The sequence below is a fragment of the Girardinichthys multiradiatus genome, chromosome 20 (assembly GCF_021462225.1).
Source record: "Girardinichthys multiradiatus isolate DD_20200921_A chromosome 20, DD_fGirMul_XY1, whole genome shotgun sequence".
Classification (NCBI taxonomy): Eukaryota; Metazoa; Chordata; class Actinopteri; order Cyprinodontiformes; family Goodeidae; genus Girardinichthys; species Girardinichthys multiradiatus.
The window spans coordinates 19,711,459-19,955,251 of NC_061812.1; the positions used below are offsets into that span (position 1 = coordinate 19,711,459).

Consider the following 243,793-nt stretch of genomic DNA (forward strand, 5'->3'; position numbering starts at 1 on the left):
TCATTTTTACTCCAACTATTTCTCTTGTCGTTGGGGAAAGAAATGAGGCTCCTCTGAAGAAAAAATTAATAAATAAAGGAGGATTGAAAGAGCGAGCAGAGCAAGCTTCATCTCATCTCATCTCATCTCATCTCATCTCATCTCATCTTAGGGAGACCAAAAAGTGATCCATGGTTTTAAAAGTTTTAAAACCACACAGGTTTTCCATCATGCTGTTCTTGTGGTTTAAACTCTTTGTACTAGAAACCGTTTTGGTTTCTGACGGCTTGAATACCAGAGAAGCACCACCCTTCATGTAATTAAAGTAATGATGTTTAGAAATAAACTTAATCAACGAGCTAGTGGAGTTTGCATGTCTATGGTAAAATAAGCAGCCAGCTTACAATGTCACCTTAAGGGCATGTAGAAAATATCAAAAATTATAATAAAACATTAAAACTAACTTTACTCTTGCTTATTTTATATTTTTGTCCAGGTATTTTATACCTAAACAGAAAGAAACATAGAATCATCTTTACCAGCCTGTTGGGTCTCTGGTATTTTAGCTAAAACTAACATTAAATTACAGGTTAGGATCAGTCTTTAACTAATAATGTGTGTATATTTGGTTTAAAATATAAAAAAACAATAAATAAACATGAATAATATTTATAACAAAAATAATATTACATATAATATGTGTGGGTTCTCTTTGGTGTTATCATGTTAGGTTGATTAGGCTCTTCCATACCTTAGCTGTGAGGGGGTCTGTGGATGGTTGTCTGCTAAGTGAATGTTAGCTTCTACGTTCCTTAAAGGTTGGGTCTAAATAGTCTTTCAGTACTTGATGTATATTTTTAGGGTAGAAAAAGTCAATTGTAACAGATGCACACATAAAAGTAGAGGTGACTGTGTTGCAGTTCTTGTTTTAGGGAAAATTTTCCAATCCAAAAAAAAGCCTTCAAGGTGCTATCAAAGATCCATCTTTTGCTGACTAGTAGAAACTTACATGATTTTTATTCATTATGTTCGATTAAATTACTTTCCTGTTCTGTAAATTGGTCCAAATCATTCATACGGACTTCATCTTTGGTGACTTCAGTTACATTTTTGCTCTCAAGGTCTTCGCTGAATTTTTAGGTGTTTTGCAGTTTTTTAAGTTTTGTATACATAAAATTGACATATATGGTAATGCTTGAAGATTCGTGTATGACAAGAACACTTGTTTTGTGGTAAATAAATGATTTTTACTCGTAGTTTGATTTTTTTTAATTTTAAATCATCATGTTTGTGAGCAGATTTATTCAGACATATATAAATAAATGTCAGAAGATTAGCATATTTACTGTACACACATTTTTACACAATCCATAGTGTAATTAGAAATTCCTACATCATTTTCATCGTCACCCAGTTTACTTTATAGTATTTATTAATTTCAGATTTTAATTAAACTTGAACCTTTAATTAAGCTTTTTGAATTTAATATTTATACATTTAATAGCATTTTTTAAATTCTTCCACATTATTTTAGAATTTTACGCTATAACTTATAATGCATTTAATGTAGTTCATGCAGAAAATCTTGTCATATTTTCATAAAGAAACTTCTGTGCATTTCTTGGCAATAATTATCTCAGTCTTACTAAACACATAATGAGTAAAAACATAATTAATAAAGGAGGAGGAGAAAGTCTTCTTAATTAGATGGATCTGAGAGGAGACATTCATATCCCATTGAGATGATTCAGTAACACAGTGGCAATCATACAACCCCTCAGCCTGGATTAAATGGGCAGCCCACATTAAACAGAGATTACATCTTGTCTGATTGTTTGAAAAATCTTGCAGAAGAAGACGTTTGGGCATTTGGGGTTATGAAAAGTCGAAAACACATCGTAAGATCATAATTACGCCACTAGTTAGGTAACTGACAGTAGTAAAGAAATTTAGTTTTTTTTCATCTATGCTGCAAAATGTGTTCAAAAGACTAACCAAACCTACTGGTTTTGGGTCTGGATTTTTCTACAACCTGTGGTGCTGACCAATGGTTAGACATTAGATGCATCTCACAAGCTTAGACTCCTCTTGGATTTATCAGGATTATGTAAGTGGGAAACATATCAAAGCATCTCACTTAGTGAATATACACATTAAAAAAACAATACAGCTAAAGTACACTGCTCAAAAAAATGAAGGGAACACTTAAACAACACAATATAACTCCAAGTAAATCAAACTTCTGTGAAATCAAACTGTCCACTTAGGAAGCAACACTGATTGACAATCAATTTCACATGTTGTTCAAATGAAATAGACAACAGGGGGAAATCTTTGGCGATTAGCAAGACACTCAATAAAGGAGTGGTTCTGCAGGTGGGGACCAGAGACCACTTCTCAGTACCTATGCTTTCTGGCTGATGTTTTGGTCACTTTTGAATGTTGGTGGTGCTTTCACACTCGTGGTAGCATGAGACGGACTCTACAACCCACACAAGTGGCTCAGGTAATGCAGCTCATCCAGGATGGCACATCAATGCGAGCTGTAGCAAGAAGGTTTGCTGTGTCTGTCAGCGTAGTGTCCAGAGTCTGGAGGTGCTACCAGGAGACAGGCCAGTACACCAGGAGACATGGAGGAGGCCGTAGGAGGGCAACAACCCAGCAGCAGGACCGCTACCTCCGCCTTTGTGCAAGGAGGAACAGGAGGAGCACTGCCAGAGCAGGCAACAAATGTGCATGTGTCTGCACAAACGGTTAGAAATCGGCTCCATGAGGATGATATGAGGGCCCGATGTCCACAAATGGGGGTTGTGGTAACAGCCCAACACCGTGCAGGACGCTTGGCATTTACCAGAGAACACCAGGTTTGGTAAATTCACCACTGGCGCCTTGTGCTCTTCACAGATGAAAGCAGGTTCACACTGAGCACATGTGACAGATGTGACAGAGTCTGGAGACACCGTGGAGAGCGATCTGCTGCCTGCAACATCCTTCAGCATCACCGGTTTGGCAGTGGGTCAGTAATGGTGTGTGGTGGCATTTCTTTGGAGGGTCGCACGGCCCTCCATGTGCTCGCCAGAGGTAGCCTGACTGTCATTAGGTAACGAGATGAGATCCTCAGACCCCTTGTGAGACCATATGCTGGTGCGGTTGGCCCTGGGTTCCTCCTAATGCAGGACAATGCTAGACCTCATGTGGCTGGAGTGTGTCAGCAGTTCCTGCAAGATGAAGACATTGAAGCTATGGACTGGCCCGCCCGTTCCCCAGACCTGAATCCGATTGAACACATCTGGGACATCATGTCTCGCTCCATCCACCAACGTCACGTTGCACCACAGACTGTCCAGGAGTTGACGGATACTTTAGTCCAGGTCTGGGAGGAGATCCCTCAGGAGACCATCCGCCATCTCATCAGGAGCATGCCGAGGCGTTGTAGGGAGGTCATACAGGCACATGGAGGCCACACACAATAGTGAGCCTCATTTTGACTTGTTTTAAGGACATTACATCAAAGTTGGATCAGCCTGTAGTGTGTTTTTCCACTTTAATTTTGTCTGTGACTCCAAATCCAGGCCTCCATTGGTTAATACGTTTGATTTCCATTGATGATTTTTGTGTGATTTTGTTGTCAGCACATTCAACTTTGTACAGAACAAAGTATTCAATGAGAATATTTCATTCTAGTCCCAATCCCAGATAAAATAAATAAAAAGAAAATGAAAAAGAACCCCTGCGGACGTCACTGAGGTGGTTAAAAAGCTCCGCGGTGGCAAGGCTTCGGGGTTGGATGAGATCCGCCCTGAGTACCTCAAGTCTCTGGATGTTGTGGGGCTGTCATGGTTGACACGTCTCTTCAACATTGTGTGGCGGTCAGGGACACTGCCTCTGGACTGCCAGACTGGGGTGGTGGTCCCCCTTCATAAGAAGAGGGATAGGAGGGTCTGTTCCAACTACAGGGGGATCACACTCCTCAGCCTACCTGGTAAGGCCTACACCAGGGTATTGGAGAGGAGAGTCCGACCGATAGTCGAACCTCGGCTTCAGGAGGAGCAGTGTGGTTTTTGTCCCGGCCGTGGAACACTGGACCAGCTCTATACCCTCTACAGGGAACTCGAGGGTTCATGGGAGTTTGCCCAACTGGTCCACATGTGTTTTGTGGACCTAGAGAAAGCATTTGACTGTGTCCCTCGTGATGCCCTGTGGGGGGGTGCTCCAGGAGTATGGAGTCGGGGGCCCTTTACTAGGGGCCATCTGGTCTCTGTACGAGCGGAGCAGGAGTTTGGTTCGCATTGCTGGCACTAAGTCGGACCTGTTCCCGGTGCATGTTGGACTCTGGCAGGGCTGCCCTTTGTCACCGGTCCTGTTCATAACTTTTATGGACAGGATTACTAGACGCAGCCAAGGGCCAGAGGGGTTCTGGTTTGGTGACCAGTGGATTTGGTCTCTTCTTTTTGCAGATGACGTGGTCCTGCTGGCCCCCTCTAGCCAAGACCCACAGCACGCACTGGGGCGGTTCACAGCCGAGTGTGAAGCGGCTGGGATGAAGATCAGCTCCTCCAAGTCTGAGGTCATGGTTCTCGACCGGAAAAGGGTGGCCTGTCCTCTTCAGGTTGGAGGGTAGTTCCTGTCTCAAGTGGAAGAGTTTAAGTATCTCGGGGTCTTGTTCACGAGTGAGGGAAGAATGGAGAGAGATTGACAAACGGATCGGTGCGGCTGCCACAGTAATGGGGGTGCTGTGCTGGTCCGTTGTGGTGAAGAGAGCTGAGCTGAAAAGCGAAGCTCTCTTCACCAGTCGGTCTACGTTCCTACCCTCACCTATGGCCATGAACTTTGGGTCATGACCGAAAGAATGAGATCCCGGATACAAGCGGCTGACGAGTACGAGTACGAGAAAATGAAAAATACCAGCTTATACAGCATTGCTATCTTGTTCAGTCATTAATTTTGGAGAAACCTCCTGTTTTTGTAGGGGGTCTTATATGAAATCACATTCACTATAACTGCTGCTAGGTGTGTATCCAATAAGGCTGAATGCTACAACTAATTTTAAGGATGTGAACACTTATGAAATCAGGTAATTTTATCTTTTTTATTTTTTACATTTCCTCCTCTGACAGATTTGTTTTTCTTTTGTATTGAACAGGATTTGTGTCACACTGAAGGTGAACAAAGATTTACCATGCGATCATAAACACCAGAGGTTTTAACAGGGGTGTGAATACGTCTGAGAGCCACTGTATGCTGTTCGTTAGAAAGTTTATTTCCTTCCAAATGAAAAAATGTTGAAACTCAGAGCTTGACCCTGAAGTTAAGGTTTTATAAGACCCCAAGGATTTCTTACCTGTTAGAAAGGTGATGTGGAGGATTTCAGACAACTCACTAGTGGTTTAGTGACCAAAAATCATGACTTGCATTGAAAGGAGTTACAGTACGTTAAACCGTCAGTTGTGGAGAGAACAGCTGAAGGTCATGTGAAATGTAGGCCTTGACTTAACAAGAACCTAAAAAGGTGTAATTTAAACCATAAGGCCCTTTAACGGATCAGAACACCATGCAGTCAGTGACTGAGGCTGGAGAATCAAAACTGACACAGCTCAGATTTTCTTGCATAAAAGCATACCTGGGATGTTTTGGGATAGAGTTATTTTATTTATGTCTCACAGTCTGAGCAACAAATCTACATTTAAAACACTTGTAACAATAATCCTCTCATAACCATTAGCACGAGAAAATTGTTCATGGTTTGCAGGTAGAACATAAAAACTGGAAAATACTTTGGTGCTCTCCCACCTTCTTACAGGTGCTGCAGCGCTCTGATGGGTCAGTTTTAGAGCTGCTCTGGGATCAGTTGTGTTTTACAGTCTCAATCCACCAGTTTGTAAAAGAGACGTTGCTGCTGGGTTATTTTGTGGTAGGACAGCGGCCTCTAGTGGCCACAAACACAACATGTGTTTCTCTGCTTATTAGAGCTGCAGTGTGCAGCAGAAAATCATTAAAATATAAAGGAAGCTACAAAGATGGTTAAAAGGAAGGGTGGCCACTTCAAACAGTCCCACTTCTTTACTTTAACAAATGAGAAGGTTATGAGTTGGCCTGTTTAACCTCTCTGTAATGATCTATAAAACTCTCTATGCAGTAATGTGCAAAAGTCTTGAGTCATCCTGAGTGCCTTTATATTTTTCCAAGCAGACAAACTTCCTACAACCTTTTAAAGATCAATAGTCAACAGTCCATTGGTGTTCTGAAGGCCTTTCACAGCTTGTCTTCAGACTTTATCAGCCTTTCCACCGAGTTTCAGTTCAGCATAATCTCCCCCTAAAGGTATTAACTGTTTGTTCCACTATTGCAATAATTCATAATGAGCCTTTTACGTCGCTGTGGAGGAATGCTGACCCACTTTTCTTTGGAGAATTGTTCTAAATGAGCCACACTGGAGGGGTTTTGACCAGGAACAGCCTGCTTAAGGTAGTATCTCAATCAGATATTAGTCTGGACTTTGTTGATGTTTGGGTTTGTTTGTTTTTTGGATCCATTTAGAAGTGGACCTGGTGATGTGCTTTGGATCATTGTACTGCTGCATAACCCAACTGTGGTTGGCTTTAAGGATTTTGCAGTAAAGAACAAACTTCACGTTCCCATGTACAATGATAAATTGTTCAGGTCCTGCAGAAACAAAGCAACCACAGACCAACACACTACCACGACCATGTCTGTCTGTACATATGATGTTCTTTATCTGAGCATTTGTAAACCTTTCACACTGATAAATGTCAATAACTGTTCTCTTCTGTTCTTGATTTATTTTTTAGATCAGGGATGTCTTGTGTTGCTTTCTGAGATCTTTTAGCCTACTTCATGTTGTCATACAGGATTTATTCAAGTGATTTCTTGATTCTATATGTTTGGTAATAATCTTGCCTCTGTCTGACAAAAAAAGTAACAGCAGAAAAAACAAGTTTGAGGGTAAATACTATTTTCATAGCAGGGAATGTTGTAATTGCAAGGTAGGAGAACAGACACTGAGTAACCAAAGGACAAAGAAAATTTAATACATTCTGGGAGGAAATAAATACCTGCTGGCGCGCTGAGTTACATGCTGCTAGTAAAGAAAAACATTTCATAAGTAAAAGCTCTGCAACCAAGGAGATTATATTGCATATGAATTGTAGAAATATTTTAGCTACAGCCAAGTGAGTCTGCTGATCTCAACCTAAATGAGGTGAATTTCACTCTACATACCAGATGAGTAGACCTCATGCATTGTTTGAAGATAAAACTACAGTGAAAGTGTGGTTGAGCAACAGGAAGGAGAAAACTGACTCCTTAAACAGGGTTCTAAAAGGTTTCTAAAGCAAAAACTACGGGTTCATAATAATAAATGCACATTTCTTTATGTAGCACAAATAATTTTTTTGAAGTGTTAGTGATGTTGCCTTGCAGCAAGATGGTTTTTCTGTATGGAGTCTGCATGTTCTCCCAGTGCATGTGTGGGTTATCTCCGGGTACTCCAGCTTCCTCCCACAGTCCAAAGACACAACTGCTAGGTTAATGTTTGTCTTGTGTGTCTCTGTGATGAACTGGCCCCAAGTCCAAGGTGTTCCTCGTCTCTCATTTAATGACTGCTGGAGGTAGGATCCAACATCCCTTCAAAGATAAGCAGGTATAGACAACAGATGGATGGATGATCTAGACAAAACAACAAGAAAAAAGCAAGAGCAATAAAATAATCTGAAACAATAAACACATTTGAACTATTTATGAATCTAAACCTCTCACCTTGACATCTATCTGCTCACCCTCCATATTATTTCAAAGAGCTAACAATATTGACCAGTGTTTAAAACTGCTGCAATACAGACTGTCACAGTCATCAGCATCTACAACCACCCTTTAAAAAAAAGCAGTTTGACTAAGTGCAACAATTAATTTACTTTGGGAATAATAAAGTATTTTTGAACTGACCTGAATCAGATAGACCACATTACTCATCTTCCTTAAAGCAACTTTTACTGAATATTAGCCCGATGAGCTGTGATTGATCAGCTTAAATTCTTAAAAATAAACTTACGGATTTATTGAGCACCATTTTTTATGTTTCTTCTTTTGCTATATTAAAATTTTTATAATAAATCAACTTATAACATGAAAACAACTTGAAAATATGCTTAGGACTGTTGCTGTCACCAGGTACTTGTTATAAAGTTTAAATTTAATGCATAGAAATATGAATTTCCTGTTAATAAACCAAATGATACCAAACATTGTGTGCCTGCTTTTCTCGAGTTCCTCTCCGGTATTCATGGACGCACAGATGGCACCATCCTGGCCCATTATGCTCACATGAACCTACTTAATTGGTCTGGTTTCTAGTTGTGGGGCTGCAGGGTGGACAGGACTTACAGGAGAAAAGAAAGCCTCCTGCCTCCATTTTTCTCTCCTTTTTCAGGCTGACCTGAGCCTTTCAGCTCCACCATCGGCTCCGATAGACTGCCTCTCCCAACTCCACCACACCACGATCCGGACTTGACTGAAAAGCCGTCCAACTCAAGCCTCCATCCGCCATTTTCAGCAGATGGAAAGCAAGTAGAGCATTAAAAAGCCCAAGTCCCCAGGTCCCAACAAAGGCAGGTAAGTGCGCCTCCGAGTATCCTAAACCCCCAAAACCACCTTACGAGAGGGAACATGGGGGGAGAAAAGGCTCCACAAACCACCTTACTGAGGAGCAGCAGCATCGGCGGGAGAGAGAGAGAGAAAAGGGGCGAGGACGGTCTCCATACAGCCAGGGGTAACAATAAACTACCCCCTTCAGCCCTCGCTGATCTTTTAAACACTCCCTTTTATTCAACTTTTATTTAGAGAAACGGTTTAAAATCCGCTTTACGCGCACCGCTGTAAGCGCAGCGGCTGTACAAAATAGTTTGTTGATTAAACTTCAGCTACGAGGGAGGTTTAAAGATGTCCGATCGCAACTTCACAACAGTTCAAAAATTAATAACATAAATAATTAATGAACGAGAATGGGCCGGCCAATAAAAAGTTGATCCCTTTTATCAAGCGGGGATCAGCTGAAAGGCGGAGGGTTGAGCCCCTCGGATGGAGACAAAGAGAATAATGCGCGCTTCTTCTGTCATTCTGTTGTTTGTTTTATAGAGGACCCCTCATCAGAATGGAAAGTAAGAGTGGTTAAGGTCGGGATGCCTGCATTGGGACCGTGTGGGATTAATTCATTTTTAAGGAAGCTGATTGTGATGTGAATGAGGGACAGCCCAGCCCACCGCACTTCAGCGGCTTATTGTCCGCAACAAACGGCTTTTCGGCGGGTTTGGAGATGTTTATGAGTCTGTGGTGAGGATAAAAGATGTTGGAGCAGTTTACTGAGCAGGAATGAAGTTGATGGGAAGAACCTTTGCATCATTTCCACAAGAAAAACACTGACCATTGTGTTATTTTATTTTTGCATGCATTGGAGTCTGTCACAAACCCAATGTATATTATTGGGACTTTATGTGACAAACCCTGATACTCTGATCACCCTGAATAAAACCTCTAGTTGTCATGTCATTAGCAAACCTGGTTGTATTTTTTTTTTCTCCAGCTGTTCTGTGAAGGCCTCAGAGGTTTTTAGAGAACATTAGTGAACAGCATCAGGAAGACCAGGGAACACAGCAGACAGGTCAGAGATAAAATTGTGGAAATGTTTAAAGCAGATTTTGGTTCTAAATCAATATCCCAACCTTTGAACATCCAATCCATTATTCAAAAGACTGGGAAATGTATGATCTAGCTATAGACATATGAAGACATGGCTGTCTGCCGGCACACACAAACTGGGCAAGGACAGCATTATCTTAAAGAAGCAGCCAAGAGACCAACGATAACTCTGGAGGAGATGCATACATCTTAAATCTCTAGCCTGGCCTTTATGAAAGGGTCGCAAGAAGAAAGCCATTGTTAAAGCTGCAAGAAGTCATGTTCTCGGTTTGAAACGAGCTGTGCAGGGGACACGGGAAACTAGAGAAATCAGGTGCTATTGTCAGATGAGACCAAGACGGAACCTTCTGGTCTACATCTAAACACCATTAGTAATAAAAAAACAAACACGGCACACATGTAATTCAGTACAGAAACTGGTCAGAGTTGAATCTGACTGATTTTGAGCTCTTTTGCAAAGAAGACTGGACAAAAACCTGAGATTCTAGATGTACAAAGCTGGTAGAGACATACCCGAAAAGATTAGGAGCTGTAGTTGTAAGTCAAGGTGGTTCTGCAAAGTAGTGACTTAGGGGGCTGAATTAAATGCAAGCCGCATTTTTTAAATTTTTATTTGTAAAATAAACTTGAGAACCATATCACATAAAATCCTGACAAAATACACAGACGTTTGTGTTGTAATGTGTCAAAATGTTAAATACTTTAGGGGTATAAATAATTTTGCAGGGCTCTGTAAACATTATTGCATGAGGGTTTTTTTTCTAGTGAAAAAAAAAAGAAAAAATCCATCTTAGAAAAACAAATCTACAAGATGAATGATAAAGAGGGTGCCATTAATGGTGCCTCATGTGGCATAAGTCGTATCCAGCCTGATGAAACCATTTTGGGGTTTAGGCACCAGTATCTCAAGGCTTTTTGTAAAACTTTCAGCCCATGAGCGGGCAGTGAAGGATTTAGTAGTTATAATCTAACAGTTCTTGGCTGTTTCTGTAAATAAATGTTGTATGGCTCGTAAGCTGAGGCGGTCTATAGAAATAATTTTAAAACGCAGCCCTCCTCCCCGCATGGATTTTCATTGAGAGATAGTTCACAGCTTCCTCCACTGAGTCAAGAGGGTCTAGAAAAACCCTGCAGCTCATTTTGGGGAATTTACACTCGTTCCAAGGCCAGAAGGTACCCATGGTCCCTCCAACCAGTTCTTGGTTTTCCAGGGGGTGAGGGGGAGCTCTCTAAGGCTGACCCCAAACACCTTTGTACTGCAGTAAACCGAAACTGTATGACGTGGGTCAAATCTTTTTGTATTCTTCCACAAGCTTCTCATAATAATTAGCAGGAATTTCGACCAATTCCTCCTGACAGAACTGGTGTAACTGGGTCAGGTTTGTACCCCATAAGGCCTTCTCTACCCACAAATGTTCTACGGGTCTTGGATCAGGGCTTTGTGATTGCCGCTTCCAAACGTCGACTTTGTTGTCCTTTGTGATTAATGTGGGTGTACACAGAAGGGTATTGTGTATTTTGAAGACCCAATTGTGCCCAAGTTTTAACTTCTTGCTTTATTATTTCCACATGATGTTTTATTCCTCATGACTCACATCTGTTTTGTGAAGTGAACCTCTCCTTCCTGCAGCAAAACACCCACACATGATTCTTCACAGTACTTCACAGTTGGGATTTTGTTCTCAGGGTTGCCAGCTTCTCCCATTTTTTCCACATTTAGTGACGATCATTATGACCAAACACTTTAGCTTTTCAATAATCACACCACTCCTAAAATCTTATGCTCGAGTGCATTTCCAAACCGTAATCTGACTGTTTTATGTTGCTTTTTGAGTAATGGCTTCTTCATTGCCAAGTGGCCTTTCAGTACTTGTAGCTACTGGCTTCACTGTGGATAGTGATGCTCTCCTACCAGCTTCAGCCTGTTTGAATAGTATGTCGGCAGGACATTCCCATGCTGTTTACACTTGCATAAAATTGTTTTGATAAATGAACGTGGTGCCTTCAAGCATCTAGAAATCTTATCAAAGGATAAACCAGATATGTGGAGGTTTGCTTCCTGAGATTTTCTTGATTTGTTTCACAATGTTACACAAGAAAGCAGAGTGCTTGAGGTGTTTCCTTAAAATAGTGAGCCAAGGTGTGTCTTTATTTAACTCAAATGTTGCAAAATGACCTATAAGAAGCTTACAAAGCCATGACATCATTCTGGGCTTTCCTAAATAGTTTAAATGCATGGTAGGTCTGGTGTATGCAAGCTTCTAAATTTGGAGGAAAAAGTCAATGAGGAAACAGTGGGTGTACATATTACAATTTAACTGTAAATGACCCAAAATAGAGGTTATTTTTGCCTTATGACCTTTTAGAAAAGAAATTAAAAGCATACTTCCAATCAGTGTAGCATATACCTTCAGGTCTGTTAAAATGACTAAAGTTCTGTGAGCGTTTTTTAATACTTACTCTGTGTTGCTGCTCTGCCCTGTAAACCTCAGCAAGTGAAACCTTTTGAAACGAAAGTTTTTCTGATAACTTAAGTAACTTAAAGCGTGTTGTTTTTTTTTTTTCTCCACTCTTTTAGTGCGGATCATGGCTTTTACTCAAGGGTCAGTGGAGTGTCTAGAGGAAATTCCTGCTCATGTGTGGAGCAGCTTGCCAGACTATCTGAATCTCGGACAATCAGCTGTTAATCCGAGCCGCATCGGTGAGTTTTCCACCTTTTCAGGAATAAGATTAGCAATTCTATTATTTGCATTTGATGGCTGTACTGCAGAACAAATTACTACCAGTAGCAACTTACTCCAGATGAAATCGGTATTGTAATTGTTAAATACATCAAAAATAATCAAATGAGCAACAATTTGTGTCCAAATCTACAGTTTAAATCCAAAATTATGTATACTGGATTAGCAAATTGGCAAATCTGGATTAGAAATTTTTTTCATTCAGGAAGAAGTTCATGTCAGATTAGAAATGAGCCAAGCATTTCTCAAAACATAATAAAACTTAGTAAATAGATCTGTTTTATTTACATTTCCTTAAAGAAAATTATTTATATCCATCAAAACGATCAATGAGCTTCAAGTCTCTGAGGTTGGAAGGCCTCTTTGCCATCACCCTAATGTTTGGCTCCCTTCACAGATTCTGTCAGATTCGAGTTGGGACCCTGCCTGGGTCACTGGTAATATCACTGCCAGTCAGAATAGACGTGTTGCTTGAATTAAAAGATCATGTTAGAAAAGTACCTTAATCTGCCAAGGATATGAATCATGTTGAGCTCAACTATTATATGTTTTAAATAATTAGTGAAGTGATCTGCACCCAAAAGCCATGTTTACTCCTTTTCCTGCCAAATAAAATTGGCCAGAGCCATATGCCTACTTAATCACTGAAAGAAAATAGCAGCAATGGAAAAAAACTGAATTGTCCCCTTTAACCCATATCACTTAAAATGCTAAACTAACTACCACTATTGCCATTATAAATCTAAACAAAGTTTTCTCTTCTTTCCATTTTAGACTGAAGCGGGTAGAGTTGCTGCAAAAGAGCTGCAAAAGAACAGGATGCAGACAGATGTAAAACAGGAGTAAAATTGATCTATATTGATGCTTATTGAATGAGCGTAATGGAAAACATAAACTGCACTGTTTTTATAAGTATACTACTTGCATACTTTTTCAATATCTTTCTGTGGGCAAATTTCTTCTTTGTACCAGGCCAACCATAAAACAAAACAAAAACAAAAAAGCAGAAAACATTACTATGTCCTAAATGTACAAATAGGTAAAGGAGGAATCATGTATTAACTTAATGAGATAAACTAAAAACCTCATCATATACCTTCTGGAAATTGGTACCTCTGTGTCATATTTCACTGTGTAGTTCCACTGACCACTCTTCATTGTTAAACATTTTACACTTTAGGTCATTCAGTCAGACAGATATTTGTTGTTAAGCACGTTTAATCAAAATTGGTTTGAGGGTAAAAATAAAAACAGAAACACAGAGAATCTGCTGGTGGTCATAAATAATAGATCAATCACAAGGAATGTTATTATTCATATCCATCTAGCTTCGTGTTTTTTGTATTTTTAGGTGTTTGGGCCACAAAAATGATCCCAAAGGGGAAGAGGTTTGGTCCGTTTGTTGGAGAGAAGAAGAAGAGGTCGCAGGTGACCAGTAATGTTTACATGTGGGAGGTATGTAACACATTTTATTAGGTCTCAGCTGGCTTTGGTGGCAGTCAGACAATTTTCATACAGTCAGAGAACCTTCTGAGCTATAGTCTGGGAAAGAATCAGTTATCATTTGATGAATATTTATTATTAATTTTATGTCTATGTCTGGACATCTGCTGTCCTTCTGTAACACATTAGACTTTGGACAAAAATGGTTGATGCAACAAAAGTCTGAATCTGGACAGCTAAAACACTATAATGACAATCAAGCTCAGTGTCTGCATTTAACAAGACTAAAGGTTAAAATGAACAGTTGCTGGCTCTACCACTACTACTACTTGAGGTTAAAGTCATAAATAATGTTTCAGCTTCGACTATACAAATGTGACCCAAATCGTTCAGAAGAATTGCATCCTAGATGTGCCTAGCAGCAGGTGTTTTGACACAGTCATCTTGATGGTGTGCTGCAGGTTTATTTCCCAGCTCGGGGATGGATGTGCATTGATGCCACAGACCCCCTGAAGGGGAACTGGCTCCGATACGTGAACTGGGCTCGATCCAGTGCAGAGCAGAATCTGTTTCCATTGGAGATCAACAGAGCCATTTACTACAAAGTTTTGAGGGTGAGTTAAATACTCACATCTGTATGCGTGTCTCGCTACTCTGCAGATTCATAAATTAGTTGTTAAATGAAGCTCTCTCGATTTGGAGAGTAGGCATCTTATTACATCAGGTCACAGTTTAGTTTGTTGTATATTCATGCTGGAGGGTTATTACACTAATATACAACTTAAACCACATATTTGCATAATACACTATATAAAACTTTTCTTTGTTTAAGGCCAGTTAGGATTACCAAAACTATTTCTATTTGCTAAATGCCAGAATAATGACAGATTTTTCATTTTTCTTAATGCCGTGATATTTATGCTAAGATTTCTATGCATTTAAACAAAGTTTGAAAGCCCAGGTGAAGTCATAGCATAGTACGATTTTGAGGCTGATGGAGGCACGCACTCCTTTCTTATGTGATATCATTGGGAAACTAAAAGAAATCACCCAAGATATCAGGGAGAGAACTGTGGACCTCCACAAGTCTAGTTCTTATCTTAGTACACTTCCCAGATGCCAGAAGGTGCCATCCGTTCAAACAATGACATGGAAGTATTAACAACATGGGAATTTCCAGCCATATTGTTCAAAAAGGAGACAGGTTTTGTGTCCCATAGATGGACGTGACAAAAATGGGCTCATCAACCCCAGGACAAAAGCAAAAGACCTCTAGAAGATGGTGGCTGAAGCTGGTGCATAAGGTCCACAGTGAAACGAGTCCTTTACAGCTGTGGACAGAAAGGATACTTGGTGAGAAAGAAGCTGTTACTGCAAAAGCAACATAAAAAGCCAGATTATAGTTTGTAAATACACTCAGGAACAGAGACCTTAGTATCTGGAGACACGACCTGTGGTCTGATGAAAAGGTGTTGGTCAGCAAGGAGGCCTACAAACTTGACCCAGTTACACCGGTTCTGTCAGGAAGAATGGGCCAGAATTCCAGCAAACTATCAAGAGAATCTTGTGGAAGGAGACGCAAAATATTTGACCAAAGTTCAGTTCAATTCAGTTTATTTTATAAAGCACCAATTCACAACACACGTCGTCTCAAGGCACTTTACAAAGTCATACAGTTTAATGACAACTCCACCAAACACTAAGGAAATGTATGTTTATATTCAAGGAAGGTAAAAAAATCTCTCATTATTCTGGTATTTAGCAAATAGAAATTATTATGTGTCATTATACCTAATATATTAGTTTGGTTTAATGTCGGAGAGTGAGAAAAAAATGGTCTTTTTCTACAGCATATGTACAGTTCTGGTTTCATCTGTCTCTCACTGGGTGTCTCGAGTGGAAATTGTTGATTGCCCACATTTAACATCTGCCCTGTGACAAATAGCTATGTATAGGTTTGGATTATATGGCTTTAATTTAAAGATTATGTTGGTAAATTATTATTTCTGAAATTCATACAAAGCTATAATAATTAAACATTTGTTCAGAGTTTATAACCCAGACACATCTGTACTGAGAATACTGGTATCCAGCAGCGACTAAGTCGGTGCAATCAGAAGGCTGTCAGAATAACCCTGATCACTGATTGTGCTAAAAACATTTCATCTGGAGCACAATGACCATAACCAAAAATTAGGTTGCTCACTACAGGTTAATGAAGCATTTTTAGAGCCCTGTAGATAAAATAGTTTGGTCACAACAGGTTGAAGTTGGTTAACATTTCCTACTAATCTGCAACTTCCGCTCGACATTGAACGGGACCACTTATGTCCCCTGGCGTTTGCTCTGCTGCTGTTTCCTCTTCATTCATTTCTGTTTTTTTTTTTTTTTGAGTATATATCATCAGTGCTTTTCATTCACCTACACCTACACTCTTAGGTAAATTTTGACCCTGCCCAGAAGCCACCGGTTCTGGATCCACATCATGTACATGTGAAGTGGGTTGAGTCGGCACCTCACTGAAAGGTATAAATGTTGAATGTACCACCCAATTAAATCAATAGATCATTTCAGGTACTTTAATGATAAATTACCCTTAATATTTGGGTGGTATTTTATTTTACAGTTGTACATTTATCTTGTCAACTGCTAATGACCCAATAAAGCTTTATCACCCTGATGCATCCTCCCAGATTGCAGAGGCCATCATTCATACTATGGCTTTGGAAAATGGATCAGAAACTGATGATACAACAGAGAACATAAGAAACTTGCTCTAAACATTAAGTTATATCCCTCAGTAATCTGAGTGTCGCTCCTTTCTATCAATATAATATTGATGTTTTTGCAGTTACTGTATATAGAAGGACAAGTTTTAAAGTTATTTTTTTAAGTTAAATCTAGACAAAGATGGTCCTGCTGTGGCTCCAAACATCATGAATGTTAGGTTATAAAGTTAATCGGGTGTTAGGTGGATGTGCATTTTACTAGATGCCTCAGCTGTGGGGCTGATTGATTGGTTAATTTGTCTTCTTAGGTTACCCATAGTCAAAATCTGGCCAAACAATCACAAATTTTTATTTGATGCAATATAGTTACAGCGCAAAACCTATTCAGAACCTTTGAACTTTATTGCATTTTTTTACGTTACAGCCACAAACCTCAGTGCATTTTATTGGGATTTTATGTGACAGGCCAACACAAGTAATTAGTCAGAGGTTAGTGCAGAATTTTCAGGCGGGAGGAAAATGATACATAGGTAAACATCTATAAAAATCAAAATCGAAAAGGTGATATGTGCATATGAAATTATCCCCTTTACTCGAATGCCCTTAAACAAAGTCCAATGCAACCAATTGCCTTCAGAGGTCACCTAATTAGTAAACAAGAGTCCACTGGAGTATAATTATGAACAAACAGCATCATGAACACACTGTCTAGAGGTTTGGCACAATGGAAAACCAGTCAAGACATGTCTGTCTCCCTAAATGGACAGACCAGGTGAGGTCAGCATTAATCTGAGAAGCAGCTAAGAGGACCGTGGTAGCTCTGGAGGAGTTGCTGAGTATTTGTTGACAGGACAACTCTTATTTGTGCATTATTGTACAGGTCCTTCTCAAAATATTAGCATATTGTGATAAAGGTCATTATTTTCCATAATGTCATGATGAAAATTTAACATTCATATATTTTAGATTCATTGCACACTAACTGAAATATTTCAGGTCTTTTATTGTCTTAATACGGATGATTTTGGCATACAGCTCATGAAAACCCAAAATTCCTATCTCACAAAATTAGCATATCATTAAAAGGGTCTCTAAACGAGCTATGAACCTAATCATCTGAATCAACGAGTTAACTCTAAACACCTGCAAAAGATTCCTGAGTCCTTTAAAACTCCCAGCCTGGTTCATCACTCAAAACCCCAATCATGGGTAAGACTGCCGACCTGACTGCTGTCCAGAAGGCCACTATTGACACCCTCAAGCAAGAGGGTAAGACACAGAAAGAAATTTCTGAACGAATAGGCTGTTCCCAGAGTGCTGTATCAAGGCACCTCAGTGGGAAGTCTGTGGGAAGGAAAAAGTGTGGCAGAAAACGCTGCACAACGAGAAGAGGTGACCGGACCCTGAGGAAGATTGTGGAGAAGGGCCGATTCCAGACCTTGGGGGACCTGCGGAAGCAGTGGACTGAGTCTGGAGTAGAAACATCCAGAGCCACCGTGCACAGATGTGTGCAGGAAATGGGCTACAGGTGCCGCATTCCCCAGACCTGGGCTACAGAGAAGCAGCACTGGACTGTTGCTCAGTGGTCCAAAGTACTTTTTTCGGATGAAAGCAAATTCTGCATGTCATTCAGAAATCAAGGTGCCAGAGTCTGGAGGAAGACTGGGGAGAAGGAAATGCCAAAATGCCAGAAGTCCAGTGTCAAGTACCCACAGTCAGTGATGGTCTGGGGTGCCGTGTCAGCTGCTGGTGTTGGTCCACTGTGTTTTATCAAGGGCAGGGTCAATGCAGCTAGCTATCAGGAGATTTTGGAGCACTTCATGCTTCCATCTGCTGAAAAGCTTTATGGAGATGAAGATTTCATTTTTCAGCACGACCTGGCACCTGCTCACAGTGCCAAAACCACTGGTAAATGGTTTATTGACCATGGTATCACTGTGCTCAATTGGCCTGCCAACTCTCCTGACCTGAACCCCATAGAGAATCTGTGGGATATTGTGAAGAGAACGTTGAGAGACTCAAGACCCAACACTCTGGATGAGCTAAAGGCCGCTATCGAAGCATCCTGGGCCTCCATAAGACCTCAGCAGTGCCACAGGCTGATTGCCTCCATGCCACGCCGCATTGAAGCAGTCATTTCTGCAAAAGGATTCCCGACCAAGTATTGAGTGCATAACTGTACATGATTATTTGAAGGTTGACGTTGTTTGTATTAAAAACACTTTTCTTTTATTGGTCGGATGAAATATGCTTTTGTGAGATAGGAATTTTGGGTTTTCATGAGCTGTATGCCAAAATCATCCGTATTAAGACAATAAAAGACCTGAAATATTTCAGTTAGTGTGCAATGAATCTAAAATATATTAATGTTAAATTTTCATCATTACATTATAGAAAATAATGAACTTTATCACAATATGCTAATATTTTGAGAAGGACCTGTATATCACAAAATTTATGATCATGACAATATCATTGGACACAATACCAATATTGCAAAGAACTGCTTAGACTTCAATAAATGAGCTAAATAAGCTGATTATATAACTACCATACATTCATGCTCTACACTACTGGTCAAACGTTTCAGGAACACTTGCTCATTTAATGGTTTTCTTTATGTTTATGATTATTTACATTGTACACAGATTCTTACTGAAGGCATCTATACTTAACTTATTTGTTTTTCAGTCTTGGGTCATATGGTTATCACAACTTTCACCTGCATTATTGCATGCCACATGTTTTCCTGAAATTGTGCAGCCCTCTACAAAGCGGCCTATTTATGGATCAGTGGCAAGAAGAAAGCTATTGTTGACAGAAGTTCCGCCTTAAGAAGTTCTGTTTGCAGTTTGCTCCAAGCCATGTAGAGGACGTGTTGTTGTTTTGGTCAAATGACACTAAAATTAAACTGGCCTATGTGCAAAACCTTACATGTGATAGAGAACCAACACTGCAAATTACCACACATCTCCACTGGAAAATATGGAGGAGGCAGCATCATGCTGTGGGAATGCTTTTCCTCAGCAAGGACAATACTGGAAGAAACGAGTAGGACAATAACCATAAACATAGAGCTGGAGCTACAATGTCATAGATGAAAGCACATGTTAGAATGGCCGAGTCAAAGTCGAGAGGGGAACATTTTGAGGTAAAACATGAAATCTGATGTTTACAGATGTTCATGAGCTATTTTGCAAACAATGGGTAAAATGTAAGTCTCTGGATGTGGGACTCCACCAGCTATGCACTCTCAACAACCTTGCAGCTGTAATTGCAGCCAAATACTATTCTACAAAATATTGACTCTGTGGGTCTGAATACAAATGCACACAATTTGAATTTGTAATATTTATTGAAAACTATGCATCCGTTACCTTCCACTACTTTTTCCACTGCTCAGACTCTGTCACATAAAACCCCAATGAAATATATTCAAATGTTTTACACTATTTCTGCACCTTTATGCATAAGCATGGAATACTAATCTGACATTTGTTGTATTGTTACCCCTTTTAAGGGCTATCACGCTGAGTTATTGTGGGATCATTAATAACCCTGTTCTATAAGCGCTGTAAAACAGATTAGATGCACGGTAAGTCCAAATATCCGAGCGCTGCCTGCCAGCAAGCCGGGCTGTGATTGGTGGCCCGGCTCATCTCTCACTGTTGCAGCCTATCGGGCCGGGAGAGGAGCTGCTGGTGTGGTACACTGTGGAAGACAACCCCGAGATAACAGCTGCACTGGAGGAAGAAAGAGCCAGCAGAAGGAGCTCACCCAGGTCGAAACGAGGTGAGGCCTTCACACCAACCCATGCTGAACCCTCATGTTCTACTCTGCGGGTTGTTTCCTCCGCGGCTCGGTCCAAACTTGTTACTGACGTGCTAGCTGGCTATAACTAAAAGGAAGCTAACATGCGATGTATGGGGCTTTCCTCTACTTTCGTACCTCACCTAAAACTCGCAAATACTGCCTGATTTGGCTATGGTGGTCCAGCAGAGTGGGCTGAATCGTTGTGTCGAGCTGTTAAACGAGTTTCCGAGCTGCTTGTCCTTCTCTGGACCCAACGTTGTTGAGGATGTGACCTTCCTTTACTTCATCCATCGCCCGAGCCTCTCTACTTGATGATGGCCTAGCAAGTTAGCTAACGAACCAGCTTCCTTATCCGACCCTAGCCTCGATTGGGCTCAAGTATTTGGTTGCAGCCTTAAAATACAGAGGCTGTGTGGCGTGTTCGGGTTGGCGCTGTCTGCGGTTTCGGTCCAGAATAACCAGTTCATCGAGTTGTCCAGAGTTTAATGCGTCTAATGCTAGCATGAGGCTAAAAAGAACGGCTAGGTCTGGACGCACCGACATCTCGGTGTGGAGGAGCAGATGAAAAAAAATTGGGTGGATGAAGTCAAAGTTAATTCAGTCCAAATCAACGCAAATTTATCACTAATGTGTTGGTTTAGTTGCTGTTGTGACAATAGATTCAAGCGATTCAACTCAACAAAGCGACATGGATGTATATTCCTGTTTACATCTGTTTACAACCGTTTCACAGTAATTAAACTCGATCATGGCTAATGAAATTAAACGTATTATGCTGTTAAGTCTGTTTCTAATTCAGCGTAAACACATCTAACCTGGATGCCATGTGCTACTACATTCACCAGCATGAACTTTGATCATGTATTTCCAGGTTAACTCAAAGAAGAAAACTAGACCTGTCTAACTTTACTTACCAATAAGCTGGCCTACTTCATCAGATTATTCACACATTAGCCCTCTGTAGGTCATCATTTGTCCTACAGCTATTAGGGGTCTGGACTCTGTATTACCATGTAATTACATATATGGTTTAGACAAATCCTGCTTTGTCGCCTATAGACAGGAAAAATGGACACGTAGGAATACAACCACAGAAGGGTAAAGAAGAATTTTAGAAGTGAGTTTTGCTCGTTTATAATGCTAACTTTTAAATTCGTTGTGAAGTTTTTGTTTTTGTTTTTAGCTCATGGCAGTTGTAAGAATTTCTATGACTGCCGTCGAGAAATATGCAAACGCGGGAAAAGAAATCGAGAAGGTAGCGGAAAGTTGTTGAGTGATCGAGTTGCGATTGGAACGCCAAACTTGGGTATTAATACATAACACGATGTCCATCCAAGACAAAAGTAGTGATGGCAAAGTCTCCGGCCACTCTCACTTCTGTTATGCTTCACACAATGGATAGAAAGAACCTTAAAACATCCACATATAATCAGACACTAGCTGCAATAAAATCCTTTTCATTTGGCTCAGAAATGGAGAAAAAGTCACAGCTGAAGTTAAGAGGTTAAACTGAGCCCGGGTTGTTATTGATTTACTGTGGTCCACAGACATTAGTAGGTGTTTTCTTTGTTTTACTGAAAGAGGACATTTTGTTAGCATTTTCTTGTTATAATTTTTACGCACAACGAACCGCTCTGGATGGGTTGTTTACTTACGTGCCCTTACCTAATCTCGGTCGCATAACTCCTCACTTCATCTTTGTTCTGTGTTGCCAATAAGCGACCAAACATCAACTCGACACGCGCCCATTAAAAAGCTATTTTTTCAATCAAGAAAACAGACCTTTGTTCTATGAATAGCAACAATCTCTCATACATTGTAGAGCGAGAGGACATGTCACCATCCATATCTGGTGCTCACTTCCTGTTTGTGAGAGAGGTGTGACTACAACCCGTTTTATGTCCACATGCGATTTTAAAATTGCTTATCCGTTTGGAAAAGCAATGGAAAGTCCGACTATGATTGTTTTTCGTTTTTTTTTCTTTCTATATTAATATGTTTTATGGCTCTAAAGCAGCATATTTGTCCTCTGAATTTAAGGACAGGAGTTTTTGATGCCGCTCTCTTGACAGCGCTGTTTCTGTGATGCCCTGCAGGCAATACACCCTTCCAAGTAATCCCTAGATTGTGATGTCATACATTTTTACAGCAAAGTACTGCTCTTCATATTCAATTAGCATGGTCATAATGTAGATAATTAAATGCCATGGTATTATTTAATATTTTATCAGAAATGTGTGTGTGTTTTTTTAACTAACTTTAATGACACTATTGTACAGATCTAATGCAGGTCTAATAATATTCATAATGAAGTAAAGTAGGTGGTTTATATGCATTTAGGCCTTGGACCGCAACCTTTTAACTGCAGGTTCAACCAAAGCGACTCTGTTAAATTATTATGCTCATTTTTAAAAGTTGGTTTAGATCAAAACAAAACTGAGTACCAGGATAGTTTCATTTTAATGTTGGTTTAAGGTCGTAGAAACTTGGTTTCTCAAAACGTCAGCTGTCATCACACACCTTTTGACAAGTGTCTGTTAGTGTTTATTTTGTGCTCCAGTCGGATGAAACCGTTACAGAGGAAGGAGGTGTGGAAAGGTGGCGTCATTAAAGGAGCAGAATCGAAACCTCTGACTTAGAAACGGGATGTGGCGATGGGAGTAGATGTATTGCTTTGGGATCGGCTTATTTCTGAAAGTGGTTTTAAAAGTTTGTAAACTATTCAGCATGATCTGAAATAGTGACTTAAAAATGCACTTGCTTTAATGGAAGGCTTAATAACACTATTTATCGTATAACCTTTATAGTTTTGTAACAAATCGCAAGTTTAAGATGGTGTTTAAAAAAGTGTATGGAGTTGAACTATGAAAAAACATTGTTGCAAAACTGCTGCTGTGGAGTAGAAAAATGCCACCTGAAGGATCGCAGTAAAGTGTAGAGAGCTGTGTGGATGGTATCGTCTCCATCGTTCCCAGTAGGTAGATTGTGTTTGGACTTGTACAATTCAGGGATTTAAAGCAAGAACACACTTGGACTACTATGGCGCGCTGCGGGATTTCACGCACCATTTCTCGCTAAGCAAAACAGACACTGAACTTCTGCTGAAATGTTTTTGCGGAAATGTGAAATGTGTTTGCAGCAAAAGTAGATAAATGGACACCTCTGAAGGTTGAGTAAAGGATTATTTAACACTCTTTAGGAAATCTGGACTATCTTTCAGCTCTAGTTTAATATGTAACGTATGAAAACGGGTCAAACCTGGACTAAATTATTTAGCACTGAACAGATGTTCTTAAAAACACAGCATTGATTTGTGAAACCTTTTTTGACTTTATGAAAAACGATGTGCTGAATATTGAATAATCCTGTTTACCTTGAGTATTTTTGAGACCCAATCTTAGGTAGTCTGTATGGTGAACAACTACAAAACAATATTCCCAAAAATAGAATAAAGGTTCTACAAACACACTTTGTAAAAGAAAATCCTATTTAGGGTCAACTTTCCTAGATCAGTTTTAGATTTTTAATTAGAGCTGACCAAAGAAGGAAAAATGTAATGATACTGTAGAGCAGACATGTACAGTATATCAAATGCAATCGTCATCATGATATCAGTGCGTGCAATATCGCAGTCTCAAAGGACTGCTTGGATGAACTGGTTATTCTGGTGCTCGGATATTACAGCTTAATACCTCAAGTGTGATGTGTTCACGTTCTGCATATCTATAACATATTTGGTCAGTTGAATTAACTCTTAACTTTCGTCAGTGAACAACACCAGGTGTAGTTCCTTAGTGGCTGAGATTATAAGGCTCCAGGAGAGTTGTAGGGAGAATGTAGAAAGAAATCCTTATTGAGTTGAGAGTTTTCCTAAACCCGCTGAGCCCTTCTGCAGAGGCATCGGGGTGAAATTTCCACATGTGCAGATCCGAGAAGGTTCTGTAAAACATGTACCGGTTCTAAAAGACAATGCATGTACAGAAAACAGATGGAATAAAATAATCAATGATGCGTTGATTAATCAGGACAAATACAGACATATTTGTGATCAGTCGATCACTAGTTGTAGCCCTAAAGAGTTTAAATCTGATGGGTCTGATCAGTGTTTCTGATCTCCGTCAGGTGTTGATATTGCTTACGTTTTTTTTTTTTAGAGCAGTATTTTGTTTTTCTGTAACTCTGACTGTATTCAGTTGTAGGTTTAAATGAAAATCCTTTTAATTGTCATTGTAATAAATATCAAAATACTTAGATTTGCAGGCTTAAACAATTTAGTAGAGGCACAGTGACATTTAGGGTTTCATGCTGTCATTGCAGCTGCAGTGAAACTTTTAATTCGAATTATTTAAACATTTCTGTACAGTTTGTAAAAATGATTATTTTCCTTCTTAGCACCATCGACATAATTGAAGCCTTTTCGTTAAACCTTTGTTTTGATCATTACTCACACAGCGCGGTGTGTGTGTGTGTGTGTGTTCTTGTACTTGTTGCTGAGTGAGAACAATTTTTCGTATTTTTATCGCATTTTGACAAAGTGAGGACATTTTCCTGGTCCTCACTTTTTCAAATTCCGTTCTTGGGACAGGGCTTAGGTTTAGGACTAGGGTATGAATTGAGTTATTGTTAGGGTTAGGGTTAGGGTGAGGTATTAACTGGTTAGGGTTAGGGTGAGTTTAGTGTCAGGGTTAGGCACTAAAAATCAAGGAAAAACAATGGAAGTCAATGGAAGTAACCGAAAAGTCCTCATAAAGATAGTAAAACACGGATGTGTGTGTGTGTTGCAGCTAGAAGAAAGTTGGTGGACAAATCCAGACAGGCTGGTTTGGGTGGATTCAAGAAAACAAGTGGAACCAAAACTACTGTCAGGCAAATGTGGGAGGGGGGAGAAAGTGAGTATTTATTTATTTACTTCATTAGCCAAGCAAATGTTTGGTAGATAAAACTCGACATGGAATATATTTGGACATGTTTTACACAGGTTTGAAGGAGGAGGGTGAGAGACAACCAGAGACCTCTCAGGAACTCCATGAAGCCCATCCATTAGGAAGCACGAACCACAAGCATTTGCAGGACATGTCTGCATCAGCCATGGACAGCGGAAATTATGAGGAAGAAGAGGAAGAAGAGAACGGATATGATGCGCGTGAAATGCAGCACAAAACCTCAAAGCAATTGTCCGAGCAGTCCTGCTCGTCACTATCTGCCAGTGGAGAAAGCCATAAGGATCCCCAGGAAAGTCCTCCGCTTGCAGAGCGGGCTGGAGAACCTGAGCATGACCCCGATGGGGAGCTTGAGGAGGATCTACAAGGAGAAGCGTACCCCTGTGAACACTGTGAGCGCCACTTCACCTCCAGACAGGGTCTGGAGCGTCATATACACATTCATGGCAACATCAACCAACAAGCACACGTCTTTAAGTGCCGATACTGCAATAAGCCTTTCAGCTCACAGGTAGGGCGCCGACGGCATGAAAGGAGGCATGAAAATGGATCAAAAAAGATGCCCGGCTCTCAGGCTGGAGTTGCTGGCCTCCTCAGTCCTGCAGCGCAGACTGATTCAAGTCCTGACTGCACCAGCCCAACCAGTCAATATGTAGCCATAAGGTCCCAGTTTACTGGAGGACAAGTAAAAAATTCTGAAATGCAGAGAAAGGAGTTAGGACCCCACACTAATCGTCCTTCAATGTTTGATGAAAATGGGGAGTCAAAGGAGCTCCATCCCTGCAAGTATTGTAACAAAGCGTTTGGCACTCACACAAACATGCGCAGACACCAGCGCAGAATACACGAACGACACTTGTTGCCGAAAGGAGTTCGCAGGAAAGGCATGCTGCTGCAGGAAGCATCTGCGCAGCAGGCGGGGGAGTCCCCTGGCACCATCCCCCCTCCCGTCTACATGCCCAGCGCAGACACAGAGGACGAGGCCGACAGAGACGATTACGCTGTCGACATATCCAAAAACATTTCCGAAAACCTCAGTTTCTATATTGATGGCAAGATTGTGTCAACCAGTGCAGCGAGCACCTGTGAGGTGATAGAAGTGGACACGAGGTCAGCAGCTTTGTTTGGTCTGGACACGGTCATTATCAACCCAAATCAGATTAGTCAAGCACTGAAGGTGGAGGCTAGAACGAGTGCTGGAAAGCCAGTCTCCAGCAATGAGCAGCCTGCAGCAAAAAGGAGAACATCAACACCCCCTCTTGTTACTGGTCTGAAGGTAGAGACGGAAGCGGCTCCATCACCTTCATCCTCTACGTCTTCCTCATCCAACTTGTTGGTGGGAGGACTTTTCCAGCAAGATTCATTAACACTTCAGAGGGAGAAAACCATTTATCTCTCACCTAAACTCAAACAGCTCCTTCAGACACAAGACTTCCAAAAATCAACAATAGCCCTCATTACAGAGAGTCACAGACTGCCCACGCTTCCAGGTGCTTCAGGAAAGTTCAAAAGAAGGACAGGTTCTCCGCCTTCATCCCCACAGCTCAGTCCTACGGCAACAACTGAAAGCTGTAAAACAGAAGCGGTGAGCGGAAACGTCCTCAAGGTGCCAAAACTAGAAAACCATAGTGTGCTGTCTCCTGAAAGCCTCCTGGATGAGGATGATGGGGATTCTCCAAGCTCCTCTGGAAATCAAGCCTCCTCCAGCGATGGAGGAAGCTCCTGCAACCAGCAGCCCTTGGATCTGTCCAGCTCTGTCAGCCGGCGAAGCGATGGCTCGGACGAGGTGACTTCAGATTCAGCTCTGGATTTAAGTGTGCATCGGAAAACCTCTGTAGAACCAGATGTAAAGGGAAGTCCGGCGCCACAGCCGCTGATAAAAAAGAAAAAGCCAAACACCAGTATGCTGGAAAAGGTGCTCATGAACAAGTACGTTGGTCTGACTTTACCAGGAGAGGAGGGGCCTTCAACCCTGGCAAACCTAAACTGTTTTCGTACTCAGTCGCCAAACGTTGCATCGGAGTCTGCCCACCCATCTCCACCCTCCCTTACCCCGGTCACAATTAATCCCTCTTCGCCCAGCTCCTGCAGCGTAACCTCTCAAACACCTCCTCCTCCCGTTCTCCCCACCATACCATCTCCTCCGATGCTACCCGGCTCTCCTCAGGCTTCGGACTCACCCGCACAGAGACCCCTCCCTGTCCTCTCACCAAAAATGTCTCCAACATCTGATGAACACAAGTCTCTGTCAGATTCCATTGAAAACTTCTCATCTGAGGAAAACGAGGATGAAGAGGAGAGCCACATTTCTGAGCCACAAGTTTACCCAAGCACTCCACTCAAAACTCCTTGTAATCAACCAGTGACATCAAGTCCTCCTGGGCCTACATCAGTAGATCTTCTGGCTAAAGAAGATGTTGATGTTTCTCTTTCTGCAGTATGTAACAGTCTAACAAACGGCAGCTTAACCCGGGACACTGTTGAAGAAACAAAGATGTCTTTGAAAGCTAACTTCGCTGCTCTCACCCCTCAACCTGAACTGCCATCATCTTCCAAATCTCCTCCTCTTGCATCACACAAGTCATCTTCATCAGCAGGTTTACAATCTCCCCCTCAGATTGAAGTGAAAGAGGAGCCTCTGCCCTCTGAAGATGACCTGTCTGTTGCAAACCACTCGCCTCACGCGTCTGCTGAATCCTCACCTCTGCCTGCGGATCTTGAAAAACTGTCCTATAAAACCCCGGAGGCAGAGGAAGCCGACTCAACGTATTGCAAGACCTTCGTGTGCAACGTGTGCGAGGAGCCGTTCGACTCCATCAAAGACCTCAGCAGGCACATCACGGATCATGCCGCGGACTGGCCCTTTAAATGCGAGTTTTGCGTCCAGCTGTTCGGCGACGAGGCAGCCGTGCTGGCCCACCGGACAACGCTGCACGGGGTGGGTCGGATCTTCCTGTGCTCTGTCTGTTCCAAAGAGTTCGCCTTCCTCTGTAACCTCCAGCAGCACCAAAAAGACCTGCACCCGAACGAGTTGTGCACACATACTACTGTTGAGAGTGGCAAACTCAGGCCACAGAATTATACTGATCCGTCCAGAGCCAAAGAAGAGAGTGCTCCCTCAACACCAGTGCCAGGAACGCCGAATGAAAATGACTTGATGGCGAAAGAGGAGGCTGGCGTGAACGGTAATAATCCAGAGGATCCTAATGAGGAGCTGTACACTACGATTAAGATCATGGCTTCAGAGGGAGGGAAGCCTAAAGGTCCTGACGTTCGACTTGGCATCAATCAACACTATCCCAGTTTCAAACCACCACCTTTCCCCTACCATAGCCGTTCCCACACTGCTGCGGTGGCCTCTGCTACAAACTTCACCACCCACAACATACCGCAAACCTTCAGCACTGCCATCCGCTGCACCAAGTGTGGCAACAGCTTTGACAACATGCCCGAGCTGCACAAGCACATACTGGTCTGTGCCAACGCCAGCGATAAAAAGCGTTACACTCCCAAGAAAAACCCGATTCCGCTAAAACAAATAGTGAAGAGCCCCAATGGAGTGGTGTCGTCCACAGCAGCAGCCGAAGCAGCAGCAGCAGCAGAGGCTGCCGCTGTCACAGTTCAGAGTGCTTTCCGTCGGATGGGGCAGCCGAAGAAACTCAACTTCAATCAGGATACAGGAAAAACAAAAATGAGCGCCCTCAGTAAGAAGAAAAACCAGCTGGTCCAGAAGGCGATCTCGCAGAAAAATAAAGCGGTCAGTACTGCAAAGAAGGCTGCTGTCAAAGCTGAAGAGGAGCCAGTCTCTAACGTCTGCCCCCACTGCAGCCGGGCGTTCACCTACACGGCTAGTCTGAATAAACACATGGCGGTCAGCTGTCCAATGAAACCGGTCGTTGCTAAAAAGGGCAGAAAGGGTTTGGCAGAGGTGAAAAAGGAGCCTGTTTCTTTAGTGGATAAAAACACAAATAAGAAGAGACTTTCAGAGGGTGATGTGCAAACAGTGGCAGAGGCTAAACCTCCTGGAAAGAGAAGAGCCCGTGGTTTAAATGCAGCAGACCCTGAATCCACCGAGGCAAGCAAAGGAAAACCCCCTTCTGCAGTGGGCCGATTAAAAAGGCCCGCCTCGCTCTCTGCGCCTGTTTCTGCCCGCAAAAAACTCAAAAAGGGCCAAGCTCAGGCCCTACCTCCCCCTACCCCAGCCGCAGACACTCCCAGTGACACAGCACAACGGCCAACCATGAGGATGCAGCGCATGGGCAAAAAGCCAGCAGCTAAGAGATCAGCAGAGGTCAAACCACCGCCAGCACCACAGCTGAAAAAAGAGGAGCGGGTCTCCCTCAGAAAGAGGGACAGAGCAGGGGGGCCAGTCACCAGGAGCTCACAGATGGCCAACGCTGCTCCTCCTGCTGAGGTGAAGACTGAGGAGCAACCGATGCAAGAGACGACAGACCCTCTGGTAAGGGATCCTGCATCTGTGTGTTTCTTCAAGTTTACATTAAAATAGATTCGTTTATTGTATGTATTCACAATATTTTTTTTCTTCAGGTAAAACACGCAGCTCGGCATGATTGAGGCTTATTGCCAATTTTACAATTAAGGGTTTTTTCTTAGGTAGATTTTTTTTTATTGCTCATGCATGCTTATCCATGCAGGCACCTTGCATTCACACACTGACATGTAAGGGCAATTATAGAGAGAACAATTAACCCTGACTGTTACACTGTGGGAGGAAGCCAGAGAGAGCCATGCAAACTCTATGTAGACAGGCTACATCCACCAAAGTTTGTCAAAATACCAATGGAAACAAGCAAACAGCTAATTTGCAATTTGCAAAGCCTCAGTTTTTGACTGATAATTGGACAGAGATCACATTTCCTATCTGAAACAAACGTCTTGCTGAATGACAGTAACATTACATTTAAATCTCAGGGGTATGAATAATTGTGGCCTTATCTTAAAATTTTCCCCAATTAGATTTAAAATCTCAGTCAAAGGGTGAAATTCTTTACTATTTTAAATTCCTGTTTTCTTTTTGTTTTCCAGATTATTCCCATAAATATCTGTTCATTTCTATGAAAAGTTTTATTTATTCAGTTGCCTTTTGTCCAACATCCCAAAACAAAATACATCAATTTAATTTAATGTAGTGTAATGGGTAAAAAATGTGGATTTAATGTTTAATCTCAATCAGATTTGGTGTTTGTGTGCATGCTGCAGCTCTGAGGTGCTCATTGCTGTGTTTTGTGTTGCAGGAGGTGCCGATGAAGTAAGCCATGGTGACCGTGTCGGGTTTCTCTGTGGAATACAGAGTTCACCTTTCAGGCAAACCCTCCAGACTCATCAAGGCAGTGAGGACCATGATGGTTTTTATCCATCTCAACCATGTCTGCCTGTCTCGGCTGCCTTTACTGGATTTAAGGAGGGAACTCTTTATCTTCCGCTTATCTTACGGACTAAACTGAGCCTTGAATTCTGCCAGCCTTGCAAAAAAATTGGAAACTGTAGATTATGGTGACATAATATGAACAATTTGTGTCATACTTGACCCAAAACGGTAAAATTAGGGCTTTGTGTTTTTTTGTTTTTTGTAAGTTGATCTATTGCAAATGGCAATCATGTGTCAGATAGGGTGAATTCACTATTTCTTTTGTTCCATATTTTCCCCTCTTTGGGTTGTTTAGGTTTTTGATTCTCCTGATGCATGCGCTGAGTAGAGGAAAAACTAGATTGAACCAGTCCTTATGTGTCTCCCTGTGGGCAGTACTTAAGTTTAAACATGATTTGCAAAATATGTATGTTTTTTGATTTTTCAAATGTTTGTAGCCTCTATATTGTAGAATAAATCTTATTGGCTATTTTTGTTTGGGGGAAACAAACATCAAAATGGCTGCAAACAATGTTTTTCTGCAGCAATTGGTCCTCAGGAACACTGTATTAGCGTGTGGTAGGTATTGTTATGGTTGGATGCGCAGCCAGACCGCTCTTCCTTTATGTCTACATCTCAAATGTGTCATGTTTTTGCTTAAATTTTACTTCATCAGCCGTTGGCGAGTTATTCCCACATTTAGATGATGGTAAAGACGTGGCGATCACCTTTTAAAATATCCGCCTGTTTAAACAACCCAATGTTCCTACAGCACTTTAAAACAAACTGCCAAAACCTTAAGCTGCATCAGCAAGATGTGTGTGTATAAGGTGTGTGTGATGCAGTGTGTTCTGGTTTGCAGACATGGGTAGTTTGTCCAAAACATGATGCAAAACTAATCTTAAGTGCAACTTCTGCAGCCTTTCTGTAAACAAATTTCTAAACTGGTGTCTAAGTTGAGGTATTTAAACGCATGAAAATGGCACATTTTTGTACTCGTGACAATAAAAGCATTCAGTTAGGTTTGCGCTTAGATTATTTTGATTCAAGAGGCACACTGACTGTGAGGACAGAATTTCCTTTGTTTCCTGGAGTGTCTGAATATGTCTTGTGAACGGAAATATTTGTATTTTTCGGGTTCAGCGCCCAGCCCATTCGTTTTGATCATAATCACCCTCAGATGTACCACAGAGAAAACCCAAGCAGTGCTTAAAAGCTAATGTAGCATGTTATTGGAAATGAATTGGACAATTAAGAATTGAAGATAATTTATATTTCCATGAAAATTATGTTTTTCCTCTCAGCATTAAAGATGATGTATTTAAGGATGAACAAAGATGAAAAAATCCCAAATGACCTCAAGTAAAACATTGTTGTAATTGAAATGATAAATAATAAAAAAAAAAGTTTTTCAGTTTGTGTGCAGCTTTTGGTTTCAGTTAGACCCTGGAGGGTGATGTTTATGTGGCTTTAATATATGTTTAAAAGAAAATTACCTTGATGCTCATGGTTTAAGGTGTAATATATTTCTACATTATTGTGCTTTTGTGGGTTAATGTTCTGGTTCTGGGTAACCAGCCTCCTAAGTAACTCTGGGTCTTGTGTGATAAAATATTCTTTTTAATTATAACAGATTTTTCCTGCCAGCAGGGCTGTAGTTAAAAATTGTTTTCCCTCATGTTACAGATGCATCTTAAAGTAGAGTATCGTTAAAAAGTAAATATACATTTTTATCATGTAGATCTAGGAAGTGTCCACGTTTTTGATGTTTATGGGCTACAGCTAATAAAAACCCAAAACTGAGCTGCTCAAACTTTGACTTAAGACCAGTATAAAGGCATTGCTGGGAAAGCTGGTTGTTCAGAATGCTGTATCCATGCATATTAAAGGAAAGTTGAGTGGAAGGAAAAAGTGGTAGAAAAAAAAGCTTCACAAGCAATGAGGAGAAACCCCTTTGGGATGATTTTGAAGCAAAGATTTTTTTGTATTGACTAATGAGAAAAATTTTACATTTTTGACATGCAGTTTTTAAGTAGAATGTAAATAAAAGCTTATTCTTTTATGTTGTTTTATTATCTTTAAAGTTGCCTGTTTCATTTTCTAACAAACAAAACATGGTTGAATGAAAACAAATTTTACTAAATCTGCCAGGGGTATGAATACTATTGGGTCAAAGTAGATATATAGTTTATTAATCCTTGGACAAGGAAATTATTTAGTCACTAGAATATAACGAAATGTTTTACTAACTTAAAACGGTATGAACATAAACGTTTATATAATTCTAAAATAATTGAATATGTTTATGTAATCAAATAGACATTAGATAAAAATAAATTTAAATACAGCCCCCTTGACAGCCTTAATCAAAGGAACAACCAGTATCTGCCTTGTTTAACAGTAACAACAGTATTTGATATGAAGCATTTGATGGCTGAATTGTTTAGAACTACTGAAATTAACTTCATGATATCCAATTTATTGAAACGCACCTGTAAAGAAAATTGGTAACCTGCCTGTTTGTAAGAAAGTTGACTTTTTAGGAGGTCGAGTCACTCCTGAATGCCGTTAACTTGCTGCCTCTGCTTCTCAGGTCAGCAGCCTCCATCCAGGGGGCCTTTGCTACCATCTGTGTGCTTGTTGCTGACTGATTTGTATCTATTTTGGGAGCAGTTTACTTGTCAGGGAGGTTGATATGTGAGTCACAAAGTACCTTAAATTCTTGGTTTCTGCAGTTTTCTGTGGATCAGCAGCGAAACGAAAAGTAAATAGCTTCACGATTGAAAGATTCATGATGAGTTTATTGGGCTAGCACTCTGTTTTTATTATGTTAGCTGCTCAAGGAAAGTGGGGTTTGAACAACATATTACCTAAAATAGAAAACTAAGACGTATTAGCCCTGTTGCCCTAATGTGTAAACTGAAATGATAAAGTATTATGGCTGCTGCTATTTTGATAAATAAGATCACTACAATACACTATTTAAGTCATGAAAACATACTGGCTAATTTAAAATGGTCAATTTTTATATGCACATAAATCAGTATAAATTATTTAGCAAGCCTGTGTATACTTGTGAGACTCTATAGCAGCAGCATATTTGGAAACCTGAGACGTGAGAGGAAATTAAAACTGTAAATCTGGAATATGCATAAACATCCCAGCTGGATAGTCTCGCATGAAAGTTAAAAAATTAAAGCATAAGTACAAATCCGGAGTTAACGCGAAGATAAAACATCTGACATAAGTTACCGCTGAAACTGCCAGCTTTACTGTTGCACACTCTTGTAGTAATTTTTTTTATTTATTGATTGCAATAAACATATCAGGCCTTTTTCATGTGTTTATTTTTATTTTTAATTCTTTGAAAATATACATTCTGAGTTTGTCCATTAGAAAATAATTCACCCCAGAAACTTGAATTGGCACAACTGGTAGAATGAATAGAAAATTAAAAGCAGAAAAAATTGTCTGAGTCTCTGGTTGCCACAGTAACTGTTCTGAAGGGGGAAGCTGACAGAAATAAAGATTTAAATCTGAGCTTCAAATAAATACAAAAAAGTCAAATCAAAAACTTTTATCTTGCTGAAACTCAGCTGGCTCACAGTTGAGACCAGAATTATTCATACCCCAACCAGATCTAGGTTTTCTTTCTTTTCATTTAATCAAGACGTTTCTGATTGGAAATGAGGCAGGTATGTCTCAGAAGATAATAAAATAATATAAAAGTAATATCAATTTTGGAAAAAAAAAATCTTTTTTTTTTTTTACATTTTATTTAAAATATATGGTGTCAGAAATTGTTTATTGTCTTGTCAATAATAGAAAAATCTTAACGGGCAAACCAAACCGTTGTTCAAGCAGTTTTTTGCATGTTTCCTCTAGTATTTTGATCATTTATCTTTGCTGAAGAGCTCCATATCTTTGGTGGAAGTCCTCCTTGACATCACCCTAGTCTTTAGCTCCCTCCGCAGACTCTCTATCAGATTCAATAATTTTGGGCTTTACCATGTGTCGATTTTTATTAAAGAGATCTTGAAAGTTAAAACCAAAACACCTCCATTCCTCTTATGTCTTGTCTGATCTGGCTCCTGCGAACTGGCTGAGATTACTTTTGGTCAGATATCATCTGTCACGCTCACATTTAGTAATTATCTGTGAAACCATCCGCACAGCGACTGCTATCAAAACTGTGCTTCCAACATCGTAAACAAACTCCCCGGCAAACTCTGAACCCCCTACAGAACACCTGCTCATATCTTTCTGATGGATAGGGTTATGAAATGAATGCAGTCTGTATGCTGGATTTGATCCACAGGGCTGGATTTGTTGTCTTTCACAGGGAGCTGTGTTTATTTGGCCCCACTGGCTCGATGCTGGGGTTTATAGCCGGATGTAGTTTATGGGTGTTCGGCTTTCCGTGTGTGCAGTAGTTGGAGGAGTGCTACACCATACTAGTGCTGTCAGGGTGAAATATCGCTGCACTCTCCCCTGATTGCTGTGCACGCCGCTGCTGTTCTATTCATAAAAATGCAATTCCACGCAGCTCTATGTGCCTGACTTGACTGACTGAGATGATATGCCAGGGAGGCAGATTTAAGATTCAGAAGAGCAAATCATTTACAGACTTCATGCTCTTAATTATTTTATATAGAAGGGAAAATCGTCCCAAGAATGTGAAATTTAAAGCATGTTTTCCGCTTTATGACTTTATAAAACAATATAATTAGGATGACCAAATATTGCTCTATGAAAGAGTAAATTTAACCTAATAAGGTGTTGGGTTTTTAATGTGCTAACAGAGAAACTTTAATAAATGATGGCTTTGATTGTCTTTGAAATTCCACATTTCAGATTAGGTGTTTTTTTTTTTCTTCATTTTTTTAAGTGTTGCAGAGTTTACATTTTTTATCAAAGCATTCAGTGACATCTATGGCTTATTACTGGATAAAATGATCGCTCAGAACCTTTTGATTCCCTGTATATAAAAGAGTGTAAGTCCCAGCAGGAAGTTTGAAATTCTTAAAAAATCATATGGGGCTGATGTTAGTAAAGCAATCATGATTCCCCGTTAGGCTGGAGGAAAACGACCCAAAAGCCTTCAGAAGATTTAAACCACAATCCTTTCAAAAGGTAACTCAAACATGCTTCCAAAGAACACTGTGGAAAACATAAAATAAAATTAAAAACCTTTTACCTTCTTTCACATGATATTCACACCTCTTTAAATGTGTCAAGGTTTGGCACATTATAACAAACCTCAAGGAATTTGATTTGAATTTTTTTTTGTTTAACCCGAGCATACAGTGCATAATTGTGCATAATAGTGAAGCATAAGGTAATTTCTTTCAAATAAAATCTAAATAGTGTGATGTGCATTTTTATTTAGCTCCCCTGAATCAGCACTTTGTTAGACCAGCTATTACTGTGTGTCACCAGCAGCTTTGCACCTTTAGAAATAAAGTTCCTCCTGGAAGGTCAGTCAGTCAGTCATTTTCTACCGCTTATTCCATAGTGGGTCGCGGGGGAGCTGGTGCCTATCTCCAGCAGTCTACGGAAGGTGAATCTCCATTTAAAGCTCAGGTTTTTTGCAGCCTCCAACAGCTTTTCTTGTCTGTTGGAGGCTGCATTTCCCTGTATTTGCATCCATCCATTGTTCCATCAGCTTTAACTATCTTCCCCATGCCAGCTTAAGAAAAGCCTCCCCACAGAATGATGCTGCCACCACCATGTTTCATGGTGGAGATGTTGTGTAATGCTAATTTTCTGCAACAAGTAAAGTTTTAAATTTAGGCCAGAAATCTGACTTTAGCACATTCTTCCACATTTGCTTTGTCTCCTACGTGGCCTGTAACAGATTATAAATAGGACTTCTTGTAGGTTTCTTTTTGCCAATTTTCAAAAAAAGACAGATTTGTAACATACACAAAAAATGGTTGTCCTGTTAACAGATTCCCCTCTAGAGCGAAACTCCAATCTGCTCTTCTTGTTGTGTCCCTGGTCTTACTGATGCTGTTTGCTCACTAATGTTCTCAAACAAACTTCCATAGAACAACTGAATTTGGACTGACAAAAATTAAACATAGGCAGAGTGTATTTCATAAGCAGGTGACTGGATTTATTTAAGGGCTATAGTGGAGATGGGTGAACATAAATGCACACCACACTTTTCAAATTTACATTTTTTGAAAGCTATTTCTCATTTTCTTTCTTCTAAGCAGTTTTTAGTTCAGTTTTAGCAGTTTTCTTCTTGAGTTCCCATCTGTATGAGCTGTGGTGGTTCTGATTAAACTGAAATAAATCCAGTTTTCCTTTTTCCAATAGGAATTTTAAACTCCGTATCTATGACCCATTCTGTGGAAGGATTGGTATGTGAAATGTTCATTACTTTCCTGGGTTACTTTCACATTGGAGATGCCACTGAACCTGAAGTTAATAATATTCGACTGGTGAAAGTTGGGATTTGTCTTTCGCAGCAGCGAGTGATGGGAATGTCATTAGCCTTGCAGGTAAATATTGAAAGAATTGACATTTTAAGTTGATAGAGGAAAGTAGAGTTGGAGTTCAAGATTCTCCTGAGAGAGGCATAACTGTCTGCCCAGATATTTCAGAGTGGACCCGTGTGCTGGATGGACTCAGCAACATGCTGACACTGCCATCCACAGATCCAGTCACACAGCTAAAACTGTCACAAAGATGAGACCCTTCTGGAAAGATAAAAGCTGACTTTTACTGTCGCTGCAAGGTCTTCATGGGACATAAACTCAACTCCAGAGCTTTTTGTGTTGACAGAAAAACCTTTATGGCTACATATATAATCAAAAAATAAGCATTTTGTTAATTGTTTTGGTACAACTGGCAATCCCCCTTGCCATACCAACTTTATTCATAAAACAAGTCAAACACCCACAGGACCAAAGTGATGTACACAGAATAAATGAAACAGCAGTCACATGATACAAAAATAAACTAATAATAAAATAGATAGAAATGAGGTAAAACAATTTAAAAGTCGAGATCTCAGATGGTGTCAAAGGCCAGGGAGAAGAGATGGGTTTTGAGAAGGGATTTAAAGACAGTCAGAGAAGTGTTTAAATTACTTTAATGAGAAAGAGATAGTTCAGGTTTTTCTGGGTGGTTCTGTTTAGAGGTCATTGCCATCGAGATTACTTTGCCTTTAAATTATTCACTAAAGCCCAGATATGATGATGTCATAGCTTTGTAAGCTTTTTGATAGGTTAATTAGTTGATTCACAACATTTGAGTTAAATGGAAGAACACCTTTTTCAGATTTTTCACCAATTTCCAGATGCCTGAAGGTGCCACTTTAATCTGTTTAAACAACAATATGCAAGTATGAACACATTAGGGGTGTCTTCTGGGTTTGTTTCAAAAAAGCAAATCTTGGCACTGGGCAGCCATTTCTTCACTAAATGGTGAACACAAAACTGAATGCAGGACTTTTTAGTTTTGCCTATTTTCTCTTTGTTCATCATTTATGCTTGCAGGATAAAAGTTTAAGTTTAAGAACACCATCAGTAAAAACTATTTTAATTATATCTTGAAACTTTTATGCCCTGGTTTTACCTTAAACAGGGTGTTTTAAAAATATTCATCTCTGCTTTCTGTTTTAAGCCACTTTTATTTGGTGGTGCAAAGTGTTTGCACCACCAAACCTATTGGTTATCTTTAAGCTGTTGACACACTGTTTCCTATTTTGACACATATGGTGGTGCATTGAAAAACACTTGTACACCAGTACAAATGTGAGGAAATTAAGAAGGTTTTGTGGAAAATCAACACTTATCACCTCTTTGACATTTGTGTCGCTTTTGATGTGGCCCATTTCTGAATAGCGCATGTGTATTAGGATCAAGGGTGTGGAAATTACAGTGTTCTGCTCCATCAGGATAGAATACAATACTTTTGTTGACATTACCGTATCCTTTTATTTTATTTCACATATAATCATCAACTGGTGGTCTTAGAAATAAATCTCAGTGCTATGAGTGCCCCCAAGTGGTCATTATTATTATTATTATTATTATTATTACTATGCATCCATCCATTTGCTCTACCTGCTTAATTATTAGTGCTATAGTAAAGTTTGTGGCAGCCTGACTCATCTGGTAATCAAATTGTGAATACTACAGTGTCAGATATGCTGTGAGGTGATGCCAGAGTGTTATTTTCCTGTGGTGTCTTGTCCTTCTAAATAATTGAAATGAAAGACTGAGACGCAACGGTGTGATGTGGTATTAGCTTCACATGACAGTTCAGCTTACTGCGATTGTTTCACTTTACTCTTTAACTTGCAAATAGCTAATACCAAGATTTCCTCTGAGAACTGTTGGAAAAGACCCAGGTACCACTCGCAACCAGTGTGCTATCATTTAGCAGGAAAACGAGACTCAATTCCATGGAGAGATTACACCAGGAAAAGAATATACTGCAGGTACGATGATGACATCTCATAACCTCTTAACAGAACAACCACCTGGAAAAAACAAAAATCTGAACTTTTCATTTATAAACTTAATCAGACCCACATAATCTTACAAATTTTCTTGCCTACTGTTAATTCTAGATGATACAAAAAATTAATTACATAAAAACCTACAATTTCTGCTTTTTTACCTTCACTCCTTTTTCAACATTTTTAATACCCACCTGACCTCCATCAGTATACAGTAAATAAGCGAATAATCTGAAACATGTGAGCTATAGTGTACCATTATATGCAACAGAATTAAACAGAAATAGAAAACCTGCATCCGGCTGGCTTATGGGGTTTAAATATACAAAATATAATTTGTTTACTGCAAAAAAAAATCCCATAGCAGGCAGAGACTGAAACTGCAGTAGCAGTTCCTTATATATGACAATACACAACCTCCAAAAAAAGCTCCCTGTGCCCCTGTTTGCCGTTCAAAGAGAATAACATTAAAGCTGATGAAGATGGAGAAGAGTTATATTCTGCTGGGCATTAGTCTCCCAGACTTGGAGATGGGATTTGAGATTTGTCATTGTTTCTGACATGTCTGGTTTGATCTTTGCATTTTGCAGTTTTTAGTTGCGCTTTGTATGCAGCCCCATTTCAAGAGACTTTCAGTCAGTCAGCCAAACCATTCATTACAGTTATTTATTGACACGCCTTGATTCTGTTAAAATGCCCACTGAGGCTGATCAGCTACTCGAGCCAACCTTCAGCTTTGGTATACGGAGCGTCCTGCCACTTTCTTTCAAAACAAGAGGTCTGAATTTGAAGAAGTGAGTGCTGTGGTCAGATCCCTGGTGAGTTTACCTTGTTGAGCAGTGGTGTGAGAGATGGCTCCATGAAAGTAGGTTTCTGGGGGAGGAAACTGCCTTTAAACCAGTCTGCCAGCTGCAAACAGGTTAGGTTTTCCCAGTGTAATCAATTGCTGGAAGAGCTGTTACTTCTGCACAACAGATCACAACATAGAGTGCAGAGAAAAAAAATTACAAATAAAAGTCTGAAAAATTGTAAATGCATTTGTATTCCGTCCATCTTACTCTGATTTCCTAAAATAAAATCGAACGCAACCAATTGCCTTCAGAAATCACATACGTACTAGACTCCACAAGTGTGTCATTTTAGTATGAACCCAGCTGTTCTGTGAAGTCATAAGTTAACAAACAGCATGGAAATCCTGAAGTTAGGCTATAGAACTACACCACAAGCTTTAAACATATGACAGAGCACTGTTCAATCTACCAGTACATCTCAAATAATTAGGAAAAGTTCAATATTTCACTCAGAAAGTGTAACTATTGTATTATACAGATTCATTACAGACAATGAAAACCTCAAATTCAGTGTCTCAGATAAGTTGAATATAGTGAAAAAGTTAAATATTGGAAACTCACGGTGTCACACCCTTATGAGCTTATTAACTTAAACACTGCACATCACCCTGGACACACCATCCTCATGGTGAAACATGATGGTGGCAGTATCATGCTGTGGCAATGCTTTCTTACACAAGGACAGGGGAGCTGGCCAGAGTCGATGGGAAGATAGATGGAGCTAAACTCAGCGTAATCCTGGAAGATAAACTGTTAGGAGTTGCAATAGATTTGAAGCTGAAGCTAAGGTTAACCTTCCAGCAGGACAACAAGCCTAAACATACAGACAGAGATACATTGGAATTGCTCAGGTTAAAGCATATTCATGAGATTAAATGGCCCAGTCAAAGTCCAGAGCTAAATCCAATTGGGAATCTGTGGCAACACATTGTTGTTAACTGACACTCTCCATCCAGACTGATTGAGCTTGCATCAGATTGGATGTTTGTACATGTGCAAAACAGACACCAAAAGACGTTCAGATGTAATTGCAGCTAATGGTGGTTTACCTTGATAGATATGGGGGCTGAATACAAATACACATCTCACTTTTAAGACTTGTATTCATTAAAAAAACTTGGAAGTTTCTGAATGTGAATTCACAAAAACAGTCTCCAAAGTCTGAGAAGGGGGTCTGAGGATCCTTTGTTGTGTCCTGATTTCACCCTGTGTTTATGTTAATCATCATTAAAACACATTCATGTTGCTCTTTGTTACAGTGTGTGGAAAGCTGCCTCATGTTCTCCCCACTGCACTCCTTCAACAGAGCTGCTGCTTCACTGCATACCAAGGCATGTTCACAAGGGTTGTTTTTTCAGTGGAGCCGAGGAGGAGCTGTTTTTTATTTTATGCTCAGCACTTTTCTACAATTCCTTTTCATGATGAAGCCTCTGGAAACTACCAGCTGTACAAGTCCTACTTTCACTTTTGATGCAACTCCTCCACTTGTTCATTCTCCTTGTTTTCCCATTCTCTTCTGCACTGGGGGGTGTGGGGGATGAAGCACTCCAAGCTGCCGGGAGTGTTTCCCGGCAGTGGCCCGAGCTTTAAGATGGATCGAGGGGATTTGAATGGGGTGGGGTAGGGGGAGTAATAGAGATGTGAGGGGAGAGAGAGTAAAATGTTACTGCTGAGGCAAAGCAAATGAGGGCTGTGGAGAGGGGGAGGTGGGAGGAGTGAGAGAGGGGGTAAAACCTAGATCATAAAATAGAAGTGCTGTCCTATGTCTAGAAGATACACACTGCTGTGTACTGCAGAATGAGTGCTGCATAGACTTTTGCCTGGTAGAGAAGCTGCCTCTACTTCTCTCCTTTCTCATTCCTTCTGCCCAGCCTGTCTGGAGTCAGGAAGGATTGTCAGTCTGTCTGGATGAAGATGAACACAATCAGAGTGTGCCTCTAGCTCTGCTACCTGCTCTGCCTTTCTCACATCTGCACTCCGAGATGCTCGCGCAGGCATACATTCAGAGAACTTTCTCTCCTGCACACTCGCTTACATGCTGACGAAGATTCAGCCAAGCACACACACCCCCCGCTACTTATCAGTGCAGACGAGCAGTTCTGTTCATACTGGTGTGAGCAGCGAGTAGCTGTATTTCACTCCCCAGCTGCAGCAGCAGGACGGCTCCACAGGAGTGCGGTCGTTACCAGACGTCACACACCAGCTGAAGGCAAGCATCAACCTTCTCTCTCTTCTTCTTTGTTCTCAGCTTTCCACTTTTCCTCTTTTCACCGATCTTCAAGTGACGCAGTCTGCCTGACCTTCCCTTATCTTTCCTTTCTAGTTCTGTCTCCTCAGCAAGTGGAATTGCCATGGAGGACACCCTCACCTGCAGCCATGCCACCTTTTCCCAGGTGTTTGGACGCCAGGGGCAGCTCATGCAAGCCAGTAAGTAACATTAACACTCCTGATAAACCGCTGTGAACTGCATGTATCATGTGTCAGTATCTGCTCTCCACCCTTTGATGATCCTGTTTTCTTTTTGTTGTGGTAGTTTTCTTTTAGAGTTATCCTTACATTGTGCAACAAGCATATGTAAAGAGTGTTACAGAGTGGGTCAACATTAAGATGAGGAAAACAGAAGCAATTGTGGCTGCATTAAAGAAAGAATCATCTTAAGTCTTGCATCATTGTTGATGTTGTTGATGATAATGCAGCAAGTGTGTGACAGGCAGCGTGAGCATCTTACCTTGTGTTTCATTGTCAGGAGGGGGCTTTCAGAGCATGACTGTTTGTTGTCAGGAGCTCCGCTGCAGTTTGACCAACCCGGGATTTATCTGTAGTAGAAATGAACAATTAGGGCACACAGATAATTTGAAGGTACAGTGCTTTGATGCATTGTTGTTTTATTCTTATATAAACAATGCATCTTTGCAAGAGATGGACTTAAATTATTATGTTTCTCTTATTAAGTAGTTCAGTACTATGTGTATTTTAAGAATCATGCAGCTCTGAAAGATATTACAGATGGTAACTCTTCATTTTATTGCATTTCATGTAATTTCTCTAATGGTTGTGCAATGTCTTCTGGGCTTCTGGTATTGTAAGGGTCAGGTACTCCTAGCGTTCCTTTGTATTCCTTTCATCACATGTCTGCAATGTTTATGTTTGCTTTCATAATGTCTTGTTTGGTGATGCTTTGGGAAGGGAGCTACTGGGAAACAACTGAATCCAAAACATCATTTTGCAAGAGGGCAATGAACATATTGCATAATATTATATTGTTATGTAGCACCATATACTGCATAATGTATCATATTGTACCGTATCATATCACATTCTACTCCTATGATGTCATACGATATACACCACAGTGTATGGTGTCATATTGTACCATATCATGACATATTGTATCATTTTATATTGGATTGGAATCAAACCCTGTGTATTACAATGTCAAACACTAGATTTATAGTGTTTGGATAAAAGGAAAACTGCTGTTGTAAAATTGGGAGGTTATGCATGATTGTTGTTGATCTTGTTGGTGGTGATGAGGGGCAGGTTGAGCATCTTATCTTGTTTCATTGTGAGGATGGGGCTTTCAGAGCATGGCTGTAGGCTGCGGCTTAAGATTTTCTAATAGTAATTATTAACACTTTTATGGACACATGGATAAACTGAAAGTAACCTTTTATTCTTAGGTGCCTCAGCCTAATATGTAAGTATTTTTAAAACTGTGTGTAGCTCTGACAGATATTCTAGCTCATTTGTTTTTATTTCATTACATTTGGTTTAATTTCTCTAATGGATTGGGCAAAATTTCCTGGTGTTTCGTTATTGGACTTCTGTGCTAGTCATGGATTGTCTATAATGAACACTATGTTCAAACATAAGGCACTAGGACACCCTAGGCAGGAGGTCGATGATCGACTTTGTTGTCAGACCTTCGGCTGCATGTTTTTGGACACTCAGGTGAAGAGAGGAACTGAGCTGTCCACTGATCACCACCTGGTGATGAGTTGGATCTGCTGGAAGAGGAGAAAGCCGGACAGACTTGGCAGGCCCAAGCGCATGGTGAGGGTCTGCTGGGAACGTCTAGCAGAGGCCTCGGCCAGGGATGTATTCAACTCTCACCTCCGGGAGAGCTTTGACCAGATTCCGGGGGATGATGGAGACATAGAGTCCGAGTGGACCATCTATTGTCGCATCCGCATCTATTGTCGATGCTACAGCCCGTAGCTGCGGCCGTAAGGTCTGCGGTGCCTGTCGCGGCGGCAATCCCCGAACCCCGTGGTGGACACCGGCAGTAAGGGACACTGTCAAGCTGAAGAAGGAGTCCTACTGGCTGTGGTTGGCTTGAGGGACTCCTGAGGCAGCAGACGGGTACGGTGAGGCCAAGCGTGATGCGGCCCGGGCTGTGGCAGAGGCAAAAGCCTGGGCCTTGGAGGAGTTCGGTGAGGCCATGGAGAAGGACTACCGGTTGGCCTCGAAGCGATTCTGGCAAACCGAGGGGGAAGCAGTGCTTCGCCAACACTGTTTACAGTGGGGGAGGGAGGCTGCTGACCTCGACTGGGGACATTTTCGGGCGGTGGAAGGAGTACTTCGAGGATCTTCTCAATCCTGCCATCATGCATTCCCTGGTGGAAACAGAGGCTGGGGACTTGGGGTTGGACTCTTTTATCACCCAGGCTGAAGTCACTGAGGTGGTTAAAAAGCTCCGCGGTGGCAAGGCTTCGGGGGTGGATGAGATCCGCCTTGAGTACCTCAAGTCTCTGGATGTTGTGGGGCTGTCATGGTTGACACGCCTCTTCAACATTGCTTGGCGGTAGGGGACAGTGCCTCTGGACTGGCAGACTGGGGTGGTGGTCCCACTTCATAAGAAGGGTGACCGGAGGGTGTGTTCCAACTACAGGGGGGTCGCACTCCTCAGCCTCCCTGGTAAGGCCTACGCCAGGGTATTGGAGAGGAGAGTCCGGCCGATAGTCTAACCTTGGCTTCAGGAGGAGCAGTCTGGTTTTTGTCCTGACCGTGGAACACTGGACCAGCTCTATGCCCTCTACAGGGTACTCGAGGGTTCATGGGAGTTTGCCCAACCGGTCCATATGTGTTTTGTGGACCAGGAGATGGCATTCGACTATGTCCCTCGTGGTACCCTGTGGGAGGTGCTCCAGGAGTATGGAATCGGGGGCCCTTTATTGGGGGCCATCCGGTCTCTGTACAAGCAGAGCAGGAGTTTGGTACGCATTGCAGGCACTAAGTCGGACCTGGTCTTGGTGCATGTTGGTCTCCGGCAGGGCTGCCCTTTGTCACCAGTCCTGTTCATAACTTTTATGGACAGGATTTCTAGGCACAGCCAAGGGCTGGAGGGGATATGGTTTGGGGACCAGTGGATTTCGTCTCTTCTTTTTGCAGATGATGTGGTCCTGCTGGCCCCCTCTAGCCAAGACCTACAGCATGCACTGGGGCGGTTCGCAGCCGAGTGTGAAGCGGCTGGGATGAGGATCAGCTCCTCCAAGTCCGAGGTCATGGTTCTCGACCCGAAAAGGGTGGCTTGTCCTCTTCAGGTTGGAGGGGAGTTCCTGCCTCAAGTGGAGGAGTTCAAGTATCTCGGGGTCTTGTTCACAAGTGAGAGGAGAATGGAGCGGGAGATCAACAGACGGATCGGTGCGGCTGCCGCAGTAATGGGGTCACTGTGCCGGTCTGTTGTGGTGAAAAGCGAAGCTCTCGATTTACTGGTCGGTCTATGTTCCTACCCTCACCTATGGCCATGAACTTTGGGTCATGACCGAAAGAACGAGATCCCGGATACAAGTGGCTGAAATGAGCTTCCTCCGTAGGGTGGCCGGGCACTCCCTTAGAAATAGGGTGAGGAGCTCGGCCATCCGGGAGGGGCTCGGAGTAGAGCCGCTGCTCCTCCACATCGAGAGGAGCCAGTTGAGGTGGCTCGGGTATCTATACTGGATGCCTCCTGGACGCCTTCATCGGGAGGGGGTCCAGGCACGTCCCACCGGGAGGAGGCCCAGGGGACGGCCCAGGACACGCTGGTGGGACTATGTCTCTCAGCTGGCCTGGGAAAGCCTTGGGCTCCCCCCGGAGGAGCTGGAGGAGGTGTCTGGGGAGAAGGACGTCTGGGTGTCTCTGCTGAGTCTGCTGCCCCCGCGACCCGGTCCCGGATAAAACGGAAGACGACGAGTACGAGATTTTATTTATTTAAATATTTGCATATGTTTTTTGGAAAACAAATATTGTCCAACATATGATGATATTACCTCACATGTGTGGTGTGTAAATTTCTCTTCATTTAATCTTGTTTTGCTGGATCTTTTGTGAAGGCAGCTAATGGGACACCACTCAATCCTAATCAAGATTTTGCAGTGAAATGTAACGTATCACAACATATTGAATTGTTGTGTCGCATATTGTTTTAAATCATAACATTTTATATAGTTTTTTTTATCATATCATATTTCGAATTGCATTGTCCTATATTGTATCATATAATCCCATACTCTGTTATCGCACCATAAATAATTGCTTTATATTATTGTTTTTAATTATATCATACTGCAACAAGTATTGTTTTGATTGAAATCATATCGTATCAGAATGTTTTGAATCAATTTGTATCATATGGTATCAAATTGCATTGCATCATGTTGTGACTTTAATATCATATTTGTTATTGTATCATTTTACTTTACATAGCATCGTCATATTTTGTGGTATTTTATCATTTTAAAGCAAATCATATCCTATTGAACAGCTTCATAATTTATTAAAAGTATTTGAATCATGTTGCACCATATGATTTTGTATTGTTTTTATTTTATTGTGTTTCTTTGACCTTCTATTGTTCTTAGTCATATTATATTGCATCAGATTGTGTTGTTTCAAACCAAATCGTATTGGATCATTTCGCATTGTGCGTAACACTTTATATAATATTGCATGATAAAGTATCATATTTGTCATATTTTGTTTGATATCATATCAAACTCTTTTTAATCAAAATATATCTTCTTGTATTGCATCTTATCATATTATGTCACATCATATGACACCATTTTGTGTCGTATAGTAGGCTGTTAGATCATATTGCATCATATAGTATTGCTGTGTTCGTATTGCATTGTATTTTTTTTGCCAAATATATGGTATTGTATTGCATCATTGAACATCAGATTTATTATATATTTTTCATATTGTATAGTATTGTATCATAGAGCGCATCATAAAGTATTATATCAAACTGAAAGCTTAGACTAGTATGCAGCATTTTGAAGCACTTTAAACAATCTTAAACATCCTTGAGGTGATGTCTAAGATCAGGGGGGCCAAGTCCATTCCTGGCAAGCTACTATCCAGCAACTTGTAGATGCATCCCTGCTCCAACCGGCTCGAATCAAATAAATTGTTATCAGGCCCCTACGGAGCTGAATGACATCCTAATGAAGTAAATCAGCCATTTGATTCAGGTGAGTTGAAGCTGTCGGAGACTGGACTAGGGCACTCCTGTCTTAGTTTGTAATGCACATGGTCAGAATATCTTAGGGAGAATACATGCAACAATTTAAGTGGAACAAAAATGGCTACATAAGTAAATGGCAGTGCCATAGGTCTATTTCACACATTTGCCTAATAAAGTTTCTCACGAAGAATGTCTAGGAAGACTTGGTCAGTATCTTATTTTCAGAGCTCAGCCAAACTTGCAGTGTTTCCTCACACAAGATAATGAGGAGCTAGAGATATCACAATGATCCTGCCTTTTGTGTTGCATCTCACGAACAGACTTTGTTGTATCGGCTTTAATTTCCTGTATTCCTCATCATTACTACCTGGAGAGAAACAACCCTGATTGGAGTTTCAAAGCAAGTATTACAGAAAATAATCCAGTGAGCCCATCAAGCTGAGAAGCTAATAATGGAAATAGCAATTATTTTTGGAAAACATTTCAGAATGCTTCTTGACACATTTATCACCAAAGTCACGTTGCTGGATTTCATCTGTTAGGATTTGTAACTATGCTCTATGTTAAGAGATAAACTGAAGATTGGTGCTGCAGTGGATTGTTGTCTCTGCTAAGTTCTTAACCCTCTTTTTGCATCAGAGCGCCCTTTTATAAATAATGCACTTTGCTTAAATATATTCGTAGGCTTAATGCTGTGTTCACAAGAGCAACCCAGAATTGAAGCGTTGCAGGGTCTTGATTAAAATTCTGCTTCAGACAGACCAAATGCTGGAAGCAGTTTTTGAAAATGAGTGTTTTTATGGAGTGGTGCGGATCTGTTTTTCTGCCTCTGTTTTTATGTTTGTTCACCAAATAGAGATGGTTACCCTAACAGGACTTTGGTGCAAATAGTATGAACAAAACACAGTTCATTTGTGTCATATAAGCTGGGAAATGAACAAATCTGTGTTTTATATAGACCAACCTGCATTAGTATGAGTGATTGGTTCATGCTTTTGAAGAAGGATTATAATGAATAAAGAGGTGATGTAGAAGTAGTGTTGTTGTTCCACTGAAGCTGATGGGTGGTTCACCTAAACTATGTGAGAGTTATTCTCTAGTGAGAATAAAATACTTCTATAATTTTAATATGGGTTGGTTGTGTATTTATTATTACATGGTAATTATATATTTCCAAATGAAATTGTTACTCACTTGGGTCATGAAATAGTTTTTAAATAGGGGTAGTATTGGTAATGGTGCCAAAAACTACTTTGGCTGAGGTTCCAACATACTCACTTTCTACCATAAAGTTCTGGCTGGTGGTGGTGTTGGTGTAGTGGTGTGGAGGATGTTTGCGTCACACACTTTGGGCCTCTTAGTACTAATTGAGGATGTAAACACCGAAGCCTGCCTGAGTCTTCTTGTTGGCAATGCCCATCCCTTTAAGACCACTGTGTACCCATGTATTACTGCAGATGAAGCCCCAATCCATCTGTCTATCTTCCATTCTCCCATAGTCCAAAAACATGACTGTTAGGTTAATTGGTCTCTCTCAGTTGCCCTTAAGTATGAATGGGTGTGTGCATGGTTGTTTGACCTGTGTGTCTGTGTTGCCCTATGATGGACTGGCAACCCGTCCAGGGTGTACCCCGCCTTTTGCCCGTAGACTACTGTAGATAGGCACCAGCTCCCCCACAACCAGGTCCCCCACAAGAAGAGGGTAAAGACAATGAATGGATGGATGGATGTTTCAAAATTAAATCTTAATGGGATTGGTTTGTAAGTAAGTTATTAACAAAAGGTTGAAATGCCGTTTTTTACTTTTTTATATTTAAATAATTGAAAACTACTTGAAGATTACATCTCACATTTTTTATATTGTAAATCATATTTTGGAACTGTTTAAGGTGGAGGGTTTATGGCCATATTGCACTTGTGATATATTGTCCTTGTCTGTGACAGTTTATAGCAAAGGTTCGAGCAAGTTTAATTGATTTTAGGTGTAACAATAAATGAATACAACTTTTTAGAAGACAAACTTGTGTTCAGATGCCTTTCTTCAAATGAATAGAACCAATTACCTTCAATCACCTTTGACTCTGATTATTTAGGTCTTAGTAGGAAAAAAGTTAGAGAATTGTACATTTTCAGCTGGTGGATAATCGTGGAGCTAATTAAGTCCCTGTGAAAACCCTCAACCTCCTCAGGCTTCTCATAGCAACCGGGTTTGGATCTAAAAATGAAGCAAATTGATGTCCATGAAGCAAGAGGAGGCTATAAAAAGATAGAAAAGCTTCATACGTTTTACTGCTTGAAATAACATTAAGAGATGTGGACATAAAGACAAGATCTGAAGGAATAGAAAAAAATGCTCAGACAAAAAAACTTCTCGTCAAATCAAACCAAACCCTAAACATGACTGAACAATAGATTCAGGATGGTTGGAAATTAGAGCTGCTTTAAATTAAAGGTACAGGAGCATTTTTAGTTAATAAGCAATATGTGTGCATGTTTGCAATAAATAATGGAGGCAAACGTGTCGATGTATTTTAAAGCAAAGCCTCAAACATACTGTTTCTTTCTGTGACATCATGGAAAAAATAAAAGAATTCATGTGGACCTCCCCAAGTCTGGGTCATCCTTGGCTACAATTTTCCGTTCACAGAAGGTGCCTCATTCATATTGTTCACACAAATATATGCAAGTATAAACTGCATGGGAATGTCCAGCCATAGTCCTGTTACAGGAGACGAGTTCTGTGTCCCAGAGATGGATGCATTATTGGAAGTCTGAGAACACAAACCCAACTCTGAAGTACCATCATGCTTTGATTTACTGGAGGAGAGACTGGTGAAGTTCATGTAGCTGGTATGAACAATGTGGTGATGCCTTGAGACGATGAAGGTACACCATCTGAACATGTGCCTGTAAGCAAGTAGCCTAAAAAACCTGACTTAGTTCTGCCAGGAGGAATGGGCCAAAATTCCAACAAACCACTGTAAGCACCTTGGGAAAGCAAAAACATTTGGTCCATGTCATGCAGTTTAAAGGCAATGCTACCAATAATTAAGGAAATAAATGACAGATGTAGGACTTTGAAGATAAAAAAAAGTACTTGTCAAAAGACCTCCCTCATTACTCTGACATTTCGCAGTTAAAAATAGCTTTGGTTATACTAACAGACCTAAAACAGGAAAAAGAGAATTGTCAAACCACTCAAGATGAATGTCTAGAAACAGGCTGCACTGGCCGACAGAATATAAAAGTAACCAAAAGTAATGTCATGTGACCAAAATGACATCAAGGCTCTGTAAACGTCCAAATGGATCAGAGTCTGCCAGTTTCCACAGCCAAGATTGTGAGGCAGCCTGTAGTTCATGAAAGTCACTGGAGGATTCAGCTAAATGCTTCAAAATCCTGGTAGGAAATGTGACATGTTTTGCAGTAAGCTGAGACTTTGGTGATGGCCCTCACTGCCTTCGGACATGAAGGTGAAACATTTTTAATCAACCTCTATTTATGTTCTCTGAATGGGCTATTTACTATACTATACTATACTATACTATACTATACTATACTATACTATACTATACTATACTATACTATACTATACTATACTATACTATACTATACTATACTATATATATATATATATATATATATGTAGTTAGTTGTGAAGATTTTGTGAACAAATAACTTACTGTCATCCTGTAAGAAAATTGTAAATGTTTCCAAGTAACCTTGTAAAAAAAACTACAAGCTTCAACCTATGTTTTTAAGCTATATTTTATTAATTATAATAACAGAAATAATAATTCAATATTTCATTTATTTGTGCCTATTTTCCTTCATAGCAGATTACGTTTGAATGTTACTACCTCACTCCTGGCTCCTCATTGTCACCCACTCCCTCCCTTTTCCAGATAATTTAATTTATTTTATAACTATATGGTTAAGAGAAGGGAAAAACAAGCTTCCATCAGCTGTAACATTTATTTATTGGTGTTCATATAATTATTTTGTTCTTCATATCAGCTCTAGGGGATTTTACAGAGGAAAAGGAATAATGTGCATCTTTAACCTACGGTATACATACAGCAGTGTCTCTAAGGAGGGCCGGAGGGGTACCAGCCATCCCATTGCCCTTCCTCAACAGATCTGTGTTTTTATGTATGTTTTTTTAATGAAAACATTAATTTAAGAGAGGAGAGATCAAGCTAAAGTCCGTTGCCACGTGAATTAGCTTATTATTTTAATATAAACATATTTAAATAATAAGAGTTATTAATATTGATTTGTGCTTTTATAATTTCTTTGTTCTTTGTAGCCCATTGCTTTTTGTATGTCTGTCACTCACCCCAGGCCTCATCCTCTCACTGTCTTTTGAAAAATTGACCATTGAAAACTAAATCCTTTTATGGCTTTTGTATCTGGTGTGCCATCCACAGATTTTCAGTGGCCCTATCTTGCCGCCCCTTTCTATAGCTGCCCTTGTCCCCATGATAAAAGTTGTTTGGTCTAAAGTGTGCCATAGCAGCAGGCCTTATCTTTATCTTCTAACATTTCTCTTCTTGGGCTTACAGCTGTAATTGTCTGCCAGCATATGAACATATGCTGCATATAAGATCATATTTATTTTTGCTGTCACCCACCCAAAGTCTTTACTAGCTTAGCTTATAATTTTTGAAGCATCATTACGATTTTCCTTTTTCTCTATAACTGCTTTTGGCAAAAGCAGTTATAGAGAACTGCTTTTGGCAAAAGTTCTTGAGTCTAAACATCTACATAAACCAAGCCTCATGTCTTCGATCACTGTGTCTGCACAAATCCCTGCAAGCTCAGCTTCTGCTCCTTTACGCCTGGAGTTTAGCTCCCTTAGAGACCCGTAGTCACTGTTCTGTTCTGCTGGACCACAGTGTTACTGGAACAGGAACACTCTAAGGTTGTCTGCGGTATAGACCAAAGATGGGGTCCACAGATGCCTATAACTCTAAATATTGTCATAGTCTCTCTTGTGTATTGTCATCCTCATGTCACTGCAGCGGGAGGTCAAGGTTCTGGCTTATCGCCAATGTTTTCATCCCTCTTAGACTCCAGGACTGCTGGCCATCGACTTTAATATAATTTAGAGACTCTCTTTGAGTGCATCTTTGACAGCATGACTTTAGCTTCAGGTGTGTCCTGAAACAAATCCAATCAGAGGAAACTTGTTTTTTTTTTTTTTTTTTTAGCAGATAGTGCTCTCTGTAAAAGCTATTTCAGGTATATTCAATTAGCAAAAATACAAAGCACTGCTGAATTTGCCTAAATACATTAAATCCAATCTACATTATTGAATGAGCCTCCCACACTGGAAATCAGTTGTTCAGAGTCAATACAAGTGTAATTTATAGGACCCTCCTTCCTCTTATTTCCATATTGGATTTGATAAACTCAGGAGCGGAAACCATGTGACTGTGAGTGCAGGAGCATCCAGCAGCTCATATAAACTATGTAACTCCTGATAAACCATTGTAAATGTTTAGTTATCAGGTTTTAGAGTCAGCCTCACAAACCTGTTGTGTGTAGTTACCGGTTTTTAGACTCTCCTGCATCAGTCACATTTATCTTCATTTGTACACATTAGTAGATGATTGATAAATAGATTCGGAGCTCTCTTGCTGTGTTGTTTGCTCAGCAAAAACAAGTAGGTCTAGTGTCTGTCGGTAGATTTGTGGGGGATCAACCTGTTCTCCATGACTGTGAGTAAATTCAGTTTCAGAGGACGCCGAGCTTTATTAACTCCTCATGTATTAATTCGTGGTTTGGTAAGACAGGCGCTCGGCTACAGGATCATGGTTAAGTATATTCATAGCTTATTCATGTTTTCTAAATGAAATTTTAGCACCATACCTTAGGTTAAGTCCTAAAAAATTGCATTTACTTCTAGAAAGAGTCTACTGTTCAAACTCTGAGCTTCATTTAACCACACTGGTGCTTTGAGATGAATGCTAATGTCTGCAGACTGAAGAAACATACCCACTCACTGAAAACAAAACATGTAGCACTCAGAACAGCGAGTGTGTATTTATACACTGTTCATAGATTCTGTCCAATCTGCGGGCTTCTTCAGACCGAGGGATCTTACTAATTGCAGTTTTATAATTAGATTAAAATTAGCACTTAATTGATTGCTTGTAACTGGATCTGAATCTGAACCTTACTTTGTTGGACTAAACTGAAGTGAACTGGGCTGGATTGGACCAGTAACATTTAAGTGGGGGCTCCTGACATGTCAGTGTTTTGGTGCTGTGCAAATAACTAAGTCAGGCAGAAGCGTACTGTATACAAATCCAGTTACATCTAACATATTCTCCATCATACTTAACATTCAAACTTTTGCTAACATTTGTATTCAGCTCATTTTTGTGTTTAGGTCTGTCCTTTAATCAATTCTGCATGTTTAGGGTCTTTGTCCTGCTGGAAGGTGAACCTCTGTCAACATCCCAGGTAGTTTTCAGCTCCATTGATCCTTCCATCATCTCTGACCAGCCTCCCTGTCCCTGCTGAAGGAAAGCATACCCTTAGCATGATACTGCCACCACCGTATTCACATTAGGGAGTGCATTTAAAGGTGGTATGCAGTGTGAGATTTCGTCTTCACATACCATTTTGCATTTCGGTCATAAGATTACATTTTGGTCTTATCTTAGTCGACCATTTCTTTCCATGTTTGCTGTGTCTCCTACATGGCTTGTAGTAAACTGTAAGCAGGACTTCTTATGGATTTCTTTCAACAGTATCTTTTTGCCACTCTTCTACAGGTCCTTCTCAAAATATTAGCATATTGTGATAAAGTTCATTATTTTCCATAATGTAATGATGAAAATTTAACATTCATATATTTTAGATTCATTGCACACTAACTGAAATATTTCAGGTCTTTTATTGTCTTAATACGGATTATTTTGGCATACAGTTCATGAAAACCCAAAATTCCTATCTCACAAAATTAGCATATTTCATCCGACCAAAAAAAGAAAAGTGTTTTTAATACAAAAAACATCAACCTTCAATTAATCATGTACAGTTATGCACTCAATACTTGGTCGGGAATCCTTTTGCAGAAATGACTGCTTCAATGTGGCGTGGCATGGAGGCAATCAGCCTGTGGCACTGCTGAGGTCTTATGGAGGCCCAGGATGCTTCGATAGCGGCCTTTAGCTCATCCAGAGTGTTGGGTCTTGAGTCTCTCAACGTTCTCTTCACAATATCCCACAGATTCTCTATGGGGTTCAGGTCAGGAGAGTTGGCAGGCCAATTGAGCACAGTGATACCATGGTCAGTAAACCATTTACCAGTGGTTTTGGCACTGTGAGCAGGTGCCAGGTCGTGCTGAAAAATGTAATCTTCATCTCCATAAAGCTTTTCAGCAGTTGGAAGCATGAAGTGCTCCAAAATCTCCTGATAGCTAGCTGCATTGACCCTGCCCTTGATAAAACACAGTGGACCAACACCAGCAGCTGACACGGCACCCCAGACCATCACTGACTGTGGGTACTTGACACTGGACTTCTGGCATTTTGGCATTTCCTTCTCCCCAGTCTTCCTCCAGACTCTGGCACCTTGATTTCCGAATGACATGCAGAATTTGCTTTCATCCGAAAAAAGTACTTTGGACCACTGAGCAACAGTCCAGTGCTGCTTCTCTGTAGCCCAGGTCTGGGGAATGCGGCACCTGTAGCCCATTTCCTGCACACACCTGTGCACGATGGCTCTGGATGTTTCTACTCCAGACTCAGTCCACTGCTTCCGCAGGTCCCCCAAGGTCTGGAATCGGCCCTTCTCCAAAATCTTCCTCAGGGTCCGGTCATCTCTTCTCGTTGTGCAGCGTTTTCTGCTACACTTTTTCCTTCCCACAGACTTCCCACTGAGGTGCCTTGATACAGCACTCTGGGAACAGCCTATTCGTTCAGAAATTTCTTTCTGTGTCTTACCCTCTTGCTTGAGGGTGTCAATAGTGGCCTTCTGGACAGCAGTCAGGTCGGCAGTCTTACCCATGATTGGGGTTTTGAGTGATGAACCAGACTGGGAGTTTTAAAGGCCTCAGGAATCTTTTGCAGGTGTTTAGAGTTAACTCATTGATTCAGATGATTAGGTTCATAGCTCGTTTAGAGACCCTTTTAATGATATGCTAATTTTGTGAGATAGGAATTTTGGGTTTTCATGAGCTGTATGCCAAAATCATCTGTATTAAGACAATAAAAGACCTGAAATATTTCAGTTAGTGTGCAATAAATCTAAAATATATGAATGTTAAATTTTCATCATGACATTATGGAAAATAATTAACTTTATCACAATATGCTAATATTTTGAGAAGGACCTGTATAAGGGCTAGATGTAAAGAGTGTGCAGGTAATTATTGTCCTGATTCTCCCACCTGAGCTGTGTAACTCTGTAGCTCCTCCAGATGGGCTTTTGACTGCTTCTCTGATTAAAACTTTCCTTGTCCAGCTTGTGATTGTAGGTGGATGGGCACATCTTGGTAGCTGTGCAGCTGTGTCATATTTTTTGGATGGTGGATTGAACCGTTCTCTCTGAGATGCTTAGGATATTATATTTTGTAACTTAACCCTGCTTTAAAGTTCTCTGTAGCTTTATCTCTAACCCTTGCTCTACATGAAGATATCTGTTCACCAATGTTCTAACAAAGCCCTGAAGCCTCTACAGTCTTTCTGATATTGTTCATGCGGTGCCTACAGTGTTTATTCTATCGCTTCAACAGCAGACTTGTTTCCAGTAGCATAAACTACTACTTCTCTACGTCTTCTTTTGTGGATTTATTAGTAGTTGGCAAACCAACTTAAAGTGCAACATCATCTCCAACTGAGAGTTGATATATTAAGCTAAAACACAGAAATAACACAGCTGATCCCAGAAAACACTGAGAGAAGAATGAACTTTCTGTACGATAAGTCCGTATTTATACAGAACCTCACTTAAGTATTTATAGTCTTTGTACTTTTTCACAATTTGTCACATTACAACCACAAGCATGGGCTGTATCTACTTCAGAAGTGAACAGGTTGCACTGGATTTTGTTTAGGAGTATCAGTGTAAAGGGGGCTGAATGCAAATGCATGCCACACTTTTCAGATTTTTATCTGTAAATATTTTGAAAACCATGAAATTGTTTATATTTTTCTACCACTTCACAACAATGCTCTACATTATGTTAGTTCATCACAAAGAACCTCTAATATAATACATTAAGGTTTGTGGTTATTATGTGAAATTTTTACAAGGCACTATATAAAACAACATGGTCCACAACTTTTCACTGAAAACTAATTTGGATTTCAGGGTAACAAATATTGAGAAAGATGCATGTTTTTCCTGCACCAAAATAATAGTCTCAGTCCATTTCCTGCACAAACCACCTTCCTGTTTTTAATGCTCTTTATTCATTCATGTCTCTGCATTGTTTTAACAGATTGGACATATTTTACCCCCTGCTTTGCCGCTTCCACTAATCTATGTCTTTTGTTAATCTCTTTCACACAGCCACATAAAAAAAGGGTTTTGGGACAAGTTTAACTGAATGCTCATAAGCTGAATACTGCTCGCTCAGCGAACACATCTCTCGGAATTAATAGTTACTCATCTCCAGCACCAAGAAGCAGCTAAATTTGTCGCTGCCTGATTTGCTGTGGGCACGCCGACTTGCCAGGAAAGTGCTTAAGGTATGAGCATCAGCAGATTTCACACTGGGACTAATCCTGCTTATTTTGGATGCTGATGACTGTATTTTGAGGTTTGTGTAACTCTGTCAACATATTTTGTTACTGCATGCATACTGTAAGCTTGAGTCAAAATTCAGGTTCCACCAGCCTACGGTGCAAAACTGCATGCTGCAGAAATGAAAAATGGTCTAATTTAGTGCACACACCGCAGGAGCAGCTTCCAGTGTGCTGTTCACATCCCTGCTGTGTTTTCTGCCTGTGTGCTGACTCTGCAAATCTGCATCGCTCTGCTCAGTTCTCCTCTCTTCTTTTCCTGAGATGCATTTTTGAAACATTGGTTTTTATTAGTTTTGCCACAATGCTGTCACAATCTATGGCAGAGCAGACAAAGTAACACAGAGGAGGAGAGGGATACCAGGATAAGAAAAAAGGCACAAAACAATCTTCAAACAGAGAGAGATAGGAGGCATGAATTTAAAAATGCTGCCACGCTTCCAAATACGTTCAAAAATAGTCTTATATTTTCTATCATTTATACAGTTTGGTCAAAGTAACGTGCTCTTTTTAAAACTTTTCACAGGAAACTTATTGATGAAACCACAGATAGATTTGAAGGGTGAATAGAGATGAGTTTAACAAGAAGAGAAAATTTCTAAAAATTGAGATTAAAGGTTTCTGCCTGACAGTGATGATAATTTATTTGGTTAGTTTATTTGGTTATATGGAGTTTAAACGAAAATTCAGAATGAAAGACTCACCTTCACCGCCTCCACCTTCCAATGACTCTCCTGTGCGTCTCTTCGCCTTCCAATCAGCATCCTGTCCGTCTGATTTTCCATCCAATCACCTTCCGACGCCTTGTTTTTAAAGGACCTTCAGCTGTGTTCATCCTCGCTTGTCAGCTGAGCTCATTCCTCCTCCACCCCACCTCCACCATCTTCCTTCACATCTAGTCCTGGCTTCCTCGCTCCCTGGCCGCCAATCCACCACCAGTGTCGGATCAGGGGGAAGACATCTTTAAATCTAAGCCTTACAAATGATCATCTTAGCTCATGTCATTCTCAGCATTCATGTCTTCCTCCCAGGTCCGAGTGCCAAAGAAATAACCACGTAATTTCACATGATTAAAACTTTTCTACAGGTCCTTCTCAAAATATTAGCATATTGTGATAAAGTTCATTATTTTCCATAATGTTATGATGAAAATTTAACATTCATATATTTTAGATTCATTGCACACTAACTGAAATATTTCAGGTCTTTTATTGTCTTAATACGGATGATTTTGGCAAACAGCTCATGAAAACCCAAAATTCCTATCTCACAAAATTAGCATATTTCATCCGGCCAATAAAAGAAAAGTGTTTTTAATACAAAAAACGTCAACCTTCAAATAATCATGTACAGTTATGCACTCAATACTTGGTCAGGAATCCTTTGGCAGAAATGACTGCTTCAATGTGGCGTGGCATGGAGGCAATCAGCCTGTGGAACTGCTGAGGTCTTATGGAGGCCCAGGATGCTTCGATAGCGGCCTTTAGCTTATCCAGAGTGTTGGGTCTTGAGTCTCTCAACGTTCTCTTCACAATATCCCACAGATTCTCTATGGGGTTCAGGTCAGGAGAGTTGGCAGGCCAATTGAGCACAGTGATACCATGGTCCATAAACCATTTACCAGTGGTTTTGGCACTGTGAGCAGATGCCAGGTCGTGCTGAAAAATGAAATCTTCATCTCCATAAAGCTTTTCAGCAGATGGAAGCATGAAGTGCTCCAAAATCTCCTGATAGCTAGCTGCATTGACCCTGCCCTTGATAAAACACAGTGGACCAACACCAGCAGCTGACACGGCACCCCAGACCATCACTGACTGTGGGTACTTGACACTGGACTTCTGGCATTTTGGCATTTCCTTCTCCCCAGTCTTCCTCCAGACTCTGGCACCTTGATTTCCGAATGACATGCAGAATTTGCTTTCATCCGAAAAAAGTACTTTGGACCACTGAGCAACAGTCCAGTGCTGCTTCTCTGTAGCCCAGGTCAGGCGCTTCTGCTTCACTCTGGGAACAGCCTATTCGTTCAGAAATGTCTTTCTGTGTCTTACCCTCTTGCTTGAGGGTGTCAATAGTGGCCTTCTGGACAGCAGTCAGGTCGGCAGTCTTACCCATGATTGGGGTTTTGAGTAATGAACCAGGCTGGGAGTTTTAAAGGCCTCAGGAATCTTTTGCAGGTGTTTAGAGTTAACTCGTTGATTCAGATGATTAGGTTCATAGCTCGTTTAGAGACCCTTTTAATGATATGCTAATTTTGTGAGATAGGAATTTTGGGTTTTCATGAGCTGTATGCCAAAATCATCCGTATTGAGACAATAAAAGACCTGAAATATTTCAGTTAGTGTGCAATGAATCTAAAATATATAAATTTTAAATTTTCATCATGATATTAAGGAAAATAATGAACTTTATCACAATATGCTAATATTTTGAGAAGGACCTGTAATTGCCATCCCTTTTCTTTGTGACTCTTTTCAGATTGAATTATTATTTGGATAGTTTATTGAATATTTTATATAGAGGTTTTGTACCATTAACATAAAAATCTACTTCTTCTTTTACTCTTGTGCCGCATCATCTCTTCTTTTGTCTATACTCTGCAAGTATATATATATATATATATATATATATATATATGGTGCCCTGATTTAACACTACATTACCCATGATGCACCTGATTGTTTTATGGATGCACTTGCTCGTAGCTTAGCGAGTCACTTTCAGTTTCTTCAGTGTGGCTCAGAGACAGAGCAGCATCCATAGTGCAGGAATTGCCGTTCCCTGCCAATCTTTGCTATTCTTGTGTGTGTGAGTTCTTGTGCGTTCTTACGATATAACCACACACACACACACACAATACACACATGCCTAGTCACTAGTCGCTGCATCTGTATCGATATCCTTATCATTGCCCATGTACCTGCTGCTACTTCATCCTGAATAAATCTGTCTAACTGCATCCTTGGAGTTGACCTATTCCTTCTGACCGAGGAAGACTCAGTTGAGGAGTAATCTGCAATCAGTGCCTGCTAGCCGCACAGTCTTTTACAAGTGGTCCTTCGAGCCGGATCTCATTGGCTGAGTCAGCAAGATGGCAACGCCAAAGGATGGAGCTTCTCAGAAGGAGAGTCTAAAGCATAGTCCCCGTCCACGCAGGAGCAGGAAACGTCCGGGACCACAGAACACCTGTGAACCTACTAAGGCCAGTAGAACCTGCCGCATCCATATTTACAGCACCTCAACATGAGTTCCAGCCACTGCCAGAGCCTCAGCCTGTACTCCAGCCCAGGGTGAATGCAGGTTTCCTGCCTATAGGTCAGTCGGCATCTAGTCCCACACTTCAGCCTGTGGCACAGCCAGGAGGCCCTCCGGTCTATCCAGTTACCCAGCCGGCGCCGCTACCAGCTCCACCTCCCAGATTGAATCATGTGATTCAACCTGCTCTACAACCTGTCATTCAAGTGGCGCAATCTGTACAATCTAGGAGGCTGGAACCATGTCAGACCGCGTCTCTATACAGCCAGCGGTACCGACGTCTGCAGCATCCAAGCAGCTCCAACCAGATACCCTCCACACAACTGCATGATCTCTCTCCGGCCTCAGCCACACACATGTATCAGTCACCACAAGGAGCAGCAGCCCAGCATACCTATAACCAGCAATATGCAGCTCCACCTGCTGATTCTGCCAGCCGCCACTCTGCTGCACAGTATGCACCAGTACCTACATGCTCCACAGCAGAAGCTGCCCAGCCAAACCTGATGGAGATGATTGTGGCATCATCATATGGCATTCCGAGGCCCAAGCTGGTCACATTTAAATCAGGCAGAGAGAGTGAATTTGCGTTATTGAAGAAAGGGTTAGACAGCCTACTTGGACCCCATGCACACCTCACAGAGGAATATAAATATCACATCCTGCTGGATCATTTGGAACATCCATGTGCTTTACAAGTGGCCAGATGCTATATTCATGACCGCACTCCTTACACTAGTGCAATCCGAGCTTTGGAACAGAGATATGGGCAGCCTAGACGGTTAGTCCAGAGTGAACTCAGTGCTATACTTAACTGCTCTCTCATTAAGGCAGGTGATTCTCAAGCCTTTGAAGATTTCACCCTGGCTGTATCCAGCCTCGTGGGTCTCCTTAGTACTATGGATGATGTAGCAGTTAATGAGCTCCAGTGTGGTTCCCATGTAGACAGACTACTCACTAAACTACCTCCTAGCTACAGAGACAGTTTCATTGAGTACTGTATCACACGTGGCATCATACGCTCTGGCAGTAGCAGCACATACAACATGTATGACCTCTCTGAATGGCTTGAGCGCAAATCTCAAGTTCTTCAACTATCAAGGCAAGTCATTCAGCCACAGTCATTAGACAGACCACGCCCAGAGATGAGTAACCCCAGAGCCTCAACAGGGTTCAGAACACAGAGCAAGTCTACATCCATATATTATGGCCCAGATCCAGCTCAACCACTGCCAAAGATGGCGCCGGCTATTAATCCTGCTTCTCCTTCTAAGAAGAAACTGAAATTTAAGCCTTATTGCCCATACTGTGAAGGAACAGAGCACCATCTCAGTGGCTGTGTAAACTTTAAGAAGCTAGAACTCACAGCTGTAGCTACCTGGCTGAGGGAGAAATCCAAATGCTGGCGCTGTGGCCGTAAACACACTCCTGAGCAGTGCACTCTGAAGAAACTGTGCAGTACCTGTGGAGAACAACATTTATTAGTGCTTCATGACCTGGCTGAAGCTAGGAAGCAGGACCTTAACATCCTTACAGTGAGCACCAGCAGAGTGTTTCTGGACCCTGTCAGTCACTCTGGTCGGGTAATGCTCAAGGTTGTGCCTATCCAATTACACCACCAGGGGAAATCTCTTGACACCTATGCTCTTCTTGATGACGGTTCAGAGAAAACCATCATACTCCCAGCTGCAGTTAAGTTATTAGGCTTCACACAGGAGGACGAATCACTATCTTTGCGCACTATCCGGCAAGATGTTATTCAGATAAAGGGAGGCTATGTCTCGTTCCAGGTGTCCCCGAAAGGCAAACCAAAAATGCGTTATAGAATAACACGTGCCTTTACTGCCCAACAGCTCAGCCTAGCTGAACAGTCATGTCCAGTTGAGCTTTTAAAGGAGAAGTATCATCATTTACAGCAAGTGCAGCTTGAGGGATTTATCCGGATACAGCCACTAGTCTTAATTGGTTCCAACAATGTTCACCTTATAACTCCAGTCTGTCCATTCCTGCGCGGCCCCAACCATGGGCCAGTTGCTGTTTGCACCAAGCTGGGGTGGACCATCCAAGGTCCAAGCAGTAGTATGCCTACACAGCAGGGGGATGTGCACTGCCTGAATGTATCATGCCTTTCTCCTGTCGATGCCCTTCACCGAGATGTACAGCGTCTGTGGCAACTAGATGCTCCTCTACATCGACCCGGGAAGGAGGTTACACGCTCAAAAGAGGACAAGGAGGCCATATCCATGTTAGAAGCCAAGACCATCAGAGTAACTGTGGATGGCGTGGAGAGATATGCCACCCCTCTACTGAGGAAGCAGGATTTTCCTCTGATGCATGTCCCTCCTGAAGTAGTCAAGGGACTGCTGCGGTCTACCGAGCGTAAGCTGGTTAAGCATCCTGATCTGGCCCTCACATATAACCAGGAAATCAAAAGGTTGGTGGATTCTGGTTATGTGATTAAGCTGACTCCAGAAGAGGTTTACAGCTCTACTGAATCTTGGTATGTGCCACATCACATTGTACATCATAACAACAAAGCTAGGGTGGTTTTTAATTGCTCTTTTGAGTTCCAGGGGACTGTCCTCAACCACAACCTCCTTCCAGGCCCTCCACTGGGTCCTACACTGCTGGGAGTGCTCCTCCGTTTCCGCCAGTATTCCGTAGCGGTGAGCGGAGACATAAAAGCCATGTTTCACCAGATCCGCCTGCTCCCCGAAGACTGTCCATTACTACGATTCCTATGGCGAGATGGTGAAACAGAGAGGCTCCCAGACGTATATGAGTGGAGAGTCTTGCCTTTCGGGACAACATGTAGCCCCTGTTGTGCTACATTTGCCCTTCAGCACCATGTGAAGGAGCACAGAAACTCCCACAAAGACATCTATGACTCCGTTCACACCGCCTTCTATGTGGACAACTGCTTGCAATCCCTTTCTAACCCACAAGAGGCCAAGTTACTCATCGACAGGATGAGAGAGCTACTCCTCCAAGGTGGATTTGAAATACGCCAGTGGGCTAGCAACCTCCCTGAAGTGGTTGCTCACCTGCCCAGCACAGCCAGATCAGATAGCTGCGAACTCTGGTTAAACTTTAAAATCCTTGACCCACAAGAGTCAACATTGGGTCTCAGCTGGCATTGCCCAACCGATGTCCTGGGATACAAGCACCGTCCAGTGTCTTACACAACTGTCACATTGCGCAATATCTACAAGGTACTAGCCAGTCAATATGACCCGTTGGGTTATATTTGCTCTATACCACACGAGCAAAGCTCATTGTGCAGGCCCTGTGGAGCACAAAGAGAGGATGGGATGAGCCCATAGAAGGAAACCTGCTCCAGTTCTGGATCAAATGGGAGGAAGAACTGTCTAACCTCCAGCATATCACCATCCCTTGTTGCTATCTTCCTTCCCACAGCATCAGTGGTGCTACATATGAGACTCATATTTTCTGCGATGCTTCAGAGAGGTCCTATGGAGCCGTGGCCTATCTCAGCGCCACAAAGCAGCAGGTGCACATCTCCACCTCCTTCATCATGGCACGCTCAAGAGTGGCGCCCCGCAAACAGGTGTCGATTCCCAGACTGGAGCTGTATGCTGCGCTGATTGGAGCTCAACTAGCCAAAGTACTCCAAACTGAACTCTCACTACCCATTCACTCTGTTTACCTGTGGACTGATTCCACTACAGTGCTATGGTGGATCTGGTCCAGCTCCTGCAGGTACAAAGTTTTTGTGGGGATTCGGATATGTGGAATTCAGGAGTTGACCTCTCCAGAACAGTGGGGGTATGTGAACTCTGATGAAAACTCAGCGGATGACATCACACGAGGGAAACCACTGTCAGAGCTCACTATCTCCAGTCGCTGGTCACAGGGTCCACACTTTCTCACACAAACTCCTGACACCTGGCCGAAACCCCTGGCAGAGTTCCCTAACTGTGGTAGTGAAGAACTCAGAAAGACTACCTTCTGTAGCTTCACGTCTGTATCTCAGTCTTCCAGATCGCGCACAGAGCACATCTCTAGAGGATTTGATTCTGGCCACTCACCAATCCCTGCAGGGGGCAGCTGCCACCTCCTTCACTGCTACTGAGCGTCTGGAAGCAGAGACCCAGCTGATTCGCTCTGCACACAATGACAGCTTCACAGAGGAGGTCCAAGCCCTCCAAGTAGGCAACTCTGTACGCCCAAGCAGTCGTCTCAGTGCTCTTTCTCCCGAGTTTGACAATCTCAATGGACTGATCAGAGTGGGAGGCCGACTGCGCCAAGTCATGGATGTAGAACCTGACAGCATCCATCCAGTTGTGTTAGCACCTGATCACCCTCTGACTTGCCTCATCATAAAGCATTATGATACTCAGCTGCTTCACCCAGGTGCAGAGAGGCTCTATGCAGAGATACGCCACACCTACTGGATTCTCAGAGGTCGCCAGGCCATTAAGAAACATCAGTACCAATGCGTGGACTGCAGAAGATGGCGCGCCTCACCTTCCACACCGAAGATGTCTGACCTTCCTTAAGCACGGCTGAGACTGTACAAGCCACCATTCTGGTCTACAGGAGTGGACTGTATTGGACCATATATAATTAAAACTGGACGTAGGAGAGAGAAACGCTGGGGGATTATCTACAAATGCTTAACCACTCGATGTGTTCACTTGGACCTTCTCCGTAGTCTCGACACAGACTCTTTCCTGATGTCTTTACGTAGGTTTATCGCTCGTCGTGGGAAGCCATATGAGCTGTGGTCTGACCGGGGCACCAATTTCAGGGGCGGTCACAAAGAGCTGCAGAGCGCCTTTGAAAACATGGCCCCAGAGCTGCAGCAACAATTGGCAAAGCAGACCATCAACTTTAACTTTAACCCACCGAATGCTCCTCACTTTGGAGGAGCCTGGGAGAGGGAAATCAGATCAGTCAAGTCAGCCCTCCAGGTCATCCTAAAGGATCAAGTTGTCGCAGAGGAAGTCCTCCTAACAGCCCTTATCGAGGTTGAAGGCATTCTCAACTCTAAACCTCTTGGATATGTCTCCTCTGATGTGGCTGACCCTGATCCCATTACGCCAAACGTTCTCTTAATGGGGCGGCGGGACGCTGGACTGCCACAGGCAGTGTATGGCCCTCGGGATGTCCTGTCCAACAGAAGATGGAAACACAGCCAGGTGATCAGTGACCATTTTTGGAAATACTTTATTCAGAACTACCTCCCAGGGCTCCAGTTGAGACAGAAATGGAAGAAATCTACTAATAATGCTGCTGTGGGACACATCGTGATGATTGAAGACCCCAATCTTCCCAGAGGACTGTGGCCTGTTTGGACCATCGCTGAGGTTTTTCCCAGTACAGATGGTGTAGTTCGAGCTGAGGAAGTGCAGGTTAAGGACAGTACCTACATTCGCCCAGTAACCAGATTGATTGAGCTTCCTAAAGTGCTTGAAGACCTAAATGGTACCTCTTCCAACTAGCGGACTTCTGAATGTGTGTATTCGCTTCACGAATACAGGGGCGGCTGTTAAAAGTCCGTGCCCTGATTTAACACTACATTACCCATGATGCACCTGATTGTTTTATGGATGCACTTGCTCGTATAGATGCACTTGCTCGTAGCTTAGCGAGTCACTTTCAGTTTCTTCATTGTGGCTCAGAGACAGAGCAGCATCCATTGTGCAGGAATTGCCGTTCCCTGCCAATCTTTGCTATTCTTGTGTGTATGAGTTCTTGTGCATTCTTACGATATAACCACACACACACACACACACACAATACACCCATGCCTAGTCACAAGTCGCTGCATCTGTATCGGTATCCTTATCATTGCCCATGTACCTGCTGCTACTTCATCCTGAATAAATCTGTCTAACTGCATCCTTGGAGTTGACCTATTCCTTCTGACCGAGGAAGACTCAGTTGAGGAGTAATCTGCAATCAGTGCCTGCTAGTCGCACAGTCTTTTACAATATATATATAAATATATACGGTACAGACCAAAAGTCTGGACACACCTTCTCATTCAAAGAGTTGTCTTTTTATTTTCATGACTGAATATTGTAGCTTCACACTGAAGGCATCAAAACTATGAATTAACACATGTGGAATTATATACTGAACAAAAAAGTGTGAAACAACTGAAAATATGTCTTATATTCTAGGTTCTTCAAAGTAGCCACCTTTTGCTTTGATTACTGCTCCACACACTCTTGGCATTCTGTTGATGAGCTTCAAGAGGTAGTCACCTGAAATGGTTTTCCAACAGTCTTGAAGGAGTTCCCAGAGATGCTTAGCACTTGTTGGCCCTTTTGCCTTCACTCTGCGGTCCGGCTCACTCCAAATCATCTCGATTGGGTTCAGGTCCGGTGACTGTGGAGGCCAGGTCATCTGGCGCAGCACCCCATCACTCTCCTTCTTGGTCAAATAGCCCTTACACAACCTGGAGGTGTGTTTGGGGTCATTGTCCTGTTGAAAAATAAATGATGGTCCAACTAAACGCAAACTGGATGGAATAGCATGCCGCTGCAAGATGCTGTGGTAGCCATGCTGGTTCAGTATGCCTTCAATTTTGAATAAATCCCCAACAGTGTCACCAGCAAAACACCCCCACACCATCACACCTCCTCCTCCATGCTTCACGGTGGGAACCAGGCATGTAGAGTCCATCCGTTCACCTCTTCTGCGCCGCACAAAGACACGGTGGTTGGAACAAAAATCTCAGACTTGGACTCATCAGACCAAAGCACATATTTCCACTGGTCTAATGTCCATTCCTTGTGTTCTTTAGCCCAAACAAGTCTCTTCTGCTTGTTGCCTGTCCTCAGCAGTGGTTTCCTAGCAGCTATTTTACCATGAAGGCCTGATTCACACAGTCTCCTCTTAACAGTTGTTCTAGAGATGTGTCTGCTGCTAGATCTCTGTGTGGCATTGACCTGTTCTCTAATCTGAGCTGCTGTTAACCTGCGATTTCTGAGGCTGGTGACTCGGATGAATTTATCATTCGCAGCAGAGGTGACTCTTGGTCTTCCTTTCCTGGGGCGGTCCTCATGTGAGCCAGTTTCTTTGTAGCGCTTGATGGTTTTTGCGACTGCACTTGGGGACACTTTCAAAGTTTTCCCAATTGTTTGGACTGACTGACCTTCATTTCTTAAAGTAATGATGGCCACTCGTTTTTCTTTACTTAGCTGCTTTTTTCTTGCCATAATACAAATTCTAACAGTCTATTCAGTAGGACTATCAGCTGTGTACTGTATCCACCTCCTGCACAACTCAACTGATGGTCCCGACCCCATTTATAAGGCTTGAAATCCCACTTATTAAACCTGACAGGGCACACCTGTGAAGTGAAAACCATTTCAGGTGACTACCTCTTGAAGCTCATCAACAGAATGCCAAGAGTGTGCGGAGCAGTAATCAAAGCAAAAGGTGGCTACTTTGAAGAACCTAGAATATAAGATATATTTTTAGTTGTTTCACACTTTTTTGTTCAGTATATAATTCCACACGTGTTAATTCATAGTTTTGATGCCTTCAGTGTGAAGCTACAATATTCATAGTCATGAAAATAAAGACAACTCTTTGAATGAGAAAGTGTGACCAAACTTGTGGTCTATATTGTGTGTGTGTGTATATATATATATATATATATATACACCACATTCTTGCTTCCTCTGCTCTGCTCTGTGCAGGGTTCAACTCTGCGGCCTAAGAAAACTAATAATAAGCAAGCTGGTTGCATCATCATGCTGCAGGTATGTTTTTCTTCAGCAGGGTCAAAGGAGGTAAATGCAGGAGAATCTTGAAAGAAAATTTGCTGGAGACTGCAAATGACTTTCTATGGTGGAGGTTCTTCTAAACCACCCAGAGCTAAAATGGAAGGGTTTAGATCAAAACAAATTATATTGTAGAGTGGACCAGTCAAAGTCCACTTATAAATCCAGTTGAGACATGAAAACTGGTGTTAAGAAATGCTTTTCATCCAGCCTGACTGCCTGGGCTATTTTGCAAAGAATGAGCAAAAATGTCTCTAGTTGTGCAAAGGTTGGAGAGACAACACTGAACAAATGATGCTTTAGACATGTGTTTATAGACATTTTTGATGGCTGGTTCAGAAGCACATTTATGAGGTCAATTACGGATGCTGAACGAGAAGGCTTGGCTCACAGTTGCCACTCTAATTCATCCCAAAAGTGTTCTTTCAGGATGAGGTCAGGAATCTGTGCTGGCCAGTCAGGTCCTACACCAATCTTTCTAATCCAGGTCTTTATGGACCTTGGTTTGAGCATAGATGTGCAGTCATGTTGAAACAGAAGAGAGCCATCTCCAGTTTGTTCCCAAAAAGGTGGCTGGTCTAAAATCTCTTAGTATACTGAAACATTAACAGTGTCTTTCACTAGAACAAGGTGGTTGAGCCCAACTCCTGAAAAATAACCTCCCAACATAATTCTCTCTACCAAACTTTGCCCTTGACACACTGTAGTCAGGAAAGTGTAGTTCTCATGGCAACTGCCAAACCCAGACTCCCATACTCAGTCCATTGGTTTGCCAGACAGAGAGGGGCGATTCATCACCCTAGATAAGACATCACAACTTATCAATAGTTTCCTGGTGGTGTGTTTTATCCCACTACATCCAAGGCTTTGCATTGGAGTTGGTGATGTAAGTCTTGGATTCAGCTTTGCTGGCCATGGAAACACATCTAACACATTTCTTTATGCACTGCTCTTGAGCAGATATAAAGTTTGAAGGTCTGCAGCTGATGGCTCTACAGAAAGTTGGTGATCTCTGTGTACTATGAGTCATAGCATCTGGTGACCCTGCTCCGTGATGTTACATGGCCTACCACTTCATTGCTGAGTTGCTGTCATTCCCAGTGACTTCCATTTTGTTATAGTACTACTAAAGGTTGACTTTGGACAAATAATTATCTTGACTGGACTAAACAATGAAACAGGAAGTTTAACATACCAAATCCCAGAGAACTTGACATCCTCCATCCCAATAAACATCCACAAAACAGCAGTGCCTGAAAAGCGACACCCATACTTTTCAATTCACTTAATTTTCTCACATTTTGAACTATGTAACAAGTGTTGGTTCTCATGTTATTGGTGCCCTGGGCATGCTCCTGCTGCCCCCCAACCAATTACAATGCAGAACATTTTCTGGGATTCTGGTGTGGGATAAAATGCAGTATAGTCTTGCACAAAGCGCCTAAGCTAGTTCCCCTCTTCTCTGCAGCAAGGGATGTCCACTCCATTAGTTAGACTATTAGACTATTAGTTTCAGTGGGGTTCACCAGTTTTTTCCCCCTCCTTGGAACCTGGAAATCAATCCTTCTGAGTACAAAAGTAATGACAGTTCATTGTCCATGGCTAAAAGACAACAACATCTCTGTACACAGGTTTTAGTGAAGTAGTGTTTTAAATGTTGATGAAAGCCAAACACAGAATCAGTCCTTTCTTCTCTATTTTCTTATGGTCAGATTCCATCAAACACAAGACTTTACTGCTGCCATGTGTACGAGGACCAAGTCTGCCCAACTAACCAGCATCTTTATGAACATTTTCCTTGTTCTGCGTGAAGCCACAAGTTAGGACCCCGTAAAAGCTTAAGCCTCCACAGGGATGTGCTTGAGAGAGATTTTGGTGCCATGAACAGATTACAGTCATTGTCACTGCAGACACTTTTGTTAGTTTTACTTTGAATGACATGTAAAAACTTCTGACGTCAACAAGGCATTATTGTCTAGAGAGCTGCTTCTCACTTCAATTCAATTCAATTCAGTTTATTTATATAGCACCAATTCTCAACACGTGTCATCACAAAAGTCAGGTACATATATTCCAATTAATCCTAATCACTGAACAGTGCAGTCAGATTCAGTACATAACTGTATGTTTTTTGTGCCATTCTCAGTAAATCCGAGAGATGGATGTGAGTAAAGACGTCACTAGATCAGCAGTTTGACCAGCCTGTCTGCCACGGACAACCACTCTGGTGCTTACTTTGATCTTCAGCAGGTCTTTGTATACCGCCAGGTTTCTACTGGAGAGCCTTTGCTTTGTGTGAAGTTATTAAATTTAGTTTATGAAAGAAAATTAAACCAAAGAAGTTGCTTCTTCGAAATGTCTTGTGCTGTTTTTTGTATCCCCAGTAGACAAGTCATACATGGAGAGATTTGAGTTCAGAAACATTAAACACCCTCTGAAATTCAGAGTCACTCGCTCTGACCTGGTCCACATCCATAGCAGACCATCAGCTATTATAAGTGGTTTCTGGCACTTTCTGCCTCGGGTCTGATATCTTCTTGGTTGGCTTTGTCCTCCGTAGACTCTCTCTCATATAGAGACATGCTGAGCATCATTAAACAGCACTCCGCTTTCTGTTCTCCTCAGGCTCACGAGTATCAGCCATGTGAATATGGAGAGTTCTCAGTGTTTGATGTGAAAGAGGAGTCAGAAAAGTCCACAGAACGCTTTGGCAACAGTTTCCACCTCACAGGAATGTCTAACTTAGTAAAAGTGTTGATTTGATGTGCCTTTGAACTCGCCGGGCTGTTTACCTGCACAGAAACGTGTTAATGACTGATAGTGGCTATACCTGCACATCCGTAATATGACACCTGCTTGGAAACTGAATTTCCGGCATCAAAGCGACTGATAATCATAATGGTTCAGAGCCATCACCCCATATTAAAGCTAATTTAAAGTTTGTCTGTTTAATCCCCGTCTGTCTTACTTAAAGTTTGTGAGTTGTGTGCTCCACCTGCCATTGTGCTGCAGCACAAAGATACACAGTGGCTCTGACCCACTTTCATCTGTCCTAAAAGATGGGTTAAGGCGCACAAACAGTCCTAATTGGTGGAAGGCTTGTCACTGGTGCAGCTCGTAGCCCCGGCTTTTGAAATGCACTCCAGCATGAAGTCTCTAGATTTTAAAATGTCAAATGAGAGCTCACACAATTCTTCTCTAACAAGCAAGAGTTAACCTCGGCAGTGTAAAGACGAGAGGATCCTCATTTACCCTCCTCATGTCAGCAGACGCAGAGATGTTGCTTTTATTCTGTTTGCCACTAGTGTCTTCAGAGTTTTTTCTTATGTTTCCATCCTTTAGAACTGCTGTTAGAAACAGCTAGAAGAGATGCATCTTGTTTATGTGGCACCGAATCTGCTTATTTGTCATCGATGTGAATAGCCAGCAAAATGTTTGCACTGTGCTTGGATGATTGCTTTGTGGCATAAAATATACAGTATGTGGGACAACACCTCTCAATAGCACCCTTGCTTATCTTTCCCCTTTTGAAGAGTGACTAAGAAAAAAGGGCCTCTGTGTCACATCATGATTATACCCCTTAGGCAAACAAGAAGTCCTGGATTACTAAAAAAACGTTCCTTGACGCAATAATGTGTTCCTTGACGCATTATTTAAAATAATAAATAATAAATAACACAAAATGCCACAGGTGTATTTTTATTACAATAAAACGGATGCCAATGTGTGACAATGATGATTATATCCTAATGTGTTTTTGTGCCCATTAAATAACTTGACACAAATGGAAAGTTAGATTTCACTTTTTTCACTGTGAGCTTGCGCAACTGTAAATACAGTCCAGATAAGACTCGTTAAAGCATTTCATCAGGGGTGCCAATAAGCATGCAAGGTGCTGTGTTAGCAGTAGAGAAGTCTTTGCATAATGGAGAAAGGTTTTGGTCTGTCAGACCAAACAATAGAAAACGAAAGGTATAAGATGTTTTTTGTCTTTTCTGCTGTGGCTGCCATTAATGTTGTTTTTCTTCCACCTACTCAGCAAGACAGTTCTGAAGATTTTTTCCTCATAGTCACAGTGGGACATATTTGAAGTAAGCGATGTAGAAGTAGATGAGTCAGATTGCAATAATGTTCAAGCTGCAATAACTTTTTTAATGTTGCTGCAGGTAATTTTCTCCACGTTTCTCTGTGCTGCCTTTGCTTCCTCTTCCTCTGTGATTAATTTGAGATCTTATTAAGGACATAATGCATGCTTGCATTTAACACAGAAGAGCTCATAAACAGCCCACTAACTGACTCCTAACCTTTTGTTCAAGCAGATGTTCCTTCTCTCTCTGATTCCCCTGCACTTAATATGAGTGAGTGTGTAAATCAGTTACCTGTCTGTGAGTGTGTGTGTTTTACTCAGAGCTGAGTGGAGGAATTTAAGTGTAGAGTGGTTTCATCAGGTGGACAATTATCAAAGCCATCAGAGTTTTATGTTCAGTGAATGATCTGACTCTCCCCCAGAGCTTTTGTGTTTTTTGAAGTCTTTGGCTCAAAGAATAGATGGGATGTGAGGTATTTCTTGGTACAGGTCTCTTATTCTCCTCACTAGGTGGCACACTGATCAAAGTTATGCCAAATCAGCTTTACCCTTTAAATCAATGTAGAATTGGGCCGGCGGTCTGAATGAAGTAAGGGTAATTAGTCAGGAATTAGCGTCAGAATCGATGTGAGAGCACCTTTTTGTAGATTTTCCTATTCATCTTTGTGGATAATTGCATATTATTAAAAGTGGAGTCATTTAAAAAGATAAATTGTTCAAATAATTGGGTATGGCAAAAAACTTCCTTTTTAAATGTCTAATATTTTACTGGAATAAACCCCACAGTGGTGATAAAAGTTATAATGAATGAAACTTGCAATAAACTATAAAAGAGAAAGATGAATTTAGTTCACTGTTGCAGCAGGTGTCAGAGCTACCAGATGGTGGCAATGTTGCCACGAGCATTAGGAACCATATCTTAGGGTTTTCATGTCCTGATGAAGAAGTTGTCATGCTGAGATTATGATAGCTCAATTGAGGAGTGGAAGAAAGGCTTTTATCTCCTCTGCTTAGATTTTTTTAGCTGGAAATGGGATCTGCATATTCTACATTCGCAGATAAGAGATCTGTGAAGAGATGCTGTTTTAGTGTGGTGGAGAGCCACCAGGGAGATGTTGAGAGGAGTGTTTGATCAGATGTCTCGCTGATCCTATTAATCTTAAATCCTTTAGATTATGGTGATGTCTGGATTCATCCTCCTGTTTTGGCTTCACAGATGAAATCCTTGAACAAATTATGTTTTTCTGGAGAGTCCAAAAGAAAAACGACCTTCGGGTGTTCAGGTTCAGGAAGCCTGATGAGGTTGACTTAGCCTTCAAATTCCTCAGATCTTAATGCAGACAAGCATCTAAGGGGATGTGATCGATATATAAGTTCAATCCATGGAGATCCCACCTCACAACTTACATAACTTAAGGTATCTGCTGCTTTCAACTTGGTGCCAGATACCACAACACACCTTCAGGGCTCTGATGGAGTCCATGCCTCAATGGGTCAGGGATGTTTAGGCAGCAAAACTTGGACCAAGGCAGTATTAGGCAGGAGGTCCTATTGCAGATGAATTAAATCACCAGTGTGTCACCAGAAATTTAGCTGTCGCTGCAAATTTAGCTGTTTGCATCCAGAAATGAGCAGAATATTTAGTTTAAAAAGGTTAAATGTTGATTTGCAGGAGTCTAATAAAATTTGCTATAGAGTTGACAAATGTCTGAAGTTTCTGTTGTTGTGTAGCTTGGATGATGTCAGTAGAGAAAAGGTCTTATTTTCTTCTCATGATACATAAGGAACCAAATTTACCTTTTTTTTAAATCATCATACCCGAAATGACGGGTGAAATCTTGAAGGAAGGAAAGCATAGCAGTGTTCAGATTAAATGGGTAAAAAACATGTGCTACAACTATGTAGAGTTGAAGCACAAATGATGATATTTTTAAGTTGGCAGGTAAATTCCACATATGCTGACAAGTAAAAAGACTGGACTGACCGATGAAATGACTTGCAGACATTCGGACTTAGGCTGAATGCAAAAAGTAACATAAAACAAACAAAACCAAAGTCAAATTAGAGTGGGTATTATTCTCTGCCGGGCATATCCGTCAAAAGGAATGAGATGAGCTGTGGAAGACAGACACATACAAGAAAAGAGGGGGGGGGGGGGGGGGTTACCTCTAGTGGAGCTGCACGATCCACAGCTTAGGTAGAAGAATCTGTTGATAGGAACTCCATTAGTTGTGTTCTCCACAAATATGGTCTTTTTGGAAGACTTTCAAGATCAAAACCATTGTTGAGAGAAAGCCATGATAATCCCATTTGTTTGCCATGAGCCTTGTAGGGGACACAGCATCAATGTGAAAGAAGGCGCTCTCGTCAGATGACACTAAAACTTTTCAGTGTTCACGGAAAATGGTATTTGTGGAGAAAGCTAAGACTGTACATCACCCTTAACCCACCATCCCCACGGTGAAACATAGTGGGGGCCACATCACGCTGTGAGGAGGCTTTTCTTCATCATGACAGTCAAGCTGGTCAGAGTTGATGGTAAGATGGAAGGGGCATAATTCAGAGTGATTCTGGAAGTAAACCTGTGCAAGGCTGCCAAAGACTTGCTACATTGACAGAGGTTCACCTTCCAGGAGAAAATGACCCTCAACATGTGGCCAGAACTACAATTTAATGATTTAGATGAAAACACAATAATGCGTTAGAATAACCCTGTCAAAGTCCAGACCCAAATCAAATTGAGAATATGTGGCAAGACTTGAAAATTGATGCACCTAAAGAGTCTTCATCCTAACTGACTGAACTTGAAATATTTTGCAAAGAAGAATGAGCAAAAATGTCAGTCTTTTTCATGATCTGTGTTTTGGTTTTATTTTGTGTCTGTTTTCTGATCATTTATGGTAGTAAGGACTTGTCAGTTCATTTCCTGTAGTTCATTGTTGTTCATTTGTGTATTTGTTCATTCCTTATATTGCATTTCATTGCATTTTCTTATCTTCTGCTCTTTGTGTATTTTGGTTTATTCTCCTGTGTTAGTGTCAGGCTTTTTCCTTTTAATTGTAGATACTTTTGTATCTAAGTTCAGCTACCTGTGTTTATTCATCTCCTGCTCTCAATTCCCCTTCTCAGTACTGTCTTACAGCCATTAAACATTCCTCTGATTAGACTCACCTGGTTCCCATGTCATTAATCACATCTCCTCTGTATTTGAGCTCCATAGTTTTTATTGTTCACTGCTGTTTCCGTCTGTTACACCCGTCTGGTTCCTTGTCCCCTTGTGTCTTTCCTGAGAGTTTGTTTAGTTCGGTTAATGAATTCAGTTTCGTTGCACCATGCGACTCCTTTCTGCAATTTGGTCCTGCTTCATCCACAGAATACATGACAGTCTCTGCATGTGCAACACTGGTAAAAACAGACACCAAAAGACTTGGAGATGCAATCAGGGTGCTTTTATAGAGTATTGACCCAGAGGGCTAAATAAAAGTGCACGTCAAATATTTCAGATATTGATTTATTAAAGCATTTGAAAACCATTTTCCTTCCACTTCACAAAAATGCTCTACTTTGTGTTGGCCTGTCAATTCAGGACCCAATAATACCCACTGAAGGTTAGGGTTGTAAAATGACAAAAAAGGTCAATGTGTATTAATACTTTTCTAAGGCATTTGCTGATGTTCTGAATTATATAGCTAACAAAATAGTATAGCTAACAAAACACATGTTTAGCTGTTTTAGAAGTTCTTAACTGAGTTAATTAAATTCTGCAAGGAGAGCTAAAATCTTTTTCTACCCCGCAGACCTCAATTAAATATATTCTCCTCCAAGCTGCCCTCCAGCGCTAAACTCCTTATCCATGAAACTTTTCAGATGAGACAAACAAAAAAAAAAAAAAAACAGACAAGGGGAATGGTAATCTGTTAAAGGCAAGTTTATGTTCTCATCAGCTATGTGTTTTTCTAAAGGTCTACACCAGTTCAACATGTACTTCAGGATTTGGTACAAACATTATCTATGCAAATTAAGACCCCCTTTCCTATTTTGGATTTCTAACTATGACTCATAACCACAGTAGTTTTATGCAAAATAATCTTCCACTTTGACACATAATCATGAATGTCAATATGGATTATTTGTCATTTAGGTATTGAGAGTATTTCTCAACACCTGTCAGACCATGGTCTCGAAGTGAAGTAATCTGGATGCTCTCCATGTCACCTTTTTTTCGCTGTTGTTTTTAAATGTCTGTAGATGTGATTTGACAAAATTTCCTGTAAGTATTGTAGTTATGGAAATAACTATTCCAAGAACACTCTTGTCACTCTTGTTGGTTCCACAGGGTTTAAGAGGGAAAGTAGCAGCCAGGTGCTGCTGGTCAACTGCTTTTGATTAATCAATCTCCAACACGCGTGACCCCCTCGATAAAAGTAGGAGTTTAACGGTTTACTATTCTGGAACATAGAGTGTGAGTTTACACAAGGCCAAAAAGGTAAGACGTCAGCAATGGCCCTACTGAAGCAGTTGTTGCTGCCAGTCAATCTTCCTTGAAATGGAGGCAAATTCATCCAAAGGTCAGACTGTGTAATGCTCAGAGAAATGAAAAAAAAAAAATCCGAGAGCTCCATCTCCACCTCCACAGACCTCACATAACGTGTTAATAAACCTAAGTAAAGTACAAAAATACAAGTATGGCTTGTTTGCAAGTGCTGCCAAGACAATGCCTCGTCTTTTCTAAAAAGATTATAGCAGCACATCTTAGGTTTGCAAAGCTGCACTTGAATGAACCACAAAGCATCTGAAATAAGGTCTGTTGGATAGCTGACATCAAAGTAGAGATATTTGGCCATAATGTACCTGACATGTTTGATTATTGTGAGTCACAGCATATCAGCCCAAATACCTCATACCAACTGTTAAGTGTTGTGGTGGAGAGCTGATGATGTTGGGTTGCCTTGAAATCACAGTCAGTGAGTCAGTGATGAGCTCCTCTTTACACCACAGCATTCTAGCATCAAACGTAAGGCCAGCTTCCCAATAGCCAATTTTTTTCCACACTGGTTCATGAGCAGAACAATGATACCAAACGCGATGTCAAATGTACACCAGAATGGCTGAAAAAGAAAAGAATCAATGTGTTGCTACGGTCCAGTCAAAGTCTAGACCTGCATAAACCAATGGCATCAAACATCATAGACTGAAGCAATGAAGAGTGGGCCAAAATTCCTCAACAACAATGAGAGGCTGATAAAGTCATCCAGAACATCTTCTTCACGTGGTTCTACAAACCCTTATTGGAACAAGCATAGCACGTTCATCAAGGCAACCAAGAGAACATCCTCAGGACCAACATTTCCGTAGGGCAGTTGTGTGATTATTTAGCAGTGGTGTGATTAAAATGTGGCTGAGTTCTTTCCCTTGGGACTGCCGTGGGTTTTTACAAACTCTCTGATCCTTTGAACGGATTCAGAGCCCTTTTGGGATTAAAAAGCAACATGTTTGGAGCTACTTCAAATTGCTTTAGCCAAGACTGCCTGAGTACCAAACCTAGTGGTCTCTAAATCTAGTAGAAGCTGAGGATTTGTTTCTATATGCTTTTTAGCATTTTGTTTTATCAGACATCTGCGTTTAAAAAGGCTCCAGCGATAGCACAATGTGTTATCTCAAAGCCGGACAAAAACCAGAGTGATTGCTTCTTTATGCACAGGGACATCATGTTAGGAGAGTGAGTTTTGTCCTTTTTTCAATATGAAAAATAAATCAGCTTTTCACAAACACTGTACTGGCTGACTGAACACCAACATGCCTCATTAGAGTCTCATTATTGATGTTGTTTTTCTGCTGTGGGTGGCAACAAGGATTGTAATGAGCTGTCTAAATCTCACAGTCAGAAGCCACCTGTGTGTAGGAGTGTGCTTCACAAAAAATACAATATCCCTCTGATTTAAAAGATTGCATGCCATTACATCATGGTAATGTTACATTCTAAGCAATTAAAATAGAGATGCAGGGGATGAACACATCCAAGAAAGTTTTTACACACACGGTTTTCTTTGTTGAAGTTTATTATTTAAATACGTTTTTTAACAATGGTCAAATTTACAGTAAGTAAACAACGTTGTTGTTGCAACGTGAAAAAATCAGAAAAACCTTGGAGACAAAGTTTGCAATCACTTCTAATCCTATTTTGGTCACTCCTGATAGGTCTTAACATCTCCAGTTCATCTCCTGTCTTTCTATTCGTGTCACCATCTCCAAACCAGGCATCATAGCAGGTCTCATACCCTCTTGTCAATGTTTTGATTATTAAATGTGGAAGAGTTGGAGATGTGCACATTTAAACCTCAGAGCTGAATTGGAGTCAAGCATTGATCAGACATGTCATCAACCCAAAGAGGAGTTTCTGCACCAGTAATTTTACAAGTGAGAGACAAATGGTTATTATAAATGCATTCAGAGTGTGATTCTGAAACTTTCTTCTGGTGCTTTTTTCCTTTGGTCAAAAGAAGCAGATTTTGCGTGGTTGTAGGGAATGTTGACATAGACCTGTTCATGGTTGTCATCACGAAGTTTTCATTATAATAAGCCACCTGTCTGTTTGTGAAAGAATGCGTTCAACATAGAAAATTGAAATGGGAGGCTGTGTCGGCTCCTTCACTCTGACAACATGTCATTTTCAGCAGCAGCATACCATTTACTTGGAGTGTTTGGCCATCTTCAGGCTATAGAGGTCCACTTTGTAAATGTTGAATGTGAAATTAGAATCCAGTCATCAGCTGTTGTCGTAAACAGTTTACCCTCAACTTCCCACCTCCTTCCTGAACCCACCCACCCTGTTCTGATTTGATCCACAGGATGATGCTCTGTCTGCAGGGCTACTATGTGCTTGTGAACATGGCTCTCTTTGCTGAGCTTCTGCATGTCAAGAAAAGCCCGGAAGGTGCGACCAAAATTCTTTGATCATTCTGTTGAAAATAAAAAAAATAAAAAAACGGCCCTAACTGCCACCGGTGACTCAAATATTGCCTCAGTCACTGTCACCCTTGTCCAAATCCTCTCAGCCTGTATAGCAGTGTAGAGAACAGAAAGTTATGCCTGAAAATCAAAGAATCCTCATGAAAACCACTTGAATTGTATTAATTACATGAATAAGAGTATAGCCACATGTAAAATAACATGAGATATGTGTGAGACATACAAAGCAAATGTTTTGCACAGGTTAAACATGTGGTTTCTGAGTATTTTGATAGTATAATATGTGGACCTCATGGAATTAGATGTAAAATGATAAACTGACTAACTTACATAGTTATTTTCAGTAATAGGATGACTCAAAACACTTTTACACTGTGAATCTCATTCACACAGTAGCACTGACAAATGCTCTCATACTCATACCCCTCAATGCAGATCAGTGGACAACTTTAGCTCAGTGCCTTAAGGACACAGTAATATGGTGAGGAAAGGTGAAATTTAAACTCACAACCCCCCAGTGCTCCACTACACAAATGAGACAGATAACTGTTTGGCAACTTTTGTTAAAACTATGTACATAATATTTTTTTTAATTTTTTAATTCTTAAATTGCCCTTATATTGCAGTTTGCCATACAATAAGTATTTCTCAAGAAAAACAGGCAAATATCATTTGTTCTCATTGCTAATACTCCATACATTTGAATGGGATACTACCAAAAATGCCTTCTGTTTATGCTTTTATGGCATTTCAACAAAGATTACGTGAAAATAAGATTCAGCATGTGGAAGGAGTGTTTTCATGTGGTTCACCTGTACAAATTATATTGTGTAATAAAATGTGACACATGTGTTTCAATATACTGTAAAATTAAATTGTATAGTTTATAAAACTGTTGGAAAAACCTTCCACATGGTAAAAGTTTTCCAACTTTTTTGTGTAAAGATTATCTCATGTAGATCATGGACAAAACCTTCCACAACATTTTCTAGCATGTGTTTCACATATGAAAAATATATATTCTAGTGACAACAGAATACATGCATTTCACATGTCAAGAAAACATGAAACATGTTAAAAATAAACCTTCCACCAGTGAAATATTTTCTTACGTGTTTCACATGTGGAAATTATGTTGTGTAGTAACATGTGAATCACACGGGAAAAACTTCCACAACTTCCCACATGTTATTCACATGTAGAAATGAGATCATATAGTAAAATGTAAAACATGTAAGAAAACCTTCCACAGTCTTCAGCTTTTGTTCACATATGGAAATTGTATCTTGCGGTAACATTTAAACACAAGTTTTACATGTGGACATAATATGATGTGGCAATGTGTAAAACACAGGAGAAAAACCGATATGTAGAAAAGTTTTCCATCATTTGTTTCACATGTGAAAAATATGTAGTCTAGTAACATGTGAAACACATGGGGAAAATCTTTCATGTGTAAAAGGAAATTATATATATTAGTACCATGTGCAAAAATATGTTTCACACAGGAAATGTGTATCTGGTAGTAACAGAACATGGTACTGTACACATATGAACCAGGAAATGTATGGCAACATGTAAATAAAATGAGGAAAAAAAACCTATATGTGAAATGTTTTTATGTGTTTCACATGTTTGAATATTATTGTGTAGTAATTTATTTTACTGTTCAGTCTTGCCTGTCATAGCCAGTGGACGTTGCTAAAGGCCCAAGTCAAGATAATTGGTCAGAACTTACTGGGCGGGTGAACCAGTCAAATAACAGCAACAGCTAAAAAATGTTTAGTAGTGCGCTGCATTAAAGGAACTATTAAATGATTAAATTAAAAGTGGTAAAGACCACTTAATGTAACTTGAATGAATTTCATGTTTAACTATGTCTAGTTTTTAATCAATAATTGACTCTTTTCAACAGTTATGAATAAAAAGATTGCTTTATATCCAGTTTTATTTATTTAATTGTTGAATGATTTATCCATCCATCCATCCATTTTCTACACACACTTCTTCCACACTGGGTCGCAGGGGAGCTGGTGCATATCTCCAGCAGTCTACGGGCGAGAGGTGGGGCGCACCCTGGACAGGTCGGAAGGATTTATTTCTTTATTAAATTTTGGCCTTCTAAGGGACTGAATACTTCATCTCAGTTCTGAGCTCTACATTGTGTTAATTCTAAAAGAAAAACACAGTAGACATAATTACTGCGGCTCCAGTTGTAACAGAATGGATTATATAATGGACTGAAAGTGAATTTCTAAGTCCCTGGAATTGATTTAGCCTAATAATGCTTGTCTTGTCCAAATGGGGGATTATTCTTAGGCAGAGAACAGTAGTCATGGATGAAGGAAGTGTCTCAGATCACTAAAGTCTTATCCAGAAAATCCCACTTGTGAAAAAGGGCGAAAGCTTGATAAGAGACACACACAAAGGCTTCAGAAAATAAAGGCCAAATAAAGGTTTTCATTATGTTTTGCAGTTAACTCTCCGTTTTCATGTTTATTTTTTGCAGCTGTCCAATCTCTTAACAGCCTGAATGACCAGATTGCTCAGTTCATGGTGACCCGACCGTGTGGTCTGGCTGAGGAGGAGGCCTTCATCCCAGGAGAGAGGGACACCCTGAGGAAGTCCATGACCCTGATGAGACACCTACTCATGGACGCTCAGGTACCGCCACCATCTCTCAACAATTTCAGTTGTGATCTGGCCTGCAATGTTTGCCCCAAAGAGTCAGCAAGATACAAGATAATTCAGCTAGTGCTTTAAGAGAACCCATTTAGCCCTACAAGAAACATTCAAAAATTATACTTTTTTGGATAAAGAGCGGTTTCGTATTTACTCAGTGAAACTTTAACAAACATGCTGTAGATTAGTTTTTTTGGTTTCTGGAGCTGCTTAATGGTGATCTCTGGGTCTCAAAAAATGAAGCCAAATACTAAATGAGGCTGTGTCTAATCTGCATAATCTGGATTGGACAGAAAGACACAAAAACTCTTGGTTTGGTTTCCTGTGTTAATGTAACCCTCAAGCATAGCTGTGCGAGGTGGAACCTTACTATTAAAATCTGTGTAAATTGTAATTATTGTACATGCTTGCTTGTATCCCTAGAATAGTCATCTGACCTTTGAGATCTCTGTAAAATCTATTCAAATCTCACAACTCTTGCTTTAAATAAGTAAAAATACAAATTAAAAAATGCTTCAAAACTATAATAATACAATAAGATTAGTAGTTCTTAAGAGCTGTATTACTCTCTGGGTTAAATTTCACAAAGCCTGTTGTGAATTTATTTGTTCCAATGGTTTATTTGGCCAAATGTGCGCAAAACTCATGCTTATTCATCTAATTCTAAAACTAATGTCTATGTGCATAGGAAGTCCACATTTAAAGTATTGTGCATGCATTTAGGGCAACATCTGCTGATTTGTTCATATATATTTATTTAATTTACAGCCAGAACAAATATTTAGTAATCTTAAACAACAGAGTTGTTTGTGTCACTGGGATAAAAAAAACCTCCAACTGGTTGTAATTTATAGAGAAAAGGAATAAAATAAAGAGGAATCCCGTTTTTAGAAACAAAATACTTTTTTTCATTAAAGTGATAATAACAGGACATGTTCATCATCAAAATAGCTCCATAATTTAATCAAGCTCGGGTAACGTGCGAAAACAGAGCAAATTGTATTGCTTTGTGAATTCTTTTGTGTCATTCCCAGATAAGTGAACATATTCTAGTGGATTTAAAACAATTGCTCTTGTGGTATTGACAACACATCTAAGTGGGAAGTTTGAATTTGTATTAATAACTATATGTCATACTTCATATTTTAGAAGTTATTTGAACCATTTTATAGGAAAGTTTCCAATGAACTGAGAAAAAACTTTGATCACATGAGCTCTTCCATATTGTTACATATTGTCCCAAATAGTTTTTTTTTTATTTTTTTTTAACCACAAATCTTCTTAGGACAGGACCTAGAGCTTTTTCTTTATTTCCCACAGCATATCTAGTCCAGCTCTGTGAGAAATTGTCCAATCTGAGTGAACGGTTGAACTATTTTCTGCTGAACTTTGTAAAGTTAGTTTTTAATTCTTTTCTTGGCTGCCTGCTCTCTTTGAAGCAAAACTAAAGGTCTTACAGATTGAACAGAAATATTCTTTTGAGCCTAAAGAAAGAAACCTTTGCAAAGTAATAACCTTTTCTCTCTCTGCTCTCTGTGGAAAACTGCTTTTTGAATAACAAACAAATGATCAGCTATCTGTGTTAGCACCTTTAAAACACAATTGCAACTCAAATTGCTTTGCAGAACAAAGGCAAGACACACAAATAAAGATCTAAAAGATCAAGGAATATAAAACAAATATGCAAAAGCAATTTGCAAAAAACAGTGGGCACCCTGTTGGTACTGGGCTGCAATACATAATGTCACCAAAAGTAATAAAAGTAGAAATGATAGAAAAACAACACAGATAATGAAATTTCCTCACCTTCTGGATTAGAACATTCTGGAAAACCACAAATCTAGTCAAGTCTGTCTCTAAAGTAGTATTTCTGCATAAGAGCGAAGAGTTGTGGAAAACCAGCAAACCAATGTTGCTGCTGCACTGTGAGATCAATCAGAGAGAGCTATGTTCATGTTGAAATAAACCAGTGCTTAAATTTCTGACCCCAAAAAAATGTTGCACCTCAACATTTGGGTCACTCTCCCTGCATTTTTGCCCTAAAACCTGTCAACAATAAACTGCCCCATGATAAACATTGCCTAATTTGACTCACAAACACTCTGCAGCAATACATTTGCACCTAATTGTCTAGCTATGCAGATAGAGCAGCGGTAGGGGAGAAAAGCACTCACTAAAATGGGTATGTGTAATTGCAGAACACTGTGAACAGAAGGTGTCTCGCTATTTACAATAATTTACAATCATGTCAAAATAAATTTAACCAACCGAATAGAAATATTTAATCGCAATTACTACAGTTTAAAATGTGAACAAAATGTTTGTCAAAACTGTGCTCTCTTTTGTTTTATTTTGACACGGATCACGTAAAATACAGGGTTTAAATGGTTCTGTTACTTGGAACAAAAAAGACACAGTTTATAGTTATGATGGACATTACAACCATACTTTTCATCTGCTAAATAATACATTAAAAACATTTCATATTTCTGCACAAAAACCCACATCACCATGCTCTGGAGCCTTATGTCAGCATCTGAAAAGCCATTAAAGCATGCTGTGCTTAATATCTGGAGCTAATTTATGCAATGTAAAACATGGGATATTGGTCCCACTTAAAGGTAAAACTGAAAGGGTGGCCTTATCATCCTAACTTCATATTCAACTCAAGTTTCAATCTCTCCAAAAATACATATTGGTAGTTTTTGTTAAAGCAATCTAAAACTCCTATTGTATTTTAAGTATGTATTATTTAAAATAAACTTTAAGTCTGGTCTTCCTCTATTCTTAAGACTGAGGGTTATGGAAACCATTTTATATGAAAAGATACCGGTACTACATATGTGTCATTCATTTGAGATACTGAACATGTCAAAGATATCCCCACTAATCAAGCTGCTTTTGAAATATATTTTTATTTAAAAACAGTTAATTCCTTTTAATGCATTTCATTGCTGTTTATGAATAATTTCAATGTGGACATTTTGTTATTATCATGGCATTTAGTAGATACTGTTGCAGTCCATATGTACCCAAAGTGAACACAGCACAAAAAAAGTAAAAACGTCACCCTCATTTTGGCTACAACGTGAGATTAGGAGATCACTCAACCTTCTTTCATTTGTGTGTACTGCTTGCAACTGTGAATATTCCCAAGAGGGCTCAGTAAAAAAATAATGTAAAGTTTTTTTCCCTCTCGAAAAAATGAGTTAAAAAATTTGTCCCACGTACGGCCTTATAGGCCACATGTATTATAAATGGTAAAAAGACTGAATTTATATAGCTCTTTTCCAGTCATAACAACCAATCAAAGTGCTTTACACCAGAGCCACATTCTCCCAATCGCACGCACAATCATTCATACACCGATTCGCAGATCGGTTGGCAACTTAAGGTAAAGTGCCCTGTCCATGGGCACATCGACATGTGAAGGGATGATGCTGAACAAGAACCCGCGACTTCTGGATTACAAGGCGACCACTATCTCTGGTTAGCTACAGGCGTCTTGTACACATGTATATTTTATTGAATTTTTCATGTGGAAGAAGCTACTCTGGTAAGATGTGACCATAATTCAACTTTTACTGGCCTACACGAAAAATGCTACATGGCACAAACCAACACTGCGCATCAACCTGAACACACCATCCTGGTGGTGAAATATGGAGGTGAAACATGAAGGGAGGAAACATGGACCATCATGCTGAGGGCATGCTTTTCTTGAGCAGAGAGAAGGAATTTGGTCAGGGTTGGTGTAAAGAGGGATAAAACTAAATACAGGGTAAAAGAGGAAGGACACCTGTTAGAGAGACATGAGACTGAGGGCAAAGGTTCACCTTTACAGCAGGACAACAATCCTAAATTTACAACTAGAGCTACAAGGGAATGGCTTAGATCAAAATGCATTGGGATACTTTCAGATAGGAGACAGCATGCGCTGTACTTGTCATGGGGCTAAAGTCAAAAGCATGAGAGAAAAAAGATAGAAGCTGGGTGGATAAAGGGCAAAAATGTGTTAATGAGAGCATTAACTGTTGACAAAAGTTTCATCATCCACTCACTGACGCTGGAAACTGATTGGAAGGAAAGATTACTGTATTAACTAACAGTTTTTGAAAAAGCTCACATCTTATCTTTAGTGCTTTTTTAACTTGCTGCCTACATCCACATTGTTAGACATGTCCTTTCAAATCATTTTTTTTTTGTTTATCTCACAATATGTCAGTGTTGTGTCATATGTTCCAGATATTGAATGGATTTTAAAGCGGGGTACAGCGCCAACAGAAGAATGGCCCAGTCAAAGTCCAGGCTTAAATACAATTTCAGAAGGGTCTCTGTTCAGTCTTAGTGAACCTGTGTTATTTTGCAAAGAGGAATGGACAAAAATGTCACTCTTTGCAACTTGAGAGATGTGCAAAGCTGGTTAAGATCTGCAGGAAAAAGGTTGTTCTACAAAGTATTGACTCTGACTCAAATTTGTATTTGTAAAGAAAAGATTGAGAACAATGCATCAACCATGCTTCAAATACATTGAAGTTTGTGGCTGTGAGGTAACAAAGGGAACGTCCTCCATACACCTATTATATGATTGCACAACAGAAACATCTCCTCAGTAATGTTCTTCATACTGAGTTGCCATTAGACGTGAGTGTGTGCATGCATATCTGTCTGTCTTGTGTGTCTCTGTGTTGCCCTGCGGTGAAGAGGCGCCCAGCTTGAGGTGTTCCTCGCTTTTAGCCCATCCAGTGCTGGAAATGGGTCCGTCCAGCAAACTAAAAACATCTGTGTACAGTGCTACCAAAATTATTTTTGCTTTACACCTTTTTAGTTTACTTACAAATGTATTCATTTATGTATTGAGGAATATAAAACATTATTTTATTTGTTGATTTGAAATATTGATTGAAGTGTCCCTCCATTCTGCTGTGCTATAGATGAGATAGTTATCGATCAGTATGGAGCAACTGTTATTTGTCACTTTATTTTAACTTCCTTTAACTTTTTGATGAATGCTAAATAAATCCAGACACACTGATTCAATTGGGCCCATCTATGAGCACCGTCGGCAACTTGGATGATGGATGCGGAGGACTCCCGACATTCTCCTGGAGATATTTTCTCAGACGCAGTGTCATTGATTAAAGGTAGGTAATTCAGCAAAAGGCCATTGCTTTCACCGCAGCTCGTAAGCATGCAAGCTCAAGTGAAAGATTATTAGCCTGCAGTCTGTTCCTCCTTAGTTAGGACTATCCGTAGCATTGGGAAATGATGCATGAGCAGGAATGCCGGCTAAGGATGGAGCGTAAATTATCTTACCAAGAAGTTGTACTTGTTGAGAAAAAAAGCTGTCAATGAAAAGTAAAGACACTTGTCAGACTGACAGATTTTCCTGCCTGTTGGCTTTGTTTGTGTCACATTGTACACCTACAGCTTTTGCTTGGTTCCCTTTTTTTTTACGGATGGTTCTGTTAGCTGGAAGCTTATCACTCTGAACTGACAGGAGGTAAAAAATATCATAAGATTCTGACTTTCGTCTGCTGTAAGCCTACTAACATTTCCAAATGACAGAACTGTGCATATTATGTAATACATATGTTGTTTTTTTTAAAATCCGTTCCTGACCGTGGACATAATCATCTCATAAATCAATGAGTGAAGAATACTAAAGCGTCTGACAGTTACTTCCCTACATTTATGCCACTTCCTGATAAAAAATCATTTCTGTTTTATTTGTAAAGGTTAGTTGGGGACTCCTTGTGTAGTACCTGTTTTTACAGTAATGATAATAAGACAGTAGCAGTAATGGTGCCACAAAGTTTATGTCAAGATTGGTTTCTATTTTGAAAAATAATCTGGTGAAAAACTGCATCTTTTCAAAGTTATGTAATTTTTTTTTATTCAAGTTGTCACATTTTCATTGTTTAGGAGCAATGTCTGCACAATTGCTGAACAATTATGAGATATGATCATAACATCAGCTAGGACGTTATGATCAACTGTATCGGATTCAGAAAAACCAAGACTGAAGTTTTTGATGCATTGCTGTTAAGATGTATGTCCTTCAAAGGGAAGTTGGAGTTTACGTCATCTACGAGTTATAGCATCCCGTTTCCTGCTTGATTTTGTTCGTAACAACAGCAGTCTTAAAATAATAACAATGGGAATAACACTGTTCTATGCGGTGCTTCATGCTTATAAACAGCAATGAAACATCTGTTCTTATAAACACTGAAATGTAGCATGTCTATGACTGACTAAATGTCACATAAATAATAAAAAACTGCTAATAACAGTCACAGTAAGAACTTTTTACTACTATTGATGCGAGTAGTAGCCATCTTGAATGAAGGAGACGGGGATAGTTGTGTTGCCTCGACTTTCCGACTCATAATTTCGAGTCTCGGGGGCATTCCAGTTAAAATTTCCTACTTGGAGCCGGGAAATCCCGACTTCCGAGTACAAATGGAACGCATCAATAGTCTCAGTGCTGTGATTTGGTTGAAAATGTAAGTGGAACCCATTACAGAGATTGTCTTTACCATAACAGAGTAAATTTCTTGATAAACTGCCTTTTCAATGATCTATGCAAAAAATGTTAAATTAGATAAGGGCCTGTAGTTACGTATTATTAAAGCATCCAGATAAGGCTTCTTTAAAAGAGGAAGGTTTTCCGGGCCTGCAGAAAATGACCTGAGTGAAAATATTTTCTAGCTGCTATATTTTAGGATCAACACAGCTAATACCATTTAAAAACAAAAACAACTTGTGGGCAGCATTTTACTAGAGCCGCATTCACCCAGTCGCACGCACAAGCATTCATACACCGATATACACAACTGTGCCACAGTTGCCCTACTGTATGTATAGCTATAACTTACATGCTAAAATCTTGCATCCACAGAATGTTTATTTGCTTAAAGAAATAAATTTTATTTCTCCAAATTACCCAAATTATGCTGTCATAATCTCCAGATAGAATCACTGAATTAGATTTAATTGTTCAGTTACTGTTTCGTTTAAATAACCTGATGGTTGGAGCTATGCGGGAGCCTGCCTGTTATCCACAATTATATTGTGACCAAATTATGAATCAGATGTCTTTGTTCTCTACATCTGAGGGGTCAAAGCCAAGCGCAGTCTCATCCCATGTAGAGGAGAAGCTCTTGTCATAGAGAGAATTCATGAAGAGTCATGTCCCTGCTGTCAGTTGGAATATGAAATTAGATTTTCAACTCTTTTAACATCTGCACTCTCAGTTGAAGTGCCAGCAGTTGTCTCCAACATTTTGTGCTACAACTGACTTGTAGAGACTTAGACTGTCGCAGAGAAGGAACAATACAAGCCCCAATGCATCACCCATTGAAAAACTGACAGAATTTGTGTATTATGTAGAAAATCTGAAAGATTTCCTGATGCTGTAAATCCGCTGTGTAAATCATGTTAAGAACCACTAAAGAAATCATTAGATTGTCACCTATATGTCCACTAAAATGCTGAAAATTAGTTTTGATAGGGTTTGAATGCTTTCTCTTTGAATACTGTCCTAGAATTGATTGCCTCATTCGTCATATGCACAGATGAATTATGCATGTCCTCGTTGCTATGCTGGGGTGAATAATCAAATGCTTTTCTGTGGTTGTGAAAGCTGTGAATTGATGTAGCTGAACACTGGGCCTCATTTGGTCCTTCTTTGGATAAGTCAGAAGGACTTAAAGTGACGTGACGATGGGTTGAACGAAGAGACTCTGTTAGGTGATTTGGAGTCATCTCCACAGTGTGGGAAGTGGACCATCCCAGACACAACCACATTTATGAAGCATGGTATAAAGTCTTTCCAAGTAACTCTTTACAAATAGTTTCAAATACTTCACTTATTTGATTTCACAAAATCTAGCAAGGGTCATGTTGAAAATGTCCATGTTATTATAGCTTTTGGATTATCTCCTCCATGTGAATGGTTTCAGAAGATGCGAATGAGAAGCTATCAAAAAGAGAGCCGAGGAAACATTTCACACAGTGATTTAATTGCCAGTTACTCACTTTAAAAGGTCTACTCTGATTACAGCTGAAGCAGCTCTGCAGCCTTGGCAGCATATGCAACGTCTATTTACTGCACTCAAAGACTGCCTTTGCTTGTTAATAAACCAATTATAATCAAATAAATCATGGACAGAATTTCACCAGCCAACATGTGACTGCAGCCCAAACCACGGTCACAGTGAATGTATTTCCCTGACCACTTTATCAGAGGTGCAGCTACTCTACAGCTTACCCATTTTTACTAGTCAGTCTCTTCACTGTAAAATGTGGCTAGAATAAAGGAAAAAGAAAGTCAGTAAAGGTTGAATTGGGGTTTGTTGTGTGTGAAGTTGGTGAGGAGGCTCATAATCATACCCCTGAGACACCATTATGTATCTTTTTTTTGCATTCTGATGATATATTCCGATACATGGCTTTAAGTAAATTACACTCCAGTGTTCATTTCCATGCATGTGATGTAGTATGCGACGTGCTGCCCAAGCACTGCCCCCTATTGATGTGTAAAGGTACTTTTTCCTCACCCTGTCCATTTTCACTGCCCATTTATGGCCGATTAGGAAGACTAAATATGTCACATCCATTCATTAAAAATATTACACAGACTGTGGAACGTCAGCATGTTTAGTAATCGTGTAATCCAGCATGTATATTATGGCTTGCATAAAAAGGAGACATAAAGAGAGACAGCAATGAATGCATGCAGCGACTGCCTGTATCCATCAGTGTGTGTGATTCACAGGTTTTTACTGCCTCACATTGTTTTTCTCCCTTTTATTTGAATCAGCAATGCTTTGAACATAAAATGTTGAAATCATACATAAACATACATAAACAGTCAATTGGACAAGTTGATTTTCTGTTATCATTGCTAGTATTTTTCATGATGACATTCGCCTGACTTTACATCACTGCTAAAGCAATTTCTGGCTTGTGTCTATTATCTCTCAAGATATATAAACTGTTTCCAAAATGAAGCTGACATATTGGAGTTTTATTTACAAGATTCAACAACTACTGAGCACTATTAAACACAACTGAATTCAATGAATGCAACTTTTGAGTTTTCACACATTTGTTTAAATAACACTTAGCTTGTGGCCAAGTACACCATCTAGTGAAAATCTCCAAATTGCTTGAAGTTTGTGTTGTAAAGCATAGCTTACTGGAAACGTCACAAAATTCAAGTCAAATGTAAAAATCTTTGGTTTTAGTTGCATGAAGAATCTAAATGATAAATAGCAGTAAAATATTCTTTGCTGTCCCGCCGTATTAAAGGAACTCTGCTAATGTTCAGACCGAGTATTGGAAAGAAAAAAATATGAAATAATTTTTTATCACACAAATATGAAAACATTTCTACCTGTACCTCACAGCTGTGAGATGCCAGTCCTGTCATTTCAGCTACAAGGTGGGCACATCTTTTTCCAAATTTACTGTTGACTTGAAAACTATTACTGGAGCTCTATGAGCTCAAAGACTGCAAGGTGGAATTAATGATCCAAAAAGCTTTGAGAAAATGCATAATTTTAGATTCCATACCTAATAAACTCATAAGCTATTGAGACAACAGCAGAGAAAGAGAAAGAGATTAAGATAAACGAACAGTGAAACAGATAAAGAAAAGACAAAGAAATACTGCAGCAAAGCTGTAGCTACTTCTGGAAATCAATCTGATTTCAATTTTTTTTGGTTTCAATCCATCTGTGTCTGACTGCCTGCAGGAAAGCTATCTGATAACTTATAGGATCCCCTTTATGTGAGATTGTCTTTGTTCTAAAATAGCATCTATCTGTTTCTGAAAACAACAAAACAGTTTATTATAGGAACATTTTAAAGGAAACCATTGCTTTCATCTCATTCTTCATTTACAACCTTGAAGTCCTCTACCTGCCTATATGAAAATCCCTCCACCTTTACATCTTCCTTCCAGTGATACATCCATTATGCTGACAGAGTGGGCTGGACTTCAAAGAGATGGAGTTTCTCCTTTTCACTAACGCGTTTTTTTAAACTTTCCATGTTGCGATGCACCCAGAAACATCAGCAAAACATGAATGATTAATATGTACTATGTATAAAAATAACTATGTTGGGGTTTATTACAGGGTGGATGTTAAAGTGTGTTTGCTGAAGCTCCTTGATAAGTAGCCATGTGTGCAGATATGATGACAGTAAATATTTAAATGGATAAACCATAATACATGCCATCCTCACACACCACATATTATAATTTTTTTATTCCCAGAATCATTAATGGAGCCATAGATGCATTAGGTCTTATACAGCAAGAAATTAGGTTAATGTGACATACTTCCAATGCAGGCAAAGGCAAATTAGAGAAATCTCAGTTTAAAAGAAAGCATCATTAAATATAAGAGATCCATCAAGTGTAATGATGTGCACAAAAGTCAGCAATCACAGCCAAAGGTGCATTAATGTAATTAATGTAAATTTTATTAGAACTGCCAATTTCTTTGGGATTATACATCCCAAAGACTGTTGTCATATAGTTTCTTGAGCTTGCCATGTATGGTGGTGTTTCTAATAATACCTGCAGGTCTAAAAGTAAAGAAATTAGGGGATTTTCTGGAACATCAAGTCCTGCCATGTTGATGCGCTTCATTTGTGAAAAGTTAGTTTGTACTGAAGTCACTGGGGTGGAGCACACAGTGTTCTGCTGCACCTTGGCTCAGTTTGATGCTTTTCTGTGACGTCACTATCTCGATTTATTTTTCTCTTCATATTAAAAACTGAATTGACCACTTGGAAAAAAATTTCAAAGCCTTATGAGTGCCCCCGAGGGGTCAGAGAATTATTACCCAAATTAATCAAAATAAGAAAAGTTTCACTTTCAGTTTCAATGTTTCCAGACCTTAAAGAAAGCATCTGCATATGATGCTCTTATTATTGGAATACTGCTGCGATGCTTGAGATGCAGTTGTGTTGTTTCTGCAGCAGTGGAGCGTACCTGTTGTGGTGGTCCATAAACTGTATCATAGACCGTTTTATGTGGTATGAATTTTTTTGGGGGCTGCAGTGTTAAATGGATACGAAGGTGATGTGAAAGTGTTCATTTCCCGATGGCATCACCTCTTCCAAATGACAGGTTGGTATGCAAAAGTTTATTTTCTGCAGTGTTGCAACTAAAAACATGATCTTTTACTTTTATGTTTTCCTTTTATTATATATTTTCTTATAGTTACACTGCGAAGGACTATAATTATTGATCTGAAAAGGGTGCTATCAAAACTAATTGCTTACTTCATCTGGTTGTTTGCTCAATAGTGCAGGTGTTGCTGGACTCTCCCTTCCTATGCACACAATGATCCCCAATCATGCGAATCAAATGGTCTCTTAGCTCAAATCAGCGCATAAAAGCTTTTCTGTGGACTACTGGTAAGATAACAACTTCATAATCCATATCTGCTTCTGCTGCTCAAACCATTTTAGTCCGGCGTGTTTGGACTTCACAGATTTCTATGGAAACCCTGAGCTGATCCAGATCACTACACACCTCTTTCTGCAGATCAAAGGTGTTCACCTCAATTTCAGATGGTGCTTGGACAAAATGAAAGAGTTCACAACGCTGTCAGTCTCCCATTGAGTGACAGACGGTGTCTCTGTGCTTTCTTTCTGCTGCCTTTTCTTGTGGAGTTGTTTGTGTCTGGCGGTTTTGGGGAAATGTCCAGGATTGACGTGCTCGTGTAGTAGATCGATCGGCATTGTGGAGGGGCAGTTCTTGTAATTCATGTGATTCTCTGCCAATAGGAAGCTTAACGTTCCTAGAGAGTTTTTTTTCACATCTGATAGAAGCTTTTCTTTAAATTGATTCTGTACATACATCCAGATGCAGAAGTCATTGGTCTATTAGTTGTTCAGCACTCAGTTTGAGGTGTGCTTTAAAACTGGGGCATGAACAGTTCATTGAAAGCATCAGTCAAAGTGTGCAGGAGTGGAGACATTTGTGTGAAAAGCAGCAACATTTATGTCCTTTCTTGCTTTCATCTCAACCTTTTCTTCTTCTGAACACATGTTCCAGTACTTGTACACGTTATCTGGTTTACTTTAATCTTTTTTGAAAGCCAGAAAATCTGTGGAGTTCACAAGAGCGTGGAATTAAAAATGGTACCTGTTATCAAAGCTGCTGTATTCCCTGTTGACCTTAAACGAGATTTAAATGCTCCTTGCCTTCACATCTTTTGGTCGTCTACAAGAAATAAAAACTCTCTTTTAAGGGAAATGTCTCTGAAGGCTCAAACCAGGCGAGCATCTGGTCCACAGCTACAAAACAGCCTGTATTGTTGTTTTATGTGATGCTGCTGCACCATCAGATCAACAACGATCTATCAGATTAAAATTTGTTGTTTTCATTTGTAATCTTGAGAGAACCCTTACATGCATTGACGTCTTGATGTATGCATGTTTTTCATGATCTATTCCTATGTTTTGTATTTGAAGACTCCTCCTTAAAGTAAGAGGATAATATAATATACATAATGAAAATGTATAAACATGAAAATAATGAACATGCTGTGGTATTTTTCCATATCTGTAATTTTCTTTGTGTTATTTTTAAGGACTGCAAAAGAAAAAAATATAAACTTCTAGCAATCATAAAATATTCATGCAAATACTGCTTGTTCTGTTTCATCAAAATTATGCATACTGTGTTTGGGATCTACATCTTCACAATTTAATTTGATCATGTAATCTGCAGTAATACAAAAGAACAAAGAAGCTGATTGGTTTTGTTCAGAAAGTACAGACTCATCCTGTGTGGGTTAAAGGTGGCAAATTTATTCATGTTATGTTTTTCCTCCTCACAAATGCCATCTCACTGCAAAAAGTGTCACCAATTCTATACAGAGGGGGCACCTTCTGTCGTTTGGGCCGACAGTGCACGTCCCCATTTTTGCAAGGTGCTGCTTGGCAAACAGGATGAGCAGCAAGGTAGAAGCTGAAAGCACAGCTGTTTTTACAAATATATGCACTCTTGAATTAAACCACAGAAGGAATATTTATAGCAACAATTTACATAAAGTTCAAAATTATACGAAATTGAAGAAGGTTGATCCAACACTGCTATTTCCTCAAAAAATCAAAAACAAAATTTGTTTTCTTGTGATATTTAGACCGACAAAAGTGCTTCCTTTTTGACAGAATTTTACAAGATAATCAAATCTGTGTTATTTTTTTGTCTTCCATTCAGTTTCAATTCATTAGTGCAACGAGGATTACTAGTGTTGCTTCTCTCCTGGTCTCTTGCAGTCTGAATGAACCACAGACATGTTTTAGAAAATATGGTTTCCTCTTAAATAGCATCTTACATCTCTGTGCTTTATTTAAACACCTCTATGATGCTAAGACCTAATCGAGTCTTTCCATGAGTACAAATCCCACATATGACAATGTTGTTGTCATTGGGACCAGAAAACGTTTGGATGTGGTGCTTAACTGAAAGGAAAAATATATATTTTTTTTAATTTCACGAGTCTGGGACGATTTGGCTGAAAATTGTTTGATTTCAGTCTACAAACAATATCTCTGGGATCTCGTCCACCTGATCTTTGTTAAATAGCATATTTTAAAAACTTCTTGCAAAGTCTGGTAGCAAGTTTGTTTGCAGACTTCCATCAGGCTGAGCAGAACCCAGAACAATTTAATCACTGCAAATAGTTAAGAAACTTGAAAAACAGCTTACACCTTCACCCGGTAGGTTCAAGCTGTGTAATTCTGCTTTTGTGTGATGAAGTTATTTTCCTGTTTGGTTTCATCCTGTTTAGAGGTTTCATACTCTCATTAGTTACCTCTACAACTTTGCTATGCTTACATCATTAACACTAATGCAATCATATAAACCGAAGTTTTGCTATTAAAACAAGCTTTCATCTGTGTAGTAGAATAGCACAAAGGCTGGGCTTTATTCCTCAGAAATGGCTTAAAAGCATTAATCCCCTCCCCCAAAAAACAAAGGAAATTGAAGTTTCACCTTAAAGAGAGTATACGTTTGATAGAAATCAGCAAAAATGTTTGACTGTGTAAAAAAAGGCCATGTTGAAAAGTCAGAGGAAAATTATTATTATTCTTTTCAATTATGCAAGGCAACTAAAGTCAGCACGAAATAGCCACTGTGTTATTTATGTAGCAATTAGAGTAAACATAAGAGAGAAGTACTTGTGAACAGGGAATTCAAACAGTCCTACAATATTTTCTTCTCAATGCAGCAAATGGTTGGGTGATGCAAATCCAGACTGATTTAACATACAAAGATTCTCTTCATAAAATGTTCATTTATGTCATTTGTTTTGGGTGTGAAAGCATAAAAATGCACGCCTGACTTAGCCCTCATCCACATAATTCTCACTCTGTTTACCATATTAACGTCCCACTGCTGCACATCATCAGTTCCTGAGAGGAGGAGGACGTGTAAAAAAAAAAGGGGCATTTTAATGGAAAGATTAACCAGGGATTGCACGGTGAAGTATAAATGCAGGAAATGTCATACAGAAATGCTCATAATTATAACTCAATTTCGTTATATTCATTTAAGCCTATTATAGGAATGAAACAGTTGGTTTGATTGTGCTGTATGCGTCACGAATCGTGTTCCAGTTTGCCCTTCATCACTCTTATTAGTATTCATAAATTTGACTGTGATTGCTCAGTTTGACTCTGAAACCTCTCACATTCTCTACATTTTCACATGTATAAATTTGCTAGTGAGAGATGATAGTTGGTTGCAGTGCTCTTTTCTGCTTGGATGCTCCATTTATTGAAGTCTGACTGCTGAAGAGGGAATCTCGGCAGAAAGCTCTTCAGCATACAAAATTATACATCGTTAGATACCGCTGCTGCCAGATTACTGAATCTTTCTGTGACTTTTTATTATCCTCTTTTTTTCTTTTCCTTGGAGAACCGTTCTGTTCCATCATGAACCTTTGTGCTGCTTTGGTAAGCAGATGGTGCTTTAATGAACTCCACAAAATATATTTAGCCAAACTACTTGTGGTGTGCAGGTGTTTTCAAAGTCAACTCCAGTTAAATTAAAACATACTTTAATAACCCAAAAGGGAAATTAAATGTTGTAACTCATATTATACAGGTTTCTTCAAATAGTAGTTGTAGATGCTGATGGCTTTAAGCAGGAAGGACCTCCTGTAGTATTTTCAGTATTACAGCTTATCTAAAGAGGCCTCTGACTGAAGAAACTGTTGTTGTATGAGTCTCATGAAGAGGATGCAGGGTTGTCTATGTTTTTCATTTTCTGAAGAATCTTTCTTTGTGCTTCTCCAGAGGTTCTAGTGGAGTCCCCAGGACAGTACCAGCCATCTTTATCAGCTTGTTGAGCTTTATTAAGTTACTGACTCTAATGCTGCTACGCCAGCAGATGATAGCAGATGAGACTGTACTCTCCACCACCATATATATATATATATATATGTATGCAGCAAAAAGGTCCTGGGTTCGATTCCCGGCCAGGGGTCTTTCTGCATGGAGTTTGCATGTTCTCCCCGTGCATGTGTGGGTTCTCTCTGGGTACTCTGGCTTCCTCCCACAGTCCAAAGACATGCCTGTTAGGTTAATTGGTCACTCTAAATTGCCCTTAGGTGTATGAATGAGTGTGTGCATGGTTGTTTGTTGCCCTGTGATGGACTGGCAACCTGTCCAGGGTGTACCCTGCCTCTTGCCCATAGACTGCTGTAGATAGGAACCAGCTCCCCCGCGACCCACTATGGAATAAGCGGTAGAAAATGACTGACTGACTGACTATATATATATATATATATATATATATATATATATATATATATATATATATATATATATATATATATATATACATATATATATATATATATATATGCATGTGGATTTTCTGTTAATACTAACTGTTAGATTCAGCCAGTCAACGCATTAAATTGATCATAGGATATGGACACATCTTTCAGCAGTGCTAATAGCTATGGAGGGTTATGGAGTTCAGGTACTAGGAAGTCAAAGATAACTTGTTTGCAAGTTTTACAAAGGCTTTGCTACAATATTAGTTTTCAAATGTAATATAGTGCATTTTATTTTTAATTGATGACCAAAGAAAACATAGGCGAAAGTACTTAAATGATATTTATTGTCAGTACAACAATTGCATATAACAATTGAGAATAAGTGAGCTTAAAAAGAGCTTTCATACACCGAAACCAGATAAAAAGTGTACATTGGTTTGTATATATATATATATATATATTTTTTTTTTTTTTTTTTTTTTTTGCAGCTGCAAGCAATGTGTAAACCAGATGTAGTTTTGTAGTTTTATTGCTGTCTTTACCTCATTCATTTATGGTTTATGTTTAACCAGCAATTTGCTTTTTCTGGGTCATATACTTAAGCTTTTGAGGATCTGTGTTATAGAGGGTTGTTTTTAAGTCTTGCAGGTATCAGTTCCACATGATTGTTATCTTCTGTAAACATGCAGCCTTTGATTTGATATTTATAGAAAAGGTGATAAACATCGTTTATCCTCCTTTGTGTTCCAGTGTCTTACCACTTGGTCTGGCTTCCTTTTATTTTCTTCTCTTAAGAAACACGGCTGAATGAGGTGCACAAACATATTGGAAAAACTGGAATCAACAAGGACAGTCAACAAACGAGGTTTCGTCTGCAAGGAAACACCCAGGGGACATTGCCTGGGGTTTATTCATTTATTTAGCTTGTGAAATCATATTATGGTAATTGGTTTGTTTTACATTTTAGGGGCACCAGAGAACATTATATTGTTTCTCTTTTTCATTGAACTCAATATTAATGCCTTGTTTTAATCCCTTACAACTCAACTCCCCAAGCAAGACAAGTGTTGGACTCAGACAAAGTAATTTAACATGCAGATTAATGCAATTCCCATCTCCTGCAGGAACCAGCTTAATAAACACTTTTAAATCACATACATTTACAATTAGAATAAGTTGCAGCTATTAAATAAAACACAGAAGTGAGAAAAGTAACTCATCAGCACTGTTTGTTTCATTAAACACATTTGCATAAATGCGTTGCCCTTTCGCATTAAAGCATAAATTGTGCAAAGCACTCGTAGCCTCTTACTGAAGTTAAAAGAAGAAAATCTGCTTCTTTTCCTCCTCAGTTATGTTCATGGATAACTCAGCCATATTGCACTAATTAAAATAATCAGAGTCCTGCTGTCAGGTTGGTACCTCATAAGCACTGTTGTGGCTTGCATTTAATTGCTTTTGCATTTTAATGCTTAAGCTATCGCTGTGTGCAGCTCTCTCTCTCTATCTCTGTACAGTATGAACGACTGTCCATGCAGAACAGTATTCTTAGGCAGGAATACAGAGAGAGCGTGTGCAGGTCTGGTCATCAGTGCTCCTTCTACTGAACGCTTGAAAAGGTTTCAATTTCGCCCCCTTGATAAGTCTGCTCTGTCTCTAACAGAGATAAAACACTAAAATGAAATAAATGACTTTGCAACTTCACATTTATATTTGGGACTGACCTTGTCTTTTTTATGTCTATACACCAAAAAATGTTTTATCTTTCTCTCCACTTCCTCTTTCGCTTATTTTTTAACGTCTTTAAATTAATTTTATGTCTTTTAGCTTATGCAAATAAAGACAGTAATCCCCTAAATAAATCTATTTGTATCTTGATAACATATTTCTACTCAGTTTACAACTCTATTAGGTTGCTTTTACAGCAATAAAGTAAGAACACTATGGCAACGTCAATAACTTGATTTATTTTTTAGTTTGTCTGGTGTATAGGCAGCTATTTTGACCCAAAAGTGATTTCTTTTTTTTATTTGATTTTATCTGAGCTAGGTAAGATTGCAATCGTAACCAAAAACAATCAAAAACAGTCCCTCCAACAAAAAAACAAAACAAAACACCACCAATCACCAAAGATGTTCAATTCAAAGCAAAATCCTCCCTTCTTGCTAGATTAATTTGCCCACAATCAACCCCAGGGGTCTCCAACTCCAGTCCCAGAGAGCTACTATCCTGGTCCAGCACACCTGGGTCAGATGAATGGTTCCCATCCATCCATCCATCCATCCATCCATCCATCCATCCATCCATCCATCCGCCCACCTAAAAGAAATTAGTTTTCACCCAGTCTATGGGGCAAACAAATTTTAGATCCCTGTGTCCGAGGTCTCCTTCTTTTATTCATAATCCATATTTCATGACCATAGTTAGCCTAAGGCTCAGAAAAACGATGGACCGGTAAATCAAAAGCTTTGTGTTTCTTCTCATCTCTTTGTTTACCATGACATACCAGAGCATCACTCACATTACTGTAGACAAGGCTAAGTTCCATCTATCCATCATCTGCTCCATTCTTCCATCCCCTTCCAGCAACCCACTAAGATCCTCTGCTTGGGGCAAAGATCGACTATGGTGCCACCCTCTTCAAAATTGTTAACAAAAGTATACATATGGTAAACATAAATCATGAAAGAAAAAGTAAAGATCACATCTGATCTGATCTGATCTGATTCATACCTGTCAATCAAAGTCACACCCCTGGCAGCTTAGATACACAGGCATGAGTGCCATTTAAACGTTCAGATGCATTTAGAGGAGTCGGACAACAGCAATGACAAAGCAGGAGAGAATGGTGGCAGCAAAATAAATGTTGCCATTTAATTACATAATTTCACAAGGCTTTTGTTGAAGAGAAAAAGCAGCCATATGGGTTCATGTGTTTAGTTTCTTACTAAATTGTTATGTTTCTTCTTTGTAGACCTACACTGCTATGTTAATATTCAGCTTTTTCCCTTTGCTGTTTTTAGATCCTTTGTATTTGGTTGGGGTCTCTTTGTTTAGTAGTCTCCTGCTCTCAGTTTCTCTGCTCAGTCCTCTCTCTCGGCTGTTCAGCATTCCCTTGATCAGACTCACCTGGTTTTTTCCGTTGTTATCCTGGTTCCAAATCCTGCACTCCTTTTGTCTACTTGTAAGTATAGTACATTATTGTTAAATCCTTCTGCTCTCCTTGTTGTTCATGATGTCTTGTCTGCACTTTGGTCCTACTCAAACACTAACCTTGACAGCTGAACTTGCTTTGTAGTATAACCCATGTGACGTTTATTAGAATTGACTTTAATTATGCACTTGTTCCATACAATGCTGTTTCCAGGACTGGGGTGCTTTATAGATAGGAGGGAACTGTCGCTGGGCATGTATTGTACATGCACTGCCATGCATATAAAGAAGCTGTGTAGGGACAGAGATAAAACAGTGACAGAGTGATCATTGCCTGCACTGTTGCTATTCATTGGAACCGTTCTCTACAGTGAAATGTGCGATAGTGAGATGAATATGTCTTAAATAAAACCTGCAGCTGTACCATGACAAACGCCTGCTAGGCTCTTTATCAATGCACTGTTCTGAAACAGCTCTCAGATTTTTCTTTCTCCAATTGGTGTGATAGTGGTCTTTTTGTCATGTTTCAGCTAAAACTAATTTTCCTGTAGCTGCACTGTTATCAGTGCCAGCGTCTGATTACATCGCATATGTGTTCTTTTTTGGTACGTTGTCAAATATGAACATGATTCTGCAAGTTTTTTTTATTTGCATGCTCCCAAAACGAAACTCCTGAAAGGCTCTTCTCCTGTCCTTCTCTCCATGACTTGGTCTGCTGTCTTCTGGAGCTGTACTCTAACCTGCCCTCAGGAGCCTACTGTGATTAGCCAATAAATAAGTAATTGTACATCATAAATCAACAGGGAGCGCTCTGTCACCAAGATTTCTGCTGCAGTGCTCTCTGAAAATGACTCCATGCTTGGAGAGAAGAAAAGAATGAGATTAATGGAAGAAGGATAGCAGTGAATGAGGTTGACTGTACATTTTAAAAATATGATTTCGTTATCTTCCTGAAGCAGTACACACAGACAGCTGCTCTGTGAAGTTGGTCGATAGTCATGTTCTGCAGGATTCTGCCTGTGACAAAGCTGCCAGTAAATATTTTAGTTGTTCTATGTTATTTAGATTCATTCGAACAACGCTTGACGATCTTTTTCATGTCACAACTTGGCTGTCGTACAGTCATACCTTTCATTCTCTCATGTTTTCAGGGTGTCCCATAGGAGAAATATGTGCTAGTCAAAGGGTGCTGCAACACAGTATAAATGTAACAAAACAAGCAACATCAATTGCCACAATACATAAATTTTGTTTTTTTAAAGTTCACACAAGAAATCTTGAAAAACATAACATGAATTATCTTTGTTTCTGTTCATCTCCTGCCAGCTGGTTGTTTAGCAGACTCTTTGATTTGTACCTGATTGTATGCATACTTCTTGCTTACATTGTAATTGTAACATTTCACTATTTTATATTTAATGTGCAAAGCAAAAAACTGTCAGTTTCACAGCATAAAAAACCTGAACTTTAGGATGCAAGGCCAGTTACAGAAAACAGTCTACAGGGAGCAGACGGGTGACTTCTGAGAAATGCGGTTAAATCGTACTGGTCTCAGTAGATTGGAGCATAGTTTTGATTCTCTATCATCCGAGGTCTATTTTCCATCCTGCAAATCTTGAGGTTCATCGAACCACCCTCACCTTTCCACATCCATTTATTCCTTCAATTCCCACCAGAGTGCTGTTGGCGAGTCTTTATCTTGATGCTCATCATGGCTCCTGGCAATGTTTTCATCCGCAGTCCCAACAGCTGGTATCTCTGAGAGGAGAGGTTGTCAAACTGTTTATCATTACCAAACTCGCAGTGATAGTAGATGAGCATGAGTGCAAGGTGTTGGAGTGGAATCTGGGGGATGATGATAGAAGGACTGAGGTAGGCCGATGATAGTAGGTGTTTCTAGGCGGGTCTTATCGTAGCCTCCAAAGGCAACCTTCGTAGCTTGGCACTCTGCTGAAGTTCAATCAGCAAAGGAGGAAGGGATCTTTTCCTTTTTTCCGCTTACTAACCTGTTGGCTGTGGACTGCTCAGGTCTTGAACACCAACCTGTAATTAAAGAGCATGGTGTATATTATTACACATATTGTAAAAAGAGATGAATGCGAAAGATTGAAACAGATATGAATTCATTCATCTTCTCAAGGTACCTTTGATCAGAACTGATGATAAAGCTGCAGTCTGATTTCAGTATCTTTTCTTTGGGTTCACAGTTGCTAATGTAATGGAATCTGCACCTGTTTCTTCAGTGACCCATCTACAGTTTGCAAAGCAGTCCAACAATGGCTGCCATGCATTTATTACTGAATATGACCCAGGAAAACAAGTTTTAGTTGCTGTAGTGTCGAACATTTTAAAAAGCCAGGAAATAAATGTCTATTATTGCAAAAGCATAATCTCACAATAAAAAAAACAAAATTTATTTAGCTGTTGTTAATGCTTTGTTGAGCTCTCTTTGCCAATAAGACAGTAATTCATCTTTTTCTGATGACATATTGGAAGGATGGAGGAGACAGGGAGAGGCAGCTTTGATCTTTCAGCTTTGGACAATTTCTCTAGAATGCCCAGATTCATTGGTTCCTCGCCAAGGCACTCTTCTCTTCTGATTACCAGAACTGGTGACTTGAGTTTGAGACTCGAACTTAAGATAGACTTAAGTCACAAAAATAAAAGTTTTGACTTAGACTTGTACCCTAAAGACTTGAGACTTGACTTGGACTCTTGATCTGAGGCTTGAGTTTTAGTAACAGTTTCTATCTCATCTAATGAGAAGTGAAAGAAAGCCACTATGTGAGCTGCAGCCTGCAGCTGCTACGAATGTTTTACTGTGAAAGGATGTGCTTGATTATTAGCCAGTGGTGGATTATTATGGGATGTTAATAGATCAAAACCATCTGTTTATGTTAGCTGTAGCTTTATAACAATGACCACATGAATTTATTTTCAAATGAATACTGTATGAAATGACTGGCTCATTTCAGAGCAAAAATAAGCATAACTTACCCCCAACATTCTCTCACTGTTAACATAGCTGCAACATTACAAGGCCACTTCTGGCTAAAAAAATATCAAAATAAAAGCATTTCCTGTTTTCCTGTTTTAATTTGACATTAAAACAGTTTCTATTCTTGTTCTCAGAGCAATAATGTTTAATTATATTTTTACAGGGGTAAATACTACAGTGGATACAATTTAAGACATAATTCAGGCATAATTATTTATAAACAATTAATAGACTTAAAGGTGATAATTTAATGATTATGTCCTAAGAACAAACATTACAGGTTTGGATTACTAACCTACAACGATGTGGAGTTAGAAGTCACCTAGATGTTGGGGAGTTGATAAAAAAATGTTTATCTCAGTCTTTAGGGACTTGACTAGGAGTGTCCCCTCAAAGACCTTAGACTTGACTTGGACTTGGAAAAAATGACTTGCGACCATCTCCGCTGCTCACCAACAGGCTTCTTATACAAATATGGAGACTGAGATCTGGGGACTGTAGGTGACTGCAGAAGAAGGTTGATTTAGTGAGATCCAATTGTAGTTTTCTGGTAGAGTCTGCCAGATTTTTATTTAAAATGTTCTGGTGTTTCAAAGTCCGCACGATACCCCCAACTTTAGCAAAGTTCACAAAGTTTTTTGAAGAGAAACTGTCCCAATGTATCACAAAACCTCTCCCACTTTGTAACAGGCATGTAACGCTTTCCTAACCAACAACAAGGCAAGGTTAGAGGTGCCCTAGATGTGGAGGATTAAGGATAAATGATCGCTGTTACTCCTCCATAAATATTTCTATTATGGCCAAACAGCCCAATTTGTCTCATCTAGTCATAATTCTTTACACCAGAAGGCATTTAGACTGTCTATTTGTCAGGCTCGAAGGTTTCAGTTTTTAAGTCAGGACTTCTTTTCTGGTCAATTCCTTTCAAGTCTGTGTTGAAACTTGCTTCGCTGTGACCAGAAACAGTGGTTTCAAAGCTGCTTTATAATAGGCTTGAATCCGGTTGTTCCTGGGTTATTATTGAGCGTCCTTAACAATCTTTCTTTAGTAGGTAACAGTTTGGATTCTTTAAAACAGTTTCAGGTATAGCATATGGAGCAGATGGTTGCTCAGGCAACTGCCAGGGCAGTTTTGCTCGACAAAAAGACATCACAAGGCAGTATCCTTATTGTATGATTGACTTTATTAAATCTGGATTCAATCCAGCATCAAGTAAGCAGATAAGCAGGCCAAGTTATAATAAACTTAAACCTGGCTTTGGAAGTGCTTCTAGATCGGCCCCAAATCTGTGACCTATTATTAAAAGTCAGAAAAGCAGCAAATACAAATAACATCTCTCCCATTTCTGATAATAAAATTCAGCCAGAACTATGCCAGGAGCTAGTCGATTGCTACGAAAATGTATTAAATACTGTTAATTCTAGCGACTGTCACTTTAATTAATCACAAATGGGAATTTAAGATGAACAAATCCCAGCCAAGTGGATTGTAACCAACCATTAGGATTGCTGGGATTAAAAAATGCAATCCTTCTTTTTCTGTTAGTCTACTGGGGCATCAGGATTATCAGGCGCTCTGTATTTTAACAGAAATCCTGAAATATTCTCTTAACACTAAAGTAACTGCCTACTATAGGTAATACAGGAGCTCTTATTATCAACAGTAATACTGACAACAGCCAACAGTAAGATTAACACGGCTCATTAGGCTACTAGGGGCTCAACTAGTCCTTGTTGAGCCCCTAATAAACCAGGACTCATCCCTTTTCTTCTTCTCTCCTCTCCCTACAGTAAAAACAGACAAAGTACTATCCCCTATGTGTTTCCTATGCAACTTACTGATGAATATTTAATCAAATATTGGTGGAGGTGTATGTATATGTGTATGTTTGAGCATGTATGTATGATCTTGACCATTTTTAGAAAAGAGAAAACTGACAAGGAATTCAATTTTGTCCACCCAATTGTTGTTTTTTAAAATCCAATAAAGAGTTTTTTGCTGGATGATAATTTTACTCAGAAAACAACGATGGTTCTAAGGTGATCTTGTCAATCATAATTGATTTGTAAAATGCTGAACTAAAATTAGAACATAATTGTTTCCACACCCTTTTTACATTCCAAGTGAGATGCAAATTACCAACCATAAAGGCAGAGCCACAGAAAAAAATGCTGTAATGTGAAACTGAAACAAGCAGCTGTGGAAAGAAAAATTAGACAAGTATAAAAGAAGAATTTAAACAAAGCTAAGCAAAAGATAGGATTGCAAAGTGAAATTTAGAGTCAAGCTAATGCATGGTTGATACTCTGATTCTTTTCTAAGTTAAGGGTTATGAGTGCAGGGATGATGGAAACAGACTAGTGTGGATTCATGCAAGGAGATAGACAGCATGTTGTCCCTCAACAACGATGCTCTGGTTGGCGTATCACTCAGACATTACCTTAAAGAGTCCAGAGCATAGAGCATTAACTAAAACTAAACGAGACAAAATTGTTTTTCAGGGCTCAACAAAAGAAAATTCTCCTCTCACTTATGGTTTTCCTCTGCTAATCAATGCAAAACAACTACAGTGAAAACACAAATAACAGTTTCCTACATTTCTGGTTGTTCCACATATTTCTGCCTTCACCTCCACCTGGCAGCAGCAAGTTCTAACAGGTACCAAGTCCGTTTGAGCATGTCGCCTTGAGGGACACATTACAATGACATCCATTAATACTGGTTGTTGTGTCATAAAATAAGAAGCAATTTCCACATTTTCATACTTTCTGCACCATAAACTATGGAGCCCCTTTCTAAGAAACCCCTCAGAGGAGTGTGGAGCAGGCATCTTACAGAAAGACAGAAAGTGACAGAGAAGAAGTAAAAGCTTATTGGGAAGTTTATAAAGAAAAAGTTGAATTTCCGTTCCCTGCTGTTTATACTTTACTCAATCAATGGCCTGCTGTCCTTGTATTTTCACACTTCAGACCAACGGCTCTTGCACTTCATTGACTAGCGCAGATGAATGCCATTTTTTCCACCAACTGTGGCATTTCCAGCTGGTAAGTCTGTGCAATGTGTGAGCTCTCAAAGCGACAAACTGTGTGTGACAGAAGCTCAGCTGTTTGTGTTTCTTTACTGTCACATGTGCAATGAATGCTTGATGATCTTTTTATGCTGCATTGCTTCAAAAGAGGTTTTACTGTTTCGCTAAACATATGTTTGTAAATATCAAACAGCACCCTCTGTGGACTGCCCATTCATGTCTCAGGCCCTGCCTACACTTAAACTATTGCAAATTAGACATTTCTGAAGCCCCAGTCATCCACATGCTTACAGAGTATTTTGAGAGTAAAAGTAGTTGGGGACTCATGAAGCAGTGTAATCTATTTTGTTTCTTCTATTTGTATCATTTCAGCACCGGATTCAAAAAACAATTTGCACAAAAGGCATCCAGGAGCAATCCCACCTATCAGGACAAGCAGATGGCAGCAATTTGCATTTTTTTCTTTCAGCCAGTTTTGTTTTGTCTTTAGCCACAAAAAAAAAAACAACAAAAAAAAAAACACACTTTGCCAGTTCTTCCTTAATAACTTTTCTAAACTTTTCTAAATTAAGTTCAACCAGATCAGAATTAGTAAATTTATGTACATAGTTCACCACTTAAACATTTTGAACTAAGTTCATGGCTCCAACATAAACAAGTTCTCTTTCATTTACCGTATTTCGGTGACGGTGGCAGCAGTGGTAGAAGTTTGTCCTATAACCGGTGGGTTGCTGGTTCAAATCTCCGCTCTATCGCTTTCAGTTGTTGTGTCCTAGGGCTTGAAGGTTCGGTGGTGCCGATTGTATGGCAGCCTCACCTCTGTCAGTGTGTGAATGTGTGTAGAAATGAGTGGATGACTGATTGTAGTGTAAAGCGCTTTGTGGTCTCTGGGGATTTGATAAGGCGCTATATAAGTGCAGTCCATTTACCATTTGAACATAAACATGTACATCAGAATGTCATTCACCAATTAGCGTACTGAATATGTCATCACCTAGCATTAGTAATCGGTTATAAATCTGTTTTATTTTCTCCTGTTGTCTTTGGTTGTATGAAATGTATTTTATAATGACTATATTGCCAAAACAGCTGCTGTCATTCACAAATGTTAATGTTTTTGTCTTCAGAGAGTAAACTTGGAAAACTTCAGATGGAAAAGTTGTTCTTTTAACCCGTTTATCCTGTGAGTGGAGATGGGATTTGACATAAGTCTTTTGTTTTGCCAGTTAAACTGTTATTACACTGTCAAAAACATACAGTAATACAGAAAAAACTGTCATATACTGAAAGCTGAAGTTGTTTTGAAGTTGGTCATTTCCGTCAGACATAATTTTCAACATAAGGGCGTCAAAACACCACAATGTTCTTTTTTAATAAGATTTTGATTCCGCTTTAGCATATTAGCTGAAAAAAAAACCTTCAATCGTGAAAATTAAAGACAATATCTTCACTGTTGTTTTGCCTATACTTATCTGTACTAGGTCTGAGAAAAAAATGAAACAGATTGTCTTCCTCTGCTGCACCTTCTGCCCATAAATAATGAAATTCGGGTGCAAAAAAAGTCAGTTTAAGCTATACGTTTTGGTGGCTGGGGCATGAACTGTTAAAGCAAAGCCGAAATCATTATGGTCCAAACCAAAGGGAGCAGCATGCATTATAAGTCAGATCCTCACAAAGACACCAATTGACCATCTGCTCATCATCTAAACCTCCTCTCTCTTCTGTGTGCTCATGTACTTGGGCACACAAACACACACACACACATACACACACACACAGCCACCACCAAGCTCACCTTGAAGCGAAATGTTGTTCCAAAGTTAGCCTCTGAAAACCATAGGGTGAATCTTTTGTCCTTACACAAATAGAGCGTCATTGAATGATGAGCTGTGCTCAACTCAGGTTCACCAGGTAAAAACAGCATCCTTCAGTTTGAAGTTCTTGGACAATTGAGCTCTTTTAACAAGTTTATGCACAGGACTGCATAAGGGGTGCAAAAGTGAAAAAATATGCCTCGATTTTTGATTATTATTTTACCTAACACTGGTTGGTGAAAATTTTATATATATACAGTCAGTCATTTTCTACCGCTTCTTCCATAGTGGGTCACGGGGGAGCTGGTGCCTATCTCCAGCAGTCTATGGGCGAGAGGCGGGGTACACCCTGAACAGGTTGCCAGTCCATTGCAGGGCAAAACACAAACAACCACACACACTCATTCATACACCTAAGGGCAATTTAGAGAGACCAATTAACCTAACAGGCATGTCTTTGGACTGTGGGAGGAAGCCGGAGTACCCGGTGAGAACCCACGCACTAAATGAAGCACCCTGGGACTTCACGGTGGCGCAGTTGATAGCACTGTTGCAGCAAGAAGCAAGAAAGAAGGTCTTGGGTTCGATTCCCGGTCGGGAGGTCTGCATGGAGTTTGCATGTTCTCCCTATGCATGCGTGGGTTCTTACTGGGTACTCCGGCTTCCTCCCACAGTCCAAAGAGATGCCTGTTAGGTTAATTGGTCTCTCTAATTTGCATGAAATTGTGTGAATGAGTTTGTGCATGGTTGTTTGTGTGTTGCCCTGCAATGGACTGGTGACCTGTCCAGGGTGTACCCCGCCTCTTGCCCCCACGACCCACTATGGAATAAGCGATAGAAAATGACTGACTGAAGCAATCTGCTCTTTTGGTATCTCCTGACAGTGACACAAGGTAGCAACCTTTGTTTTGAGAGGCATAGAAAAGCAACAAGCATCAGGAGATCGGGCCGCCAAGGTCTCCACCTTCGTCCGCTGCCCGATCCTCTTTGCACCGGTCCCTCATGGTTCACCCTGCAAGGGGTTGGGCCAACTGGGGGATGGCCTCGAGTATCTCGTTCAGGCTTGGCCCAGCCGGGTCCCGCGAGAAGCAACCCAGCCCCCAGGTGCTCTCCGACGAGGCCTGGCTCTAGGGTGAGACCCCGGCTCCGCCGTACTGGGCGATGCCACGTGCCTTGATTTTCGGGTCCTCATGAAGGCGTCTTAAACCGCTCTTTGTCTGACCCATTACCTAGAGCCTGTTTGCCATGGGAAACCCTACCAGGGGCATTTAAGCCAAATACAACATAGTCTCTAGGATCATTTGAGCACTCAAACCCCTCCACCCCGTTCAGGTGGCTGATCAAGGAGGGGCTCGGGCTCGGGCATCTACGGGAAAGGTGTTCCAGGCACGTTCCACCAGGAGGAGGCCCAGGGCACAGCCCAGGACACGCTGGGGGGACTATGTCTCTCGGCTGACCTGGGAACGCCTTGGGCTCCCCCCGGAGGAGCTGAAGGAGGTGTCTGGGGAGAGGGATGTCTGGGTGTCTCTACTGAGTCTGCTGCCCCGCGCCTCCCGGATGAAGCGGAAGACGACAACACAGAAGAAGACGAGTAGGAGTACGAGTAGGAGAAAAGCAACAATAGGAAATAGGAAACAATTTAAAAGAAAAATCCAACTGCAGCAGTTCTGATAGAATGGCTCGCTATTCTCTTGCTTTGTTTAGACTGTCCTTGATTTGCATTTGCATTTAATATACAATTTTATTTTTTACCACTTACAGATGCACTGTTTTTTTTTTTGTAATTTAATGTTATACTGTGAAACAGAATAAAAATTTTCAGTGTAAAAAATATTGAGTTAGGGCCTCTTTTTCTATACTACTGTGGAAAACTGGTGATGCAATCAAAGCGGTGAAGAAAAAGCAATTTCCTCTTGAGTGTGTTGTTTGAGAGAAGTACTGGCAAATAACATGCAAAAGTAATAGCAAAGAGAAGACCTGATCTTTTCCAACTCTGAGATGGACACACTCACTCAAATGATACCTCTTATCCTCTGCATGGAGCACTTTCCTATTTATCCACCGTTCTTTCTCTGGCTCTGCTTCTCCATCTCCATCACACTCGCACGGCTGACCCCTAAATGCAATGCCAATTAACATGTCCCAAAATCAACAAATGAAAACCTTTGTAGTCTTTACTGCTAGCAGCTTGGTGTTACAGGCAAACCCTTTTTTTCCAGAATGAAATGTCCTGGAACTTTATTTTGGCGTTCTAAAATTCAAAAGGTCAGAGTTGCTGTCAGTGAAATTGTAGCTTCAGAGCAGCTCCATGAAGAGGTTGAGACGTACATTCATTCCTATCTGGAATGTATAAACAAAACAAAATGCCCTCATGAGAGGTTCTCTGGTTTCATTCTGAGAAAGGAATTTTTATCGTTCTCATCATTCACCGTTGCTTACAGGCCTGTAACCACCTAAAAAAGAAATGAACAATAAGCACTATTTTACACACAACTTCATAATAAACAACGATTTGCATAACAGAGCTTTTATTTGTCAGTTTTATCAAGACAACCTGAGTAACAGAAACCTTTAAATTCTTGAAAACATATATTATGTTATGATTAAGTCCCCTTTGTTACCACAGACCCTAAAAAGCCCTGAAAAACTGTAAAGCAAGTAAAGATTAATGTGCTCTACATCAACAAAGTATTGAATAACTTTGAGCCAAAAGGGAATTATACCCAAACTTTGTGGCTCTCTTTAGTTCTGAGGTTTTCCACCCTCAGAGCCCTTCATCTGTTTTACCATTGTGGCTTACTGTCATCGTTTTTAATATTGCCTTTTTACTTCTAATGGTAACATCTGTTTTATCATTCAAAAGGAAAAACTAATATTGAATCGCCAAAACCATGACAATATAGCACATTTAGCAGCTAAAGAACCAGATATGCTAATTTATAAAAACAAAAAACAAAAAAAACATGGATAAACATTGTTACGTGGTAAAATAGGACTCCTCAGGAATACTAAGTTGTTGCAGATTTATTTATTTTTCCAAGTACTTGCAAAGATACTACGATTGTACAGGTCAACAAATTGCTGCAATTTGAGGGCCTTTGATTGTTCAAAGTAGTCAGATTAATTCAGGTGAGATTTAGGATTTAATGTTTGTACAGATTGTAAACTTACTATATTCGCTGCTAAAATAATATCTGTTAAAATTCAACCACTAAATTCAGTCTGTACTTTGTCATCTGGTAGACTCTTAGACATTTTTAAAGATTCATTTGAATGTAACTTTAAAAAGGCGGGTATAAAGTTGGTTCAACAGGAACCCTTTATGGACTAAATTTTAACATGTGAAACATTCAGGAACAGTGGGAACAATTCAAATTTCTCTCAATACTTTATATAACTTTATGTAACATATTTACAAAGAGAGGTTACAACACATTTTTCTGCACCAAACAGCGAGCACACAGCAGTAACATAAGCAGAAGACTATGGTTATCGAAACATTGGCTTAGATGTTATATCAACACAATAAATTCATGTCTAAAATAAAGTTTGTTGTCATTTTAGCGTTATTTGCAGCTTACTGCTTTGCTGCGTCCGTCGTTTTCATAGACAGAAGGAACTGACCACTTAATCAGATTAAATCTTTCAGCCATTCTTTCTTGATACTGGAAGTGGGAGAAATAGGAATTTCCCCACTGATCTGGGGTCGTCTTGATGATTTAAAACCTTTAGTGTACTTTGTGCCAACATGTATTGTGAAAAGGCGTTTCTTTACAACATCACAACCAGTGTAAACGATTTTAATGATTTTACTCATCACTTTAATAGGAATTATTCCAATAAACACATAAAATATTTCCTTCAAGGCTCAATAGTGCATGTAGTCATAAACGTAAAATTAAGATATATTTTTGGAATAATACATTTCTCTTTTTGTGTATCTGGTCCATCAGCCTTTTACTTTTTCATTGGGTTTGATGAGCATCAGTAGTTTGGAGTGCGGCAAAGACTAGTATATATTGTTGAGGGCAACCGTATATCACTTTGTTATTGGGATAAAACGGAGAACATTCCCATCTGTGGAGGATTAGTCGATATTCAATTAACCCAGAGAGATGGTCATGGCGACTGTTTTTCAATACCTCTTTTTAACTGCACACCCACAGCACACTTAATTAAACTTCCCATTAACAGCATCAAACTAATGTACAAACTGAGACCCCAAACAGCTACGTTAAAACCGGCCTGTCAAGCTTCAGCTGAGCACTGGCACGGCCTAATGTTTCTGCTAAGGCCGTACATACTTTCTGCACGGCTTTTGGAGACACACAGAGAGATTTTGTTTGTTTTGGACGCGGCACAATTATGTGGCCTCAAAGTATTTGTGCAGTTATTGATGTGCATCTGGGACATAACTGTGACCCTTGACCCATAAATTATTCATTTCCTTACATTCCAAGGTTGAGCATCTGGAACACCCATCTTATGAGGCTGAAACCAGGCTGGGGTTGAGGCTTCATATAAGAAAGATGTTACATTATTCAGAAAATTAATGCCCTTTTTGTGTCCAGAAGCATTTATCCTGCTCTTTGTGTTGCTATGGTGCAATTTTACTTTGCCAATCAACTATAAATCACGGGCGGGGTAACATTCGGGGGCAGGAATGTCACCCCGCAGGAATATCACTGTCTAGACAGTGATAATAATCTGCTAACATGCGATCAAACATGACAGTTCCTCTGTTAAAAGCAATAACTGTCATGTGTGGAAATGGATGATAAACAAACTGAAAACATACAGACAGACAGTGAACATAGATATATACTATAAATATACTAGAGGAAGAGGATAGGAAAGAAAAGCTATGATATTTATGAAAAAGAAACACTACTGGTAAAATCTGTACAACTAGCTCATATAATCTTGTTACAACCCATCTTTAAATGCTGTTGTGAGTGTATGGATGGTATTACTGGTCAGTCCACATGTTGGGTGTAAAATACACTCAACAACCACTGGATATACTGCAATGAAAGCTGTATTAGAGATACGCCCTGTTGCATTCGTGATCTCTTCGTTTTTCCCCTATGAATGCCTGCAAATTCATGTCTTTGACTTTGGATTAAATATTCTGACAACGCCCTACACAACTCTTTGATTCTGAGCCAGCCTCCCTGTGAATAGAGATCTGTCTACCAGGTGCTTACTGACATGCCACTGCATTAGGCCCTGGTAGCAAAAAGGTGACACTGGTTGTTTTTTTCCACAGAACTGGCTTCAGTCCTAATTCATAGGCAGTGCTTGTTTAGCACTGTTTTTTGATTGATTTTGAACAACAATGCATCAAAAACAGCTTCAAGTCATACCTCTACATTTCATGCCTTTATTCCTTCCTACTTCCATTTTCTACCCATGTCTTTAAACTATTGACTTTTCTGTTTATTTTTTATTGTAGTTAAGTATTTTAATCAATTAAGTAGATAATTGGTCATAAATACTCATATCTCATGTAATTTACATCAGTTGTACATCATAAACTTTTTGTATTACACTATTATGACCCCTGATCAAACCAAAATACCTATAAGTAAATGGACTGAACTTATATAGCGCTTTTTCAGTCATACAGACCGCTCAAAGCGCTTTACACTAGAGCCACATTCACCCAATTGCACTCACTAACGCTCACACATTCATACACGATATGCAGATCGGTAGTCAACTTGAGGTTAAGTGCCTTGCCCAGGGGCACATCGACATATGGCAGGAGGAAGCTGGAACCCACAACCTTCTGATTGCAAGACAACTAATCTTCCTACAGAGCCACAGTTGTCTGTGCAGATAGATAGTATTTATTGTAGTAATATTAACACACTTCCTTACAGTAGACTATGAGTAAATAAACTGAATTTCTATATGGATTTTCTAGTCATACCAACCACTCAAAGCACATTCACCCATTCACACTCACAAACACGCACACATTCATACACCGATATTCAGATCGGTAGGGAACTTGGCCTCTCCCAGGGGCACATCGACGTGTGACAGGAGGAAACTGGAATCGAAACCAAAACATGTGGAATTTCTAGACGACTACTCTTCCCTCTGAGCCATGGTTACAATGCTGTGTAGAAAATAAAGAATGACTTTAATTCATCAGATGTCCAAGTGTGTCTAGAACATCTTCCTGGAAGGTGGTAGGTTTGAAACCTTCTACTATAAATGTCAGCTTTCCTTCCAGACATTTTTAGGTATGAAATGGTGCCAGAATTAAAAAGGTAAGAAATGGCAAAGGAGCAAAAAGTCCAGCACCCATCAAAATCCAATGTTACAGTAGTGCCCACAATTTACTGGACTATTACTATAAACATATTCATCATTTGGTTCAAGGCACCCTCAGCTAAACAGTGTTTAAAAATGTTTTGGCGTAGTGCTGTTGTGAGCATTGTTGCCTTGCTGCAAGAAGGTCATTGGTTTAAATCATACTGGGACCTGTTGCATGTTCTCCCTATGTGGGTGTAATAGTTTGTCGTAAGTGTTTGCCCTATGATTGACCAATGAACTGTCCAGAGTGTTACCATGCCTTTCAGCCAAAGACCAGAAAGGCGTCAGATTCTTGAGACCCTAAATAACAATAAATAAATTATCATATTTCTGGTGTTATAATGCAACCACTCAGGTAGTAAATGTTTGCCAATGGACCACTTAAATATTATAAATTGCTTTTCTAAATCCGGCTTGAAATCCATGTGAGTAACTCCTGTTCTTTGTGTTGTTTATAAGTGCTAGACAATGGAAATATGGTTGGCCTTGAAAAATATAATTTAGAACACCAAACATCAGTTAGAACAGCATTTATAACATAAGTAATGATCTTTAACATTAATAAAAAGGTGAATTACAACAGGAATCACAAGGCCTCATTGTCTGTCATCCTCATCCTGTTACTTTTAACAGGACCGTAGGAAATGCAGGTTGACGGACCACATTAGACTGCTTTCACAATAGCTGTTTTCTATAAATATTTTAAAAACTCTTTGCAACTTAAATTATAAACATAAACAGTACTTAGAAATGTTGCTTGAAACATCACATCTAACTGCTATTTGCTGTGCTGTTTGCAAGAAAAGATCGGAAATTGATAGTTACAGCTGACATTGTAAGAAGCATTTAAAATACCAAATGTCATTTAGAACAGCATGTATCTCTTGAACTGGTACTATTAAGAGATTTTACCAATTCTCAGCTTTAGCTTTAGTTAAAAAAAAAAAAAAAAATCAAAAGGTTAATGGCAGAATATACGCTGCACAAAGCTAATTTCACAATTGCTGCTTTTACCAATTTTTTAAAACAATGTTTGCAAATTAATTTATAAACATAAACAGTGTTGCTTGAAAGTGCTCCTGTTTGCTGGGCTTTTCATAAGTACCAATAAGAAACCAGATACCACCGTTAGCATTATTAAAAGCATCAAATCACTAAATGTTCTTTAGAACTGCATTCACAATCTAGGCTGGTAATATTCATACATCTTTTTGCAGTGACAGCTCACATTGACAATGTGGATGAATGGGCTCCGTACAGCTACTGTATTTCCGCAATCAGTGTTTCCAAATAAATTTATAAACACTGCTTGCAAAATAATTTTTAACCAGAAACTGCATTCATTAGCCCTGCTTGAAACTGCATGTGTAATTGCTATTTGTTGTGCTGGTCATAAACACCAAACAAATGTTGGATATTCCAGTTGCCATTGTAAAAAGCATTCAAACACAAAACTTCATTTAGAACTGCATTTACAACATAGAAAGACAATAATGATAATCTGTACTTATGAGAAAATGCCTGCGTTGATAAAGTGCCTCTCTGCACTGTGATCATGTATAGAAACTGAGAATGTATCCAACTGAGATTAAATTTCTGGAAGAAAGATTTTTAGTAATTTAATAGCATTTTTGTGTCTGTTTTACTGTGTAGAAAAAACTGTTCATAGCAGTTAAGAAATTGCTTTAGCACCAACCTTTGTTTAGCACTCGAGGTAGTTTGTTGAAAAAGAGCAAATGTGTCCTTTAAAGACAAACTTGCTTGATCCCTCATGTTGTCCTGAATACACTTGGTCCTTCACTCAGGACAGATTTGCTGATGAAGGGCCTACCTGTGCCAAACTGTTCCCTTGACAATATTGCTACGGGCAGCCAATCCCCCTGAAAAATAAAGCAGCTCATGAAAGACTGAAAGAACTAGATAATCTTGTAGATACATGCAGCAGAAATTAGCTTCCGCTGAATGGATGACGGGCAGGATAGGGATCATTTAATACGGCTCAGGTTCTCTCTTCAGGAGACAGTCAGGATGCCCTCTGTGTGAGATATTTTGGGTAGGTCCGGTAAGAAACCCTAGTGCTGACCCATTAAACAGGGTAGATCTTTTATTTCCTTCAGATGACCTAAAGCACATTTTTACCAATGTTGTCAATGAACATAGAGAGCACTGTGTACATGAGTATTGTTTTTTGCACATACCAATACTTTTGAGTTGTTGTGCTCTTTATAGAGGAACACAAGAATGAGAGTCTGATATTAATTAACAGCATTTACTTAGTCATACTATTTGTTTTAATGACCAGCATTCAGTTGACAGTTTAACCCCTTCTAGCTTACCCACTGTAGTTTTAAATATCTTATAATAATAAGAGTGATGGGGGGCCCCCTTCCTTTTGATTGTCCATTTTTCCAGCATTTCCAAACAGTCATATGTATCTTTGTTCTACGTGTATTAAACGTGTGGTACCCTTCTTTCAGGCTCCATCATTGGATGCCGTGTAAATATTAACCCTGTGCTGTTATCACCTGAGCTGAGGATCACAGGACTTGACTGATGGGTCACTCATCCGCATCAGCTTCTCACCGCAGCCCCAATCTGTTTTTCTTCGGAGGAGGAGGAAATGAAAATGTCAAATGTAGATTTGAAATTGTGACGGCTCAGCAGTATTTAAGGATGTTTTGAGATAAGACAAGCAGTATACGCCACCAATGTAGCCTTTTGTATGTGTGCTGGACCTTTATAACAATAAAGATAAGGACTGAAGGCTGTGGTGTTTGTTTTCTAAGCCCACAGATAAGATGGAAAATAATCCCTCCAATTGTTTTTGATCAAAGGAGGAAAACTCTTCTATGTTCTCGCCGTTCTTGGCTTGATTGTAATTCTTGAGGCCTCTTCTTTTTGTATTTCCCCCTTTATGGAGCTGAGCCTCTGTCCTTTCCTTAAGTTTGCTGTGTGTTGAAATGCTTTCCCCTTGGGTGCCTTGTGCCAGCCCCCTTCCCCTCCCACCGATGTGGGGGTGAGCTTTCCCAGGACAAAGAGATGGATGTATAATAGAAAGAAAAAGGAGGGGAAGTAGAGACAAAAAGACAAGCAGGCGTGTGAGTGAGAGGGGAGGAAGGGTAAAGTGGGAGCACATGTGAAAAGGTACAGAGGGCTTTACAAGCACTTGTCAAAAGGTTTAATACTGCTACCAAGCTTTGAATGTAGCAGCACAGAGAGAAAAAGAAGTAGAGAGAAACAATCTGTACTTTTTCCTCCACTACAGACTCAACTGTTTACTCATTACAGGCTCTGCAGGGTGTGGAATTTGCAGCATACGGTGTAGTTGGAGAGTTGCTGGAGAGCTACCCCCCGTCCCCCCACCACATGGTACAGTCCATTTAAAAGGGTGCATGTCATCTCGTTGTGTGCAGGGTCCTCTCAGAGAGCAGCTGCTCACAGCACATTCTGCACGGCGGGAATGTTCGCCTTCCCTCCGCCTGCTGGGCTACATCTCCTCTCCTCCTCCTTCGTCTTCTTCTCCTTCTCCCGTGCTCTGTCCTTTTCTTCCTCCGTTGCCCTCTTCAAGCACATGCTCTCTCTGTCACTCTAGACGTTGTTCTTTTATGCACTAACAGGTAGAGATTCTCTACCCACAGCTCAGTCCAGCTGAGAGGAAGGACCTTAGTATGTTTTTTTATGTGCAAAGTAAACATTAAGAAAAGAAGTGCAGGTGGAGTGGGAAGAGGAGGTGTTGGTGGATGAGAAGAGGGTGTCAGCTTCACCCCGTGTAATGCTCCTGCTGACACCATGCTACTCTGTGTGGATTTGCTCCTCAGGGGAAAATCCTTAAAATGATGGAAGACAACAAGCAGCTGGCACAGAGGATCGATGGGGCCATCCAGTCTGCAAGTCAAGAAGTGACCAACCTCCGATCTGAGCTCTCCGCAACCAGCCGCAAACTGGCAGAGCTGGGAGCCAGCAGCCCCCCTGCGCTGGAAAACCACCTCCAGCACAACCACCACGAAGACAGCCTCCGCTACAGGGGTGAGTGTCACAACACAGCAACTAGAACGCTTGTACATGCATGTTGTGGCAGTGAGAACATGAACATATGTGGAGAATTTTTCACCACTTTTCCTCAGTTGATTCATTTTCCCTTAAACTCAGCATGGACATGACAGTGGAAAAGGAAAGGAGGGCAAGAGGCAGGCTCAATGTTGTTATTAGACAGGAGGGGTTGGGGTTAGAGAGCGTGGGCTGGAGTCAGTCAGAGTTTGGTTTCCCAGGCAGCAGCTGGGCTCTTCTGGGGCTTTCCTCCCTCCAGATCTCCATGTCCAACTCATTGCTCAAGTTTGGCAACGGGTCTGTAAAGAGAAATCATGCTTTTGGCACAGAAAGTGGATGTCAGTATCTAAGCAGGAGGCTGGTAACACCATGGCATTGTCATTTAGTTGTAAACAACCATGAATGATTTAAAATAGGTGGAGCTGAGAAAACAAAGAGTGTTATAAATGTATCGTTCAAGTTTTTTTCTGTACATTGCATTTTTTCAAACAAGTTTGTGTTTCTTAACAGATTCTAGTTTCTTCTCTGTATCTGATATCTTGCCTTCAACAATGATTCATACTAGTTTTAATAAATCATTGTCTGAAATACAAGATTTTCTTATCTTCTTAGCATGCGTTTTATCCAAAAGAACAAAATACAATGACTGTACCGAAATGTTTATTGAATTTTCATCTGGAAGGATTTGTTTGCTGAAGAATTATTGGGCTGACTGTCTCTGGCTGCTTTCTGCTTTAAATTTGTTAAACTTGTTTGAGATATTTGTTGTTTGAGATACTGAGATAACCTCCAGCAACTCACTATCATACTTCAGTAACTGCTTGACATTTTTGTTGTTGTTGTTGTTGTTGTGGCTGTGCACATGATTTAGACCTTTCTGCGATACTTTCTGATTTACAGGAACTACAACTTTATTTTAACAGAGTACTTCCACTAGCCATAAGATTATAACTAGACTTCATGACACATCATATAGTAATGTTCTGTATTCTGACACATTTTATCAGAATCAGCATTAAATTCATCATCAGTTTGAGCTACAGAAGCTTATCTATTGGATTGGACCATACGGGAAAGCCTTCTCTCCCCACGTGCATCAATTATCTGGTTGCCACTTCTCTTCTGTTCCTTCCTCGGGCCACTTTTTAAAAAATACAGACCACTGGAGATGTGGAACAGCCCACTAGAGCTGTAGTATTAGAGATGCTCTGAGCCATCCATCTACAAATTTAAATTTGGCCCTGGGTCAGCCTTGCCTAAATTTCTAGACTTGTTAATTTTTTCTGCTTCTTGCACATACATTTTCAGGAAACAATGTTAATTTGGTCTGTAATATAGTTTGTCATCCACAAACAGATACCATAATGAAGAGATAATCATTGGTTATAATGTTGTACCTCATCAGTGTAAACTGATATCAGGAACTATGAGCTAATATAATCCGTATTTCTCTTGAGGTCGAGCAGTATGCAGTGACAGCTATGTCTGAAATATCCTATAGAGATACACAGAATTACTGCAGATACCTTCTTTCCATGATCTCCTTAACTTTAATCAATCTCTTTAAGTTTACTTGACATTTGGGCATGCTAAACGTTTCCACGCAGCCTAACCATGTATTGACCATTTGATTTGACTGTATTTCTATGTCATTTAGAGATGGGTTGCTAAATATACTGAGTATGCACCAGAATGCCACTAGTCAATATAGCTAATAAGTATTCTGTTAATATAAAGGTTATACGAGCATTGGATTATTCACTCTCAGGAAACTTTCAGAGCATTTTTTCTAATAAAGTTGAGGTTCCAGGTATCAGCGAGACGATACTCTTTAGATTCAGATGCACTAACCTGAGTTGCAGATTACCTGGTTATGGGTTTGTATGGTTAAACAACACACATTAGTCTAAAATACATGACAACTGGGTTGTAAAAGAAAAAAGCATATAAACTTACTGGGAATGGACAATCAACAATTATCTTGTTACAGCAGTTACAACAGCACTTGGTAGTTGAGGGTAAATACATGAAGTAGATGTTCTGAATGCAAAGTAAAGTTAGCAAGTGCAAGGTTTCATGCAGTTTGACTAGGACTGAATAACTGAATGGGTGGATCATAGTGTCTCCAGTGGTCAAGACATTCCACACGTCGTCCAAGAAATTAAAACCTTGTGTACCACCCACATTTTCACTGCTGGCCAAGGCTCGTTGATGTATGTAGGGAGGAAGAAATTGCATAATGTATGCTATGTTTGAAATGAAGGTGTCAGAATATGGCATCTAGTGCAGTATGATACTTAGGGTCCAGCTTAGCTGCAGAGCTGCCAGGGTCTGTTGCTGCCTGGTCAGATCAATTACATTATTTTAACCTACCTGGGTAGTAAAGTCAGTGGTGGGGAGCAGTGAAATGTTCTGACCAATATTTGTTTAAAAAATAATGTAAACCAGACATGAACCAGAAGATTGAATTAGACTATTATTGAAAAGCTCAATAGTTATTTTAGTAACTTATTTCACTAAGTGAGACACATTAAATAGATTAAACACAGACTGAAGGTATGAAGCCTTTATTTCTGTTAATTATGATGATTTTCCGCAACAAGAAATGAAAACATGACATTAAAGATAAAAATATCACATCAGACCAATAAAAAAAAAAATAATACAAAAATGTGGGTTTATATGTTTAATACCTGCTTAAAGGTTCTTATTTTCAAAAGGTGCTTTGATTGAGACAAACAAGCTTCATCGGAAAGCATATTCCTATTTCCTGGGATGTTCATGTAATCTTGGAAATTTTCTGGATCCAGATCACATGAAGCATCCATATAATGGCAAAAATAATATTAATATAATTGCTGCTAAGCAAATCACTCAGTGCTGGTCTTTCTCAGATATGTAACCTTATACCATTTGGCAGTTTACACTGAATGTGGCTTGACTGTATTATATCAAGGATGGAAATGGATTGTATGTAATTGAATTATAGTCTATTTAATAGGTTTGATGTCATTGTTTATTTCTGTTTATAAGCTGGATCTGCTTGTCTTTTAAAGGGCCTTTAGATGATAGCTTTTATAGAGTCAAAATGGATCTATGTTTAAGTGCCTATAATGTTATGGCTGATAAGGTTTTTTGAACATTAATGGTGTGGATAAAAAGCTAGCGGTGAACCTCACTACCCGTCTACCTACAGTGTATTAACTGAACCTCCCGAATCAAATAAGAAGAAGAACCATGTTTCCTTAATTACTGCGAGATTAAAGTTGGTCTAAAAGCTTCCAAACTCTTTAGGTTTGAAATAACTCAGCTGGGTTGAGTTATCTGTTGTCCATCACTTTCTCTCCCCCTCTGCGTCTTGTTGGATCTTTAGTAACAGGCAGCCTGACATTCCCACATTCCTGAATGTCAGGCTAGTGATGTCATACTTCCTGTTCCCACAGCCCTGGCTGGCTCCCTCCGCCAGGTGACGGATGAAACCAAACACAGCTACACAATCCCCTACCTCGTCCTGCAGAGATTTCACCTGGTCTGCATTAACTTTAGCTTTGAAGATTATTTAACTTTTAAGATTATTCACCTTCATGATGACAGTTTTTTGTTCTGCATCTCCGTGTAAACCAAGCTGTTATTTTGTTGTATTGGTTGGAACAAGTATCAAAGCAGTATTATTTTTACATGCATGAAGAGACTTCCTACATTCATTATACTGTCCCAAGGTGTAGCTGCATTTTAAGCTCCCTAGTGGGACTTTCATAATAACTCAGACAGATGTCCAACAAGGCCATGAAGACAGTGGTTGAGCCTGCTGTTCTTGTCACCAGTGCACTCCTACTTAGATTATCAAAAAAAATCTGTCTCTAGACCCACAACTTCCTCATTGTTTCACTGTTTTTGTTGATTTATTGTCATTTTAACTACAACCCTGTATACAAGAGACTGTTACTAGCAGTGTCTTTGGATGAGTGATGGAGCAGTTCTGCCTTCTTTTATTGAACTTATTGACAGTAATTTATTCACTGCTGCAGCAATTGCTTCATTTCATTAGTGTATCTTCCTCTTAATCTATCACACTGATGTCAAGTCCATGCTTAAGATTCACAAGTGACACTAATGTTTGCGCTCCTGTTATACACTTCCTCAGAAAGGAAACCGCTTGAAATTGTTGTGTCCTCTAAAATCCACACGCTCTAACCTTACAAGTCTGTACATTATTAATTCCCGGTAGATTAATGCCTTGCAGTCAGTCAGTAGGACAGAGCTGATCAAAGACTCATGAGAGTCTGCCAATAGTGAACCATAAGCCTTGCGGAAACACAGCCATGATTACCAAGTGAGACAGCATCACGTAAAAGCACGGATGCTTTATAACATCAGTGAAAGCAGATGTACAGGGAGGAAAAATACCTTTACTGCAAATAATTTACTTGTTGCTGTGAATCACAGTTGCTTACATTAAGACCACAACCATGAGCTAGTGGTTTCAATTGTTTCAGCATAATTAGTGATGCTCTAATTAATCAGCCAGTGACTGAAAAAAGACAGTTTTCCATTGATCACCACAGATTGACTTTTTTTCTGTTCATTAAAAGCTTCAAAACAGAAAACATCCCACCTTTTTTCAAACTTTAACTGCAACAACAGACTGCAGGTTCTTTGATACATATTTGGGCTTTAGCACGTTGTGTGTTAGCATTTCAAAAGCGTGTGTTGGTTCGGTTTAAATGCGGAGAAATGAAGGGTTTTTTTGTGGATTCTTAAGTGCAGTCACGTCTTTGAAGAATATGCCCTCCTTTTGATGTCCCCGTTTGGTATAGTGCATGTTCATAAGGATAAAGAGGGTAGATTTTGCATTGTTCTACTCTGTAAGGATGGGATACGTTTCTTTTTGCATGATGACGCCATCTTATTTTAGTTTTTTTTTTTTTCCTATGCTTAAACATTTATTGCTTGATTTTATTGTCAGTAACATTAAGAAATTATGTATTTTTATTGTGGTTTTGATGTAAATCAGATGCTGTTTTAAGTAGAATTAAATTAATTAGAAAAAGCACAAAAAACAGACAAGCAACATTTGAGTTTTCTGTGCATAAAAGTAATTAAATAAGTTTTCAAGTCTTATGTATGCAGATTATTTTTTTGATGCTGTTTAACTGAGCTTCATAATTACAAGACTAAATTTATGTACAATCCTTTCTGGACCATCATCACAGTATTTCAAATATTTAATTCTGTAAAATCACCACTGGGTGTTGTTCCGACTTAAATGGTGATGAAGTGCTTCAAATATTATTCCTTCTAGGGTAGCATATACATCAACCGGCACCTCAGCTGCAGTTTGAAGCAAATTTGTTACACTAGTCTTTTAAGGAGGTAAACATTACCTGAACATCCCAAATCCTGAATGCGAGCAGCTTCCTTTGTTGGGTAAGTGGGCTCAAACATAGAAATGCTATGAGGAGCTCCATCATCTAGGTGGAGCCCAGAGTGTAAAGCTGCTCCTCCAAAAGTAGTCATTTGGAGTGGTTTTTGCATCTGATCAAAATGCCTCCTAGGTTCCTCTCTTTGGAGTTGCCACTGAAAGGGAGAACTTTGGTCAGACCTAGACCTTGATGGAGGTATTATATCTCCCTTCTGGTCTGGGAATGCACGGAATCCCTCATAATGAGCTGGAAGAACGAGCTGTCTTGATTGCTCTCATGCAAATGGGGTGGGAGACATTGTCCAACAGTGATATTATTTTTGAGTCCTTCTGTCTCCCACCACCTGCACTGGATCAAGGGGGCATCCTTAGACTGTACTGGCAGTGCTGATAAGCTTCTCTAAGGGGTATATGATTTTAATCTTTAATCTAAGCAATATTTGCACAAATTAGTTTGAATGTAATCCTTCAAAATCAGGCAGTTCAGACCTCAAAGAAAAATCTGAAAAGCCAGTTATAGTCTGATTGCTGCATCTCTAATCAGAATGACAGAGGTTAGGGTCATTTCTACAGTATTTGGCTTTAGAACCCGAGTTGTAGTTTTAGAGCATTTCTGGGGCTTGGATACGGAGCAAAACTTGTCAGGCTAAACAAAATTACAAAATGTGAGGTCATTTTTTTATTGATTGAAATGTTAAAGTTGGCATGTCTGGTGCAGCACTAACAAAAATAAACTTTGAGCATTGAGGATGTCGTTCTCAGTCTTCTCTGTGCATCTTTTCTGGAGGCACAAATGTCCAAGGTTTGACAAGCCCATTTTCTAAACTAGTTTTATCGTAATCATGTTCTTGGGCTGCTTTAGTTTAAAAAGAAGTGATGGGCAATTTAAAATCCCAAGAAAGACTATCCCTTTGGTCAGCAATATATAATTAAAACAAATTTTTAGTGCAAATACAGAACCAGCTCCTACTTCAACCTTTTTCCTGTCATTAAAACACTGGAAAATACAGTTATACTGTACTCGATAGTGGAGGGTACCACAGATGAAACCTTAAAAGGGACTGTACAAAGGCTTGCTGCTAGGCACAGATAGTCATTAAGTATCTCTCTAAAAAAGCCCAATAATTATCTTTTCTCTGTACAGGAGAAGCTGCAGTGGCTCCAATTGCCTCCTCTTGTATAAAAGAATCCTCTCCCCATCTGGCCAGTGTTTGTCAGAGGCCCACTTCTCTCATTACTTTATTGTGCACATGTACAGAGTTGGGAACGTGTTGCCAAACTACAGGGGCAATATCCCATTCCCATTTCCTCTCCGTCTTTCTCTTTAACACTCCCCAGAGACCACCTGTCTTCCTGTTCTCTGTCCACATGAAGTGCAAGTATGCTCCTCGAATTCCCCGCCTCTGGGATCCTTCAGCCACGCCCGGTCTGAGGTCAGCGTAGTGTGTGGGACAGTGAGTCCAAACAATAGCCACAGAGAGTTGGCCCCTCTCTTTCACAGTCGTTCTACGGCTCTCTTCCTCCAGTAAAAAGGACTAATAGCGTAGCAGACAGAAATACAAGCATTCAGCCATTGTTATGCAAAAGATTTAGACAGCAGAAATGTTTTCCGCACAGAGGTAACAATTTAGTAGTTGTAGCTGTAGAGATTTATCTTGAATAAGTTGACCAAACTGCTTAAACTCAGTTACATAGTCTGAAGTTTAAAAAAGAAAGAAAAAAAATTAAGTAAAGCAACTAAAGACATCAAGGCAGATCAACTTTATTACAGTTTCTGAATCGTAGTTCCTTTCTTATTAAACTCCCTGTTCATAAGATATATACCCATTTTAACTCATATTAATTGGCTAGCACCAAAGTAAAACTTAACACCTTGATGGTCTGTTCTGCATGGTTTGATAATGAACCTCAGGTAGGTAATTAACTTCAGTGCATAATGGGTCTGTGGTTACTTGTTTTGATCTGTAATGGAATGCAGTCTCCAGTAATGAACTGGGAGAGCTGCACAGGCTCAAGCCCGGTGGACTTTTACATGAGCAAGAGTTTCCATTTCTGTATTTAGCTATCTTGACAGCAAGGAGGACAGCTGAGCAGCACATATCAACTTTCATGTCCTTACAGGGCCAAATGCAAGCCAACTTGTTTTCTCTGTATTGCTTTGAAAGTACTTCATTTTCACCGGAAAGACTCTGATTTCAGGTTGCAGCACTCAAAAATTGTCAGAGGTTAAAGATAACAGCTGACCTGATTGTGGCAGGTCTATTAGCAGGGGAGGTAGGAAAAGCTGCCCTAGAGACCAGATTGTGAAATAATTATTTCATTCTGGGTGGCATCAAGCAGTTGTCCTACCATGTAAAAAAAAAACAAGACAGAAAGTGATCCACACACAGATGTGGTAGTTTCTGCTAAGATGCCATCTCGCCAGACAGAGTAGATCTTTAGCAGACATTCCTCTGCGGTAAAACCTTCCAGGCACGCTTTATCTGAACTAAGCTTCACAAAGTTGCTCAGTGAGAGCCATTTCAAGGAGAACAGAGGAAGGACTCTAACCATGACACAAAGCATCAAACTGCTTTGAGATAATAGCATTCCTATCAGTGAGACTGATATGTCTCTATATGCTAATTACATCCATGAAAGCATGTCTTTTCCACTGCCTCAGAGCAGTTTTTGTTTCCCAAATGGGTTTTTGATGAGAAATGATTTCCTTAAATTTAGGCTTCCTGTTTTAGGTTATGACTTGAGTTAAGTGCACATTATGACAACTCCTTTAACTATCAGGGGATTTGGAATGACAGACAGTGATAATGAAGATATTTCTCACTGAAGAGAAAAGTACTTACTGAAGCTACTTAACAGGCCTGTAGACTGAGTAAGGTACATTAAAGTATTTTAAAGTTCATAAATCAGTCACACAGCCTACAGAAAGCAAATCTGTGCCCTTCATCAAAATCAGTATGAAGAGTTAACTCCTTACCCACAGACTGAGCAATTCCCTACATTTAAAGAAGAATTATACCATATGTCTCAGGTTTAAAATCTATATAGGATCAGTTAAGGATAATTACACTTCAACTAAGATCATAAAAAGAATTTCTATCAAATACTAGTCATATTCAATAAATGACATCGTGTTACGATAAGGCTCATTTTTCAGATTAAAAGTTCGTTTTTGGAAATAACAACCATTAAGCAGATATTAAACATATTCTTCATTAAGCCCACATTTATGTATTGAAAAGGTTTTTTGTTGGTCTGCTGCAGGGGTCTGCAATTCCAGTCCTGCAACATTGCTCCCTGCTCCAACTCATCTGAATCAAAAGGCTGAATGTTTTGCAAAGGCCTGGTCATTAACCATTCATTTATTCAGGGGTGTTGGAGCAGGGATGCATTTAAAGTGTGTAGGACAGTGGCACTCGAGGACTGGACAGGCTGTGACATTCTAATCTTAAATGTTTTTTCATTAGCTCTAATCAGAAAATCATCATAATAAACAAAAATAAAAGACTGAAAACATCAGTCTGTGTGTAATTGATCTATATAATGTGTACCAATTAGCCAACTGAGTTACTGAAATAAATTAACTTTTCTATAATATCATGGTTTTTGTATTTTCAATTAATATTGAAATTTGTTTGATGATTTCAAAAATATAAGAGGGACTAAAAAGCAAAAACAGAAGAAATTTCTAAGAGACATATACTTTTATACAGCCCCCCAGTTTATTTTTAAGGGGAAAAAAGCAGATGACAAAAGGTCCAGAATTAACTTTGATCTAACAACTAGCTGCAATGGCTTCCTTACCTGTATTAAAAAGAGGTCATATTACTGTGAGCTTGCTGAAAGTGTAAATATATTTTGAGGGATCAAAATCAGAGGGACCAAATGCTATGTTGACTCATATAAACAGTCAATTTTAAAACATGCTGGTAAGTCTGGTGCTGTTTTTTAGCTGAACAGGGTATGACTAGGACTATTTCCTCACTCAATGCTGCAAACATGTAATCATTCTATTGAATAAAAAGACAGATTTAGTTTCAAAGTTTAACACATAAATCAGTGTTTAAAGAAATCACTTCATGAATTATTTAAAGATTTCTTGGGCTTTCAAGATGTGATTAAGATCATTCATACAACAGAAAGCTCAGGGGCATTTTTATTTCCTCCCTCAAACCCTTAATTTTTGTTGTGATAAGGTATTTCCATGAATTATGAAAACAAATGGTAATAAAGTTTCTTGGTTCTGACACCCGTTTGGGTTAGCTGACTCATAAAACATGATACGCCTCTGATTCAATCAAATTACTTCTAAGTAACCTCCTGCTAAAGTAGAGACTCTTAACTGGAGTCATAAAATCACATTTTCTTACAGAAGACAATGAGCAGATTTCAGAAAATTAAAAAGTGGCAACGAAACGACCCAAACTAAAAGAGTTCAAAAAGTTTCAACTATCAAGGACATAAAAACATTTAGAACTTGGAAAACCCAGGACACCATCTGCCTGGAATAAGAGCTTACTTTGTTTTGACCTATTGTCCTGCAAGGGCATTTTAAAGGGACCTGGTAAAACCCAATTCTTGCAAATAAAAAGGTCAAATCTGATGTATCTGCGTGTACTATAGGCCTACTAAGTTACCTCTGAGTCACCGCTTTCTGGAAAGGATCAGACAGCCGTTTTAAAAAGAAGAAATGATCAAGCAGATCACTTGAAAGGATTCCAGCCAGGGTGATTGCGAGGTTTGCTGAATGTACAGGTATCTCAGTGACGCCTTGCACAGCAGACTGGAATGTGATGCAGGATGTTCTTTATGTCTCCATTAATTATACTCATTTAGCACACGGATGAAAGAGATTTGGTGTACATGGTTAGTAGGATTCTCCCAAAAGTAGCTTTTTATGGCCACTGCTTGAATGCTGCCATCTCTTCTTCACAACAGGAGGCACAGATAATGATCGAATTTCTCCTTCCATGCAAGCACTCATCCCATCCAACACTTTCTTTTCACCTGAAGTCTTCCAAATCCCTGTTGAGTCCAAACTTCTGCTCTAAGAAAGAAACAAGTAGATAGACAGCGAACGGGAGACATCCTGGTTGCCTTCACAACAGTCTTGGCTGATCCTATTAAAATGCCTCATTGCTTTAGCAGCGGAGACTTTTTATCTCGGCTGTATATTGCCGCAGTTGCAGTGTAAATCCATTCCCCCCAAGGTGAAAAGGATGAGGAGTAGAAGAAAATAAGTTTTGAGGAAGTACAGGGCTCCTTTTCTGTATCCAGAGGATGCAAAACGTGACATTCCTGCGGAGCTGATGATAAGCAGAAAACTGCTCTGCTCCTCTAAATCATCTGCTTCACGCAGGCCTCCGACAAAACTGATTGGCAGAAAACAGGCAAAACATTGTGAGAAAACTGTACCTCTAATGAACCCACAATCCATAAATGGCAAAGAAGATGTCTAAGTTCAATATCAATAGTACAGCCTCATGCTACAGGGAGGATGCAATTCCATTTTCTTCTGTTCAAATCAGTTTCAGTTGCTTATTTACTCTTTTTGTTTTTTGTGATAATAATGTTGATTCAGTAGTATTAAATCAAATAGAACCTGACTGGATTTAAATGTTAAAATGATCTTATGTTTTCTTCTGGCTCAGAACACAGCATCTTCTTCCTTTTCCTGTATTTATATTTGATTCTCCTGCCCTGGACACATCTGACCAATAAACAGACTTGGTTTGTAGCGACAGGTTTTGGTTTGCTTGGAATTTATCTGAAATTAAACCAAAACACCCAAAAAAGTTACAAATTACTTGTAAAGGTTACTCATCAGATGATCAAAGTTAATGAACTGTAGGTGCGATATTTTTTTTTACAAGGGTGATAATGTGAAGACATGAAGCGCATTTTGAGAAACATCAACTTCTGTCAATTTTATGAAGTATGTTTGTTGCAGTCCTATTATGTCTAGTGTAAGTATTCGGATAAAGGGTGTAAAATTTAGAGTTTACTATGAGGTCAGGGCAGATTAACTCACCCACCCAATAACATACAGTCTCATTTTTTTATTTTTCCATTCCTAATTGTCACTTGACCTTCTGGAGATGAACGTTCAATGTCCCATGGATAATCTATGAGAGCCTCTAAATGGTGTAACAACGTTTAGTTGAATTACTCAAAAAGTAGGATGGATTGCTGTCAACTGGAGCCACTCCAAGCATTCACAAATGCAGAGGCCCAGCAGAGGCACCCATATGCTTTATATGTAGCATCTCTGAGTTTTGACACTTATGCTACTGAATGTTTTGTCATCCCCAAAAAAACCAGTGGCTGCCGAGCCTGGCTGGAGGTAAAATTACATATGCCACACTATCAGATGCAAAGAAAGGCAAACCTGGAATGGTGTTCTTCAAGCTCTGTTTTGTCATTAATGCAAAGTAGATGTGCAATATTCAGGGTGTATGGTATTAAGGCTTGTATATACACAGCAAGAACAGATAACTTTGTTCTTTTACTAAAGGTGGCAAAAACAAAAAGTTCTTTCTGGCCACGACATACTTTACAAAAAGTGATGTGCAGAACAATTGGAAAGTCCTTATAGGCCCTTCCTCCAGCAACATTTTATAAAATACTCGTTGGACAAGACACAGGGAAAACATTCAGCCCAGAGAATGTGTCAAGAACCAGCTGCAAGAACTTCCAAACTAAGAACAGAAGGATTTCGTCTTGTTCTTAGACACAGAAAAACAAAATCTGTATTCTTGCAAAGTATTTATAGGCTTTTAGTTTCTATTAAACTTCAAACTAAAGAGGTTAAAGAAGTTAAAGGCTGAGAAAAAATTGTAAACAGACATAAACCTTTAGCCCAGTAGTGCTTTAGCTGCTCGAGGTTTCTTTGTGAATTTTGATGTTGGCAACACTGATGGTAACATCATCTACTGGCGTAGTATAAGTATTGCAGTATTTCTGACTGAAAGCTCAGATACAATTTAGATGCAATTAAAAAACAAAAAAGAAAGAAAAGAAAAGTCTGTTAAAAAATGTCAGGGCTTATGGCTGCAGCGGTAGAGCGGGCCCAGGGTTTGGTTCCCAACCTCGAGACCTTTGCTGCATATCTTCCCCCTTGTCATTCTGTGAATTTAGTGTCTGATTGCTGTTGGTGAAGGCCACTAATGCCAAAATAAGAAATGTCTAGAGTAGTCTTCCCATGATTTTAAATCACCTTTTCCCATTGCTTTTGTAACACTTTTAGGTTTTCACTCTTATAGACTAACAGCTATTGACTAATTGTCCTAACTAATAGTTTTATGCCTATTTTGTTTTTGTTTGTGTACAATGAAGAAAGACTATGTCATTTTAAAGCTGTTTGTCATTTAAAAATAGGCTTAGAGAGGGACATGAAAGAATGAAAAACATAACTCTTCAAAGTGTGCTTGTACTGCAGTATAATTGTGTTTTACCCAGTGCTGGTTCTTCACTTTGTTGCAGATGAGAACAGATGGCTTTCACAGCGACCTACCTCTCTGTTTACTTTCGGATGTGCATTCCTCTGAGCACCTCTGCTTCCAATTAGTCTGAATAAATAGATGCAGTCTTATATTTTCACCATTTGGAAGAACATGACATTCACATCTGAGATTATACACACTTGATGAAGCCTTACATGAAGATTTGGAAGAACTTCTGCGTTGTTTTAGGAGTCAAGGTGCGTGTTGGCAGGCTGTGATCCTCAAAGCTCAACAGTTAAAATGATTTAATCCTGACATCAAGTGTTTCTCAGCTAGTCATTTCTATCGGCTTATCTAGACTTTAAGCATGCTATTAATGAGAAAACCATGCGAAGAGTTAATGTAACATTTCTTTTGACATATCCCTATCTTTTCCAATCCTTGAAAGCATGTAAGCACCTTCCATCCTATTACATATTTGTTGTTTGCAGCCTGAAGGCATTAGTGTTAAAGTATCCCTCTCTGTTTCCTCCTGGAGAGGAGCCCCTATGCAAATATTTATCTTGTTTCAAATTACTGTACCCGGCATTCTCAGCCATATACACAACAGTGTCTCAGCTAAAATGTCTGTGTCTATGCACTCCAGTGCATTGTCTACAGTAAGTTTGGCCTCCAACCATACGTGCATCGGTGTCCCTGGACTTGCAGCACATTTTTCCTAAAGCCCCTGGTCTTTTTAGATGTTTTTTTGTGACATCCCATTTTAGTGAAGCCAGTTCATCACAAGCCTCTCCTCTTAGCTAGAAATCGGTGAGATCAATGGTTAGAGTAATTGCTTTCTTCATGTAAAAAGCATCTACTTTCAGCAGCAATTTTCCACATAAAATGATCTGATTAAAAACATGTTAATATCCTCTCTGCCAATTAATTGCATCAATTTTCGTGTTTAATTATTAGTCGATCTGCATTTTCGTTGGAAATGAATACCCACAAATCTATTTTAGTGGAAAAAATAATTTTCTAAACATTATGATACATGTGTGCAAATTTTACCGTGTAGCTAACAATGGGACACTTAGTCTCTTGTATTGAAAAGGATTGAAAATATCCACGTTAATTTGTTTTTATTTTCTATTTATATCAAACTAAGCTGTGTTTCGTTTTCATTTAGAAAGACAGGGTAAACCAGGTTTATGTAAATCTGGATTAATAATCCCATCATACCTTCGCTGGCAACATATATTGTGGTGCCAACATAATTTCTGTGCATGAAAAGAAATTATAGGAATAAATCTTTGAAGCTCCACACAGCAGTCATTCATGTTTTTCTTCATGAATGATTGCTCTCCTAGCCAAAGCAATTGGAGGAATTGTTTTTGCAACTAACTATATGTACTAAGTTTACTACTGGCTCAGACCGTATATGTTTTTTTTGTGTGTTTCTCTTCTACATAAAGCCACTAAATGAGCTGCTGAAATTAACTCTCTCCTTTTTCTTTAACGCAGAAAGAACTGCTGGACAATTGCTTCAGTCTTTTTCTGTCCCGAACCTGAACTTGCCTGCATTGTTTTAATAACTCGGATTTATTGGAACTTATGTCATTGAATTTGAAACTTGTAGGAATGGACTAAATTGATTATATATCTATCTTTAAAAACTGGAACTATTTGACTTTAAAAGTGCCTTGAGATGACATTTGTTTTGAATCAGCACTATATAAATAAAGTAAACTGAACTGAACTGAAGTTAATTAATTTGCTTGTTTGTTTATTTTTCTATTGTTGGGTCTTTCTTAAATTTGGTATATGGATTTAAAAGTTACTTTAAGTTCCTTTTTAAGTTCCTCACTGTGTTTAATTCCTGCTTTAATATTTTTAAGAAAATATTTAACATTATCATTACAATGCACTTTCATACACTTTTAAATATTATTTAAGTCAGGAATGACTTTGTGGACAGCTTATAGTTGAGAGGTTGGAGATTAAAACATTGTGATTTGTTCAATGCCTTCTTCGGATCTAAAAACACTGGACCTACCATATTTCCTTTATCAAGTAACTTCTTAACTGTTTCCACAAGAAGACTGGTAGCTGATTTTGTTGAGTGGTTACCTTAAAATCCAATGGATAAGGGATGTAAAGATTATTTGTTTTCAGATTATTTTAACAAAACTGTACCTCAAAGCCCTATCCTCTATCATTTATTTCCCTCCTTTGCTGTCTGGTGTCATTACCTTCTTTGTTATTGGTCGCCACATTGAGAAATTATGACAACTCTGACGACTGGACATAAACGATAAAGTCTTCGGCTGTCACCACTGAGCCATCAGTTTCATTCAGATTGGCTGCCATTACTTTAAGTCTTCCTTTTTATTTTTTGGGAGAGGCTTTCAGATTCAGGGGTTTCCCACAGACTCCCATAATTAACCACAGCCTGAGGCTCAGCGAGTCTCTCTGTCCAGGAATGTGCTCTGAAACCCCCAAATATGCCACTGTTCCATCACTGCTGCAAAATTTAAAAATTACAAAGACTGGAGTCTCTAATGAACACATAAAGTATGGAGATACATTTGGGGCATAAGGTTTGTTCATAATGTTTTGAACATGAAAAAGGAAAATTGAAAGGGAGAAAAAATTACCAAATTCAAACAGAAAAAAAATATTGTGATAAAATGACAACCAGCCTTTTTGTTATTACCTGATCACTGGCATCAGCAAAAGAACCAGAAGCACAAGAGTCCATGTTAAACAGAGCTGTGTGGTCCAACGCTGCAGTCTGGTCGGCTCTCCCGCTTTAATTTGAGAGCATGCGGGAAAAGTGCAACACAAACTGAAAATGCTGCTCAATTCCATATTTTTTCCACTGGGATTTGTGTCGTGACATAAACAGCTCAGTTCACCAAAGCATGTTATTTTTTAAAACCGATCACATAAACATAGCATATTGATGATGTTTGAAAGCCATTTCCAGCCCCCATGGTTCCTGAATGTAATCGCTGGGAGTGTTTTGTCCAGCCCGTGTTGAGCTGTTAATAATAACTCCACAACCTTTTCACCTGAGGCACCAGCCCCATTCCAGACCAGCCCAGAGGTTGGACGCTGAAAAATAAAATCTGAAAGTGTAAAAAAACCTTGAATCTGAAAATAGTTTCAAACTTTTATTCAGTTAAAAAATAAAAATCAGTTTTAGTAATTTGTTTCAATTTCAAAATTGTGTTTCAGTTTAAATTTTTTTTTTCCAGTTTCAACTTTTTTTAAATTTTATTTTCAGTTTCTAGTTTTTTTTTTTTTTCCCAATTTCTACTTTTTTCAAACCATCTTTATGGCCCCAATTTAGCTCCACGGTATCCACCACATTTATCAAGATACCTGCCTTTACTTTCCGCCCAGAAGCTCCCAAAGTAAAACACACACAAAGAACAGAGATAAGTAGAGACAAGAGGATATATGTTAGAGGCTCCACTAGATAAGGCTGCCAGATTCAAGGACTCGAGAGAAGGAGTTTCTGGACCTGCCTCCATTATTAGATCCTGTGTGCAGCCGAATTGATTTTAGAGGTCAGTACATAAAGCATACTGTCTCAACGCTGTTCTAACAGTGGCATCATTATGGTGTTATTAGTGAATGGTTGAGGGGGCAGAGCTGAAGGGGTGTTTTACATATGTGTGACACAGTGACTGTAGAAAGGGAGAGAAGAGGTGAGCTACTGGTCAGAACACTTGTACAACGCTCCTGTAGGCCAATTACACAGAGAGGCTGCCTAAGCAATGTTGGTCTGCTTTTATCTTTGTCCTAATTCAACAGGAAAATTACTTTCCATGCTGTTACCCAAGCTCAGGAATGTGCTTTGGAAGTGGGAGTAGATATAATAAAGTCTAATTTTGAAGTTAAATAAAAAATTGAAGTAAAATTAAACAAATTTCCTAAACTTTGATTATCTCATTGAGCACTATTCACTCTTTTTTTTTAATATAAAGAGTATGGCACAACTACACATCTACTAAAACATGGATGTACATATAAACTGAAAGGAGGAGAAAAAGAAAAGATTTAATCAGAGAAGCACTCTGGAGTACATGCAAGGAAAAACTGCTCAGATGGGAGAAATGTTCCAACAGCACCCTATTAGTTGAGCTCTGTTGCAAGTAGCAACAGTGGGAAGTTGATTGCATTGAGTCGTTAACATTGCAGCAATCCCTCATACCCTCAAACTGAGCAGCAATGGTAACACTGGAACGGAAAACTTTCTTTTAACAGGAAGAAACCTCCAGCAGAACGTGGCTCAGTATTAGCCGCCATCTGCCACAACTGGCCGATGGTTTAAAAATACTGAGTGGGCACAGAAAACAAAATACAAAAGCACTGGACCAGGGGTACTTTCTAATTTCAAGATAATGTAAAAGGTTAATCGCATCAGTAACTTTTTACAGGGGGTCCATCTAGTAGAGAATCACAGCTAAGCATTTAAGCTCTGAGCTACTAGTACAATCTATGAGATGAAAAACTAAGTACATAGTCGCAGCAATATCCCCTTTAGCTGCTTAGTCTAGGAGAGAGACACGGTTTAAAACAGAAATTGTCAAGTGTATCATCTATAGAAAGAGAACATGAAGCTATTGGCAGCAATAATTGGTCGGTGCCCCCCTCATTGAAGGTTTCACAGCTAACATAAAGCTTATAGCAGGAATAACTGCAAATAATAATGCAACATAAAAGAATGAGCAATGCATTTTTGGGTGGTTCCGTTTGTGTGTTTACATCTGTGTTTTTCCACCTGTTTGTTAGATGTGAAACATTTTCACCACAGTGAGTGGCATAAAACTTAGCTTGTAAACAAGAGGCAAGCAAACTAAAGAGACATTAAGCTGTTACTGCTGTCAGATTGGATTGGTTGTGTCACCCTATAGGAATAGTCTTGAATTTATTTGCAAAAAAATAACTGCATAAACATCAATCCTGTTGTGTTTTGCTGAGTTGACTTACTGAATGATCCATCTGGATTCAATTAGAGTTCCTGGTATTTACCCAAGCGCTCAAGTGACCATTAATTCCTGTTTTTGATTCAACTTTTTTCCTTAATACTCAAGTTTTGACCTTTCAACAAGTTAACACAAACCCAGTGGGGAAATTAACTGGTCTTCTCTTACACTGTGCTGCCCTTATAAATAAATGAAAACATGAACGAGCACCTGGAGCTGCAGATGAGAACAGTAATTATCAAGGCTGGTTTCACTTTAGCAGGCAGAAAGCAGGAGGTAACGCTGATTATGAGTCCTCTTTTGAAGCAGATATGACCATAAGGTGCTTCTTTTGAAAGTAAAATGTTTTGTTCCTGTTCCCATCCCTACTCCTTTAAAGTATTGTGGTGGGAAAAACATTCGTTCACTCGCCTACAGCTCTACTGACAACAGGGGAATTCCAAACAACTCACAATTTAGTGGAAATCTCCAAAGTTGAAGTTTATGTTTACATTGTTTTGAGCAAGTTTTGCAAGAAGGAATTCGAGTATTTGGCTCATTCAAGATCCATCTCACACAGATAAACTGTTTGGACTTCTTAAGTTGGTCTTACAAATAAATACTGTGATTCTGTGACATAAGTTCACCTACTTGTACCACATCATCCATGGGTTGTTTAGGTTGTATAAGTCTTGACGTTTCAGTACTGTTTTTCACATTACTGAGAGGTATTTCTGTATACCTAATTTCCGTCAGAGAAGGATTCTTTGTATGTTTCTCAGTGTCTGTGTTTAATATAGTTTAAACTGTATCATACAACATTTCCAAAATGATTTTTATCTCTCAGTTGTTTAGAAAAAAAGCAGACACTCAAAGAATAGAGATAATTATCTAAAGGGTTAAAATTCAGAGAGGCTTAATTGAGAATGAAGATGAAGGGCAGCAGATCACTGTGAGAGGTAGGTAAGAGTATGTGAGGGTGGTCACCCCCACCTTTAATTGGTTTGAATGAGCAGCCAGGAGTGGCTCTTCCATCAGGTTGAGGATGAGCAGACTGTCAGGTGACAGGTCATGGAGAGAAAACTGATTGCTTCTTTCCTCCATGCACGACTCCTGTCTGTCCTTTTATAGCTAAACGCTCGCCATGCTGTTTGCTGAGTGAGGTCCTACAAACATGATGCTTTGATGTGTAGATCTTTATTTTCTTGACTGTTAACATTCTGAAACAGAGCTCAACCTCTTCTTATAGGCTAATGGGCCAATTCATTGGTCTTTTTAAATGAGTCAAGATTTTCATTGCATTGCAAAACAAACTCCAATGTGTTTTATCAGGATTTTGCTAATTCAATTCAATTCAGTTTATTTATATAGCCTCAATTCACAACACATGTTGTCTCAAGGCACTTCACAAAGTCAGGTACATACATTCCAATTAGTCCTAATCATTGAACAGTGCTGTCAGATTCAGTTATTTATTCAAATTGGATAAAAAGTTTTTCTATCTAAGGAAACCCAGCAGATTGCATCCAGTCAGTGACTTGCAACATTCACTCCTCCTGGATGAGCATGTAGAGACAGTGGACAGTCACTGGCGTTGACTTTGCAGCAATCCCTCATACTGAGCATACATGTAGCGACAGTGGAGAGGAAAAACTCCCTTTTAACAGGAAGAAACCTCCAGCAGAACCAGGCTCAGTGTGAGCAGCCATCTGCCACGACCGAATGAGGGTTTGAGAGAACAGAGCAGAGATACAAAGAGAACCCAGAAGCACTGATCCAGGAGTCCTTTCTATGGGAAGGAAAAGTAAATGTTAATGGATGTAGCTCCTTTAGTCGTTTCATCTAGAAAGAAAGAACAGATAAACTCCGAGCCAGTTTTCAAGATTAGAGTCTAAAAGAGAGCACATATAATTAGTGATAGTAAAAGCTCAGTCAGTAGCTATGTCTAGGAGAGAGACAGGGTTAAACACTGAAAGACAGAGCCATGTGGATCATCGGTAGAGGGTGAGCATTAAGCATTTTCTAATAAAAAGTGAAAAAATATTGCTTTCATTTGCATTTAACCCCTAAAAAAATCCAAGGCAACCAATTGCCTTCAGAAATCTCCGTGTCACATAGCTTACTTGTTTTTAATTTTAATCTCAGTGTAACTACAGCTGTTTTTTAAAGGCCTCGGAGGTTTGTTAGAGAACATTATTGAGCAAACAGCATCATGAAGACCAAGGAACACAGCAGAGAGGTCAGGAAAAAGGTTGTGGAGAAGCTTAAAACAAAATTAGATTATAAAACAATATCCTTAGCTTTGAACATTGCTCTGAAGAGGTAAAGTTGCCCCAGACCATCATACTACCACCACCATGGTTGACTGTTGGTATCAAACTTCCTCTGAAATTCTGTTAGTTTTATACTAAATGTAACAGCAGTGACTTTAGAAAAGCCTCCATTTTTTTGTGTCATCCCACAGAAGATTTTCAAGAAAGTCTTTGGGATATCGAGAGTGCTTTCTGGTAAATGTGAGACCTTTGTGTTGTTTTTGGCCAGCGGTGGTTTAGACCTTAAAACTTTGCCATGGATGCAAAGTCTTTCCTATTTTTCCTGAGCCAAGCAAGGCTTGCAGTACTTTAGAAAGTTTAGATGTTTTTCTAGGATCTATTGTGACCTTCTACCATAGGTTGTTGATGCGCTCTTGTGGTAATTATAGTTTGCTGGACACTCCTGGGAGAATTCACCACTGTTTCATGTTTTCTCAATTTGTGGGAAATGGCTCTCACTGTGGTTCACTGGTGTCCCAAAGCCTTAAAAAATGACGTTGTAACCATTTTCAGACTGGCAGATAGCAATGACTTTGTTATCTTTTCTTGAAATTTTTCAGATTGTTGATTTTTAAGATGCTTTTGCCTACTTCAGGCTGTGAGACACATTCTATTTAAGTGATGTCTTTATCCAAAAAAATGCAGAAACAAAATAAATCTGTTAAATAGCAAATATGGCATTGGTGGAAAACTAACACTACACATCAATGTACACACTCTGCAGTAAATCATGGTGGTGGTAACATTATACAGGTCCTTCTCAAAATATTAGCATATTGTGATAAAGTTCATTATTTTCCATAATGTCATGATGAAAATTTTACATTCATATATTTTAGATTCATTGCACACTAACTGAAATATTTCAAGTCTTTTATTGTCTTAATACGGATGATTTTGGCATACAGCTCATGAAAACCCAAAATTCCTATCTCACAAAATTAGCATATCATTAAAAGGGTCTCTAAACGAGCTATGAACCTAATCATCTGAATCAACGAGTTAACTCTAAACACCTGCAAAAGATTCCTGAGGCCTTTAAAATTCCCAGCCTGGTTCATCACTCAAAACCCCAATCATGGGTAAGACTGCCGACCTGACTGCTGTCCAGAAGGCCACTATTGACACCCTCAAGCAAGAGGGTAAGACACAGAAAGAAATTTCTGAACGAATAGGCTGTTCCCAGAGTGCTGTATCAAGGCACCTCAGTGGGAAGTCTGTGGGAAGGAAAAAGTGTGGCAGAAAACGCTGCACAACGAGAAGAGGTGACCGGACCCTGAGGAAGATTGTGGAGAAGGGCCGATTCCAGACCTTGGGGGACCTGCGGAAGCAGTGGACTGAGTCTGGAGTAGAAACATCCAGAGCCACCGTGCACAGGCGTGTGCAGGAAATGGGCTACAGGTGCCGCATTCCCCAGACCTGGGCTACAGAGAAGCAGCACTGGACTGTTGCTCAGTGGTCCAAAGTACTTTTTTCGGATGAAAGCAAATTCTGCATGTCATTCGGAAATCAAGGTGCCAGAGTCTGGAGGAAGACTGGGGAGAAGGAAATGCCAAAATGCCAGAAGTCCAGTGTCAAGTACCCACAGTCAGTGATGGTCTGGGGTGCCGTGTCAGCTGCTGGTGTTGGTCCACTGAGTTTTATTTCAAGGGCAGGGTCAATGCAGCTAGCTATCAGGAGATTTTGGAGCAATTCATGCTTCCATCTGCTGAAAAGCTTTATGGAGATGAAGATTTCATTTTTCAGCACGACCTGGCACCTGCTCACAGTGCCAAAACCACTGGTAAATGGTTTACTGACCATGGTATCACTGTGCTCAATTGGCCTGCCAACTCTCCTGACCTGAACCCCATAGAGAATCTGTGGGATATTGTGAAGAGAACGTTGAGAGACTCAAGACCCAACACTCTGGATGAGCTAAAGGCCGCTATCGAAGCATCCTGGGCCTCCATAAGACCTCAGCAGTGCCACAGGCTGATTGCCTCCATGCCACGCCGCATTGAAGCAGTCATTTCTGCAAAAGGATTCCCGACCAAGTATTGAGTGCATAACTGTACATGATTATTTGAAGGTTGACGTTTTTTGTATTAAAAACACTTTTCTTTTATTGGTCGGATGAAATATGCTAATTTTGTGAGATAGGAATTTTGGGTTTTCATGAGCTGTATGCCAAAATCATCCGTATTAAGACAATGAAAGACCTGAAATATTTCAGTTAGTGTGCAATGAATCTAAAATATATGAATGTAAAATTTTCATCATGACATTATGGAAAATAATGAACTTTATCACAATATGCTAATATTTTGAGAAGGACCTGTAGTGTGGGGATGCTTTCCAGATTCTTTCATTTTTGTATCATTTTCTTTATAGTGTAGTAAAATGTATCACGCTGTGTTGGTGTATCCCACAACATCCCAATGAAACATGTTAAAGTTTGTTTTTGTTACATGAAAAAAAATAATAGTGTTGCTTGCAAATTGATTTCTCCTTTTCTCCTTTTAGGTTTCTTCAAATATTGTTTAATTGATGTTAAGGTTTAAATGATATTTTCTCTGCACTCTGTCATTGAGTTGGAAGAAGTCACTTTCCACTGTAAATTGCTGGCTGTAGTGCGTTCTTGGATAAATGTACTTCTGTGTTTTTCTTTTTTTTTAACTGTAGGAAAAAACCCAGTTGACCTATTTATTTGGCTCGACTTTGTCTGTATGCAGATTTTTACCTCCTTTTCACTTGTCTCCTGAGGTCCACCTTAGGTCCTGTCAAAGCTGTCAAATCATCTAGAGAGAACTGTGTCTCCGAAGCTTGTAGAAACAGACTTTCTGCTCCATTCCTGGAACAAATTAGTGCTGATTCAAGAGTAAAAACCTTGGCACATGAGCTGAAACATTGGCTAAAATCTGAGTGCCCAAAGCAGTTTGAGTAGATTGTGCATGAATGGTGGAAGCGGTGGGCTGGAGAGATTTTCTTTGTTATTCAAAGGTGAAAACTTGAGAGGTGAACATTTTTGAGCTGTCAGCTGAAAATGTTCTGTATTGCAATGAGATGAAAAATGAGCCCTAAGGAAAGAAATGAATGCTATTTAAATGGCAGTAAAAGGGGCAAAAGTGCTTAAACTGTCACTTTAGGAGTACAAAGAAGAATAGTATTAAGAGAAAATGTTCACATGAAGTGACTAAAGATACTGACACATTTTTCTAATCTTTATTACTGTAGCTATTGTAAAGTCCTTCCATGTTCATCTGGCCTTGTTGAATCCTTTAATATGGCTTACATCAATGGATTAAATCAAGATTGTCTTTAGCCTTATTCATGTCCTTGTGTTACAGTCAGGTATTAGCTTTCTCATACAGTTTCAAACAGCTGTCTGTCCATGCTGCTGGAAGATCAAGGCCCTGACTTCAGAGTGACACAAAGCCTATGTAGGGTAAGTGTCTTAGGTTTACAACAGGATTGTCCCATCTGGTGGAGGAGGGTGTGTGGAGGGTAAGACCACCAGTGGGAGGACACTGGACAAGACAGATTCACAGTGATGCAAAGAATACTTTAATATAGACTGAAAGGAGGCTAGAGGTGGAAAAGATGGGAGGATATAGACTGATACTCATAGTAATCTGTATCTGAGATCCTTTGAGCAGTAAACTGATGCTGCAACAGCAGCAGAAAGGGACTGATATGGATTAACGTTGAGGACAGAGAAAGTTCTGCATCCCAGCTACGTGCTGTGGGAGATGCGTGGGGCTGAGACAAATGGAGGTACAGCAGCCATGCATTACATTTTATACTGGGGTCATAAATACAGTAATGCAGAACATTCAGCAGCTGTCGTCCACCTCTGACCTCTGAGACTGTCATCCATCTGCTCTGCAGGATCTTTTGATTTATGTGGTTGTGTTTCTTCAGCCTTGTGTTGTGATGGAAGTAGGTATGGATGTGCACATACTTTGCTATCATTTAACCTTGTGATCAGCAATATGTGGTTATCTGATACAGAGGGGACCTTTCCTCTGTTGGATGGGACAATAGCTATGGTTGTGTGTGAATGATTGGACACTGAATAGATAATGTTTTTAAATAAGCATGTTTTTGTTGAACAAAAAGAGAAACTGCCACTATGCTTTGTTTCTTTTCTTTTTTTTCTTTGGATGAACTTGAAATTCTGAATTTATATTTCAGATTCTTCTACCTGAGCTATTGTTCTGTGCAATTTCTCCAAAGTTAGCATAGGTCTCTTCACATCTTCTTAGATTACTACTCTTCTTGGTCAGTCCATTAGTTTAGGTGGATAGTTATGTCTTGGCAGGTATACTGTTTCTATTTTCAGATGTTGAATGTAACAGAGCTCTGTGAGATGTTCAGAGCTTGAGATAATGTTTTCTGGCCTAACTCTTCTTCAAACCTCTCCACAACCCTGACCTGTATGCTGTGATATTTTATTAAATTGTTATACCCACTAATGTTCTCTAACAAACCTCCAAAGCCTTCATAGAACAGCTGCGTTTATACTGAGTGCACATTACTAAAAGGTGGGTTTTGTTTATAATTTAAGTTCTGAAGGAAACTGATATTTATTTAGGGGTATGAGAGTGAAGTAGGGGGGTAAATACAAATGCAGGCCACCGTTTTCAGACCTTTATTTGTCAAAATGTCCTTTGTACAATTTTTTTTAAAGAAAATTGGCCCTCGGCAGTTGTAATGCTCACTAATTCCTCAGGCCAGCCATGTATGTTAGTGTTATTTTTATAAGTGTAAAAAGGTAAAATTGGAGAATTTGTGCAAATTTAGACCATGCAGTTAACTATTACTGCCAAGTATAAATCCTACATTTCTCCAAACATGACCAATGTGATATTAACATTGTCATTCATATTTCTTGGGATTGAAATACATGTGCTTTTCTTGCAAAATATGTATCTTCCGATTTTGACATTCAGTTTGTGGCAAGTTTCCTCAAGCTGTGAACACATTTATCTGAATCATATAAACTTGTCACAATGGCACTGCTATTCAGTAAATTAAACCTTCTGACGCATGGTATATCCAAAGATTAGTCTTAAAAAACTGCTGTTAGCTTGCAATCCAAAGCAGTCAGAAGAAACAAATGTAAACATGGTTGCGTATTTAAAAAGAAAACATGGATATTGGGATATCAACTGAAGAGGTCAAATATTCTGCTTTCAATCTTTGTTTGGATTCAGTCTGACTAGACAGCCACTTGAAAGAGCGTCCCTTCAATTACCTGCTCAGAGTCAGAGGACACACATACTCAAAACAGGAAAATATCAGCATTTCAGTGTCCAACCCTGTGATTAGGCTCCGCTATAGCGTGTTGTTCAATAAGAACTCAAACAGCCTCAGGGATTAAGAGAGCAAAAACTATCCGAGTTTATTATTCAGAATAATATTATCAGGACAAGACCTTAGAGTCACTGCATGACAATTTACTGACTGATGCAATCCACTGAGGTTGATGAATAATCACAGAGCGGCCAGCCTGCCAAGCATGTTGTAGGAGGTGAAAGATTAATGAAAAGCAATCCATGTGCAGTGATTAAGAGAAGTAAAAAAAAAAACCATACAGTTATTTAAGTTGACAACCTTACAGATGCAAAGAATAAAAAAGAGAAATTAGGTGGCTCATTAATATTGTGGTTCGACTGGTGAAAACGATGGATTCAGATAATAAATACTCCAGTTATTCTTGGTGAATTAAACAAAATGCTCTTTAATCCATCACAGCCTTGTTGAAAAGCAGCACTGAGAGCTCAGGTTTAGCTGGATTAGCCAACATATGACAGGCTGAACTGAGAACATCAGTCATTATTTCCTAAATGCTTCTTCCTCACATTTTGTATTTAGATCACACAACCACACACAGCCATGTAAACATCATGATATATTCTCTGAGCCCCAGATGGTCAGTGCGGGGCATCATGTACCCCAGTCGACCCAAAGGCTTTGCCAAACCAGTAAAGCCTACTGAGGGTGGCTTTAATACTGAAAATTAATCAGGAAAATCTTGCTTGGAAGAAACACACTGACACAACTAAAGGAACTCCAAAACTTCTTTAATGTTTTGGTCAAAAGCTGCAGAGTAGGTCTCGATGTACTAACTAGTTACGCACTGACATAACTACTCTCAAACCCAGACAAGCGTGCCAAAATTCATAATGTCAGACATACTTATATTAAACAATAAATAAATATGTAGGAAATTATTGGGACTTTTAAACACTTGTGGATACATTTCATATATATATATATATATATATATATATATATATATATATATATATGTATGTAATGTCTTCTTGCAATTTCTGTTTAAATTACCATACATATACATTTTTTATTCAGCAAATGATTAATTTATTAGATTGTGGCACGATGGCCCTTGATAATCTGTGGTGGCTACTTGTGCTGTTAGGATGAAATAACATAATCAAATGTAAAATGACTGTATGCACTGTCCCCAGTCCCACAACCAATGTTACAAAAGATGCTAAAGGCTTTAACACCTCCTCCTTGCTACAACATCTCACAGTTCAATGAGGACCTTATTCCGCTTTTTTGCTCAGCAGTATGCAGCGTTCAGAATGACTAAGGTCTCTGCACGCTTATAGGTCTGATTTAAACTAGAAATGACCAATTACTTGTGTGGTAATGGCAAAACGATGAGCTGCTGTGCTGTGGAGCATAAACACCTCACAAGCCCATCGTCTGTGTGAGAGCTGCAGAAACCACACGAGGCTGTAATCTGCAGGATGACAGAGGATGTGCTAATTAGCACCTCAGCCAAGTCTAAACACAGTCCTTCACCCATGTCATACAGTCGTCTTTACACAGTGCATTATACACATCTACTTATTACTGCAGGTAATGTGTAATTTCTTACAATGATTTCACTTTATATTGAGTTATAATAACATGCCTTAAAATAATTTTACAAAAGAAATGGAGCGTAAATGTAAAATGAAATCAGCTTTTGCAGTGAAGACAAAAACAACCATGTCATAAGTAGGGGATGTTCGCATGACTCAATGTGTGTGCCAGAGACATTCAAGTTTCATGTGACAGAGGGATAATTTCAAAGAAGTTAAGATAAAATAAAACATGATGCACCAGTTATCTGCCATGGCTGTTTTATCTTAGTGTGAATAAAATAAAAAATTCAGAGCAGTCCATATACTTATATACTAATTATACTCCGAGCAGATGGAGAAAAACACTGAGAAAAACTGAAAGCTCTGATATTATTATAATGTATGCATAAAGTACGTGATCTACCTGAAAGATGATATTTCTCTCAGCTCATTTTTCAGATCTTTGCTGGATTTTCTTCTCTTTTTTAGGCCTGACCTTTTTTTCTCTTTTCACTTGTCTGCGTTGCAGTATTTTTTAACACACGCTGCACAATATATTTGGTCATAATCAGATACAAGGACTGGACTGAAAGTCTAACATTTAAAGAAAGTCTGAAAAATCTTTGTAAGGCCTTTACTTTTAAATACTGCAAAAAACTGAAACATCGGAAGGACAGAAAAACTGGTTTCTTCTTTCGTAATTTCTTTGTTTTTAGCAATTATATCTTGTTTGGGTTTTATTATTTGTTCTTTATCATTTTTAAAAAATCTGCCCTAATAAGGTAGCTTTCACTGTTTGTTTTAATAAATTATGATGTTTCATTTCCCTTTAATGAAACAAGCTAGTTAAAATTCTTCCACTTTAATGTGATCAATAGTGTCGTTTTTCCTCATGATAGTTATTCCATGTATACCCACTTCCAGAGGTACACGTTTTTTAATGTTTGTGGGTAAACTTCTTTTCTCTTGTCTTCACTTTTGTTTTTTTACTTGGGGCAACGTCTGAACACAGATTGGAAAGCGATTTCTGCACAATTTGAACATTATCAGAGGAGCACTGAGTTTTACTACATTATAGAATTTTAAGACAGACACCAAAATGATTTCTATTTGCTGAATACCAGAATGTGAGTTTGTTTTTGTTTTTTTAAGAATTTTGTATTACTGTCTTTATAATACAGAGGTTTACATACATTTTCTTTCTTCAGTATTTGGTAATTTGCCCTTTAAAACTGCATGACTTGGATCAAATGTTTCGGGTATACATCCAAAAGCTTCTAACAATAGTTTGCTGGAATTTGGGTCCATTCCCCCTGACAGAACTGGTGTAACTGGATCTGGTTTCTAGGCTGCTTTGTTTGCAATTTGCATATGACCATTGTCCATCATGTCAGCTTCAACTTCCTAGATGATGTGTTGAGATGTTGTTTCAACATTTCCTCATAATTTTCTTTCCTCCTGGTGCCATCTATGTTCTAAAGTGCACCAGTCCCTCCCACAGCAAAACAAACTGCCAACATGATGCTACCACCCTCATATTTCACAATTGGGATGATTTTCTCGGGCTTGCAAGCTTCCTCCCTTTTCCTCCAATTTAACAATGGCCATTAAGGTCAAACACTTCAATTTTTATTTATCAGACCAGAAGACATGTCTTCAAAAATTATAGTCTTTGTCCCTGAGTGCATTTGTAAACTGTGATTATGCTTTTTGCTGTAATGGCTTTTCAGCCCATGTCCGTACAGAACTTGTTTCACTGTGGATAATGACACCATATTACCAGCCTTGGACAGCATCTTCACAAGGTCACAAGGTTTTTAACATTTGTTCTGGGGTTGATAGACACATATTGCACCAAAACACAATCACCTGTTGGACACATAACCTGTCTCCTTCCTGATAGATGGACATTTCTGTGCTGTTCATAGATGCATATAATTGTTAAAACAGATGAATATGGCACTTTCAGGCATCTGGATGAACTAGACCTCTGGGTGTCCACAATTCAGATATTTTACTTGATTTCCTTTTATTTTATTCATGATGTCACACAAAGAAGCTGCATGTTTGTTGGCTCTAACGTACTGTTTAAAGACTTAGGAATCTTAGTGTGTTACATAGGAATCTTAGTGTTAGCAAATATACATTATTTTGTTAATCCTAACTGACCTAAAACAGGAAAACTGTTGTCTAATTTAATGTCAGTGATGGAAAAAGTTATGTCTATATATGTGTGTATGTCTATTTAAGTGTATGTAAATATCCTGTTTCAATTGTATGTTACAACCTTTGAGACTTTGGTCTTGTGTTTTGCTTTATTTTAGGTTGCTGTTCACATTCAGTTCATTCCTTAGTTGTGAGATACCTTGTGGTTCTGTTCTCGACTTTACTTTAGCTTTACATGAACAGACTGCTGTTCACTGTGAGCATAAGCATGTTCAGTCGTATGTCAGCGGCATGAGAAAGTGTTGGTCGAGATATTTGAGAGAATGGAGAGAAAAGAATTGGAGAGAAAAGCTCAAAAAGCTCAAGCTACAAAAATATTAAGGACCCCAATTGTCTGTTTGTGTTTTGTTAATTGTACCAAGCTGTTTTCAATTTAGTTCTTTTCACCTCAGTTGTACTTGAATTTCTGTTTTCTGTTCCTCCATTGTTGGGTTCATCATTCCTTTTCCGTAAAATATATCCATCCACCATGCATGCGCCTGCCTGAGTTCTGGTGCCTCTTTGATCTTCAACAAAGTCAAACCATGACATCAATGGCCGGAGCAGGTCAAACCGAGAGCTGTGGCAGCGGTCTGAAATCACGTCGTCTGCATGCATTTCCCAGCTGCTCGTTGCCAAAGTTGTCTTGTATTCCAGTAATCAAGCTGCCCAGAATAAATACTGCTTGGTTTTCGCATTCAGTGTCAGATCATCCTGTTGCTCACAGCTGCATGGTACTTTGTGTTTCTCTTGCGATGGATTATTTCTGATTACCCCCTGGACTTTAGTATTTGTAAGTTTTCTAATGTCCTTTTTAAGTAAATTGTTTATTTTCACCTCCCTGCCTTCTCCCTGCCTTTGGGTCCTGCCCTTCTCCATTACATGACACTGTATGATTCTTGCAGCTCACTTCTGTGGCATAAAAACCTGTTTAGTATAAGTTTAATATGCATTACCCCATAAATTCACGCCGTGAGTCATGTGTTGCACTATTACGGAGCAACAGAGCATATATAATATTTAATTGAATATATCAAAAGTGTCAGTTATTCCTTTTGGGTATCAATGAGTATCAAAGCAGGAAACGTTGCATAACAGATCAGTGACTTGTTTGTAACCAGACTCTGTCAGTGGTTTAAATGCTGAACAGGAGTCTTTAAATGGGTTAACACAATCTAACCAGCATTTTTTCTATCATTTTGACAAAATTATGTTGCATGCCTCACACAAACTGCTTCATATTGGCTGCTCTTGTCTTTTGTGCAATGGTCATCTTATAGATGCAAATACAAAAACAAATGTCTGGAATAAAATGCCCAAGCGCATAACAAAAAGCACAACTGACTTGGACTGCTGTCTGAGAAGCATCAAAGAGCACTCAAAAACAAACCCACCAGGTGAACCCAAAAACTCCTTTAATCAACCAAAGGTCACTGAGAAAGAGAAGCAGTTAGTTCATCAACCAACATAAGAAAGAGACAGGCTAAAAAATGTTCCGTAAATACCAGAAAAAATGTGATAAATGGTAAAACACAAAACTGTAAGAAGTGCAAAATGATGTGAGCGTGACAAAAAGCCCTTGTGCAAAACAAAAATGAAGCTACAAACCATATCTCTCTGTTAGGGATTAATCTGGATCAAGAATTCAACAGAAAGAAGCAAACAGTCAGAATAATCTCCTGAGTCCAAGCCATCAGGCTAATTAATAAAACTGTACTTTAAGTCTAGATGTGAATAAGAATGACTGATAAGCAGATTAAGAAACAAGTAAAGTCAAGTGCAGAACAAAACAAAGGCAGGAGGCAAACCTGCAGAGACATAATAATCTAAAATGCAACAGAAAGCTTGAGACAAAAATTACCAAACTAATGAATTAATAATCATGTCACACAAAGAGAACAGCTTTTCATTGCAGTGTGAGAAAATATTAATCCCTGACATTTAGTAGGCTTTCTGGCACAGCTTATTTTGACACAGGATGAACTTTACATCATAGTTAATAAGAAAAGAAAAACCCAAAGTAAAAGCTGGAGGTTTAATACATCATTGCTTAAGGTTGAAGATTTTATTAAACATTTTAAAGAGTGGACTTTGTATTTGGAGTTTAATGACTTCCCTGGGACATCAACATCTGTTCTCTGGGAGGCAGGGAAAGCAGTGATTAGAGGTAAAATAATATCATTCTCATTACATAAGAGGGAAAAAAACATATTCAGGTATTAGAAAAAGCATTACATTGTTAGAGACTGGATGCTAATAAAGAGCCCCTGACTCTGTACTCCTAGAGCACCCCCCAGAGGGCACCATGAGAGACATGGTCAAATGCCTTCTCCAGGTCCAGGACCAGTTGGGCAAACTCCCATGAACCCTCGAGCATCCTATAGAGGGTGTAGAGCTAGTCCGGGCCGAAAATCACATTGTTCCTTCTGAAGCCAAGATTCGAATATTTGCCGGACTCTCCTTTACAATGCCCTGGCATAGGCCTTACAAGGGAGGCTGAGGAGTGTGATCCCCCTGTAGTTGGAACACCCCTCCAGTCCCTCCGTTTGTAAAAGGGGATGACCACCCAGGTCTTCCAGTTCAGAGGCACTGTCTCTGACCGCCATGCAATGTTAAAGAGATGTGTCAGCCACAACAGCCCCGCAACATCCAGAGACTTGAAGTACTCAGGGCGGATCTCATCCACCCCCAAAGCCTTGCCACTGTGGAGCTTTTTAAGCACCTCGGTGAATTCAGCTTGGGTGATGCTTTCAAAAACAAGGAATGCGAGACAGCAGGATTGAGGAGATCCTCGAAATACTCCTTCTACCACCATATAATGTTCCCAGTCAAGGTCAGCAGCTCTCCACCCCAACAGTAAACAGTGTTGGCGAACCACTGCTTCCCTGTCCTGAGGCGCTGGACGGTTTCCCAGAATCGGTTCAAGGCCGACCAGTAGTCCTTCTCCATGGCCTCACCAAACTCCTCCCAAGTTGTTGCCTCTGTCACAGCCCAGGCCGCAGCATGCTTGGCCTCACGGTACCCATCAGCCACCTCAGGAGTCCCACAAGCCAACCAAAGCTGACAGGACTCCTTCTTCAGCTTAACAGCATTCCTTACTGCAGGTGTACACCACCTGGTTCGGATACCTGGAGCATGCTTCTCTCTCTCGTGGAAGGGCTAGCTGGGGCTGCTGGCGTTGGCCAGATGGTTGGCTTGGTGGTGTGCTGCTCCGCTGGCTGTCATGTTGGAGGGAGGTGATCAGGGCAGCAGGCTGGAGGGTGGCATGGAGGGGTTGCAGCATGTTGGGTTGGGGGGTTGTGTCTTCATTTTTGGATGTGTGGTCGCTGGTATTTGGAATGGCTGAAAGGTGACAGTGGAGCTGAGATGGTTGCTGTTTCTTCTGAACTGTTGTTTCAGTCGTGGCGATGTGGTGTGTTTGTGTGGTTGCGGGGGTATGGTGAGGGCCGTCGGCCCTTAGGTGCGTGCAGACAGCTGGGGACCTCTTGCCTGGTAAGTTTGTTCCATCTTGGTGTGGGGTCAAGGGGTCCCTTGTGAGTACAGTGCTTGGTGGTGTCTGCTCTGTTGCGCTTGTGGGCGGAGGCTGGGTGGTGTAATGCAAGACCCTTGCCTAGTAGTTGCGGTGCAGTGTGTGTTGGAGGGCAGGAGGTTGCGCTGTGTGGATGTGTCTTCATCGGCTTTTCGGGGGTGGAGCTCATCTGTGGGGGTGTGTTCCTTTGGGGAAGGGATTCATGGCGTTTGGGCTCAGAGGCATGTATTCGATATCTATGTCCTAGTTGGGGGTGGCCCTGTGGGGAAATTCATGTTGGGGTTCATTGGGGGTGGGGGGCTCATGGGGTTGATATTGGAATTCATTGGGGAGTTGGGACTTCTTTGTACTGGGGCGGCTTTTGTTGGTGGGCTTGTTTGGACCAGGTAGGCCACTCTTTTGGTCATGACCCCCTCTCCAGATGGGGAGGGGGGATGTTGGGGGCTGGAGTCAGGGCGGCGGGTCTGAGCAGGGATCGTTTAGGATCAGGCAGTGCCGGCCAGTGTTGGGAGCAATGGTGTTACAAAATAATGGCGTTAGTAACTGCATTACATTTGCGGTAATGGAGTGATCTAATTACTTTTCTCATTTTTGTAATGCCGTTATGATGTTTACAATGTAACGCAATGCGTAGCTACAACTCAATAAGCGGGATTTAGTAAGAGAACAGTCTGCTGCTGCGGAGAGATCTGCTTTTCTACTGCAGCTGCAGTGAGTGTTTTTTAACAAATAGAACCATATATGACGCTGATTGGATCAGGTAGGCGGGTTTTCACCACACAGACAGAGTTAACCAACAGCGAGAGAGAAACATGACAATGGAGAGGAGTCTTGTAAATTCAAAGACAGCATTTGAAAGTTGGAAGTACAGGCAATATTTCACTTTTGCTGAAGTTAAAGGCAAAAATATTCATGTGATTTGCTAGTTTTGTCCGGGAACAAAGAGATTATCCACATCCGTGCACAGCAATTCCAACCTTATGAAGCACCTCGCATCATCTCACCGTTCCACAACACTTGTGTCCAAACCCCAATTTGGTGGCTGGTTGCCCCTCTGGGGTATCGGTATCTGGACTTGGGAGTATAGTGTAAGTATGGGGAATGTGAGTGAGTGTATGACGTCCATTGTTGAGTGTCTTTACGTTGGGTGTGTGAGTGTTTTTATGTGTACGCATGAGGGTGGGAATGTGTGATTGTGATTGTATGCACCTGTTTTTGCGTCAGGTTGGGTCTTAGGCTTCTCCTCTCTCCTGGATCAGCTTGGGCTTGGGCCCCACATCAAATGTGGAGTGGCTGTGGGTCAGGTGGTAGGTGTCCGTCCTGTAACCGGTGCGTTGCCTTTTCAAAGCCCCGCTCTGTCCGTCTCAGTCGATGTGTGTTGGACACTTCTCCCGATTTACCTGCTGATGGTGTTCAGTGGGCTCGGTGGCGCCTGTGTATGGCATCCTCACTTCTGTCAGTGTGCTCCAGGGCAGCTGTGGCTACATTGTAGCTTACCACTGTCAGTGTGTGAATGTGTGCATGAATGGGTGAATGACCGATTACAGTGTCAAGCGTTTTGGGGTCTCTGGGGGCTTGATAAAGCACTATAAAACTTCAGGCATTTACCTTTTTGTTTTTATAAACATATCAAGTGGAGCATTAGAGCGTTGGCTGTAATGCTCCACTTGTGAAAGTAAATCTGTTGGGCTTCTTCTTGGGACTCAGACAACAATTCTGAGTGCTACTCTGCCGAACAGGACACGTAAAAAAAGAAAAGAAAAAACAAGAACAACTATGTGCAAGCCAAATCTATGATTGAAAATCATAAAGGTTTTATTATATATACAGCACCCAATTAAATAAGAAGGCAAGAAGAGGCCGGAGGAGGTCTCTTTTGCAACTTGCCACAAGCAGAACACCGCAAACTGTTTGATCCACATAGAGCACTAAATGTAGTGTAATATCAGGAAAAGGTGGTTCTACAAATAAAGGTTTCATACACATGCGCGCCATACTTTTTGGCATTTTATTTGTTTAATTTTACAACTATGCATGACTTTGAGCTGCCTGTCCCAGCAAAATACATTAAAGGTGATGTGAAAAAGCTCAAGGGGTATTCTAGAATGTAATCAGCAGTTACCTTTTCCCCTCCTTAATTATTTTTAATAATTATTAAGATTTTTTTCGATCTTTCAAAATATTCATCAATCATTGGTGGGATTAAATTATGTGGAGATGGTCTATAGTGTAATAACAGCGTAGAAACACACAGCTCATAAATGACACTTGTCCAAACAATGTGAGAATAATAAGAAATTTAAAGACAGATCACTGGGGTTAGGTGAAAATCTGACATAAACTCCAAACATCTGATGTGAATCTTTCATTGCCATTTTGAACGTACTGTTTTCTGATGAAACAACGTGTCCGTGGGAAAAACGTAGTTGCAAGCAGAAACAAAAATATTTCTTTCAATGCAAGATATATCCATTTTCTGAGAAATAATTGTATATAGGATGTTAAAGTTAGTATGCATTGGTGCTGTTTTTTATTATCCTGTTGCTATTTACTGCAGTATTTCACCTTAACCATATTATTGTTTTAATCCTCGCTATGCTTACTGCCAGAACTCTTGCTGCAGGCTGTAATGATAATTACAGATAAAACATGTAAGCTTGTGCACCTTCACCTATCAAGGAGGTTGACCTTCTCAGAGAAGCTGTGTATTTGGGGATGCAGACAAGAGCCCACTGGCCTAGTGGTCCACTGAGTGATTGATGTCATCTCATTAGCTGTACTGCTGAGAGAGACACACACCAGTGTGTGCACTCTTTATCCAGCCTGCTTTTTGCACATCGCCTCCAGCGTGACAATCTTGCTGCAGCATCCAACCGCCTCTCTTGGTTCCTGCCTACTCCTTCATCAGTCCTCTTCTCCAACTTTCAACTGCCCCGAATCCCACAACTCATCTACTTTTTTCTCTCAAAGGATTTCATTTCTCATGATTATTAACATTCCTCTCGTGTCTCTGTACAATGACACCCGCAGTGAGAGATATTTCCTCTTCCTCTTGGTCTTTTACAGTATCTCGCTCCCTCCTCTCTGCCACCTTCCTCTGTTTGGCTGTGCGTCACTGATCATAATCCGGTCGATCCTCTGAGACATTTTCCTCAGAAAGTGCCGCTGCAGAAATTAAATCTAAGGGTTCTGAGTGCTGTAAAGTTTGGATCCTGCTGGGTAGACAGTAATATAGTGCCCTTCAGTCAGAAACACTTAAAAACAGAATGAGCAGATGGAAAAATTATAAAGGGTTAAATTTGTGGTTCTTTAATATTACTGTAGCATCAACATAAAAACAATTACTGATGGTTTTGTTGAGTCTCTTCGGGGCTCCACAGTCTCAGGAGACACCAGAGCTGACTGAACACTTTCATCAGTTTCCTTTTCCTTTACATTTTCTAGTTAATTACTGACAAAAAAATTTATTTATCTTCTTTTTTGCTTCAGTGTCCTGGAAGCAAATATCTGAAAACACCCCTAAACACCTGAGCAATTTACTCTGTTTCACTCTTAAGAAATAATAAAGATTGCTGTTAAAAAAAAAGCTATATAGACCAAAAGTTTGGACACACCTCATTCAAAGAATTTTCTTTACAGGTCCTTCTCAAAATATTAGCATATTGTGATAAAGTTCATTATTTTCCATAATGTAATGATGAAAATTTAACTTTCATATATTTTAGATTCATTGCACACTAACTGAAATATTTCAGGTCTTTTATTGTCTTAATACGGATGATTTTGGCATACAGCTCATGAAAACCCAAAATTCCTATCTCACAAAATTAGCATATTTCATCCGACCAATAAAAGAAAAGTGTTTTTAATACAAAAAAGGTCAACCTTCAAATAATTATGTACAGTTATGCACTCAATACTTGGTCGGGAATCCTTTTGCAGAAATGACTGCTTCAATGCGGCGTGGCATGGAGGCAATCAGCCTGTGGCGCTGCTGAGGTCTTATGGAGGCCCAGGATGCTTCGATAGCGGCCTTTAGCTCATCCAGAGTGTTGGGTCTTGAGTCTCTCAACGTTCTCTTCACAATATCCCACAGATTCTCTATGGGGTTCAGGTCAGGAGAGTTGGCAGGCCAATTGAGCACAGTGATACCATGGTCAGTAAACCAATTACCAGTGGTTTTGGCACTGTGAGCAGGTGCCAGGTCGTGCTGAAAAATGAAATCTTCATCTCCATAAAGCTTTTCAGCAGATGGAAGCATGAAGTGCTCCAAAATCTCCTGATAGCTAGCTGCATTGACCCTGCCCTTGATAAAACACAGTGGACCAACACCAGCAGCTGACACGGCACCCCAGACCATCACTGACTGTGGGTACTTGACACTGGACTTCTGGCATTTTGACATTTCCTTCTCCCCAGTCTTCCTCCAGACTCTGGCACCTTGATTTCCGAATGACATGCAGAATTTGCTTTCATCCGAAAAAAGTACTTTGGACCACTGAGCAACAGTCCAGTGCTGCTTCTCTGTAGCCCAGGTCAGGCGCTTCTGCTGCTGTTTCTGGTTCAAAAGTGGCTTGACCTGGGGAATACGGCACCTGTAGCCCATTTCCTGCACATGCCTGTGCACGGTGGCTCTGGTGGTTTCTACTCCAGACTCAGTCCACTGCTTCCGCAGGTCATCAAAGGTCTGGAATCGGCCCTTCTCCACAATCTTCCTCAGGGTCCGGCCACCTCTTCTCGTTGTGCAGCGTTTTCTGCCACACTTTTTCCTTCCCACAGACTTCCCACTGAGGTGCCTTGATACAGCACTCTGGGAACAGCCTATTCGTTCAGGAATTAATTTCTGTGTCTTACCCTCTTGCTTGAGGGTGTCAATAGTGGCCTTCTGGACAGCAGTCAGGTCGGCAGTCTTACCCATGATTGGGGTTTTGAGTGATGAACCAGGCTGGGAGTTTTAAAGGCCTCAGGAATCTTTTGCAGGTGTTTAGAGTTAACTCGTTGATTCAGATGATTAGGTTCATAGCTCGTTTAGAGACCCTTTTAATGATATGCTAATTTTGTGAGATAGGAATTTTGGGTTTTCATGAGCTGTATGCCAAAATCATCCGTATTAAGACAATAAAAGACCTGAAATATTTCAGTTAGTGTGCAATGAATCTAAAATATATGAATGTTAAATTTTCATCATGACATTATGGAAAATAATGAACTTTATCACAATATGCTAATATTTTGAGAAGGACCTGTATATTCATGACTATGAATATTGTAGCTTCACACTGAAGGCATCAAAACTATGAATTAACACATGTGGAATTATATACTGAACAAAAAAATATGAAACAACTGAAAATATGTCTTATATTCTAGGTTCTTCAAAGTAGCCACCTTTTGCTTTGAGTACTGCTCCGCACACTCTTGGCATTCTGTTGATGAGCTTCAAGAGGTAGTCACCTGAAATGGTTTTCACTTCACAGGTGTGCCCTGTCAGGTTTCATAAGTGGGATTTCAAGCCTTAGAAATGGGGTTGGGACCATCAGTTGTGTTGTGCAGGAGGTGGATACAGTACACAGCTGATAGTCCTACTGAATAGACTGTTAGAATTTGCATTATGGCAAGAAAAAAGCAGCTAAGTAAAGAAAAACAAGCGGCCATCATTACTTTCAGAAATGAAGGTCAGTCAGTCCGAACAATTGGGAAAACTTTGAAAGTGTCCCCAAGTGCAGTTGCAAAAACCATCAAGCGCTACAAAGAAACTGGCTCACATGAGGACCGCCCCAGGAAAGGAAGACCAAGAGTCACCTCTGCTGCGGATGATAAATTCATCCAAGTTACCAGCCTCAAAAATCACAGGTTAACAGCAGCTCAGATTAGAGAACAGGTCAATGCCACACACAGAGTGCTTTGGTCTGATGAGTCCAAGTTTGAGATCTTTGGTTCCAACCACTGTGTCTGAGATGGTCATGAAAATAAAGAAAAGTCTTTGAATGAGAAGGTGTGTCCAAACGTCTGGTGTTGTCCTAAAGGTTACTTTATTTCAATTTCATTTCATTTCCACAAAGGGCCACATGAGGAACTATGATTTTTGATGAATGTCAGATTATTTGATAATAAACTCTGAACAGAACCATGATTAGCTGCTGGTTGCAGCACTTAATGCAACTGAACAACAAAATGTGACATGCTATGCGGACACTAAAACCTTATATTATCTTATAATAAATGTTAACAAAAGTTAACACAGGCACAGAGATTCACTTGTTCTGTGACCACAAAGACGTAAGAGTAGCACTACAAGATATTGGGAAACTGAATATGGCTATTATTGCCTCCAATACTCTCTGTGACATTTAACATCTCAATCCTCATCATCTGTGGCAGGTGCTATCATATAGTGACATGAGGCTCCGTCCAGCATGCTGAATATTTTATTGGCATGCAAAGTGTGCAATCATGACATTTGGAAATAAAAAACAAACAAATGCTGCATTCCACATGACCCTTTGCAATATTGCAATGATGATATATTGTGCAGACAACTACATTTTGGATAACTCTCTTTTTAGCATAACCCTACATCACAACGCACAAGATGGTGCCCGAACAGAGAAACAACAGCAGCCACCTTCAGAATAGAAGTAATTTATTTAGATTTGCAGAACCATAATTTAATTTTGGATTGTGTATAGATGGAAGTGGGCAAGTCCAGAAGATCTAAAGTTGCCCTTCACAGGCAGTAAAAGCTCTGAAATCTGTTCTATCGCATAAATATTAAAAACATTTAAACCTGCCTCACACTCTTTTTATCTTGCTACATAGGTTGGTGAAGTGTGCCCGGCATTGGTGTAAAGGTTTTTCACAATTTTTTTCCCGCACTTGATCAATCCCTGATCATCTGGGGATGAAGGTTCAATGCTCTATACGGCCTATGAGTGCTCCTACGGGGTCAAATAATAATTCACCTGATTATTTAGAAAATAGAACAAACTCCCCTGCCATGTCAGTCACTCTAAGCATTCACCTTCCAAGGTTGAGAGAAAATTAATCAGAGCAGACAGAGCATCTGCATAGCGTAGCATGAGATTAATTAACATAATTAGCATCCCAGTGATGCATCACTGGACCCGCATTTGCATATGTTCTATAGCAGTGGTGCCTATGTGTGATAAATATGCAGTCTCTGAACTGTGAAGTTGGAGAGGAATACCCTAGGAATATTGAGTGTTTCAAACTAAAAATATCGAAACTACAAACGTTAGATCAGGAGAAAATTGAAGCAAAGAAAATCAACAAAACTGCTTCAGCTTTGTGCATCACAAACTCTCAAATAATCAAATAACTGTAGTTACTTCCATGCATAGTTTTGCTTGGTGGAAAACTCCAAGAAAAGCCCCAGCCTGCCTATAAATACAACACCAATATCTTGTAATATATTATAATACACCCTTCGTGATAAAATGTTATGTTTTACGCTTCGTTATAGATTTATTTTGACATTGTAGGTCTCAAAAAAGCTACACTAAGAGCTACACCCAATGTAGCTGTGTACATATGTCAGTTTTGTAAATTGCCTTGAGATGACATTTGTTGTGAATTGGCACTATATAAATAAACTAAATTGAAAGTTGGCATCGATTCAGCTGGTCTTTCCTGAGTTTCCAGTTATTATTGTAGTTTTTTTTCACCTCCAACAAATGCTTAGTGAAATGTACCTAGGTAGTGGGTGCATATTTTCTCCTAGTTTAAAGGGAGAAAACACGGTGAGAGGTTAATTTGAATTTCAACCAATGTGGTTTCAGTTTGACTGATAGTAAACACAGCCGCTAATTTGAGAGCCTTAACTGATGTCGTCACAGTTCTTGCTTACCTCTTAGCCAAACATAAAGAGGCATCTGTTGCACATTTTGACTTTTAAAACCAATCAAAACGCAAAACATTGTGTCAATTTGTTACAAGAGTAAAATAAAGATTAAATGTGTATTACGCCTGTGTATTACGATAAAGGGTGTAAAATATACAGTCTACTACTGTGTGAGGACAAAGCAAGTTACTCTAGCTGTGATCTCATTCTCTCAGCTTTTTTAATACATACTTAATAATGAATTTGCGCCACAGTTTGGTCATTTCTGCAACATTTGCATAGTATTTATGTTAATATATGGTGCACACGTGCTGTATGTCAGGTCTTCAGGTTGCTAATGTTTTTGAAATATTAAAAAAGTCCAAGGTTGGCTTAGCTGGAGATCAAATTGTATATCCTACAATGTCAGAAGAGAAGAAAGGCAATGCTAGAGCATTGTTTACTTAAAGCTATGTGTCTTCCAGTGCCGTAGAAACCTAAGGCAGATATGCAATAGTGTGACTGTGGTGTCAGTAAAACAGAGCAAAACCTGTATGGATACAGAATGACAAGATACAACTCAGTGGAAGATATTATCATAATATTTATAATGTTTTCCTTAATTTAACATTTGTTGCACATTTACCCAAGTCTTTACCACTGAAATTTAATATGTGAAAAATGAATCTGTTTACGGATCATTTACATCACACAATTTGTGTAAACCTTGATTTTTTTCCAGTAAACAGCAAAACCAAAACATATTTACAGAAAGGACATTTCAAGGCCTTTTAAGAATATATTTGTGTCCTTTTTTGTTGCGTTTTCTATTAGTTTAAGGGGTATTTTGTAATTTTATTAAATATTTACAAAGTTTTTGTTGCACCGTTCAGTCTCCAAATATCATAGAAAACATCAAAACTGAGAGACAGTGTCCTCAGTCATAAACAAATAAAGAAATGTTTCTCTATTCCAGGATTTAATAGTGAATTTGTAAAACGAGTAATTATGGTGTTTGAAACCCAAAGATTTTAAATAATGGTGAAAATAAACTTTGGCAAAAATGATGAAACACAGAAATGGAGACAAAGGATGATTTTTGGGCTCTTTGTTATAAAATACGTTTAGATTCATGGGAATTATTACTTTAGCGAGACTGTAAATGTGTAAAAAGCAATATTCTGTATAAGGCTCTCACACATTATCTGTTCCCTGATGTTGGTATAAATGTTTACACTCTGCAGACTGGTGATGTTTAAACATGTAACTGGGAGCAACCCAACATGTTCTGTGGCTCCAGTTGGCATTCTATTTTACCGCTGTTACTTAGCAACAGTGGAGCCGTCAACCTTTGGTTTAAAAGTTAATCCTCTCCAAAGAAAATGTTAAAGGACGCAGGCAAAATAGAGCTCTGGAATAAATCACCATGACTGACGATTTACACAGAAAAAGGAAAGCCACAAAACAATGGATGGTGAGGACTGGAAATGAAGTCTTCAGAAACAACTTCAACTCTCACCAAAGTACATTTCTAACTTATAAAGAACCCGTTTTCCTTAAAGCTGCAGTAGGTAACTTTTGTAAAAAAAAAAAATGTTTTTTTACACATTTCTTAAAAGTGTCACTATGTCCTGACAGTAGAATATTAGACAGATTGTATATGAAAAAATTATCTTATTCACTTTTGTCAAACACACTCGTGTACGCGCTGCTCACTCACACACCAATTATCTATTTCCTAAATGGGTACGGTAATCAGTGTTTCAGACTAGAATTCACATTTAGCATAAAAAACAACAAAATAGTCCAACGTAAATCTTTTAGGGACATGCAGAATGCTATAAGCTGTTGTCATGTCTGTGTTTTCTGACAGGATTTCTTACTGTAATGTATATGGAAAACTTAAGTTGTCTTAACACAAATATTTACAGCCAATGTCTTTTCAAAGTATTAATATCTTTAATAGAAAATTTTTTACATGTGACATTAAACACCAAACTTATGTAAAAAATTACATTGAATAAGAAGAATACATATTCAGACATTTTCACAAATATTCTAGTTGTACATTTAAACAGGCGCATCTCAATGAATTAGATTAATTAATTAAATTATGTTAATCAATTCAAAAAGCAAAACTCAAATATATTAAATGGGTTTATTAGACACAGAATGGTGTATTTTAAGTGTTCATTTTAGCTGTGGCTTACAGCTCATAAAAACTAATAAAATTCAGTGTCTCAGAAACTTGGAATATTAAACAAGTAAAATAAAACAAGTCTGCAGTTATTCCTGATGCACCTTCTTCTACCACACCTTTTCCTTGCACTCAATTTTCCATTATTATGCTTAGATACAGCATTGTGTGATCAGCCAGACATCATCTTATAGCTTAAGCTCCTTGTGGAGGTGGTTAATGACAATCTTCTGGACAACTGTCCAGTCAGCATTCATCTCCATGACTCTGTAGGACATAGCATAACACCTCTGTAGTACAAATCCTTTTTGTTTGTCTTATTTCTAAGGTAGTCTTATCATTTTCTGAGAAACTGAATTTTGGGTTTTTCATTAACTTAAATACTCATGTTTGAATTATGTTGCTTTTTGTGATGAATTTCTGCAGTTTGAGTTTTACCTTTTGATTTGGACGGGGGCCCTCCCTCTGATGAACCACCTTGACGTTTTGATGGGTTTGTGTACCCTGATGATCCTGAGGGCTATGTTGTTAGGGGCTTTAGCTCCTGGTAGGGTCTCTCATGGCAATATAAACTGAGGGGAGAGATCAGACTAAGAGCAATTCATAGATCCTGATGAGATAGCCCAGATAAGGGAGACAGGGGCAGCCTTCTGGAGCCAGGCCTGGGTGTGGGAGCTAGCTAGCAAGTGCCTGGTGGTCGACCAAAGTGGTTGTTAACTTTAACATAGTTCATTGATGCCTTGGTTCAAACTATGCTATACATGTAATGTGCTAAACATTTTATTAGAGCATAAGCTGTCCTGATGCCTTATTCAGCTTGATATAATAAGATGCAATATATGTCCTGTATATGTAGACACACTGCTGTAATGTTTGATACTACAGTACTTAACAAGTCCAGCTTTGCAAATTCTTTTTTGTACATGTTGCTTTCTAAAACCATTCTTTCATTTTGCACACCAGACATGAGAAATACAGCAAATTTGCAGACTTCTACACCGAGAAGCACCAACCGTAACAGCAAGAACGCTGAACACGTTTCTTCCTTTTACATTTTTGTTCTCATTGATGTATTGAATATTTCCCCGTTTGGGTCTTTTTCCTCATGTTTCCTGAGGGAAGTTAGATGTTGTGCCTTTTTAATGGCAGCACAACATCCAGAGGCAATGGATCACAGTGGCCTTGGAGCAGCTTTCCAAGCGTGCGTTATAAGATGCTGGGAGTATTGATTCCCTGTGACATGGATTATTACAAACACAGATTAATAGACAGTAAGCTTCCAGCTGCAGGCGGGGTAAAATGCTAGAAGAATAACATTTTGCGGCAGCAGTTTTTGATGTTTGGGACCTGAATAATAGAATTGTGACAGTGATATACAGTACAACACACTGTTACAGTTTCAGAGTGCCCTTGGGGAGAAACCTTTGAGCTGTTTTTCTTATAACATAAAAGTTCTTGTGTTGAATACAAAATCCGATTCTCTCAAATACATTTTTCTGATGCTTTCAGATACTCTTCCAGACTGTTTTATGTGGTTTTTGGTTTGCGAAGTGTTTTTTTCTTATTTCTCAATTGGCTCAGTAAAATCTATAAATCGATTTAATTTCCATAGCTGTAAAAATATATAAATGGTTCAGTTGAGGTATAAAGTGCTGTCTTGTTAGAACTCTGCACTCTTGGACCAGGCTAGGCTCCCATGTGTCACTGCCTGATAATATCAGGAGAGACCTGTAAGCTGTCAGGTCAGGGATGTGCAGTCTCGACTGTGAAATATTCAAATGCTGTGTTTCAGATGAGCTCACTCTTGTTTTCTCACATAACCAGGACAGGATTTCAGCCTCAGAGGGCCCGAAAACCCAAAAGGCTTCACATCATTTAGCTTTGTTAATTTATTCCATGTTTTCGTGTCAGTGAAATGCGATTTAAAAAAGTGTTTCAAATCCCTCCACATTATGTTGCATCAGCTTAAATGCATGAGAGGACGTAATTGAAATTTGAATACTGGTTATTGTGGAGTCGCTGGGGAAATAATTATTGTGCAGAACAGAAAATAGTTTAAAGTCTTCAGGGTTTTACTTAAAAAACCGAGTAATTTTAACATTTCAATTAAATCAATTTAAATATTTTCTTTTTGTCTCAATGCATACAAAGATTACAGTTACCAAAGCTAGGAAGTGATTTTTATGTCTCTACAATGTTTATTTACAGATAATAACTTAGCAAGCAGATGTCCCATTAACATCAGCTGAAGAAAGCTAGAAAGCTGATCTAATTGCATTTTGGCTTTATTTCAACGTTACTTTTTACAGTGTATACAGTGCTTTTCAACAGTATTCACAGCTTTTGCTCTTTTTGCATTCTGGCACATTAAAACCACAAACTTCAAACCGTTTCATTGTTTTATGCATTAGACCACCACAAAGTAGAACAGAACTTTGAAGTAGATAGAAAAAAATGACATGGTTGTTAAAATGTTGTGCAAATAAAGACCTGCTGAATAAAAGCATCCCCACAGCATGATGCTGTCACCACCATGTGTCACCATGACAATGGTGTGATCAGGATGATGTGCAGTTTTAGTTGTCTACTACTGACAGTGTTTTGCATGAGGCCAAGAACTCAAATTATGGTCTTGTCTGACCATAAGAGTTATCATGGAAATCAAGGCTTCCTCTCTGATTAATGATCTCCTTGCCCAGCCTGTTAGTTCAGGTGGATGTCTTGTCTTCCATATTCCATTTTGAAATGATGGATTTAACAGATCTCCTGCAAGATGTCCAACACTTGGAATATTGTTCTATAACTGAACCCTAGTTTGAACTTCTCCACGGCTTTATGCCTGACTTGTGTGGCATGTTCCTTGGTCTTGATGATGCTGTTTGTTCTCTAATGTTCTTTAACAAACCTCTGAGGTCTTCACAGAACAGCTGTAGGTATGCTGAGGTTAAATAACACACGCCTGTACTCTATTTTCTAATTAGGTGACGTCTGAAGGCAATAGGTTGTGCTAGATTTTATCTAGAGACATTACAGTAAATGGGGTTAAGCTTTACTTTCCATTTCTCAGTTATAAACCATGTGTTGGTCTGTCACCTAAAGTCCCAGTTAAATACTTTATAGTCATAGCATGGCAACTTGTAAAAAGGCTCAAGCTGCATGAATACAAGGCAATGCATGTTTGTTATAGTGGTGCATCACATGATTGCCTTGCAAACCAACATGTTCCTCCACTTCCTCCATGCCGTCTTTCTTGATAAAAGAAAGAAATGATGGTTTCAATCATAGTGTTGTGTTTCATTGGCTCTTAGACAGTCATCTTCTGCATATTCTCTTTAATAAGAAGGTAGAGTTTCCCCAACTGCTACAGAGAGAGAAAGTAAATAAGTAACCTGTTATCAGCAACACCCGAAAGAACATTTAATATTTCTTGGTGGTTTTCTTATTTCAACACAAATTGATCACAATAAATCAACTGGGCTACACTACCAAGTATTTCCTGTTTTTATTTATTTTGCCATCAAACACTAATGTACTTCTACAAGCCCTTTATACCAGTAAAATGTAGACGAATCCAATGCACAAATAAAGATCGCTACTAAATGAATTCTCATGAAAATATTTTTTAAAGAATATAAATAAATGCAGAAATTTTTTGTTTTAGTTTCATTTTTTACATTAACACAAACTGAGACAATCTGCTTGGATGTTTTATGTTTTTTGTCTTGCCTCTTTACCAGCCCTTCCTTTAAAAAATTCAGCCTGAGTAGATGTGGAGCTTATTTCCATAATACCAATCAAAATGTTGAGGAGTTGCTCCCCTTTTTTGATTATAGCTAAAAATAAAATTATTTACCAAAAACATCTTCATAACAGTGCTTCTCCATCTTCTGTCTCTGTGTTATTCAAGTGTTTGGAAAAGCTCTTACTGTCTAATGAGGTTATGAACAAGATGGGACCTGCAGTGGAAGAAACCTACTGAAAGATACAGAACATAATGGAGCAGAAAATGTGCTTCACACCTGTTTGATTTACAGTTTTCTTTCTTCTGGTTAAACTATCGGGATATACATTTATCAGATTTTAACAGTGGAAAAGCCACAAACAATACAAGCAAAATGTAACTGTAGTTTTAGGATTCTGATATTGAGTTTTGTTGTTATTCAACAGGAAGTTGTTTTTTCTGGACATCTCAGCTTAGGGTCAGGGATGATCATCAGAATTCCTTATTTTAAAGCATTTTTTACCCTTCGAGGCCATTTTATAAAAATAACTCTGATGGGTCTGATTAGTAGGATGTTGTACTTAAAGTGTATTCTGAGGTATGTCACGTTAATCACCAGACGAGCATTTAGAAGATATGCATCAGTCTGATATGAAAAATGACAGAAGACAAACCTGGACAACAAACAGCAACTTTCAGGCAGTCCTTGAGTGTTGTGTTGTCTGATCAGTTTTTTTTAAATAAAAAATTGAGAAATGTGCATTCAGAGTTGTTGAATCTAAATTTTAAGTTTATGCATGACATCACATGGATGATCGTACACATCACGGCTTTTAAAATTCTCTGCATGTTGTCATAGTGGGACATTGCTCATCCATCCATTTGCCCATAAATTCATTCTTCTGTCTCCGACTCATGCATCCATCCATCCATCCATAGATCATACATCCATTCGCTGTCTCCGACTCATCATTCCCACCCTAGATGGGATTGCCCTAGTATCTCTTCCCAGTAGGTTATTGGGATACAGAGAGATAGGAGAAAGTAAAACTTACAGTTCTCTGCATTCAGCACTGTTTGGCCTCATTATGACCTTGGAATTCTCACATTTCAGGTCCAGCTGGGCAGAAGTCATTTGATTTGATTCAATGGTTTCTTCTCACACTGTCAGGGTGTTTCCCTGTAAAACACAATGAACTGTAGCTAATCATAATCTGCTTTGAGGTTAAAAAAAATCCATTACATAGCTCAAACACCCACAATAAAATTTAGATCAAGAAAAATAAAACATTTAAACACATGTAATGATTGCAGGTGTTAATTTATTTACTGGCATCTTTGTTTTTAAGCTCACAATGAGTTGAAACTTTAAAAAGTGAGATGTGCATGCCTTTGAATTTCTCTCACTCCCACTGCTTCACCCTCCACGACCCACTCATTATTGATGGTGCTCAGTGAAGTAGTCTCAGAGCAGCTGAGCATGAGCCTGCCTGCCGTCCAATCTCCATATTAAGGACCAAAGAAAAGGTCAGCCTGGCTACGTCTAAACAGTTATTGACAGGTCAGGAGTGATGCTGCAGGGCGAAAGGGGAGGAACAGTCAGTAACGCAGATAATTACCATACAGCTGTGAAACAGACATGGTGGAGTGTGAACGGTTGAGGGGAAAATGTTATGCAGACAGCAGCTGACACTTTATGCTTAATGCAGTGATAATGGAAAGAGTAGTTAGTTACTGTGTAGAAAATTAAATGTGAAATTGTATGGATTTTATGGGAAAAAGCAACAAGTGTAACTATACATCTCATCCTGCATATATTATGTTTATCATGCAGAAAACGTAATTAAGTAAAATAATTGCACCTGCAGAGTTTTGTGGAAGGAACAAAAGCCTTCTGCACATATAACCATATAGACAGTTGTATTCGTCAGAGAATAATATGAGCTCACCTTTATCTGCATGGCGAAATGTAAATAACATCATGAGCATTTCTAACGAGCAAGAAACTCTGCAATTATACATTTAAAAGACAACCAGTTTCAGTTTGCGTGTTGCAGTTGGGGTCGGAAGTCCTCTTACTCTCATTGTGGACATGAAAACCACACTGATGTTGAGCTTTTAATTAATTTTTTTTTTAACCAAACAATTTTTTTTTATCAACTCAGGGTCAAATATATACATACTTACACCTAAATCTTGTCATGAGTTATGCTAACATTATTCTAGATTGGCTTTTAAGGCAGAAGGCCTTAAAAGCCAATCAAGTGAGTGCAGCTGCCAGGATAAAAAGGTTTTTTTTTTTTTTTTTTTACAGTATTTATTGTATTGACCAGTGCTCTGAACAATAGAAAGCTCTTTCAGCCTCATTTCGAAACATCATTTTAAAAAACAAGCTTGCGTGCCATTCAGTTGTGTCGAAATGAAACAAAACCAGAAAGGAAGCTGTTGGAACACCAGTATGACTGCCAAAAGTGGAGTATGTTTACACTGCCTGATGAAAAATTTTGTGGTTAGATGAGCACCTGCTATATTTTTAAAGGGTGTGGATGTGCATGTTTTATGATCTATTAGCTCTGTTTGACAAGAAAAATGCTCGGTCAAGGAGAAACTGCTGCTGGTGGCAGCATCCTGCTGTGGGACTGCTTTGCTGGCAGTGGTACTGGTACTTTGCACAAAGTTCAGAACTACCTCTATTTTCTTTAACCTTACCTCATATTATCAACTAGCAGGTTGAAACTTCCCTATTATTTTGTGCATCAACAGGACAGAATCAATGCATTAAAACTGGTTGTGGAATCAAGAAAGATTATATCAACCCTTTAAAATGCCCTCTCTAAATCCACAACCTGAGCTTTATTGAAAACTTGTGACAAATGTTAAACCAGTTCTGACAAGACACGTGGTTACATGTACATTGAGAAAGATGCCTAAAGATTGTTGATGCCTACAGAACGTATGTGATCGATGTGTAACTTGCTAAAAGATATTTGATTAAACATGCATTTTGCAGGTGTTTGTATGTATTTTAACAAAATTTATAGTTTTGCCCCTGTGTCGATTCGAGAGAATTCATAAATAAGTTACTTCTGTACAATTAATTTTTGTTTTTAAAAATCCTTGTAAGTTGTTTGTTGTGTAATCATTCCTCTCTGGAACAGCAACAATTCAATTAAATCATTAAAAGTGAAAATATTTGTCTCATTTTCATGCACTAGATGAGTATTCATAAGCTTCTGACTGCAGCTGTATGTATTCCATCAGATTCTCATATATAAAAGATATCCAGATATAATTTAAAGTAGTTTTTCAACATTTCTCTGATGTAGTTTAGTAAATTTATATTTATATTTCCCCTCTGCAGATCCATCAGTGCATCACAGGCACAAGACGGTGGTGACAGACATGTGCTACCCGACAGAGATATCCAGCCTGATGGACTTTGGCACTGCTGACTGCTCGCTAGGCAAAGGTACATTGTTGCTCCAAATTACAAGGCGTTGCCCTGGTGACAGCAGGAAGTGAGCACGGTGATTTATCCTGGCAGTTAAAAGGACGCAGAGCTGTCAGCTCGGCTCAGGGGGTGAACGCGGGAGCGAAAGGCCTTCGCAGGCCAGAACAATCAGATAACAACACTTGGTGTCTGGCCATGAGGGCCCTTAGCATTCACTGCAGGCCTGGATTTATCTCAGCTGAAAGCCTAATCTGTTCTGTCACCTATTTCGCTGTGTCATATTGTACATGAGACTTCCACAATTTTACTGTGCAGATTGCTTTGGAGTTTTCTGAAACCTATCACTCTTGAGTTGGATTGTAATGGGCTGTTATAGGATCACAACAAGATTACTTATCTTCCACAATTATCACCATCAGCATGAGCAATGTAATGTTTTATGAGGAGGTCTGTGCAGCTCGTAATGACGGCTTCTTTTCATTTCATCTTCTGCAGTAATCATCCCTAACAATATGCAACCACATCACAAAAGCTATTGATCACCTTTGTTTGGTATTTGATCTTTAAGATTTAAACTATGCGTCCACTTCTTCTTCTCAACACTAAAGCTGTCTTTATTAATTGTAGAGCTTACTGTGCTGTAAAAAAAAAGTAGCTGTCCTCTTATAGATTGTTGGCTTTTTGTCATTCCTAAAGTACCAAGACAACTTTAACCTGAATAAATAAAAAATGCAGTTCTAAAATAATGATTTTACATATTGAGCGAAAAATAGCTATTTAAACCAGCCTGAACCTTTCTGAAAAAGTAAAAGCCTTCCTTGCACACTCATAGAATAACTGTGATTACCCACTTTCACTAACCACATCCGGGCCTCATTATTTCCAAACGTTTTGAGTCAAAAATTACTTACAGAACCTGTATGATAACATCTATAGGCCAAAGGATCCCATTAAACAATACAGAAGCCTAAGTCTAAAGGAATTCAAGAACAGTTGAGAAGATGAAGGTGAATCTTCCCAGAATAGGGCGTCCTACCACAGTTACTCCATAAACACATCAATAACTCATCCAGGAGGTAACACATACAGAATATCACTGCAGCCTCTGTTTTGTGAGGCGTAAACTGAGGCAATTTTAGAGCAGCTTAAACTGGGGCCTCACAATGACAGCCATGAACAGTAATTCATACTATTGAATCAGTGTTCATGATTCAACAAAAAGAAAGAGATTGAACAGAAATAGTATCTATGAAAAAGTTACGAGGCAAAACCACCGCCAAATAAAAAGAACACCAAGGCCAAATAAGATCTCGATGATCCAAAAGATTTTTGTGAAAATATTCTCTGGATTGATGAGACAAAAGTGGAACTATTGGGAAAATTTGCATCTAGCTAAGTCTGGATTAAAACTAACAAAACATACATCATACTAACAGTCAAACATGGTGATGGGAGTGCAATGGTCTGGGGCTGTTGCTGGTTCACAATTTAGGCTTTCTGTAAATGATGAAACCATGACTTGTGGAGTCGAGAGGAAAATCCTGAAGGCGAATGTCCAGCCTCCCTCTACACAGTTTATCAGTTTATGACCTGGAGCTCAAGCAAACCTGGGTTACACAGCAGAGAAATTAACCGAAACACCATGGAAGTCTACCTCTAAATAGCTCAAAACATAAAATTAACTAAATCTGGAGTGGCCTAGTCAAAGTCTGGGCTTGAATCCCATTGAGATACCATGAAAAAATCTTACATTTTAACCCTTGAAACCCACTTCCTGGGTGAATGAATTAAAAACAATGAAAAGTTGGCCAAAATATCTCGACAGCAATACCAAAAAACCTCTCACCATTTATACTAAAACTTGGATGGAAATTGCTGGTGGTGCGACAAAATGCAATATGACAACTGCATTTTGTGTTTACTCAAGTTATCTTTGTTTGATATAAAAATTCGTTTAATGATGTGAAACATTTAAAAAGTGACTTCAGTGCCCAGCAGAAACAGCTCATCCTTTAAATTTCAAGGGAAATTCCTCCTGTAAAACCAAGACAAGGGTGCTGAGAAGCCAGGTTTTCCCACTGCAAGAAGCACTTAATTTTACACTTATCTAACTTGATCAAACACAATAAAGTGTTAATTACAGTACTAACAAAAACAAATTTCATCAGAATTTAAAATGTTTTTTTTTTTTTGTTCAAGCTGCAGTAGGTAACTTTTGTAAAGATGTATTTTTTACATATTTGTTAAAACTGTCACTATGTCCTGACAGTAGAATATGAGACAAATTATCTGAAACAATCAAGCTCCTCTTGCTCCTCCCAGTGGTCCTACTGCCATTTGCAGAAATAGACTGCTCTCGGTCTGAAACAACCAATCGGAGCCAGAAGGAATGTCTTAGCGGTGTCAATCATGCTCTCTGCTGACAACCCTTCCCCACACACCTCATACTGTTGTTCAAGATTCCAAGGGTGCTGCAGATGTGCTAATGTCTGTGCTAATGGTACTGTGCTAATGATTTGAGGACCAAGTTTGTATTTAAAGTATGGGCAGGCCATCGTCAATGTAAAGCATATTGTTGATTTTTCGTCCCTACCAGTGAATGTGCCATAGCTGTTTATCTGCTGTTATTGGTGACCCTTGTTGTGATTATGAATCTGACAATATTATTTAATATTTAATATTAATATTTTAATATTTTATCAAATAATATTTCGGTCTGTTAAGGGTTGTCCTGTGAATACCAGCCCAGTAAGGCGATGGTATTAGGACAAAATAGAAAGGTGTGAGACGAGCTCTGGCATTATTGAACAGCATAAACTCTGCACATATATGGAATGAATTCACACAATTTCTTAAAATACAAGAATTTATTAACAAAAATAAGTCAACTCAAGTCAAACATATTTCAATCAACAAACTCTTTACTATGCTAAAACAATCCAACTAAACTACCAAGCAGAATTAAAGAATAACGAAGACTAATGGACTATGTACAATATAAACAAGTTGATTAAAGATGATTGGAAATCATGACCAAAAGAGTGATGCAACAACAACCCTTCACAATGCAAGATCAGATCAAATATTATTTTAATGAAATAATATTTTAAAGAATGATCTGCTGAATAAAACCAACCTCCTGGATGACTAATTCTCAACGGTGTCTAATTAGCTGCCTTCATTTATTCAAATAATATTCGAAGAAATATTATAAAGGGGATATTCTGGAAACGAGCCAAATCTTTCTGGAGAAATGGGCTTAATGGTGTTTTCTTAGTTATCAAATCTAGTAAATGATGTTCAGGGACTATTATTCACTAGCTTGAAAACCTACAACCTTTCTGTTGAATACTCTTTAGTAGCAAGCACGTGTTTTAACCGGTTAGTAGTTGAGCAAACAAAAAAGCGGATAGCTTAGCACCAGAAACACACACATACTTTTAAAATACCTCAGTTAATATAAGGGTTAAAATGCATAAGCGCGGACGGCGCGTTATGATCAATGTTCTGTTTAAAATCACTCTTTAAATAAAGTTTGTCTTAACTTTAAAAAAACATACAAAGAACACAAACAGGGCACGTGAGCTGCAGATAGCCTGCTAGCACTAAGATAGCCGAGTTTCACAAAAACAAAACTTCATAGAATGAAAACGTTCAGATTATTTCATCCTAACTGTTAATCTGCCCAAACCTAACCTCTGACCATGGTGAGGAAATGTTGTCCAAGGGGCGATGGAGTTTGAAGAAGGTATCCACAGTGAACAAAGGGTTATCTTCCCGCTAACCTCCTCAGCTTCTCACAAACAGAAGGTGCATTCGTTCTGTGAACAAAAGGGTTAGCTTTTAGCTAACCTGACCTCCGGAGCTGTGGCTTGAAAGACGGCTCGTTCTGTCCGCTGCGGTCTCTGCTGTCTTCCTTCCAGACTGGGAGACCGCGTCTTTGCAGGGGCTTCTCTCGAACACCGTTTGCGTCTGCGGGGCTCGGAGAGACAGTCAAGCAATGCTTGTACCTTAATTACCCCCGTTCATGAATGAAAATACCGGATACACAGACAGTATTTCATCCATACTTATCTTTGCATATGATCAATGGTCGTATGGCTTCCTTGGATCCAGTTTGAAGAGTTTATGTCTTTTTGCCAGCAAAAGACATCAGCGCGCTGGGCCTCCCCTGACCGGTCCTTCTCGAAGGCTGTGTGGAAAGAGGGCGGATGTAGCAACAGCTGTGCTTTTATTTGGGTAGTGGCATCACAGGAAGTCCACAGTTATCCCGTTTCCCGGCTGTGCCGGAAGAAGGTTAATGCACTTTATTTTGAAAGTTCCAGAAATGTCCGTACCGGAGTTTAATGTTGAAATCCATGGCTGTGGGTCCCAACACCCTGCTTAGCCTCCATGTTCACGACAGGCTCCGTTGTGGAGGGAGGGCTGTAGCTCACCAGAGAGCAAGAGGAAGGGACCTGTAAGGTGTGCTTGTTAATATTTTATGCTAAGTCCACAGTTATCTTAGAAATACCCCCTGCAACTTTTAGAATTTAAGGGGTAGAAGTGATGTAGTTTTATTATTGTTACAATAATATTAGTAACAATAATTAAAAGAAAAATAATCACTGGTGATCTTTTTTAAATGATTATTTGTGTAAATATTTTTCTTTTATCTAATCAATACATTGGTAAAGCTGTTGAAGATATGAAAGTCTTTACTTGAAATACAAAATCGATGAATGAGTTCCACAATGAAGAAGCCAATGCAGATCTAAGCGATGTTTGTAGTTCTAAGTTTTGAAAGACATACTTTATATTTTCACGTTTTAATTTACTATCTCATGTGAAACAGAAGAGCCTTGTGCTGCTTAGGCCTCACAGTATCACAACAGACTACACAGTCACACAGAGAACCTAAAACTCTTAGAACTGAACCTTCCTGCGCAGATTTTTTGCTTTAGTTTCAACTAAAATGCTAGTCACAATGCTCATGCAACTTTTCAGGGTCTTTGGTCTGAACTGCATTCATAAGACAGTGGGACAACCATCTTATTATTTCCATCAACAACAAGTAGTGACAGATATGACCCCAGAAACAAGTTTTCCCCTCAATCTTCCTCTACAACCCCAACCTTTTCACCTTCTTGCCTCTCTGTAACCCTGGCTGTATTTTAATGCTGCTCTCTATCAACACGCTGCAGCAGTGTTAATGCAGAGTGGCAGCTCAGCTGTGTGCGGCTGATAGAAAGGAGCGCAGTACAGCAGGGGAAGGTGCAGAGGAGAAAAAGACAGTTTTTCAGGCTTTAAATGTGAGCAAAACATTGAATGACACAGAGATACAGGGAGATGCGCTGAAGAATAAGGGCATAAGAAGTGGAGAATTTCAAAATGACGAGGTGTCAGCATAGAAGCCAGACTTTGGAAAGGATTCAGCATGCAGTAGCTCCAATGCCAGCTTCAGAATGACGTAAACATTTAAAGTGCTACATTTTGTCAAAAAATGCCTCCTTATAGGAAATATTGCATCCCTTCAGGCCTTAATAAAATACTTGTGAAAATTAAAAGCTGCTGTTAAAAAGGAGATATTTTAACATACATTTAGCCTTTTCCAGAAATTTATTTGTTTGCTTTAAATAATCAGTTTTTTATATTTTATTTGAAATAAAATGTGAAATTTTCTTGAAATTTGTAATAATTTGCACAAATGGATAAGACAATGAAAGACCAGTTTTAGTGGTAAGACTTAAAAAAGTTGCATTTTAGCTCAAATCTATTTATATGCGCACGCACTGGAGGAAAGATTTCTGTTTTTATTTGTGGAGTGAAACTGAAGAATAGATTGAGCGTGGAACTGAAGCAAGGTCCACATATATCACAGTTTAAAAAGAGGTCAAATGTGGTTTTTATAAAATACAAAAAAGAAGAAGTTTGAAATTCAGGGATTTTTTAATTATAAGATTTTATAGTTAATATTATTTAATTAAGATAACTGTTGGTTGATTAAGAAGAGGTGAGATAATAAACCACTGCTTTTCAGATATGTAAAGTAAGTCAATGAAGTTGGGCCTTTAATGCATGTATATTGTTCCGCACCTTGTTTTATTTGCTGTGGTTCATTTTGTGAAAATTGTTTTAATTTTTTTTCTCTTTGTTCTTCCCCAAAAAGAAATCAAGCTAATTGATTTGAAGCTTATGAAGAAAATTTTAACTTCACTGGTTGGGGCAGTTTTACATAATCCCAGTTTGCAACCAGTTAACATTTAGGCATAATATTACAAATATGATTAAACCAATGATGCAAAGCAAAGTTATCTTTCAAAATAAAGCTCATAGGTGCTTTTTAAAGTAAAAGTCTCTTTTTCATGGTTCAGTTTTATCAAAGGTTGGTCTCAGAATCCTACTGGGTTTTAAACACAAAAATAAATGTTGGGCCTAAATCAGACATGAAAAAGGCATTATACTGTTAAAGAGACACCATCAGAATTTATTTAGCAATTTTCTAATTCAAGATGATATTTGTAATGTATCCTTGACAAACTGAGAGCTATGTTTAATGTTTTGCCACTCATGTTCAATGACAAAATGATGAACAGTAACCTTTGTTAAGGTCATGGATCCAAAGTGGTAAAGCAGAAGAAAATTGGACTTCATGTTTCAGGAAACAATAAGAGGTCCCAATGTCCTCTAATAAAATCATCTAATCCATTTAGATATGCATCTATCTTAGTGAATATGTTAATAAGTTGAATGTAGATGGAAATAACATAATGCATCAGCAGTGCCTGCATAATGAAAAAGAAAGTTACTGTTGCAACACTTTGTCTCCGTCAGAGAAAAGGAGCCTGGCAGTGATCCTGGATCTGTCTGTGTGATTGACAGATATAATACCTCATGCGACAACTATTTGGTTAGATCACATTTGATCTTGGAGTGAAGCTAAAATGCTAATTCTCAACCACTGACAAGCAGGACAAATGACACTACTGCTCTGAACAGCTGACATGTCTGTTAATACAAAGGATTTAACTAAAACTTCTCAAAAAAGCACACATTTATTCACGTTAGTATTCCAGCTGTGTCTCCCAACTACTTATAGACCCGAAACTCTGTTATGAGTTTTTATCTAGGTGGACCCTGCAGGCTGAATTAATTTAGCTTAAAACCAACCTGCCTTTACCTGCCTGAGGCGTAAAGAGCAGCGAGAGGTGAAATGGCACAGCAATAAAGTTATTTTCTCTGTCCGCTCATATCCCAGCTCTCCTCTAAAACGACGCGGACTGACCTTAGTCAGCAACAAGTGACAAAGCAATCACACGCCCGGAGGGTTTAAGATAACACACAAAATCCATCTTAATAAACACATCTCAGTGTGTAGAGGGAGCTGATGCGATTTGGTGTAAAACATGAACTCCATATCCTCTGTTATGCATATACAGTGTTGTGAAAAGCATTTACCTACTTACAGACCCTTTAGGTTTTGCATTGTTGTTACATCTGTAACAAGATTATTAAGCTAATTTCAAAATCAGACAAAGATAATGTGAATAAATACAAAATGGAGTTTTTCAACTGGTTTCATTTATGAAGAGTAAAAAAGCTATTCAGATCAACCTGTTCCAGTGTGAAAAGTCACAAGTCTCTCACATTACTGGGGAAAAGTTTTGACCCACTCCTCTTTGCAAAATTATTTTAATGCAGCCAAAATGGACAGTGTTTGAGCATAAACAACTGTTTTAAAGTCATGCCATGACATCTCAATCGGATTTGAGTCCAGACTTGGACTAAGACGCTTAAAAAACCTTAACTATAAAAAAACGTTTAGCCATTTAAAGGTGGACTGAGCTGGGGTTCTTTGGGTGATTGTCCTACTGTATAAATCATTTGCTCTTGAAGATAAGGCCATGAACCCCTGGCCAGGCATTCACCTTTAGGACTTTTTGCAAGAGAGCAGAATTAATGGTTACATAAATTACAGCAAGTTTTCAGGTCCTGATGCAGCAACCAGCCCCAGACCATCACACTGTGGCCGGTCACTCCTGGGAAGGTTTTGCACTGTTGCATATTTTTTCCATAGGTAGATAATGGCTCTTATTGGTGTTTGCTGGAGTCGCCAAAACATAGGAGTGAATTTGTAACCATTTTCAGAATGATTGATGTCAATGGGTTTGTTTCCCATATCTTCTCGTTTTTGACCATGGCAATGTTTATTTGTTTATGGGATCTTTATGCCTACTTCATGTTGCCCACTAGTTCTAATTAGGTTATTTGTTTTTCACAGATCTAAAAATAATCAGGTCTGAGTGTGGTTTGTGAAATTGAACAAAAAGTGGGTTTGATAACCTATGATGTATCTAGGGGTGTGATTGTATTTTCAATTAGGCCCAGGTTGGTGAGCTTTTACTTTTAAGAAATGAAATCATAATTTTAAAACTTTTTTAATTTAATGTTGTTATTTTGCTATATGTGTGATGATCTGCAATGTTTAAGAGTGACAATAAAGCAGAAACAGAAGCAATCTGCAATGGGGCAAATACTTTTTCACAGCACTGTATTAAACGTTTGCACATGCAGCATTAAAAAAAAAATAACATCCAAAGTTTAAATTCTGGCCAAAGTACACAATTTCAGAGAGGGTGAACAGGTTCACAGAGGAGGTTTCTTCTTCTTAGCAGAGATTTCTTTAATTTCCTCTGTCATTGTCAGCCATCAGGTGGAGTGAGAGCTCCACGCCTGATTAGTTACCTGGGGCCTAAGGTGTGCTTTGAGTTACCCTCCCCCCCCACTCCTGTCTTTATATTCAGAGGGGTCAGGGGGACAGATGGAAACCAGGGGAGGGAGTGGTTGAAAGCCGTCCTGGCTGCCACTGAATGTGTCCTCAACAGGTACACCGAAAGTGGGAGAGACAGGAGAGCCAACTAAGAGATAAAAAACATAAAGGAAAGCAGCTGAGTGGCTCTCAGGGGACAGCTTCCTAGTTACCTGTCTGGGTGGAGCTTCATGGAGCTGAGCTGAGCTGAGCTGGGAGCGGCCGGCTTTTGTAGAGCAGTGTGTGAAATTTGAATGGTGAGCACTCTGCTCTGTGCATACATGTACGCGTGTTTCCCTTCTTTCCTTTCGGTTTTTTACCTGATATGAGAGCTGACACCATAGCTGACAGTGGAGTCAAACAGAGCCAGAGCCGAGGAGGACATGAAGTCCGACAAGGAGGAGGGGAAGGCCGGTGAGTTTATGTTAAGAAAAAAAGGAAATATGTGTCAAGAAACAGGTTATTTATGTGTGTGTGTGTGTGTGTGTGTGTGTGTGTGTGTGTGTGTGTGTGTGTTAGGGTTGGAATCACCGGGATTTAGCTCCTGCTTGGATTGTTTGTCTGTTTATTACGTAAGAGAAATATGAGTCAGAAAAAATTATGCACTTGGGAAACTCCATGTTATTCAAATATGATAATGAGACAAACTACACCCACCACTACAGTATGAAGAGGTGGAAATTACATTTTCTTCCAAGACTGCACTAAGACTTATCAATCAGGAACGTGTTGTTGCTCAGTCAACCTTCCCAACGGGAACATTTATGTTGAAATCCACATTTGCACTAATTACAGTTAGTCATTTTTGTGTAAAACATGAATCAGTTTTATCAGAACAGATTACTCAGCTTGTTTTTTGTCAGCTGTTGCAACACCACCGGTCTGCCTGATATTTCTGGACAGTTTAACTGGAATGACATCTTCTCAATTAGATCTTCCGACATGGATTTTGACATGAGGCTTGTGTTTTTGATATTCTCTGCTGTATTTTGGTGGACTAGCAGATAATTGTCTTTTAACCCCTTCGCTATTTTCTAATTTTGCAGTTTTGGTTGTTTTGTCTCAGACATTTTCACTGTTTGTTACTAACCATTTGTCAGTTTGTTTCTCCTTTGGGAATTTTCAACGACTGGTCTGACAGCTGATGATTTAAAATTATTCATATAATGTACTCATTGTTTGGTGTGGCTATGTGATGATAAATAACATCTACTAGCAGATGTCCAACTATTGGTATTTTGGTTTGATCAGGGGTCATATTCCAAAAATTTCGATTAACCCAAACAGGAAACAAAACCACAGTCAATGGAAATATGCTTTAATATATTAAATCATGCGTGTAATTTGCACATTTTGATGTTTAATATCTATACATCAAAATACTTAACTATCAAGAGAAAACCCGTTTACACAATGATTAATTGTACATGGAAATGTTATTATTATTATTAATATTATTATTATTAGTAGTAGTAGTAGTAGTAGTAGTATAAGGTCTAGGTAGCAGGTAAATTAACAACCTGACTCAGTCTTTTATAACCCATTTTCAGTTTTCTGGCAGAATCCACCACATCTTTATTTAAAATCTGCTGTTTCAAAAAGTGCCTAATACCAGGCAATCCTAACAAGGCTTTAATTGCCTTTGAAAAAGAGACAGGCCCACAGCATCACAGACCTCCACCATACTTAATAGTTGATGTACGGTGTTTTTCCACATTTTCATTCGTTTTCTTCTAGACTCACCTGGCTTGTTTGTTGATGAAAAGGTCAATCCTAGTCTTAAATAACCAAAGCATACGGCTGCAGTTAAAGACCCAGTAGTGCTAATCAAGCTGCACGCTTTGAGGGTTGTGATGGTAGGACAGAACGGGCTTTCTCCGGGCATGGTTGCCATATAGATAGTGTCTTACAGTTGTTATGGAGATTTGGTGACCCACGATGCCACCCTGCTGCTGTTCTCTGATCTTTTTTTTAGGGTCCACTGATTGGCCCCGATTTCCTCAATTTTGGATGACTGTTGATCGGCCGATACTTACATATGAAACCAATCTTATCCACTGATCTTATCTACTTCTGCAAAGGTCTGAAAATCACCCACTGTCCCTTTTTGCTCTTCCGTAAGAGAGTGCTGACTAACAGACCGGCCCACCAGGTCACGACTGCATGTGCGCGGTTTACAACTATTGACAACATAAGATTGGAACACTGAAGGTGTGTAAGTGTCAGTTATAAAGAAAATCAGTATCGGCCAAAGTCGGAATCGACAGGACAGTCTTTTTAAAGACCGTAATCTGTGATTGGCCAGGAAACTGCAATCGGTGCATCCCTTTTTCCCTCCATCTATATATTTCCCTCACATGCAAGGAACCAAAGTTGTTGCCAGTGTCTAAGAGAAATTTCCATTAAAAATGATTGGCCAGTGTATCTTAAAGGACACAGTCATTGAAACATTATCAACTCTGCAAGTAATTTCGGCTAGGAATCTGCATTTAGAAAAAGAAATCAAAAGGATAGATCAGCTCCATATATCCCCATGGTATCAACATGAGTCCCGTATTTGTTTCATGGTGATGTCATCAAAGACGTTTGATAGCCAAAGAGGCTCTAAATGTAGCTCAGGAAAATGTTTCTTTGGTTTGGACATTGTAACTCTGCAAACTTCTAACATGCAAAAACTATTTTATATTAAAGGACAGGAGAAATAAAAGATTAATAACAGCTACACTGTAATAAATGTTATGTCTCTTAGCATAAACGAAAGTAAAAAGCTGCCTTAAAACTATGAGTAAAGTTGGGCACAGCGGTGGCGCAGGGGTGGAGCACGCAACCCATGTTCAGAGGCTTCAGTCCTCGACGCAGCCATTGAGAGTTCGACTCCTGACCAGGTAACCTTTGCAGCATGTCTTCCCCTTCTCTCCACCCATTTCCTCTCAACTTACTTTAGAAAAAAATGAGAAAAATAAAAGCCACTAATGCCAAAAAAAAGTGAAAGTTTATGAGTAAAGTCAACTTTCAGATATGCATGTACTCAACTCTGACAAGCTTAAGAACACTCAGGACAATTTACAAAACTAAATGAAACATTGGAAAGCACATAAACTTGTGTTTCTGTATTTAAAAAAACTGATGATAACATCTGGAGTTGGCTGCGCGGTGCCGCAGTTAGTAGCACTGTTGCCTTGCAACAAGAAGGTCCTGGGTTTGACTCCTGGCCGGGGATCTTTTTGCATTGAGTTGGCATGTTCTCCCCGTGCATACGTGGGTTCTCTCCAGGTACTCCAGCTTCCTCCCACAGTCCAAAAACATGACTGTTAGGTTAAATTGATCTCTCTAAATTGCCCTTAGGTGTGTAAATAAGTGTGTGCTTGGTTGTTTTTGTGTTGCCCTGCGATGGACTGGCGACCTGTCCAGGGTGTACCCCGCCTCCCACCCATAGACTGCTGGAGATAGGCACCAGCTCCCCCGCGACCCACTATGGATGAAGTGGTATAGAAAATGACTGACAGACATCTGGAGTTTAGGAAATAAAATAACCTAACCTGAGGGGGGCTTTCAGTTTTTACAGTGTACAGGACATTAATAAATTATGATTGAATCACCAGAGATTGCAAAAAATGAGAGACAATACCTTCATTTCAGGTTACAGTAGAGATAGCTGGAGGGACAATATGCTGAAAAAGTAATTAAATATATAAATTTTATGGTTTGTGTAAGTGAAGCAGTGCCTAATTCTGCTAATGAAGTCAATGGAACAAAATATTCAAAGCAACAGAAAATTGTGCCGTAATTTGAATTGTTTGGAAATGCGAAGGAATATAAAAACATACTTTTCTCTTCTTTTTCCACTTCAAGTGTTTCAACTTTTTCTTATTACCATTTTGGCATCACTGTTTACTCTATACAGGCCTGTAGTTTACTTGTTATTTTATTTTATGTATTTTTAGTGACTGTTGGCTTCTTTATGGTAGCTTTTTCTCTGAAATTTCATTGTTCTACTTAACTTTCATCTGGTCATGCTGATCTATATAAAGTAACCCATATCTCAGGCTTATGTGTTGTTTCACCTGAGATCTAAATACTGACCTGACCTACATGTTAAGCTGCTGATTGACACCTTCATGTGGATGATTTGGGTTTTCATCAGCTATAAGCCATTATCATCAACTTTGGCAGAGAAAAACACTTTTAACATATCACTCTGTGTGTACTCAAACCTTTAAATATACGTTTTACTTTTTATATTAATTTATTTTTTAAAAGAAACACTTTAATTGGTTTCTAGGTTACTGAGATGCACATGTACAGTATGTGTGTGTTTTCTTCTTTACTGAATCTCTTAGGAAGTAGCTCCATCTCTGTTGAATTCCTTTTGTTTTTTTTGGGACTCTTATGGCAGCTGATAAGCTCTAAACCTTAAGGTTATCAAAGGATACAGAATTTGACGTATTTAACTGCAGTAGATGGATGGTACCAATGGTTCTGTCACTTTTAGCATCACTCTTCTCATTCAGACCCTGAAATCTTGAAACTCTGTTCCCATTGTGAGCTCATCCGTACTGTATATGAATTAAGTACAGTGTTTTACATCGTTTTTCTTAGTTAGCCATTCAAAATCTCAGACAATAACATCACAACCGCTGTGACCACTTAAGCAGCACCCTTCTAAGGTAAGTCAGTTTTCTGCGGTGCCTTAGGTGGTGGATGAAATCATGTTGGTTTTCAGTGCTTCATAAACTGTATTTTTCTGAGTCTGACAGCTGTTTAGTCTCAGCTGCAGATTCAAAACAGAGACAAGGCACTGTGCCATTTTGTTCCTCCATGGTTTCCATGGACCTTACTTCTCTGTTCATTTGTACAGTCAGTCAGTGTGGTTTCATATGGTTACTAAGGTATCTGTAGACTTAATCTTCGCAGCAACTTTTTTACCTTTATTTGATAATGACAGTAAAATTGGTCTCATTTTATGAGCAAACAAAAGATTAAAAGTGTTGCTGGTATTTAGATATTTCTGCCTGCAGATTTTGATTCTGCAATTGTTTCTGTTTTTTATGTTGGTTTTGGCCCCCGGGGGATGGTTACAGCTACATATGTACCAAACAGATTTGTGGATGCATCCACCTGTTTATCTCCATCTTGTTTACGTGACAAACACGTGCTAGAGAATCTGTATGAGCCCTCACAAATTTTAGAACTATTTTCTGGTTTTTTTTCCATTTTAATATTTGTGCCTCAAACTGCTGTCTTCAAACAGTAAATGGACTGCAGTTAAATATAACGCACAATCTTTAAATTGCTAAATGCAACATGGAATTAACCAAATACTGTGATCTAATGAAACTAAGACTGAAGTATTTGGCCATAATGACCATTGTTACATTTGGGGGGGGAAGAGAGAAGCTTACAAGCCTGAGAACAAAAGCCCAGCTGTGAAGTATGGTGGTGGCCGCATCATGTTGAGTTTTGCTGCTGGGGGGACCAGTGCACTTCACAAAATAGAAAGCATAATGAGAAAAAAAAAACATTATGATTAAAGGCTGAAACAACATGCCAAGACATCAGCCAGGAAGGTAAAAATTAGAATTTCATGGGTCTTAATATATGAAGATTAGCACTAAGCATACCAGCAAATAAGCCCAAAATGGCTTCAGGACAACAAAGGCAATGTTTCAGAGTGGCCAGCACAAAGCCCTGATCACTGTCCCTTAAAAGCAAGTCAGTTTACAAACCTGACTCAGTTTTACCAGTTCTGTCTGGAGGAATCACTCCAGCAACCTATTATGAGAAGCTTGTAGTAGAGTAACAAAATATTTGAACCAAATCATACAGTTTAAAAAGCAATTCTACCAAATTAAATGTTTGAAGAAAGTAAAAATTAAACAATCTCTAAAAACTCTCCCACTCATGGTTCTGGCATTCAGCAAATAGAAATAATGTTGGTAATTGTAACCTAAAAAAATTTAAAGTTTCAGTTTGATTTTGACACAAAGAAACAAAACATTACAGTGTATGAGCCTTTATTTACTGCATGTAATTATCTGGTTTTATATATGTTATATACATATAAACCAAATTCAGTCCAGTTGTATAGCATTCTATGAAATATTTAAATTTATACATATTTATGAAATGAGATACTTCAATATTTGCTCATTTAACACCAAGAAATCATATCTCTGACCTTTGGATTCACAGAGGACCTCTCTGAACCTTCAGCTATGCCACACCAAACTCAGGCACTTGTTAAAGGAAATAATGTAGCAGTCTTTTGTATTCAGAGTATTCACTCCTGTTTTTTTTTTTTCTTTTACTGAGGTGAGGCACAAAGCAGTTTAAGATTCCCCCTCTCCAGTTACTCATTGAAACTGGAAAAGGTGAATCTCTGGAGCTAGCTAGGTGGACCTTTGACCCACATAGACCTGTTCCAGATCCCCTCAATGGCCAAGTTGGTTTTTTTTTTATTAACATTTATATGTAAACTATGCCTACATTCTGGGGAAGACGTCAGTGAGAAGTGAAGGTTTGGTTATATGAAGCTCTTGAATGTATTAGATATTAAATAGCCTTGTCCATGTTCTTTGTGCTCCTTCAGTGCCACATCCTTGGAAGTCTGCTTAATCTGCACATAATAAACGTCCGAATCAATTATACCTATCTGCAGCTAGCTCTCCTTCTCTGACCTCAGTTGTAGTGTAAACCCAGAGGTGATTAGTTTGTGTAAGCTGTTTCCCAATAGATCTTCATACTAAATGGATTTAGTCTGTATGAATTTAGATGAATACACAGTTTTTTGTTCATCGATTTTCAGCACATTCATTATGAAGAGAAATGCACATGTAGCAGAAATCACCAAGGTCTGCGTTCTTATCTGAATAGGTTTAGAAATGTGTGCAGAAAGGTTTCTTTTTATACAGAGAACATTAAAAATGCAAAAAACAAATTGAGATCAGTTGAGGAAGAAAAGATTTATGTTGAGGGTAGATGGTTCACCAAAAGAGCATTTGGGTTTATTCCAAAGAAGGTGTGCATGGAAGCAATTGGAAAGTGAAAGGACTGGTGGAGCAAGTCTTCTACATGACGGGAGTAAATCGCCTGCAGGTCGAAGAAAAACCCAGTTTTCTGACTCTACAGCACCAACTCCCCAGGAAGGAGGAACGTGTGTTTCCTTATCAGCAAAAAAACGGAAATGAATGAATTGATTTAAACAAATTAATCACTGTAGAAATGATTTGGGGTTAGCTGGAAAAATGAGAGTTCATGAGCCAAAGCTTGGCACTTTATCTGCCAAACACAACACTGATTCTGTTTAGGACTCGCATGTAGCTTCAAGTTGAATAATCACAAGGACTTTACTTACAAACAGAAGGAATTCAGACCTATACAGTTCTGCTCAAACTTATTGTAATTATTAAATATTCATGAGAAAGCATTTCATCATCCTGAAGCAAAGCACTCAGAAGCACGTTTTTACCCAAGTAACAGTACATTTTCTCAACTGAATGTTGTCTCCTGAGCTCAGATTATAATGTTTTAAATTTACACTATACATACATCCCTATTGATTTTTTTACTTCATCACCGTGGGATTCTTTACCTTCAGATTTGGGATGTACCATACAAACAGGACCCATCAACAGGGTACATAACCTGCTGAAATTTATTTGAACATGATGAATCAATTCAAAGCTTTTTTTTTTTGCATTCACTGTGACAGATTTCTGATAATTCAATTGACAAACTAACAAGTCTGTTTAAAGAAACTATTTTAAAAAATGCCAAAGCCTGATAACCTTTTAAGAACATTTGATAAAATTTTAACAGCCTTTTTAATAGGAATTTAGCAGCATATCACATCTTGACTTGATCATTTCTCCCCACTCTGCCTTCCAGATGTTCTCCAGATCTATTATATTGTGAGGACTTCTAAAATTTCTATCCTGAAAAATACATTTTGGAATTGTGGTTCAGAAGTTTGGTTTTATCAAACTTTGAAACATGGTTTTCTGCAAGATTTTCTGGACATTATAGCTAGGCCTGCATGCTTTCTTTGGAAGAAAAAACCCTAACCTTATCTTTTCGTCCACATTTCTGGACAATACAGCATTACTGCATTAATATCTGCTTGTATTCAACCCTCTTTACACTCTTAAATAGTTCTTAAAATGAGGTTTCTATATCAAAATAAAGTGGGATATTTGTTTTAGTTTTTTTCTTGTAATCCGAAAAATTGTCTTGCAGATTTACAAGGTGTGAGCTGGTATCATTTAGAAGTGTTTTTCCTTGATCTTCTGTTCAGCCTTTAGTGCAGGATATCAAAGAATGTCAGATCATCAAAGGGTGACATATAATGTGTTTTGTTTTTGCCACTTTTGTATTTTCTTGTAGCTCTGGTACGAGCAGTTCTACTGCTATTAGTGGGACTCAGCACATACATTCTGAGTCTGTTCTGCCTCCACACTGTATGCATCACTGCTCCAGTTACTCCTCAGCCTAAAAGACATTTTAACAATGCAAATGCCAAAAATAAACCTGCTGCTGATGTTAAAAATATCCACTATTCGCTGAATCCCACAGATGTAACCCACCTCTCTTTGGCTTGAAACGATGCATTGAAATATTGGCCTTAACTGGTGGCGGGGTTTGAGTACTTGATCCTAGAGGCTATGTTGTCCGGGGGTTAAATGCCCCTGGTAGCGTCTCCCATGGCAAACAGGCGGTTCAAACACCTTCATGAGGACTATTACAACAAGGCACGTGATGTTGCCTGGTACGGCACAGCCAGGATTCCACCCTGAAGCCAGGCCTGGGGTCGGGACTCGTCGGCGGCCGCCTGGTATCAGAGTTATTCCTCGTGGGACCCGACCAGGGCCAAGCCCTGACAAGAGACGCAAGGCCATCCCCCAGTGGGCCCACCACCTACAGGGATAACCATAAGGAACGATCAATCTCCAGATGCTTAAACTGGCTCTAGGGATGTGGAATGTCACCTCGCCTGGGGGAGAAAGATCCTGAGCTTGTGCGGGAGGTTGAAACCGTCCGCTGCTGACCTACACTGGGGACATTATCGGGCGGTGAAAGGAGTAATTTGAGGATCTCCTCGATCCTGCCGTCACACATTCCCTGGTGGAAGCAGCGACGGGGACTTGTAGTCGGAATTGTTTATCACCCAGGCTAAAGTCACAGAGGAGGTGAAAAAGCTCCATGGTGGCAAGGCTTCAGGAATGGATGAGACACGCCCTGAGTACCAGACACACCTCTTCAACATTGTGTTGCATTTAGGGACAGTGCCTCTGGACTGGCCAACTGGGGTGGTGGTCCTTCTTCACAAGTAGGGGGAACGGAGAGTGTGTTCCAACTACAGGGATCACACTCCTCAGCCTCCCTGGTAAGGCCTATGCCAGGGTATTGGAGAGGGGGGCCTGGCCAATAGTCGTACCTCGGCTTCAGGAGGAGCAGTGTGGTATTCGTCCTGGCCGTGGAACACAGGACCAGCTTTGCACCCTCTACAGGGTGCTCAAGGGCTCATGGGAGTTTGTCCAACCGGTTCACATGTGTTTTGTGGACCTGGAGAAGGCATTCGAACATGTCCCTTGTGGTGCCCTGTTGGGGGCGCTCCAGGAGTATAGAGTTCGGGCTCTATACTATGCGCCATCCGGGGTCTTGACAAGCGGAGCAGGAGTTTGGTCCACATTGCCAGCACTAAGTCAGACCTGCTTCTCGTGCTTGTTGGACTCCGGCAGGGCTGCCCTTTGTCACCTGTACTGTTCATAATTTTCATGGACAGGATTTCTGGGTGCAGCCAAGGGCTGAAGGGGGTCTGGTTTGGGGACAAGTAGAATTCGTCTCCTTTTTGCAGATGACGTGGTCCGGCTGGCCCTCTCTAGCCCCTCCAAGACCTCAGCATGCAGTGTGGTGGTTCACAGCCGAGTGTGAAGTGTCTGGGATGAGGATCAACTCCTCCAAGTCCGAGGTCATGGTTCTCGACCGGAAAAGGGTGGCTTGCCCTCTTCAGGTTGGACGGGAGCTTCTGCCTCTAGTGGAGGAGTTCAAGTATCTTGGGGTCTTGTTCACGAGTGAGGGGACAGATCAGTGCGGGTACCGCAGTAATAGGGATGCTGTGCCGGTCCGTTGTGATGAAGAGAGAGCTAAGCCAAAAAGCAAAGCTCTCGATTTACCGGTCGGTCTAAGTTCCTACCCTCACCTATGGGCATGAAATGTGGGTCATGACCGAAACAACGAGATCCCGGATACAAGCAGCTGAAATGAGTTTCCCCACAGGGTAGTCGAGCACTCCCTTAGAGATAGGGGGAGGGGCTCGGAGTAGAGCCACTGCTCCTTCACATCGAGAGGAGTTAGTTGAGGTGGCTCGGGCATCTATACTGGATGCCTTCTGGACGCCTTCCCCGTCTGATTTTGTTGTGGTTAACTTTCATTCTTACCATGTTAACTGGGGCCTGTAGATTCTCAGCTGTAGCTCTTTGTGTTTTGTTAATTCATTGCATCATCTGACAATAGAGATATGCAACTGTCTCAAATGTTTTCCACTTGAATAATTGTGATTAATTTTCTTCACTGTAGATTGATACACCTCAAGGTTGTTTATAAATTGCCTTACAACTGTCCCAGATTGATGGACAGGAGCAATTGCTTCTGTAAGGTCATTGTTAATATCATTCCGCCTTGGCAGTACATTAATAAATGTCTGAATGCTACAGACCAGCTAATTGCCAAAACTCCTGCTATTATAGAGATGGTCACACTTGCGGATGATCGGTTATTCATGAAATGCTTTAATCACCACCAAATCTTATGCAACCAAAAAGGGCTATATAAATTTTAAACATCCAGTTTTTTAATTTTAGCGCCATCTTTAATTAATCACTAATAAGAGTGTGGAATCTATGGTGTGTTTTTCTTTGCTTAAGATTAGATTTAAATAATATTAGCTGGAAAGACAAGATGGTTTTATAATGTCTTGATGTGTAAGTCCCTATTAATTAAAAAAAGTTTACTTTCTTTTTTTTGTTGGCTGTGTCCTCTAAACCACAGTAGGAAATTAGATTGTTCTGGCATAGTTTAGAAAAATCTACGAGCTATATAATGACTAATTTGCTAAACATGTCTAAGCTCAAAGCTGATGCTGTGGGAAAGTTAGCGAATTTCCAGGCAGATGCTTGAGAAAAAAAAATGTTTGGAGAGAAAGAATCACATGTTAAGTGATCATTAAGAAACACAAGTGAGAAGGGACAGGAAAATCCATCTGCTGGTTGTTGAGACAATAGAGTAAAGGTCAGGGAATCACCAGTCACAGGGTCATGAATACACATCAGCTACATATTACTGAGGCAGGCTCTACATGTGTCATTAGAATGATGCCCATGATCCAATCACTGTTGATTTATGTACATATCTAACTTATTTTCAGTCTCTCTACATCATTCCTATTCTGGCGTGTATTGTTAACTGCATGACGAGTTTAATCAGGAGCTAAAGCACGGTGCTGTCTTCTGCAGAGTAACCTCAGCTGATCTGTATGCCGAATTTATTGGAGACCAGCATTCAGCAGACATATGCTTCTCTACTAATACAAGGCACATTTGAAAAATTAAGACCAGTTCTTTTGTAAGAAATGCTTACATATAAATGTCTCATGTTATTTTTATTGTATCTCTCAAAAAAACTTGAATTGTTTTACTAATTAAATAAAAGTTATGAACACAAATTCATTTCTAGCTTGGGAAAGAGTAGTTCAGTCTGACATTGCTCCAAAAGGTTGCTCCACTCCTCCTTTTCAGCTGTGAGATGTTTGAGGGTCTTCTTGCAGATACGGCCTGTTTAAGGTCACCCCACAGCATCTCAATGAGATCAAGATCTGGGCTTTGACTCAGCCCTGGACTTTTTGTTTCTTATTTCTCAGGATGTCTTTGTTGGATTTTCTGGTATGCTTTTCTTTTTTACAAATACTTCTTTTGCACAAGTGGCCTTTATTTTGTCATTTCTTGAAAGTAGAGAGGGAAGACTTTCAGCACAGTATTTGCTTTATGTCAAACATGTTGTCTGTTCTGGTTTCCTAAATAATATAATTTAAGATCCATCTGTCTAAAGAACATCATTCCAGATGTCCTGATCTTTTTCTGATTGTACAGGCAGCAATTTTCATCTGGAGCCTGTTGAAGGTCCCATAATCTTCCTGTGTGATTTATTTAAATCCTTTACTATCCTCCTAAGCTGCTGCAATCTTTGGATCTCATGGTGTCCACTGTAACTTCAGCATTCAGGAGCACCAAACTAAATATCTGAAGGTTTATCTCCTTCAAAATGCTGAGTAATTATGTTCTCATAATGTCCACTTGATGTGACATGCCTGTGTGTGATTTTAGTTATTTTTAGTGGGTGTCCTAATTTATTCCTCAATATATTAAAAAAAAAAAATTATATCCATAACACAAAGTGATAAAATCACACGGTACAAAGTTCATCACATACTGTGGATCAATATAATAATACATACATGTGTTCACAATAAACTAAATAAAATAAGGAAGACAACATTCTGCTCCTGTTCCATTAATCCTTATGGGACTCTGAAGGGAAATCAGTTTACTTTGCATTTTATAAATACTTAATGATTATAAAACACCTAATATTAACTTTGATCAATTTAACAAAGAGGGTAAAAATTAGATATAAAAAAAAATCTACTTAACCAGGAAAACAGATTCTGTGATTCTGTGAAAATGATATCTGAAAGGTAGCTCAAACATTACAAGCGTATTGGCTTTGTTCAGTGTGTGTCTTGTGAATTTTTAATTTTCCTTTCTGCTATTTACCCTCATTTTGCTTCTCTAGTTCTTGCAAAAATATTTGAGAACAGCTCTCATCATTTTATGATAATTACTCCGAGGGAAAGTGAGACAGATGTGACTTGTTGTTTGAAGGTAAACTTGAGAAATAAGAAATTTGGTAATTAAATTATTTAGCTCATCGGTCATTTCAGAGGAAATGTCAGCTCAATTTCCCTTAAGGTACCTGACACTGAGTCATCAGTCCACCGACATACCTAAATACGTATTTAATTTTGTGCTGAGCGTCTGAGCCTAAAACAAAAACACCTATGGGTTCATTCTGGGACACAATTATTAGAAATAGAAGCAGAGAAGGATTTTGATACTTTTCAAGTCAGCCACTGTCAGAAAAGTTTTCTGTACTTTGCTGTTTTCATATCTTTCCTAAACACATGCCCTACTCTGTAGTGTTAGGGAATGTTTTGATACAGGTCCTACCTATGTAAATATTTACTGCATTAAAAATTGTGTGGAAAAATTCAGCATTAAATGACAGTTCTTTGATGTTCCTCTAGAGCAGAGCAGCTCTCAGTCAGTTTGGTAGGAAGCGTTACTGTTTTCGTGCTGAAGCTTTAGTGTTGCTGAACAACTGGATTACAAAACACCCCATCCTGTTTGCAGAGATAGCACATTAAAGGCGTGTGGTTGGGAGGACAGAGTACGGTTTTTGTTGTTGTGAGTCTCAACATTGTTTCACAACAAACAGTGTTACCAGATATTTACATGCATTGTATAAAAAGAAACATAACCTCTTGTTTCACAGTAGGAAATTAAATCAGACAAAACTTCACCTGTTTTAGGAGATTTATTTTTACAGAGTATTTAACTTTTTTTAAACTCTGAAGTTTACATAAACTACATCTCATAGTATCTGGTAGAATTACCTTTAAACTGTATGACTTGGGTCAAATGTTTTGTCTCTCCTTCCACAAGCTTCTCACTATAGTTGGCTGAAATTCTGACCCATTTCTCCAGGGAGAACTGGTGTAACTGGGTCAGGTAGGTCGGCCGTCTTGGTCTTTGGACCACTTTGTTTTCTTCCTGCGCCATTTATCTAAAAGGTTTATGATGAAGCATAGATCAATACAATATAATACCTCATTGTGAGCAATGAAAACAAACATGGAAATGTGTTTGAACAACCCATCTTTTTGTTTTATTCAGCTCAACGTCACAGTTATTTCATATATATTTACCTTGCAAGTATTTGGTACCAATGTGTCTTAACCTTAGGGCAGCAAGCAGGTGTAGCTAACTGGGTTTATAGGCTGGATGTTTGATCAGTTCATAGACAACAACCAATAAAAGAGATGTTTAACTATAACGTAGTTAAAACAGATTCAAATGGATGCATCCCCTTTGTGTATTTTCCCATCCTCTACTTACCCTTTTGGGTTCAAACAGGTACAGATGAATTACTTGGATATCAGAACGGGCTTTAGCATAGCGAAGCAGAGGCAGAACAGTGTTATTTGATTGCTGCGAGACAGATTATCTGCGTCATACATTGTTATTCAAGGAATGGATAGATACTTTTACCTTGTAACCTATAACATTCTATGTACAACTGTTGTTTGTTTTAGTTTTTATGTTAGTTTTAATGGCATTAATGATTCCTGTGGTGAATTGTTATTAGTTTTCACCTAACCTATTCTTCTCTTTGCATACAAAGCTGTGCTTTGCAGCTAAACAAGCAGTGGCAGTTAGTGCAATCAGTTCAGAGAAATCAGTTTCAAATACCTGTAGTACAAGGACGTGCTCTCAATATCATCATTTGCTGTAATACTAATGAAAATCATAAGTTTTTTAACTCTTTTACAAGTTAAAAGCATTTAGCAGAACACTGTCAACAGATCTGAGTAGTAGGGACACTATATACAGTACATTCTTAATAAGTCCGTAATGCTCAATCAGAATCAGAATCAGAATCAGCTTTATTGCCAAGTTTGGACATACAAACATACAAACAAGGAATTTGACTCTGGTACACTTTGCTCTTTGTTTTTATTTTATATATTGTGTTATGCATTGCGTATGACCTCGTTATCCAACTTTCAGTACCTGTACCTACAAGCTTGGAGGATATAAACAGGCAGAACCAGCACCTCTGGGTTGTAAATGACAGAAATCACTAGGTGGACTCACCATAATTACACAGATTTGTAATCGTCAGTAAGTCCGAGGCAGAAAATTGACAACAGAGTACATCATAGCTCCTCAAGACAGAGGAGCCGGCTGCTGTCGCTGCTCAGGCTTTAATCTTCTTTTTACATACTATTGTGGTTTAGTTTCCAAATCATAGACAGTAATACCGATGTTCTTCATAATAGTTTATGAGCATATTATTGGCCTAAATAAAATGCTGTGCATTTCTTTAAAGATTGTCCAGCTGAATCATACAGTAAAGCATCTAAAGCTGTTTTGGTCTGGCAACTGGCTGAAAATATCTTTACACTACTGCTGCACAATATTAAAACAAATCACATGATGGAGACATTAGTGGTCAAACCTCGGATAGCAGTATGAGTTGTGATGCATTCACATTTTCTTCAGCGGTGCTCCAGAGAGTGCTTTCTTTTAACATTTTGGAGTGTGAACACCTATAACAATAAGACTCTTTATTTAGCAGCAAAAATGCAACGCTCACATGCAAAATGTCAACATATCACACTTGGTAGACTGTACCATAGCAAACAGTCATTGCATTATTATTAATGTTGCAGCAGTCCTTTGATATTGTGCACACTGGAATTGCGGAGTTAATTACTTCAAAAAGAGATATGTTAACATTGCAGCAAAACTAACTGATGCTTATTCCTATTGGTTAAATGTTTTAGGACTAAGAACTCCTGCCATTTCTAGCATACAACTATATTAACTGCCAGCTTGTACATTGATGCGGTCTTGTTTAGTTTAGTAAAAATCAGATAATGGTTGGGGACGTTCGTTGTGATGCAAAGATGGGGATAATCTTGTAATTCTTTTATTTTCTGTTGGATTCAGGGCTACTACCTCTATTGAGTAACCTACAGCACATTTTCTTTTTTATGTGTTATAGTCCTTAGTACTGAAAAACCTGAATCAGTCAAAATTTTAATTGGCAGGTCTTTTCCTAAAAAAAAAAAAAAAAAAACTGGAAATTGAAATCTGCCAGGAAACACCCGATCCTGGTGGTTTCAGGACTTTTATGGTGAGAAATATTTCTGTTTCCATTCAAATCTGTCCAGAAAATGCTTCCATTCATCATTGCATCTCTGTTTATATGAACAAAACAACTTAAAGTAACCAAAACATAATTGACCAATGTAAGAAATAGTTGTTTTAAGGTTGCTAAACACCTTAAATGCATAAAACTACATCTGAAAGTAAAAATGCTTTTTTATTATTATTATTTTACATACAGTATATTTCCAAACATTGTTTTTCAAACAACCAACTTCCAACCACTTCCCTGTTGGAGAATTTACAAGAATAGCTTTGCTTGTTAGAATAACTCTTTGTTTCCTGATCAGGTAAACTTTGTCAACAAAACTGCCCCAGAAATGATGAATGTAAACCTTCTTGTAGTGAACTAATTCTCTAAGAGAACAAGTGAAGATTAAGTTATGTTTTCACATTCCAGTTAGTCACAAACTCGATTAAAAAAAATGTAAAAAAAAAAAAACGAAACAACTTTAAAGTTACCGTCTCATCCGTACCCAATATTCCAGCCCAATGCACACGAGGCATCTTTGATCCCTCATGTATATTAATAGAATCACTTTAATCCTTCATAGCATTCACAGCCGACTAGTTCAGCTCCTTGACCACCAATCAACACTTTTCCAACTCTCACTTCCCCTTTCCTTGTTTTCTCTATGGTCTCATCATGAGCTTACGGCCTCTATAAGCTCTCAGCTGTGCATGTGTGTAGGTGTGTGCATTTTGACAGGGCTGCAATACAAGGGGAAAAAGGTTACCTGTTCCTGACCGGCTCTAATGAGAGGCTTAAATCTCGTGTTCAATGAATCCGCCGCTGCTCAGATGGAAGATGAGTGACTTTTTCTTTCCATACGGGAGGACTTTAATAGCTTACCAGTCTCACTGCACCACCACTCTAAGCTCAGACCATACAGCATGCTGCCTTGTACTGTCTGCATGATCTGTTTTTGATCAAATGAGTCTGCCAATATGTGCTGGCTCTTATCCTTGGGTCATTGTGTGACAAATAGTCTTTCTGCACTAAAACAAAATGTTGCTAAGGGTGGGATGTTTTTTGCTTTTTGTTATGATAGGATTTTAGCTTTTACTGATTTATTTGAGGTTTTCTTGATCATTAGAGAGAAACTTTGGTACAGAGGCATGAAAGATCTTTGCAAAAATATCTCTACTCCTTTAAAATGTTTTACATTTTCCTGATCTTCATCGTATTTAATTGGGTTTGGGCCAATAAAAGAAGAGCCTTAATCAAAGATGCCGCCAGCAGGCCCATGGTTGGTTTGTGGGAAGTGCAGATCTCAGCAGATCAGGTGGGAAATTCTGGTGGCAGGCAAGGATTTTATGTGAAAGACCAAAACAAAGTAGTAAAAACTGTGTAGTGGAAGAAAAAGAGACGGGATCTTTCTAAAATGTTTCACATTTAACAATCTGAATAGTGCCAGAAGCATTTGCATTCACCCACCTAATCTGTGACAACTCTGAAGGAGCTGCAGGGATCCACAACTCAGGTCAGAGATTCTGTCACCGAAATTTGTCGTACAACCCACAGATCTGACCTTCAGGGATGAAATCAAACTGTGAAACTGTTTAAAAAAAAAGCTGAAAGAATTCACCCTGTGAAGTTTCAAATATGTGATTTTTCTTTCCCTTGGTTTTTACAACAAATTGAGTTATCTAAATCCTACTCAATGGTAGATTATTGGCTTAAAGGTTCAAGAATAGTAGGTTCATTCACTGTATGGATTTATCTGAAGGTCACAGATAACAGTGGCTATACACCTTGAAATTTACATTTTCAGGTCACACAAACAAGCTTAACGCTTGCTGATGAAATGGCTAGAGACAAACATTAATAAGATCTCTTTGAAATTCGGAGAAAAAATCCTTGTCATTTAGACTTTGCTCTTTTATTTGATCTTGAATGGCCAGGGCAGAACATCATTCACATCACAGAAGTTGACAGATTTCAAAATTACGCAGAAAGCAAGAAGCCACCTCCAAAATGTCCTACATGATCAAAGGCGGTGCCGGCACAGCCCGTGGCGAAAATATGCGAGAGCCCTGCAGATAAATAGAAGAATAAGTGAATCCATGCCAGAAGAAGGACAAGAAAGATTGTTCTTTCTCGGACTCAACTCTTTTAGTCACATGCTGCACAGAGCTGCCTGGTGGGTTTTCCACAGTCTTGCCATGACAGAGAGCGATGGACTGTCCATTCCTGTCTTATCGGAGCTGCTGCAGCCCCACAGAGTCTGGCTGCAGGCCTGCAGAGACCTTCTCTCATTCTCTGTCATGCACATGCAGATTTGCATTCACACTGCCTCAGTAATATTATATAGTTTTGTGCAGCTCTCTATAGAGATTTTCATACATGTTCCAGCTAAATTTCTTCTAATTTATGCAACTATGACAAACGGCGTTACTGTATTGCACTTAACACATCCAAGTACTTCGTTGTGCATTGTTTAGGAATCATAAATCTCCATTTTGGTTCACATTAATCTGTCAGATTATGTTTTCCAGATTCTACATGTCAAATTTCCAGAATTCCTGAATTCATCATTTCAGGTTTTTCCTCCACAAGCTGAATGTTTTGGTTGACTGCCTTTTTTCATTTTTCTTTCCTCTTATAAAAAGCGTGCATTCTCCTGGAACAGAGCTTCCACCTCACGCTCCCAATATAAATCATTATGACACTCTTGCTGGTATGGGTTTCCTTTATTGGACGTTTTTTCTGTGTTTCTGCACTCTGACTGTACGAGCTTGTCAGCCAGCACCGGCCAATGAGATCACTCTTCTTTCCACAGTGTCGTCTCCTTAGTTTCCTGCTCCTGATTGCTTGCTGGTGTTTTCCCTTGCTGATTAGGATGCATAACACAGAAGAGAGACAGAAAACACAGCATGAAGGAGTCATATGCTGTTATTTGTAATTTATGCACTGCCATCAGCAGTTTCAGCCCTGAATCTGTTATTTAAGGATGTTTTTGAAAGACTTGTAGCTATTTTTTAACAGTGGAACTATAAGCATTTGTTGTGGTTTGTTCTTGTTTTTGCCATGTTCTGCATAATAAAATTTTAATAAACTCTTCAAAATATAGCTGATTTTTCTTGGTATCTCCGGTTTTTTCTACTTTTATTCGTTGTTCCATTTCTGTCTCTGAATCTTATGAATTCCTGCTCTCTTCATCCCTCAGCGTTGCTGCGAGAGGAGATCGTCCAGCTTCAGGAGGAGGTCCACCTGTTGAGGCAAATGAAGGACATATTGAGCAAGGACCTGGAGGAGACCCAGGGTGGCTGCTCCGCCAATCTGCTCTCCACCACCGAGCTCCGTGTGCAGCTGGTGGACAAGGAGCAGGAGCTGGACCGTGCTAAGGAGTCCTTACAAGGTCAGCAGCCAACACGGGCGTCTTGTTGCGGCACCTAGTCCAACATGGTCTTTTTGTTTCCAGCAGCTACATAGCTCAATTATGGCAAACACAGCTGGGGTTCAAACTAAGTGGAAATGAATGGTTTCTCATTTTTTTTAAAAGTTAAAATTGGAGAGGGCATTTTCAGAACATGTCTTCAGTGTGACCCCTAAACGTTTTTAGATGTACTTACAGTGCAGGTTATTCATATGCATATTAAGTTTCTTTACACCATTTCATTTTTTTAAGGGAAATGACAACATGCAAGTGCAACTATGTTTAATAAACGAGAGTTATTTGAATTGAATGTGGATTTTCTCTAGTCCACACGGGGTCAAGATTATACTAACAGTCTCAAAAACATACACACACTTAATTAATATTTGTTTGTTTTTTTAACAATTTGCAGACAAACTGCACACTTTTTATAGCCATCAGTATGCTCCTGGTATAATTCCGGTTGGATATTTGATAACTTGTCTTATCATAACTGGTAGAACCCATTTAAACTGATTGCTTGTAAACATAATCCATAAATTTTCAATTGGGAAAGCTTAATGTTACCTGCTTCATCCATTTTTTCTGCTTTGTGTGTTTGTCCCCTTGAAACAGCCGTATTTCTTCACTTAGCTGTTGACTGAGAGAGAGCCTCAGCATGATACCACCACCACCATGCTTGACGATTGACCTTGACTCCACCAAAAATAACTTTTTTTTTCCCAGTGAGGCATTTGCCTTGTTTATGTGCATAGTTGCAAATTTCGTTCAAACTTCAAGGGTTCATTTTGCAGCAGCACGGCCTTTTCTGTGGACAGATAAGCCAGTGCTGCCACTCCCCCCACCCCATCCCAACTGCAGATGTCTATAATCGGTTTGAGCCTTGGTGGTTTATTGGTTGTTCCTTCTATTTCTAATCAAGTTTCTTTCATCTAAGGGTGACAGTGTGGTCCAGATGGTCAAAACTTGGACACTGTGTGGTGTTCCAGCAGGACAGTAACCCCATTCAAAAATGTACTTCCTAAAGTCTGTTTCTGTTTAAACCAAAAAACGTGTGCAGAGGGCATTAAAATTTCAGTGTTCAGTCCTAATGACCATCATTACAGTTAAATGGAAAAGAGGGAAGGCTTGCAAGCACGAGAACAGAATCAGAACCACAAAGCACGGAAGTGGCTGCATCATGTTGTGTGGCTGTTTTGCTGCAAGAGCGACTGGTCCACATCTTAAACATTCATGTTATCATTTGGAAAAAAATAATATGTGGAAATATTGAAGGAACACCTCAAGTCACCAGTCAGGGAGTTCATGCTTGGGCACAAATGAGACCTAAATTAGGACCCTGAAAAGCTGAAAAGTTGTGGAGCAAGGCAGCCTATAAACCTGATTCAGCTACACTAGTTTTGTCAGGAGGAATGGGCCAAAACTAAAGCAAGCTATAAAAAGACGCTTGTAGAAGCACACACGAAACATTTGACCCAAGTTTTCCAAGGAAAATACTAATGGAAAGTGTATGTAATCTACTGCATTTCAAGATCAGAAATGGCCTAAAACGGGAAACATTTAGTCTAATTTATTCCCAGTCAGTTTGGCAAGGCAACGTTTGATATAATTCCATGCAGTGTTCTGTAAATATTTAGTTTCAACCCTATATATTTTATACATATGTACATATTTGACCCTGTGTGGATTGGAGAATTGAAGCTTGCGCAGTCAGTTCTTTTTTTTAAACGTCTCTGAAGTTGTAGTTTGTATTACCTGTCTATGCTGTAAAAAGAACCATTCAGCTGTGTCGTTATAAGCCCAAACTTATTTACTTATATTTATGCTGATGAGAGAAAAATCCCTGTGTTTATATCTAGTATTGTATTCTTTTACTCTAATACTTGATCTCACCAAATAATGTTATTGCATTATTCTTATGGCTTAATATCTTCTAAATATTGTAGTTTTACTTATAGAACTGGAAACATTACCAGTGCTGTTGTTTTAAAATCATTATAACATTGCATTCAAATTTGTTTCACTTTGTTGACCTTCGATACAACAAAAAGCATGGCTCATTAAGAATAAAGGTAAATTATTTGCTGAATTGCATTGTTAGAGTCTCATGTCATGTGACACTTTTTCTGTTCATTTTAGTTTGGTTTATTTGTACAAGGTCAGTTCACAACAAAAGTCATCAGTTATGTATTTAATTGGATCATAACTCTCTTTATGCATGCGAGTTCAGAATTTACTCGTTCTTAGAGATGGGTGTTGTCTTTGATGGGCGGCCAAGCATTTTTATTGAAATTCATAAATCCGAAAGGTTTATTTTTTTATTTGGGTCAATGAGATCACTGGGTCCTTTGCTTCTGATACTGACCGGTGTTTCCCTGGGAAGTGAGAGGAAAAATACATTGAAATAATATTTTGTGCTTTGTGAGATAATTAAAATGAAAGTCGGTGGATTCACTGGTTTCCTGTATAGATCTCATCGAGTTGCAGGTGATGAACAGCAAGCCCGGTAACCGTCACGTAATTGCTACAGAACAGGTTTTTAAGCGTGTAAAACACGGAGAAGGTGATCAGTGACAGGAGGAATGCACCTGGAGTGACGTGGATTCAGTTATGAAAAGTACAGGTTTCAGTCTTGACTCTCATTATCAGTTGGGCAGCGGCTCTATCAGGAGAACATTTTTACTCTTTGTTTGCAGAGTCCCACCTGTTGCATGATTGTTGCTGAGCTGCATAGTCTCTGTGTGATACCGTAGCTCAAAAAGACAATCAGATGTTATCATTCTTGTTGGGAATGAGTCTCCACATGCTATCTAATGATGGTGTCCAACTGTGCCACCTGTATTTTGTGTTGATTACCCGGCTTTCCGATGGTTATTTCTCAGATTTAAATGCAGCCAACCCTTTTTATTAACAGAAGACATAGTGCCACCCAGTGGCTTTCTGCTGCAATTACATATCTTTTTCTCGGTGGTGTTGCCCCTGGCTGTAAAGTTGCCTTTCAGTGTGTGAATATATCTGTCTTTGTGCTACAGCCATGAAAGCGGACCGAAAGCGGCTAAAAGCTGAAAAGTCTGATCTGGTGAGTCAGATGCAGCAGCTGTACGCAACACTGGAGAGCAGAGAAGAGCAGCTGAGAGAATTCATACGCAACTACGACCAGCACAGAAAGGTAACACCAGCCCTGCTCATTTATCGTCATTAAAACACTGCATGCATATTCTGTATGTAATCCTTGAAAAAAACAAAAACCTATGAGAAGCTGCTGAAGACCTCTGTGATAAATATTCTGTAATAAAAAACGGCCAAAATTTTCAGTGTCTAGTTTAAGCTGGGAACATACATTACACAAAATACTCAAAACAGTAATTGCAGCAAAAGTGGTATATAAAGGTAAACTACACTTTTCAGATTTTATTTGCAAAAAATCTTGACAACCATGCATCAGTTTTCTTCCCCTTCACAGCTATAGAACACCTGTTGGTCTGTCACATAAAACCTTAATAAATCTTAGTAAAATACATTAGTCTGCATTTGTGACTTGCCATAATGTGGAAAACTTCAAGGCACAGTCGCTTTGTTCATTTTAAACCCTGTTTTTGAGTCCCGTTATAATAATTTGTGTTCCTAATGTGGGCATTGCTATATTATTAACATTTTAAAAACTGAGAAGTTCAAAGCATATGAATACTTTTTTGCACAACATCTATAGGGCTGCACACAAACCGTATGTCAAACAATTATGAATACAGTTTTTGTCACTCATTATTTAAATACAGTTAAACTCAATATTATACATACTGCTGTCAGATTATTTTCATTTTAAAAATTTAGTTTCGAGAGGAAATGACACAGGAATCTCCAAAAAGATTATGACAATGGAGAAGGGGTCAAAAACTGTTTGTTATTTAAATTTTGACAAAAAAAATGGTACAATATGTTTTTTTACACCCTTCTCAGTAAAGAATGAAAAATTATTTATTGACATTACACAATATTGCAGAAATTAAACTTTTCTTTAAAGTGGGGACTAGCTATTTCTGGTATTTTGATGATTTATCTTCAGTGATTAAAGTTGGAAGGTGTACATGCCATCACCCTAATCTTTAGCTCCCTCCACAGATCCTCTCTCAGATTAATGTCAGAACTCTGGCTTTAATTACTTCCACTGAGTAGAAACATACAGGTCCTTCTCAAAAAATTAGCATATTGTGATAAAGTTCATTATTTTCTATAATGTAATGATGAAAATTTAATATTCATATATTTTAGATTCATTGCACACTAACTGAAATATTTCAGGTCCTTTATTGTCTTAATATGGATGATTTTGGCATACAGCTCATGAAAACCCAAAATTCCTATCTCACAAAATTAGCATATTTCATCCGACCAATAAAAGAAAAGTGTTTTTAATACAAAAAACGTCAACCTTCAAATAATCATGTACAGTTATGCACTCAATACTTGGTCGGGAATCCTTTGGCAGAAATGACTGCTTCAATGCGGCGTGGCATGGAGGCAATCAGCCTGTGGCACTGCTGAGGTCTTATGGAGGCCCAGGATGCTTCGATAGCGGCCTTTAGCTCATCCAGAGTGTTGGGTCTTGAGTCTCTCAACGTTCTCTTCACAATATCCCACAGATTCTCTATGGGGTTCAGGTCAGGAGAGCTGGCAGGCCAATTGAGCACAGTGATACCATGGTCAGTAAACCATTTACCAGTGGTTTTGGCACTGTGAGCAGGTGCCAGGTCGTGCTGAAAAATGAAATCTTCATCTCCATAAAGCTTTTCAGCAGATGGAAGCATGAAGTGCTCCAAAATCTCCTGATAGCTAGCTGCATTGACCCTGCCCTTGATAAAACACAGTGGACCAACACCAGCAGCTGACACGGCACCCCAGACCATCACTGACTGTGGGTACTTGACACTGGACTTCTGGCATTTTGGCATTTCCTTCTCCCCAGTCTTCCTCCAGACTCTGACACCTTGATTTCCGAATGACATGCAGAATTTGCTTTCATCCGAAAAAAGTACTTTGGACCACTGAGCAACAGTCCAGTGCTGCTTCTCTGTAGCCCAGGTCTGGGGAATGCGGCACCTGTAGCCCATTTCCTGCACACGCCTGTGCACGGTGGCTCTGGATGTTTCTACTCCAGACTCAGTCCACTGCTTCCGCAGGTCCCCCAAGGTCTGGAATCGGCCCTTCTCCACAATCTTCCTCAGGGTCCCGTCACCTCTTCTCGTTGTGCAGCGTTTTCTGCCACACTTTTTCCTTCCCACAGACTTCCCACTGAGGTGCCTTGATACAGCACTCTGGGAACAGCCTATTCGTTCAGAAATGTCTTTCTGTGTCTTACCCTCTTGCTTGAGGGTGTCAATAGTGGCCTTCTGGACAGCAGTCAGGTCGGCAGTCTTACCCATGATTGGGGTTTTGAGTGATGAACCAGGCTGGGAGTTTTAAAGGCCTCAGGAATCTTTTGCAGGTGTTTAGATTTAACTCGTTGATTCAGATGATTAGGTTCATAGCTCGTTTAGAGACCCTTTTAATGATATGCTAATTTTGTGAGATAGGAATTTTGGGTTTTCATGAGCTGTATGCCAAAATCATCTGTATTAAGACAATAAAAGACCTGAAATATTTCAGTTAGTGTGCAATGAATCTAAAATATATGAATGTTAAATTTTCATCATGACATTATGGAAAATAATGAACTTTATCACAATATGCTAATTTTTTGAGAAGGACCTGTACAGATACAATAAAAATTCTATCTGTAGGCCTACTTGTGAAACACTCAACATAGCAGTAAATACTGCGCTAACACGTTGTGTAGCTCTGCTCCTTCAATGCTTTTGGAGCTCCTCTGATTATTTAAAGTGGCTTCGGTGTTAATCAGCAATTGCTCTGCGCGTGCTCTCTGCAGGAGAGTGAGGATGCAGTAAAAGTCCTGGCGAAGGAGAAGGACGTGCTGGAGAGGGAGAAATGGGACCTGAGGAGGCAAACCAAAGAATCCACGGAGCAGGCCAACATCCTGCGCTCTCAGATGGACATGAAGGAGAACAGGATTAAGGAGCTGGAGGCTGAACTCACCATGGTGAGTCATCATGATCATGGACACTGCATGAACATTAGCAGTCATAGAGAGAACATGCTATCAATTAAATATTCTGTCAGTATGTGAGATGGAAGAGCTATAGAGGGATGGGTTATGTGGTGAAAATCCTCCTCTGGTTAAAAGGAGAGATGTGTGTGTTTTTATTCTGTAGTGTGTCAGCTCCTTCCTGGTACAGCTGTCACTCTGTGTGCCATTAATCTCTCCTCCCGTCGTGAGTCACAGCCACCCACAGATCCTCACATCAAGCTGCAGTGCAGATCAGATTTGTTGGCACATTGCTGCCAAATCTGTAGCTAAATATCACTCTGTCAACTCTAATTTTCCTCTTCCCTTTTTCACTGGGTTCCACTGAGAGGTTTCGAAGAAAAAAATATTTTGAAATATTATAACATTATGACCTTTTTCTTTTTTGTATAGTACTGTACAAAAGTCATATGTCATCCACCATCGCTTCTTGATTTTTTTTTTGGCTGCTTTTTATTTAATTTTCAGCCCAGTACCCGATCATTTGCAGAAAAAAACGCCACTTACCTCTGACCTATGGATCATTTAGTCATCGAAAGTCTTCTAAATTCAGGGGATGAACCAGTTTTGGCTTTATGTTATAATTAACTTAGTAAATAACCAACCTGTGACAGAAGGCAATAACAAGGTGGTTTTCAAAGAGCTGTTATCTGAATACTTAGCATAGAGCTGGCCAGATGAAGGACAATTGATTGCTTTTCACTGTATCTTGAAGTAAAGTAAAATAGTTTAATTAGCACAAAAAAAACAGCACAGTACTGGGATTTTTTATTCATGCATTTTATTTCTTACGATCAATGTCTTGCAAACATGTAAATACCCCTGGTCCTTTTGCACATTTTGCAATGTTACAACAACACACTTTTGTGTATTTTATTTAAGATTTTATGTGATACACCAATAGATAGATTGTAATTTAGTTTAATAATTTAATTGTGAAGTAGAATGAATATGATAACTGGTTTTCAAAAGCTTTTTATTTATAAAAATCTGAAAAGGTGTGACATGCCTTTGTATTGAGCCCCCTTTAAGCAGATACTTCTAAATAAAGTCCAGTGAAACCAATCAGAAGTCACCTAATTAGTACATGGAAACCATCTGTGTGTAATTTAAGCTCAGTATAAATCCAGTTGTTTTGTACAGGCCTCAGATGTTTGTTAGAGAACATTAGTGAACAAACAGCACCATGAAGATCAAGGAGCACAGCAGACAGGTCAGGGAGACATTTGTGGAGAAGTTTAAATCAGGGTTATGATATAAAACCATATCTTAATCCTTGAACATCTCACAGAGCAGAAAGATAACACCACACATGAACCCCAACATACCCTCTTTATGGTGAAACATGGTGGTGACAGCACCATGCTATGGGGATGTCTTTCTTCAGCAGAAACTGATTAAAGTTCAAGGGAAGTTGTCTGGCTTTTGGACCTTAGCTGCTAGTCATCCCTCTTCTCTCTTTGCCCATTTCCTGTCTAATTACTGTGAATAAAGACCACTCACGCCACCAGATTTTTAAAATTAAATTCAAATGGGATAAAATGTTTTTCTGTCTAAGGAAACCTAGCAGATTGCATCCAGTCAGTGACTTGCAGCATTCCCTCCTCCTGGATGAGCATGTAGGGACAGTCACTGGCATTGACTTTGCAGCAATCCCTCATACTGAGCATGCATGTAGCGACAGTGGAGAGGAAAAACTCCCTTTTAACAGGAAGAAACCTCCAGCAGAACCAGGCTCAGTGTGAGCAGCCATCTGCCACGACCGACTGGAGGTTAGAGAGAACAGAGCAGAGACACAAAAAGAACACAGAAGCACTGATCCATGAGTACTTTCTATGGAAAGGAAAAGTCAATGTTAATGGATGTAGCTCCTTTAGTTGTTTAATCTAGAAAGAAAGAACAGATAAACTCTGAGCCAGTTTTCAAGGTTAGAGTCTGAAAGAGAGCACATATAATTAGTTACAGTAAAGCTCAGTCAATCGCCATGTCTAGAAGAGAGAAAGGGTTAAACACTGAAAGACAGAGCCATGTGGATCATCGGTAGAGGGTGAGCATTAAGTTGATGCCAACAGAAGCTTGGACGATGGCCCTCTCCAGAAAGGTGTCACAGGTAGACACAGAGTCAGGCCAAGTGTAGCTTCTAGGAAGAGAAAAGAGAGAACAAAGTTAAAAGCTGAAATAACAGCAAATAATGCAAAATTAGAGAGTAGTGTGAGAATGTAGCGAAGAGGGTGAAAGTGGTCGTTATGTCCTCCAGCAGTCTAAGCCTATAGCAGCATAACTACAGAGAAAGCTCAGGATAACCTAAGCCACTCTAACTATAAGCTTTATCAAAAAGGAAAGTTTTAAGCCTAGACTTAAAAGTAGACAGTTTGTCCATCTAGAGCCCACTGATGGTCATTGTTATACTAAAAACCATAACGATTGGGATACCTCTCTATGTCAGATTTACCATAACCATTGGAAAAGAGAGGGGGTCATACAGGTAGCAGAAATGGAGGGTGTGTTTTCACCTCAACCATAACTGAGCCGGTTTAGGCTAAACCTGACTCCCCCTTACTCCGACCAGCAGGGAGGGGAGAAGATGGAGGTAAAAAATAAACATTATGATGCATTTGGTTTAGCTGTAAAACAGAAGCTCTGTAGCACAGAAATGGACCTCTAGCCTTGCATATTTCTTTCACTTAGTTGCAAGGATGAGTTCATCTTTGGTTTTGTGGAGTCGTTAGATTTATTGTTTGTTACAAATTTATTGAACCTTGTACAATCTAAAAGCTTTGGCACAGCTGTTTCTTAGTTCCCCATAGGCATAATCCTTGTTGTGGGTAGCACTGTTGCCTTGCAGCAAGAAGGTCCTGGGTCCGATTCCCGGCCGGGGGTCTTTCTGCATGGAGTTTGCATGTTCTCCACGTGCATGTGTGGGTTCTCACCAGGTACCCTGGCTTCCTCCCACAGTCCAAAGACATGCCTGTTAGGTTAATTGGTCACTCTAAATTGCCCTTAGGTGTATGAATGAGTGTGTGCATGGTTGTATGTGTGTTGCCCTGCGATGGACTGGCGACCTGTCCAGGGTGTACCCCACCTCTCACCCATAGACTGCTGGAGATAGGCACCAGCTCCCCTGCAACCCACTATGACTGACTGACATTAATTGCTTTTTCTTCATGTTCTATAAATGTAGCAATTTAATCAAATTAATGGCAACAGAATTCTCAAAAAAAGCTAAACATTTTAAAAATAAAAGAAATGTTCAGAGTTTTTAAGTTAATGATGCTGTGATTAAGTACTGAGATTGAAACCTCTGTTGGAATGTAAAACTAATGTAAAACTAAAATGTTGTGATGTTTGCGATTGTGTCGTGGCTCAAGCTCGATTTCAACATTTTTCTCTGTCTCATGGTCTTCCAGGCCAAGCAGTCTCTGGCCACTCTGACAAAAGACGTACCCAAACGGCAGTCTTTGGTGGTGCAGCAAGAGCCGGTGGTGAACGGCAGTCAGGAGTGGGTGATGCAGGCCGACCTGCCGCTCACGGCCGCCATCCGTCAGAGCCAACAGACCCTCTACCACGGACACCACGCAGACAGGCAGGGTAAGCTCTGTCCATCGCTCTATTCTGCAGCTACTTCATGTTGCTTGGTGTTTCCTTCAATCAGCGAACTAACAGATGGGTTTCTGGAGGTTTCTCTAACTGTGGGGATTTTCAATGTGTGTGTCTATGAATGTGTGTGTGTTTAGCTGTGGTCAGGATCAGCCCCTGCCACACTCGCCAGCCCTCTGTGATCTCTGATGCCTCAGCAGCTGACGGGGACCGCTCGTCCACACCCAGCGACATCAACTCACCTCGTCATCGGACCCACTCCCTCTGTAACGTAAGAGATGCTCAGCCCAAGTAGCTCCAGCTCCAAAAGTTTTTCTCAGTGCTTCTCTTTCCTTGGTTTGTGTGTCCTTCTCTGTCCTTTCAGCTTAATGGGTTCGGCCTGCCTGATTGAGTTATCTTAGAGAAATGATTTTCCAGTGGTTTGAGTTTTATGTTTTTATGTTTTCTCAATGTGTGCTTCAAACTGAATTTTATAGTTTCATAATCTGCTGTAAATTATGTATGGTGCTTTGAAAAAGTGTTCTTTTTTTTTGTTTGTTTTTTTCAATTCATCACTAAAAAAAACACAGTTAATGCAGAAAACAGATTGCAAATAATTATTTAATTTATAAGAGAAAGAGCCTATCAAAGCCAACCCGGAGCAATGTGAAAAAGTAATCCACTGAATTAACTGTGAATGATCACATTGCTTGTAAAGCTGAGTTTTGTTTCAATAGCCACGCACAGACCTGTAGAATGAAGAAATAACTTAAATACAACCTGTCTGACAAAATAAGGTAGGTTAAAAGATCTGAGCACCAAACACTGAGAATAAAGCCTTTATCCCAAAAAGGAGAAAAACTTGAAACAGGGATGGACTTTCATTGGAGTGTCAGGCCTGGCAAAATTACTCCACAACTCACCCAAAAGCTCACAAAAGAATCCAGAACAACATCCAAAACACTGCAGGCCTCACTTGCCTCAGTTAAAGTCAGTCTTCACCATTCAATAATAAGAAAGAGACTAACTAAATATTCACAACAAACTTAATTGAGTAGATTAAAAAGGCCTGTCTCTGTGGCTTTAACCTGACACTCCCTCGCTCTTCATCTCCTCTGTCTACTCAGTCCATGGAAGACCTAGAAGACCAGAAGCGTAAGAAGAAGAAGGACAAGATGACTCTGGGATCTCTGTCACGGGTGTTCACTCGAAGCAAGCAGCGCAAGTCACTGGACCCCGGCTTGTTTGATGGTACAGCCACCCCTGATTATTACATAGAGGAGGATGCCGACTGGTGAAGCTGAATGAGCGTGTGTGTGTGTGTGTGTGTGTCTGTGTGAGTGTTTGTTTCATGAGGATAACGCCATCCTTCAACTGTGTGTGTTTTCGGATGTGTCTGGAGGAAGATGATGGATGGATTTTAATGTAAACAAAGAGACTGCTGTCATATTAATGTACAGTATACTACTCAAGAAAATGTATGTTTGTAAATTAAATATATATATTTATAGTTGTACATGTATGCATATGTATATATGTTTACATGCATATAAATATATATACGGATTTATTACAATGTGTAGACATGTTTATGCTGTATTATCTTCTAAATGTCTTAATGTTTTACATTTCTTTTTATATAAATAGAGAATTGAAGGACTACTGTTTATATGTATATATAGGAGCTATTGTGAAAATAGTGTTTAAATGTTTATGATATCTGGGTTTTGTTCCTCTATAGTTGCTTTCATCAAGGTTTACAGCATTGATCTTTTTTTTTTATCGTTAGTTTTTAAACCCTTTTCATGCAGAACATTAGTACGCTTTACCCAGTTAACCTAAAAGAAACACTGATTAGATTTTATTGATCAAACTGTGTTGTTTAGTTTATGTTGATCTGTTACAGGACTGCATTCATGCTCATTCACTGCATAGTACACTGTGTACAACAGGGAGGGTTTTGAAAAGATCTCCTGCATTTTATATTGAAAATTATTAGGGATGTCCCGATCAAGATTCGCTTGTTCCTGATATAGACCCGAGTCATTTTAGATTCAATATTTGCTAATGCAGAGTCTCAATCCAATACCTTCACATCCTTAGGTATAATAAAGGTGTACATAGTTTATACCTCATTAGCTCTACAGAAGCTCAATGACTATCCTGCTCTCTGTAGCCACCATTCTTGTACTGCTAAGCTGCAAGAAGAGTCCCTCATGTACAACTAACTGAACCTTGTATATGAAGCTTTCTGATGTCTGAGAAAAGTATCTTAATTTTTGATCAAATCTTCAAAAAGTTTCTGAATTCATGCATGAAAAAACTCTGACATCAAAGCAGAAAAAACTCAATCTTATAGCAAAATCAAAAGGCGCTGCATTGTGAAAAAACATATTTTGATGCAAGTAAAATGCTTTATTCTGTCACATACAAATGCCAGACTAAAGTCAATGAGCCCTCCCGGAGAAACTGAGTTTTCAGTCCCATACAGGTTAATTCATCTGCAAAAAAAAAAAAAAAACTAATAATGCTATGCTTCACTTGTAGTAGAGATGAGCCAAGCAGAGCCCTCCCCATCATGTGCATGTCAAATGTGGCAAGTCTGCACATTTTTAGCATGAAGTAATGATATTTTCCACTTCTGATAAACTTTGTTAAAGCACAACCTCAATAAATACCAGGTTTTCTAAATACAACCATATTGACAGACATTTGAAAACATGTAGCAGGACTGGGACTTTTTTTGTTCTGTTTTGTCATAAAAACGTAGAAAATGAACAGAAACATTGGTATTCCTAGTTAGTGCTTGATTGGTTTAAGGATGAATTTTAATTGAAATTTTTAAATTTAAAGCTACAAATATTAACAGAAAGATACCTAGAAACCGAAAATTCCAAGTGGGGCTTGCAGCCCTGACCTCAAAATTTAACATGGCTGCCTTGCACATAAAACATAGTGACAGCTGCAATGAAAAACAGTTTTATTTGCACTTCTGATTATTGTCTGTTATTAAGTCTTTCATGCATCCAGTGAAATACATTGTAAACCGTTTTTCTAACAGTAGTTAAACGTGTAACTGAGACCTCCACTGTTTTTGAACTTGGATAACTTCCAACTTCAGAAGTGAGTGAAATGGCAAATTCAGACACCAGCACTGGTTTCTGGTGAGTAAAATTTCCCTAGTCAGTTTATTTGGTTTTTGCTCGCAAATAATCAATTCTAACATTTAACCAGTAGCACTTTTACCAAAGTGTTAAAACCATGCCTCCAAAAAATAATCTGGAGCTGATATTCCAGATCAGAGCGGGACATCCCTAAACATTATGAACAACTACAGGCAGACAAACAGCCTTTTAATGTAAAGCACAACTCCACTGAGTTAAACACACAAACACAAAATTAGCTTTCCAAACCATATGCAAGTGCCAAAGGTTTCAAACTCATCACCTTCAGCTTCAACATTCGGTCGCTGTTAGAGGCAGCCATATAACACTGTTAATATGTGGCACTCATTTCCAGCTGAGTGCTATCTAACATGCCAATCTGAGACAAAGGAATGTGCTTCAAATACATGCATGATCTCTGTGTTTCTTTGGTTTGACATCAATTCATTTCCATCCAAATTAAGTATCATTAAAACATCCTTCCTGTGTTTCTTTTCCCTTGATTTGTTTTAAACCAAACCTTGCTTTACGAATGCCTTCCCCCTGCCATAAAATTGTTTCTATCTTTGTTTTTTGTCTTGTTTACTCCCTCCTCATTTCCTTCAAATATGGCTCTAATAAATCTGTTAAAATGCTTTGTAAATTAGGAAAATAAGAAATGCACAAAAGATGAAAACTATTGAAGTATTTTATTATTTTAAAAAAAATGAGATAAGCAGGGAGGTAATTCCTGATATTTATCCGCTGCAGCTGTTGCAGTCAAATGTTGAGGAGGTTTCCAAGTGAATTATAACTGAAATGAAAATCCTATTTTAAAAATAAAACCAGAAAGTGAACCTTTTGTGGCAGTTTTTCTGTTCCATGAGTAATCCTGTTCCTGTGTCTCAGTCTAACGTGTGCGTCTCCTCCCACTCCTGCCATTCCCTAATGGCAGCTCTCCTAAACCAGTGAGTAACTCCTCATCTGTGATTACCAGCTGTCTGTTTCTGCACTTCGGGGATTATTCATATCGCTCTTGTCCATTCAAAAAAAAAAGTACAAGTACAAGTTTATGTTGATGAAAGAGAAAGAAAGAAAGAAAAAGAGAAAGAAAGAAACTTTTTGAGTGATGTTGGGATTTGCATGCAGCCCCTTGTGTCAGCATGTGGAGACAGTCAGTTCACTATGACTCAGTGTTTTTAGTCTTTTACATAGCCGGTTAATGGGCGGTTTTATGAATGATCCCTGTGTCTGTAATACATTTTCTTAATGGCAGTAAGTCTTGTCATATTCATCAGATAGTTAATAATATTTAGCAGCTTTTCTTAACATCAGAATTTTACAGTCAGTGTTTAATTTGAGCACAAATTTGACAAATCTAGCTGCATCCTGATATGTTCAGAGATATTTTCTCCCTTTATTTAAATAAACATTGTTTTTCTAACTTTAGTTTATTACAAAAAAAGGTAAATCATATAATGGGAAATATTGTGGCACCATCTGGTGGTTTTATGATGCCATTTTTCTATTTAAAAAAAACCTTTTATACTGTTTAGTTACAATAAATAAATATACTCAGTAAAGTTATTTTATTCTTGATAATAATTTATTATTATAACAATTTATTTTTAGTAATTCAATTTGATAAACCAAAACATTAACATTACACATTCTACAAATTTCTGTTTCTCATTAGATTAAAATATTACATTATACAAAAAAAGGAATTTGATACAGAAATCTTATGCTGTAGCCTGGACAGTCATGTGAAAGCTGACATAACAGTTGTCCAGAATGGTAAGCCACTAAAGGTCATCTCTGACTGCTCACAGTGCTTTATCCAAGCATTTTAAAGTAGAAAGTTCAGTGGAAGGAAAAAGTATGACAAAAAAGGGTGCACAAGAGGCAGGGAAAATCCCTGACATGAGAGAGTTATGAAGTAAAGCCCATGGTGTGGAATGCAGTTGGAGTCTGTGCTTCAAGAACCACCATGCACAGAAATATCTCTTGCATCAAAGATAACTTCCAAAGTGTTTTATCTGTACTAAGAAAAAGGACTGGACAGGTGCTCAGTCTATATTGAAAATTTACAAATCAAAGTCCCAGAATCAGCAGGGAGAGTGGAGAGGTACAGAGTCCATGTTGCTTGACATCCAGTGTGAAGTTTCCGCAGTCAGTTATGATTTTGGGTACCATGCCATCTGCTGCTATTGGTTGGGTTTTAAGGAATCCAACATCAGTGCTGCCATCCACCTGGAAATTTGCACCTAATGCTCCCCTTTGATGACAAGATTTTTGAAGATGCTGATTTAATTTTCCAGGACCTGGTACCTCCCACATTACCAAAACTACTGCTTTAATGCCTGTGGCATCGCTGTGCTTGATGGTCCAGCAAACTGGACTGACCTAAACTCAACAGAGTGTGTAGTATTGTCAAAAGGAATATGAACGACACTAAAACCAATATTGCAGATGAACTGAAGGCTGCTTTTAAAGCAACCTGGATTTTAACACCTCAGCAGAGCCACAGGCTGATCACCTCCATGCCACAGTGCATTGATGCAGTCATTCATGCAAAAGGAGCCCCAACCAAGTATTTATTGCATACACTGTATGGCGAAGAGGAGCATGGACATACTTCTCAGTAGGCTGATATTTCTGTATGAAAAAGCCATAATCATTAAAACAGAAACACTTTATATGAAACAATCTACAGAATAAATGAGTTTCACTCTTTTAAATCATTATTGAAATAAATTACATTTTTGATGATCTCCCTAATTTACTGAGATGCATGTACTTGCAGAAAAAAAAATTCCGAACAAAATCTCAAAAATAAGGATCTTATTTTAAGCATTTAGATTTTTTTTGCTGTGACATTCTCTAGAGATCTTTTAGACCATCTCCAGATAAGTCACTCTTTTTGATTTCCATATCCCTCTGATCCCAAACCTCTCCTGTATGCCACACCCTAACTTCTCCTGACCAACCCAGACTCTGACACACAGCACAGCATGTCCGACGGAGAGGAGCAGCTGGACCGCCTCCAGCAGGCGGAGCTCACTCGGAACACCTGCATGTCCCTGTGGAGGGCAGGAGCCGTCCAGGCCTGGATGGAGGTTGTCATGGGAATGCCTATGTACATCCGAGCCTGCTCGGAAAACGTCAAAAGTGGCAAGGTATGCCTTGTCTTACAGTTTACATGCTTTCTTTCTGTTTATCTGACTTTTCAAAAAACGCAGTGTGCAATGTCAGCACATGATCTGAAATGGGTGATGTTTTCACTGCTTTAAGAACTGGATCTTTGGTGTTTAGGTGCTGCTGAGCCTGACAGATGAAGATTTAGAGCTGGGTCTGGGAATTAGTAATCAAATTCATCGCAGAAAAGTTAGACTGGCCATTGAGGATTACAGGAGAGCAGAAGGGGAGCAGGGGTGAGTAGAAGCTTCAGTCATGTAAAAGGAAATATTGTCCTTTTGAGAAATGGATGTTTACCAGCTTTAACTAGCATTTGAGAGCGGTTTCCAATCTAAAGTTTACATTTCCATAACATAACCGATTTTAGCCAATTCCTATTTCTCTGTAAAAATTATAAGATAAAATCAGCATTCAGAAATACTTTCTCTAGCATTCCTGTTTTAACGGTTATTAATTACTTATATATGGAGTAGTGGTGCCATCAAATTGTCTGTAGGATCCAAAATTTTCAAATCCAGCTTGTTTCATGACTGATGAGATTAAAAGCTTAAAAGTATGAAACAGAGCACTTTTCCTGTACTCCATTCAGCCATCCTGTTATTGATGAAAGGCTTGCTCTCTCTCACTCTCTTGCAGCTGAAATAAATTGGGGTTTGTCTTAATATGTCAGAAAAAGCAGGTTCCTTTTAAATAGTGTCTTATTTCTCTTTGCTTCCTCTGACCTAATTTTTATCACCTCACTGATTCTGAAAACAGCTGAGTTTGAGGCCTCTTCACTCAGTAGCAGCATCCGCACTGAAGAGTTTTCTTGTCAGTGCGACCTGTTGGCATTTAGGTATGTTACATTGAAGCACCCATCAATTTGCTATACGTGCAGATTTGCAGTGAGGCTGATCCCTTTCTTCACTGGCCAATAGGTAAAAGGGTAGGGTAGCAGGGTATAGGTTACCAGTTTATCACAGGGCAACACAAGACAAACAACCACACATGTGCACACTTATACCTAAGGGCAATTAGAGAGATAAATTAAGCTAACATAATTGTTTTGGGATTGTGGGACCAAGCCAGAGTCACAGACCCTTTGCTAACTACAGTGCCACTGTGCGGCCTCTGGTGGTTAACTGGTGATAAAATATAATTAGTTGAACCAAGATTAAAATCATCCATTGCAGCGAATTTCTCTGTGCGTTTCTAGCTTAAAGTTTTTGTAAAAAGTAATTGAAGACCCAACCAAGTATGATGTATTTTTAATCTAGCAAACCAGAAGTGCATAGATTTTACAGTAATTTGTAAAAATTTGATTTTTTCTCTAAACTTGTTCATCAGTAATAAATCATTTAATATTAAGTAGCAAGTTAGCTTTCATTTCTGCTCTTGTAAATCTTTATAAAATGCTTGATTTAAAAACATTAATCACTAATCTGTGTCTTGTCGTCTTTCAGACTATCAAAAGCTTCTGAGCTGGACCATCACTGGGTCTCAATGTCCTGGCTAAGTGACGTGGGCCTGCCTCAGTACTCACAAACCTTCCATACCCACTTAGTGGACGGACGGGTGCTGAACTCACTCAGCCGCCGAGACTTGGAGAGATTCCTGAACATCAGCGACCATTTCCACCAGACCAGTCTGCTTCTGGCAATCCAGCTCCTGCAGATGCTCAGCTTTGACAAAGAGGTCAGACCATGGACTGTGTCACAACTGTTGGTGTAAATAACAATGAATGTTTCATTAGAAAAATCCAAGCTGTAATCAAAGAACTGTCCGCAAATTTAGCCAAACACATGGTTTAATCAAATATTTAAACCACTAAGGTTTAAACACAAAGTTTAATTTCAATTTTAAGTTCACGTTTTAGTTTGTTGGATGCAATGAAGAGAATCTTACCAATTTCTCACCAAAGCATAAACAAACATAAACATAACTCCATTAAACACAGGAATGCTAAGTGTTTGACTTAAAAGGATCACCATATTTTCATGACAGGGTTGCTCTTCTTTCTTTGCTGCCTTTTCCCCCTTTTCTTAGGCCCTGCAATTACGGCGCCTGAAATGTGAGCACGAAAACCGGGACCCCCTCGTCTGGACCTGTCACAGAGTGATGAAGTGGATCAAGGACATAGACCTTAAGGTCCACTGGTTTTGGAGCAAGTTCTTTCAAAAGCCGCACAACATATTACATCACAGTCAACACTGTGACATATGTGTGCAATATCACTATTGCAAAGGACAGCTTGGATGCAATATTTGGAAGAATATTTTATTCAAAGTGGCATCCATTCAATTTCTCCCAGCAAGTAATGTATTTTGCCTGTTGGATAAACCTTTACTGCCCTAAATACCCACATAGTTTACCATGTTTAGTGGCTGAAATGCTTAAGCTCTAAAAGAGTGGTGGGGCCATTGTGCTAAAAGAAAATAAAGTCTGGAAAATGAGGTTTAATCTTAATCCCAGTATTCAGCAACAATATCTTTTTACCGATATTGTATAGTATGGGTTTTTTGATCATTGCTTTGTTGTTGATAGTATTATACAGGTCCTTCTCAAAATATTAGCATATTGTGATAAAGTTCATTATTTTCCATAATGTCATGATGAAAATTTAACATTCATATATTTTAGATTCATTGCACACTAACTGAAATATTTCAGGTCTTTTATTGTCTTAATACGGATGATTTTGGCATACAGCTCATGAAAACCCAAAATTCCTATCTCACAAAATTAGCATATTTCATTCGACCAATAAAAGAAAAGTGTTTTTAATACAAAAAACGTCAACCTTCAAATAATCATGTACAGTTATGCACTCAATACTTGGTCGGGAATCCTTTTGCAGAAATGACTGCTTCAATGTGGCGTGGCATGGAGGCAATCAGCCTGTGGCACTGCTGAGGTCTTATGGAGGCCCAGGATGCTTCGATAGCGGCCTTTAGCTCATCCAGAGTGTTGGGTCTTGAGTCTCTCAACGTTCTCTTCACAATATCCCACAGATTCTCTATGGGGTTCAGGTCAGGAGAGTTGGCAGGCCAATTGAGCACAGTGATACCATGGTCAGTAAACCATTTACCAGTGGTTTTGGCACTGTGAGCAGGTGCCAGGTCGTGCTGAAAAATGAAATCTTCATCTCCATAAATCTTTTCAGCAGATGGAAGCATGAAGTGCTCCAAAATCTCCTGATAGCTAGCTGCATTGACCCTGCCCTTGATAAAACACAGTGGACCAACACCAGCAGCTGACACGGCACCCAGACCATCACTGACTGTGGGTACTTGACACTGGACTTCTGGCATTTTGGCATTTCCTTCTCCCCAGTCTTCCTCCAGACTCTGGCACCTTGATTTCCGAATGACATGCAGAATTTGCTTTCACCCGAAAAAAGTACTTTGGACCACTGAGCAACAGTCCAGTGCTGCTTCTCTGTAGCCCAGGTCTGGGGAATGCGGCACCTGTAGCCCATTTCCTGCACACGCCTGTGCACGGTGGCTCTGGATGTTTCTACTCCAGACTCAGTCCACTGCTTCCGCAGGTCCCCCAAGGTCTGGAATCGGCCCTTCTCCATAATCTTCCTCAGGGTCCGGTCACCTCTTCTCATTGTGCAGCGTTTTCTGCCACACTTTTTCCTTCCCACAGACTTCCCACTGAGGTGCCTTGATACAGCACTCTGGGAACAGCCTATTCGTTCAGAAATTTCTTTCTGTGTCTTACCCTCTTGCTTGAGGGTGTCAATAGTGGCCTTCTGGACAGCAGTCAGGTCGGCAGTCTTACCCATGATTGGGGTTTTGAGTGATGAACCAGGCTGGGAGTTTTAAAGGCCTCAGGAATCTTTTGCAGGTGTTTAGAGTTAACTCGTTGATTCAGATGATTAGGTTCATAGCTCGTTTAGAGACCCTTTTAATGATATGCTAATTTTGTGAGATAGGAATTTTGGGTTTTCATGAGCTGTATGCCAAAATCATCCGTATTAAGACAATAAAAGACCTGAAATATTTCAGTTAGTGTGCAATGAATCTAAAATATATGAATGTTAAATTTTCATCATGACATTATGGAAAATAATGAACTTTATCACAATATGCTAATATTTTGAGAAGGACCTGTATAATATTATTATTATTATTATTATTATTATTATTATTATTATTATAAAGTTGATTTGAAGTTAAATATTGAAGTATGGAAATAAAAAGTGTCTGAAACAAACATGGCCCACAGTAAAGAAACAATAGAGGTCATTTCTATTTTAAAGCTTTTTTTCCCTGGATTTGGTTCTCTGCGATTTATGTTTCTCAGCATCAGAGAATATTTTGTTTGAGTCATACTCTCCTTCCCCGTTTTGCCCCTTAGGAGTTTGCAGAAAACCTTCAGGGAAAAGGCATTCACGGTGCAGTAATGACTATGGACCAGTCTTTTGACACAGAGGCCTTGGCCAAAGCTTTGGGAATCCCCAGCAACAAACACATGCTGCACAGACACCTGTATGAAGAAATGAAGTCACTCTCTGACCCTCTCAGGTAGCAAAAAAGCTTTTTGACCCCTATTGGACACATACTTATTCCTCCTTTCAATGCTATACAGGAAATAAATGGTTTTATTGTTTTCTTAACATTAAATCTATTGTCGTATATTATGTTGTGTTCTTACAAACACAACATATAAATGACTAACAATCTATTTCACTCCTTTTATTCATAGTAATGCAGAGCAGGGCACTGAGCTCATCAGTTCTTCTTCACCTGTGGCTGTTAACCGTTTTGCTGATGAAAGGACATCAATCAGAAGATTAGGAAAGGTATGTTGTTATTTCTGACCTATCAGTAAAAGACTAGCCCACAGGTTTAAAGTCTGAAACGTAGGTTACTGGTTCCCTTGTGCTTGATAAAGCACAAACATTGCTAATGAGATATTTAAACAAGGGCATGATGGATACACAAAACACCTTAACAAACAGCTGAATATATTTTACCTATTTATTTGTACTCTTTATATCTCCTGCGCCAGTAAGAGTGACAATAAACTATCAACACTTGGTATTGAGATTCATCTTATTTGAGGAGATTATCTCAAGACCCCAAAATACTTCAAATTTGAAGATTTAAGGCAAGTTTCATTTCAGCAGAGAGCATCATCTGGAAATACCCAGAAGGTTTACCCAGACCAACTTGCACTTTTTATCCATTAATCTTATAATAACAGACACATAAGCATAATTTATTAATATCAAGCTTAGTTCCTGGAGATACTGTACTGAGATAAAAATACACTCAATTTACTGTTCTCTGATAAATTAAGTTTTATCCAAGTTTACATATTTAATCAAAATATATACACTGCTCACAAAACTATAGGAACACTTTGAAAACACACCAGATCTTAACTGAAAAAAGAAATCATGCTGGATATCCATAGTGATGTGGAATGGATAATATGTGAGGAACAAATAGATGCCACATCATATGATGAAAATAAAAATGATCAACCCACAGAGGGCTTAATATGGAGTAACCAAGGAACTTAAAACTGAAAAACTGATGCGGCAGGCTAGTCCAATTTGCTGAAATGTCATTGCAGAAAACCAAAATGGTACTCAGCAGTTAGTATAGCCCTCATGTACTTGAATGCATGCCTGACAACATCAGGGCATGAGATGACGGATGTTGTCCTTGGGTATCTCCACCCATATCCTGACTATGGCATCACTAAGCTCCTGCACAGTCTGAGGTACAACCTGGTTGATGATGATGATGTCCCAGAGGTGTTCTATTGAAATTATGTCAGGGGAGCGTGGAGGCCAGTCTATGGTATCAGTTCCTTCATCCTCCAGGAGCTGCCTGCATACTCTTGCCACATGAGGACGGGCATTATCATGCAGCAGGAGGAACCCGGGACCCACTGCCCCAGCGAAGGGTCTAACAACGGGTCTAAGGATTTCATCCTGATACCTAATGGTAGTCAGGGTGCCATTATTTATCCTGTACAGGTCTGTGCGTCCCTTCATGGATTTCCTTCCCCAACCAACACTGACCCACCACCAAACAGATCATGCTGAACAATGTTCCAGGCAGCATAATGTTCACTGCAGCTTCTCCAGACCCTTTCATGTCTGTCACATGAGCTCAGAGTGAACCTACTGTCAACTGTTCATCTGTTTTCTGGCCAACACTATTCGAGCTTCATGGTGCCCAGCAGTGAGCACAGGGCCTACTAGAGGATGTCGGGCTCTCAGGCCACCCTCATTAAATCTGTTTCTAATGGTCTGGTCAGATAAATTCACGCCAGTGGCCCACTGGAGGTCACTTTTCAGGGCTCTGGCAGTACTCATCCTGTTTCTCCTTGCACAAAGGAACAGATACCAATCCAGCTGATGGGTTAAGGTCCTCCAACGACCCTGTCCAGCTCTCCTAGAGTAACTGCCTGTCTCCTGCAATCTCCTCCATGCTCTTGAGACTTTGCTGGGAGACACAGCAAACCTTCTGGCAATGGCACGTATTGATGTGCCATCCTGGTGGAGTTGGACTGTATGTGCAACCTCTGTAGGATCCAGGTATCGCCTCATGCTTAACAGATCCATATTCCAGAAGCTTAACTGTCTTGATATAATACTCTGATTAAAAAGTCTTCCTTTAAATTTTTTACGCCTTTTTTCTTTTGAAGAATTTTGGCTTTTCTGTTTTAGATAAAAGCAATTAGATGAACCTGAACTAGGGAGACATGTAGAAGTGTTTTTTCAGGCAGCTGACTGGTAGTCTGCAGCAACAGATTGGGGAGGGACTGCGTTGAGTCCGGAGAAAAACAAGTAAACTGTTTAATTTTCTGCTTCATCCTTCTAGAGTCCACTAAGATTACACGCAGATAGTCACTCTGTGGAGCGTGGTCTGAGCTTCCAGGGCAACTGTGGCTCTCTACCCAGAGAGGCCAGGGTGCACGCTGTTCCCCGAGCCAAAGGCAGCCCGATGCACACCTTCAAGAGTGTTGAAATCACCAATGTGTGAAGGAGCCATCAAGATCTTCACCTCTGTTTACACTGCTGTTGCATTGTCGCGGTTTACTGCTGAGAACGACCACCACTTGTCAATGCTGAAGCTCTTTTAAATATGTATTTACTGTTATTTGATAGATTAGATCGACTCTTGTTTCCACCAACATGGGAATAATGCACTTCTAAAGACCTGCTGTAGCTGTTGTAAAAACAATGAAAGTTAATGATTTCTTGGTGAGAGTCATTTTTCTTTTTTAAATTAAGTGTTTTACTTGAGGTTTATATATCATTAATTAAAAAAAAGCAGAAATGATCAAAAAGAAGGCTTAAGATCAACTCAGAACTGCACTCAGTGCCCCTTTGATGCCTTATGTAAAGTCTCATGATCTCCTCAGTGGTTATCTCCACTTCTTCATTTTAACTGAGGTATACTGTTTCATTTACATCAAACTTGTACAAGTTATTTCATTTATATATTCATTTTACAAAAATTAAGGCCATGTGTGTTTGGACTATTATTTGTTGTAACAATGCATCTTGGCCAGAAACCGTATACTGTTGGATAACTTGTTAATTTCACTTTACATGGTGCCATATTTCAGAGAAAAAATAATTTGTAGATGAAGCAGCAGAGTTGAGAATGTAGGCTGTATCCTTGGAAAACTTACTATATCCTCTCTCCCAGTGTCAATGTGATTTATTGGATAGGATGACAGAAAATTTAGGGAATAAGAACCTTACCCAACCGCAAGAGCGGTTTCCCACTTCTGTCCCTGTTTGCATGCAAGTTGAAGTAATCATTTCAAGCACACAGTTAGCTGGTGGAAGAGGAGGTTAAAAAGCATATTTGGTCTCTGCTTCAAAAAAGGTTAAGAGTGTGTTTAAGATCTGGTTATGTGTTGACCATTTTAGAAGATAGAGTGGTCTCTAGGTTACTAGTGACCGCTAGGTTAGTGTTGATGATTAATTATCATTATTGATAATTAATCATCAACCGTATGTCATAAACTACAAGCATTTCTAGTGTGATAAAGAACTGAACAAATGTCTGATGTAAATGTTTACATTAAAATTGACCAGAACTAGTAATGTATGTAAAATGCAGAATATTAGTTACAGGACTAACAAGATATCTTTCTGTAATCCAACACCCTGTTGACATGGATCATGCTCTTTGTTATTTAATCAATAAATTCACCAAACCAAAATATTTAAGTCCACATGAGTTTGAAATTACATTGTTGTAAATGTACAAATGTCTTCAAAGCAACAAGCTCTAAAGCATTAATATTTTATGATGTAATTTCTAGAAACTGAAAGAATATGTTTCTGATTAAATTAAAAGGGCAGAAGTAGATTTTATATTGTAATTGTCTCAAACAACATTACATTTCACTGTATTGTTACAGACTTCATGCTCATTTTATTATCTACATCAATAGTTTTTTTGTATCTGATTTTACACCGTTTTTTTTTTATTTGTAGATCAGCACAAGGTGCTGAGAAAGTTTTTAAGTCATGAACAAGTGGTAGCAACATCCTAAGTGAACTGACTGAAGATAATTAACTATCATTTAAAATCATAGAGTCTGGCTGAGATTTGATTAAGCCCTTTCTTCCCCACCTGAACCCAGTATGCACTATAACAGTATTGAGACTCAAATTAAATTAGAATTCAAACTTAATCAGCAATCAGAAGGCAGAAATATCTTAAATTAAAAGTTCTACTATCAAACTTTAAAAGACGCGCAAGAGAGCAAACCCAATTTGGTCCAAAAAAACAACAAAATAATAAAGCTAATAAAAAGCTAACAAGACAGCCTCATCCAAGTCTAATAAATCCAGTATTAAAATCTGCAAAGTAAAAACATATGGTGATGGTGACAGTGATAGTGACAGATGGTGACAGAAAACTGCTGCAGGATGAGCAAAAATATTAACAAATACTTGTTTAACTACAGTTTGCCTTCATAAGTAACATGAATTTGTCGCCACAAGTTTTCCATTGAGGTTAGGTACATACATTTATCCTTTACATCTTATTATTTTACTACAAAGGTGGCTTTCACGCAGGCTCTTTAAAATGGTTTTAAGCAATGTCTTTCCAGGCTTGTCTTTCAATATTTTTCTTTGGACTTTGGCTGTAGTCAGGCATATCAAGCTCTTATACACAAGGGATGAGCAAGAATGTTGTGTAAAGATAACAAACTTAGCAAAGAACCAATTTTAAATTTGACTACAATATTGGCAGAAAGAAAAACACTTATCATATGGGTCTAAAGATGTGAAATTGAAGGGGATTTTGTTGAACATCAAGTCCTGTAACGTCTTTGAAGTATGTATACCTCTCTTGATGTGACCCTGTTTTGAATATCGCATGTGTATTAGGATCAAGGGTGTGTTCTGGTGAGCCAGCACATTGTACATTACTCATTTTACCACATTCCTTAGTTAGTAGGCAAACACTATGCAGTACTCTGTGATATTCTTGCCAAGAACTGGGTAGAGCATGGATGTAAAATAAGCCAAAGTAAAAAGAAAAACTGTTGATCAAGACAACTCTGAAAGGAAACCAGATAGTGTGGCTTCTTAGATGCTAAGTAAAAAGACAGGAGTATTTCGATACATCGGCATAGTGTACTATAACGTTTCTTATCTAAATCTGTTAAAGTCCATCTTCTCATTATTTTTATATAGCATATTGAAGCTAATTATTGTGTTTTTGCACAAATGTAAATTATGATACAATTTGTTCTCAGAATTTATTGTTTGTCCTCTGTGTTGTGATTATGAATATGAATATATTATTTTGTATTAATACTTCAATATTTTATTAAATATTTCGGTCTGTTAAGGGTTGTCCTGTGAATACCAGCCCAGTAAGGCGGTGGCATTAGGACAAAATTGAAAGGGATGAGCCAAGCTCTGACATTATTTAACAGCAAATCTCTGCACACACATGAAATGAATTCACACAATTTCTTGAAAAACAAGAATTTATTAACAAAAATAAGTCAACTCAAGTCAAACATATTTCAACAAACTCTTTACTATGCTAAAACAACCCAACTAAACTATCGAGCAGAATTAAAGAATAACGAAGACTAATGGGCTATGTACAATATAAACAAGTTGATTAAAGATGATTGAAAATCATGACCAAAAGAGTGATGCAACATTACCATGCAATGTTTATGTTTGAGAACCAAGGATTATCTTGAAGAATCTGGAAGTGAAGTTAAGTTAGTCTTGGACCCAACTTAGGCAATAATTGGCATACCTTTAGACCACCATTAACAATGCAAGATCAGATAAAATATTATTTTAATAAAATAATGTTTTAAAGAATGATTCGCTGAATAAAACCAACCTTCTGGATGAATTCTCAACGGTGTTTAATTAGCTGCCTTTATTTCTTAAAATAATATTTAAAGAAATATTATTTTGAATAAGAACCAAATCTTTGAGAAATGGGCTTAATTGTGTTACTTAGTTATCAAGTTTAGTAAAATAATATTTAGGGAAATATTATTTTACTAGATTGAAAACTAACAACCTTTTTGGGTAAATGATCTTTAGCAGGGAAGCACGTGTTCTTAGCTGTTAGCGGTTAAAGCTAACAAAAGAAACTTATAGCTTATCATCTGAATCAAACACATACCTATGAAATACCATTAATAAAAGGGATAAAATGCATAAGCGTGGACGGCGCGTTATGGCCAATCTTCTGTGTTTAAAATCACCTTTTAAACAAAGTTTGTCTTAACTTTGAAAAAATACAAACACAGAACACAAACTGAGCACATGTGCTGAGCAGATAATCTGCTAGCACTAAAATGGCTGAGATTTCAACATTAACAAAACCAAACGTCATAAAACGAAAAATGTTTAGATTCTTTCATTCTAAATTACTTCTATCTGCCCAATACTACCTCTTACAGGGGTTGGACAATGAAACTGAATATAAAGAGCATGGTGCAGCTGAAACCGGTTGACGGATTGCTTTAGTGCAGGTGGACCAAATGAAGTTAATTACTAAGGCTGATAGAGGCAGGGAGAACAAAACGTGACTGGGCAAAACAGAAATCCAATTATATAAACTAATCGGAAGAAAACATAATGTACAGAACATAAACTAGAAAACAAACAAAAGTACAACCAGGAAAATAATAAACAGAAGCAGGATCCAAATCCAAACTAGAAATAAGAATAAATAGAAACCAAACGAAAACCCAAAACACCCAACCATCATGACAGTGAGTCTAATGAGCAGAACCGACACAGCCGACACATATGTATATATATACAGGGGTTGGAGAATGAAACTGAAACACCTGGTTTTAGACCACAATAATTTATTAGGATGGTGTAGGGCCTCCTTTTGCGGCCAATACAGCGTCAATCCGTTTTAGGAATAACATATACAAGTCCTGCACAGTGGTCAGGGGGATTTTAAGCCATTCTTCTTGCAGGTTAGTGACCAGGTCACTATGTGATACTGGTGGAGGAAAACGTTTCCTGACTCGCTCCTCCAAAACACCCCAAAGTGGCTCAATAATATTTAGATCTGGTGACTGTGCAGGCCATGGGAGATGTTCAACTTCACTTTCATGTTCATCAAACCAATCTTTCACCAGTCTTGCTGTGTGTATTGGTGCATTGTCATCCTGATACATGGCACCGCCTTCAGGATACAATGTTTGAACCATTGGATGCACATGGACCTCAAGAATGGTTCAGTAGTCCTTGGCAGTGACGCGCCCATCTAGCACAAGTATTGGGACAAGGGAATGCCATGATATGGCAGCCCAAACCATCACTGATCCACCGCCATGCTTCACTCTGGGCATGCAACAGTCTGGGTGGTACGCTTCTTTGGGGCTTCTCCACACCGTAACTCTCCCGGATGTGGGGAAAACAGTAAAGTTGGACTCATTAGAGAACAATACATGTTTCACATTGTCCACAGCCCACGATTTGCGCTCCTTGCACCATTGAAACCGACGTTTGGCATTGGCATGAGTGACCAAAGGCTTGGCTATAGCAGCCCGGCCGTGTATATTGACCCTGTGGAGCTCCCAACGAACAGTTCTGGTGGAAACAGGAGAGTTGAGGTGCACATTTAATTCTGCCGTGAGTTGGGCAGCCGTGGTTTTATGTTATTTGGATAAAATCCGGATTAGCACCCGAACATCCCTTTCAGACAGCTTCCTCTTGCGTCCACAGTTAATCCTGTTGGATGTGGTTCGTCCTTCTTGGTGGTATGCTGACATTACCCTGGATACCGTGGCTCTTGATACATCACAAAGACTTGCTGTCTTGGTCACAGATGCGCCAGCAAGACGTGCACCAACAATTTGTCCTCTTTTGAACTCTGGTATGTCACCCATAATGTTGTGTGCACTTCAATATTTTGAGCAAAACTGTGCTCTTACCCTGCTAATTAAACCTTCACACTCTGCTCTTACTGGTGCAATGTGCAATCAATGAAGACTGGCTACCAGGCTGGTCCAATTTAGCCATGAAACCTCCCACACTAAAATGACAGGTGTTTCAGTTTCATTGTCCAACCCCTGTACGTGAACCGTGCTGAGGAAAAGTTGTCCGGGGTGACGAAGTTGGAGAAAGCATCCACAGTGAACAAAGGGTTAACTTGCTAACCTCCTCAGCTGTGGGGTGGGGCAGCTTGTTCTGCCAGCCAGCCAAACTGCACGTTACTGCTGTAGCTACAGTGATGCGGTCCCGTTGTTCTTCCTTCAGACCGGGAAAAACTGCTCCACTCGGCGTTGTAGAGACAGGGTCTTTGCTGGGAACTCTCTAGAACACAGTTTGCTTCTGTAGACCTCAGAGAGAAAAGTCAAGCAACACTTGTACCTTTATTACCCCCGTTCATGAATGAATACCGGGTACACAAACAGCAATTCATTCCTACTTAACTTAGTGCATATGATCGCGGGATCGTATGACACTCTTGGATCCAGTTTGAAGAGTTATTGTCAATGTTTGTTATAGATCTAACCCACATGCAGAAAAACACACAGGAGAAAAAACAGTATGTTTAAAAGATTTATTTTCACGGGAGTGAAATGGGTTAGGGATCTGAGACCGGTAATTCTCCAACTGCACAAAAGATGAGAAAAGGGTGAGACCAGAGGAAATAAACAGTTTTGTAATCTTGGTTAGACTAAGGCTTACTGGGGAAGGAGATGGACCGCCAGAAGGATGAGAGATGTGGGGTCGGAGAGCACAACGCAGGAGAAGTTCTGCGAAGGTAGATCCTTAGGAGCTCTGATCACAAAGAGTGGATTGATGGTGTGGAGCCCAGGTTGGAGGTACCTGCGTGAGAGTTTGTTGGAGGGGGGACAGGGTTCACTTATGATTTGATCCAGGTGGTCAAAGAGCCAGGAAGCTGCCAGCTTGAACTTGATCCAGAGGAATTTAGTGGAGTCTTGAATTCTTATCCAGAAGTCGGGACACAGTCTTTAAGAAGAATCAGGAGACCCGCTTGAACTCAACCAAGTCTGGAACAATCTGAGGAGGAGGACACACTAAAATTACTCAGCGCACAAGAAGAAACAAGAAAGCAAAACTAGAGCTAGAGTTTGGCGAGAATCTGTTACCACTGGTGGCTAATACTCAGGCGTCAAAGTGCTGGCAGCTTCCAGTCTAAATGCACCTTCAGGTAATCAGGTGAAATTCGAAGCACCTGTCCCCTCTGCCTCTGTGAGCTCCAACACCATATAGTGACCAAGCAGAGTAAATAGTAGGCAACACAAGCACACAGTAAACTCACAGACCCCGACAGTTATGTCTGTTTGCCAGCAAAGAGACATTAGCGCGTTGTGTCCCACCGTCCAGTTCCGCTGGGGACCTGCGTGGAAGAGGTCAGTTTGTTGCAAAAGCGGGATTTTTGTTCGGACAGTGACGTCACGGGAAGTCCGCTGTTATTCCCTGTTTCTGGCTGTGCTGGAAGTAGGTTAATGCGATTTATTTTGAAAGTTCCAGAAAAGTTCGTACTAGCCTTTCATTTTGTAACCCATGGCTGTGGTCCCAACATCTGATAAAATTCACAGTTGATTGTTTAGTTATAATGGTTATAAGGAATAAACCTGAATGTTCTTTACATGCTTAAAAAAGGCGACACTACTGCTTTATTAATAAATCAGTCAAGTTGTTGGATGGTAGTTGTATATTTATAAAAATATGAGATGTTTTCAGGCCCCAGAGCGGTTTTGCGTGTGTCCAAATCACCTCATGTGGTACAGAACAGGTTTAGCTGCCAAATTTTGGGCATCACAGAAAGGACTTGTTCAAGCCTGTTCAGTGAAATAAAAGGAACATTGTGTTGCCTTTTACACATAGATTAACATGACGTGAACTATGACTATAACAGTATCCTCCAACTCTCAACAGCTTTCCATGTTTTCATATGTTCAAGCCAACATTTAGGATGGAGTTATAACGTACACTGTTTAAGCCTACCACTGTTTTTTTTTTTAAGATAAATGCATAAACATTTGTAAAAGAACCTGAGCCAGAAAAAAATTTCTCAAGACATGTTTACTCTACGTATAAAGTTATGATAATATGAAAATGTGTTAGGTGCATGGCGGCATAGTTGGTAGCACTGTTGCCTCGCAGCATAAAGGTCCTGGGTTTGAATACCGACCTGGGGTCTTTTTTGCTTGAAGTTTGCATGTTCTCTTCGTGGGTTCTCTCCAGGTACTCCAGCTTCCTCCGACAGTCTAAAATCATTACTGTTAGGTTGATTTCTCTAAAATTGCCCTTAGGTATGAGACTGTGGTTTTTTTGTTCAGATGTGTCTCTGTGTTGCTCTGTGATGGACTGGCGACCTGTCCAGAGGGTACCCCACCTCTCGCCCAATGACTACTGGAGATAGGACCAAGCCCCCCTGTGACCCTGCACAGATAAAGTGGTATAAAAAATGGATGGATGGATGAAAATGTGCATGTGCACATCGTTTTTCAGATGGACACAGTTGTCCATTATGCTTTTTTATTTATGTTTTTCAAATATATGAAAGGGACGTTTTTATAAATCCCACATCACAAAGAGTCACTTTGAAATTCATGTTACTTAAAAATAAAGCTTTAAAGATACAGCAAATAAAACATTTGAGAAGGCTTTATGCTGAATTAATATCTAAAGTATAATCTAGGCTAGATGTTTTAGCTCTTTCTGTTACTGCACCTGGGTAAAGAATTTCAATGGTTGATCAAAGTTACCCATAAAAATCCAATTCCACATCCAAAGACTACCTTTACTTGCCACTTTATTTGTTACACTTTTGGATGGACCCTCTTTTCCCTTTAGAACTGGTTCAGGTGTTGGTGGCATAGTTCAACAAAGAATCACAAACATTTCTCAGAGATTTTTGTCCATGTTGACGTGATAGCAGACATTGTCCGTGTAGATTTGTCGATCGTACGTCTGGGATTTGAATCCCCATTGCCACCACATCCCGAAGGTGCACTGTTGGATTGAGAACTGGTGGCTGTGGAAGTCATGTGAGTACAGGTTTAGTTGACCAGTTTAAGAGGATTTGATCTTTGATCTCCCCACAGGAAGTAGCCATCAGAAGATGGGTACACAATGCTCATAAAGTCATGGGCATGGTCAGCTACAATACTCGAGGGCTTAATTGGCAAATACGATCCTCAAAATCTGTCCGTTGATACAAAGATTCGATGAGTTGTGCCTATATAAAGGGTATCCTGCATACCTTGAATGTATCCAGCCGTTATTTCAGCTACTTCAGACCCTTCTCTGTAAAACCGAGAGCTTTATCAGTTTAAATGCTCTGACCAGCCCATCTGGTACCTACAAGTTCAACTTCAACCGATGAATTTTAGCAAGTCGTACCTAGGTCCCTAAATCCACTGAATTTCTGCCATATGCCGAATTAACAGGCAGTTGAACAGGCGTACCTAATTAAGTGAGTGTATGTAGACTTGGGTAATTTTGTCACCCAATGGTTTATGGGCTGCAGTTGAAACCCTGAACCCAACATTTGTCCATTATCTTGCTTTAGTGGTTAGAGATGACGCAGAATGGCCTCATTTGTAACTCAGCTGGTTTTTAGTTCAATCTAAAGTGTCTATTGAAATAGAGTTCAGTCAGTGTTTTTCTTTTCTGTTTATATATTGGTGAATGTTTTTCCCTGGTCATTGAAAGTCTAAATTCAAAACCAAGAGCTGCAAAACTTGATGATTGGCTAAATGAAAAGTTGTTTTAAAATTTTTGTGAAAATACATTTTTATATTGTGGCTCAGATCTAATCCCGAACTACTTTTTCTTTGTTTGAGTCAAAATTATCTGGTTTCCCAGGGCAGGTACAGAAGCTGGTTTTAAACAAACAGGTTCTCTAACCTCCCCTATTTTAGTAAGGCTTGTCCAGGCCTCTGTAGTATTTGTCTTACTTGGTCTGTTTTTGGTTTCACAGGAGAAGGTCACTGCTATGGACCCCAGCCCAATGTGGTGTTTGTTGTAAATAGCCATAGACTTTTAGGTCAAAAACTATCTTCTGCAAAAGAGGTGGTGAGTTAAAGAGTATACTTTGAGTTTTCACATGAACCACAGTGGGATATTTAAGCTTGGACTTGTTCTGGCATGGCACAATTCTTATGTCTTTGCCCAATTCTGTTTGTTTATTTTAACAACGTGAAGATGCTAAGGAGGATATTTATAGTAGGTAAGGCATTAACAATCATTAAAACACCACTTTAAATAAAATCCTCAACTGTAAAGAGTAGAAGGGGAAACAATTTATTAACTTTTCACTATTTGGTATTATGTTTGCTCAGACTTTGTTTTCCTGAACATTTTTTTTTTCCATTAATTAAGTTTTTTTCTACATTTTACTCATGGTTTACTTTAAGGAAACTTGGGTATGTGGCTTCAATAAATAATATCTAGGAGGCAGGTGCTGATATTTTAGTCTGATCAGGGATCATATTTTTTTTATTTCTTCAGAATCCATTAGCCCCAAACATGGATCAGAACCAGAAGAGTTCTTGCATGAGTGATGCCCTGGGTAAATCCCTCTTTTTCCACAACCAAACTCATAGCCTCTCTCCTTATGAAGCCCACTCTGCAAAATGAATAATCTACTAGAATAATCTAGTTCAAGTATGACTAGTCTATATTTTGTGCTTTCTCATACTTCTCTAAAGCAATTATGACTCTAAGGGCCAATAAAACATTGAAAAGGCTATTTTTTGTGTTTTATATAAGTAAAACAAAGGTTTTACAAAAGAACTAGATTTTAAAAATGTGCTATCCAGTTCAAAAATGACCAGTCTAAAAATTTACAGATTATAAAGATTATTAAATGTTGCCAAAACTACCTAAAAACACACAAAACCAGCACTTTTATGTTTAGCCTGAATCTGAAGTTGTGAATCAGACACTAACTCAGCCACCTGCAATGTACAGTAATATTTTATTACAATGTTTACCCTGGACAACCCAGGCTGGGGGCCCATTCCCAAAAGACTGAACATGCAAGTAGGTAAAATATCCCAGGCTTTGGTTCTGAGGTTGAACTTCTTGTCTTTTGTTTTCTTTCTTTTTGCGAGTTCTCTTGGCAACCTGATGCCTTGCTGCCCTGGGTGGGGAGCCATATTTATATCAAAGTCCACCAATGAGCAGAACCATATTAATATAATATACACATTAAATAGGCTTCCTCCCACAGTCCAAAGACATGCCTGTTAGGTTAATTGGTCACTCTAAATTGCCCTTAGGTGTATGAATGAGTGTGTGCATGGTTGTTTGTGTTGCCCTGCGATGGACTGGCGACCTGTCCAGGGTGTACCCCGCCTCTCGCCCATAGACTGCTGGAGATAGGCACCAGCTTCCCCGCGACCCACTATGGAATAAGCGGTAGAAAATGACTGACTGACACATTAAATAGACAATTTCTAATATGTGAGAGTTAGGTTACCTATATCTAACATTTTTGTTAACCCTTAACCTGGACGTTAACTTGAGTAGCACTAGGACCACGAAGAAGAGCGCTGGTCTGATTTTACAACAGGCAGAAGGGAGGCTTCACTGCGGCTGCAACTTGATCAAAGTTCCTGCCAACTACGTTTGTTCCTGCAAAGGGAAACTCTACAGGTATATATTCATCAGGAATCTTATCAAACAAACACAACAAGTGGGTCTGAGTGGCGGCGTTTATGTTTTTTTTGTTTTTTTTCCTTTTCTCTTTGTGATTGGGTCTTCCTGTAAAACACCTGCGGGATTCAGGTAACTTCCCGATGAAGAGGGAAGTCGTTGGGCAGTGAGCGGTGAAAAGGTAAGGCCTCTTCTAGACCTTGACAGAATAAAACCAGGACATGTTTTGGACTCCGCTCATGTTGTAAACGTCCACGCGTGGTAGAGTCGTTCAAATAGATTTTTCTCAGTAGAATCTGAGATGTCCCTGAGACTGTCTGATTAGGTGGAACAGGTGTCCTACTTTACAAAAATGAAAGGAGCAGCCGCAGACTTTGCTGAGGGACACAGATCATTTGTACCCTCTACCTCTCCGCACCTTTAACGTCTTATTAGTGAAGAGATGTTGATTTGTTTTACCCTAATAAGCAGAAATTGAGCTAAAACCCTGTTGCAGCATTGATAGTTTATTTTTTGAAAGGCTGGAAATTTTACAGATGTCAAACAGGTCACGCCCATGCACGCTGTCAAAGAGGCCTAGGACAAACAACCAGGAACTGGTGGATGAAACGGGACAAAGATGGGCTGCTTCTGTTTGGCAGCTGGAAGTAAACCAAATGTCTTTTATAATGCGCATTGTTATGGATGAATAATGGTTAACAAAAACAAAAATCAAGTGTTTTTATTTATTAACATGTAGGGAACCTCAGTACCTGTGACTTAAGGAATGAGTTTCCCAATGAAATGATTGAGTCATTGTAAAACATAAGGCACATTTGTCAGGTAAATTGCATTTATCTATTACTTTTTATACAAAAGACAAAGTCCTCAAGCATATATGTTCTGCAAAAACACAGGTCTTCTTTTACCTTTTAATTTTTTAATTTCTGAATAATTTGATTTAAGCCGCATATCTTATTGGGCATTATTTGCTGTTGTCTGACCTTTTTTACATTTTGGCTTTTTTATCCATAAGGTGTCTGTTTTTTATTGCCTGTTTATAACTAACTACAGTCAAATCCAACATTTATCATACCCCTGACAGATTTAGGTAAATTAATCTTTTAACATGTTTCTCCTGACTGGCAGTAATGTTTACATTTTGGAGAGTCCTGACTTGAGGAAATGTTGAGAGCAGCGAGGAGGACTTTTATTGAGCCTAAGAGTGTCGTAAGCAGAGAAGATGGCTGAAACACAGAGAGAAACGAGAGATATTCCCCCGAACAATTAACAACAGCAAATTAACAAAATGCTACTCTCTCAACCATGCAGGGATCCGCCCCCTTAATAGTCGAGTAAATAAACACATAAACTTTTATAACAATCATACAATTATTAATATAGACATAAGATTAAGTTTATCATTCCCCGAGGATGAAATTACATAGTTTCAGCAGCAGGACAGATTAAAGGTGCAACTCTAGAAAGGTAATATTAGGAAGGATAAATAAATAATAGAAACAATAATAAATTACCATGAATAAACAGTGAACAATATTACAAACAATATGGTACAGAATTATTTAAATATTTACAGACTGTAAAATGCTTTCAAAAAACAAATATGGAAAAATTGGAAAAAATACATGTACTAAACTAAACTGTACAATAATCTAAGCACTACATACATAGAAGGAAGATGTAAATGAGATGAATAAGTATTTGCTGTATTGTACATCATGATGTCAGTAACCTAAGCCTAAATGTTCATCTACAACATTCCCCATTTGTGGAGAAGTTCTCTGTTGTGCTGCTATCTCCTCTCTAGCTTCGCAGCAGGTACCAGAAGGTACCACCAGGTACCAGCGCTGCTCACTTTCTGTCTAAATTCTATCATCGGTTAATTGCTCTCCATTACTTACAAGAAGCGCATTTGCTTTTGTTTTTTATTCTGTTGGTTTTTTGCAACCATATATATATATATATATATATATATATATATATATATATATATATATATATCTATAGATTTATAGATAGATCTGGGTGGTACGCTTCTTTGGGGCTTCTCCACACCGTAACTCTCCCGGATGTGGGGAAAACAGTAAAGGTGGACGCATCAGAGAACAATACATGTTTCAAATTGTCCACAGCCCAAGATTTGCACTCCTTGCACCATTGAAACCGACGTTTGGCATTGGCATGAGTGACCAAAGGTTTGGCTATAGCTGCCCGGCCGTGTATATCGACCCTGTGGAGCTCCTGACGGACAGTTCTGGTGGAAACAGGAGAGTTGAGGTGCACATTTAATTCTGCCGTGATTTGGGCAGCCCTGGTTTTATGTTTTTTGGATACAATCCGGTTTAGCACCTGAACATCCCTTTCAGACAGCTTCCTCTCGCGTCCACAGTTAATCCTGTTGGATGTGGTTCGTCCTTCTTGGTGGTATGCTGACATTACCCTGGATACCGTGGCTCTTGATACATCACAAAGACTTGCTGTCTTGGTCACAGATGCGCCAGCAAGACGTGCAACAACTATTTGTCCTCTTTTGAACTCTGGTATGTCACCCATAATGTTGTGTGCATTTCAGTATTTTGAGCAAAACTGTGCTCTTACCCTGCTAATTGAACCTTCACACTCTGCTCTTACTGGTGCAATGTGCAATCAATGAAGACTGGCTACCAGGCTATATATAGAGAGAGAGAGAGAGAAAAAAAAAAAACTTGGTCAGGGCTCCTTTTGCATGAATTATTGCATCAATGCGACATTGTCTTTAGGCGATCAGCCTGTGGCTCTGTTCAGGTTTTAAGGAAGCCGGTTTTCAGCTCGTCTGCATTATTGGGTCTGATGTCTCTCATCTTCGTCTTGACAATAGTCCGTAGATTCTCTATGGAGTTGAGGTCAGGTGAATTTGCTGGCCAGTCCAGCACAGTGGTACTATGGTTTGTAGTTTTGGCAGTGTGAGCAAGTGTCAAGTCCTGCTGTAAGATGAAATCAGCATCTCCATAAAGCTTGTTCTTCAGTTGACTATGGACTTAAAGAAAACCCACAGTGGACCAACACCCTTCCTCCAGACTCTGGGACTTTGATTTACCAATAAAATTCTGAATTTACTTTCATCAGAAAAGACCACCTTGGACCACTGAGCACCAGTCCAGTCCTTTTCTTAGCCCACTTAAGACAGTTCTGACATTGTACTTGGTTCAGTAGTGGCTTAAGTCAAAGGAAATTAATAGAAATAAACAATTACTCTGTGTTGAAGGAATCTACATAAAATGAATTTTACTTTTTGAATTGAATTACTAAAATTAACCATTTGGTAATTGTCCAGTTTATTGAAATATATTTTGTGATAGATGTTAATCATAATTATTTTTATATATACATTAGATATATTATTTTCCCGTTTTTATTTAAATAGGTTTTCTTCAAAATTGTACTTTGCTAGAAAGCTGAAAAAATAATCCTGAAAAATATAGACCTAGGTGTTGCAGTTTTGCTTCTAGATGTGATCACCTGACAGAACCGAAAACTAGTGTGTCACTATTCTTTACGTGTCACTCCTCTCCATGATATTGTCTCTCAGGCTTGTGTTTTTTCATGTTCTGACATGCTCTGCCAACAATGAACTTCCATTTTCTCTCACACACCCCAGATTGTTCTCATGCACACTCACTCCTTAAAAATGCAGTCGTCTGAACGCCATTCCTGCTTTTAAGAACATGCCAACTATTGCACTCAATCAAATTTGCTTTACTGTGGGAGAAAACCCACTTTCAAGAATAATCAGGACTTATTTGCCCAATAAAATACCACACTCATTTTAAAGCACTTTATCTGGATAATAAGATAGAATTGTAGAAAGAATTATGTTCAGTTTCTTTGAAACAACTTTGTGTTTTCTGCAGCAGTTTGTCCTGCCGGTATGTGTTCCAGTCCAAGTATATGTGGGGCCAACAATCGTTCCAACAGAGCCACCTCTGGATCCAGAGGATCAGGTGCCCACTATGCCCTGTGTGCCCTGGGAGTGGGACTCGTTGCCCTTGGGACTGTCATGATAGTTTGGACTGTAATACCCAACGATGCTCTCTCAGGTACTTCAATACACTTTCCAAAATGGTGCTGCAGGTGGCAACCTTGGCACTTCGCTCTCTTGTACTTTGGTTTTTGTGTGTTTTTTTGTATTAATTCTGCTCTCTGCCACCATTCTGTGGTCGCTTACACTAGAAGGGAACTCATCTCTAGGCGTTTTTTTTCTCCATTCGTCATTGACGCAAACTTTACTGAGATCTTTGTTGGTGGCACAGCGGCTCTCTTTTGGATTTACCAGAGACGCAGATAAGGTAAACGGCCAGGCATGCTCGTAAAGCTTTGGCAATGCGGATACTGCTCACCCTTTCCCACCCTTGCCCTCAATCCATCTGGCTAATGTCTGCTGCCTGGCTAACAAAATGGACAAACTGCTACTTATCAACTCTTAAAAACTCAGACTTCTGCAGATCTGCCGTCCTCTGTTTCACTGAAACCTGGCTGAGTGAGCGCACTCCACACAGCGCATGGACGGTTGTTGTGAGTGGGGAAAAGGAGAAAGGTGAAATATGCTTTTCTATAAACAAAGATTGGTGTACTGTTGTCACAGTGTTGCAGAAGACATGTAGGCATCACCTGGAGTTATTTTTTTATAAACTTGTAAACCCTTTTATTCAGCGAAGGAGTTCTCCTCGTTTGTTCTGGTTGATGTTAAGGTCCCACCACATACCTGCACATCAGAGGCTGAAAAACAGCTCTTCGAGAAAAAACACCTATACTCTTTCATCATAGTTCTGGAATTTTCACAGCGCAATCCACTCCAATTAACTTCCAAAATACAGACAACATATTAAGTGTCAAACCAGTGATGAAAACACACTGGACCATTGCTAAACCGCTTTAAAAGATGCATTTCGTGCTTTCACCAAGGCTGCTTTGAGACTTTCTGATCACTATCTGCTTCACCTCAATCCAGACTACAGGCAGAATCTAAAAACTTCCAAACCTGTGGTTAGGACCGTTTGGTGGACTGATGAGTCAAAACTGATGTTACAGGCCTGCTTGAAAGCACTTATTGGAGTGTTTTTTAAGCTTCAGCCTCTAATTTAAACCGATTCACAAATGCTGTGATATCATACATCAGTTTTTAAGAGAACGTGTGTGCAGACCAAGATGTTCGCACATACAACAACAATAAACCATGGTTCTCTTTAAATTTGAAGAAGCTGTATAGGAACAAGGAGGAGGCTTACATCAGTCAGGACAGTCAGGACAAGCAGATGAAACCCACCAAGGAGAGAAAGCCGTCGTTCACACCTCCTACCTACTCCTCCACATCGCATTCAAACACAAAAGCTCCATGTACCGACCACCCTCCTCTCCTCAGACCCCCTGACTCTTTTTAAGATCTTGGAGGAAGATGGAAATAGGCTTTTTCAACGTCAAATCATTAAGAGCGCTTCAGGACATGACAATGTCTCCCTCTCATGCCTGAAAGTCTGCACTGAGTGCTATAGTCACAAAATCCTTTGAGCATCTGGTGTTGAAGAATTTGAAGGACTTAACAGGCCCCCTGCTGGATCTCTGCAGATTGCTTACTGGACAAACAGGTTGGCAGATGATGCGGTCAGTCTTGATCTACACTTCATACTGCAGTGCCTCAACCACCCAGGGACGTACGCAAGAACTCTGTTTGTCGACTTCAGCTCAGCCTGCAACACCATCAACCCAGACATCCTCCACCAGAGGCTCACCCAGCTCACAATGGTGAGCCTGTCAATGGATCACCAGCTTCTTGACTGACCGACAGCAACAGGTGAGGCTGGGGAGCATTTTCTCCCGCAAAAGAACCATCAACACCGCCGCCCCCCAGGATTGTGTTCTCTCCCCATTCCTCTATTCCTTGTATACAAATGGTTGCATCTCAGCGGACCAGTCTGTGAAACTCTTGAAGTTTGCAGATGACACCACTGTCATTGGTCTGATTCAGGACAGTGACGAGTCTGATACAGAAAGGAGGTGGATCGGCTGGTCCACTGGTGTGGTCAGTACCACCTGGAGTTTAATCTGCTCAAGACTGTGGAGATGATGTTGAATTTCCGGTGAAGGTCCCCCACACTGCCTCTCCTCAGCATCCTAAACAACATCGTGTCTACTGAGGATCACTTCCGGTTCCTAGGAACCACCCTGTCTTGTGACCTGAGCCGGTTCTCACACATAGACATTGTTTGAAAGAAGGCCCAGCAGAGACTTTACAGTACCTTCTGCAGAAACTTAAGAGTACAACCTGCCACAGGAGCTGCTGGTCATCTTCTACAATGCCATTATTCATCATGTGCCCTGCATGTCCACCTCTATGTGGTTTGGCTCATCCACAAATCAGGACAGGTCCAAACTAAAATGACCAATTAGGTCTGTTGAGAGGAGTACCATTTTTGATCTCCCCTCCATCCAGGACTTGTACAGGTCAGGAAAAAGCTAATATAATTTCTTTTCCCAGGCTGTTTCTCTGATGAACACTTAACAGTCAGAGTGCCCAGATTGATGCCATGCATATTTGCACAATTCAACCATGTCCTTGTTTTCTGTAAAAAAAAAAAGAAAAAAAAACCTGTATGTATATACATATTTACAAAAAAATTTTTTATTTCCCTTTATATTTTCTTGAAAAAAAGCTCATTGAGAGCAATTGGAAAGGAAGCCACATCCCTTGTTTGTGTTCACAAACTCTGCAAACAAAGCTGATTCTGATTCTCCACCCTCATCAGGCAACTCCACTTCTTCAAACAACAACGGACAGAACAAAGGCCAAATACAATCCTCATCAGTGGCAATGATGCTAGTCGGAGTGGGGATAGTCATTCTGCTGTTGTCTATTTGCCTGGGTGTGAGGAGTAAGATGAGAGCTCAAAACCAAAGTAACCAGACACAGGGAGTCCCCCTTGTGGACCACATTCCAGGAGAAGAACCACCGTGAGTGACGACTACCTGTTCTGTCTTTACTTATATGTTTTATTAGATGCTTGATATACTTAACTGTGGAGTATGTAAATTAAGGATTTCCAAATGTTATGATTTTGGCACTCCCTGCTGCCCCAAATGTAGATCAGGTAGTTGTGATTACTTTTGGCATTCACAAAAAAATTTTAATTTGAGAACTGGAAAAGTCATTACAGACCATAATGCCCACCAAAGCCAATGCCTAGTTATACAGCTTTGTAAAAATATATTCTAATAAGAACCTATTTTAATAAAAGTAAAAGATTTTAGCTTTTTATGATTCTTGCAATACAGTGTAATAATCTAACCTTAAAGGCATATATGATCATATTCAGTCAGTCATTTTCTACCGCTTCTTCCATAGTGGGTCACGTGGAAGCTGGCGCCTATGTCCAGCAGTCTATGGGCAGGAGGCGGGGTACACCCTGGACAGGTCGCCAGTCCATCGCAGGGCAACACAGACACACAAGACAAACAACCATGCCCACACTCATTCGCGCCTAAGGACAATTTATAGAAATCAATCAACCTAACAGTCATGTTTTTGGACTGTGGGAGGAAGCTGGAGTACCCCGAGAGAACCCACGCAGGCACAAGGAGAACATGCAAACTCCATACAGAAAGACCCTCGGCCTGGACTCGAACCCATGATCTTGCTGCAAGGCAACAGTGCTACCAATTGCGACACCATGCAGCCCATATATGATCATATTTTTTTTAACAATATATGATTATATTTACCTTATTTTCAACTTTGTTCAAGCTTGTAGCTCACAATAGTTATTTTAATGACAAATTGATAAATATATAAAAAAAGCATAAAAAAGTAAAAATCAGCACAAGACAGCCAGTAGTTGCTGAAGAGTGATGACGTTACATCTGTAGTACCCAACCTATTCATCAGTGCATAGGCCACCCAAGACAAAAGCAAAAGCAGTAAAGTCTCCAGCTACAATTTGATTTCATAAATTGAGGATTTATTGGGTGATTTATCCAAAGAAGAGAAACTTAGAGCTGTTGGTCTAAATTCAGTATCTTGGAGATCTAGCAAAAAGGTACTATATGGAAGGATTAAGAAGCTCTAAGTAGTTCACCACAGTGTTGAAAGACCACTTATGAAAAGCAAGCGATCATTAAAGCACAAAAATTAGGGCAGCATTCAAGTAGATGTAATTTGTGTCCTTCTTCTGACCAGTCTTGTTACTTTGATGTGCATGGTCACCAGCACACCCATATCTCAAAACAACTGTGTTACTAGAATATTTTTTGTTAGAAGGAAATGCAGTAAGTGTAGTCTCACTATTCTCCACATAATCAGTTTGTATTTTACTTGTGAGGGGTTGATCTAAAGACATCGTCTACTATAGCTCTCAATCACTCCAAATTTGTCCACAGTTAGTTTTTGCATCTGTCATTTGGCACTAAATAGTCCATTCCAGAAAATGCTACACATGTCATGGTTGGAAGGGAAACTAAAGTTCTTAGATAGCATCTACATTCAAATGTTATCTTCATTCGGCTCAGACACAAAGAAAAAAGTGACTTCACTAGAACTAATTATCTAAAAAAGATCAGGAAAAACTTTATACTCGTAACAGTTGAGGATGCAACGTGGTCTGGCTGTTGACTCCCTGTCATTTGTAGGGGCCGAGTCATGGACAGTGTTGTCCTCTTCCATTGGCTTCACATTGTTGCTTCCCTTAAATGATAGGACAATCTATCCTCCCTACCTACAGTATGTGTACTTCCATTGATCTCACCCACGTTTCCTTCATATATGATCTTAGTAGCAAAAAGAGTAACAGGCTTCAAAATGGGCCTGATATGGAGGCATTACCTTAAACCATATATAGTTGTGCCTTTCTTTCTTTTTCATTGATTCAGAAAAGTCTAGATTTTAAAATCACATACAGTATTTGCTTAGAAAAGTTGTGGGAAGACTGATTGTGGTCGATCCATGTTTATTGTTTTCAAGTCATTTGTTTTCTGACTCTAAGATTTAATATATGGTTTTAAATTAGTTCATTCTGACAATTGTTTGAAGAAAATGTAAACAAACGTAGAGGAAGTTTTTTATATTAAAAAGATTTGATAGGTGTTAAAGTCGGTTTATATTAGAGTTGGGCGATACGGACAAGAAAATGATCAGTACTACTGCCTGTTGTAGCCTGCATGTATTGAATGTCTTATTGAATTTCAAAGGATATTTTTATAATTTTCTGTTCTCGTTAAAATATTGTAGTTGTTCTCTCCAAGCATTAGTTTATATTATTAAAAATGTAAAGGTAGTAGTCTGCGCATGGCTGAGCATTTCCACAAGGAACATAACCACAACTAATAATCCTGTTGACATTTAGCAACACTTTATTAGCTGTTAGAAGCATTTATGAGTTCCTACATGTCTGGTCAACTGCTCTGAGGTTTAATCATTATCAGAGAGGAGCTTTTAGGGGTTTGTCAGTTTCACTTTCAGTTTTGCTTTACTTCAAACCTATTTTTGAATAAACCTGTAATAACTATGGACGCGTTTGCAGTATGATTGTTCCACCCTGAAAAAAGTATAGTTTAAATGCATAAATAAATGCCCTGAGTTAATGACAATCAAACCCATGATGTTGTACATTAAATGTTTTCCAGCGCATTCATTTCCTAACTTTTGTAAACCTGTATTCTAGTTTGAATGCAATATATCCACATTTTAGCTATTTGGGAATCACTTTCTTTCTAAACACTGTATTTTATCTATCAAACAGCATTTTGTTTGGTATTTCTTTGTATTTCTTTTGTTGGAAGCTGTTGTCAAGGTATCTAAAAATCCTGTTTAAAATAGGTTCATTGCTAGAGTGTCCGTGTGAAACATTCCTCTGAAAATCTTCAGCGACAGTCTGAAAATGATGTATAAAACAGCTGAAGTTGAACAGGAAATTTTAGAGGACATCCAGAATGACTAAAGAACTGTTGATAAAGACCACTTAAAAAGATTACTAGAAGGTCTGGCTCCTTGGTGGCAAAATAAAAAGAAAACATACATTTACACAGTACTGTTCCTCCAGATGATTTGTGGGTAATATTTGCTTAGGGTCTTGACCTGTTTATTCTTATAACGATTTCTGATTGAGGGTGATCTATTGCATCCCTTTCCAGGACTGTCGACCCAGAGGCTTATAACGTGCCCAGCTATGAGGAGGTTGTTGGCAGCGGCAATTACCCCGTCCGGCAGAGCAACCTAAGGCAGAGCACCTCACAGCTACCGTCCTATGAAGACATCATCGGGGCTGTAGAAAATGAGGGATCACAACCCACTAGAAACTCCACACAGAACAGCCCTGTGGATGACCAAACACCAGCTGCTGCTCAGCCCAATGCTGAGCCCTCCAGCCTCACATCACAGCACAGCCTGCCAACACGCAGCGCCAGCCGGGCCAGCCGTCTACTGAAGCCTCTCAGAGTAAGGCGGATAAAGTCGGACAAACTCCACCTAAAGGACTTCCGCCTCCAGATCCGCACCCCCACACAGAACCCAGTGACCATTGAACCCATCACTCCGCCCCCACAGTACGAGAACAAGATGCCTGAATTGCAGTAATAGCTCGTCCTTGTGGGTCTCCAAATGGCCAATAGCTGATTAAAATCTCTGAAAATGTCTAATGGTTTTAGAGAACTGGTGGCAATATTTCTGAGAGCCTGTAAGAGCACCATGAAGTAGGTAGATGTGCCAGTTGAGCAGGATGATGGAGGCAGACGCACTCCGGATATGAGAATACTTCTGGTGGACCTCTTTATCAATGAAGCTTCAGATTGGCTGATCAATTCTCTCATCATGCATTAACGCATCTGAGCAATGATAACCATTTTTTGGTGTAATTTAGTCAAAAATATAACATTTCAGTTTAATTTATAATTCTAATAAAATTACTTTCTTTAACAATAACATTTTGTTTTAGTGTGTAAAATGAAAACCTATGTTGCGGTGCAGAGGGAAAAATGGGAAATTAAATACCAAGCAGATATTTAAATTGTTGGGTTTGAGATTTACAAACTGTGACAAAATAAAAGTGAAGATGCAGATTTAGTTTGCTTTACAATGACTTTTGAACTCGTTTTCTAAAGGAAGTTAGTTTAAATTTTGTCGTTCATATAGACACTAAGAGAAAAAAATTGTTTTAAACTACTTAACTTATGGGTGTTGTTGAGATATTTACTTTGTCTTTTAGGAATGGTAAATTTTAATGTATCTGTAAATATATTTAAATATTTTAAAATGGTGGTGAATAAATTTTTTTCATTTTGTTCCTTTAGGTTATGCTGTAAGTTTGTGTTGCAGAATTTAACTGACGATGTGTGATGATTCCTTTTTTATGCACAAATATTGTACTTACTGTAGATGATTTTTTATAATTTGCTGTAGAGTAAGAGCTGTATTTACGTCTAAATGAGAAATTCTGTTTAAACTAAGGGTAGTAAAATTAACTTTCAAAGTTTGGGATTTTCGTCCCTCAAATTATTTTACTGTTTTCGGTTTTCTTCACTCCTGAGATTATGAGTTACTTTACCGCCCTCTAGTGGTCAAATGTTAGTTGAGGAAATGTGTACAGCTGCATCTAATTTTTGTAATTTAATATTACTGTTATATAAAACTTTTGGGGTTAATTTGTGTTTTTTTTTTTTTTTTTCATCATTGACATTCCTTTAAAAGGTTGAAAGGTTTTTTTTTTTTTAACAGATAAGTCATCCAATATTTGTTTGGTTTTCCGATCTTGCTTAAGAGCGACTTGATCCATAGAATTGCTATTTTGTTACATTGGTGCATAATTAAATACGGTTTTAATAAATATTTTTTTACAGAATTACAGCAGCAGATTTAGGTTTTTGTGAAGTCTTGAAGAACTCTAACAGGTTTTCTTCTAAGATTGTTTAGTAGCTCCATCCATCTTTCCATCAAGTCTGACCTGCTACCCTGTTCCTGCAGAAGAGAAGCATTCCCACAGGATGATGCTGCCACCACCACTTACCATTGTGGGGATGGTGTGCTATTCTGGTGTTATGCTGTTTCACATGATTCCCAGAAAGTTTAATTTTGGTCTCCTCTGACCAGAGCAGCTTTTTCCACATGTTTGCTATGTCCTCTACATGGCTTGCGGTCAGCTGGAAATGGGACTTCTTATGGCTTCCTTTATGCCACTCTTTCATAAAGACCACATTTGTTGAGGGCACTTTTAATAGTTTTATTGTCAATATA

General features: G+C 39.5%; 3 protein-coding genes and 1 long non-coding RNA gene across 19 annotated transcripts; 3 read left to right on the forward strand and 1 right to left on the reverse strand.

Moving 5' to 3' along the window:
• Positions 1–6,950: 6,950 nt before the first annotated feature.
• On the reverse strand, positions 6,951–8,516 carry LOC124856723. The gene is made up of 2 exons (XR_007035395.1): positions 8,380–8,516; positions 6,951–7,665 (listed from the first exon to the last, which is right to left on the reverse strand). It is a non-coding gene; the product is annotated as an uncharacterized LOC124856723 (long non-coding RNA).
• prdm2b (PR domain containing 2, with ZNF domain b) lies at positions 8,491–32,138 on the forward strand. Of its 3 annotated transcripts, none has more exons than XM_047347499.1 (8): positions 8,491–8,607; positions 12,269–12,391; positions 13,783–13,886; positions 14,336–14,488; positions 20,278–20,395; positions 25,201–25,305; positions 25,395–29,815; positions 30,612–32,138. In XM_047347499.1, the coding sequence occupies exons 2-8, from the start codon at positions 12,277–12,279 to the stop codon at positions 30,627–30,629; spliced, it is 5,034 nt and encodes a 1,677-aa protein (XP_047203455.1). In that variant the 5' UTR covers positions 8,491–8,607; positions 12,269–12,276; the 3' UTR covers positions 30,630–32,138. The 3 variants fall into 3 exon arrangements, with proteins under 3 accessions (XP_047203455.1, XP_047203454.1, XP_047203456.1); XM_047347498.1 differs by lacking the exon at positions 8,491–8,607 and adding an exon at positions 8,662–8,764; XM_047347500.1 differs by lacking the exons at positions 8,491–8,607; positions 12,269–12,391 and adding an exon at positions 13,210–13,262.
• Positions 32,139–42,048: 9,910 nt separating this feature from the next.
• On the forward strand, positions 42,049–221,611 carry kaznb (kazrin, periplakin interacting protein b). Of its 11 annotated transcripts, XM_047347379.1 has the most exons (18): positions 42,061–42,260; positions 42,375–42,478; positions 81,837–81,991; positions 118,969–119,176; positions 169,048–169,155; positions 197,160–197,351; positions 200,402–200,538; positions 203,293–203,463; positions 206,916–207,096; positions 207,243–207,376; positions 208,212–208,335; positions 213,222–213,406; positions 213,543–213,661; positions 214,868–215,099; positions 215,451–215,552; positions 217,770–217,936; positions 218,118–218,214; positions 220,253–221,611. In XM_047347379.1, exons 2-18 carry the CDS (start codon positions 42,403–42,405, stop codon positions 220,412–220,414), a joined length of 2,550 nt encoding a protein of 849 aa, XP_047203335.1. In that variant the 5' UTR covers positions 42,061–42,260; positions 42,375–42,402; the 3' UTR covers positions 220,415–221,611. The 11 variants fall into 11 exon arrangements, 10 of the variants coding, with proteins under 10 accessions (XP_047203345.1, XP_047203336.1, XP_047203337.1 ...); XM_047347380.1 differs by lacking the exon at positions 215,451–215,552 and having other exon boundaries at positions 42,059–42,260; XM_047347381.1 differs by lacking the exon at positions 169,048–169,155 and having other exon boundaries at positions 42,059–42,260.
• Positions 221,612–231,418: 9,807 nt separating this feature from the next.
• Positions 231,419–243,401, forward strand: tmem51b (transmembrane protein 51b). Of its 4 annotated transcripts, none has more exons than XM_047346350.1 (5): positions 231,419–231,543; positions 231,676–231,724; positions 235,437–235,619; positions 238,323–238,527; positions 241,699–243,401. In XM_047346350.1, the coding sequence occupies exons 3-5, from the start codon at positions 235,451–235,453 to the stop codon at positions 242,138–242,140; spliced, it is 816 nt and encodes a 271-aa protein (XP_047202306.1). In that variant the 5' UTR covers positions 231,419–231,543; positions 231,676–231,724; positions 235,437–235,450; the 3' UTR covers positions 242,141–243,401. The 4 variants fall into 4 exon arrangements, with proteins under 4 accessions (XP_047202306.1, XP_047202304.1, XP_047202305.1 ...); XM_047346348.1 differs by having other exon boundaries at positions 231,420–231,543; positions 235,434–235,619; XM_047346349.1 differs by having other exon boundaries at positions 231,509–231,543; positions 231,646–231,724; positions 235,434–235,619.
• The last annotated feature ends 392 nt before the right edge of the window (positions 243,402–243,793 follow it).

What these genes read in the sequence shown, in the direction of transcription:
- tmem51b (XM_047346350.1), top strand. Translation starts at nt 235,451, where the DNA reads ATGTGTTCCAGTCCAAGTATATGTGGGGCCAACAATCGTTCCAACAGA. An exon ending in ACCCAACGATGCTCTCTCAG is followed by an intron (nt 235,620 to 238,322) that starts GTACTTCAATAC and finishes CACCCTCATCAG; the next exon opens with GCAACTCCACTTCTTCAAAC. An exon ending in ATTCCAGGAGAAGAACCACC is followed by an intron (nt 238,528 to 241,698) that starts GTGAGTGACGAC and finishes ATCCCTTTCCAG; the next exon opens with GACTGTCGACCCAGAGGCTT.
- prdm2b (XM_047347498.1), top strand. Translation starts at nt 8,662, where the DNA reads ATGGGGGGAGAAAAGGCTCCACAAACCACCTTACTGAGGAGCAGCAGC. An exon ending in CTCACCCAGGTCGAAACGAG is followed by an intron (nt 20,396 to 25,200) that starts GTGAGGCCTTCA and finishes TGTGTGTTGCAG; the next exon opens with CTAGAAGAAAGTTGGTGGAC. An exon ending in AATGTGGGAGGGGGGAGAAA is followed by an intron (nt 25,306 to 25,394) that starts GTGAGTATTTAT and finishes TGTTTTACACAG; the next exon opens with GTTTGAAGGAGGAGGGTGAG.
- kaznb (XM_047347379.1), top strand. Translation starts at nt 42,403, where the DNA reads ATGGAGGACACCCTCACCTGCAGCCATGCCACCTTTTCCCAGGTGTTT. An exon ending in ACCTACTCATGGACGCTCAG is followed by an intron (nt 81,992 to 118,968) that starts GTACCGCCACCA and finishes TTTGCTCCTCAG; the next exon opens with GGGAAAATCCTTAAAATGAT. An exon ending in GGACCCACTCCCTCTGTAAC is followed by an intron (nt 207,377 to 208,211) that starts GTAAGAGATGCT and finishes CTGTCTACTCAG; the next exon opens with TCCATGGAAGACCTAGAAGA.